The 288,358-nt window shown below is 45.8% G+C and overlaps 1 protein-coding gene across 2 annotated transcripts; it reads left to right on the top strand.

Moving 5' to 3' along the window:
* The first annotated feature begins 14,438 nt into the window (after positions 1-14,438).
* ABHD5 (abhydrolase domain containing 5, lysophosphatidic acid acyltransferase) lies at positions 14,439-214,669 on the top strand. Of its 2 annotated transcripts, XM_078663909.1 has the most exons (9): positions 14,439-14,575; positions 68,466-68,564; positions 100,927-100,971; positions 116,713-116,798; positions 124,185-124,557; positions 141,990-142,144; positions 176,957-177,068; positions 212,267-212,453; positions 214,242-214,669. In XM_078663909.1, the coding sequence occupies exons 3-9, from the start codon at positions 100,955-100,957 to the stop codon at positions 214,329-214,331; spliced, it is 1,020 nt and encodes a 339-aa protein (XP_078520035.1). In that variant the 5' UTR covers positions 14,439-14,575; positions 68,466-68,564; positions 100,927-100,954; the 3' UTR covers positions 214,332-214,669. The 2 variants fall into 2 exon arrangements, with proteins under 2 accessions (XP_078520035.1, XP_078520034.1); XM_078663908.1 differs by lacking the exons at positions 14,439-14,575; positions 68,466-68,564 and adding an exon at positions 68,913-69,162.
* The last annotated feature ends 73,689 nt before the right edge of the window (positions 214,670-288,358 follow it).

Genomic DNA, 288,358 nt, shown 5'->3' on the forward strand with positions numbered 1-288,358 from the left:
AACCCCGAAGACCATCCCGGAGGAGGAGGAGGCGAGACCCACGGAGTGCCAGGAGGCCAACGACCCCGTGAGCCGCCGTGCCACTCTCCCAGGGGAGGAGCGTGGCTGACCCAGGTACGGCAGGCGTATGGCGGTGTGGGCGGGAAGAAAGAGCGTGTAAATAGTGTAAATAGACCCATGTTTGTATCCCGCGTCTTTCCCTTCCTTCTGTTTCCTTTACCCCGCGTTTAACCCTCACCGTCTGTAAGCCTCCCCCACGTCACCGACAGTGGTTTACATGCACGTTGTACACTGGTGAACTCCTCCCAGCCTCACCTCACACGGCCCCAAAGGTGCACTCCCCGGAAGACAGTAGAACTAACGGTTCCCTCTCTGTTGGTCTTCCTTTACATGGGCTCCGGAGCGGCGAGCTACCTCCTTGACCAGACCTTGAGGACAAGCCCTGAAACCCGTAGACCTAGAAGAGGACACCCGCGCTGCCATAACGGATCCCAGTCAGTTTGCCAGGGAAAGACTCACGTTTAGAACCAGGAGAACTTTGATGCTCAATACAAAACGTGTGATCCCAATAAAACCCTCTTTACCTGCAAGACCTGGTGTTCTTCTACTCCCTACTGTGCAACCTAGTACAGCCATTAGACCTGATCCAGACCCAAACCCCCCTATTCCAGTCAGCCCTGATCCGCAAGCCCGGTCTACAGCAGTGTGTTTCATCCGAAATGTATTGGCCCTACACTGTGATACGACAAGTTGAAATTGCGTAGTTCTTTACGTATACACCCAGTATTCCACTGCAGTCTGTTAAAACCTGCCGAGCAAGCACAATGTAGGGCTGCTCCTCCGATTCTTACATGATGGTCATTTGGAATACGAAATAAGGAGCATGTGGATTCCAAATTCCATAGGGGTCAGTTGTGGTATATAGTTTCTTGGAAAGGGTAGAAGATGATTCATGAGAACCATGTGATAACGTAAATGCACCTCATGTGGTAAGAGCGTTTAATCTAAATCACCCTCCTAAACCCAGACCCAAGAGGTACCTAGGAGAAGGGTGTACTTTCAGGATTCAAACATCTTAGCACCTTCAAACGTTACCAATATAAACTACTTCCATGTGAGGTTAACATGGAGGTAACTGTGGGTTCTTGCTTGTACGAAGTAAGTTTGCATGGCCCATCTATTTCGATGTCTGTAATCATTAGTTAAAAAACATCCCTAATTGCACACGTATAAGATCCATGTATCCAATACTGCTTCAGTGTTCATACTCGCCACTATACCCATTGATTTGGTCTCTATGCCAACGAGATTCCAAAGTTTTACGGTGCTCTTATAACTTCATACTAGCCACTTATACATACCAAGATATTATATCACAATTTACAAAATGCTACAATTCTAAATACGCTCACCGTGACTCGTCTTCGTTTGCCTTTCATTCTCGTAGTTAACTGCTCTACGATATTCCCAATCCTTTCTCACATTTAACCCCACTCCATTCCCCTGAGAGGGTCCAACACGTGTCATTGTGAACTCTCTAAATCATTTGTACCATTTGCCCCTCTCTTATGTAGGTGCATTTGTTATGCTGTGGTTTGAGTTTCAGATTGAAGTTGGTGCAAAGCGCACACAAGTTTAAGACATTTTTAAATGTGCTTTGTTGATATGTGTGCTATGTTGGATTTATGCCTACTGTGCATATATAACAACTCAAAAAGTGGCCAAGTCCAGCAACTTGGACTCCAGAATGCAACAAGTAATTTAATGTAACTTTGTCAGTTTGCTAATTACATTCTTTGTTACATTTAAAGCTCGAAATAACAGTGATAATAAGTACATAAGAATATCACATAAATTTATAGTACAATTTCAATTTGTGAATAATACATAATTCAATCAATTATAAACATTGTGCGATTCCAACCCTATGCATTTCGAGACATAGTCTCTTCGTCAGGGGTCTATCTGAAAGAACAACAAGAAGAAATCAAACTATAACCAAAATTCATTTGATGCAGAAAGTCAATGTTAGTACCACATAAATAAAAAAAATTCAAACTCCTCATGTGTAAAAGACACCATCACCACAGTGATTTATCCTTAAAGTAAACTTACGCGGAACCACAGATGAAATTCTGAAATTCCACTGTAAAAATCCAAATGTCAAACCATAAGTCAATTGTTCAACTGAATGAAAGTCAATCAAATGTGTAAAAGATGAACCTCCTAGTACCTTATAATGAAGGCCCTATGTTGAATATTGTAGAGTATGACAGCACATTGCTTCCGAAAAAGATATCAGCAAATACGTTCCTTTCTCTCACAATTCTGCAATGAAGAGTTAAGAAACTTTATAGAGATGCCGCCAAATGTGGGGTGAATAGAGACATGAATGAACACAGGTCATATGAGATAGTCCGTGGAGCACCCTATTGTAAAAAAGTAGTTCTGCTATCGTATGAACATAGTGCAAACTTTTGTAATCAAGATGCATAACGGAATGCACTCACCGCTATGTTTTTAAAGAGTCCGACTAAAAAGTCAACAGTATCGAAGTAGCGAAAACAAATCCTCAGCCTCTGCCAGGTAGCGAGCCCAGATCGTAGGTGTCTGCAAAGATACCAGAATCTGAAATTAAAAGGCTAGAATGCCTATTCATGATTGCATCTAGTCTTCCAAATGACTTGCACAATAACTCTGATCCTTACCAAGTTCAAAACGGATAGTATATTCAGCATTTCGCGCCCGGTAGCAATGTTCCAAAAACTCCTCCGTTGCAACACGGAAGAAGCAACAGTAAAGAATTCCCGTCGCGTATCACGTGATATGTTCATGCGCATAGAAAGAGGACTCAACGCGCATCTCAACCCGAATTGAATGTGAATATTGACTGAGTGTTATCTAAAAAATATCAAAGCTGAACTATTAATTGTTGAAAAACTCAAGAATATTATTGATAATGAGAAAAATGAATACCGTCGAGTGGGACTGAAAATCGAGTCGTAATGCCAAGGATGAGGCCTAATAACATGCTGATAAATCGAATCAAAGCCAGATACCAATAATGGCTGAATGTAAACCTCTTATATTATAGAAAACCGAACTGTCAAACTCATTTAGAAACAAGGCAGAGTACTACCATAATCGAAGAAAGACTACCCATCTAGGTTGCCTCACTAAAACATAAGCACAAAGAAAGGACTATTGATGTGATGCTGAATAATTCACCCAAGTGAACTGTGAAGACAACTGATTGTTACCTCATAATAACAGTTTACATAATTTCAAAGTGCATTATTTCATAAACAATAAAAACAAACGCAGATGTAATCACATTTTTGTTGTCACTATATGTAATGTTATCACTGTGTCTAATGTGTGGATAATACATGAAATGTGTGGAGATGAAAACAAGTTTATGAATATAAGAAAAGGCCTGCTTAGAGAAAACACCTCTAATTTATCATTCAATCCTAACGGGTGCAAAGTTTGTAATTTTTTTGATCCAGTATACATCTCTCTGCAGAAGTTTTTTTAGAATTGTTCATCCCAGCTTGTTTAGGAACATATTCGATGATCTGAAATTTTAGCTGGGCAATCGTATGTCTTTGCTCATTCCAATGAGTTGCTAATGGAGAGGTTAGATTAGCTGTTCGTATCCTACTTTTGTGCTCTGAAAGACGTGTTTTTATTTTGCGCTCTGTTTTGCCCACGTATAACAAACCACAAGGGCATTTGATGGTGTATATTACATGTTCTGAATTACAAGTTGTATGGTCCTGTAATTTAATTTTATTTCCTGACTGCGGATGTAAAAGGGTGTCCCCTAGGATCGCATAATTCAATGCACGCAGTTCCAACATTTATAAGTGCCTGGTTTCTGTGACATCTTTTCAATTTTATTGTCACGTTTGCTAGACAGAATTTCTTTCAAATTTTTAGCCCTTGTGTACGCAAAAAGTGGTTTGTTTTTAAAGAGATGTTTGAAGTCTTCTTCTGATTCTAACAGTTCCCAGCGTTTCATTAAAATTTGTTTGATGTCTCTAGATGCCGTTGAGTATTTAGAAACAAATACTGGTCGTTCAGAGGGTTTTTTGATCGTTTTTCCCAGTAATCTTTTCCTTGGTATCAATCTAGCTTTTTCCATTTTACTCTGAACTAAAGTTTCAGGGTAACCTCTGTTTAAATAATTTTGTTTCTGTTGTAAACAGGTTTCTTCACAAGATTTAGCGTCAGATGAGATCCTACAAATGCGTAAAAATGGTGACAAAGGTAGATTGTTAACAAGAGATGGAGGATGAAAACTGCTGTATAATAAAGCATTATTCTTATCAGTTGGTTTTTTATACACTCTCGTGTGTATGGCTCCTGATTCCAGTTCAATTTGAACATCTAAAAAAGACAACGTTTTCTTGTCGATTTGGTGTGTAAATTGAATTCTTGGATCCACTAAATTTAGTGAACGTATGTTGTTTATCAATGCGGTTTCCGGGCCTTTCCAGATTAAGAATACATCATCGATGATGCATCAGACAAGATGAACTTGTGCTCGAACTTAGCCATAAAGGTATTGGCATAAGCCGGCGCTCCAGGAAATCCCATACATGTACCGTTCAATTAGATAAAAAAATTCTTGCCAGATGAAATAGCTGTTTTGCAAGCACAATTCCAAGAGTTTAAGAATGAAACATTTTGGTGCATCCAAATCTTCTTGGTTCAGTAAAGCCCATTCAACAGCATCCAATCCACTAGCGTGGGGGATGGAGGTATATAAAGCTACGACGTCAATCGTGCAAAGAATCCAATCATCTGATACTGGTTCATTAATATCATCCAGACTTCTTAAGAAATCTGTTGTGTCTTCAATGTAAGTCGTCCATTTTTGAACGAACGGTTGTAAATAATAATCAATGAATCTTCCAGGGTTTTCAAAAATGGATTCACAACCTGCTACAATTGGTCGAATGGAGGATCAGTTTGACTTTTATGTATTTTCGGTAAGAAGTATATTCTTGGTCTCTTGGGAAATACGTTAGTTAAATACTTTTTTGTGGTTGAGTTAATCCAGTGTGATTCTTCTGCTGTATCTAAAATTTGAGGTGATCAGAAATTTCAGTGGTTGGATCTTGGCTCAAGTGTCCATAAATATTTGTGTCATTCACATGTTGTTGCTTTTTGGTTATAGTACTCCGTGTCCATAATGACTAGTCCTCCTCCTTTATCCGCTTTTTGGATGGTGATCTCTGTGTTTTTGGCCAATCCGATAAGTGCTCTGTATTCTGCCCTGGTTAAGTTTTTTTGTTTTCTTCGGTAATTTAGTTTCTTAATGTCTTGTTTGATAAGTATCTTAAAGGTATCCAAGGTCTTATGAGAAACCGGTGCCATGAAAGTACTTTTGGCTTTGAATGGGACAATTTCTTTGCTTAAATCTTGTGGACATACATTTGTGAAGAAGTTTTTCAATCTGAGTGTTCGCATGAACTTAAAAAATGCTATCTCTGTTTCAAGTTCTGTTGTGTTATAGGTACTCACAAACAAAATTCCTTTATTAAGAACTCCGATTTCAAATTTTTATAGTTTTAATTGAGACATGTTAACCACCAAGCTCATTTCTGTGTTTGGCTCTGTAAGCTTTTTTTGATTTTGTCCTTCTCTTTTTCTTTTTCCTTTTCCTCTCCTTGTCTTTTGTCCAGTGTTATACTTGTAGATGATCCTGTCAGTTCTTCTAGGGGTCTGCCGATGGCTGTAGCCCCCTCTAAAAAAGACACACTTGGAGATGCACTAGATGTTGGTTCAGATGATTCAGTTGGTTTCTCAGTGCTAACTGGTATTCGACGAACTGGTTGTCTATTGGTATCCAAATCACGATCTGAAACTACACTTTCTTCTGATGAAGCTTGCGTGGTTCGCTTGGTAAATCTGCGCTGGGTGTATACTTCTGCCCAAGTATACGGCTCGTTTAACTTATAATCAATTGTGTCTCTCTTAAATTTTCTCAGTTTCGTCTCTTGGAGTTCTTTCCCATATTTGTCTAGTTTTAAATTTAATTCTTCCAAGAATGTATCCCAAGGTTCACTTTCCATACGTTTTGACAGATCTTTTTTAAAATTAAATATCTCTTCTTCCAGCTCATGTATTGCTCTTGATAATTCTTCAACCAAATTTAAGATTAAATCCAGTGAGCATTTATTTAAAATGCTATACCATTTTTCCATAAATAGTTGATTGTTTTGCAACCTAAATAACATAGGCCGAATAGATAGTCGTAATCCCCTAGGTATCCTTTTAACTCGATGATACTGAATGAGGGTAGAGACATGTAATAGTTGATTTAGTTCTTTGCGGGTTAGATATTCCAATTGCCTTAATTGTTGAGTGACTGTTCCGCTTCGTGCATCAAATAATGTGGTTTCTTTGATAAGATTGTAAATTTGATCTGCTTCCTCAGATGTGTAAACTTTGATTGATGCTCTGTTATCCGTGATGCTTGAAATAGTATCAAATGCCATTGTAGAACTGGGGTGCAGCTTTGTACGTGTCAGTAGAGGAAATTTATAGATTGAAGTTGGTGCAACGCGCACACAAGTTTATGAAATTTTTAAATGCGCTTTGTTGATATGTGTGCTATGTTGGATTTATGCCTACTGTGCATATATAACAACTCAAAAAGTGGCCAAGTCCCTAGACAGGCGACTTGGACTCCAACATGCAACAACTGAATATGAAATAGTTTGATAAGTAATTTAATGTAACTTTGTCAGTTTGCTAATTACATTCTTCGTTACATTTATTATTATTATTTTTAAATTCTTTATTCACAGCTGGTAAACATCGATCACAACATTACAGTAATCATTTTGAGCATTACAGCCGGGTTTTATGTTTTCTCCCCAACTCAGATCTCTATTTCATGTCACCTTAACCGTCACATAGTGTAAGAACAGTACACAGGTAATCCTCTTAAATTGCGTTCAACGTGCACTATATCTGGTAAGAACAAATCATCTATCAGACAACCCTCCACCCGCCCCCCTCCCTCACACCCTCTTACAACCAAACAAAAGGAAAATGAGGAAAAACCAACAACCCTTCGTCTCCCGGCAATCCTGTATGGGCAATCAATGAGACGGTAGGCTGACCAGGAACCTCGTCCCGGTAAGCCTAGGTGGCAACTCGTGCTAATACGTGTACCATTCCACCGTATAGTATTGTGTGACATAGGGGTATATACGTGGGGTCTGGGCCAGTCGTTGCGTATCTACTGCAGTGTAGCTGTTTCCAACTAATTCTCCAGGTCAGTGTTTCCCAGTTGTGTTTGGTCTTCTCCCTCCATCGCAATAAGCATAGCCTCCCACTCCAAGGATATAGGGAACTTCCTGAGGCCCCTTGCTTCCTCCCTCCTGAGTATCGTCCCCTCCACCCGTCCCCACTTAAGTACTTCTGAGTGCCAGAGGTGTGCATCAAGCGGCCTGCGCGACTTCCACCTCATGGTGAGCGTTCTAAGGGCAAGCAGCAGCGCCATATCCAATAGTTTCAGCCGAGCCTTTAGTTCTTTCGGCCTTCTGCGCAACCCCAAGAGGCAGCACTGTGCCTCCTCCGGTAGCGGGAGGGCCGTAACCGCCCTCAGTGTCCGGCACACTTCCATCCAGTAATCACGGATTCAAGGACATGACCACAGCATGTGAAGGAATCCGTCCTCGCTCTCATCACAACGTGGGCAGGTAGGGGGGGAGCTAGGAAACATTTTGTGTAGGCGAGCGGGGGTCAGGTAAGCTCTATGTAATATCATCCCTTGGATAAATCGGAACTGGACATTGCGGGAGACTCGCCTGGGATGCTCCAGCATTGCGGACCACTCCGTGTCCGAGATGTCATGGTTCAAATCTTGGGCCCAAGTATTCCGAAGAGTATCAAGTGATATCGCAGCATGTGCTCTAACACCCACATACAGCCAGCGTACTAAGTGCCCTCCCGCTCCCATAAGATACAGTAAGTATACCAGTTGGTGTTGTGGGGGCGGTAGACGTTGAGGCGCCCATCTGTGCTGCACATAGTGTGTGACTGTGGCGTGCAGTAAGTACATTCTGGGGGGAGCTCCTGTGGCCCGCAGGAAATCGTCATGTGTAAGAAGATGGTCCTCATGAAACAAGTCGCCTACCACTTCCTCGCCTGCGTCAGTCCACGGTCTCAGCGCTCTATCCGTCAGTCTGCCCTGCGGCGTCGGTATGCCCAGTAGGGGAATATTGGGCGCATACGGCGCTGTCGCATTTGTGTATGCTAGTGCCTTCCGCCAAACCTTCAATGCCGTGTGGAGAAGTGGGTGGCAGTCCGCTGGGATGCGGCTCCCAGGGAGGAGTAGGGCATGGAGCTCCCCCCGTTTCAGTCTGTCGTGTATCCTATTTCGTGGAGTTTCCGTCCCGCTATCCAGTAGGAAAGCCACTGGAGTTGGCCTGCATAGTAATATCCCCGGAAATCTGGCGCTCCCATCCCGCCTGCTCAGGTCCCCAGCTGCAGCTTTCTTAGTCCTATCCGGCGTCTGCCTGTCCCCCAAATCAAAGTAGTTAGCAGAGAATTAAGGGCGTCAAAGATGGCTTGCGGTAAGAACACCGAAATATTCACAAAGAAATATAGTAGTCTAGGGATCATTACCATCTTGGAGAGTGCAATTCTGCCCGCAACGGATAAGGGTAGCGTCGTCCAGAACCCCACGGAGGCCCAAAGCCCTGCCACGGCCTTCCTGACATTCCCCTCTATCTGGTCCTCCAGGTGACGGTAAACCTGTACCCCCAGATACTTAAATGTGTCCGGTGCGATCGGGAGGACCGCCGCGTCTTTGTTACATTTAAAGCTCGAAATAACAGTGATAAGTACATAAGAATATCACATAAATGTATAGTACAATTTCAATTTGTGAATAATACATAATTCAATCAATTATAAACATTGTGCGATTCCAACCCTCTGCATTTCGAGACATAGTCTCTTCGTCAGGGGTCTATCTGAAAGAACAACAAGAAAAAATCAAACTATAACCAAAATTCATTTGATGCAGAAAGTCAATGTTAGTACCACATAAATAAAAACATTTCAAACTCCACGTGTGAAAGACACCATCACCACAGTGATTTATCCTTAAAGTAAACTTACACGGAACCACAGATGAAATTCAGAAATTCCACTGTAAAAATCCAAATGTCAAACCATAAGTCAATTGTTCAACTGAATGAAAGTCAATCAAATGTGTAAAAGATGAACCTCCTAGTACCTCATAATGAAGGTCCTATGTTGAATAATGTAGAGTATGACAGCACATTGCTTCCGAAAAAGATATCAGCAAATAGGTTCCTTTCTCTCACAATTCTGCAATGAAGAGTTAAGAAACTTTATAGAGATGCCGCCAAATGTGGGGGGAATAGAGACATGAATGAACACAGGTCATATGAGATAGTCCGTGGAGCACCCTAGTGTAAAAAAGTAGTTCTGCTATCGTATGAACATAGTGCCAACCTTTGTAATCAAGATGCATAACGGAATGCACTCACCGCTATGTTTTTAAAGAGTCCGACTAAAAAGTCAACAGTATCGTAGTAGCGAAAACAAATCCTCAGCCTCTGCCAGGTAGCGAGCCCAGATCGTAGGTGTCTGCAAAGATACCAGAATCTGAAATTAAAAGGCTAGAATGCCTATTCATGATTGCATCTAGTCTTCCAAATGACTTGCACAATAACTCTGATCCTTACCAAGTTCAAAACGGAATAGTATATTCAGCGTTTCGCGCCCGGTAGCAATGTTCCAAAAACTCCTCCGTTGCAACACGGAAGAAGCAACAGTAAAGTATTTCCGTCGCGTATCACGTGATATGTTCATGCGCATAGAAAGAGGACTCAACGCGCATCTCAACCTGAATTGAATGTGAATATTGACTGAGTCTGTTATCTAAAAAATATCAAAGCTGAACTATTAATTGTTGCAACACTCAAGAATATTATTGATAATGAGAAAAATGAATACCGTCGAGTGGGACCGAAAATCGAGTTGTAATGCCAAGGATGAGGCATAATAACATGCTGATAAATCGAATCAAAGCCAGATACCAATAATGGCTTAATGTAAACCACTTATATTATAGAAAACCGAACTGTCAAACTAATTTAGAAACAAGGCAGAATACTACCATAATCGAAGAAAGACTACCCATCTAGGTTGCCTCACTAAAACATAAGCACAAAGAAAGGACGATCGATGTGATGCTGAATAATTCACCCAAGTGAACTGTGAAGACAACTGATTGTTACCTCATAATAACAGTGTACATCATTTCAAAGTTGATTATTTCATAAACAATAAAAACAAACGCAGATGTAATAATATGTTGTCACTATATGTAATGGTGGCCTGTTGGGGTCAGCACACCACTGTCTGTGATTGCTTTTTAAGTAAAGTAATGTTTGTTATTGAAATGCAGCCCGTTTTTTGTAAAGGCAAAAGGGATGCATTTAAAAAATAACAATGAGAAGCTACCTTTTCATTTTTTGAGACTAGGCAGTCACTGCCTGCTCTTAAAAACAGTTGGCGTCCATATTCACAAAGAGGAAAGGGTCCCTTGGGGACCCCTTCCCGTTTGCAAATGAGTTACCACCTCCTTCACGGAGTCAGTAAAATATTAATGTTTTACAACCACATTCCGGTCACAAAGCATTCATACATGCCGCCGTGACTCGCTATTGTCAAAGGATGCCTTTGGCAGGCCCTTCCAAATAGCGACTCACAAACTATTTTGCGAGTCGGTAATTAGTTACTGTATCACAAAATAGAGTTGGAACATGTTGACAGCGGTTTCAGCAGTCGCAAACGGCACAATTCATCTTTTGCGAATGCTAAAAACCATCGTACGTCTGGCCCTAAACGTTGTATTTGTTATGAGATAATAGCTTTAGTAGTTAATAAACTGTTGCAAAACAGACTGGGAAAAAGAGTTGACCAAAAGGCACTGTCAATCTTCTATGAAATGTAGAAGTTTCTCACTTTACAAATCCTATGGACAGACACTCCTGAGCTAATGCAAATTGGAAGAAGCCAGCAAGGTCCTTTATCATTTGACGAATATTAAAGTTACCTGACTGATCCTTAAGCCTTTCATTTGGCAAAGATACAAGTCACCCATAAGTGTTCTGTGCATCTGCCTTAGTAACAGAAGGTCTTAACTGGAGTGACAATTCAAGCAAATTATCCATTTACACCAGAGTCCCATTACTGTGCCGAATTAAGAGAACCTTGCATCATTTTATGCCAGCTCATGTTTCATGATCATGTGAAAGATGCTGCACTACTTCCACCCTAATAGATTCTGGTGCATATGGAAACTACATAGATAAAGATTTTATTAAATTGTTGATCTAACCAGTTCTGAAAAGAACTCTTCACATGAACCAATATACCATGGAGTCTCTTTCTGTAGTGATCAGTAAGGATTTTATCAAGCACCATTGTGTTAAAGAATGGGATTATCGTCCTAGAAGCACTGGATTCTAGCATCTGCACATGAAATACAAACTTTACTCTTTCACCACTTCACTGATGAATCTTTGATTGCATCTAAGAATAAGGGTTGAAAATGCAACCTGAAATATATATACATCTTTTTTTAACTTGTTGTAGCATCCCAATGGCCTATTTTCATGTGTGACACTGGAAGATAGTTCTGGCTTTCAAGACAATGCCACAATCTTTAACTTGAGTTTCACACAACTTATAATCTCACCTTCTCATAACCATCTTCTCCAAACGCCCTCCACTCCTTTTATCCACTTCTCTCCCACACTACACCTTCAACTAGTCATCTCTCACACTTTTACCTATCCCAACTTCCCTTTCCTCCGCAATTCTCACCTTACTCTCCCTGCTCTTGCACACCCTTTTCGCTCCTTTCACTCACACATCAGTTTTCTCTCACACAGCCTTCTCTTTCCCATTCTATCTGTTCTCAAACCAGTTTCTCACAAGCACTTTGACACTCTTGTTCACTCATTCATACATGTGTATGCTATTGTCCTTAGTAGAAGAGTGTCTTACACTGCCTATCATGGCAATTGTTAAAAGATCATTTTTCAAAGTCGTACTAGTAAAATCAAAGCTGCATTCCATACGGACATTTCAGGACCAAACCTCATGTAGGACTGTACATTTCAATAAATGCACTGATGCTTTCAATATGAAATGTCACTGTTCCAAGAGATATTTAGTTGTGCAGACAAATCAAAATAAAAGATAAAGAAGCTGCTTGGCTTTGAGTTGATTTTTTTGTTTCACATTGCAGAGTTTTATTCTGAAGTCAGGCAAATCTGTCAACATCCTACAAAAGGTTTTGAATGTGATTTCATTGTGTGCTGCACAGTACGCCTTCCAAGTCTTTGAGTTCCAACTGTTAACATTTTTGAGCGACGCAAGTGAGGAGCAAGGTCTCAGTCATACCTCGACTCTTAAGAGTACTTTAGTACCAAGCCATGTAGCGTACCTCTATGATGACAGATGTGCAAGTGGCGAGGAATGGATGATATTACGTGTGGCGCAAATTGTGCAGTATTTATAGGGAGGTCTGTGTAATTCTATGGTGTGGTCTGTGTAGAGCTATTTAATAAGCGAAGATATAGTATGGAGCAAAAAAAAAAAAAAAGAAGAGCGGGCAGCATGTGAAAAGAAAGGACAGGTTGCAGAGTGTGTGCAAAGTGGGTAAGAGCTGAGATTTGGCAATTATATGAAAGGCATACATTTCACAAGTGGATAAGCCCGACACACACACATGCAATCCTTAACAATATATATTCAAAATTGGGTGATGTGATCTGGGCCCCACCAGTAATTTTATAAGTCTGGCTTCTATGAAAATAAAGAAAGGTAAGAAGAAGCTCTCAAAAGCTGACACACATAGCAACAGAAAAACATATTGGGAAAAATGGAAACTATAAAAAGCCCTTGCAAAACATCCATGACACATACAATTAAAAAATTGAAAGCGGTCATATAGTTGCAGACATTCACTTTTTGTACATCAGAATCAATGGACAAGGTTCCCGTGCATTTTAGTACGTGCAGGCAAAATCATTTGAGATAGTTCTACCAATATGTCTTTATGGACTAAGCATTCCTGGACAATGTTCCTAACTGGGTTAAAAAACTTTTTTATGGGAAAGGAACGGGGCTAGTCAGAAGCTAGATGGGTTTCTTGTTTAAAATCAGGGATAACAGTTCCCAAGTGCTCAACCTTGTGTCCAAAGAAATCCCTGAAACATGTTCCGTTGAAGTAACCCACATGGGAAACCTAGCAAGACTAGTAAGGTTGGCCTCACTTCTCCCTCTACTCCGACATGCATCCTTTTAGGTAATATGGATAAAGCTGGTGCTAATGTTGGGTGTCGAATTCTCCTTAGTGTGTATACGTTTGCTACTTTAATTAATCATTAAAGCAGTACAGCAACGTGTGGATGTTTGATTACTATGGCGAAGCACTATACAAATCAGCTAACTTAAACCGGTTTATACTAACAGCTGGCTTTTTACCCTGCTTTATATTTTTGAGTTACCACCTCAGATGGGTCTCTAAATGTTACCTTTACCCTGAACATTGACCTGCTGCCCTGAAACTTTAGCGACTGTGAAGAATGTGCCTTCGTGCCTACACCTATAGGTTGGTGCGAGTTGGTTGGAGCGCCTCCAAGACCGTGCTGCGCCCTGCCTTGAATGAGGGCGCCAGTGTGCGGCACCGTGGCTGCAGTACCTGGATGTGGAGCGAACGAGGATGTAAGGGTGCCGAGTCGCAAAACGTTAAAGGTGCGCGATACGAATAACGTGACTGAACGAGCAAGTGAAAGGTGAGGCAGGCGCTGCGGTTGTTGTTCCTTTACAGAACTATTTTTGGCAAACAAACAATCTTGTAACTTTGTTCGCTTTTGTATTTTGTTCCTGTATATCACTATTGGTCCTTTTGTGAAGCGCTCTGACACCTTCGGGTAAAGTCCGCGCTATATAAAGTTGCATAAATAAAATCCCAGGATACTGAAACCTGCGTGTTCAATCAGCACAGAAAGCCTAAGGTATGTGAGCGGAAACCTGCTCTCCCTCCCGTCCCGACTGCTTAGGCTTCGCTGGCCCGCGCCCCTGCATCGAAGCGTTCGGTCCGGTATGAGAGGGGCTCTCCCCCGCTTCTTTGTGTCAGACAGCCCTGCCCTCCACGAACACTAATGTATCACTCTCTCTACACAGAGACTGCGCGTAGCTTCGACCTGCGGGCCTACGACGGCTGAGGCTATCACTTCCTGTGTAACGTCAGTGGAGAATAGTGATCACTACCGGTACGAGTTTGACGTCATTTCCTGAACAGTGTTTTGGTTTTGTAACCAATTGAGGCGTCATGGGGCGGTGCGTAACCGAGGTCCCGCCCAGTACCGCCCGGCCTCTCAGGCGCTTTAAAGTAGCTTCCCCATTGGTTATCCTTGCCTTCTGTTTTTGAAGTACTTTTAGGGTCGAAAGCAGTGAAGAGTCTACCGGGACTGTAAGACCCTGATTTGAGAGACAGGAGGTAAGTCATATGCCAGGGTTCCCCAGCCTGTGTCCAGAGGGCTGGCGTGTATTTATTGGGGTAGTTGGCTGCTTTGATTCTAGTAAATAGAATAGTAATAGGACCCACTGGCTTATGGTTCTGCTTTTGAGGCATTGGATTGACTGCTCTTCATGTTTATTTTCATTGTCCATGTAGTGTAATTGTAGGCAGTGTTTCTTTCATTCCTCATTCGAGAATCTGGTCTATTCTTGTTTTCTGAGTGCGATCATACACATAACGTCCTAGTGCATTCTTTCTTTGTATTCCTTTATTTTTTCTTTCATTCTTTCACCCATTCTCCTTACTTTGCTTAGATCCCCATTCACAGCTTTCTTTTTAATCTGTTGGTTCCTTTAATTTACGTCTCTTATTGTGTCCTTTTAGTCTGTTTCTATCCTCTCATTATCCGTCACAAGCTAAGAGCTTCTCTTTTCTTCTTTTCCTCCAAAACATTGCCACTTTATAGCCACCAATCTATTGACGAGTCCCTCCTCAAAGTACTCTCTGTGCATATTATTTTGGTGATGCACACAGAGTGCCCCCGACGTAAGTGATGGATTCCAATGCAGAGCTCCTGTCCTAGGCGTTTATGAAATAACCTCAGGCATCCTGATTCCTACGGTCTTGATTACTTATATATAAAACAATATATAGTTAAATCGTCAGAATACAGTGGTTTGAAAACATTGTCTCCATTGTTAATTTATTTACATGACACCTTCCCCATCTTCCTCCACCCCTTCAACCTCTGACCCTATGGAACTCGTCCTATAAATCCCATTCAAATAACAGGCTCCCTACGAACTTCTGCACCCCTCAGTATCTTGACGATAAGCATCCCTCGACTGTATGTCCCAATCCCGACACTGCATTTCTGCACTTTCACCGGACAACACTTTCTGTAATGAAGCAACAGTCATTGCGAAGAAACAGTTTTTCGAATCCCTTTGCTTTCACTGCTGTTTCTAGTAAGTGCACTCTTTGTTTGATTTTGAAACTCTGCTCTAGATAGGAAAGTTCATATTTGATTTTTTTTGTTTCCCCCCTATCTAACAGAAAGGAACTCCAGCATTTAAAAATCTGTTCATACTGAGGTCACTCAATCTTTGTCCTCTTCTATAGCTCTTGCGTGTTGTCCTCTCTCCTTTCACTTCCCATGCCCCCTCTCCAATCACTGCTCATCTCTTCGTTACACAACATGTCTCTGTCACTGCCCATACTGGCTTTTAACTCTGTAGTCCTTCACGATCCACCCTCTTCTGTCACTGCCCCACTACAGTATATATTCACTTTTCTATTGTCATTCCATTCCCTCCTGTCACTGCTTATCTTTCTCTCCTATAACCAGGGCCAATGGAATTATGCAATTGTGTGGCTGCAGTGATTTTCGCACAATTATAGATTTGCCGCACTTGCGACATAATCCATTATCTGCTGCAGATTTTGACAAAAATGTTTTTGTTTCTAGCTCAAACTGTTGAAAAGTTTCTAAAAATGCAAAGAAAAGTGTTACCGCACAGTGGAAGGCCCTTTGCAAAGCTGGACTGATCCTTTTCTTTTGCTCTGTTGTGATATTTGGATGTTAAACTGGTACTAATGAGGTACAACTATGCCCACAGAGTGTTACTAAGTTTAAAAATGATGAAATAATGAAGTAATACTAGGTCAAAATTTGCTGCATTATGGTGCATAATTTAGTTTTTCTTGCCACACAATTTGCTCAACCCTGCCACATAATTTAGCCCTCTCCTGCCGCCTAATTCAATTGGCTCTGCCTATAACTTCTCCTCTGCTTTCTGTCCTTGGTTGTCTCTCATGTGGTAGCCGTTCTGGCGCCTGTCGCAGTACTCCTCCTTTCGTTGTCGCGTGTCACTGTTATTATCTGTGTATTATCAGAACTTTTCTCTCCTGGGCAATAATTGTAAAACGCCTACTTCAAGAATGCACTTTACTTTCCATTTAACTGCTGTTTACGCAACACTAGAAAAAAAAGTTTTGTACGTTTGTAACCTTCAGAGGAAGTGAACCATTAAAATCGTATGTGTGCCCAGCATATCTAGGCAAATCATAGCACAATAATCACATATCTGTGAAAATGTTGACATACAAATTCATGGATAAATGAATAACTTTTTTTCAAATCCGTCCAAAGACTTGGTATTGCTGGATTGTGAGCGATATTCAAAGCTGTGAAAAACATTTGAGAGTTCTGCAATTATTATATATTTTTTATTTTCTGTAATCTTGGGTCTAATTCACCAAAGGCAAAGGGGAACAGGTAGACATGTACTTCTAGCCTTGAAGCAAACATATGACGTTTTTGAATTCTCACATCGGGAGGACTCCTTGACAGATATGCCAATTGTAGTTTTATAGAGACCGTCATATATGTAACATATGTAGAAGCTTGTTTCTTTGTGCAGAAATATCATTTTCCCTTTGAAGGGCCCTTACTGCCCATTTAATATTGTGTGTGCGTCCTCCTTGAAAATGTACTTGATCGTGCTTTTTATGTTTAAGGCCTACAAAGAACAGTGATTGGTGGATGTTTACCTACTTTTACAAGTGAAACCATTTAGGAATTTGATTTGACTTATTATTTATAGAGCGCAAATGTTTGCCCTGGGACATCTTGGCGCTACTCATGACAGGTGACTGGGACCAGAATTACAGCAGATGCTAGTCCTGCCCAAAATGCCAAATTTAAATGACTTTCTTGAACCTGAGGTGGCCATTTTTGTTTCAACACGTTTTTATTGGCATTAATAAGAAACTTTAGCGCGCTGATCAAAGTTACAATTGGCGAGCGCCCTGTAATGATACAAAAAAAAGGTCAAATTGAAATACCGTGGCCTGTACATTAAATCCAGCACTGCTGGCTCTGCAGGCCTAGTTAGTGAGATTCAAGGATAATGCGCATTACAGTGATTTACAATGCTATCCGAAAGCAACGTTGTATAAATACATTTCTGGCACATGCTTCGTAGAGTTACAATTGTCCTGTGGCAATATTCAAGTCGCCAGGGCGCGGAGTTACGTGCTTTCACTTCAGATCTCGTCTTCCAGGAGCCAAGCCTTGACTATCTACGGGCGTCACCAGTAAAACTGCCTGACAATATAACCGTAATAAAAACCAATAGAAAGACAAGAGGGCAGGGGACTGTAGGAAAGGAGAGGTGGTGCGATGGCGGTGTGCCAGTATACCTGGAATATCTCGCAATGCTGGGGGCGCAGCTGCAGTTATGACACTTAATATCTCTAGCTACAGTCACGACTATGTGGGGGGTAGCAGTAGTAGACTGGGTGGCAAGAGGGGCAAAGTCCAAGTCATGTTGGATACGCAAGGATACAGTGTAGGGTGATCAATCAGTGGGATTCCAAAATCTATCTGGATCGGTTAGGTGAACAGCATCGTCAAAAAGGCGCAAAGCCCGCAACCTCGGTGGCTGCAACCTAACGTTGTCTATTCATCCCAGTTGATCCTATCAGTTGCTTCCACATTTTCGTAAATTTGGTGTCTCGATACTGTAGCTGCGCTGTGAGCAACTCCATTGCCACTGTATGCCACAGGCGGATGAACCACACATTTATTGAGGGCGTTTCTGCCTTTTTCCAATAGCGGGCTATGGTCTGCTTAGCAGCTCCAAGCATGTGGAGACTGAGATGCCGATCACGGCGAGTCTTAGCTCGTAGGTTCCCCGGCCTGAGGCCCAGAACAATCGTATGTGGGTTTTCAGCCAATGGGTATCCTATCACCCGTTTAATGTGGCTGAGGACTTCCTTCCAGTAAGTGGCCAAGAGAGGGCACGACCACCGTCGTGCGGGACCTCACCACCGCTCTTTCAGGAGACTCTGGTGCAGATCCGCAAAGTCCAGGTATCTAAAATGGTGGGTGTCTCTTGTGGCGTCTTGAGGTGCAGAGCCTGGGTAGGGATGGCTGAGAGCCTGCAGTGCCTAATCCCCGTCAATTCTCGTTCAGACCTCCCAGGGGCTGTGGGGTTTTTCCGCCGCCTCCGAGCGCCACCAAGGGGAATGGGGGCAGGTACTCAGAGTCCGGACAGCTAAGATGGTGGGCGTTCCGTCTGTGACCAGGCCGCTCGTCTCACCCAGCCCAAACCTCCTCCGTTCGTCTCCACCGGGGTGCCCCAAGCTCTGCAGAAGGCACACGAGCCACTCCGCTAGCAGTGCGCTCCCCGCCTGAGCACTTTTAGCGCCGTTGTAGTGCTGAAAATTGCTGATGATAGCGGCGGCGACCCGGTTCTCGAACGGCGTGCGTCTCACCCCCATTTGCAGTGAGACCACGCCCGAGGTGGCCAATTTTAACTCCAGGGGCCTGCGGTTCCAGTTTTGAGCTGTACATAGGACAATGCCCATGTCACCCCAAGTGGCCAGTCTGTGAGTGGGGACTACCAAGTCCTTAACAGAACTGGAACGAAGGGTCCTTCCCGATGGTACCATCTGAACCTGTGTTTAAGGTAACCAGTGCCAAGGCTGTGGCGTGCCTTATAGGGTGTGCAGAGTCCCTTAATGTCTATCCACTTTCTTGCAGGCAGCCAATGCAAACTATTGAAGAGGCTGACGCATACAAGCCGCTGAGTTTTGCAAAATTTGCAATTTGTTCAAAGATTTTTTTAGGCAAATTTTGGTATAGCCCATTTCAGTAGTCTATTCTTGATAGCACTAGTGCAATAACAATTGTCTTTAGCGTGCAAAGGGTAAAAATTGGACAATTGTCTTCACCATATGCAAGGTGAAGAAGGAAGCAGATATGGCTTTGTTCACCTGCTCTTTATATGTCAGTCGGTCGTCGATCATGACCCCGAGATTTTTTTACCTTCTGGGTCGGTTTCACTTTTGGAAGAGTACCTAGGTCCGCCGGCCACCACTTGGGGGACCAAAAAGTCGGAGTGTTGCCAAACAAGATGACTTCAGTCTTTGAGGAGTTACGTTTTGGCCATTTTTGATCCATCACTCATGCAGCTGCTGAATGTTTTACTCACATCATGTCAGGCGCCCCACAAGTCTTACCTTTGCTTGTGGTGCGATTCCGCAGAGACGACAAGAGCACCCGTCCCTGTACCCACCTGACCCTCGTGGAAGACAATACCCAGCAGGGATGAGATGGACGCAGGGATGGGAGCCAGGGTGTAGGTTAAAAAGATGGCGTGGAGCTGGCGGGGCGTTCCGGTGTCAGCTGGAAACCAAAGAAGAGAGATCAGAGACTGAGCAGACCCGAACAGGAACCACCCCCCCACACACACACCGGAATTGTCACCCCTGGAGGACTCACCGATGCTCCCGGGAAGAAGTGCCTCCAGATGAGAACAGCTCCGGAAAGGAATAGCGAAGAGAAGGCGCTCCTGCGCGTGTAGGGTCAGAACAAACTAAAGAAAGCGCTCCTGCGCGGTATTACCCAAGCTATAACAAATGAAAGCGCTCCTGCGCGTGTAGCTGAATGCTAGAAGCAGTCAGCCTGTGGTACCCCTGATAAGGAAACCAGAAGTACAGGCTAAGTAGTTTCCCAAGCGCTCCTGCGCGGTGGGAAACCGAAAACACAGCACCCCAAAACAAAATTCTGGTCCTCTAAACACCCTCAAGGCGCTCCTGTGCATTAAGGGTTAAGAGAACAAAAACGGGCACAATCCTGGCCCCCCCAGGTGTTGTAACAAACAAGCGCTCCTGAATGGCGCAGTCTTGAGGCAAGGAGAACGCTCAGCGCGTCTTGCCTCCTTGGTATCAGCCGAGCAGATGAGGTGTCCTACGGGCGTTGCAGAGTCGTCAGCTGAGCAGCGTTCCAGCGCGGCTCGTCAGGCAGGTCTCGGCAGGCAGGAGTCCGGGAGGAATCCGAAGCACAGAGCCGGCGGGAAACGCGCTGTTTAAGCGTTTCCCCCGGAAGTGCTTCTGTGCTCCCAGGTCGCTGCCCGGACTAGACCGGGAACTCTACTTCCGGCCGGAAGTGAGTATCCCGGCTCCCGTGTGTGTTTGCGGGATTGGCCGGCCGCGGCAATGCCGCGAGCCGTGACAGTACCCCCCCAGAACAGAACCCCCCCAAGCCTCCCCCGGAGTCAGAAAAGAGAGACAGGGCGAGGACACAGGGGATGACTCAGATGGAACGCCCGAACCAGAACAGGAGCATGGCGCACATGGGACAGGGGCTCCCAGGACCGCTCATCGGGACCGTACCCCTTCCAGTCCACAAGGTAGTACAGCTTGCCCTTGGTACGACGGGACCCCAAGATAGCCCTGACCTCATACTCAATATGGCCCTCCACCACCACCGGAGAAGGGGGAGACGGAAGGGAGCCGCCAGACAGGACCGCCCGCAGAAGGGAGACATGGAAGACAGGATGGATCTTCATGTGCGGAGGAAGCGATAGTTTCATGGCCACAGGGTTGATAACCTTCTCAATAACAAAGGGACCCACAAAACGAGGCAACAGCTTCTTGGGCCCATGCACATTCAGGTGCCGAATAGAAAGCCACACGCTATCTCCTGAGCGATACGCGGGTTCTTTTTGTCTGTGAGCGTCAGGATGCTCCTTGTAGGTGTCCTTCGCCTTGGCCAGCTCGAACCGAGCCTGTTGCCAGAGTTCGCGTAGTGTCTCATGGTAAGATCGCACGGTGGGCAGGTGGCTATCTTGAGGCTTCTCCCATGCCGACGTGCGGGGATGACGCCCATGGAGGCAAAAGAAAGGGGACATGCCGATGGCCGAATGCTTGCTGTTGTTGTACGCATACTCTGCCATCCATAGCACTTCGGACCATTCCTTCTCGACTGTGAGCAGCAGACAGCGGAGGTACTGTTCCAAGGTGTGATTTGTTCTTTCGGCTTGCCCATCGGTCTGGGGGTGATACGCTGAGGAGAGACGTACGTCCATTTCGAGTATCCTGCATACCTCCTTCCAGAAACGGGACACGAATTGCGATCCCCTGTCCGTTATGACCACAGACGGGATGCCATGGAGACGAACCACCTCCTGTGTGAAGATCAAGGCCAGGTCGGCCGCCGTGGGCATCTTCGTCAAGGGAACGAAATGCGCCATCTTGGTGAGGTGGTCTACTATAGTGAGAACCGTGGTGTGACCTGTCTTGGTGAGCGGGAGTTCAACCACGAAATCCATGGAGATGGTATGCCATGGAAAAGGAGGCACAGGAATGGACTGCAAAAGGCCAACCGATGGTTCGGATCTGTTCTTGCCGAGCAGGCAAACAGCGCAGTTCTTCACGTGTGTCTTTGTGTCAATCGCCATCGTTGGCCACCAATACAGCCTTCGCACAAGATCAAGCGTTTTGTGGTAACCAGGATGGCCGGAGAGGACATGATCGTGACACGAGTAAAGGGCCTTCTTCTGTTCGGGTACCCCGGGCAGATGTTTCTGGTCTCCTATGCACCCTGAACCGCTCCCACTTGTCCCACCTTCTTCGTCCCCTGTCGGGACAACGGGATTGGACCGTTTCTGGTCTGGTTCTGCCTGGCCTCCGGAATCCATAGAGGCGACTATGCCCTGGAAGTGTTTCTCAGGTAAGATGGAGACAGGCTCGTGGTCTTCGGCGTCTTCTTCGGATTCAGCCAGCCGCGACAGCGCATCTGCTTTGGCGTTGTCTTTCCCTGGCCTGAACGTGATCACAAAGTCATAATCATTAAAGAATAGGGTCCATCGGAGCTGTCGGGCTGTGAGGGCACGCGCTGATCGTAGAAACTGCAGGTTTCTGTGGTCGGTGTAGATGGTCACCTTTTGTTTTGAGTCCTTCAGAAAGTGCCGCCATTCCTCAAACGCGGTCTTGATGGCTAGGAGTTCCCGATCAGACACGGTGTAGTTGCGTTCAGCGGGTTGGAGTTTTTTGGAGTAATAGGCCACGGGATGCAGGTGGCCCGTCTCGATGTTCCGTTGTGAGAGCACACCGCCAATGGCGTCCCTAGAGGCATCTGCCTCTACTATGAAGGGCTGTTCGGTGTCGGGGTGCACCAGAACCGGGGCCACGGTAAAACGTCTCTTTAGTTCCTGGAAGGCGTTGTCTGCTTTTTGGTCCCAACCAAAATGAACTCCCTTGCGCAGCAAGCGCGTGATGGGAGCCACCATCTCGGAGAATCCGGTGATAAAACGACGATAATCGTTGGAAAAACCGAGGAACCGTTGGACGCCTTTCACGGACTCCGGCGTAGGCCAAGACAGGATGGCTTCCACCTTTTTGTTGTCCATGTGGATGCCTGCCGGAGTGATGATGTGCCCCAGGAACTCAACTGATGTGACGTGAAACATGCTCTTCTCCAACTTTACGTACAGACGGTGTTTCTCCAATTGCTGCAGGACGGAACGCACGTGCTGTACGTGCTCTTCTGTGGTCTGGGAGTAAATCAGGATGTCGTCAATGTAGACGATACAAAAGACGTCGATGAAGTCTCTCAACACTTCATCAATGACGAACTGGAATGCGGCGGGGGCGTTGCAGAGTCCGAAAGGCATGACCTGGTATTCTAACAGGCCGAACTTCGTCCGGAAGGCGGTCTTCCATTCGTCGCCCTTCCGGACTCTGACAAGGTGGTAAGCCCCCCAAAGATCCAGTTTAGTGTAGATGGTGGCGTTCTTGACCTGGTCCAAGAGATTGGAAATCAACGGTAGCGGGTACCGGTTTTTTACAGTGATGGTATTCATCGCACGAAAGTCTATACAGGTCCTCAGATCCCCTTCCTTCTTCGACACGAAGAAAAGAGGAGAGGAAACCGGAGACCTGGAGTGACGAATAAACCCGTTTTCCAGGTATTCGTCCAGATAGGAGCGGAGGTGGATGTTCTCCTTTTCCGTGAGCGAGTATATCCTGCTGCATGGCAACGTGGAGCCTGGAATCAGGTCGATGCGGCAGTCGAATGACCGGTGGGGTGGCAGAGTGTTGGCTCCCTTCTTATCAAACACTTCCGCTAGGTCCAGATATTCCTTCGGGATGGTTCCTTGGGAAACCATTCCCATGCCTACTACAGGCAACGAGTGCGCCTGTACGAAACGAGGGCCTAACAGGTCAACCTTTGCGTAACAGGTGCTGCAGCAGTGCTCCGATTCGAGGTGGATGGTTCTGGTCACCCAATCGATGCGGGGGTTGTGCTTCACCAACCACGGCAAACCCAAGATCACCTTAAATTGAGGGGTGTCTATGACGTCAAAACTAACGGACTCGGTGTGGTTGTTTGAAAAGGACATCGTCATGGTCTCTGTTCGGTGTCGGATAGGGCCGGAAGTTAGGTCCGTTCCATCAACAGCCTTGACGGGTTCGGGTTGGGCCTTCGCCACTGTGTCGATGCCCAAGGCGCGGGAATACGCTGTATCAATGAAGCAGCCTGTCGCTCCGGAGTCCAACATGGCGGTCACCACCCAGGTTATGCCCGCCAGATTCCGTAAGGACACGTCCATGCCGACGTGTTGACTACCGTCGTATACCACAGGGATCGCAGTTGTACAAGACAAAGAACCCAGAGGACGGACCCCCGTGTCTACTGGGTTATCTCATTTCCCGTCTTGTCCACAACAAGATCGCGGACATACACAACAGCTTCAGCAACCAACCAACGGAAGCCACAACCGCAACAACGCCACCCACCACCACCCTCCGCACCTGGACTCCGATCAGCACCGAAGACACCATCCGCACAATGAACTCCATCCACTCCGGATCTCCGACCGACCCCTGCCCTCACCACGTCTTCAACAAGGCCGACGCTGTCATCGCACCCCACCTGCGGGACATCATCAACACCTCCTTCAGCACCGCCACCTTCCCGGAGAGCTGGAAGCACGCCGAACTCAGCGCCCTTCTCAAGAAACCCACAGCAGACCCCACCGACCTCAAGAACTACCGTCCCATCTCGCTCCTCCCGCTCCCGGCCAAAGTCATCGAGAAGACCGTCAACAAACAACTGGCCGCCTTCCTCGAGACGAATGGATCCCTCGACCCCTCACAGTCTGGCTTCCGAGCGAACCACAGCACCGAGACCGCCCTCATCGCCGCCACCGATGACCTTCGGACTCTGATGGACAACGGGGAAACAGCGGCCCTCATCCTCCTGGACCTCTCCGCGGCTTTCGACACTGTCTGCCACCGCACCCTAGTACAGCGCCTCGGCAACATCGGAATCCAGGACAAGGCACTGGAATGGATCACCTCCTTCCTCGACGGAAGAACGCAGAGAGTCCGTCTACCACCGTACAAGTCAGAGGCCACCGAAGTCATCTGCGGCGTACCCCAGGGATCCTCGCTGAGCCCAACCCTCTTCAACGTCTACATGAGCCCCCTCGCGACCATCGCACGCCAACACAACCTGAACATCATCTCCTACGCCGATGACACCCAGCTGATCCTCTCCCTGACCAACGACCCCGACGCCGCCAGAGCCAACCTGCACGAAGGGATGAGAGAGGTAGCCGAATGGATGACGACCAGCCGCCTGAAACTGAACGCAGACAAGACGGAGGTCCTCATCCTGGGCTCCTCGCCCTCCGCCTGGGACGACTCCTGGTGGCCCCCCGCCCTGGGCACCGCACCCATACCGACGGACCACGCACGCAACCTGGGCTTCATCCTGGACTCCTCCCTCTCCATGACCAGACAAGTCAACGCCGTCTCCTCGTCATGCTTCAACATCCTGCGCATGCTACGGAAGATCTTCCGGTGGATCCCCACCGAGACCAGGAAGACTGTCACCCAGGCCCTCGTCACTAGCCGACTGGACTACGGCAACGCCCTCTACGCCGGAACCACCGCCAAGCTCCAGAAGAGACTCCAGCGGATCCAGAACGCCTCAGCCAGACTCATCCTCGACATCCCACGAAACAGCCACATCTCCGGACACCTGAGAGACCTGCACTGGCTCCCGGTCAACAAGAGGATCACCTTCCGCCTCCTCACCCACGCGCACAAAGCCCTACACGACCAAGGCCCGAGCTACCTCAACAACAGGATCAACTTCTACACTCCCACGCGCCTCCTCAGATCAACCAGCCACGCCCTCGCCGCCGTCCCCCGCATCCGAAGAGCGACAACAGGAGGAAGGTCCTTCTCCCACCTGGCTGCCAAGACCTGGAACTCACTCCCGTCCGACCTGCGCCTGACCCAAGACCACCTCTCCTTCAGGAAGAAGCTCAAGACCTGGCTGTTCGAGCAGTAACGGCACCCCCCCCCTCCCAGCGCCTTGAGACCCTACGGGTGAGTAGTGCGCTATACAAATGACTTGATTGATTGATTGATTGATTGATTCCTGATGGGCAACGCGTACGGCCTTCTACCTCGCGGTTTGGAGGGCTTAGCAGGGCATTCCCTCATGAAGTGGCCGCTTTTGCCGCAATACAGGCACTGGTTCTGCTTCCTCTTTTTTCCCTTTCTTGACTGGTCAGGGGTCCTCTTATGCCTCCGATCTGCATGGGTTCGGACGCTTCTCCCTGGGGAGCAGGTTCCTCCTTGGCTTTCTCGACGCCCTTGTCCCCGATTGGCAGGAGACGGTTGTCGTTGCCTTTTCCCCTGTCGGTCTTTCTTTCCTGTAGTCGGAAGTTCATTTTCACCACCATGTCAATAAAAGGGCCTATAGCTTCGGGCGGATCGGGATACTGCGAGATGAGGTCCTTCAGGTCATCCCGTAACCCCCGACAGAACACGGATACCTTCTTGTCCTCTGGCCAGTGGGCCTCGATGACCAGCCTGTTGAACATGGTGATATAATGGAGCAAATCCTGATTGCCTTGTTTGAGGCTGAGCAACTCGTCTGCGGCCTGCACGAAAGTATGGCGAGCGAACATACGCCGCATGGTTTCCTTAAACGTTGGCAGGTGGTTCAGCATGGGATCGTCATTCTCCACCAAGGAAATGGACCACTGAGCAGCATCCCCGCCCATGTACGACAGTATGTAGGCGACCTTGGAAGCATCATCGGGAAAAGCCGCGATCCTAGCCATGAAATGCAGTTGACACTGATGTATGAAAATTCCGTACTTAGTGCTATCGCCATAGAAGTGTTCGGGTGGTGCCAACTGCACAGGATGGGAGTGACAACCTGGATGGCTGTGTCTTGGTTGGTAGCGTCGGAGGGCCCCCCAAAGGTGAACGTTGGTTGTCTCAACAGGCCGTCTTGTCTAACTCTGGGGTTGGGAGTGGTACCCCAAGGATTAGTGACCCCGGCTGCCATTTGGCCCTGTAGGGCCGTTATGTCCTGGCGTAAGGCGAGGTTCTCTGTTTGCATGGCAGCCAGCATGACTGCGATGTCTTGCAGAGTGACCTCCGGGTCGCCCATGTCGTCTGGGCGGAATGGTTACCGTGGGCTTCGGTTCTGTCAGGCGCCCCACAAGTCTTACCTTTGCTTGTGGTGCGATTCCGCAGAGACGACAAGAGCACCCGTCCCTGTACCCACCTGACCCTCGTGGAAGACAATACCCAGCAGGGATGAGATGGACGCAGGGATGGGAGCCAGGGTGTAGGTTAAAAAGATGGCGTGGAGCTGGCGGGGCGTTCCGGTGTCAGCTGGAAACCAAAGAAGAGAGATCAGAGACTGAGCAGACCCGAACAGGAACCACCCCCCCACACACACACCGGAATTGTCACCCCTGGAGCACTCACCGATGCTCCCGGGAAGAAGTGCCTCCAGATGAGAACAGCTCCGGAAAGGAATAGCGAAGAGAAGGCGCTCCTGCGCGTGTAGGGTCAGAACAAACTAAAGAAAGCGCTCCTGCGCGGTATTACCCAAGCTATAACAAATGAAAGCGCTCCTGCGCGTGTAGCTGAATGCTAGAAGCAGTCAGCCTGTGGTACCCCTGATAAGGAAACCAGAAGTACAGGCTAAGTAGTTTCCCAAGCGCTCCTGCGCGGTGGGAAACCGAAAACACAGCACCCCAAAACAAAATCCTGGTCCTCTAAACACCCTCAAGGCGCTCCTGCGCATTAAGGGTTAAGACAACAAAAACGGGCACAATCCTGGACCCCCCAGGTGTTGTAACAAACAAGCGCTCCTGAATGGCGCAGTCTTGAGGCAAGGAGAACGCTCAGCGCGTCTTGCCTCCTTGGTATCAGCCGAGCAGATGAGGTGTCCTACGGGCGTTGCAGAGTCGTCAGCTGAGCAGCGTTCCAGCGCGGCTCGTCAGGCAGGTCTCAGCAGGCAGGAGTCCGGGAGGAATCCGAAGCACAGAGCCGGCGGGAAACGCGCTGTTTAAGCGTTTCCCCCGGAAGTGCTTCTGTGCTCCCAGGTCGCTGCCCGGACTAGACCGGGAACTCTACTTCCGGCCGGAAGTGAGTATCCCGGCTCCCTTGTGTGTCTGCGGGAGTGGCCGGCCGCGGCAATGCCGCGAGCCGTGACACATCATGGCCCTTATCCAATAGAGGAATCACGATCTGGGTGTCGGCGTAAGACACCAATGAAAGCCTGAATGATTTGATTGATGTCGCCAGGGGGGTGACGTAGAGACTGAACAACATTGGGCTCAATGCTTACCAACTCCCCCCTACAATACCTAATAGTTTGAGTGATGTTCATTTCCTAGGCTAAGAGCATCATATAAGTGTTCTGAAGTTTCAGGTTGTGAGAAATTTTAGAGGCTCTGGGCATTTTCTGGGCACTGGACATTGTTGGAGTGCCCTGGTTACTTAATGGGCTATGAGGCACACGAAATAAATATCAGTGCACTTTCGCAGATGTGAGCAGTATTTGAGGTAGTTGGTGATTTTCAGGGCTGTATGCAGGTATAGAAGGCTTTTGGCAATTTGCCTTGTTTGGGAACACAAATAACTTTCGTTCCTTCATTTGTTCTTTTATTTCCAGATCGGAGGGCAACACAGGTGGAGTTGAGTCTCAGTCTTACATACATACATTTGATGTTTTGTTTTAGCCTTGCGGGAGCTCCTTTTTTGTCATTTCTGCAAAAGTATGGTTTTATAGATTTAGTAGTTTTTACCTTCTTATCTGCAAATGTAAATAACCATCATTCTCTTAGTAACGAAGTGCCTGAGCTTTTTTGTACACTGTGGCCTTGGTAGATTTATTCAAACTGTTTCGTCTTTAATGGCCTGAATCTACACTTTTATAGACATCCGTTGAATGCATTTTTTAGCAATGACTGTATACCTTTATAGAAGTCACAAAGATTACTACCTTTGTTTTCACAAGAGTTATTAATTTACTAGCGATGTAATATTACTTTTTAAACTTAGTTTACCGAACTTCAAATATTCAGCAGATAGTATAAACTTACAAGTCAGATGTAATGGGATTCATGTATTTGTATGATTGGAATAAGTGGAAACATATGAAATGACACGTTGTCCTTCTAAAATATAAGTTCTGAAGAAGTGCACGGGATGATTTTGTAAAAGATTTGCTCATTTGTTAATAATGTGAGCTGAGTAGATTAAAGGAAACAGTTCGTGGATAAATATATATATTTTTTATTCCACAGTATCTTTGGATCCAATTCCCCCCTAGCACCACATTAATCCATTTGCTTTTTCTGTACATAGTTTTAAATGTACCTGGCTGTGATTGACAATGATTTCATGCTACGGAAGAACACTGTCTCAATAGTTAATTCTATCTATGCAGTATCTACTGGGGAGGAACAACATCTACAAATATAAAATGTTTGATATTTAAGCTTCTGCCGTCTACCTTGTTGTATTAGACTTTTTAGTTTTAATTAATAAAACAAAATATTATAGGCCTTGATGATCCTGCACAAAATGATTGTGGCCACTCTGAAGAAATACTTCCTTAGTGGTGTGCAGTGGCAGGTCTTCCGCTATAGCAGTGGAGTGTCGCCCTCCACCTCCGCCAGCACTTTAAAGACAAAAAATGTAACAATAATAAACCAGGTTTATTATAATTTTTTTTCATTTTTCTAGCTGCCGAGTTTTGACGGCAGGGCAGGGATGAGAGCAAGTGTTTAACCGGGTATCATTGCGCATGATGGTTTGGCCAGCCGTCTCAGGCCGGCCAAACCATCATGTTCACTGAGGCTCTCTTCAACCCGAGCTGCACTGCCGAGTTGGAGAGAGGAGGCACAGGCTCCCAGTCTAACTGGGACCGCAAATTCATAGCGCTCAGGCCAATCCTGATGCTGCTTTTATGCTGCCACCAGCAAGCAGCATGGGAGCAGCGTAAAGAGTGGCCAGTGGGGCCAGTGGAGCCTGTGACTGCGGAGAAGAGCAGCCTAGAAGAACGCGATGTGGCGATACGATGATGCAGCAGGTAAGTTGTCTTTTTTTTGTTAATTTGTTTTGTCCGTCTCATACCCCTCCCTCCGCCCGCCACTCTTTCGAGATTCCTGCCGCCGCTGGTGGTGTGTGTTCTGTGCAAGAAAAAATCTGAATCTATTGCACTTCATAGAGTACCTGAAATCGTGCAGAGACCACATGTCACATTCATTTATTTACTCACAAATATGTAGTTAAACCAGACTTCAGAATGAAAGACCAGTTTAAATTGCGATTTCTTAAGTGTATATTTTCGGATGTATGACGTTACAACGCATACGTTTACAAAGCATACCTTTACAACGCATTTTTTACAACGCAACACCCATTACAACGCATTCCATTACAACGCATGCCATTACAACACATTTTTAAAACTACCTTTACAACGCATTCCATTACAACGCATACTACCTTTACAACGCATACCATTACAACGCATAACATTACATTGCATGTATGGTAAGTATTGGATAGTGTAGGGGTAAAAATTACTATTCTAACTCCAGGGGGGTGCAACAGTAGGATAAGTGTTGGATAGTGTAGGGGTAAAAATTAATATTCTAACTCCAGGGGGTGCAACAGTAGGGTAACTGTTGGATAGTGTAAGGGTACTATGCGTTATAATGTTATGCGTTGTAATGTTATGCGTTGTAATGACATGCGTTGTAGTGGTATGCGTTGTAGTGTCATGCGTTGTAATGGTTGCGTTGTAATGGCATGTGATGTAATGGATGTTGCGTTGTAAAAAGTTTGTTGTAATGGTAGTGCATTGTAAAAGTTGTGTTGTAAACGTTGTTTCCCATATTTTCTATTTTGTTAGACTGGCGTTTTAATGTTCAGAGTTGGATTCTAGTGTTGTTTTAGTTGCTTTGTTAATTTTTGGATTTCAAATGTATCCTTGCTCTAATGACTTGCACACTATTAAAAACATGTGAGGGATACATCCGCTCCTAATAATATAGTTTTTATAACCCACACATAGAACGTTTTTAAGAATTGGTACTCGGAATGGGGAACGCACATGGAACTTAGGATAGATTTACACAAAACCTGCTCAAAAGCAAATACAATCTGCCGGTGTGCAATATTTGCATACATAAATTGAGCTAAATGTAAACAATACAGTTCTCCCATAGGTATTTGTGGAGGCATGGTGTGCATTGCAGTGTCAATGATTTATGAATTTGCCTGTTGTGTTTATGTTGGGGATTTAAATGTATATTTGCTGACGGGGTGCATTTGCTACTATTGCCAAATAGGGATGGAAGATATTTATATCGATTTCGACTAGACCTTTGTAGAGAAGTAAAATAATGTTGATGCTACATTACTGATGCCTTAGTTTGTGCCCACAGATAGTATACAGCAATAGTTGCAGTCAACTGTATCTCTAAACTTGTCAAAGTTGTGCGATTCCCAGGTTAATGGAATGCTGGTCTAACTCACACTTTCCATCAAAGTAATTTGCCTAGTTCACTAAGGAAGTAATCACATTTAAACTAAGAATGTTACAGTGAATTCATCTGCAACCTGTTAACAAGGATACATCAGCACAGCCTAATTCCCTCCTATGAGAGACTCTGTAGTGCGTAGACTACTGAATTGGGTAGCTTTGTTTTTCTCCTGAGATACCCACTTGTCTCACCCTTCGCACTGGTGATTGTTATGACTGATTACCAGAGACACAGGTTGCCCTGTTATTGTGGGGAGACAAAAGGTCTGAGCGACCAGGATAGGAGCCTCTTTCTGGAGAAAAACAACATGTGACAAAAGAACAAAATGCAAGTGTGAAAGAGCTGAGGGAAGTGAAAAAGAAGAGAATAATTATGGAGGTGGAGGCACGGAAGCTGGAAGGTTGGAGTCATTGAGAGGAAGCAGGTGAAAATGAAGGAATAGAATGGAATGAAATTATTGTGCAAAAGTAGAGATACGAGGTTCGTGTCAACTTTTTTTAATTTTTAGAATGCTTCTATAGTGCCTGCATGCCGTGTTGTGGTCTTTACACAGCTCTGATGCAGAGAAAATGTTGGAAAATACAAAATTAGAAGATAGTGAGGGTAGGTATAGTTAAACTGAATGCAAGATGTGGCAACCTCTGTTCAGTATTCCTTTGTTGTTGCCCACGTGACCGCCATTGCTCAAAGCAGCCTAAAAAGGTCTGTCTTCTAGCAGTTTTTCTAAACGATGTGGCCCGGCGCTGCTCTGAGGCATTAGATGTTTCAAAATCTGGGGCCCTGAATCCCCACCAATCTGTGTACATGGCTCTGGCTATTGAACAAATGTTGGTTGGAAAGGTACAGGTTAGCTGATAGAAAATACCTAAGAGGGGTGTAATGAGGAGCAAAATGTTGTTAGTGCAGGGCCTCGTAGATAGTACAGAGGACTCTGAATTTGACTTTTTCTTTCACTGGAAGCCACTAGAGGTCTTTTAAAGCAAAGTTTGCATAGGCACGCTTCTTAAAGTTTTGTTCATGTTTATGGTAGAACAAGGCAGTCTTTCCTGCAACCAGACAGTGGGTACACAATACTTATTTTTGGTATCCTGTTTCTTGCCTTTCCAGTGTTACTTGTAAAACCCCAGCAAACCTGTCAAGCAGGGTTTGACATCCAGTAGGATTTGACACTGTAATGTCAAAAAGAGGCGCACTGTGATTGGAGCCTGACTGGTTGGGTGACCTCTGCAAATGCTAACCATAATTACTAGCTAGCAGAAGAGGGAGAAGAAAAGCAAGTCTAGCCTCTAGGAACGTCCGGCAGGGAAAATGTAACTTTCTAAAAGTTACCTTTCTTTAATATTTATTAAAAGATGCCATTACAATTTTCATGTTTGATTTTTATGAAGCATACATAGATACAATGACAATGGTATATTGGTGGCGACGACCTTGATGCAACGAGAGTGGTAGTGAAATATACAGTTTCGGTAATACGGTGGTCACTTAAGAACATGAAATCAAATTCAATATATCACATTAATAAGCAGAAATAACTCTAAAACAATAAACCCCCATTCTATCCCCCCTTTATCAACCCAAAACTAACCAGCATTGGGGTATGTGTAGCTAAATTGAATGACACGTGAGGGCTCTCACTGCTCATTCCCGGACTACAACTAGAAAAGATGGAGTGCTCTAGTATATGTAGGGCAGGCAAAGAGTAGAAGGCTCGTGGAAAGGAACCTTACTAGGAGGCTCCACGTAAACTCAAAGTTCATAAGTATCTAGGAGGATGTCGGCCATCCATTCCATGGTTACATACCATTAGGATAACAAAGGGGGCCCAGTTTTCTTCCAAGAAGTTGACAGCTGTCATGGCTGCCCCCCCCAACATAGCCACATGATGGATCCGTCTTCGGAGGTTTGGTGCTTAAGTGTGTTGTTGTGTCACCCTAGTAGGGTGAACTCAAAGGAATTGAGAATTGGATATCCCAGAATATCTATTATTTAGGCTGATATTTCGGCCCAGAAAGGTTGGATCATGAGGCAATCCCACCATATATGTTTAAAGATACCAAAAGAGCCTACAACCCCTCAGCACAAGTGTGACGTAGTCGGGTAGATCTTCTTGAGCTTGGTAGGGTATAATATACAAATCAAGCAGCACTGTGTAGTGTTTCTCTCTCATACCAACTGAATGATTGAACCTGGGTATATCTCTCTAGATCTTATGCCACTGCATGTCTGTGAACTGTATTCCCAGGGTCTGCTCCCAAAATCGATATGGCAGGGTCAAATCCCTTGGATAGTGGCAAGCAGTAGCAAATATAGAAAGGAGATACCACCCTTTCGCCCACCTTACCTACTAACAAACTTTTTAATGGGAGAAAGGTCTCCAGTAACTGCTAATCGCAAAGGTCTCCAGTAACTGATAATGAAAAGTCTCTTTGACAGTTTTTAAAGGTGACGGTTTCGCAGCCATGAAAAAGGTCCGATAGGGTAAGAGATTCCCCCTCCCACGAGAGGTCAAAAAGCCTAGGTTGAAGGGCCAGTTGGAAGGCCGAATTATAGTGAATAGGGGTGTAAGGGTAGGAACACCTCACCCATTGTTCCGAACAATTTATCTTATCCCATACTGTGAGGGTGGTCTTGGTCAGTGTGCTGAGATAGGCTTTAAATGGTCTTTCTGGTTTTGGTTTCCACAGGAAATGCCAAATGGATGTACCAACCATAGCTCTGTCCATATGTAGCCAGTGCTTGTCTGACTCACTTAACGACCACTCTGATATTACCCGCTGTTGCGCCATTTTATAATATAATGGAAAGGCAGGTAACGCCAGGCCACCCGCGTCCCTGGGGAGGATCAACATTTTATAAGGAAGTCGGGCCCTAAGGTGCTGCTAGATAAACTGAGTGACTAGCGTTCTGAGTGTTGAGAAAAAGTTGTGTTCAATCAGAATGGGGAATCCTTGGTAGAGGTATAATATCCTCGGCAAGACCCTCCTCTTCATCTTCATCGAATTAATATGACCTATCCAGGATAAATATAAGGGCGCCCATCGTTTGAGACCTGCTTTGAGGTGATGAAGCAGTGGAGTGTAGGTCTCCCGGTACATATCAGTAACTTTAGGTGTGATCTTAATCCTGAGGTATGTAAGGTCTTTTTTACCCAATGGAAAGGGGAGAAGTTTGCCAGCTATCTCAGCAGTTGGGAGGGTTAGGTTTAAAAGGAAGTATTTGTTGAGATTAGTCTGCCAACTCAGTTTGCAGAGCTGTTAAGGACATCTGGGAGGTGGTAAGTGAAAGTAGGACATCATCTGCAAACGTAGATATTTTATGTTCCACCGAACCAAAAGTGAGGACTTGGATGTAGTCCGACATCCTCATCCAAACCGCCTCTTTCCCTAACCTACCTGCCCCACAGCGCTGAAATGTCCCTTCGGGGATGAGCAGTGCGCTATATCAAGAATCAAATAACATAACATCTTGGCAGCTAGGGGCTCAATCCCTAAAGCAAATAGGAGCAGGGCTAAAGGGCACCCCTGCCTCGTGCCACATTGTGGGTCAAAGAGTTCTGAACCCGCCCCATATACCATTACTCGAAGTTGTGGTTGAGCCTAGTTGGCCTGGACCATGTCTATGAATTTCTCACCAAAACCAAACCTTCAAAGGGTGTATAAGAGTAAGGATCAGTCCACCAGATTGAAAGCTTTTTCGGCATTGAGTGCTAGAAGTACTGCTGGGATGTGTTTTTTGGTATCTTTTTCAACCAGATGGATGACCCTCCTAAAGTTCTCATGGCGTCCTTTAATAAAACCGGTTTGATCCAGATGGATCAACTCTGGCATGATATCTTCTAGTCTAGTCGACAGGCTTTTAGAATAAAGCTTTGCATCTAGGTTTAAAAGAGCTATAGGGCGATATGATGTAGAAGCCTGGGGGTCCTTACATGAATTAGGTATAACTGCGATCAGTGCTTCGCCCATCGCTGCGTCACGCGGAGGGACTGCACTAGGAAGTTAAATTGGGCAGTCAAATGGGGCACCTGGTCAGAGCTAAAAGTCATGTAAAATTACGCATTAAACCAATCGGGACCAGATGATTTATGGGTTTTAAGTGCAGTGATAGCTTCTTGTACTTGATCTTTGCTAATGGGACTCTCCAGGTCTTCATTTTGGTCCTTTTGTCACCTAGAGGAATTCCACTCCTGTTAGGTAGATTAATTGTGCAGACTCATCTGGGGGCAAAGAAGTGTTCAATTGTTTATAAAAATCTCAAAACGCCTTGGCTTTATCTTCTTCTGAATTAGCCATTTCCCCTGAGCCTGTATGGCGGTGTCCTATATATTTTTTCTTGTGTTTAGCCCGAAGTTGCCACACCAAATGCGACCCCACCTTATTCCCCTGTTCCTATGTTGTTTTGAGGTGTAATAAGGTCAGTTCAGCTCTGTTGGTGTGTATATAGCATTACATTTCCTCCATAAAGCTGTAACTTTCCTTTGCAATGGCAAAGTGGGGGTGTTCTTATAGGCTCGCTCAATTGCCTGTAATTCAGTTCCAAAGGCCAATCTCTTCTGTGCCTTCTGCTGCAACTAGTAATAGGATTTTTAATCTGTACTCTGGTTTTCTTCAGAGAATAGATAGACCACAGTGAATATTAGCTTTTGAGTGCTAGTCACTTGAGGGACGTGTTAACATTATTTATACATGTCCTTTTTTTCAAAGTGTTTCATATCATAAAAATAAGGTTTTACATTAGCAGCCATCTCAGATTCTGACGTTGCCGTAATCCCTATGGAATGGCCTGCCAACCTTTGAGGTGTATTACATGTGGTCTGCTAACTGTAGTACTTGTCATTAACAGTAAACTGGTCTGCTTCATGTATTAATACGTATCAGAAGTCGCTGGCATCAATGTAAATGTAAATCCGTATTTGTATCGCGCAAACTACTCACCCTTCCAGGCCTCAAGGTGCTGGGGGCCGTTGTGGAAATTAAGTGAGCTATTGCCCAGAGTCACACGGTGCTGAGCTGAGCTGCAGCCGGAGCCGGGGATCGAACCGTGAACCCTGTGTTCCGAAGTTAGCTGCCCTGGCCACTGCACCACACCTCTCCACTCATGCCCTCTCATGGTGTCCCACTATTGTTGTGTAGGGGTCATCGGGGGTTTCTTACCTTGTGGAAGCACAGCGCCTGCACTTGGGCTGCAACATCATAGCAGTTGCCCTTTTATGCCTCTGAGGGGTTAGGAGGGGGGCCTAGACGAGCCACCATGATCTTTTGATATAAGAAAGGCTGTCGACACCTCCAGCCAGGAGGGCCCTGCGTTGGTCCCTCATCTCTTCCATCCCGAGTATCGCCCCTTCAGCTGTCGGCCAACTCAACACCTCTTCCATCTACCAGTTTTGCGGTGGGCCTTCCGGGGACGTCCAGTGCCGCACTGTCTCTCTGCAGGCAATAAATACCCAGAGCAAGGTCCACAAATCTATTTCCCACCTACCTCCACGGTTGCCTAGCGTCGAGGCTGAGACATGTCCTACTTTAAATTCTAAGCACCCTGTCTTTTGGGCTCCAGGCCTGATTAGGGGTGACTTACTAATATTTAAAAGGGAGGTGTTGACCTTTCAAAGGGGTTTATTTTGACAGGTCAATTTTCAGTGTGGAAACTGCCACAGACAAACTACACTAGTAGACCTGAAACCATGTTTTAAAATGTAATCGCAGGCGTGGTACAAAAGGTGCTATAGTCCTCAAGTGACATCTAACTTTCAGGCCCTGGGTGCCAAGTACCATATCCTATAGACTTATAGATAAAAGTTAAATTTACCAATTGGGGATATGCCAATTTGACCATGTTTAAATTAGGAGCTCAGGCACTTACTACTTTGTAGCTAGGATAAAGTACAAAGTTCTTAAACCAGCAAAAATATAGGGTCCAGCAATAAGCAAAAACAAGCACCTGCAATGCAGTAGGTCTCGCATTTACGCGGATTTAAGCTGTTGGCATTGTAAATGATAATGTCTTTTAATTATGTTTTGGGGTTTAAAACATAAATAAAAGGCACTGTTATTTACAGTGCCAATAGCTGAAACTCTCGCAAATGCAAGACCTTTTGCATTCTAAATGCATGACCCTCCTGCCCCCTCAGTAAGAGAAACTCATTAGGGAAATAGTGCTTAAAGGCTAAAAAAGACGTACCGTGTAACAACTGATGTAAGAAGGGTCAGTCCTCATGAGAGGTTAATAAAGTAGAGAAGGCGGTACTAAGGAGGGACTAACAAACCTAATAACAAATCAGAAACCAGCATTTACGAAGGACAATGACACAAGCCAATGACAAATATGGGAGGAGAGTGGGCGGGGCTTAATTGGCTTGCCAGAGTTTCTGCTTCCTACCATATAAAACCTAGACGCTTGTGTTGACTCGCGATCTCTTATGTTTACTAAATCTTCAGAAGGGTTCTATTGAAGCCACAATATATCTCGATTTTTCATCGTATGTGAGTGCTTTTGTGCAAAAGACGGCTACCTGATGAAGGCGTGTATGCCGAAACGCGCGTTGTAGACATCTGCCGCACTGCCTGAATCAACACTCCGTCCAATATTTGGATTTGTATATATTATACATTGATTGTTCACACCTGACTTATGAAATGGTCTATATGAATGAAAAATAATATGAAACAAAAATCTTTTTGATATCTAATAATAAAGCAATGGATAAATTACTACATTCTCTTCTATTGTCGATATTGTGTTAATAGGGTGTCTTTTCCACTTTTTGATAATTTGAGTAGTTCACCAGTAATTTTGGTCTTAGTGTTATGTATATGTAGGTAAATATCTTTTTCTAGCTATAATTTTCCTTACTTTGGTTTATTTCCCTATGTTATAGCTAGCTATTTTTATAGGGGTCCCTTACTTTCTTTAATAATCAGGCTCGACCTAAATACAGGTCGACCACACAGAAACGGGATTTCCTACAGCACACTTCAGCCATTGTTTGCTTCGAACATCATGCATAGACTGGGTCACCACACAAGCAACCATTGGTTAGTTTAAAGCGTCACTCACATTTTTTTTGATCAACCAACTAGACAGTTGGTGTTTGAACGGGTGAACAACCTTTACAACGAAACTTTTACAACGCACTACCATTACAACACGGTCATTACAACGCAAACCATTACAACGCATTGCGCTGGGGGGCGCTCTAGGATAGGGACTAAGTTTAATTTTCTATCCAACACCTTCCCTAGTGTCCACGGGGACTGGAGTTGGAATAGAAAATTAAACTTATCACTATGCAGCACCTCTAAGCGCTATGCGTTGTAAAGGTTTGCGATGTAAAAAACGCGTTGCAAAGGCAGAATTTGTAATAGCTTGCGTTGTAACGTCATACATCCGTTTGAACGCACAGGCATGTTGCAGGGATTCTTGGAAATCACAGAACTATGCTTGAGAATATGGGACCTTTGGAGGCAGGGACTGAGTTATCCTACCAACTTAGTACCCATGAGCCTGGGACCTACTAGCTATAGTGTCTCACTTGGTCTCCTACTCACTCACAGAGGAACAATGATTAGACACCCAAGAACACAACACTCCCGACTCTCTCAGGAATCATGGTTGCAAGACACACTCTTTCGCTCCTGCTCTTATACTCGTCCACAGTAAGATCTGACAGAGACACGAAACAGTTTAAAATGTTTATTTTAACTTGCTCTAGTATGCAGTATACCTGCCACAAGCAGTAGAAAAATGCCTAACGCAAATATGGTCAGCAGAGCAAGTAATCTGAAAATCATAAAAGGAGCTGTTGTGATAAACGACAGAGTAGCCTAACCTCCCTTCCCTTGTGTAGAAGCTAAATGATTATATATTAGTAGATCTCTGGGTGTTATCAGCAGGCTATAGATGGTAGATCTACATCACAGGTGTTGTCATGCTCTTCTCCCTGGAAAGGTGCCTCTCGAAGTGTGTGTTACCTATCCCTGTACCCTCATATGACCAAAGCACGTGTCCCCAAACAAAAGCTGAATCTGCATGTTTTGTCTATTTTGTCTATGTGCTAGGGCCTGACCGGAACAGAATAACAAGGGGCATTGTTGTTCTACCATGTTCACAATGTTCTGACTAAATCCGAGGAATTAGCAAAGTACACAAATAACTGCAGGTTCTATGGGAAAGTTTCAGTGTGGCAGAAGCAAAATAAAGTTGTGTAGTAACGTGCGTAAAGCCGCAGAGAGGCAGCAACAAGCTCATGCCAACATAGGGAAGACGACAATGCCCATTGGGCCACGTGACACCCTCCCTTTGGTCAGGACGTTAACACCAAGGTACCACAGAAGTCCGATGTAAGCAGAACCAAAGCGTCTCTGGCGAGTGTCCAATGCACAAATGCGGCCAAATGTGAAAAAGAAAGTGGGCGGGCGAGAAAATATAATTTTATACGCAAAAATGTATCGAATTACAGCGTATCTTCAGGGCCCAATTTATAGGTCGCCAAATGGAATGCCATAAGCTCCAACAAGGCTTCTGAACCTTCCATCGAGAACAGTGTTGCCATCCAATTAAGTAATTCAAATGAACAGACATGCTCCTCATACGTTTTCTTTAGGCGCATTACTGGTGAACCTTTGTCGATTTCAATGAAATGCAGATCCAGGAGGCGCTGTGCACGGGCACAGGGACTAGTTTCGGCCGGTGGCCCCAGAGATGGATTGTAAACAAGCTGCATACCCAAGGAACAGTCCTGGTTATGGGACATCAACTGACCCATCAACAGTTTAAAATCCAGGGCAGCGTGTGACGTGATATCCAGGCATATGTCTATAGTCCACTGGAAGGACCCCGGGTGCAGTAAAACGTAGGTTGCACACAGGACAAGTAGGCATATCGGAAGGTTTAGCCAAAAATCGATGTCCAGAGCCCCCATTGGTATCAAACCAAAGAGCTGTTGCATCCGATCACGGTACAACTGCTGCTGTTCCAGGCTCAGTAGAATCACAGATCAAGCAGCCATTGCATAACAGTGGTAGCAGAATAACTACCCCACAAACCAGGAGGAGCAATAGAGGCAACCCTTCAAATACGCTGGAAAAAATAGAATGAATAAAGGCAGGTATTACATCAAAAATAGTTTGAAAAGAGGGGGGCGTGGCCAGCGACATGGTGGAGTAAGACGTGCCTCAGCTCGGCTCCCGGCTTACTGCACGAATCCGTCGTTAAAACAGTCCCAAAAACTTCCAAAACTCCACCAAATCGAAGCAAGAGAGACTCCGCCAACCTAGAAGCCCGACCTGACAGAACTCCTGCTGAAACTCGAGACTATATTCGGCGCTGAGTGGGAAAAGCAGGAGGCTGCTGTGGCTAACCCGCGACAAGATGGCGACCAGGCCCGCTTCTTCATACTAGATGGAGCTCTGCCCGGCTCTGGGGTCGCGCTGCCTGCGGACCCTCCTCATCGGCGGACCCGGTACTACGGCCCAACTGGAGGTGTAACGGGCGGCCCCGTCGGCCTACGTCTAGAGGCAGCGGAGTGGAGATCCGGGACGGAGGGTGCCTGCCAAGCCTGAGGCAGACCCGGACGGAGACTCGCCGCGCGCCCAGGGCTGGGGGCCGCGGCGGGCGGCGGTGTAGGAAACGCCGAGCCGGTGGTGCCCGCTGGAGGCAGAGGTCGGGTAAGGAGGGGGGCCGCTCCACTAGAGAGGCCGCGAATCCTGGTACTCCCTCCCCTCCCCCCTCCACCCTGAGACCGGGAATCGAATTGGGAGGAGTCCGGCGGACGGACCTGCTGTCCCGGTCGTGGCTGGCTGGTCGGACCGGCAACTGCTTCCCTCCATCCCGCCCAACCTGTCAACACCATCGTGGGACGGGGGGAGCCTCAGGCAGCTCCGACGAGGGCCCGCGACCTGTATCGACGCCACGAGAGTGAGGACGAACTGGGGAGCGCCGTGGCCGGGCCTTGATCGGGCCGGCGCCGACCCCCTCGAGGCACCAAACCGGACTGGTGACCCCCCCCCCTCTCGGTGAGGAAGAGGCGTGAGAAACGTGGGCACCCACTAAAGCTGCCGTTCGCCTGAGGGATCCATCGGGGAGCTGCCTACCTTCGATGCTTACAAGAGAGGGGCCCGATCCAGACGGGGGCCCTGCAGTGGAGGGAAGCGGTACCCACCTCGATAGGTAGCTGTGTGTGAGACCCTTGGAACCTCCCTCCCTGCCTCTGCCCATCCACATATGCCCATTCCCACCGGGCTATCCGCTGAAGGAGAGTCCTACTGAGCTGAGGTGTCCAGACTTGGGTGTTTTCCCCCCTCACCGCCTCCACCGACTCTCAGGCCACAGGGAGAAGCTCCTGCTCAGGCCCGGGGCCCGTCATGGGGAAAAGGGACCCTGCCCAGAGGACGGCCAGACCGGAAACCATTGACCGCTACGGCACGGTCTCAGAGGGAGATGGCCCCGGCACCGCCTAGCACAAGTACGGACACAACCATAATTATGGAGGCAATCCAGGCCTCAAGGGCAGATATCCAGAACTCTAGAATGGCACTTGAGACAAAAATAGGCGAGGTGGGTTCAGAGGTCCTCTTGTTGCGCCAGGACTTCAGGAATCTAACGGAGAGAGTGACCGCCACTGAGACCAGAATCAGCGAGACGGAGGATTCCCTTGCTGCACTAAAGAAAGATATGGCGGAGCTACAGGCATCACACAAACAGCTGCTGTGGAGAGTGGATGATGCTGAAAACAGGGCAAGACGTAACAACCTCCGCTTCGTGGGTTTTAGAGAAGGTATTGAGAAGACCGACGTTGCAGCATTTCTCCGTGACTGGTTAACATCGACATTCCCACAGGCCAAATTCTCGAACGGCTTCATCATAGAAAGGGCACACAGGGCCCTGCTTATGAAACCTCCGGAGGGAGTGAGGCCACGGCCGATCATTGCCCGTTTCCTTAACTTTGCAGATAGGGACCTCATCTTGAGAGAGGCAAGGAAAAAAGGGGAACTTAGACTGGAAAATGCAAATATCATGATATTCCCGGATTATAGCCAGGATGTGCAGAAACAGCGCCGTTCGTATGATTCAGTTAAGGCAAAACTGCGGCACATGCACATATCCTCCATGTTGCTCTTTCCGGCGAAGCTGAAGGTCTTATACAAGGGCAGGTCACACTTCTTCAGTCGCCCGGAAGAGGCCTGGCAGTGGGTGGAGGAACGACCCCTGCTCCAAGGGGCGGAGGAGGAGGGGCGTAGGGTCCGGTTCGAAATGGCGGCAGCCAACTTCCGGAGAAGCCCGCCTATGACGCAGCGGTCCCACATCCCCCTAGGATGAAACACCATACACTCTCCCCACTGAATTCGGAACGCACTGCATTGGCCAGAGGAGAACGGGACCAAAACGTAACCACGGAGGAGAATCCGACGCTGGGTAACAGATTCAGCAGCCTGGAAAACCGCACCGTCGAAGAAATGGACGATGTGGCTAGTGCACGCTCGTCGGATCTTGAGGAATCGACAGATAATTCACTACACCCTCTGGTCGCGGCGATCCGAGAGATGGAACCGGGGGCTACAGGAGGCACGGAGGAATGCGGCCTGGACTCACAAGATTCCCACTCGTGAGGAAGTATGGAATTGGTATCCGGAACTGCAGTAAGCCACTGCCGGAGACATGCAAGTTACACTCACCACTTTTTGAATACTGTTTGACACTATTGTTCTCAGATTGACTAGGTACCACCTTTAGTGGCCCACGGGACAGCAGAACTCGTCTGGTCACTGGCCGGACAATTAAGCTGGTGGCGACCTAGACTGGAGCCCTAGTGTTCTTCTAGTTGGGGTGGTTTGCGGGAGGGCGATAGACCTTTACCGCCCAAAAGTCCCGTGCTTTCTTGGTTACAAGTATGGGATGGGTGGGAGGGGAAGGTGGGGAGGGGGTGGTGGGGACCGGGGAAGTCCGGACAGTTTGTTGGGGGGGACTCTGGGGGGAGGTGGGGGGGAAAACAGTTGATTGTTTACAGTCGTGTTTATTACTGCAACATTCTCCGCTCATACACCAGGAAACACCCACGCTTTAACGTTAAAACATCAGAATGGCAAGTACATTAGATACACAACCGACTGACCTTTCCAAAATCAGCGCCCTGACCTGGAATGTGAATGGTCTGGGTAACAAGGTTAAGAGAGGACTAGTAAACGCATACATAAAAAGAATAGGACCTGATGTAATTTTCCTACAAGAGACACACCTCAAGGGGTCCAATTGCTCCTTCATTGCCAGGGGACGATACAAGGTGTTGGCCCACGCGGGATACACTACTGATTCCAGGGGAGTGGCCATTGTCCTAAAGACCACTTCTCCATTCTGCATCACACGCACATGGGTGGACCCACACGGAACGTGCGTTGGAGTACAAGGGAAGTGGCGTAGATGTACATTTACACTAGTATCAGTATATGCCCCCCCCCCTAAACTGCAGACGAATGCACTCAAGATGTTAGCAAACATACTTCTCGAATCGGCCGACACCATTCAATTAGTAGGCGGGGACTTCAACGATGTCATGGATAGGAAGCTGGATCGCTCAGGATCGCCACCCGCTAAGATTGCCCAGACACCACTTGCCCAGATGATTTCCACAATTGGTCTTACTGATGTCTGGAGGTGGCTTCACCCGAAGCAACTTACATACTCCTTTTACTCAGCCCCCCATAAGGTATTCTCGTGACTCGACTATATCTTTATGTCCAGACAAGACTTGACTACGGACTCGACAGCAGAATACAGGGCGAGAGGAATTTCAGATCACTCGCCTCTACTAATCAAAGTAGGTCACAGACGCAACACAACAGGGGCCACCTGGCGATTAGACGCTTGGGAACTTAAAAACCCAGGGATCCTGAAGGGGGTGCGGGCAGATGCACGAGTTTACCTGGCTGAAAACGAGGGAACGGTTGACTCAGGAGTAATCCTCTGGGAAGCCTTGAAACCGGTCATGAGAGACAGGATAATGAGTAGAATTGGAGAGGAGAAGAAAAAACTTCAGGGAATGGTAGCGGGGCCAGAGCGGGCCATAATAAACCTGGCGAGAGAACACCTATGCGAAAAATCCCCTATCGCCCTGAGGAAACTAGTAGATGCACAACGCCACTACAGGGAGCTGGTGACGGATGAGGCTAAGACACAGAACCTGGCCACCCTTTATCGCCTGTATGACGTGGGGGACAAATCAGGCAGACTCCTAGCATGGCTTAGTAGGAAGGAGCGGGCAGCGCGGTGGATAGAACACGTTAAGGGTATAGACAGTGGACTTTCCTGCACAGACGCACACATCGCTGAGGCCTTCGCTGCCCACTATGAGAGTTTTTATACCGCTAGGAACCTTGGCTCAAGCGATGATGCCCTCCGATATATGAGCCAGATTGAAGTCCCATCCCTAGACTCGGAATCCGTCAAGGCCCTTGAAGCCGACATCACGACAGATGATGTTTCTTTAGCGATTGGTAGACTGAGACCTTGGAAGGCCCCGGGACCCAATGGTTTTCCGGCAGAATTCTTTAAATGTACGACGGACATCCTGGCTCCACACTTGAGAAACCTCTTCTTGGGTGCCTACCAGGAAGGGAGGCTCCCCGCTGACCTCTCTGCGACAATAATTGTCCCAATCTACAAAGAGGGAAAACCGCGAGAGGACTGCTCATCCTACAGACCTATATCCCTCCTGAACACCGAGGTGAAACTCCTTGCGACTGTCTTGGCAATCCGGTTACGGTCGGTGATACCGGATCTGATACACTTAGACCAAACCGGCTTCCTGCCTGACAGAGCTACAAAATTCAATCTCAGACGTACACACAACTGGCTTCAGGAGGTGCGTGACAGAGAGTCACCGCACTGGTTCCTCTCCCTCGATGCAGAAAAGGCCTTTGATGCGGTTCATTGGCCATTTCTGGCAGGGGTGTTAGAAAAATTTGGCTTTGCCCCAAATTCCGGGCCTGGGTTCGACTCCTCTACACTGCACCACGAGCCAGGGTAAACGGGAGTCTTTCCCCAAAATTTCAGATTCAGCGAGGGACCCGACAGGGATGCCCTCTATCGCCCCTTCTCTTCACGCTCACCATTGAAATCATGGCGGCCAGGGTCTGACAGAACTCGTCAATTAGTGGATTTAGAATAACAAACGCAGATGCTGCTCAAGAAAAGTTGTCCCTATATGCGGATGATGTACTCCTGTACATCACTGACCCGGCGACGACCATCCCGGAGCTCTTCCGGGAGCTGGAAAATTATGGTGCCCATTCCGGTTATACAATTAACTGGCATAAATCAATCCTGTATGACCCAGGGGGAGGTGATCGTTGGACGACGTTGCCCCAACAATTAATAACTACTACAGAGGGCTTCCAATACTTAGGGATTTACATCACCCTTGATAAGAAACTCTCACTTCAGAGAAATATAGATAGGGTCTCACTAAACTCAACCGCGGACATGGAAAGATGGCGACGCCTGCCACTCACACTCTTGGGGCGAGCGGCTTTGTACAAGATGATCAACCTTCGCAAATACTTGTACGTCCTACAAAACGAATATTATTCCCTCCCAGACACATTATTACACAGGATTCATTCGGATCTCCGGGCATTTCTTTGGCTAGGAGAGCAACCTAGGATAGCGCTGACCACGCTTCAGAGGCACCAGTATAGTGGCGGAATCTCACTCCCAAATTTGGAAGCCTATTATTGGGCGGAACACATGACCCCGATCAATGAGTGGTTACACCTGCCGGCAGCCCATCCCACCTATGCACTAGAAAGACATACACTATCCACACACAACCTGTTGCACTACTTATATGGAGGGTCAGCACAACTCACCCTGCTCCCGGCTACCCTTACGACATTACAAGCTTGGAATAAAGCCATGAAACGCACGGGCTGGGACAAGACCCCCACTCGCCAGACACCACTTTGGCACTGTAAGTGGCTACATGAGTTACACAAACTAAAAGGTTTCAAACGATGGGATGATATTGGTATCTCCACCATCGGGGATGTTATAGCTAAGGGGGAATTGAAGTCCTTCCAGAATATGAGAGCCGACTATGGACTGCAAAGCTCACAGTTTTTTAAGTATACCCAGTTCCGCCACGCATGGAAAGCGCATGGAAAGCGCAGCAGCTACAACTGTTAGGGATATCGGAGTATGCTCCACTGGAGGGAAGGCTTCTGCAGGAACAGATTCAGGGGAAAGCAGTCTCACTTACGTACAAAACACTAACCAACAATATGCTGGGGGACCTAGCGAAGCTCAGAGCTACATGGGAGAGTGAAGTAGGAACACTGGAAGACTTAGACTGGGATTTGGTGTTAATGCACCCCCGTGAGGTTGCGATAAAATCCAGGCGGCGCCTCATTCAATACAATATACTACATAGAACATACTATCATAGGGTACGACTACATAAAATGGGGAAAATCGAGAACGACAGATGTCTCAGATGCCACGGGGCTGAGGGAGGTTTTTATCATACGCTATGGACCTGCACAGTGATCCAAATATACTGGTCCCGTATCTTCTCAGAACTGCAGGAGGTCCTGGGAGTTCCACTGACGCAAGAGCCGAAGCTGGCTCTATTGGGTATGTCCAATGATGTGGATTTGCCACGCCCACTTATAATATTCCTGGTCCTAGCCCTGGTGGTGGCCAAAAGAGACATTGCGAAACAATGGGGGTCCCCGACTCCTCCTGACATGGAGGCAAGGACTAGACCTCTACATGGCGGCGGAGAGGGTGACCTACAAATCCAGGGGGTGCCCAAGGAAGTTTCGAAAAATTTGGTCTAAGTGGAGACACTATCATGGACTAGATGGAGGATTGGGGAATGGTTGAGCTTACCGTCGCGTTTCTAGTTCGTATAGGGGGGGTGGGAGGGGATGGAGGGGGGAATGGGGAGATGGAACCTCGATGCATAGTTCTTTTTTACAATTCTACGATGTACTGCATATCAACAGTGTGCTTTTATGGGGTGGTGGGAGAGGAATTAGAGGGAGGAGTGTTGCTGAATACATGACTGTATTGTTCAGTTATATACAAAATGCAAATAAAAATGTTTTTTTAAAAAAAATAGTTTGAAAAGAGGTCACAAGGCCGGATCCAACAAGTTTAAAAGGATGGGCTAGGCCTGCCTTATCAGAAACATTAAATATTTGGTGTATTAATTCCTCAAAATGAATGGGGAGATTTGTGTTCAACAAAGATTGTATTTCACTGGATGTTCTCTGTGCCTGCAATTTGAAGGTTTCACGAGCTGACGTGAGAGACACTTCTTGTTGAAACAATAGCGCTTTGAGTCTGCTTAGCTTATTGAAATCTGTTTGTAAAGTTGGAATGGTAGGCCACAGCGAACTATCTACACTCCCATGTGGGGAAGGAAATTGGAAGTTGTTGCAACAAGTAAGATGGTTGATCTACACCACAGGTGCTGTCATGCTCTTCTCCCTGGAAAGGTCCCTCTCCAAGTGGTGTTACCTATCCCTGTACCCTCATATGACCAAAGTACTTGTCCCCAAACAAAAAATGCATCTGCATGCCTGACCAGAACAGAATAGCATTGTTGTTCGACCTTGTTTACAATGTTCAGACTAAATCCCAGGAATGAGAAAAGTACACAAACAACTGCAGGTTCTATATGAAAGTTTCAGTGTGGCACAAGCAAAATAAAGCTGTGTAGTATTGTGCGCAAAGCCACAGACAGGCAGCAACAAGCTCATACCAACCTAAGGAAGACGACAATGTTCATTGGGGCATTTGACAGGCATAATAAGTGACACCACTCTGCCTGTTCACTGTCGGACTGCGCTTCTTCAAGTGGCAGCAATGGCATTAAAAGGAGTCCTCTTCACATACTGGCAAACTATCCTAATCATCAGCCCTTCAGGTCTCAAAGCACCTCTTGTGGGCATGCATCAGTGCATGAGGTAGAGCACATTGCGGTGTATTGTCATCTATGGATCTTTGCGTCTGTGTTGCTATCCACCACTGAGGGCATTCCCTGCTGCGTTCAGCTCCTGGCATCATCTAGCGCTACAATTGATGGAAGCTGGCTGCCACAAAAGAAGTGGTTCCTTCAGCGTCAGCAGCATTGTAGCAACTACTTTACAGCAGTGCAGTGCTTTCTAACTTATGACCCTCTCCATCTTTGTCCCGCCGCTGAGACCCATTCGTGCTGTACCTGCGCCACTCTAAAAAAATTTTTTTAAACCTTTTCCCTTTTGGCATCATCTTTGCCATTTGATGGGCGGCCTGGGATCTGTGTTGCTTTCAAAGTTCCATTTGTGCTGTTCTTGAGCTGGCTTTCTCTTCCGGCATCATTCTGAACTTGTAGGTGCTAGTTGACCTCTATCTGCGCTGGGTTCATCTTGAAGCCAGGCATCTTCCACTACAGTGTTCAGCCACCTTTGCTGCACAAGGATCACCTCTGCCACTACAGTAGCAGTGCAGGCTGGGAGCACAGGCACAGACATTTCCTGTGGCTGCTGTAGACCACCCATTTACTGGCTCTTGGCCTGGAAGTGCTTTTCCGTGTGAATTGATCGTTTGCACATTTTGCAGAATTGAATCCCGCTGTTTCTTTAGTGATGATGCACTAATTTATGGTGCAGACGAACACGGATGGGATTGTTTCTGCATGTGTGCCCTTTTCCAGCCATGACAACAAAGCAAGCATTAAACTCAAGTAGCCCCGAGGCTTTGCCAGGGCTTGCATAGCTTGGTGCAAGTTTGATCGAGAGATGGAAAAAAGGGAGTGAGACCGGTGTTAGCAGAAAGTTAACCTTTAAAGATGGACACAAAATACTTGGGAAAAACAATCTAGTATTAGAGCCGTGAGGGGCGGTCAGCGATGTTGATATGTTCGAACTTTGAAATTCACACCAAACAGTCCAGTCCGCTTGCAGACTTGCGTTTGCTCAACGAGAATGAGCAGTAAGATCAGGTGCGCTCTTTCCCTTTTTCCCGAAAAACAGTTTATATTATGAAAACGCCAGGAGACATATTCATTTTTTGATGAACACTGATTGTGTAAAATGCAATATTTGCAGATGACGCATTCTTTTCCTGCGGCTTGAAATGTGAACCTGGACGTCGCTTCTTACCCGTGTAGTAGCCCAGTAAGTTTCCCCTAGTGCCCCTTAATTGTATTCTGCCCAAACGAAAAACATACAGGTGCATTTCGTGGATAGTGGGTCTCTTGATGCCTTTTCCAGTTACATCCGACTGGCCGAGCAGCCTCTTTGTCTGGATCTCCGTCTAGCCTTGCTAGCCGGCACCCACCCCGAGGACACGGTATTCGCACTATGTGGAGTGGACGCCCAGTCCCCACCCTGGTATTTTAATCCTGTGCGTCACGCGGAAGGCAGAACAGTCTAGTTGAAAGGGGGACTGCCTGAACACTGACTGCACTGCACAGTGGCAGCGCGTGACACGCACGTGGGTATTTGCTGTAGTGCGCACTGCTTGAGGGCAAAGCTTTAAGCGCGGGAATTAATTCTGAGGAAACCTCGTATTATAATTGGATTCCTTCATTTTTTTCCCCACATTTGATCTATTTCCTTCTTACAAGCGTAAAGCCTTCTCCTGAATTGTGCTGTTTTCAGAACCATATTGTGTAGGTCTGCCGTTCTTAATTTTTTTTTTTACCTGTGTGGACCCTCACTGAATAATTCTTGAATCTGGGATCCCTCACTGAGTCATCATTGGAAGCCGGGGACCCCCTGCCTAAGCAACTTCTGTGATTTGAACCTCAAATCCATACATGCACAAAAAATAAGTACACAAAACAAATGCTTAAATATTAAAATACTGTGTTTATTTTATAGTTAAAGAAAGAAAAGTAAAAGAAATTCTCAGTTTTCTCTATTTGTGTATATTTTTTTAATGTATTAATTATAATATTATTTAATTTAGTAAAACAGTCGTGGACCCCTTGAGAGGGCCTTGTGGACCCACAGGGGTCCTCGGATCACAGATTAAGAGGCAAGGACTAAGGACAAGCCCAAGACCACTGAGTATGTGTTTATACTAATGACATACTTCAGACTGTGTGGCCACATATAGCTGTATCTCGCCTTTTCTTGGAGACATGAAAGTCTTTTATTGGGCATCCCTGAAATCGTTTTTGAGATTTAGTTAATTTTTATGGTTACAATTCTTTTTATAGTTTTAATACTTTATTGCAAACTCAGGCCCTGGTCATTCAGTTTCATAAATCCACACATTCTGTTTGGTACACTATTGGCACAAGTAATTATATTAATCTAACTTTATAGGGTATTCCCACCAAAGACACCAAATTTCTATTTCCTCGAATAGCCTCTTGATTTTTAGAATGTTTCCTCAGCCTTGAAACAGTAGTCCATACCTTTTACCTATTCTCCCACAGTGGTAGTAGCTTCACTCATCCAATGGTGCGTAGTGTATTTGTGGCCCCCTGAAGTCCACCACCAGCAGTAATCGGGTTCACCATTAGGCTAAGCACTGCTGCTTTACGGTTTGCAGCAATTAAATGCCCAAAACTCTTCCCATAATCCTATGTATACACTTGCAATATTGAGCAATCACTAGGCAGTCCCATGTTGTATGTAGAAATGTGCTACAGGCATTTTACAACATTAACAATTGCAGTTTAGGGTTCCAGAGTTTGGCTGGGTGAAAATGTACAGTGTGGAAATAATTCAATTAGAATTATTCGAGTCTGGGAGAAATTACCAAAGAAATGAAATCGTCATGTTTTAACTCCTAAAATCATGCTCCCGCCTTTCCGACAGATTTTTGAGTGGATATGACGTGATGACTACTAATAATCTATGTATTCTAGAAATGCTTTTTTTTCAGTCTATTCTATGGATAATATGGGCTTAGGTGGATTAAAATGACACAACTGGAGGAATCTAAAGAATTGCGTTTTATGTAAAGAGAATTCTATGCACAGTTGCTCAGATGATTTTATGTGGTCTATGACACATGTATGCCCCAATTTTGTTATTATGCCTTTAAATTTTAGGATTGGAATCCCTCTAGCCTCACTACGTGCCCTGACCCAGGAGAGTTTCTTTTGTTTACCTTTTCTACCACTAACATCTTTTTTTTTTTTTGTTGGTTAGGGCAGGTCTTGATGGCTCCAAGAAGCAGGTGCTATTAATAATCTGGCAAAAGAGTGTTTAATCCCCTCAGTTCGCCAGCCTTGATTAGATCAGCTCATGTCTATTTCTGTAATTCTACGTCAATTTGAGACCCATTCCCTGTCGCGAGGCGACTGTTTGAGGGCTTAGATGCCTTAGGGCCCGGGAAAAATCAACCACCGTGGTCTATAATAGCCCAGAAACTACTGAGCGATGGACACCATGTGTAAAAAGGTCCCAGCAGGTGAGGATCTCCTGCTGGCAGTCCGCAAAAAGGCTATGATTAAAAGCCTTCGCGTCTTTTTGTGACCAGCATAAACACCTCCTTGGTCAATATGGGGTTAATGCTCCCCAGGGTTTTCGAAGGCACTCCGGTTGGTTCCCTCCTCCCTCCATGGACAGGGTCAGAGGGTTATGGTCACTGGAGGCGCCATGTAAAATATTGAAGGAAACAAGAGGCCAACCCATACAAGCAGATACAAAAATGAAATTGATAATCATGCTGGATCCCCTTCCCTTATATGTAGGGGGGATTTGAGGAGGGGATTTGAGGAGTAGACCAGATTAACAACTGATATAAGGTAAAAACCAAATAGTGCTTACGTAAGAAGGTATTTATCTCCTCTCCTTCCATAGCATGCTCCAGATGCAAGTCCTTTGAGATCGGACAAGGTTGTGTATTAGGTCACCGGTGTAAAAAATGTGGGCACGGGTGACCATTAAAATCCCCTGCCAGAATAAGATTCTCATGCCCGAGGGCTCCCCCTTTAATGAGTTTAAGGCACTACTTAAGGCTATAAAATTAGAGGTCTGACCCTATTTGCTTTATATAAATTAATTACTGCCATGGGGAGAGCTCTCCCAATGAACAATCTTTACACCCTGGAACTCAGGGGAGTCCCACTTCATGATCTGTATGATGCCGCAATACTCAAGAACTACAAAGATAATGAGACCCAATCTCCTCACTCTACCTGCACTAGAGCCCATCGTGGGGCAGAAGATGGTCTTGTACCCCTTCAAAAACAAAATTCTTCTTTGATTCCCATGTCTCTTGCAAGCAAATAATGTTAAAGGACTTAATAAACTGTAACCCCCTTCATCGGAAAACTTAGAGGACACATCTGCCACATTCACGGGTTCACACTCTGCGACTCTGGGCAATAGCTTGCTTAATCTCCACAACGGCCCCTCGTGGCGGGATGAATCTCCACAACGGCCCCTCGCGGCGGGATGCCTGGCTTTCACCTTGCAGATACCCTGTCGGGGTTATCTCACAGGGGAATACCAGGACGGGTTCCCTAAGCAAGCGCTTAGAAACCGCTTGGTGATTTGCGCTATATAAATTCCTGTACATTTACATTTACATTCCAAGAAATAAGTCTTAAGTCCTTCCTGGGTTTGTAGGTAAATCCCACAGTGGAAAATAAGGTGGAGAATGGCGAATATGGAGCCCCCTTGGACTGTAAGTTGCCCGGAGGTGCTCTAAAATTGATGGATGTGAAGGAGGATGGCTTTAAGGCCTCATGCAAACATAATTCTGTCATTCCGTTAATAGGCGGTAGTGCATGGGGGATTGTGGATCCGCAGAAAAAGAACAGTATGCTTGCTTTCTCAAGCAGATAAACTCTAGTCTCATTGCTGAATCACTTCTCTTGAAGAAAACACAGTTCTTTATTGAAATTACTTGGCAGGCCCAGGTGTATTGATGTAGATCAGGGACCCCAAACCCTCCAACATATGGGGCATACCTTCATTTAGCAAATGATACCCATGTGAGACCTCCGGCGCATACAAATTTGCTGACCATGGATTGATCTCCGTGAAGAAGTGGGAAGGGACGACTTTTGGGTAATTTTGGAGGGTATAGAGAAGCAGAGGCAGAAAATGATTTTAATAAGTGCCCCCTTTCCCATTATAAAGGTTGGTATGGAAGCTCTAGCTCCTGTTTTATGCGTTTAATCAGCTGAACAACGTTCAAGTCTAAGGCTTAAGTGGGAGAACTCGGAAGTACAGTAGAATGTTCCCTGCTATGACTGACGGCACCTTATGGTTGTTTGTATATTACTCCTTGTCAGTAAGGTATTGGTGAAATGGTCCTTTTATAAAGCCCTTTCCGAGTCCTGAAAATCTATAGATGCACTATGAGAGAATACATCAGGAAAAGGGCATAATATTTGGGAAGAGAATGTTCAACTACGTCTGGAAACTTAGATTGTTTCAGCAAGTGGATTATGTGTGTTCTGTCCATGTGAAGAAATGGAGGAACCATAGTTTGCTTTTGGGTTCAGCTATAATAGATGCTGTCTAGATTCAGTGGAATGGCTGGAGAGTAGAGGTGTCCTGGGGGCTAGGCAGGGGGTTGACCCGCGGAGTTTATGGAACTGGTGATGAGACTGGTATTTGGAAGATGGCAAATGATTTAAGGATTGTGAGCTGGAACTATTTTAATGAGTGACAATTGATGGCTTTTCTGAAAATTATTAGGAATAGTGGCAATGCGAGCAAGCTCAGGAGTCAGCATGCTCAACATTATTGGGTTGCATCTGAGAAAATGTATTTTGTGCTTTTTGAAGATGCGTACTTCTAGGCTAGTTGTTTGCTGATTAATGAACGAGTGCATCCTGAAAGGCTCAACGTGTCTACCATATCTTTAAGGATGTTGAGATGAACCACTATGTATGTTATACAGGCTTTTTTCATAGATACATGAGGATATATGCCTGACAACCATGTTGGGTGCTTAAGACTGAGGTCATGTGGTCATAGACGCTGCTCCCGAAATTATCGTGACCTGTGTCTATTGTGCAGTTTTCAATAATAGTCCGGATTTTGGAAATAGAATTTAAACATCGCCATGGTCAGTCCTACAGGCGACTTCAGGAGTGTGGTATTTCATTAAATATCTACATGTCCAAGGTGCCATGCAGAGAATAACCCATTATGACAGCATTCTCTTTATAGTATAGCTCTGATAATTGCTTCTTTTATTGTACCAGGTTTCATGTAATATTGAGGTTTGGATTCCAGGAAGCAAGGGTCTGATTTTGACACCTTTCTGTAAATCTGTATAAGTAACAAATATGAATTTAGCAAAATTCCGCATGGCTCGGGCATGAGTGGGTCATTGTTCATACCTCCAGATTTATATGGTGCCAGAAAAAAGGAACCATATTTTATGGGACAGAAAATCCAGCCAGTAAAATCGCTTTTGGGTACTGGCTTCATTGCAGCCTGGACCTGTTGTCTTACCCATGTCCAACACTAAGCCATAGCCTAGGAGAGCATGGAATGCTCCACTCCTCCAGATTAGAGTCTCCCCTGCTCTCCCCTACCTTACCCACTTCATAAAGGTAAGTCCCAGGTTTCTTGCCGAGGTAACAGAAGGACCATGCTAAGTTCTGTCAGCTACCAGCACAAATTGCGTTTCAGGGCTTAAAGAATGTCAGTGTGTGAAATCGAGTAGCTCAGATATTTGTTCTCCAATGACCACACAAAATGTCAACTATTCTAATCCAGAATGTGGTGGAAACTAAACTAGTCTAGCACTGTGGATGAATAAGTATTCCTTTATGTCACTTCCCATTCTGCAGTTAAATCACTAGGTTGTGCTGACAACAGCCTTATCTTGCACTTAATGATTTTCACTCACTTGGCACTCCCAGGATCTACACTCAAAACATGATGGAAACGGAAGTAGGCCGTCAAACCATTACATAAATGAAAATGTGAGAGGGCGAAATACTTCAAATTCGCACACTGCATAGGACATCTTTACATATCTATGGCATTACACATGGGGGCGTGGCCAAGCAGGCTAAGATGGCGGCAGCATTCCTTTAGTGCTCCGCAAGGCAGCCCGAGTTTACCAGCTATAAAAATGTCCTAAACCTGCATCACAGCGCGACAAACCCCAGCACGGCCCAGGTGACTGCGAGGAGCGTCTGCCGGCCCTGACTGATTGACCGTGGGGCGCGGATGGAAGAGTAGGAGCCCGCGAGGAGGTCTTCAGCCCGGACCTCAAAATGGCGGGGCCCCGTGCGGCCTGAATGCTCCGAGGGCGGGCGGGGGGCGGAGGAGCGGCCTGTTTGTAGCTGCCGCCCGACCCTGTCAGCGACCCCCGTGGGGGACCCCGGTAGCCATCGGACCGGAGACCTAGTCTGTTGGAGTGAAGGTGAGGGCAGCGCGGGGACGGCTTGCGGACCCCCGGATAGCCGGATCCCCAGCGCAGGAGGAGGCCCTCCCGAATGGAAGATGGCCTCGCCCGCGGCACGGAGCGCGGTGATGGCCTCCACACCGCACTACACAGTGCTGCAGGAGGCACATTGATGATCGCGACGGGGTGAGGTGCAAGTCGTGCCCCACAAAGCTAATCCCTCATGCACAGCAGCACCCCCTCCCTGCAGCGGCGCCGGGCCTGGAGGTGCGTGGGGTAGGCCCCGTCTGTAGGGCTGCAGGGGCCGGTGCGCCGGGATCCTCCCGGACTTCGGGAGGGGTCATTCTACCACAGTGGTCCCCCGAGTGAGCAGCGGACCGTCTCTGCGGCCCATGAGGAGCGAACTAACCTCCGCGCCTAACAGAAGCCTGGTGGGGAGAGCCTTGTGACCTGCAGGAGGAGGCACTCCAGGGCGGAACGGCACCGGGAGCAGGGAGCTGAAAATTCCCTAAGCAGAGCCCGTAACCCCTTGCGGACCAGGCTGGGGTGCGGGCTGCGACTTAAGTGCCATGAGGTCCATGTGACTGTGAGTCTATAGGCAGGGGAGCCCTGAGTAATTCCACAGCAAGGAGCTTCCATAGCCCCATCACGGGTGCCACAGTGCCCAGGACACCAATGGGTAGCGACTGACGGAGTGTCGCTGTGCCGCCCTTCTTCATGGGGAGATCAGCCCCCCCCCCCCCCCTGCATCAGCGCTAGGCTTTGAGGCGCGCGTGGGGGGGAAGGCACGCGTTTAAGGCAAGGATCGCAAAAGGGGACGGTGGGCTGACCATCCTGCAGTGATCAGCCGTGCCCCCCCAACCACGGTGGCACCCAGGCAAGACGGGGACCGGGCCCACGACCTGTGGGACGTGATTCAATTGCAGTGACCGTAGGCGGCCCTCCCCGGAAGACGGCAGGGACGAGACGCCGATACTGCCCCGGGCGGGGCTGTGGGGAATCTGGTCAACACAACGGTGTAGCAACTGCACTCAGAACAGGGGAGACCCCCGGGACACCACAGTGCTCGTGGCTGACGATCACGCAGTGTCAACGAGGTACTCACGCAAGGGGAGTGACACGGAAGATCACCGGAGGCGGTCAGCGAAGGACGCAACCAGAATGGGACGACAGCGGGCGACGACCATAACGCAGGGCACGGAGCCCTCGAGAACACTGCCCCCGACATCGCAAACCACGAGACCGGGAGGTGAAACTGCAAGCTCGGACACAATGTTGGCCAAACTGGACAAAGTCCTAGCAGCAATTGGACACTCAAGAGTATCAATGGAACACAGATTTGGAGAGCTGGCCACGGACCTCAACCTGTTCCGGGATGACCACAGGAAACTGGAGGACAAGGTAAAAACGGGGGAAACGACGCTGCAAACTCTAGAACCGCAAGTGCGGCAACAACAAGACTCCCTGAAGAGCCTGCAATCATGGATGAAGATTTTAGAGGACAGGGCGGATGATTTGAAGGGGAGACCTCGGAGGAGCAACATTCACATTATCAACATTCCGGAAGGAGTGGAGGGAACCAATCCTCTCAACTATATAGCAATGTGGATTGCGACATTCACCCCAGCGGGAGAACTGACCCCATTCTTCTCCATTGAACGTACATACAGAGTACCGGCCCGGAAACCACCACCAGGATCGCCCCGACACCGTTCCTTCTAAAATTACTCCATTACCAGGACAGGGACACTATCCTTCGGGCCGCTAGGAGACAAGAAGTGATCAGAGTGGAGGACAAGCAAGTCATGCTATTCCGGGACTACTCAAGAGCAGTACAGCAACAAAGGTCCACTTTTCTGGCGGTCAAGCGAACCCTGCGCCAGAAGAATGTCCAATATGCACTCCTGTTCCCAGCCAGACTTAAGATCATACATAATGGAACTACGCAGTTTTTCTCGGGTTCCCGCGTCGGCCAGCGACTGGGTTGAACAACACCTAACGAACATGAGCAAGCCCAGTAAGTCACAGACCAATCACCCATCGAGCCGCCAGCGGCGCCAACAGAAAAAAGTCACGCTCACCCAACTCAACTCGCACTCAGATTCCTCCAGTAAGAACTCTCCGGATCTCATCCAAATAATTTGCAGAACGTAGGAAGGCGCTTCAAGTGGCTGCGGAGGTGGGACTCCCAGGAGACAGCTCGGACGGTGAGAGGGGCCCGCATATATTCTCTTCAGACGAGGAGTGCAGCGACGTGAACACACCAGGAGATGGTTCCATGACTCTGCCAATAGTGACCCCCCCAAAAGGCAGACACTTTGATTTGAACTTCCCGGGCCGCTGTGCCCTACCCTGCAGAGAATGGAGGGAGCCTCCTGAGTTCTATGTACTTCCTGCTCTTGCAGAGCGGACGCACCATGGTTGGGATGATCTGTCCCGCGCCTGGTGAGCCAGGCGGCCCACTGCTACATCGGACTTCACTGCACAACTGTGGTTGTTGTATGCATCGTTGGGCACCAGGATAACATAGACAATGATTGGGCTGCCATAGCGATAGCGGCTGAAGGAGGCTGAGGACCACGTACCCCACGAAACAAACTAAAGTTAGCACATGTTGTACAGTTTGGACGTACCGCCGCGAGCGATAGGTCCTTTTAGTTGGGATAGTTTCCCGTATGTTCATTTTACTCCCCCCACCCCCCCGTTACATTTCCCACACACATTCCCAGGGAGCCGAATACACGATATGCAGAATGCTGGTAGGGTTATTAGAGGTAGTCATTCGGGCGGTGGGGACACGGGAGACGAAGAGGGCGCGCCACCTCGCAAAACAACACCTAGACAACAGGCGCCATGACGGATCCCTAGCACAGACCTGAAAGTTGTAACATTGAATGTCAGGGGTATGCACACTACACACAAGCGATATGCAATCTATGCCTACATGAAGAGACAGCAGGCGCAGATAGTTCTCCTCCAGGAGACGCATCTTACAGGGACAGAGGTGGATCGCCTATGCAAAAAATGGCGTGGTATTATATGTGCCACCACATACTCTACATTTGCCAGGGGAACCCTAATCTGGATCAGGCCTGGGATCCCCTTCAGAGAACAGTCCAGGGTAGTTGATAAGGAGGGCCGATACTCTCTGATCGCAGGTCACCTTGAGGGCAAAGAGATACTGATAGGGAGCATTTACGCTCCAAATGTGGAACAAAAGCAGTACTGGACCCGCCTCACTGGGGTATTCGCAAACTACACCGCAACACCATGGGTACTAGGGGGGACAATAATTGCACCCTAGGCACTGGATTAGACAGATCTCATCCCCCGCGGTGCATTCATTCGCACTGAAACAGACAGAGATTTTTAAGAAATAGGTTACCCAGTGGTCACTGGTAGACGCATGGCGCGAAAAGAATCCTAACACTAAGATATACTCATTCCACTCCGTCCCACACAACCTCAGGGTGAGACTTGATAGATTCCTCTGCTCAGCGGCATTGCTCCCTCAAGTACAGCACACTGACTATCTAGGCAGAGTTCTGTCCGACCATGACGCGCACACTGTGGTCCTTAGATGGAGGCCCCCGCATTCCCCGGTGCCCACGTGGAAATTGCCCCGGGAATGCCTCACAGACCAAGCATTCTGTCATACACACAGGGAACACATCCAGGACTATTTTTTACTAAACGCGAACACAGGCTCATTCAGAATAGTGGAGTGGGATGCATTCAAAGTCGGGGCAAGGGGTCACTGTATCCAGCACATAGTAGGTGTTCGGCGGGTGCTGGAGCAGTCACTACGAACCGTGGAACAGCGTTTAGCAGAGCTTACAAAGAAACTAGATGTGGGGGAGGCTACCCCTGCACAGGTAGCAACTGTGCAACAACATACGCGGAAACCATGGCTGATCTTCACAGATACAATTTTAGAGCGTACGCCGCCCGTGTACATAGAGAGGGAAATAGGGCAGGTACACTTCTCGCCTGGCTCGCGAAACAAGACACGGCTATGCCGCCCATCACAGCATTGCGGGACGAGTCTGGTACTATCAAACAATCACAAGTAGATATATTATGCATCTTCCACGACTATTACACAGACATTTATCGCGCCCCGCCGCAGTGCCCACACTTGACATTAACTCAATTCCTCCACTCCCTTACCTGCCATTCCACAGGCGGATGTAAAGGCGTTGGACACAAAGATAACCTCCCCGGACGTCACTCATGGGGTCAGGGCGCTGGCAAGCCCTAAAGCACCGGGAATGGACAGCTTTCCACTCAAGTACTATACTGTTTTCTTGGGACAGCTGTTGCCACGTCTAGTAACTATGTACAACGATGCATTGAAGAGAGGCGAACTTCCCAGTTCGCTCAGGGAATCTACCCTAGTAACCTTCCTCAAACCAAACGGAGATCCCACACTTCCGTCCTCATACAGGCCTATAACTTTACTTACCACAGATTGTAAAATTCTGGGGAAAATATTAGCAGACCGATATATCCAGGTCCTCCTGCAATTGATTCACCCTAATCAAAATGGCTTCCTTCCCAGGCGTAACGTATCACAGAACATACACAGGCTTTTACACATACAGGATAGAGTACGGGCTTATTTCCCACAAGCCGCATGCCTCATTTTAGACCTCGAAAAGGCCTTTGATACACTCACGTGGCCCTATTTAATCGCAACCCTTCAAAAGATAGGCATTGGCCCAAATCTACTGGCATATACGCAGCTTCTCTATAAGGGCCTTACCACTAGGGTGAAGATAAGAAAGTATATCTCGGCCCCACTTGCTGTGGAGCGGGGAACGAGGCAGGGGTGCCCCTTGTCCCCCCTGCTTTTCGCCTTAGCGGCGGAGCCCTTGGCCATTCGCCTGCGACAGGAGGGTGACGCCTGGGGTATCCCAATTGCAAGCACGGTTCACGGCGTATCGTTATACGCAGATGACCTGCTGATCTATTTGCGGGATGTCACCAGTGACCTTACGCCAATATGGACAATACTACACACCTTCAGAGAGGTTTCCGGACTTAAAGTTAATTGGGAAAAATCTACGATCTTTCCTGTCAGCCCTCACCTTGTTCCCTTGGAGATCATGATAGGGCCCCAGACACTCGGCTGAAGTGCTACGGCACCCCGATACCTGGGGTGAGACTATATCACTCGCCCGAGGACCTTTATGAGGGGAACCACTGCAGAACATTGGCGGGCCTTCGTGCGGCAGTGACTTTCTGGAAGACACTTCCCTTGGCTTCCATTGGGCGTGTCGCCTTAGCAAAGATGATAATGGTGCCCAGGCTGCTCTACGCCTTCATCAATCTCCCGGTGATACCGCCTCGATCCTTTTTTTGAAAACTAGATGCATTACTCAAGATGTTGATATGGGGGGGTGGCAGACACAGAGTAGCCTTACAAACCCTCTACTTGCCTATAACACTAGGGGTCTGGGGGGCCCCTTCCTTTGAGGCCTATTTTCTGGTGGCTCAGATTCAGTGGCTGTCCCATTGGACGGCAGAACGCCCAATAGAAGAGACATTTACTAACGGCGGTCGGATACCTCTCCCGGCCATCCAGAGACTGCTGTTGCCGGGAACCAAGCCAACGAGCACATACCCCTTACAGGAGACGATCACCCGCAAATGTATGATGCGCATACACCGAATGTCAGGGGGTAGACCCCTATATTCCCGCTGCTCCCATTAGTGGGACTCCCGCAGAAGGAGAACTATTACACGTCCGGAGCCCTTCGGATCTGGACGGAGCACGAAGTGACAGAGATAGAGGCTCTGTTTGAAGATGGGCAACTGAAGACGTATGCCCAAATGCGGGACAGCTACGATCTTCCCCCAGGGCAATTCCTAGTACACAGACGACTAGTGGACAGTGCACGGCAAGTTTGGGATCTCACATAGGAGGAACCACCGACACACCCAGTGATACATACAATCCTCCGTATGGGCAGAGGCAGGCATCTAGTTACATGGCACTATAAAGCACTACAGGAACTGATCACGGCCCCTTTACAGGTCCTACGCCAGAAATGAGGGGGCGAGATAGGCCGAGTGCTCAATGACCAAGAATGGGAAAAAGCCTTAGAGTACCCCAAAAAAGTCTTGCGTAACACACGATTCAAGAACATACAATTCAATATTTTATTTCGTGCATACTTAACACCGCACAAGCTCCAGCGATTTTATCCAGAAACGCATTTTGCGTGCCCCAGATGCCAAACACCTGAAGCAAACTTCAAACACATGTTTTGGAACTGTCCTGTGCTTCAGCCATATTGGGGCAGAATACATCGGGTTCTGGAGGCAACGGTCCACCTCATGCACATTACTTCGATATGTACTGGAGGACACCGGCAGGACCCCCAGAGGCAACCTGAATTGGGGGGGTTAAAAAATGGGGAACAGCGGAAGAAGCCATATTGAGAGACGAGGAGATAAGGGGGATTCATAAACATCCCATCTCTATGGAATGGGCACAACTCCTGCATCAGTTCACAAAAGAGACAACACAGGGCGATGCACCTAGGGACACACCAGACTTGTCCGAAATCCCACCCTTGTCCCTGATAGTGTCAGCACATACCACGGCACAATACCTATATTAAATGGCAGACAGATTATGCACTGGGAGCCCACTGGACCATCACCCTGGCCTCCGCTGGGAAATATAGCCCCCCCGAAGATCTCCCTCTCCTCCCGACCTTTACACCATAGACACCTCGCACACAGACCGAGACCTACCCCACAGCAAATATCTATATTACCTTACTTTTTTCTGTAAGCTCCCCGGTTTCCACATAACTCCCTCCCACCCCCACCCACAGTTCCAAGTTCCTCCTTTGGCGTCGAAGAAATTGACGCTTATACATTGAGAGCACACACATGGGCATTAAACGATGAGGGATACCAGAATGGAGCGTGGGGTTCATATATCAACCCACACTCTTGCGCAAACTCACTCATTCAGACACCCGGCGTTTGCCAGTCCACTACATCCCGAACTAGGCTGTCAGAAGAGTAATATCCAGATACAATAAGATGTTTCTTGTTTGTCATATGTAATGTATAACAGGATGGATGTTGCATAATGTATCGCTATCATCTAATTGCTTGTGGGCACCTATCATGAAGTCTAAGCTTGCAAATATATAATGCTGTACCATGAAAATAAAACTCAATAAAAAAAGTAAGCAAAAAAAAATCTATGGTATTACACATATTGACCCTCTCCCTCCCACTCATAGTTATGCTTTTCTGTCTTTCACAAGAACGAACCCTCCCTCTGGCAGATAGTCACTCATTCTAATATTAAATGGGTGTTGAGCAATGTCACAAGCCTCTATAGCCAGCCGCAGGGATACTCTAATTTACATAGCATTTTAACCATTGCATACATACACATAGATGTTATGGGAGCTTCAAAGATAGACTTCTTTTACCACATATTGGGCTCCCACAGCCAAGCCACCTAAATTTCTTGTGCGCTATCACATACTCAACATTATGGACACCCACACCTACCCAGAATCCATCCCACCTGCACCCAAGGTGTCGTCACAGTTGTGCAAAACTACACATGACCTCCGATGGGTTCCTCTGTAATGAAAAATGTAGCTAAAGAACACACGACCCGCTGTTTATGGATTCTTGTGTCTTATGTGCAGACGTTTGCAGTAGGGTGTTCTTTTTAGTTCTTGGTTTCAGGCCTGTGGAACATTTTGATCTCTGACTTTGAGAAGCACCATGGTTTTCTTCGAAGTTAATGAAGCATAAACACCTATATTTGCGCGTTTTTTATAGACCCGGCTCAGGGCTCTGTTGCAGCTTGTTGCAGCAAAGTGAGACCAATTTTGAACTCTCTTCTAGCAAGCAAATCACCTCGTGCATGGATGTTGAATATGATCACAAAATTAAGTCCCCCAAAGGCTCCCATTGTAAAGACCTTTCAGAAACTACAGAACTCCTAACGGCTTACATATATAAGCAAAGCCACTGAAATTATGTGATTTTTGTGGCCGTGGCATTTTCTGCATATTTACAGATTGGCCCCATAATCCATCATCTTCAGCAGATTTTAACAAAACAATTTTTATCTGGCTCATACGGATCACAAGTTACTAAAAAGTCAACAATACATATGGCCACGCAGTGTAGGCTCTTCGCAAAGGTTGACTGGCTACCAGTCGGTTGTGTACTGTCGTGTTTGTGTGTTGAACTGGTAATAAGTAGCTGAAACCTTAGCCCAGACAGTGTTTATGTGTAAAAATGACAACATAAGGAAGCAATGCTATCACAAAATGGGCTACATTATGCTGCATAATTTGCCTTTTCTTGCCACATAATTAAGTCAACCCTGCCGCACAATTTGGTCCTCCCGCGCTACATAATTTCTGTGGCCCTCATATAAAGGTTTCTGGGTGAAAATGTTGTAGGAGCCAAACCGCCTACAGACCACTATGGAAAGCCAACACCTACGTCAACCCCCTCTCTATTTCTATGTTTGCCTCACTCTGCCTCCTTCCCAACCAAAATCTTTTCTGAAATAGGCAAGGTTGCAAGATCCAACTCTTTAATGTGCTGCCGCCTTAGGAAAACCCACTAATGGCAGACAACTCTTTCCACAGACAGCAGTCCAAACAAAGGCGTATTGTAAAGAGCAAGCGTTTTACATATCATGAAATAAGGTAATAAACCACAGGATAGATTCCGCTATCTATTGCTGCCTTCACTTGTTTGGTTTGATCAGATTCTCCAAACTATGCCACATGTCTGAGGCTCCAACATCGACTGGAATCAACCAATCAGGGGTTTGTATAGTGCGACTGCTCACCCTTGAGGGTCCCAAAAGATTTCCTGAGAGAAATACTGAAAGTAAAATCTAAATCTGGTATTTGTAAAGAGCAAACTACTCACCCCTAATGGTCTCAAGGTACTGGGGACAGTCAGGGAGATTAAGTAGGCTGTTTCCCAGGGTCACATGGTGCTGAGCTGAGCTGTTGCCACTGACCAGGAATTGGACAGTGAGCCCTGCGCACCGGAGTCAGCTGCCCTGGTCGCTGCGCCACACTCACCCACGTAAGAAAGCAGTAACTCATGTGCCCTCTGATTACTTAAACTGATGAGCACATTGTATGCTTGGAAAGCTAATAAAAGACTTAAGTCCCTATTTGGAGTCTGGTGGATGGAATACTCCATCAAAGACTGATGGATATCCCATCCGCAGTATTACTAGTGCCATTGGCTATAACGCTCTTGCAATGCGGAGGACAGGACATCTGCCATGTTTGTGACGCTTGAATCCTGGCAAGGCAGACTCCGTCTTTCATTCATTTCATGGTTGGTAAATTGAAATACCATACAATTGTGTAATCTGTTATAAAAGAACTTGGAGGCATCAGAAGTGCAGTTCTTATCATTCACATAAAACAACTGCTGTAATTGACCAAGGCATTACAAATCTCTGCCTTTGAACAGTTTTGTGAAACAGCCCCTCTACTGTTTGCTTCTATTTATGCAACGTCATTGGTGAATTACCTCTCCGACGGATCCCTTTCTCAATCATCCAAGATTAAGATTTCTGCTTTACTTTTGAATTTTTCTACTCTTACAATTGAGCTGGCTAGTCTTTTCTGTGATTCTTTGATGAAAGTTCGACATTTGAAGTGACAAACACCAAAACGTTTGAATAAAAACATGAAACTAAAAGTTTAGAATGTAGTGCATTCTATGTGTTTGGCAAATAGTTTGAAGTCCGATTTTTATTTAATTTTTTATATTTTTCATCTGGTGCAGACATTTTTTTGCATGTACTTACTTTTACTGTAAGGTATTCTAAAATAAAATCCCTACCTAAACCATAATGCTAACCCATCAGTTATCCCATCAGGTTGCATCCTGCCAGACAGCGCATCTTCTGGACATTCAGAAAGTTGACCTAGTAATGCGTTCTGCCCGTTGATTGCCATTAGGTTTGTGGTTTGTAACTCACTTTTTCTTGCTTTCCATTTCCTGGCTTTATTTATTTAGGGCTGTCCAGCTTGAGTTCGTACCTTCCCTTGCCCAAATCTTATTTACAATATCTCTCTTTAAATGAACTGTGTAATTATTTCGGAATATATCAGAATTAGAAATACAAATGAAGCACTTTTTTTGTTATTTCTTAAGTGTGTTGGAACCATATACTTTAATATGATTAAAACTAATCATTACACTAGGTGATGCAGTTTCCGAGCATTTTCGTCTGTGCACTGTTTGTTTTATCAGTAAAACTGTCTGTCTGTTCAAATGTAATAGACATTACAATTGAAAATGTGTTGTCTGTAATGGCAGTGTGCTACCACACCATGAATACTCCACTCTACACCCCTTCACTCGAGTATGCACCACTCCACACCACACCACTGCACTCCGCTTTACTCTGCAGCACTCCACTTTACACCACTCCATGTCACTGCACTCTACACCTCTCTACTCCAACCTGTACCAGTCTACTCGATGCCAATGCACTCTTTGCCACTCTATACCCCACTGCACTCTTCGCCACTATACTCTAGACCACTCCAGTTTAGGCCACACCAATCTAATCTGCACTACTCCACTCTACGCCACTCTGCAGTACTGCATTCTATGCCACTGTACTTTATGCCAATACTCTCTCCGCTAATGCACTTTGCTCTGTACCTCTGTCTCCTGCACTCTACGCCAATCCACTGTACTCCACTCTAATCTACTCTGCACCACTGCACTCTTCACCAATTTACTCTACGCCATTACACTCTATGCCACTCTACGCAACTGCCCTCTACCCTGCACCACTCCATTCTACACTACTTCACTCTACTCCGAAATAATCTACTCAATACCACTACACTCGATGCCAATTTGCAATACTCCACTCTACGCCACTTTACTCTTAACTACTACACTCTACGCCAGGGCACTCTACAGAACTGCTCTGTCACTGTAAACAAGGCCTCTGCACTCTACTCTGCATCATAGTATTCTACGCCACTGCTCTCTTCACCAGTCTTCTCCACTCTAACCCACTGCACTCTGACACTCTACACTGCAACACTGCACTCTCTGCCATTGATCTCTAAGCCACTGTAATCTACACTACTCCACTGTACGCTACTGCACTCTATACTACTCCACTCTGCTGCACTATACTCTACCCTGCACCACTCTCTGCTACTCCTCTACTCTGCGCCACTCTATGCCACTTGACTCTACTCTGCACTCCATGAAATTTCACTCTACTCTGCAGCACTGCCCTCTGCATCACTCAGCTCTATGCCACTCCACTCTGTACCACTGTACTTCACTCTGCACCACTTCACTCTGCGCCACTGTACACTCTACTATGCACCACTCTATGCTACTGCATTCTATGATGCTGCATTGTACGCTTCTGAATTCAATGCAACTGCACTCAGTACCACTGCACTCAATAGCACTGCATTCTACGCCACTGCACTCTACGCCACTATACTCTGCAGCACTATGCCAATGCACTCTACACCAGTCCAATCTACTCTGACACTCCAGTGTATGCTACTCTACGCGACTCAACTCTATGCCACTCCAATACAGAACACTCTCTGCCACTCTATTCTAAAACACTCTACTCTATTCTTTGCCATTCCATTCTACGACACTCCACAACACTTTCCTCTACGCCACTAACTATAAGCCAAGTTGGTGTACAACATGGTTAAAACACATTTTCAAAGCCAATAGCTCTTTCACAGGTGAGATATATTTGCTTTGCCAATGCTTGTTATCATATGGTCTAACCTACAGCCCCTAGTTTTATTCCTAACCTTATCTCCCACCCAAATCCACTCCCATAATCAACTTTCTCTGCCCTAAGTGCTTTAATAATCCGAATCCTAACTCTTCTCTCTAACTCAATCTTTGCTCTAACCCTAACATACTCCATCACCTTTCCCTGGCCATAACAGTATCCTTAACTTTAATCTTATCTCTACCCTGGCCCCTTCTCTAACCCTTTTCTTAACTGTAATGTACAACCTTACCTTCAGTCTTACCCTGTCCTTTACCCTAAAATTGACCCTGACCCTAACCCCTGTCTTGCACTTGCCTTGTTAAATATTTTTGACATTTTCACGTTTTACAGACTGCACTAATTTCTTTCTTTTGCATTTTCGTTCGTTTTTAACTATTCACTTTGTACCTTTTGGTTTTCTCACTTTTTATTTATGAATCACAAAAGTGTACACTACGTTATCCAGCTATTTCCTAACCCTAGATCCACCTTACTGATACATTTCTGGAAGATTTGTGATCTGTGGCATAGTTTTTCTTTTAAGCACAGTTAATAAATGTGGAGGCCTTGCTGAAGGATTTGTGAAATAAATCTGAGGTATCAAAGTAGAACACGTCAGTAGACTGTGCCTGTTCTAGTTTTATTCACATAATGCGCAATATATCTTTTTAAAATGTGATATTGGGTGCAATCGACTCCTTTTCTAGTTCAAGAAGATCGAAATTGACATTTCGGTTAGTATCGAATTTCCACTTCTTGAACTAGAAAAAAAGCTAAATGTAACCACTGCAGAATAAAAAAGAGATAAGCTGCTCACATTTACTGTCTGTTTCAGTAACAGAAATTGGAGTGTGCTATTGGCAACGAGTGAATTTAGCAACACAGGTTGGGGGGGAGGGGCGGGGGTGGTCACTACCAACCAGGTACCTGCACCTGTGAATAACATAACACAGCCACAGTGTGTCAATTGCTTTATGCCTAATGGTGGTGACAACTAGTGAAATTCAACAACTGTAGGTCAGACGTTATTAATAATCCTGTTCATATTTCCTCACCCTTCTAGATATTGGGACCTGAGTGGTGAGGAGGCAAAGGCCTTTGGAGCGCGGTTTCTGAGACGTAAGGCTCCACAGAGTTTCTAATGGGCAGAAGCCTTCTGAAGGTGAGTCGCTTTCTGCTGGTTCGGGGTTTGTAGGCTGTATTGTGTGACAGGTATGTACAACATTTGGTAAGCGTGCTACCAGGTGGCCTGCAGATTTGCACACTGTAGGTGGTCAAACAGATGTTGTGTACTTAACTTTTTGTGACTGAGGCATGATCATTGCATGAAGTCCACTTTAATGTTATTTTTCTGGTCTTTAGTACCTCAGCTGTTATGGTGTAATTATTAACTTATTAATTCAGGCAACTTAAAAAAAAGCTACATTTGCCTTTTATGGATGATGGGTGGACTTTGTCACTGCAGCACGCCAGCGTGGTCAAGGTGTACTTATTGCACTTGCCTTCCGTCAACGCCCTGTGACTTCTACTTTGCTATCGCTTCCCTGCTGCCCCGGACGCGGGTTGTTTGGAGAAAGAGGATTTTAGTTTAGGTTCTAAATGTTTACTATGAGGTGTTTAGACAGCTTCTATTCTTTGAAAATGCGCTTAGCATTTACCTGTAACTTACGACTTGAGGAGCAGATCTGCAGCATCAGCCCGGCCTTCGTGGATGATATGTGGGCTAACATGAGGCGACTAAACGCATTGCTGAATATAAGGTATTTGCAAAGTTTCACTTTACTTTAATTAAAATAAAACAAAGCTGCTAACCAGTTGACATAAAATAAGGTATTTGCAAGATTTCACTTCACTTTAATTAGAATATAGTGAGGCGACCAAGGTGATTGCTGAAAACAAGGCATTTGCTTGATTTCACTTTATTTTAATTCTTACTTTGAAAACCCCTTCAAAAGGTTTTCTTTTTAAAAAGTGAAATGGTGTAATGGAAGTGGCCTAGAATTGAGAATTTACCACCAGTGTTTTTTTTTGGGGTTAAATGTGTTGATGTTTTGTGTGTTAAAGACACGACCAAAAAGTTAACTTGCACATTTGGACTGTATTGATAACTTTGTATGTATGATGCACAATATAATGCTCTACAACATATGTGTATTTTCTTCAGAAGATATTTTGTAGGAGAAATGTTATAAACCGCTTTATAAACAGTTTTGTCATTAACTCGCACTGAGTGACTAATGTGAATTTGGTTTAAGTGGTTAGAAGGATTTGTTTTGAAGATGATGTAGGATAATTTTGTTTGAAATGATGCAGCATCAGGAGTATATGAGCATTTCCAAAATTTGTGACATTTATCTATGTGAAGTCCAAGCCCTTTTACTCAGGAACACGGGTCCTTAAAAGATCCTTGTTGTGCACATAGGGCCCCTACTTACTAATATACATTTTGTACTTTTGTCTTACTCGCTTCTGGTGGGTGATACATATTGTACTAGCTCTTTTCGTTTACCCTTCCTGTGCTTTCAGTCCCCTCCCCTCCCCCTTTCCAAATACATGGTATGCCCTGCAGTTCAATGCATATTTACTTTGAGTCACAACAGGTTTATTTTCTAAATTCTTAATTTAAAAAAATGTGTCCCTCTTGGTCTCGATTTTTTGTCCTGTTGCTCCCTCACCTTTACACTATTGTAGTATGTTTTTGGGTTTCGCCTGCCGAAGGCTGCGCTCTGCGCAGCTCTTCAGCACAGGTGAAATCCTATGTCGTCAATAAGGACTCCTGGAACGTCCCCCGGCTCTCATTGGTTAGCTCCATAAATGGAGGCTAGCCATTGAGTGCCGGATCTGTCCATCAAGGCTGGACCAGATTCGGGGGCGTTCCGGAGATTTTTTCCCAGGGCGGAGTTACGTTTTTTCCCGTTCCCTCCCCTTTCACTGAAAGTGAATTCAGATGCGCTGTCCATTCCCGCCCCCTCCGTGTGCCTTTCCGCCCCCCTTGCTGTCCTGTGCACGTTTCCCGCCGTCCGTGTCCTCTCCCGCCCCCTCCCGCCGTCCGTGTCCTCTCCCGCCCCCCTCCCGCCGTTCGTGTCCTCTCCCGCCCCCTCCCGCCCCCTCCCGCCGTCCGTGTCCTCTCACGCCCCCAGCGAGTGCCCACCTCGCGATTTCTGCCCGCCTGCCTGCCTAGCGAGGGCCGCCGCGCTGCCCGCGGCGACCCGGAAGTACCTGGCCGGCCGGCCAATCCCTTCGCGGCCGGCCGGAAGTCCCGCACCCGCAGCCCGGGGGAGGGAAAGGGAAGCCTTGGTGTTTGCCGCTTCCCCCTGCCTGGGGGAAGCCTTTGCCGGTGTTGCCGGTCTCCCATGCCTGGAGGGAGACCGGAGAGGAGCCTGACGAGGGTGGAGCGGAGGGGGCGCGGGGCACATTGTGGTGCCCGCCCCCACCGCAAATCCGTACCGGCAGCAAGGAGGAGGGCAGCAGCGATCAGGTAAGGATCAGCGGAAGACGTTAGAACCGTGCAGATCTCACCACCCACGGAGCACGGCTCTCCTCGCGGAGGCTCCCTTCCCCCACCGCCTGGGCCTGCCTTTAGTCACGGCGCTTCCTCGAGCACTCCGCTGCCCCTGGCCACGAGCACAGCGTGGAGTTGCTGTTGTGTGTGGGGGGGGGGGGGTAGTGATCCTCTTAAAAGTGCACTACCTTTATGCCCCAGCTTTTCAGCAAGTTGCTGGTATTTAATTTTGAAGGGGAAGAGAAGTTTAGCATAACCAGGGTAGGTTCCGATGCCTGTATACCTCGAGTGGGTAAGATTTTGACGGAGAAATTGTCTTGTGACTCCACATGCACCAGTTCCGGAAGACCCTTGATCAATTATAGGATGTTCACTCAATTTGAAGTATCTTGAGTTCCCCTTGGGAGCGAGGCAGGGTCCGGCTTTGTTTCCAGTGAACCCGGGCACTGCTCTGATAACAGGATTACTCATTGCTTTCTTTTCGGGTGTGGGGGGGTGAACGATGCAGTATTTTAAGCCAGGAGTGGCCCCAACCTCCAAGAGGCCCCGAGCTTCAGACCGAGACGCTGTCATGGCGACTTGGATGTAGCTTGTTCCCTTGTGCCTGAAAAATGCGAAAGATAAATAAAAGTGTAGGTTTCGTGATTTTTTTTATTTTAAAGTAACAAACGTTATAGATGGAAATGAAAATTGGGTTCTGTTTTGCCTGAGATGACTCTTGTTGAATACAAACCTACTACAGCCGTGTGCCGCTTCAGCAAGTATCAGTAACACTTTCTAAAAAGTTTGGCTTACAGATTGATCACTTGCAACAGCTCATACAAATGCATGAGCACGCTCAATGCAGCTTCAAGTTTAGTTGCTTGATTCAAGTTAGCAGGACATCAAAACACAAAAACGTGCATGGTCAATGCCTTCTGGCACTTTAAAATCATCTGCTTCCAAGGCTGTGGAATGAAAAAAACAAATATTCATGAAACTCCGCACTTCTAGCCGCACCTTTCCTGCCACCACGTGCGTACATGCTTTTTCACTGTAACTTAAGTCTGGTTTGGGTGTGATTGAAAACTGACTCCTTGCAACACCCTTTCGACAAGAGCAATGTTATGATGAAGGCCAGATTTAATTACATTTTATCAGGCTTGAAGTAGTCGTAATTGCACACTGTTAGGTTTCCACGTCCAGTGCTACCCTGTTTTCCCCTCCTGTGTGGGAAAGGGCACGTTGTAGGTAATGACTTTGATAACTTTTCCTTTAAATCTGAATGTTTTTTGGAGAAAGAGCTGTTGATATTTAATGTCCTAAATTTCAACCTTGTAACTGGCATGACTGGCTTTGCCCAGGTTTGTAGTAGTGTCTGCCAATACCGTTGCAGCTGAATACATACCTGAAGACACAAATCAGCTAATTTAATGTGTGTACCATTAATGGTGCACCTAACCCCAAATGCCTTGGAAGCTCTATCCGTTATAGTGTTAGAAAAGTGACACACTGCATTAGAGAGCAAGCGTTTGATTTCTGGAGCAGATCCACTCACTTTATGCTGTGGTTCTAGGCCAATAAGGATCAAACTCTGTGTGTGTGTGTGTGTGTGTGTATGTGGGGCTCTGTGTGTGTGGGTCTGTGTGTGGGTCTGTGTGTGTGGGTGTGTGTGTGGGTCTGTGTGTTTTTGTGTGGCATTTGCCAGAGATTAAACTATTGGCATTGTAAATGACAATGCCATTTATTTATCTGTTTTCAAAACCAACACATAAATACAAATGTTGTCATTTACAATGCCAATAGCTCAAACTTTTCAAAAGGCGAAACCATTGCATTGTAAATGCTTGTTTCTTTTTAGGCTGATAGTAGGCTATTCTTGTCAACCCTGGCAGTGGTACTGCGGCCTAGGTACTGCAGCTTTCGAGAACGCACTGTGTTCTAGATTTTGAGGAAAGGTGGTACCCGCTGTATGCTAATGTGAAGAACAGGGCGATTGGGACCTCAGTACGAGCTTGCAGCACGCTTCTTTATCATTACAGATGTGTTCTGCCATCAGACAAAAACAATGTAGTATAGGATTTGATAAAGAAACATTACTCTCCTATGTATTTTATACAGTTGAGCATTTATAATGTATAAAACATGTAGAAAATAACATTTGGTGAATTGATAGGAAATATTTCTTAAATGCTTTTGGTTGTGGTCTTGTTTTGTGGAACTTAATTGGCATCAAAATACCTAAGCTGCCGTTGTTAACATTTTAATAAAGACAGTTTTTGTGCTGACATCACAGATGAGTCCTTCATGTAACTATTGCAAAGATGCAACATGCGGCATCCATGTTAGCTTGTTCAAGAAATTGGTCTGGAAGATTGGCTTTAATTGTTTAACATTTGAATGGGTTCACCTTTGCGTGAAGAAACACCTTTGCAGCCTTGCCCTGGTGAACAAAAATATAACTGTGTCGTGTTTGACTCTCACATGTACGTAACTGCACTGTAAGCTTTATCCTCATGTACTACGTCTCTCACTTTAAGTAAATGATTAAGACAAATCATTTGAATATAAAGTTGTCTAAACAGGATCGCACGATTTGGTCAAATGAGGAGGTCTAGATGATTATTAAGTATTAACTCAGTTGAAACATGTCTATTTACTCACTCAGTAGTTGTTCTTACCATAAAGAAATGTGTCATACGATTCACTGCCTTTCCTTTTCCAATTCCCTTTCCCCTCTTTCTTGCGGATTTACCTCTTCCTTTCACAAGCTGCCATTTAGTGGATAACCACGTTGCTGTGTGAATAGAGCAGTTGTCCTTTTACTCATGACTAAAACTGCAATTGTTTTTAATAATCACATGGGTTTTATACAATCCGAAACAGGTCGATTGTTATGACTTTGGGAATAAGGCTTGATGTAAAATTGACGTGGGCCCGGCAGAAAAGCAAGAGCGAAGACACCCCGCCATCTTGGGACAGGCAGGGTAGCGGTCCAGTTCTGGCCGCCTCCCGCCCTCCCGTGTTTATTTAAGGCGTACTTGTGGAGCTGTCAGCCAGACTAACTACGCTCATCCCCTGAGGCGGAAAGCCGGGGGCGCTATTCCCTTTCCTTTTTTGCGCTTTGCACTTTGTTGGTTGTGTTGCTCTTAAAAACTGTATAAATTTTATTGGTACTATTTTAAAAACCACATTGGTGCTTTGACCAGGAAGGCGAGACTTACATCGCCGGAGGGTCCCTGCACGCCTCTCCCCACCGGATCAGCCGATCTTGACGCTGACGCCGGCACGGAGAGGGACAGCCGCCATCTTGGGACAGGCAGGGTAGCGGTCCAGTTCTGGCCGCCTCCCACCCTCCTCATGTATATAAACAATTGGACTTCCCGTCCGCGCAGCGGGCGGGCGCAGCGGGCGGGCGCAGCGGGCGCGCCGATGGCGCGCCGAAGGCACGCCTAAGGCAAGCCCGTCTGCGCCCGTCCGCGCCTGGCCCGTGCCTAGTGCCGGTCCCCCTGTCCGTCGTTTAGGGGCTCCCAGCGTAACTTGGTCTAAAACAGCATTATTACAACTGCGCCCGAGGGTGTGTACTCGGACTCCCTTATGCTGCCCTAGCCAATTAGAGGATTCCTCGTTTGAATGCCCGCTATGTGCATTTAGATTGCTACCAGCTAGAAAACGTGCTTCTCACTTTGGTAATATAAGTAAACGGCATACTCATGCGCCAACGCTTAAAATTGCGTTGCTCAATTGTCGTTCGCTGCCACGCCATGCGGGTGAGATCTGGTCATCCCTTACTTCGGACGCTTGGGATGTACTGTTTCTCACTGAGACTTGGCTGAAGGATTCCTCGAACCCTGACATTCTTCTGGCCACGCCTCCTGACTACCTTTTCAAAGGTTGTCATCGTGAAGGTGGCCAAATGGGTGGGGGTATTGCTATTATAGCCAAGGCCCATCTCAAATTGACGACTACTAAACTCGGATACATTGGAAAAATTGAAGCCATGCACTTTACCTTGGCCGATTCCGTGGCCGTCATTTTAGCCGGGATTTTGGTATATAATCCACCCACTGCCTCGTCTGGTTCTCTTATGTCGCTGGTACATTTGATTGCAGATCTGTCCCTCAAACACTCGAACTTTATTGTGCTTGGTGATTTTAATTTACACGTGGATGATCCACTATGTTCTCCGGCCACCCAGTTTCTGGATACTTTGAAGGGTCTGAATTTATCTCAACTAGTTCAGGGCCCAACGCATAAAGCAGGCCATACTCTGGATTTAATTTTTTCAAGGGACCTGGACATCATGCTTCACCCACCTCTCCCGCTTACCTGGTCGGACCACTACCTCTTGCCTTTTGATCTTACCCTTACTTTGGCGCCCTTACCTATCGCACTCAACAAGGAGTACGGGAGAAAATGGCACAAAGTCACCTGTGCCACTCTGAGTCCTCTTCTGCTCTATGGCGATGAACCCTTGTCCTGTAACATTGATGAAAGGGTGTCTAAGCTTAATGCAACTTTGCTGAGCGCCATAGATGCTATCGCGCCCCTCCAACCTATCACGTCGGCTAGATCTCGTCCTTCGTCACCCTGGTTCTCATCAACTCTTAGGGAGGAGAAGAGCCGCTGTAAAAAACTTGAACGTCTATGGCGTAAAAACTATGATTCAGAGGCCAAATCTATTTACAAAGCCACTTTGAGAAAATTTCTTTCCTTAAAACGGTCGACAATGAGAGATTTTTTCTCTCTCCAAATTGAGAAATCTAGGAATTCCTCCAAATCCCTTTTTAAAATTGTAAAGGATTTTTCGCATCCTGCTGCCTTATCTTCCCAGATCCTGGCTAGCCAGGTACTATGTAATGGTCTCTCTGAATACTTTCAGGAGAAGATCGTGACCATCAGGTCTTCCTTCCCCGCAGAGGGAATTTCACCGGCCCCTAGTGAGATAGACGGGGACAATCCTCTCCTTGAATCTTTCAAGGAGATGACTATTGAGTCTTCTCAGAGATTAATTACCCAATGCAAATCTGGTTCCCCTCTTGACCTGATTCCGGCTAAAATGATGGGCACTCTAGCCCCTATATTGATTGAGCCCCTCCTTGATATCTGGAATTGCTCTCTTGGTTCAGGTCAGTTCCCCTCTATATGGAAGGAGGCCATGCTGGTCCCTATCCTCAAAAAGGCGAATTCAGATCCTGGCCTTTTCTCAAACTATCGGCCCATTTCCCTCCTCCCTCAGTCAGCTAAGATCTTGGAGAAAGCAGTTCAACTGCAATTGGCTGAATTTCTGGAGACTAATATGCTCCTCCACGATTCTCAGTCGGGATTCAGAGCAGGCTTCAGTACGGAGACGGCACTCCTTGAAGTCTCCGAAACTGTCAGAGATTGTGTGGATAGGGGCGAGGAGGCCATGTTGGTCCTCCTCGACCTATCCGCCGCCTTTGATACGGTTTCCCATACGATCTTATTGGATCGCCTGAGCCAGGTGGGCATAGGAGGTATTGTGTTGACCTGGATCAGCTCCTTCTTGAAGGATCGTTCTCAGAGGGTTTTTTTGAGGCCTTTTACATCGGCTGGGAAACCCCTTCTCTGTGGTGTCCCCCAGGGCTCGGCCTTGAGCCCTTTGTTATTTAATGTGTATCTTGCCCCTCTGGCCAAGGTGGTAGAATCTTGGGGAGTCAGAGTGATCTCCTACGCTGATGATACCCAGCTGGTGTTTTCTTTTAGGGATCATTCTGACACCTCTTTTTCCAACTTTCGTCAGTGTTTGAATAACATCTGCAACTGGATGACCACCAACCACCTCAGGCTCAATACTGATAAAACGGAGGTAATGTTTTTTAATCAGAAAACGACTATTCCCTCTAGCCTGTGGTGGCCAATGGTCCTTGACCCCCCCCCCCGATACCTGCTATCACAGTTCGCAATCTGGGTTTCCAGTTTGACAACACCCTCTCTTGTGCTCCTCACATTAACAAAACTACCTCTGCTTGTTTTGCGAAATTGTGTATGATTAAAAAGATTCTTCCATACCTCCCTTTGAATGCTCGTAGAACTGTGGTTCAGTCATTAATTACGTCTCACTTAGACTATGCCAACAGTCTCTACGCAGGTGCCCCTTTGTATCAGATTGAACGTCTACAAATCGTGCAGAATGCCGCGGCTAGATTGATTGGTAATATTCCTTATCGACAATCCGTAGCATCTTATCGCAAAAAACTGCATTGGCTCCCTATCACAAAACGTATCCACTTTAAGATACTGATACTTGCTTTTCGAGCCTTGAACAACCTCGGCCCAGGCTATCTGAAAAAACGGCTTGTTCTTTCACATTCTGTCAGATCCTTACGATCTAATAGTCTACGTCTCCTGGTTGTCCCACGCTTCCGCCTATCTAGAGTAGGCGGTAGAGCATTTGGAGTAGCAGCAGCCAGACTGTGGAACAATCTCCCCTTGGAGCTAAGATTTGTCTCCACTGAATCCATCTTTCGCCGCAAACTAAAGACTTGGTTGTTCTCCTCTTAATTTTCTGTCTTTTTCCTTTTTTTTCTGGGCTCATTAGTTGTTAGCGCCGGGACACCCCCTCGGGGGTAGCCGTGCGCTCTATAAAATCCAAATAAAATAATAATAATAATCTCAATAAGCAAATGCTGTGCGGCGTTTCAGCTGCAAATTTGGCCGAAGATTGACAAAGCAAAACCAAAGGGGATGATGGACGGAGTTTTGAACATTGCAAGCACTCACCCCCAGTCAACTGATCTTGGTTTAATCCATCATCATTCATTAGCTCACTCAGCTACCCCAGTTCAGACATGGCCATATGCAAATCAGTCTGACCCAGTGCCTCATGGGAACAGTGCAGCCCAAACTGCCAAGCCATGTCTTCCCTTGACCGGAAACAAGCATCTTGGGACCGGTTTCTGGCTAATCAGGGCTGGACTGTTCCCATGAGGCACATGGTGGACTCCGTCCATCATCCCCTTTGGTTTTGCTTCGAAGATTGACAAAGCCAGCCGGTTTACAAAGCCAAAGCACAGGCACCCAGTTTATATTGGTCTGAGCTTTGGGGATGCAGTTCGGCCCTGGGTCTTCAGAAAATTGAAAAACAATTCTTTTGTGGTTGTTTGCAGCTTGCATGAATAACATCAAAGCTGTTGCAGCGCTTAAAACTATCTTGTTATGGAATCGAATATGGACTAAACTGAATCTTGTAACTTATCTCAAGCCTATTCGTGAACAAAACAGTAACTGACAACATATGCATTAGCTAAATCAAATGTGAAGGTCTTTAACCCCTTCCATGCTGATGACGGCCCCCGGCCGTCATGCACCACGGTGGGCGTGTGCTGATGACGGCTGGGGGCCATCATGAACCTGCCCAATGATTAAAAGCGCCGCACAGGCACAGGATCGCGGCCGCGCCCAAGGGGTTAACCAGCATGGGATGCCACAAGTAGTGGTCTAACCCATAGACAGTGGCTCCCTCAAGCGTGAAAGTAATCAAGGAAAAGTATTTGGTCATGGCAGTTCAAAAAACAGCTGCTTACATTGATCCAGGAAATTAAACCTACTCCTTGATTCGAGAGATACTTGGATCAACATTTTTCTGTAGCAAATAAAGTCTTAATTATAATATGTAGGTCAGGATACCTCCTGGTAAAGACCTTTACAATGAACTGGCCGAATACAAATTGCAACACTACCTGCAATTGAATGCAAGGTGCTGATGAAACACTTCTTCAAGTAGTACTATGCACTTTCTCTTTTTCAGCAAGGAAGCTATATCTTGCCTACTGTGAACGTATTTTCAATCCAGTTGCCTCTTATATGTGCGCAGCCAGGAGAGCAACGCAGCTGTTGCTTTATGAGCAAATGAACTTTTGTTCACAATTATAGGTGGCTATTTAAATATTTTGCTCCTGCAGATCAATCTAAAATTCATTGTATCATTCAACTGTGATCCAATCTCCGCAGCTAAATGAAATTGGTTCAAATACGTAATCATGACTGTTTACTATGATAATGCATGTGTTTTGTATAATATAGGGAATTATTAGTGCATATACACCAGAGGGACACAGATGAGGGAAAGAGAGCAATTGTATTAGTAGATGGCTTCTATTATGATTTTTTAAATATCTTGTTCGGAATTACCTGGTGACATAAAATTGAACAATAAACACACTGCACTTTATGAGAGAATAGCAAGGTGATTCCAAATGCCATGGATGAGAGTGTAGCATATTTATGTCAAATTAAACCTGTAAAGTGATGTTTTATTCTTTTGTATTGTTATATATTTAATATTTTATGGCTTATACTTGCAAGCCAAAATAATAACTTAATTAATTTATATAAAGACGTAATGGTAGCAACAAACCCACGTATTGCTAAGTATCAGTGAGAGCAAAAAAACAAATTATGTTTCATATGTTGTTGTTTCACATAGGTACAGTGAGAAGTGGTACGTGTGTCAACCTTAAGTAACCTGCCACCTTAACCAAGTGCACCATTCACTAACCCCATCCTTAAACTTCACTCAGAGACAAGGCTATCCTGCAAAGAAACTTTCTTAGACTTTGTGTCACTCACGTTTTTTTTTTTTACACAATTGTTTCAGAAGACATGCTTGCAATCATTTCTCTCTGTCTGCCCACGGTGTTTGGTGTTTTGGGACCCACCAACTCCTGATATCTACTCGTCCGGTAATCATCAATCCCAGAGCATGAATTATATCATTATATTGAGACACTTTGAGTTTTCCTCTTGTATCCAATGAGGCTGGGGTTGAGGCGACAGAATGATGGCCTACCAAAGGACAGCAGAAAGTTGTATGTGACTTTGAAAAACTGAATTTTATAGCTCTAAATAGTATGGAAAATGCCTCTTCCTCGTTCCCACATCCAAATACAGGGAGGCTTATTTTAGATATGGTGCCAACTGACAGTTGGTTCATCAATACCATGATATCAATCTTTGAACATTGGGGCTCGTCATACTAGTTGATCTCATACAAATTGAGAATGTGTCTGATTCTCTTTTAACAATAGTGTTCCTCACAATTGTTATCAATTGCGACCTTCACATCGGAAAACAATTTAACTTAATCTCTTCTGGCCAGCTCACCCAATTCCAAAACAACCTAGGGTGTCCCTTTCTTGTAATCCCTTCATTTTGTGTGGTCCTGTTTGGGAGCACCCCCCTTGTTAATTTATTCTTGTATCCTACCATATTTTTCTAGGATACAAATTCTGGACTATAATCCGAACAGCCAAAATATAGGTACAACTTCGTGTATGCGTACCATGGATGTGCAACACACAGTGAGATGCTATCCGCATATAGTGAAATACTGTCTTCTCTTTGAACTTCCAGCAAAATCCACTTATCAACAAATCACACAACCAAAAAGACAAGGGCTCCATGGTCTAAAGAAAAAGGAGAGGCAGAAGCCCTGTCTGGTTTCTTTGATTTGTACAAATTTAACTCATGACGTGATTCTAATGACCAAACTATTTTCTGCAGGACCCCTAGTAAAAAACCTCACTGTCGAGTCAAAAGCTTTTTCATTGTCCAGCAGGTGACAACATTGAGAGGAAAGAATAATTTGCACCTGAAAGGTTGATGCCGTTCTAAAGGTGATGCAGGTTCAGCCTGGTGGACCATTGAGGCATGAAATCAGACTGAGCCTGGCGTACCTTGGACTTTTTGTTTCACTTTATGCAGTTAAATTGAGCGATATCAGGAGCATTCGTCATCTGCCTTAACCTGCATATGAATCAGTGTGTTGGTGGCCTGACACTTATCTATAGATAACTTATAAATACCGTTCCATCTGTCTTTGCCAACAGACATACTTTCAGAACTTTGTCACCATGGTTTCCAGACAAACCCTTAAATAGTGTCACTGACGTGTCTTGGACCAGGTACTTTATCCAACTGCAGTTGTTTTATAAGGAGTTGCAACATCCTCCTCCATAAGATTTCCATTTAGTTTTTCATCTAGTTTTAGTATGTTACTTTCAAACAGGTGATGGAGTTTCAGGTCAATCAAAAATCTTTCCATAGGGAACCCATCATCTTACAGTTTGATCCAATACTGTGCAAACAGCAATGTGCAAACCACAGGCCACATCCAGAATCCCTCACACTATTTCTCTTTGCAGATTCTTTACCCTCCCTACCCATCAGGAGTTCTTTTTGGTTATTCTAACCCATGCTCTCTCTCCCCAGCCTCGTTTCCAACCTCTTAGGACCTCGCCTGGGTCCCCACATTGTGAGTCTTGGCCACATTAGTTGCCGACCTGCCTAAATTAGTCAGTCAGAAGTTTCAGTTGTTGGCTGTCCTGTTGGGGAAGCCAAAATTGCTCCCTATCCATTATAAAAAGCTTTAACTTTATTATGGTAGCTGCCGGAAAATAGACAGTGGGGGTCGGTGGTTTAGGGAGGTTAAGGCTTAGGGTTTAGAAACGTGGATTAAACACATGGATTGGTCTTTGGTAGCGGATGAGTTCATATACAAAGGGAGGGGATGTCCGAAGAAATGAGAAAAATGGGGTTCCAGTGGAGAACGTACCGTGGGATCCTGTGACGGTGCAGATTTGGAAATGAGAAGAGGGCTGGAAGCATGTGTGAGGCAGAAGCAGACATTGTAATGTTAATCAGTGTTTACCAGATTGTTGTACTAACACACTTTTGGCACGATAATATGTGTGATTGTAAACTCTGTGCTTTATTAATATGTTAATTAATATTAAAAAGATGTTTAACAAAAGAAAAGCTTTGACTTTAGATCCTAAATCTTCTGCTGCTGGCCCTTCTACATGATTCTGAACACATTATGCCCTACGAGGACAGCCTTAAGAGTCTCCCAGAGTGTAATATTGATATTATTTGACCTTCATTTTCCTCGAAGTATTGAGCCAACACAATCTGCATTTGATCACCGTATTTTTAACCCTCTCCAGCGAAGTACACCCACAGATACAATCAGTGGAGAGGGCTCTGAGCTTCCCCTCGCCAAGAATTCAACTCCACCTTCAAAGAGGGAGATAGTCGGCCCAGGAGTTGAAAAAGTAATAGATGCACAAACAGCAGATTTGCTTGAAGTCTCTAATGCGTCATGGAAGGAAAAGGAGAGTTTCACCCATCCCAAATATATATATATATATATATATATATATATATATATATATATATATATATATATATATATATATATATATATATATATATATATATTTCTTGAACTCCGCCTGATGAGACCGCCGTCCCATCCCTGTCCGTTTCCCTCCAGACAGCTCACAAGGAGAAAGCGAACAAGACAGACCCAAATTTTCTTAGTGCAAATTAGTGTTTTATTTTAAATAAAACCCAGCAAGTCTGCATGACGCGTTTCGCCTCCGACACAAGGCTTGATCACATGATACAGTTGCGAAAATAAACGAGGGTACTTGTACACTTCAAACAAAGGGTTAGGAGGAGCCAAAATGAATCCACCTCACTTTTTTAACCCCTAAGAGTTCATTACTATGTATAATGCATTTAAAATCACTTGAGGCTTGGTTTCTGGCATGGTGCCATGTATTTATTGTATCAAAATCATGATGATCTGTATATTACATATGCAGTGCAATTTACGCTTTCTTCAATATATATTTGTCATATAAAATTTGATAATATACACAAATAAATATATCCATATATATACACGATGATGTTATCAAAAATAATAAATATGTATAGCAAAAATAAAGCAGAATATCTATCTGTACATTTCAATTAATTTTCCACTATATACATACTATATACAATGCAAGACCAGTGTCTATGCATATAAATGAGAAAGTAATCCCATTTAAAAAAACATTTTAATTTAATACTATAATTTATCCTTTTGGGACCTACATATGTAATACATTGACCAGATAGGACAAGTGGTTCTATATGAAAACCCGTGCCCAGTCATATCCATTACAGAACAATCACTGCACATTATGCCTTCTAATAGGCTTAATTTACTTTTGCCGATACATAGTTATCTTTTGAATTGAAATTGTCATAAATCTAATTCATGTAGATCTATTTTCTTTTGTTATTTACCCTCGTAAAAAACTTTAACCCTTGTGTGTGCAAACAAATACTATAGTGCAAAAATAATGTTAGAATTCCTTTTCTTATGAAACAAAATTATTGTTAAAAAAAAACAAAAAATATTCTGTTGGTGAGTCGGAAGAAGGTCTAGATTTTGTTGGACCTTATTTTACCACTACTAGACTAATGAGTACCCAAGAACCCAAGATCGGAAATCTTATCACAGCCGATAATACTAATAAAAAACTAGAGAACTGTACAACTCTATAGAATTGCTACATCATGTGTTAGATGATCTACAGACTATCCATATATACTGTGAATATATAGAACTAGAGGCAAGTATATAGATCTTCACTCGCATTCATTCCATGTGGAGTCTTGCTGTCTAATTCTAATATATATCTGGTTTCCAACACCCGAAGCTTGGCATTTCTATCTCCCCCTCTCTTGAGAGGAAGGACACAATCAATGGCATAATATTCTAGGGAGGCAGGATCACTGTTGTGCACGCTCTCAAAATGGCGGGCTACCGGGTATGCCTGGTCTTTACCCACGATAGCCCTGATGTGCTGCAGTATCCGCTTGTGCACCGGTAGGCGAGTACTCCCCATATACCGGAGATCACAAGGGCACTGCAGCACATACACTGCAAAGTCTGTTTTGCAAGACATTCTTTTCCTTATTTTCACTGGTTCTTTTTTGAAGGGTACAACATACTGTGTCTTGTTGCAACCATGCCTGCAAGCCTTGCAAACTCCACACTTTTTAAATCCGCCTCCCAAGGCACCCCAAGTATCCGAGACTTGTTTCTCAAGGAAATTGTGTACCAACTTATCTGCCATGGAACCAGATTTTGTAAAAGTAATATTTGGTTTGTCATGGATGTATTTGCCAATAACAGGATCACCTGTTACCAGATTCCAATTGCAAATTTCTCTGTGTTGTCTACTGTATTTAATGATGACCCGTGGCTTGATCACGGTCTCTTCTTGTTCCTGAACATTAGGCTTGATTTTAACTGCCAGGGCCTCTTGTCTGGTGATGGAATTAGCTCGGTCTATAGCTCGTTGGACAGTTTTTGCCGAGTAACCACGCAACAAAAAACGTTTTTTGCTCTCATCCTGTGCCAACTTACAATCTGCATCTAAACTGCAAATTCGCCTTATTCGCAGCATCTCCCCAAAGGGAATGCTGCTGATCAGGTGTTGTGAATGTTGGCTAGATGTGTGCAGAACCGTGTTGCCTGCCGTGGGTTTCCTATGCATTCTTGTGGCTATACCTGTTTCAATTACAAAGACCTCTGTATCTAAAAATGCAACTGACTTAGCATCTATGTGTGAAGTAAACTTCAAATTAAGGCCATTGTTGTTTATTACTTCCACAAAATCAGTTGCTTCACCCAATGTACCCTGCCATATCAAGAATAGGTCATCTATGTATCTCAGATATAATAAAACATGCTTCTGCATTGTTTCATTCAGAGCCCCTCTCAGGACCTGCTCCTCCCAGAGCCCCATGTGTAAACATGCCAGACTCGGGGAGAAGCAGGCCCCCATTGCGACCCCTCTGACCTGCTGATATAGCTGGTTGTTGAAGAGAAAGAAATTCTGTTCAAGGCATAGCTCAATCATAGACAACATTTTGTTATGTACCGAAAAATTCATAGGTCTCTGGTTTAAGAAGAATTCTACCGCTTTGAGTCCGTCCGAATGCTTAATCGATGTATATAATGACGACACATCTAATGTCATTAGCAAACAGTCATCTCGCAAACCACATTGTTCAACTTTCTAATAAAATCAGAAATCAGAAGTATCTTGAAAATACGAATTTAAACCTTTCACCCAGTCCTGTAAGAAGAAGTCTATATAGCGCGAAATGTTCTCAGTTGCGCTATTTATATATATATATATATATATATATATATCTTCTTCTCTCTTCCTCTCTCTTCTTCTCTCTTCTTCTCATCTCTCTCTCTCCTAGATCTGAAACTTCCTCTCTTTCATTCTCCCCCTCCCTCTCCCAGAGGCAGCAGTTGTCCATCTTTAAAAACTAGACTCCAACAACTTGCAGGTCCCGCGGGATGGAATGAATGGTCCATTTTACTCAGTGTGTTGCAAAACTCAGAGCTCAAGCACCAACTCATAATGTTTCTCAGTTAGCAAATGCGCTAGTGACGGCATAGATTCTTTAAAAAAAAGAGTGTTTGACTCCATTATGTATTTGTCTGTAGAAAAATAATTAAAACAGCCGGGAGAATATCGTGTGTTGACACAAACTAAATTAGTAGACATCAGTCAATTAGAAATTATTGTTTAGTTAATAAAAATCATGACAATGTACAAACATACAATATTTATTAACGATATCCATCTAAATACTAAAATTACTAAAAAGCCATGTATCTGAACGAGATTCCTTACCTTGGAATTACCCCCAGGCGTCAGACTGGATTTTACTGTCCCTTTAAAATTGTTTCTGAAAACGCAGGATCCACTCCATAGGAAAAGGTGGATTACAATGTAGTTTTAGGGAAACCTCGTAAGTTGAGTGTGTGAGCAAAGGAGGGGTTGAAACCAAACACTGGGTGTTTAAAGTGCGTGGTGCGAAAGATTGACGTGAATCGCAAAGAGAACTGCAAGCTGAAAGTCTGAGGACACTTAGGTTGTAGCATTCCCAGACAATTTAACTCAAGGTAAATCCTTCACCTCCCCACACAACCTTGTGCAAAAAGGACACCTTGGGCTACAGTGCATAGGTAGGATAAGGGCGAAGGAAAAGTGTGTTTTATAGTGACCAATTTCAAGCCTTGTGACATGCTGGTGATTAGCCCTCTCCTGCGTCCCCACCACAGCTTAACCAAGAACCCCTTACTGCACCATTTTCACATTTCAGGATTTTTGCATTCAGTAGTCCGTTATTAGTTTTTGGATAAAGGTGATGAACTGGGGCTCGGCGTCAAAGTTACAATTTAAACCTGTGTGCCTGGCCCATAAGGCCCTTAACAATGTTGGCCCTCTCTCCCACAATCTAAGATCAACTGGTACATTCCCTCGCGCAACTTTCGATACCTTACTGCCAACAAGGTGGTGGTTCCCAGGATAAAGAAAGCCACCTGGGGAGTACAACGTTTTTCCTACAATACCTGTAACTGGTGGATTGCTCCACCTGTGCACCTGAGAGCACAGATAAATCTGCTCCCGTTCAGAAAGCTCCTAAAAAACTGGTTATTCCCTGCAGTCCACTGATTAGATTGTTCTTGGCTTGATGGAACACTCCCTTCAACACAGCGGCAAGGTGCCTTATTGGTAAATGTGTGCTTTATAAAATACATTTACATTATTAATAGTGAGTATTCCCCTTAAGCTTCAAAATGACGCTAGGCCTCTAGGAGGTGAGTCTCCTGCAAGCAAAGTCCTGTTTTTGTCTATTGTGGTAATGATTGATGACTCTGGTTAAATCTTGCCCATGCATCCACTCACAGTCCATTGCATGGTATTGCAAGGCTCCGCTGTGGCCTCTGTTTTGTACGCTCATCATCTCCGATTTCTCACAGAGTCGTGGAAGGAGATTTTTCGTTGAGGTATTGGGGTCCGGAGATGTAGGCATGTGTGAGCAGCTTGAAGGTCACTCTTTTTTTGACGGGGAGCCAGTGGATGTCTCGAAGGTGCTGGGTGATGTGGTCGTGTCGTGGGACGCTGTGTGCGGCGGTCTGGACGGTCTGGAGTTTGTGGAGAAGAGATTTGTTGATTCCGGCGTAGAGGGTGTTCTCTTAATCCAGCCTGCTGGTGATGAGGCGTGGGTGATGGTCTTCCTGGATTCAACGGGAATCCTTTTGAAGGTCTTTCAGAGTATACGGAGGGTGTTGAAACATATGAAGGATACAGAGTTGATCTGGCAGTTCATGGTGAGAGAGGAGTAGAGTATGATGCTGAGGTTGCGGCATGGTCCGTGGGGGTGGGAGAAGTTCCAGGGCAGGGGTCCACCAGGTGCTGCCGAAGGACGAGGACTTCCGTTTTCTCCGAGTTGTGTTTTAGGCAGGTGCTGCTCATCCAGGATGCAACGTCCTTCACTCCTTGCAGCAAACTGTGCTGGTGATGTCGGGTTCCTTGGTGAGGGAGAGGCTGCCCTGGGTGTCGTTGGCGTAGGATACTATGCTGAGTCCATGTTTTCTGAAGATGGTTGCGAGCGGGGCATGTAGATATTAAAGAGTGTGGGGCTGAGGGAGGATCCTTGAGGGACTGCTCATCTGATCTCTGTGGTTACAGAGAGGAAGGACGGGAATCTTGTTATATGTGTTCTGCCGTAGAGGAAGGAGCTGATGCAGTCTAAGGCGGTTCCCTGTATGCCGGCGTCTTGGAGTCTGGTGGCTAGTGTGCGGTGGGAGAGGGTGTTGAAGGCTGCTGAGAGGTCTAGTAGGATGAGGGCTACCCTGTGGCCTTGATCTAAGAGTGTGCGGATGTCGTCCATGGTGGCTAGGAGGGCGGTCTCAGTGCTGTTCTTGCTGCGTAATCTAGATTGGGATGAGTCGAGGATTTAGCTGTATTCGATGAAGTGTGTTAGCTGGGTGTTGACGATTTTCTCTGTGACTTTGACGGCAAAGGGGAGGAGAGAGATGGGCCTGTAGTTCTTGAGGTCTGTCGGGTTTGCGGAGGGCTTCTTGGGGAGAAGCTTGACTTTGGTGCTCTTCCAGTCTTCGGGGAACATGCCTGTTACGAGGGTGTAGTTGATTGACCGTCGTAGTTCCGGAGTGATGGCGGGATCGGCTCTGTAGAAAATGTGTGGCATGCAGGGTTCAGTGAGTGCTCTGGAGTAGATGCTCTTCATAGTCATTGCGGTGTCTTCTGTGGTGACAGGGGTCCCGATGAGAAGGGTCGGCTGGGTGGCATTGCTGGTGGATGGTGTTGGGTCGGTGCCTTGGTCTTTTTCTTCGAAGTTGTCGTAGAGTGTCCTGATCTTGTGGTGGAAGAAGGAGCTGAGTTAGTTGCAGAGGTCCATAAATATGGTCCCTGGGCTACTGCAGAGGATCAAATGGCTGGAGTATTTGTTTCCTTTCTGATTCCTGTGGAAAGTAAATGAAGCCTTGAGAAGCCATTCCCTTTAATGTCTAAGACTTCCTTACTATTTTTAAATTATGTTCAGAGGTTCCTGAATGAAAAGTTAGCCATGTTTAAAGATTTAAAATATTGAATTCAATGTACAGTTTGGAAATCCCTTAAGGTACATGTTTGCTTTTCCTCCAGTATTCTGAAATGTTTGTAAAGCATTATTTGAAAAAAAGAAAAAAAACAATTAGCTAAGCCAGTATCTGTGCACTCGCCTTAAAAAAAGCTAGACTTATTGGTTTTGGCAGTGCTTGCTGTTTTATTTTAATCGCTGTTATTGCCACCTGTGAAATTCTGTCCATTGTTTATTCTGGGTTTTGCCTTAACCATTGCCTTTTTAGGGCCCTTTGATAATGTTAATGTTAAAAATAATTTATAAAGCGCACGTACACCGGATGGTTTCATGGCGCTGTGAAGGCTAGATTGTTAACGGACTAGTTCTAGTTATAGGCTTGTACAAATAGCCACGTTTTAAGAGATTTCCTAAATTGCCTTACCTCGGTACAAGAGCGAATCTCCAACTGGAAAGTGTTCCACAGTCTAGGAGCAAGAGTGGCAAATCTACAGCCGCCTTGGCGGACGCGTCTGAATACGGGAATGGTGAGAATTGAGAGGTGGTCAGAGCGGAGGTTCCGGGCTGGGGTGTGTCTGGATATTAAGGTGTTAATGAATGGGGGGGCGGAGCTAGCCGCGCTTGGAAATGGCCGCGCCGTAGGCGAGCTCTCCCGATCGAGCCACAATCCTTCAGCTTATCATGGGTTTCAACGAACCACATTCGCCCACACCCGCCTGCCTATGAAGCGGACTGTCTGAGCTATCAACTGATACCACTCCTGTGCAAATCGGCCGACATTGCCGCACCGACATTGATCTGGCCGGGAGCGGAGCGCTGCCCTGCCTACCTGTGCGTAACCACATTCGAGCTACGCGAGCCCGAGGCTGCGCTGGTGTGAGATAGGCCGCATCGGCCTGAGAGGGTGCTGGGACCATCGCTCTCCGAAGCGCGCTCCTGCTTAGGTCTCACGGGACTTACCACACCTGGCTGGGGCTTCGTCCACAACCCTTCACCCCATCCTAAACACCAGACCCTTGGGGGACGCTCCGACTCCTATCTGCGCCACAATTGGGCCTCTTCACCGAAGGCTACCCTCCCCCCCCCCCCCCCCCCCGACCGCCACAAACTTGCTGTTGGAACACGCAGATCTCAGCCGGGGGGCTGCAAACACCACTGCCACCATGGGTAAGCCGGAGAAGACACAGACAAAAATTCAATTTGAGAACCAGCGGGAATTGCCCATACCGTCCACAGACCGCCAAACACCACCCCGCGACTCTGCACCTTCTGCTGCGGCCCAGACGACGCTGGACGTGCAGGCGATGTTCACCGCCATTCAATCCACCCTAACCAACATTGATGGGAAAATTGATTCACTCACTTATCGAGTGGACCGCATGTCGGAACGCCTAGATAAGCAGACGGAGCGCATGGACATGGCGGAACGCCGAATATCGGACGCTGAAAATGCCACAAACCAACTTGAACTGAAACATAAGAAGGTGGATGCTCTCTTGCAAAGCCTCGCGGCCAAAACAGAAGATTTGGAAGCACGCTCGCGCCGCTGCAACCTGCGCATACTGGGCATTGCAGAGACAACTCAAATCAGAAATATGGAAGCATGTGTAGAGACCCTTTTGACGACCATATTGGGCAAGGACATTTTTTCAACGGTTTTCATCGTGGAACGAGCGCATCGGACTTTGGCGCCAAAACCGGCAGTTGGAGACAAACCGCGCCCAATCATCGCCAAACTCTTGAACTATAGAGACAGAGACGCCGCGCTCTGGAAATCCCGGGAGCTTGGATCTCTCACACATGAGGGCATGAAGATCTCCATATACCCAGACTTTACTTCTCATGTGCAGGAGGCCAGAAAGCAATATGTGGACATCAAACGGAAACTGAGAGACAATGGTATTCAGTATGCAATGCTATACCCGGCACGCCTCAAGGTTACTATGGATGGATCCAGCGTTATATGCAATACACCCCGTGAAGTAGTTAAATACTTGCAGGCCAACCATCCGCATGTCCTGAGGCGCAAATCGCCACGCGGACAGAACCAGGACCAAGACCCTCCTTCAGATGCAGAGTGACTGATACAAAACGTACCCGATATGCTGGAAGGTTTGTGACTGTGTGTCTGGACCATGTTTGAGGAAACGGTTTCTTTTTGTGACCCTTGCTTAGGCTGCTGCTCCTCATTGCTACTAGCTAGTTATCGCACCGCCACTACATGCCGTAGATACTGAAACCCACCGACCACTGACTCGCGCTTTTGCGAGTGGCTTGATCACCCAGCGTCTAAATGCTGGGAGTTGTGCGGGCGGCTACCGTCCCCCCTCTGTGTAATCCACACTTTTTGCCTAGTTAAGTTCGAAGGCACCCTATCATTAGGGATGCCTGCCAGCTGTTGTTGTTGTTGTTTCGGGATGACTGCATGGGGTTATGGATTTGTCATAATTGGGATGGCGAAGCGGGTGGTGGGCGGAGGGGGGGGTTCGACGATGGATACTGATGTCATGATTTGCTTCGGCTATAATACTGTTCCTGATTGTTGGAATACACGCTTCGTATTCCCTGACGCACTGCACTTACATGTATTGTTGAAATGTACAAATGGTAATGGGTAGATGCTTAAAGTTGCTGACGTGGAATGTCAGAGGCCATAACAGCCCAAAGAAAATCAGACAGATATTTGCATACTTGGACCGTCATAACATAGATCTGGTCCTTTTGCAAGAAACCCACCTTCTCCCTGGTAAGGCCAAGACACTGGGGTGCCGCTGGGCTGAACACTCTATCTCTGCCACTTATTCCTCTTATGCTCGAGGGGTATCGATCTTAATATGTCGTGGGGTTCCATTCTGCTTAGAACGCACAGACATAGACCAAAATGGTAGATTTGTCATTGTAACTGGCACACTCTGTGGCACTAGAGTAGGGGTTGTTAATATATACGGACCAAACACTGATGACCCTGAATTTTATCTCTCTCTACTCACCAAATTTTTGGCATGGCACTCCGACCTCTCCGTCACCAGGGAGCGGAATAACATGACCATACTGGAACAGGCAGGCTTTTCGACCCTGGGGGACCTTTACCCCAATGGCTCCTTCATTACACACGAAGATCTGGAATATATTAGTAACCAAACCCCACTCTTTCGTTTCCTGTATCACAGACTGCGGGCCGCGGCTCGAGAACTATACCCCTCCTTCCCCGAGGAGCCCCCCACCTTCCACTCTCTACAATTACTAATTACCTCACCCACTCATGCCCACATTCTGTCCAAACTGTACAGACAAGCGCAGGATGAAATCGGCGCTGACACTGTCCCGATGAGAGATAAATGGTCCAGAATGCTAGATACTCCCCTTACGGAAGAAGACTGGACAGAAGCCTGCACACTGACATCACTCCTCACCCCTAACGGGAATCTACGTATAATTCATTATAAATATCTACATCAGGTATATCACACTCCCCTTAAACTGTATAAACTTAACCTGCGGGATGATGCCAAATGTAAAAAATGTGCGATGGATGGAGCAGACTTTGCACACCTAACCTGGTGCTGTGTGAAAATACAGCAATACTGGAAGAATGTAACCGCTCATTTAACGACATTGCTATCATGTGATATTCCCTGTACCCCTAGAGTATGCCTGCAGGGCTTGGACGCCCCACTCAGCGCGACTGGCAAGAAACTCATGGCTTTGTTACTGCTGCTGGCGAAACGCAGACTATCTATACACTGGGATAGTAAGCGTTCCCCTCTAATTAAAGACTGGTTGATGGACGCTGCCTACTGCAGGGATAACTTTATGATATATGCGGAGGAACTGCCGACTGCCTCTAAACCTTCTGATATTTGGGGCCCACTGTCTGACTATCTACGCACTGCCCTGGATCCTCTTGAAGAGACTCCTGCAACTGGGATCCGTCCCTAGCTTTCTGCCTGTACCAATTCACACGCTGCATTATATATGTAAGGTGCATGTGTGAAATGTCTGTTTAGGTATATATTGTTTGCAAGTCTGTAGCTCTGAGATGTATTACTTTGTAAATCTGTGGCATAATACTTATGCCTGAAGCATGACATGAATCTGTCGTCTGAGTTTATGAAAAACTTGATAAATAAAAAAAAATTAAAAAAAGGTGTTAATGAATTTGGGGTTGTTACCATGCAGAGATTTGAAGATGAGGCAGGCCACCTTAAAGGCACAGCGTTGAGGAATTGATTGGGAGCCAGTGAAGGGTCCTCAACAAAGTGGTAGCAGACTGCCACCTGGGTTGATGCAGGATCAATCTGGCCGCCTGGTTTGTGCCATCTGTAACCGTTTAAACAGATAGGTAGGCATGCCCAGGTATACAGAGTTTGCATAGTCCAGGAGAGACAACATAGTGGTGACCACCACTTGTATCAGGGCTTCCTGTGTGAAGAACCGATGCATCTTTTTGATCTTCCCTATTTGATAGAAGCATTTGGAGACGACCGTGCCAACCTGGGTTTTTAGTGACAGATCATGGTTGAGGGTAACTCCCAATGTTTTGGCCGAGGAGGAGGGGGAGGGGGAGGGAGAAGGCCCTAGTTCTGAAGGCCAGTAATGAGGACCCCACAATTTAAGGCTGTCCCCAATGAGAACAAGTTCCGTCTTCCCAGGGTTGAACTTAAGATGGTTCTGATCCATCCACTGTTGGACATGTAACATAGTGGCCTGAAACTCGTTGATGGAGCTGTGGGAGTTGTCAATCGGGAAAACTAGGTGAAGATCATCTGCCTAGTTGTAAACTGTCACATTCCTGTCTCTGAGGGACTGGATTAAGGGGAGGATGTAAAGATTGAACAGATTGGGGGAGAGAGCGGAACCTTGTGGTACACCACAGTTGGTTTTGCGTGGTGGGGCCATGAAGTGGCCTATGCGGACGGCCTAAAAGCGATCCTCCAGGAAGGAGGAGAGCCAACAAGCCGCAGTACCCAAGATGCCGACTTGTTTGACACGGTCGACCAAGGCAGCATGGTCGACCGTGTCAAAGGCGGCTGAGAGGTCTAAAAGGACAAGTGCTTGAGGAGAGCGTTTATCCGATTCATCACGGAGAGTATCCAACACAGCCAAGATGACCGTTTCCGTGGAATGGGCTGGCCGGAAACCTGCCTGGTAGGCATTGAGATATTTAGATTTTTCCAGTCTGGGTTGGACAGTTCGTTCATGATAGCAAAGATTTCTTTGGAGCTTTTGTTGGAGTTAAGAATGCGTGAGGAGAAGTGGGCAGCTTTCGCTGCAATGATAGCCCCCATGTATTCCTGTCGAACTGATATGTACAGCAGTTTCTTATCAGGGGAGTTTTCCCGTCGCCATTGCCTCTCTAGTTGGCGTAAGGCCAGTTTCTGAGTTTTGAGTTCGGTAGAGAACCATCTCTGGGCGTCGGCACGCCGGGCTAATTTGATTTTCCTGAGAGGTGCATGTTTGTTACTGGCCTCAAGGAGCGACATACTGCTCGGAACGTCGTTTTTTTTTTTTTGTTTATATTTATATCAAATTGTTGGTGTTAGGTTTGCAGTGCCTGCTTTTATTTCCTTTGTATTGTGTTTTGTAATATTCTGCTGTGCATCAAGGCTGAAACATGAACTAACTTTAGCTTGCTGAAATAACATGTAAACTCTATTGTACCTAGGTTAGTAAGGGTAAATGGCAACACATCAATGATGAACTTGAGAAACCCCTGTAATAGAGGTTAGTTGGTATTATAAGGTGCATTATAGGGTCAGTTTGCCTCTCAGGCCACAACATTTTGCAGAAAAGTATCACATCATTTATTTTTTAACATTTTTATTGCATAGAAACAAAAAAGCACATCCACGTACAACTTCACATGCCTACATCCTCCAGGCCGGCAAATTACTCAGTGAACACATTATACAGCTTTTGAGCCAACAACCCGAGTCGGGCAGGCAGCGTATTGGACCAGCCAGATTTCTCTTGATCACCATGTTACTTGACTTAAAGCACCCTTAGGCAAACTGCCATCGAGTTGATGTACATACCCCCGACAATGAGCAGTCAGCAGTCATCACATGTTGCTTCGCTTGTGTGAGGGACTCCCCGGCACTATTATGCTTATACGCCGTGTATAGCCCCCAAAAGTTCTTAGGGCGCCTTCTAGGAGGGAGCAGTTCGCTGTAATTCTCCGATTGCGTGCAGCAGTACAGCATATTATGCGACCATTGCTGAATCGTTGGTGCCGGGCCTCTCATCCAGCACATTGCCACCCGACGCTTAGCTATAAGTAGACCCATATCCACTATCCTGCGTATCGCTTTGGACAGATTTTTGGAATATCCCAAGAGTGCTACCACCGGGTCCGGTGTCAGCTTCGACTCCACTACTCTCCCCAATTCTCGGAAGATGTCCTCCCAGTAAGCGTGTATACTCGGACAGAGCCCGCTAAGTGCATGAAATCCGCAGTAGTAGCATGGCATCTTTCACAGGTCGCCTCCTCTCGGAGCCCATACCTGCACAGTCTCTCAGGTGTGTAGTAGGCTCTATTATTGTATTTAAAATGTATGAGTCTGTGCCTACCATGAATCGAGATTCTCCTAGTGTTCGTACAGCAGAAAATCCACATAGCGTCATCTATCGTTATCTGTAGATCTCTCTGCCATGCAAGCCTAGCTGAAGTGTATCTGTTTGCCCTATGTGACATTGCTAATTTATATATGGTGGTAACTAACTTGCGAGGCGTTTTAGTTTTAATTACATGGGACAGTTCCAGCGCTTCTGGGGGTTCACATAGGTCCTCTCCCAACAGTTCTCGCAGAGCCCTGCACACTCTATAAAATTGGAAACGATTAAGCATGGTGTCTGCGCCCACTGCCTCTCCCATCTGCTCTCATGACCTAACGACCCCATCCTAAAATAGTTCTCCTGTCACATCTATGTTTAGTGCATGCAGTGCTTGTAACTCGCCTGTCTTTGCAGGGGTCTAACCAGAGAGTCCATTCGATTGGCATTGCTGGGGAGTAAAGTAGAGCGCCCGCCTGCTGTTGTGGTAGGCTATGCCAGGCATGGCGCGTCAAGTTTATAGAGTCTAAAATACCTGTTCTACGATCTACAAGATCGAAAATCGTGGCCGGGAGAGGAAGCGGGTCCGCAAACAGTCTTTCCATGCGGAGAAACGGGGCGTCTACTTCCCTGTGTATCCAATCATGCATTTGGCCACCCTGTGCTGCCATATAATACAACTCAAAATCTGGCGCACCCAGGCCCCCCCATGCTGTATGGCAATGTGAGAACTTGCCACTTCACTCGCGCCTGTTTGCCTGCCCATGCTAGCTTTATCATCAATTGATTGAGCCTGAAGCAGAAAGTGCCTGGCAGAACCTTTGGGATGTTCGTAAAAAGGAAAAGAAGCCTGGGTAAAATCACCATCTTCATGATGGGTACACGTCCTATCAGTGAGAGAGGAAGTCGGGTCCAGGACTTAACGTCATCTTCCAGCTTGGATATTGCAGTGCCATAATTTTCCCTAAACACTATATCCGAGTCGGTGTGTAACTGAATTCCCAGGTATCTGATTGAGTCTGTAGACCACAGTAAGGGGTACTCCATTTTGAATTCCGCAGTGACTGGCGTGAGCGGGAAAACAATGGACTTTGCCCAGTTAACCTTCAAACCCGAAAGCGGTCCAAAATCCACCACCTCTCTTAGGACTGATGACAGGTTATTCTCTGGGTCGCGAAAGTACAATAGGGTATCATCCGCTTAGGTCGACACCACTATCCTGTACGTCGGGAATCCGATTCCCTTGTTACTGTGCTACTCTCTAAGTGCACACGCCAGCGGTTCAGCTGCTAAGGCGTATAGCATCGGTGACAATGGGCAGCCTTGCCTATTTCCCCTGCAGATGGCGAATGAGTCCATGACCAAATTGCCCAGGTGTAAACGTGCCATGGGTCGATCATACAATATACCTATCAGCTGTAAAAATACTGGCCCCTGTCCCATCCTTGTCAACACTTGCTGCATGAAAGCCCACTCAACCGACTCAAAGGCCTTCTCCATGTTCAGGAAGATCGCTACAGCCCGAGTGTCTTGTTTCACATGCTACATCGTGCCGAATACAGTGCGAATGTTATATGTGTGGTTTATATTCGGGATGAATCCAGCTTGCTCCGGGGCCACAAGAGTCATAGCAAAGGGGGCCAGACGGTTAGCTAGAATTTTTTGCGAATATCTTAGTATCCACATTGAACAATGATAGGGGTGGTAAGAGCCGCACTCTTCCGGAGGTTTCCCCGGCTTAGGGATGGTCACCACTAGCGCCTCTCTCATCGACTGCGGCAGGGTTCCTGCAACACACATATCATCAAACAACGAAGCAAGGTGAGGGAGCAGTAAGTCAATAAACGTCTTATCAAAGTTTACAGTAAGCACATCCGCCCCTGGGGCGCTCTTAGTTTTCATTCCCGCAGGGCAATATCTGCGTTCTGCCTGTTTAAATAACTGAGCACTTTGCTCAATTTACTGTGATCATTAAGCCCTCTGACATTCCATGAAATCGCCCTTAGTAGGTCCACAGGATTTGGGATCCTGCCTTCACTAGGTGACGCCATCGCTGAGTGCTAGTTCCATCATCTGACCTGGTGTGTAGCGTGCATGTGTAGAGTGTACCATATACGAAAACCAAAACAAATCTCCCACACAACACATGATCAACCCCAACCTTCCCCCAACCCCTCCCCCCACCCACAGCTGACCTCCCCCAACTTGGTCGCGCAATTACCTAGAGAACTCCCATTCGTCACCCCTCCTTCCCCCCCAAATGAGTCCCTCACATTACAACTCTAGTGCATGGCACTCGTGGACGGAGGTCTCTCGACGTTCCACAGATTCTACGAGTCAGCACTCTCTTTGGCGCCCTGCCATACTTACGTCATCCTAAACAGTTTACAGTATTCCGCGCTGTAAAGACCCCTTCAATAAGTGTATGCACTGTTTTGCTCATTGTGTCCATGTCCCATTACCCATGTCTGTAACCAGCACACCAAAGCATCTACTACAAGGTGGTTCACAGCTCTAGGTCAGGTAATTCTCGCATCCTGTTAAGTCCAGCTCCGCGCATTACTATATACTGTCCCGAGCGGGGCTGTTACTATGTAGTAATAAACCTGCTGGTTAAAGGCTTCTACGATACCTACTGCAATCACGCAAAGCCTCCCGCAAACCCATCTTACATATCCAATGCACCACCCTCCACCTTACTCATCTTGAGGCTATCAGCCATCTGCATCAGTCTTGTTCCACCAACGAGTTTTGTCCAGTAATTGTCTGTCAGGGCTCCGGCGTTGCTCTTTAGCCCAATCTTTGAGCGCATGTTGCAGAGCTTTCGGGTCAGTAAAGATGTGGGATTGCCCTTGTTTATTAACTCAAAGTTTCGCCGGGTACAGCATGGCATAGTCTATTCCTAGTTCGCGAAGCTGTTTTTTCAAGGGTACGAAGTGTCTGCGAGCCTCCTGCACCCGGATAGTGAAGTCTGGGTACAGCAATATATCCAAGCCCTCAAACCTTAGGTTACGCTTCTCAAGTGCCAGTCAAAGCGCTGTGTCTCTGTCGCGATAGTTAAGCAGTTTCGCGATAATCAGCCGAGGAGGGGCTCCTGGGGGCAGTCATGGACCCAGGGAGCGGTGCGCTCGCTCCACCACGAACATTGTGGAGAAGACACCTTCACCCAATAACGTGGTCGATAGCTTCTCGACAAATTGTTCCATATTCCCAGTGGGAGTCGTCTCCGGAAGGCCTGTAATCCTCAAGTTGCAGCGGCGCGAACGCGCTTCAAGGTCCTCTGTTTTGTCCTGTAGCACGCGAAGCACCTACCCAAGCTGCTTGTGATCCACATCTATTGTGGAATGCGCCTCTTCGACTTCTGTGAGTCTCCTCTCCGACATATCCAGGCGTTCCGCATGCTTGTCCAGTCGTTCCGCCATTCTATCCATTCTGTAAGAAAGGGCGTCTATTTTCGTGCCCAAAGAGGTAATGCCACTCTGCAGTCCTTTTTCCATGGATAGGAGCATGCTGCAGATGTCCAGTTCAGAGTAGTCTCTTTCGGGGTGCCTGCATCCTCACGGTCTCTTTAGAGGCAGCTTTGTGTGATTTTGAACGCTTCTGGTCAAAGGAGAGCTTAGCCTGAGTCTTATCACTTCTGTCCATAGTTGCAGTGGGGTGGCGCCGTCCGGTAAGTCCGTCTCGATTTCGACTGCCTAACTGCCCCTCGGTCACTGTCCTCATGCCGGCTGCGCACACAGGGGGCCCAGTTGCCTGTCTACGATATCAAATTGCCTGCATTGTAGCACGTCCGATCTGCCGGTGCAGGCCACCACCAGGTGCTCGGCTCTGCGTCACCCACTCTCCATCTGGGTGGTGCGGGAATGGACATTGACGACTTTACCTTATTGGCCCATGAATGCTGACAGGGCTAAGCACAGACCTAGCAGGGAACCTACCCCACTCTTCTATCTCTTCCTGGGGGACTTCTAATGTTCTTCCCTACTTACTGTCTTTACTTTACTTTCAGTGGAAGCCACACCTTTCACTTGTGTATTCACTTGGTGTTTCTCTGTGGACTCTGAGAAGGATTGTCCCCACAACGTGCACTGGGTTCTGGTGAGGCTTCTCTGACTGCTCACTCCCCGGAGGCTCCTCTGACCGCTCACTCCCCTCGCGGTATATTTATAATTGGCGCACACTGCTGCATTCCTCACTGCTTGCGGCCAACTTGTACCGTGTGTCCTTCACGCTAATTACCCCCGCGGGGGTGCCGCTGGAGAGAACCGCACACTCAGGCCTGTGCACCATCGACTCCGATCGCCAGGCAGCCGCGCGGCACAACCCCGCTCCGCCGCCTATGGCACTGCACTTCTGTGTTCACAGCAATTGCATGCAACGCATCTAGTCCCCAGCACGCACTCATCACCACAGTTGTGCTCCCTCACGCTCTCTGAGTACTTGTAACTTGGAATCGGTCGCCCTCCATGAGATCCCCACCAAGTCAGTGCGGTCTGCTTTCCCGCTACCTGGCAGTATGTCTTCAAGTCCTGGGGCAGCGTCAGTGCTCGGTTTCTTCGCTCTGTCTCGTTCTCCGCCCGCACACGAGCCGAAATATGTCCAGGCCACGTTTCCTGCAATTAGTGTATCCGCTACACGTTGTCCCTGTCGGTCGCCAGGAGGCTCTGCCGCACATCAGGTGACGCTGCTCGGCCACACACTGCACTACAGCCCGGGGATTAGGGGCCTCCGAGCTGGACAGTTACACACGGAGATATCTCCAGGCAGACTAGATGGATTTCTGTCAGAGACAACTCCGCTGCGCCCGTTCACTCTCCGGTTGCCAAATCTACGTTATAAAGCTTCAAAACGTGAGTAATACTGTCGGATAATTGCCGGATTTTGCGACGAAGTAACGGAGCTCAGTGCTCAAGCGGCCATCTTGGTCGCGAGCAAGTTCTGCCCCCCCAAAAGTATCACATAATTACCAATTTTCTTGAAAGACCTTGGGCCCGCTCAGTCTAAATATTATTGTACTAGGCACAGTGAATCTTAATTCATTTGTATTGAGACTAATGGTATTTATTGCCTCTATGTGATTAAGTTGCTGCAAAGGTTATGATAAGATGGGAATTGTTAAACTGAAAGGACATATGGTGAGACTCCCAATTCAGGAAGCTAAGGGGTTAAGTGAACTTGCAATGTATCCTGCTTTTGATGCGTTCTACAGTTGAGTTGACTATTGGCCAGAGGGTTCTTTCGCAATTTAAGTTGTTGCAAACACGAGTTGGGAATCATTAAACTGAAAGAACATACCTTGAAACTACAAATTCAGGAAGCTAATCGGTTAAGTGAGCTTGCAATGTATCCTGCTTTTGGTATGTTCTACGATTGAGTTGACTGTTGGCCAGAGGGTTCTTGAACTGCAGTCATTGAAAGAATTATCAATTTTCTCAAGTTAGATTTCCAGTGCTTACATGTGGTTGTGGGAGGTTGTGGAAAGCTGCTTGCTAGTCAGGCTGTCATAAGTACAACGTCTATGGACTTGAATGAGGCTTAGCATCATGTATTTTATTTCTAATTTTAATGAAGCGCAGCTCAGCCGATGGCGCGTCTGCGGACTATACATTAGAACAACAAGGGGCTTATGTCAGCCCTTGACCGAAGCCACCAAAGACGGTAGCTGACCACAAAATAAACGATTTAACAAAAGTTGCAATGGAAAGCATTTGAGCAGAGTTGGGGAAGTGGGGTTTAAATCATGTAATCAAATAAGGCTATAAGCTGCCGTTAGGGGGCACATGTGAAAAATTATGAGAGAGTGAGATGGTTGGCGGAAAAGGAAAACCGTGTACAGAAATCAGGGTGAGAAAGCAAGGATGAGGAGGCGAGGGGTAACGAAAGAGGCGAGAGAGAATGCGAGGGAGTGTTGGAACAAGGACACACTTTAAGTATGGATAAAAGTACTTGCTGAATATGCATCTATAACTTCTATATATTTAAAGCAGTGGTTCCCAACATGGTTTCTCCCCAGCAACAATGGAGACAATATCATGTTGCGTACTGCCTTTGGTGTGCTGAATGTTGTTGGGCCTCTGCGGTACAGAACGTTCTGTAGTGTATCACTTAGATTTACACGCTGCTAATCAGGAGTACTACAGAGGACGCTTTAGACAGAACAGTAGAAACTGGTATTTGGGTTTTCTTTAACAGTGTGTTTCTTGTACTTTTTCCTCAGGAATTTGGAGCACGAGATTGGAGGGGTCATGTCCATTGCTAATTGGTGAGTAGAGTTTTCTGAAGCATAAAGAATCGATGTCCTAACTAAATGATGTATGGAACATGTGTGGTCTACAAAGGGAACATTTTCTTTGTAAATCTATGGCTCTTACAAATGTGTTTAAAACAGTAGATCTGTACTCTGGTTACCTCACCAGGGTATTTACTGTTTCTTTTCTAATTATTCTGCAAATCTTTGAAATTGTTTTAGTGTGGGAGCTGAACCTGTAAATGCACTTCCCGAATAATGTGTGCTTGCCCTTACGGAGATCCCCCCCATCTCAGCCCTCATCAGGGATAATACACTTTGTCTTGGGCATGTCCTCTGCATGCTATGCTGGTATGTCCCTCTCCTGTATGGCTGACTGGGTGTGTATCTGGGATTCTGATTTTTAGGTCTCGGCTGAACGCGCGGAAGCGCGTGTCCGCCGACAACCTATTGTGGCCGTGTCTCCTTTCCAGGAGACACTCCTGGCCGCGCGCATCGCCTTGGAGGCGATTTCAAACGAGCACGCGCATGCGAACGCTCGCTGCATTCTCTCACACACACACACACACAGAAGCGCCCATGCATGCACGCACATACAGCCTCCCCCACACACATACACACGCGCACGCACACAGACACACGAGTGCTGCCCCCCATCCCCCCCCGGCCCCCGCACACCGCACCCCCCAGCCCTTTCTAACTTACCGGGGCAATCTCGGGGGACTCCGCCGCTGCAGCTCTTGCCAGCTCCTTTCACGGGGCTCCCTCTTGGTCAAGGGAGCCCCGCAACAGTCGCCTAACCTCCTGCTGGCGGGCCCGGGGTTCTCCACTGCTCACAGGAGCCCCGGGCCCCGCCCCCGTCACAGGCGACATTGCCTGACTTCCGGTGGGTGCGTACATTTTTAAATCAATGTGAGCAAGTTTCTTTTTTTTTCTTTACTGCTTTCCGTGCAACCTTTTTTTCTTCACACAGCTATAATGAAATAACAAGCGATTTAACGCCCCAGTGAGACATAATTAGACACCACCAGATGGCTTACAGAGTTACCTGAAATAACGGGCGGAAGCGCACTTGTGGCCACCCCGCTACAATACTCTTAAAATGGTTGACCTGGTCCACCCGGGAGATAAGCATTGTTTTTTGAGTGTGTTTATTTTCACTTGAAAATCAAAACTAGGTTCATCCCCCTTTCCCAGCTGCACAAGTGGAGACATCGATATTTCGAAAGAAAACTGTTTGGGTATAATAGCCGGTTTGATTTGCCATTCTTCTGAAGCAGGGTGAGAGCGAGTGTTTTTGGGGATCATTTCATTGCAATCAATGGAGATGGAAATATCTGGCAGTGTGAAGAAGGCTTGTTTACAGGGCGGGCGAGCAAATGTCACAGCTCTGTTCTCGCCTCGGTCTCTGTTATCCACCCGAGTCTGGCAGCTTATGCATGCTTTCCATGGCTTGCGTCTTCTCACTGGCTGCGTCCTCTGCCTTATCTTCCACCATCTCCACGTTTGTTTTCTTTCTGTTTCCTTTATTCGTCTCTGGAGAGGACAATCTTTCATGACCAAAGCTTTGTGTTTACAAAACTTTAGGAAAGAGAGAGAGTGTGTGTGTGTGTGTGTGTGTGATGTGTGTGTGTGTGATATGTGTGTGTGTGATATGTATATGTGTGTGTGTGTGATGTGTGTGTGTGATATGGGTGTGTGTGTGTGTGATATGGGTGTGTGTGTGTGATATGTGTTTGTGTGATATGTGTGTGTGATGTGTGTGTGTGATGTGTGTGTGTGTGTGATATGTGTGTGTGTGATGTGTTTTCTATGTGATTCGTTTTGAAGCTGTTAATTTGTGTGGGTGCAAATGCAATAGGTCTCGTATTTGCCAGAGATTAAGCTATTGGCATTGTAAATGACAATGCCATTTATTTATATGCTTTAAAGACAAAAACATAAATAAAAATGTCATGACCAATGCCAATAGCTCTAACTTTAACAATGCTGAGACCATTGCATTGTAAATGCTTGTTATTTTGGTCTTGCTGTCACTCTACTGGAGTGTGTGCCGAGGTCTAGGTCTATCCTTGATTATGCAAGGGACTGAACCCGTCCAAAGCCTGCCCTCTGAGGGGCACAGCAAACATATTCTGTTTGTGAAAAGAGGACGACTGTCCCAGTTTTGGGTATAGCAGATAAAACAGTGTTCGCAGTGTGCTGTATTATGAGACCGATAGTGTAACCTCAGTGTCTGAGTCAGAGTGTGGCCTACCGCCTCACTCACATAAAGTTCTGCTGCTAGGTGAATGCCTCGAACCTTACACCGACATGTATTTCAGTTGCATAAGTAGATTGGGCTACCGACCCAACTCGTGGACCATAAATTACCCTGAAGATATGTCCAATAATTAAAAAAAAAACTTCAACCACAGAATTTTGAAACAACAGTACAAAATCTCAACCACATCATTGCATCCTTCTGGAGTAAAACCATTAGCTCCTCTCTCACCTCACGCTGTGTGTCTGACTTCCTTCAACTTGGACAAATCACACCTATTCTAAAGAAAACAGGGGCTGATGCTAATGATCAGAAGACAACCTCAGACCTATCTCTAATCTCCCGTTCCTAGCTAAAACCCTAGAGAAATGCGTCCTCCAACAACTCAACAAACATATTGACAGTTTCAGACTCCTTGATTCCTTTCAAACAGGTTTCGGAAAGGGCTGTAGCACTAAAACAGCCATGCTCAACAAATCCGATGATATCCACAGAGCCTTAGATGAAGGTGAAGCTTCTCTTCTCATCCCTATTGACCTATCTGCGGCATTCACACAATAAATCATACAGCGTTGCTTGAGACTCTAAAAAGACTCTCTGGCGTTAACGGTACAGTACTAAAATGGTTCACTTCCTACTTTCAACACAGATCACAACAAATTAAAATTAACTCATGCCTCTTTAAGCCGCCACGAGTCACTCTTGGTGTCCCCCAAGGCTCAATCCTCTCCCGACCCTCTTCAATCTCTTCATGGAACCAATCACAAGCATACTAAAGGAAACTGGTGTTAAATATCACCTATATAAAAAATCAAATCTCCCAGTGACATCCGACACCTCAATTACACTCTAACCAAGATACAATCATGGTTTTGCTCAAACCACACAAAACTGAATCCGGACAAAACTGAATTGATATTGTTTTCACTGAAAAATACCCACCTATCAATACAAGATTGGCTCAAGAAGCTGGATGTTCTAAACTGCTTACTCATCCTCTCCGATTCGGTCAAGTCACTAGGCATTACCCTGGACAAGAACTGGTCAATGAAAGATCATGTCAAGCAATCTGCCAAAAGTACACTGTACTCCCTAAATAAAACACCTCAAGAAAATTAAACCTTTCATCCCCAAGATGATTTGAAGACAATAGTTCAATCACTAGTCCTCTCTAGACTGGACTATGGGAACGCCACCCTACCAGGGACACCAAAATCCCACCTAGCCCCACTAAGACCAGTCCTCAACATGGCAGCCCAACTCGTCACAGGCATGACACAGTTTGAACACATCACACCAACACTTAAATCACTCAGCTGGCTTCCTATTGAAGGTATATGTATCTACAAGTCGGCATGTATCACGCACAAAACCCTTCACACTCATCCCCACAACTACCTAATCAGCAAACTTGTGAAAGCAGGACGCTCCAGAACTCTGAGAAGCTCGAACTCCCTTCTTTTCATCCCTCGGAAATTAAAAAAGAAATACACCCTTTTTGGGTAATGTACCCAGGCTGTGGAACGCTCTCTCTTTTGAACTCAGATGCAACCCCTCCTTCCCCTGCTTCAAAAGGGACCTGAAACTCCATCTCCGCGACAAATACTTTACAGACAAAGCCAACTGAACCAAACTCTGACAACCCAGTTGACTCTTCTTATTACCTTGACCATCAAGGATTGGTGGTTTGCCCTACAGTTTCACCTACCTAAGCCACCTATTGACTCACCCCTCTAATGTATTGTCTCAATATTGTTTATTTTGTTGTGCATATCTCATCTTGTATCCTTATACCATGTTTTTCACTACTCTATTCATTCATGTTGTAAAGTGCTCTGATACCCACGGGTCTAGCCAGCGCTATATTAAACTTCTAAAATAAAAAGTGGGTGAGGAGGGGTGTGATGCGTGTGTGTGTAGCACGTGTACAGCAGGTAAACTGTGTTTGTGTGTGAGTCTCCATACTGAAACCCTGGTTGCCATAGCACCAATTGGAGGACAGCTTCTCATAGTGCTAAGTATTAAAGAGTTCAGGTGCAGTACATCATTGGCCTTTGGAGATTACAGCAGGGAAATACGGGGCACATCCATCAAGCCCGCTTTTTACTGATTCCCTATTTAGAAATCGCAAAATGCAATTCATGGATGAATTGCAAAACAAAAATTTGGTTCCTTAAAATCCCTTCATTGCGAGTCGCAAATTGCGAGTCGCAATTAGGGAATTGATTCCGATTCATTTGTATGGGCCCAGAGGCCCATAGGGATGAATGGAAATTGCATGTGCAATTTGCGAGTACCCAATAGGTAATCGCAAATTGCTCATGCAATTTCAAGGGTGCAAGTGTTCCAAAAGGATACCCTGTTGTACCCCTGAAATTCCAATTTTCACACATGTTGTGCACACACATGCCCTATGGGCATGTGTGTTTGTAAAATGTGACTTTGAAAAATGCATTTTGCAAAGTTTTAGTAAATTACCATCAACTTGAAGTTTATGGTAATTTGATTTTCTTAAAATAGAAATCGCAATTATTTTTGTTGTTGCACTGCATTTAGGGGAGTGCAATTTGCGATTCTCTAAATGCAATCGCAATTTAAGTAATCGCAAATTTTGCGATTACCTAAATAGCGATTTTTGCATCCCAAATGCAAAAATTGTGGGCGCAAAGGGGCATATTCTGCGAAATTGGCAATGTTTTCCTTCTCTTCATGTAACTTTTGTATATACCAGTTTCTGCCTGTGTTTATTGTGTTGTGGCATCCACATTACATTCATCAATCTATCATTCAATTCAATCTTTATTCGGATACAAGTATCCATAAACGCACAATTCAATCACTACCAACAAAAGAGATACAGTTCTTATTTAAAATCTCACATAGAGTCTCATTAAAAACGCTAATTTAAATCTGCGATGCTCACGACTGGATAAAAAACATGTAAATTCCATGAAAAATAAAGTTGCAACAATATACAGTGTGTAAAAAAAATAAAAACACAGTGAGCGACAGCAAAGCCATATTAACAATTGCAAATAAATAAATAAACCAATAAAAACATTTAAAACTGTTGGACGGGCATGCAATAGCAGCATCATATTGTTGATAAGGTTCAATGAATATAAACAACATTAAAAACATACAGATATAATTGATTATAAATGCCCTCCATACCCTAGAAATTGTTTAAAAACAAGGGTTGGACATGCCATTAACAGCAGCAGCATGATAGAATAAAGTGCAATTAATTGTAAACAATATTAGCAGCATCTTGAATAAAGTTAATTTAGATTTAAGCTTTCATGCCCGCAAAAATATACAAAAAGATTGGGCAGGTGTTTGGCAGCAACATCATAATAAAATAAAGTGCAGTTTAGTTGTTGACAGTGCCCGCAGCATAGCGCAGATGTGGTTGGATTTATTTAAACTTGCGCACCTGCAGGATTCACTTGACCATTATTAGGTACCCTTATAATGTTAAAAATTACTCATGGAGGCACGTGAGCGTACTGCCGCTTGTAAGAACGAGCTTACACGGCAAATCAGGTCATCATTTACGAGTTTTAAGATTTCGAGGTACGCTGTTTTGTAATCGATAATGGCTGATGCCTTAAAATATGGAATCAAATATTGTTTAGTCTATTTGCTCAAGATTATTATTAAATCCCGAAGGGAAACAGAGTGAATATTTTATAGTACCATCCCTGAGGCGAAAAAGTAGGCTCCTCCCAATGCTCTTCAGAAGATATTTGGGTAACATGTGGTGTTCAGAGCCCAGAGCCTCCAGGAGGGGCATGTACCTGGCAACCGATGGTTTGAGGCGCTCAATAGCATGTCTTTCATTGTTATACAATGTCCCCCTGAGTGATCTTTTGTTCAGGCCCTCTAGTGCTAAAGGATATAAAAAAATATGTTCAAGGTTCACGCTGGCTAAACTTTTTCTGACAGCGGTGAGCCAGGGTATAGAACCACCCTTATCGCACTTAAGGCAATCTACAATGATCTCTCTTGTTAGAGTTGTTGCCGAATTCTGCCATATTTTTTGCCAAAATATAGCTGGGCGCGACCTAATAAAGTCTTCTACGTAGGACAGATTTAATTCCCTATGGCATACATAGGTCGGTGAAGATATTTGGGCCCCCAAGATTTTTCAGCACAATCTGTTTTCTTCCTTTGAATCCCACTACAGTTTGTGAACCCCCAAACGTCCGCACCATATGTAGCCGTCGGGATGCACTGTAATTTATAAATCTTCGTTAAAGGTGAAACCACCTCTGCCTGTATTGGCTGCCGCAGACTCAGAACAGAATTCATCGCTTTTAAAAATTTGCTTCTGCTGTGGGCAGCATGAGCTTGCCAGGATCCTGTCTCTGAAAAAACTAGGCCCAAGTAAGAAAAGGTGCTAGTGCGTAATAGGGATTCGCTGCCAGAGGTTATTGAGTTAAAACAATGTATTTTCAGGCCACAAGTCATTATATATGATTTCTTAAAATGGGTGCATAGCTCCAAATCAGCCATAAATGACACAAAGCCCTTAACTAAAGTGCGCAGTGTGTTAGGCGTGCGGCCTTTAAGGACCGCATCGTCTGCGTATAAAAGCGCGGGGAGTATGTTACCATTCATTTTTGGGACATCATTGGTCAATTTTGCCAGGGTATTGAATAGTTCGTTTATATAAAGAATAACACGTAGAGGGGCAAGAACACGTCCCTGTCTGACCCCTCTGCCGATGACAATGTCCCTTGAGACCTCCCCATTATTACTAATCCTCACCGCGCCTTCAGATCCCTGTGCAAATGTGCCAAAAAATGAACCAAAGCCCCCTCCAACCCATAATTTAGAAGGACCAACCACAAACGTGATCTATTAACATAATCAAAAGCTGAGGTTAGGTCCATAAAACCCAAATAAAGAGATGACTTTTGTGCTATCGTGTATTTGCCAAGAATTAGGTTTAAGTTCAGACACTGTTCAATTGTTCCCAGATTGCTTCTGAAGCCCAGCTGACACTGGTTTAAAATTGGGTCCTTTTCGGCCCAGGTCCTGATTTTGTTAAAAACGACCCTACCTAAGATTTTTAAGGTGTTATCTATCAAAGAAATTGGTCGGTAACAACTGGGATTGGATCGATCTCCTTTTTAAAAAATGGGAACAATAATGCTAGTGGACCAAGTACTCGGAATAGCTGTGTTAGACAAATTATTAAAAACATTACATAAAAGGTGTGCCCAAAAATCCGGTTCATGTTTAATGAGGTCGATAGAGAGCCCATCTGGTCCTGGGCTTTGTTCCCTATACTTTCCTGTATGGCATCCTCTACTTCTGACACTGATATAAATACCTTAGTGACTGGGGGGCTAAAGCGGATGTTCGGGGTCATTAAGGGTGCTGTGTAGATTTTTGCGACATGCGCCTCCCATGATTCGCTCGTTATATTACAGCTTATGGGGGTAATATTTAGGCCCATAGAAATCATAGCTTTGACTGCTGCCCAGAATCCATTTCCGTCATGAAGTGTGGTGGCACAAGCAAGATTGGCCCAACGTTCTTTTAAAATCTAATCTGTTCGCAACCTGGTCGCTCTCTTATAACAAGATCGTAATGATCTGACAAGGGTTGTATCCCTGGGTGAAGCCGCTAATGCTGCACGCAGATCTCTATTTGCCCGCGAGCAGATGCCATCAAACCATTTGGGTTTCTTGCTGGTGTTAAGGGCTGGACTTGAAATAATGTGTTTGATGCCAGCACATAAACTACTGAATGCCTCAATGATTCGTGCATCAAAGATGCTGCATGACAAACAGATTTCAATGAGCGATGGGTACGATTTTACCATATTTGAAAATAAAGCTCTATTATCTATGCCCTTCCAAATCACTCTGAGCTTATCAGTAGATACTTTTAGATGTTTAGCTCCCAAATTCTTTCGCGGGCTAGGTTTAAGGGTAAATCTAATGGTTGTAGACATTGGATTATGGTCACTCAGAACGGTACATAAAACTTCTGCCTTTACTAAGAGGTTCTCCAAGGAGGATGATATAAAAACATAATCAATTACAGATGAGCAGCCTCGACCCCTGTAAGTAGGTAATGGGCAATTCCTATTTGAATATACACCGACTCTTTCCATTACATTAATTAGGTTCCAGAAGGATAGATGATCCCGCCTCTCATTTACACATAGGCTCCCTGGCCAAAGTAATGGCAGTTGGGCCAGCGTTACGGGGAAGTCTTACATTAAAATCGCCGCCTAGGCAGATTACAGCCAATTTATCATGCGCATTTTGATTTTCTAAATTAGCGATAAACTCAAACAAGTTAATAAAATTAATATTTGGTAGTGTTGTGAAATCATTATTATAAAAATTAATAAAGCAAAGTGAGGCCCCTGTGTATAGATCATTACTTAAAAATTCTTATTGTTTGTCGCAAGGGGTTTTATACTCTCCCCAACCCCCCCACGCCCCCCAGCTGAAATGTTTATCCAAGTCGAAAGATCACCAGATGGGCGGCCTGCTTTTGGGCTAGGTACAATGCTATTGTTACACACAAAACCTTTTAAAAATAATTCCTTAGTGCATCATGTTTCTTGAAACATTAAAATGTCATATTTTTTGACTAAGTCAACCCACTCCGTAGAATTTAGCTTGGAAGCAAGACCTGCAACATTCCAGCTAAGCACGTTTAAGTCGGAGAGACCCAGGTCAACAACAAAGGAACGATCAGATGAAAGTCCATTAATCATAGGTGCAACAGGTAATGGTCTGGCCGGTAGTCTGTCTAGGCTCTCTAGGCTGGACAAGACGGAGAACCGATTCTGCAGAGTGTGTGTGGGAGTAATGAGGTTATGTGGGTCCGGGGATGGTTTGTAGAAAAAGCCCAAAGGCAATGACCAGATCAGTGTGGGAAAATTATTGTTAAAGACCTGTGCTAACAATAACCGTTTTACCAGTGGTGGGCGTCTAAAATTGATGTTCTTTTGAGAGGATCCAACCCAGCCCACCCTACGCACCATTAGTATCTTACATTCATCATTGGGTCCAGTTATCGTTGTTTACAGTTACCTTGCTCAGAGTTCTTGTAACACCTGCAAACAGTTTTAGCTTTAAACCTTTCAAGACCAGGTTTTTTAGGTCTGGCTTGACAGCACAGCTGTTTGCCTTACAAATTGGTACCAATTCTTTAAAATATACTTAAAGTGGTTTTTGGCTTTACCCAGTGGAGTATTTTGTCTCATCTCGTTCTGTTAACTGTTTGGTGTATCATTTCCTCTCATATAAAGTGTTTTTACTGCATTACACAGGGGACTAATTTGCACTAGTGCACCACACTCTAAACACTTTATTTAATAGATGTACAGTGTGCAGCAACCAGTCAATTTTATTTTTCAGTGCAGTGCAGCAGTTTTTTAACGTTAGTCTCGGCTTCAAGTGCCAGCCATACCTATTGGCTTTGCCAATGCTTGTAACAGTTTTCATTCCATCCTTAGTAATTTATGTTTGCGTTCTCCCTTTGCAATATTGACTTTATGTGCCTTCTTGTTCCCCGAGTATATTTGATTTATTTATTTTATTTGTAAAGTTTTATATAGCGCGAGTATGAACCTTGTGTATATCAGAGCTCTTTAAGGAAGTAGGTAAGAGGCCTCAAGAGAGACCATCACATGGTTCAATGCATACAAAAACCGAAAATCCAAGAAAAATAAGTACATAATCTGCGAGACATAAGCGTGCGTGCAACACTAAGCGGACAGATAATGTTCAGGAGGGGAGATTCTGTATTCTAAGACAGAAATGTGTTCATCAGTATCACTTTAACCTCCTTCTTGAATAAAGCAGTTGAGGGGTTCAGTCTGATTTCAGAGGGCAGGGCGTTCCTGATTCTTGGGGAAGTACCTGAAAATGCTCGGTTGTATATCTTTTTTTTTTTTTTTTTTTTACAGAAATTCGGTGGTTTCAGCAGTAGGGCGCTAGAGCCTCTAGAAGTTCTGCAGCCACCCGCTAGCTCCACTTTTTGTGCAAAATATTTCGGGGTGTTGAGGTGTATGGCTTTGTGGATCATGCAAACGATTTTTAAGTGAATCCTTGCCTCGTACGGAAGCCAGTTTAAAGATTTTAGATCTGGAGTGATGTGATTATTTCTTTTAGATCCTGTGTTGAGTCTAGCAGCAGAGTTTAAAAAGTCCCTTAGTGGCGCCAGCTTACGTCTGGGAAGACCACAGACAGTTGCACTTCCATAGTACAACCTGGGACTTACTAATGCTTGAACAGCTGATTTGAAGTCAACAAGGGTTTAATTTTTAGGTCTCGGCTAAGCACGCTCTCGCCGAAGACCTCTTGTCGGCGTGTCTGCTTTCCAGGAGACAATCCTGGCCGCGCGCATCTCCTTGGAGGCGATTTGAAACTGGCACAGCTGCTGTCGCGCATTCACACAGACACACACACACACGAGCGCCCATGCACGCACGCACATACAGACACCCCCCCACACATACACACGCACGCGCACACACACACACACACGAGTGTTCCCCCCGTCGCACACAGACACACACACACACACACACACACACACACACACACACACACACATACGAGCGCCCATGCACGCACGCACATACAGACACCTCCCCCCCGTCGCACACAGACACACACACAAGTTCACCAAGACCCCCCGGCCCTTTTTAACTTACCGGGCCAATCTCGGGGGACTCCGCCGCTGCGGCTCTTGCCAGCTCCTTTCCCGGGGCTCCCTCTTGGTCAAGGGAGCCCCGCAACCCTTTCGTAACCTCCTGCTGGCGGCCCCAGGGCTCTCCACCGCTCACAGGAGCCCCGGGCCGCGATACGCGTTTACTCCGCCTCCCTCCTCTTCCGGTCAGGACGCGGCCCGCCCCCGTCACAGGCGACATTGCCTGACTTCCGGTGCGTGCGCCAATGGAGACACAAGACTGCAGAAAGGTGTGTTTTGAAGGAAGTTCATGTTACCCTTATTTTCCAGTCTTTTCATTGTCAAGTAATGTAGCGGTATTTGTTAGGGATAACATATTTTAAAAGTGTGAATTTAGTTTCAACGGAGGCGGCATAAAGAATGTAGCTTTGTATTTTTATTCATGCCCAGTACCAAACAATACACTTCCTGTATTCCAGTCTAGAGGCTAAGATTATTGTGTATCCAAATGCAGTGTTGTCAAAGTTGTTTTTTTGTAGAATTATAATTAGTTATTTGTGAAAGTCGAAGGATACAGGCTTTACATTGTTTTTTAAGCCATTATATTATGGTGAATGCTTAGCTGTAAAAGCATTTTTTTAAACAGAACGCAAATACCTTTTCCACAGCACCTCCCGATATTGAATTAAAAAACTGTACTCTTTGTGCCACAATGACTTCACCTGGTAGCGAAGAACAACACTTTCTGAGACGATAGGTCCACAATCTGTAAGTTGTAGCAAACTTTTGTGATCAACCTACCAGACCATATTAAATAAAAAAATTCTGGTTCGAGAGGGTTTGGATGCCTAAGAAGGGACTATAAAATAGGGCCTGGACTTTTGTAAATACAGCCACACATAACCCACACACACAACCACTCACACGCACAACCCCCCCCCACACACAACCCACACCACCCCCACAACCCCCTCCACACCCCCCCCCACACACACACACATCCCCACACACACACCCACACATACCCACACACACACCCACACACAGACAACCACACACACACCCACACACAACCCACCCACACACACACACACACACACAACCCACCCACACACACACACACACACACAACCCACCCACACACACACACACCCACACGCATCCACCCCCAGATAATGTACGTATGTTTGTATGGATCTGAAGAAAACCCACATGGTTGGCAACAAAGCATGAACAGGAGATTTGCACATTTGTGATATTGCATTTTATATATTTACAATCACGTTACATTCCACACATATTTACAATTTTATGCACAGGGAGGTCAAATAATTTACCCAGAATCATGATTTTATTGTTTTTAATTAAAATTGGCACAACTGCCGCGGCACTTTATCTTCGGCAGCTGCGTGCCTTTGGTGCTTGGTGACATTCTTACCGAAAACTAACTCCCTTAGAGCCAGCCTTTTACTGGTAAGCATGGCACCTAATTTACAAAAGATACAAAATCTTAAACTATTGTCATTATAAATTATAATCACTTTTATTTAAGTATTAATTATTTAAAAAAATTAAAAGCCATTGTTATTTGTAATATCAATACATCTAAGTCACGTAAATACAACACAAATTGCAATAGAAATGCTATAGGTGTCACATTTGCGAAAGTTAAAAATATTTGCATTGTCATACACAATACCAATAACTCAAACTTTAATGCTGCGAGACCTATTGCATTGTAATTATTAATGAGCAAATTGGCTCCCTTCCATCCCTCAGGCCTTTTCAGTTGTTGGCATTTCTTCACATTTCATTTTTAAAAATAAACTCCTTTTTTCAGATAGGCAACAGGCTTCTACTCGCTTGTTCCCCAAAGGTTTTTGAGGGGTTCAAGTGCTTTGCATTGTAAGTTACTCGTATACTGCCAAAGTTTGATTAAAACCTTTTATTGCACTCCATTGTGCTTCTTAATTGTGATGGTGTCAAGCAGCATGTAGTATAGAAGTTATGCTCCCGGTAGTTGTATTGTGAAGTATTTTCCTTACTACTTTTGTTTAGTGGTGTCGTAAGAAGCCTTTTGTCTGACTCGTATATTTTTATATACACCAACTTTCAGAATTCTTAAAACATGTTAATATTGTTTCTACAAAATTTACTTTATTGGTTTGTTAGGAAAAAGGACTTATGTGGCAGTGCAAATGGCTTTGTATAAATTAAATCCGTTTAAAATATTAGTTTTTCATAAAGATGAAATATTTCAAATGAAAAAGCATGATAGCCCCTGCCGTGCAGTTCTTCATTTTGATACGCATTAATGAGCACTGGGAGCTTGTTCTTATTGTACATTGATACTCAGACGTTTAATTGCAGTGTCATGCTATATAAAGGCATAATGGCAATTGTCTAAAGAGGAACCTCAAAAAAGGAGACTCTTAGGTAACGATCTATTTCTAATTCCTGTCATCGTTCTACAAGAATTGCCATATAGGAAGAATTCCCCCACTAACATCGTTGGCAAACAAGCTTAATTCTTCTTTTTACAGTTTTATTTACAGCTTTAAAGACGAAGTTTGGAATTTAAAGATGACTTTGGAACTTTATCATAACTATTCAGGGTAGATTTTCCTCCAATATTCTGATGTGACATTGCCTTAGTTCTTTACATAATAGACCTGCAATTGTGTCAGCATGAGCAAATTGTACTCTCATTCAATCAGTGGGTGCACCCTTAACTGCAACTAGACTGGCTGCTCTCCTAACAAGTTGATATCTTAGGAGCACTTGTGGGGTTGATTTATGTATATTAAATATTTGCCTTAATCAGTTGTACTCAGTTAAATCAATTTTGGCATCAGCAGATCCCATGAATAGTGGTACTTAATAAGGAAGTATTACATTGTTATTTCCAGAAGCGACCTGTGCTCGCTTCTGGAACCATTGGCCTGATTTGCGAATTTCCCATTAGTATAAAGTGGTTGCAAATTGCGCACTGACTTTTTGAGAATGGAATTTTATGAATTGAGCTATATACTAATTGGTCGGCTCACAAAATTCCGATGGTGGTTTCAGTTTGACCTACCTCATTAATATGGATGAGGTAGGTTGTAAATTGTGACACACTGAAATTGGTTTGATTTACAGACAAGGTGGCCAGCTTTTGATTCCAACATGTCTGTGATTGCTTTTATATAAAGCTTTTTAAAAAAACAAAATGCAACCCTTTTTCCTAAAAAGTAAACTGGACACAAAACCAAATGAGAAATAAAAGAAACCTTTTTTAGTTGAAGCCAATGGTCCAGCTCCCCCTCACATTCTCAAATGATAGTGGGTCCCCTTTTGCGAATGACTTACCATCAATTTCCAATTAGTGGTATAATATTAATGTTTTGCGACCTGATTTCGGTCACAAAAAATTAATACATCTCTTAAGGAATCTACATTTGGAAGGGACGCTCTTAGCACGCTTCTGTGAAATTGCGATTCCTTAATGTTTACTTAACCCATTTAACGATTTGGAAAATCTTTTCCGACTCATTAATTGGGTTTAGTAAATTACAAAAAGTATTTTAGTGGTCGCAGACCCTCAGATTTACAGATAGTTTGTGACTGGTAAAACATTTTGTAAATCAGGCCCTTTAATTATTCATACCTGTTCTTTTCTTTCTATTCTGTGTTGACCATGGATTTTCGTGCATAATTAATGGAGGGTTTCCTAAACTGGGGGACCAAACGAATACCTTGTCCCCTTCATAGCTCAGTAATTCAGCAAATGTTATTATTTTATCATCTTACTCCACTGTTGCCTTACGTCACGCGTATAATCTTCACTATCTGAGCATACTGGTTGCTTCTTATTAACACCTGAATTAAAAGTCTATGGCTAATCATAATAAACAGAATCAAATGTGTATTCTAACATTGTTATTTCCTTAACGTATAATCTACTGTGTGGATCACTTGGGAGCTTTGACATTCAGATTCATGGTCTCACTGTGATTTTTTTTTTAAAATAGTGCAGGATTAATTGCAGATTATGTGGTTCGAATAATAGAATGTACTGTTTCTTAATTTTCTTATTTCCTTGAGGTACTTTGTTTCATTTGAAGAGTCATTTGCGCTAGCAGTACTTGAATAATTCCAATGGAATACACACAAAAATAAAAACAAGTTATTTCACAGGCAGCCCAACCCATCCCGCCACCTAACAACTTTTTTAATGCGCTGATGCCCCAGCAAGACCACAGCCGACAGTCTCCGGTGCTTGGTTCGCTTCCTACTTAAGGCACCGTCAACCAGCAATCCTTTCATTTCCTTTCTGCTTAGTTCTCTCTAATTTACACAGTGCAAAAGCCATCCAAAAGAGCAATTTAAACAGACACAAGTCTATGCTTGTGAGCAAGATAAATAATGACACATTTAACTGACAACCTGATCCAAGGTAATTGTTTCTGTTTTTCATAAACTATGTAATATGTATGGGTGTGACATGTAATTCATTTCCATTACTGGAAAATATGCACTTTCTACAACAGGGGTGTCCAACATTCGTCGAGGAGAACCCGATCCATGTCGAGATGAATTTAGATATAATTACTCTAATTGAAACTCACCTACATGGTCAGTGATTACCCTTAAAGGCTGTCATGAATCCAACCCTCTTTGACCAGGTTATCCATACTGTCCGTTGATTAGCCAGATTCAGAATTGTTATTAATAAGTATCCAAACAAAAGAAAGTAGTAGTGATTCCTTTGAAATTCACATATTTGTTTTTAAAACCCTTGATATCTGTAGCTTATAGCTTTTTTTAATATCTCAATTGTCTAGGTCTGGATGGCTCTCGAACTGGCTTCCAACATGGTGTCCAACATCAATGCCACATCTTGAAGGAGCGGAGGAGAACATGCTCAAGTGTATGTCTTGATTTTGTCTTCAAACCCTACATAAAATTGTGGAACCTGGCAATTAAGGTCTATGTTTAATTTGCAGTCGATAAATGTTGACTTTTGAAAATGCCATTGTGTTCATTTATACAACGTAAACATGCTGTTTTAATGTAGTTCTAAAGCAAGTATCTGGGTTTATGGCTGATCGCCTTCGGTCTCAAGTTATACAGCGTTGTTCATTAAAAATACTCCCTGTGCCTCAAACTTTTCATGGTAAAAATATGCAAAAGGTCAGTAGAGATTTTTATTTTAACAGACCATTGGAATTTCTGGTCCTACCTGACCTCTCTGCATCTGCAGAGGGTACCTGCCCTTTAACTTTTATTTTAGCCTAGACCTTTTAAGGCAATATCTAAGTATTTGCACGTTCGCCTTCGTTTAGGTCCCCGGCAGGGAATAGTCTCCCAAAAGGTCTTCACATAAAAAACACAAAAAGCTCCACAGGAAGGCGAAATCCTCTTTCTGCTTGAGGAAGCAGTATGATCCCAGTACTTTTTGGAGCATCAGCTCTGCTTCCTAACTGCTGGGCTGTCCCTCAACGTTGGAGCTGATTCCAACATTAAAAAAGGTGAAGCAAGACTTGTCCATCTCCATCAGCTGACCCCACGTCGGTCAAAGGCTTCTGACTAGCTTTAGTGGACTTTTTCAGTACCCCTCAGTTACCTTCTGGGATACTTTCCAACAGTGGACCCAATGCTGACTCTGGCCGCTATGACCCCGCCAGATCCTGAATTGGCACCTCCCAAAAATCAATGTCACCAGTGATAGAGCGTGGGCTCACCTGCCCGTTTTACCATACTCCCCATGGCCCATGAAAACATACATACTTTGAACAGGTAAGCCTACGCTTTAACCAGTTAATAATAACTTTTAGGACCTATACCATTGACTTACCAATCCTAGTCACTGGTACCTAAAGTCCTAATGGATCAAGGGAGTTAGCAAGAAAATAGGTAGCAATTAACATTTTCCTGTATATAATAACCACAGACTCGGGAAAAGTTTTAAACACTTTATCTATGAAAGTTTAAGTGTCAGTCCATTAATAATTCATTAAACTCATTCAGTTAGGAAGCATATGATCAAAGCAAGATTATATACAAATGTAATGAAACTTTCTTTAAGCCTTGAAATTAACCCCATGCACGCCCGTGACGGAACCATTCCGTCACAAGCACAGCGCCACCGCGGCTCGTGACGGAGTGGTTCCGTCACGGGCATGGTGGCGCCGCGCAGCCCCCTCTCCCCCCTAGCGCAGCGGCGGAATTACCGCCGTGGCCAAGGGGTTAAAGGAAGGGTAGAAAAGGGAAACAGTACAATGACATACCCACATAATTGTATAGTTACCTAGAATGCCATCCCGACCTGGCAGGGCCTGTCTGTCTGTTGCTAATTGCTGCCTTAGGAAAGCTAGTCAGAGCCAGGTGCAGAGAACACACACATAATTTTATCCATGTATTGGGCACTCATGCTTGCATCCAGCCCTATTGCTACCTGCTGTGAGAAACCTCACTTTGCAAAAAGGCTGTATCTGGAGAGACACATGAAAGTGACATTTAAGAGAGAACCAACCAAAACTGGTTCTGAAATCTCCGACAGTAGATCCACATCCCAGTTGGAAAATGTGTACAAAAGTGGATCAAAACCCACCCATCTTTGTTACAAGTTCTTTTTCACCAAGGAATGGAGTGCTCCACAGAGGAATTGAAGAGCTGCCGTGTAATCAGGGCTGGTGTCTGTGACATCCAGACTCCCAGAGGTAAGGGGACATCACGTGAGTTCTGCACTTTCTGCTGGAAGTGGTGAGGATCTGCTTAAAGCACTTAGAGGCCAGTCTGCCTGCTCAGAGAGGGAATGAGTGTGTCTGGCCCTATAGGATTAATGACTGTACAGGAGATGATGTTCACCATGCTCCTGGCATGTGGGGCACCCGAAGGAAGATGATGAACAAAGAGGACGAGCTAAGAGTGACCCGTGCTGCAAAGGGTTCTCCCCAGTCTCTCTGCGTAGTTCCTGAGTAAAATTTGTCACAATTGCTTTGGGGCAAAAATTCTTGTCTCACCCGGCAGCCCTTTGGGAGTTTGCTGCTGCCGGTAGAGAAAAGGAAAGTTTTGTTGCTGCCGAAGACGGACTACCAGGATCAGCATGAAGATCCCAACAGCTACAGAGACCTAATTGAGAAGCAACTTCATGGGGAGGCTGCAACTGTTGTGTCTTATCTCCGGTCTGTGGACAGCCACAGGGCCATCATTGCTGATGACTGGTGAGAACATGCAGACATGCCCAGCGAGTCTGCTCTGTGAACCCTGACCCAAACAAGGCTGCTGAGGCGGTCCAGGGCGAACGATGGTCCATCGCGGTTAGGCGGAGAACATGTCCCGCTCTCACTATAGAACCTTAATTGCAACACAACCATGAGTAGGTAAACTGGGGTCTAACCTGCAGACAGGGACAGAGACTTAAGTGAGAGAAAGACCGCTACATCAGGTAAAACATTAGATCCAAGAATTGAAAAAGGTATTGAAACGAGATGCTCCACTAATGAGTGAGACTGCTTTGAGTTATACGTACATGTGCCTAAACACTACCTTCTCACTATAGTGTTGTGACATGTAGATTCAGAAGCTCAACAGATTCATGCGGAAGGTACAAGAGAATCGGGTGCAATTGATCCTGACCACCCCAGACTGGAAAATGTTTTGGTTTGCCAGTATGTTGTTACTTAGCATGTTAGCCATGCTACTCTCTCACACAAGTTGGGGACCTGCTTTCACAGCAGGGTGGGTCATTCCTCAATCGCAGACCCCAATCATGTGGCTGCATTCATTGAGGTTGTGGTACTTGCCAGCGTGGTTTTATTTGCTGTCTGGCAGGTCGTCCTGGCTGCTAGAAGACAAGCTACAGAATCCATTTATGCATGTTGCTGGAATGAGTTTGTTCAATAGTCTGACTGAAGATCTGAAGCATTTTCTGTTTCGCCTTTCCAATGTTCTATGATTCCCATGATCTCTTGCCCAGCATGGTCTACTAGTGGCTTCTAGGAATGGTAATTCGGCTTTCCTGTTTAATTTCACATGCATGTCTGTTGACCAGCATTCTCCATGTAAGTCGCCACTAGTGGCGCTTTTTCTGAAATATTTATTTGATTTGTTTCCTCTACTTTGTTCATTGTTCCTCTGCGAGATCTGAATCTTCTGTTCACTTTCCCCATTGCATCCCTAGTTGAGCCAAAGCACAGTTGCCCCATTTAACCCTTATTCTGAAGACTATCCTCTTGTTGTCAATGATTTGAGCCCGTAGTCAGAACTTCAGGCCTTCTGCATTCTACTACCATTAGTAAGCAGTCAATCTCTATGAGTCAATTAATTAACTTATTTATTTTTGTGCAACTGATCATCTTTTCTTCCAGAAGAGTTCTCTACTTTTGACATGGATCAGTCCATCTCTCTTCCATCTTTCTTTACCCCTACTCATCCCATAATGCAGGAGTAGGAGCTGCATAGACTGGACCCCAGGTGAGCAGTATCCTACTACGTTGACCACACTCAAAAGTGGGCCATCTTTGTGGGCTTGCCAGAGTCTACGAAAGGCAAGGCAGTGACCAGATTCGCCATTTTGTGGTAGGTCTTACTTCTGCTGTGCCTTATCCAAGGACAAACCTGCTGCTGACCTATATACCCACTCCACTAGGCCTGTGACTGCATCCAAGCCTCTCACCAGAGGTGACTTAGTGTTTTCCAGGCGGACACATATTCATCCTTTTGCTAAACATTACAGTCAGGACTAAGTTGCATAAATGTCTTGGTTAATCAGCACTATTTATTCCCACTGAAAGGTAAACGTATCTGGAGGGTAATCGTAAGGTGAGGAGCCTTTACAAAGATGATGTATCCCCCAGAAATATTGCTGCCGAAGGTAAGCAGCTAAGAGAGTTTTTAACCAACAGTAAACGTCTGATTAAATCCTATAGACGAACTTAAACGTCTCCTTGTAAAGATGCATCTAAATGCACTCTCTTTCTGTTGCAGCTCGCTGAGTTGTTGGCTACTGTCCTAGTATTGTCTGCTGTGAAGCAAGCCAATTAGTTGTGCCCTTGACACACACTTGGCTTGCTTCCTGTTATGACTGTGGATTGGGCAACTTATGACTTACATTTTTTGTGAAGCAAGTGGTTCCTGGCTTCAACCCTGCCCTAGTTGAATCTCTTGCTGACGTAGTTTATTGCCTTTAGTTCTGCTTCTTAAGCAACAGCCGTTTCACATGTAGTTTTATGGGTTCTGCTCTCTTCCCTTCTGTTAAAAGAAGGGAAAGTTGAACATGTCTCTTGGAGTAGGAAGTTACAACAAGATAAGTCTCACTTTTTTTCAAATGCCTCAAATCTGAATTTATTTTGAGATGTAAACCCACCTGTAGGCCAATCTTTGGGCTTTCTTATGTGTAATGCATCAGCAGTTATATAAAATGAAGCTAAAATCAGACTGCTAGAACTTTAGTTGTTCACTGCATTTTTTCTACCCTGGTTCCTCACAGTCACTACTTCTTTATAGCTGTTTCTTAGGCTCTGCTAGTGTGGACGCTAGATTTGTTGTTTGAGAGCATGGAACATTAATAGGAAATTAAAATATTTGACCACTCCCGTGCCAAAAATCACAGTAAAAACAGACAACCCATAGTTGTCATGGCCCAGGAACATAAAATAATGCCTGCGCTTCCCTTGCCTCCACTTTGAGCCAGCATGTGAGGTTATCATGGGTGAAAGTTGGAGCCTGTCCCCAATTTGTGTCACATGTGCTACTCTTTGACCCATACTGCAGTCCTGGTCAGCACTTCCTCAGTCAAGCCTTGTATTTGCTGATCACCTTTCCCATACCCTGCACCCCTAGCTGTGCCCTGCACTCCCCTAGGTATACTCGGCAGCTGCTAGCCACAACTTTACCCTTAAATTGCCCTCTACTTATCTGAAACCTTGTAGAAGGGCCACAGTGCACACCACTGCAGCTTTTGTGTTCCGATTATCACTCCGACATGGGCGTCAATTCACCAAAAGGCCTGGGGTAGCGGAAGTGACATCCCACACCATTTGACCTTTAGTTTGACTCACTCCTTCACGTACTCTCTCTCAGATAAACACATTCACCCACAAGCATGCATACAGTATACATTTAAAATCATTTTTTACTTACCATAACTGTCAGATAGGGTCATATTCCAGCTAATTATACTCCATTGTTTTACACTTTTGTTTAATAAAAATTTAACTGCAAATTAGGAAAATGGAGCACCAAATGACGTCCATTTGGGTTAGGTGCTCCTGTATCCCTGGCACTGATTCTAGGGGTCGCCAAGGCAGTGTTAGGGGCAGCCAGGAGCCGCAGCTGTGACCCCTAAATGATATCCATGGACTCCCAGCTCGGATATAGACTTATACTCACTGTACTGCATTTGTATCATTCTTAACATAAGCCCATTTAGTTACATTTTGTCCGCATAGCTCCTCCAGCCCCATCCAGTCATTGCATATAAAATGCTGACATGTGAGGATAATATTGTGATACATCAGTGGCATACTCGGTTTACGTTATGCTGTGGTTCTTGTTGAAACCAGTGCATGACGGTCAAACTGGTAAATGAAACTTGATTGACTTTACGTTTGCATAACGCTGCTTGAATCTAAGTTCTCTTCTAGTCTTTCAAGAAGAGCAGGTGCCCTAGGCATGTAAGTGTCACAGCACATGCATGAATTCTGACCTCACTTTGCAGACAGTGTGCTCCTCACGGTTCGCATGGCACACCGATACTCCATTTTGCACAGGAAGAAGCGGGATTCCGGCTTGTTGGATATGGAGTCAATCAATTAGTCCGGATTTATAAAGCGCAGCTAATCACCGTAAAGGGTATTAAGCGCTTGCAGGTCCCAGAGGCTTTATTGAAACAGCCAGGTCTTGACGGCCATTCAGAATTCGGGAAGTGAGGTGATGGTCCAGAGGTGTGTATGGGTAATTGTTCTGCGTGCCAGAGAGCACTGGGAGGCTCGCTTTATAACGTTGGAAAAAGTGGATGGTTGCAAAATCTGTAAACCTGTTGCCTTGCACAGAAGCTGGAATTTGACAATTGAGGGGGTTAGTGTGAGTGCCCATTGCACTTCCTGCATATCTGCAGGGCCAAATCCTTGAGAAGCTTCAGCTTGTTGCCTGGCCTAGGATGTAACACATACTGCTGCTCTAGACAGGGCTGTCCATGGACATACTTAACCCTGATCACTGTGCTGGGCACCGACCGATAGCTGCTTTCACCATCTGGAAGACTTCCTCCTTGCCTCATACAACCAAGACATGAAGCTCACAGCTTGTGCACATTGCATCTCCAGTCTAGCAGAAAGCATATAGAAGTAGCATCTAGAGTCCCCCCAGTATTATTGTGGGCAGAGGTTTGATTATCATGGATATTTTGAATCTATATTTTTGTTCTTGTACTTTGCAGTTTTCATTTTTTGTCCATTTTCACATGGGACCGCCTCATTGTACTCTAGTTTCTAGTGAAATCCTTCCCCAAGAACTCTGTGGGAGGGTCTGATTAGTTAGTAATGGATATGTGCATTACAGTCTGGGGTTCTGCTGTATTACTACGCTGTTACTAAAGGGTGCCTCTTTCTTCTCAGGAGCTCTGAATGCTGTTTTTCTCATTGCTGTTGACACCAGTGAATTTGATCAGATTTCTTAAATCTTCATTTGGCTCCATCTGCTTGCATTTTGATAGCAATGACACCTCTAATTTCTTTAGCACCAGGACACCCTTTGGGATAACAGTATTTAAAATACTATAAATAAATGCATACCTGTTATAGAACACCTGTAAAGTCACCTCAGGGCATCAGATCGTTGCTCTTGCACAACTAACTGTTTTAGAGATGACCTATTCATCCCTGGGTTTTTAGTAGGCACTTCCTCTGGACCAAAAATAGAAAACTCTTGACTAAGACTTTTCAACTGCCGCATCCACACTTTGGAATTCTCATCCAAGAGAAATGTTTACATAAATGTTATTATTTGTCTGTAGAAAGAAAAGTCAGTCTGTATCTGTTTTTCAAATTTCACCTGATTGTGTTTAATTTTCTTCCATCCATTTGTGGGTTGCCATCTCTCGTCACTACAGTTTTTTTCACACTTTATAGTCTTTTGAACAGCACTCTGTTGCCTCCTTGGCAGATATCTGCGCTTTTCAGATGTGTAAATAAATATCCAGTGTTTGCGGAACATTTCCCCCTTCTGGGCTGATTTTGCTCTTTAAATGTTTGTTTATGTTCTGTGTGATGTACTTTTCCAACTTAGAATTTGTTTTTTTCTCTCTTAACAGGTATCAAGATCCCTTACAATAAAGAACACATCACAATATCGAATGGAAATAAAATCTGGACCCTCTCATTCACTCAGGCCATTTCAGACAAAACCCCACTAGTCCTTTTGCATGGCTTTGGAGGCGCAGTTGGACTTTGGGCTCTTAATTTTGAAGAACTTTGCCAAGACCGGGCTGTGTACGCATTTGACATCTTGGGATTTGGCCGCAGTAGTCGCCCGTTGTTTCTGAGTGATGCAGAAGGAGCTGAAAATCAGTTTGTGGATTCCATAGAAGAGTGGAGGATTGAAGTAGGACTGGAAAAAATTATCTTGTTAGGACACAATCTGGGTGGATTCCTGGCATCGGCTTATGCATTGAAGTACCCATTGCGGTAAGTCCTAGGTGGAAGACCTGGCTGTTAAGAACACTTTTGTGTTAGCTCACCGAATGGATTTTGTCAGATAGAATTTAGAAAGAGCTACGAATCTGTCAATCCTTTCAGGGTCATGGCTGGGAGAAGAAGTTGGGATGAAAATTCTAATATAATTTATGGCAGGCCTAATTGAAAAGTTTTTACGTCTGCCCATGAGTCTAAAGAAGTGTATCCCAAATGGACATAGAGTGTAAGAGTTTCTCCATCAGTTGATAAAAGAGCATGGAATGGCTAAGTAAAACATCAGGGAAACTGGTGGGTTTTACTGAAATGTTGTAGGTAGTTTCTCACTTCAGAAACTTTCATAAATGTGTGCAAGGAGAGGGTCGTTTTAGCTGTGTTTATGGGGCAAGAGTGAGAAAAGCTCACCTCCGAGTCAGTGGGTGTGTCATAGAGGGGCTTTCTCCAGAAGGACAATTGTTTCCCCTTTAGAGAAAAAAGTAGGAAATCCTACAGTGGAAATGCACTTTTTTAAAACTCTGAACAAAGCAGATTGTCTGCCTGCAAGCCACCACCAGGATTAGAAGTAAGTAATACAATTTCTGCTTGCAAAATGCCTGAAGTTGTAACTTTCTAGCACAACATTTTTCAGAGTTTCAAAATAAAAGAAAATCTAAGGCAAATGCAAGATTATATTTACATCTACCCTTTTGATTTCCCTTTGATTTTGTGAACCATGCCAAAATTATCTTAAACATTCTCACCATGTATTCGCCTTCACTAAACCAACAGACCTGTTTTCAGGAAAGTTCTTAGGTAAGTAAAGCTACACAAAGGTAAGCTAGACTAAGACAAATATACGTCTTAATTGAACATACAGTGAAAGTATGAAATTACTGAGTATGGGACATGACACAGGATAGATGTCATTTGACTTTTGGAGTTAAAGGATAGACCGTGTAGTGGCCAGATCACAATGCATGACATCACTATATAACTTTGTATTATGCATGATAGATGGTATTGACGCATGCCTCTGTAGGAAGGACAGGCTGGTGCCAGACCATAACATTTGACATGATTACACTTGGATGCTAGATACAAAGAAAGACTCACTTGGCGTTTTCCTTTTTGAGAGGAAGCCAATAGCGAATGCGGTTGGATAATTCAAGTACAGATATGGGAATAGAAGTAACGAGAAATAACATTTGGAATGTGTTGCGAGAGGACAGTGATTCTTTGTGGATGTTTCAGTCAAGAACTGCTTAAAGGGAGGTGTAGGAAAAATGGAATTAATAAACTCTTGAGTTTTGATGTAATGTGTACCCACGTTTCATTGGCAAATTTAAATGCCATTGATTAGACTTTGTTACTTGAGGCTTAAGGTAAGAATTCTTTCGGTGAGTAGCATTGGAAAAGTATTTTTAAATTTACTTACAAAAGAAGTTGAAAAAAATTAAAACTTGTGAATATGGGAATCTAAACTAATCCGTCCTTGAATAACTTTGAGCTTTATCCTTGGTCTCCATGCCTCCCTTTATAATATGTAAGAGCATGTGTGCTATACTTAGCTTTATTGACTCTTCACAGTGACTTTTCTGATGTGTGGTATTTCATTATATTGGATTTTGGATTAATGAACACTTTCTGCTGGTAAGAGTGTTGATGTCAATGCAGACTACCCAAAGTTTTAGGCTAGAAAACTACTAGCTTCTGGGAACATATATAAGCATCCCTAAGGTGTTCTTCTTCATGGAAACCAGAGATTAGCTTCTTTATGATGCATAGGGCACTACTTCTTTAAAGTTTTTTTCTCTGACTTCTTCATCACTGAGAAGAAGTTTCATTGGCAGACCCTCCGGCATCAGCACTTCCGCGTAGTGCAGATTGTTGAATTTGGTTCTTGTTGTATTTATTGACAAAAGTGCACTATTTCAAACTTTGCTGAAAATTCAGTATTTTTTTCAACTCCATTATTTTGGTCGGTTTAGGACTGAGACCCGTGACACTGAAGCTTTGAAATCATTTTAATGTAATAGCTCCTAAAGTGCTCTGTTAGATTATCTTCTTAGCCATACCTCGCTCTGAAGTAAAGTGTGAGGTATTGGACTTTTTTAAAATGAAAGATCAGTCTTTCCACTAGCTCTTCTTGCATTCCAGTCTCACTCTGTGCTCATTGGAAAACTAATGGCCTGGCAGTTGACCTGTAAAGAAATGTATTGACCTGAACCATAGTCTTTCTTACAAGTACCTTACCAACTGTCCGCAATCCAGGCAAACTTGCGACGGATGTGAAAATACCACCGCTCCTTACTGCACTCCAGGTGACCTCTTCGCTAGCCCAGGGCATGTTCCTTTAATGCCTCAAGATTGAGCAAGTTCTCAGTAGATCTGTATGCTCTAAATAACCTTCAGTCAGTAGCTGGTCTTTTTTCCTACCGAAGAGCAGAAAGCACCGTATGGCGCTGAACTCAAAGCCATCTCTTCAACCTGCCTTCTTTATCACATTCAATCAGTGGCGACTGGTGATACTTGAAAGGTTTGAGGTGTAAACGTTGAGCATGACTTTTATATAGTGAGCAACACAAACAGGTCTAATGGACAAACCTGGGGTCCAGGGTGGGTTCCTCCCCAGGGTGGGTTCCTCCCCCTCCCCTTTCCCCGAGAAAAAATGAAAAAAAGATTGCCAAATGGATCGTTTTAAAGCAATTGAATGTAGTGATAAAGCAAGTCTTATAAAGCAGTGGGAACATTTAATCTTAAAATATTAAACACATTAAAAACTGCCCCATACCTTACAGCATTAACATGTTTAACAGTTATTGTAATGTGTGAATTGTACCGCCTGGCAACTTTAGTCCTTTAAAATGTATGCTCCCCCAGTGTCTTGCATTGCATGTAGCATTAAGTTTGGGAACAAATGCTCTAACCAGGCTTCGGAAAGCACCCACAGTGGCTGGCTGCAACGAGTTATATAGAAATATGTGCAGACAGATCTTTAAATGGGATAAAAAATAGTGGGGTTTCTCTATAAAGAAACATGTCAAATACATTTTGGTGATTCCATAGTGTTCCACCTGACCGGTATTTTGGTTTCTCTCTGAGATGTAATTGCATCCAGATAAATGACACAACAACCGACATATACCTAAAACTGTCAGTGCGATTGACTTTGTCAATGGTTGTTAGCTGCTTAAGATAAATGAGTAACAAAAAGGATTTGTTATAAATAATTAACATTGGAAATGTTTCAATTCTGAAATTGTGAGTCTATGAATTAAATAGCATTGAGGCCTGTGGAAGGAGTTTTGGCCTTCAGTTATGCACACTTTGTGTTAGATGCGTATCCTCTCTTTCTCTGCATAACTCGTCCATCTGCACATCTTCAACCAACCACCTATCTTTCCTATTCAGCACCCTCGTTTCACTCTTTCCCGAAGGCACTTCTTCGCATCTTCTTCACGTCACTGCACCCAAAAATACACTGCACTCGCTCAAACTTTAATTTCTCTTACTTTTGCCTTGCAAATATTTTTACATCAGAGAACCGCCTTCACAATCATTTCCACAAAATGTCAGTTGCAAATGGAAAACGTAAACATTGTTCTGTATGCTCTGCAGAGAGGCCAACCCACTGACAGGCACTTTGTTTGGCTTCAGCCTTAGAACCGGCATGCTCAATCAAAGCCCTTCATAAACACCTGGTATGTCTCAAAGTATGCGCAGAAAAAAAAAATGAACAATAACATTATAAAAAAGCTATCTTTTGGTGGACTGCAAGATTAAGTAAAGCATGTGAAATAAGACAGCCAGGAACTAAATCGCTGAATGCACTGCCTTAACGTTTTTAATATTCATTGTCCGTAAATCTATCCATGTTTTTGGCATCAGAGTTAACTTAGGAGCATGAAGACGGCCAGTTTTAATTACATACTCTGGTACACTGACTTCTTAAGTGACAAACACACAAGCACATTGGGACCCTGGCACAGATTTGTGGGGCTCTTCCACTGACATGGGGTTAAGGCGGAAGTACAGTGATAGAGGGGCACAGATGATGGGACCAGGGCTGTAACCTGAGCACACTGTCATGAGGACACTCAATAGGGGCACAAGAGCAACAGGGAGAAAAGGACTAGCAAGGGATAATTTCAATAGGACGCTGGGCAGGCAGACACAGTAATGTGAAAAAGTCCGGTATGTGTGGAAGTGCTCCTCCACAGTACACAACTATACTTGAGCTCCCAGCACCTACACCTACAGGGTGCAGCTTTCTGCTCTGTTATGCCACATTTTGCTCCCAAGCCTTGCAACCATTCCTGCAAGAAAGGGATTGGATGTGTAGGTCAGCGCTTGCCAGGGATTCCCTGGTCAGCTCAACCGTGGGGACACTGGAGTCTGTTCTGTAAATGGGAGGTCTTAGTTTCTTTTAGCCTGAAATTCTGAGATGTGCTGAAACGTAGGGGGAGGATTAGGCCAGCACTACCATTGGCATAGAACAGCACTGATGGTGAAAGGCATGACAGTAAGCCTATGCCTTGCGTCTTTTAGCTTGAGCATGGTACAAATGTTGGTCACCTGCTAGCAAATCTGGACTAAAAATGGCCCAAAATACTCAACCAGTGTAATAAACATCCTTATTGTTTATTAGATTTATTATGCTCTCCAATACTAAAATAATTTTAAGATTGCACGAAGCCATTTCACCACACTAGTCTCCTCCCTGCAAAATTAGGTAAAGAGTTTGCCACAAGCATCAAAATGTCTGCCCTATGGTGGCCCATATTCCCACTATTATTTCATGTACCACTTCATCCACAATTGAGATTTAGTGAGATAGGATCACTCAAGAAGCTCTCCAGCTGTGACTCTCAAATCGTCCCAACTGGATCTTTGTAGGGCCAACATAGTACAAACATATTTGAAATGTTGGTCATGTACACATAATTAAAGTCATTAGGACATCTTATCTAACTTGTTGAGAACTGTCCACTGTAAGCAAATCATTTTCACTTTGCCGTTAACTCGGATATTTGGATCAATTTCACAAGGGAACAAGAATCCTGGCTGGCCTGCTCATCTCTTGGATCCATTCCGTGGGAGAACAAACGCTGCAGCTCCAGTTCTAACGGGGCCAGCAATGTGCAGCTAAGGCCTGGGGTGTCACAGTGGGGGAAGTTAGAGTGGCGAGGGGTCTCAGCACAATATACATGACACCAGAGATTAGCATCACTTACCATTACAGAGAACAAGGCACCGAAACAGACATGCTTGCATCCACTTCCACGTATGACGAAAGAGTGGGATCTTTTGCCTGTGAATGACGGACATCTGAAATCACGCAGGGATGTAGTCTCCAACGCCCGAAACCGTGACACTGAACGCGTCACAGGCCTACAGAGTGTATACCACCACGGACCACAATGACAACGAAGGGCTTTATAACAGAAAGCCCTGCGTCCTGCGTCACATTGTAGAAAGTTGATTTACTGCCTGACTTCCGTCTCCTGCTTCAGAACGAGACGGAGCAGGCAGCCTGAAACAGACAGCCCAGACTTAAATACATCGATTTGTTTAGAGATACACTTGTATCTCTAAATAAATCAATTCATTTTATATATTTGTTTATAACTGTGTAGGAATTGAAGAGGGGCAAAGCTCCTTAGCCCCAAAGGAGAAACTGCCCCCGCATTCAACCAGTGGGAAGACTGAACCTTACCTGGAGCCTGCCATGCTCCAAGTAAGTGACTACGACCTGCGAGCCCTATTCTCTTGTGAATCGTGCCATGTGATTCTCCATGATCTGTCTGTGGCCTTCGACCAAGTAGATGAAGAGCTCCTTGAAACTTCAATGGAACACAGAAGTATGGAGAGACCTGACTACTGCATCTCTTTTAGCTGGTTAAAATAGCAAATGTGCTTTCCCTTTGTAGTCAATCATATGTAAGGTGTACCACAAGGCTTTACTCTTAACCTTGCTGGCTTCAATATTCACCTTGAAGGTATTGTAGACTTACTCTGTGGCTCAACCGTTATGCTAATAATAGTCAATTGTACCTGAAAGTCACCCCATGTGAGCCGGGAAAGAAATTATACTTTGATTATTCAACATCATCTGAAGATTAACACTCGGAACAACTAATTTTTGCTCATGTTCCCAATGCTCCGTTTGATCAGATCTAGAGTCCCTCAACAATCTTGAATGCATGTTCATCCTAATTGCCTGCACCGAATCCCTAGGAATCATTCTCAACAAGAAACGTAACCAAGTATGTCAAGTTCCACTTGGGCTCAAGAACGATGCAATCCGTCAAGACTTTAAATCAATACTACAGTCCTTGATGGTGTTATGGTTAGGCCAGAGTTCTTCTTGCCCCTCTCAAGGGTGCATATGCTCATATGTTCATGCTGCTGGTATGTACGTTATTGCACTCTGGCTTCTCCTACTACCTGGCACAGAAATTAAATATCTTGAGGAGAAGGGCTTTGCTCATGTTATAACTCAAAGACTTCAAGTCCCATAGCTACTGCTCTCACTGAGAATATCTCGCATTATCAGATCAATCTTATAATAAAACAGAAATGTACTCAAGTGCCCTGACTGCCTGGCACGCACTAAAACAATGCGACAAATGATTTGCTTCATTCATTTCTAGAAGGCAGCTTTCTCAGGATTTCATTCTCTGTGAAGCGGGTTTACTGGAAAATTGTGCCATGTATTGCATGCTGTTATCACTTGGCAAAAGGTCCTCGGCCAGTTCATTCCAGGACACATTTTTCAAATGGGGAGAGTGCCGCTGCCGCTTGCCAAGAGTGCTGGGTGACCGTACAGCCATGCCTTTTCTAAAAGTTACTCCCTGGACTCTGTCACTAGGGCACCTTATTGTAAATGCAACACCCCCTTTCTAAATGAACCTTAATATTGGTGGCTCAAACGTTTCTAACTAAATAATAAAATTCCCTATTTTGGTACCTAACGGGACTGAGGTACATGGAGAACCCAATTTACTCAGGATCACTCCGTTTTGTCAAGCTGAAAGGAAAGACTAGGAACCAGATCTGTGAGTTCTAGAATCAGAAACCTGACCTCTAGACCATGTCACATGCTCATAATGTGAACTAATTGAAATATCACTCCGAAGTAATCATGCTGCTTACAGAAGGCTCTCAAGTGTTTGTAGATCCAGGGACAGGTAGAATTTGATAGATTGTATTTACACCAGACTGTGGGCTTTTCTTCAGTGGACTCCAAAGTAAAATAGTGAAATGTTGCCTTGGGCTCATTGAACGGGTATCATGATACTGTGTTCCGGTACCACTTGTAAAGAAATGTGCATGTATTCTTTCAGACACCTCCAGGATTAATATGGTAAGGCTAATTTTAAAATTAATAAAAAATAGATACTTAATGAAGTACCATCCTTTTAAGTACGTTGCATCCAACACTCATTCATAAGTGCATATGTCAAAGTGAGGAAGGAGCATTAGAAGAAAATGTCTCAGTATTCCACAAGTAGTTATTGATTCAGCAACATGGGTTACATCAAATTTGTATTTTCCGAAAGAAACCTTACTATTCGTTACTACCACTGTTCCGCCAGGCGTTGTGATATTCCTAAATATGCTTGTTTGCTTTTCAAAGCGAGAGTCCAGTTGAGTGTTTCCACTTGCCTCTGTGTTTCCAACTTATCGCTTGTATTTGGGTCAATAGCTTTCCAGAAGTGGCTTAATGCAACAGGTATAAGGCCTTGCATATTCTCAGCCAATTCAAACCTTGTTTACCTTTGGTCATGTGATCTTTTTTGTACACCTCATTGCAGAACTGAGGGCTTTGTTTTCAGCTCTGTGAAGCGGGTATTTTGTCTTCTCTGCAAACTTTAACTAAACTGATTTACATTGGGACAAGCTTGAGTGTAATGACATGCACACGTGATCTGTGTTTTAGCCACTAGCAGTGGTTGAATTCCAATCATTCTTTTCAACGGTAACTGATGCCTTTAGCCTGCCGCAGTAGCCTTCAGTTAAAAAATGTATCCTTATACTTGTAGTGGAATGGTGCACCGGTAAGGTCCTTATCCAAATGATTGTTCAAACAGTCTTTATAAATATTCCTTTTTATTTCGTTTTTGCTCTTCTTTCATGTTTAACATTAATTTCTTATATGAAATCCATATACATAAAACATCCAGCCAACACGTTTCTTTCATAGTATCCCACTTGACCTTCGGCAGGGCTTCTATATATCCAATATGGAATGAATTTCCAGAATTGATACCAATTAATCAGTATGTGGATTAAATACAGGGATACTACTCCTCCTTTTAATGGAACATGTGAATCCTTATATCCTTGGGGTTTATTTACAGATTTTGGCGTGAGGACGGTACCGGACTTTTTGAGGTACCAATGACGGGTAAATAAAACCCCCTGCTATACTTATGGATTAAATAAACCCCAAGGATATAAGGGATACACATGTTCCATTACAAGTAGGAGGAGTATTATCTCTGTATTAAATCCACATACTGATTGATTGGTATCAATTCTGGAAATTCATTCTATATTGGATATATAGAAGCCCTGATGAAGTTTCATGTATGTGGCATTAAGGTCTGCAGCCAGCTGAGACACTGGGATCTCAGGCATCATCTGACAGATTCATCAGGTTCTGAGCATCCCTTGACGTGGCAGACTGTGATCAGCTGGGCTACCTGATGCATTTTGGATGTTGTATAGAAGGGGACAGAGGAGGGTTTGATGCATCATCTGTATAGGTTTGGTATTGAGGAGTGTAATCAGCTGGGCTGCTTCAGACATGAAGATGTTAAATAGGAGGGGACGGAGGTGGATCCAGGCTGCGCCTCACTTGTGATTTCTAACCTTTCAAATGTAAACTCTCCTATTAGAATCTGTTGCCCCTTCATGTTGATTAGAAAGGAGCAAATCAATTGCAAGCTTGTATTGGACAAACTCGGCAGACAGAGCAGCCGATTGATAAGCACGCTCCATCTACAATGGCAAAGCCTGTCAAGGGATCTAGCAGCGGCAGAGGGTCTTGAGGCATATTGGAGGAAACCAAATCATGGAAAATCACTTTTATGGAAATACAAATAATTCGGAAATTAAAAGAAACATTTTGAAGGAAAGCTATTTTTAAGGAAACCCCCAAAACTACGTTAAACTAAGGATGTTGAGGAATATTGAGGGTTTTTTGGGTTCGGGGATGGATGAGGTTTATAGGTAATGATGCATTTCAGAGGGCAGAGATGGGTAGAGTTCAGGCGTAGAAAGGGGCTTTTGGGATTCAGGGTTTGGTGAGTGGTTTTATGGTTTGAGAATTGGTTGAGTCTATGTGTAGAAAGGGTTAGGGGTGAGGTATGGGTGGAGCTTAGGTGTGGTGAGGGAAATTTAGGCGTCTTTTAGGAGTAGTGAAGGGGTCAGAGACGGATGGAGTTTGAGGTGGTGAGGGGTTTGTGAATTAAAAGCATCCAAAGTAATTGTTTCACAATGTTTAGGATATAAATCTGAAATTATGTCCCCTGACGTAAAGCACTGAAATATTTTTTAAATACCTGCATCCATTTTATTTAGACCTTAAACAATAAGCATACCAAAGCCAATTTAGAAAACAAGACATTCTATGACCTGATTTAAATGACATGGTGAATTCCACTCATCCTGCAAATTTTCATGAAACAGTTTAGGTAAGGTTTCTCATCAACGGTGTTCCATGGGATCATTTTTCCAGGAAATCACATACAATCTTCTGTTCTACAGTTTAACCTCAAAACATTATCTAAGCCCTGTTGGCTGGTTTCTGCAGTTTGGAAAGATAATTTTGAGATTCTGCTTGAAACCCGTCCGATCAGATGTAGGCCAGGTTTGAACAGATAGACTGTTCAAAATAAACAGCCTGGGCTGCAAAGCAGTGCTTGCCCTTGAATGCAAACTTGTACGTAGGCACTGAGATGAAATATCTTCTAATGCTCCTTAAAATCCAAGATGCCACCCAACTATGGATGTAGGATAGGCTGATGCCAGACCCCATAGACACTTGAACAGGCTACCCTAGAAATGACCCTCTTCCTCTCAAGGGTTCATAGATGCTCTTGCATGGGACATATGTTTTTTTCTTTTCGAGGCCCTTGATTACTCTGACAACAGCTTTCTTAGACACCTGTAGCTTCTCTGCTAGGGTTTTACAAACGTTTTACATCCACAGTCCAAGCTTTTAGATGGAATGAAAGCATGGGTAAAATCTTTTGCAAGTGCAGCTGTAAAAAACATCTCTGAACTACGAAGCAGACTTGCTCTTGAAGGGCTGTGTTGGCTGTTTTTAGATTGTAAAAATTCCAAATCAAGAAAAGTAGGTAGGTGGGTGGACTGAAACTTCTCTTCTGTTTTTTCCCTGTTAAGCTAAAAAAAAGTCTTCCTGCAGTGAAGCTTTTGCTCTTTAGTAAGCAAGACTTAGGGGCCCATCGTTCTATCGTTCTGACGGGCCTTTGGACCTGAACTTAAAGCTTGCTATCCCTATCATAGGATTGACATTCGACCATCAGATTCTTTAAGAAGGTTGAATAAGGGAACAAGATGTTCATGTTTATTGCATTTAACAAGAGCAGACCGCCCCCTCTCCTGGGGTATCATGACCCTTTAGAGGATGAAGCAGTGCATGAGCTCAGCAACATGAGATGTTAAACAAGACTGACGATGAGTGATCATTGTGGAACTCTGCATGAAATATCCACCCTGTTGCATTTAAATGGGCCCAGTTTAACTCTGTGGAACCTACACTTAAGTTATGAGGAGTACCATACCTGGTGAGAGTAAAACCCTTTGACTCTGGACAAAGTCTGTTTATTAGAGAGTCATGAGCTACATTGTCAAATCCTAATTCCTCAGAATGGATTCTTTCATTTGTTAACAGTAGGTTCAAACTTCATTGCTCAGTTACTGTCGCTCACTTGTATGCTGAATGTGTGCAGGCCTTTATAGGTTAGGATGACTAAGGAAAATAGTGTGCATGAGTAGGGCAGTTTTTAAAGCTGAAGAACAGGTTCTTGTTCTACAAGGATTACAAAACTAAATGGCAATCTGAGGTAAAGGAAACTATGGTGAGTAATGTGATCCATGATATTATTTCTGAATTACTGCAGCTGCGCAAATTGTTATGAGGAGCCTCATTCCTTAAATGAAGAATTGACCTTGCCTTGCCTCTTATGTGAATCATCCATAAGAGAAGATTAAATTCAACTTCAGTGGCATTTAAATCACTATTACCTTATGTGTGTACAGTGTATTCCTTGATACAGCACGTGTTTATGAAGGTTAAGGGTTGGCAACAAAAGGTGCATGTTGATCTGCTCATCTTTTTTAGGGCGCAGCTCGTAATAATTTATTGCATGGATGGATTTTAATCCAGTTAAAAAATATCCATTTAAAAAGGATGGTCCCTTGGTGCATCTCGCTATCAGGGGCAAAGTAGACCCCGCCCAAATAGAACCCAGTCCTTTCCCGCCCACAGTCCATTCATCTTGTACCCCATTTACATTGGTCCCATATGATCTCGCCTTGCTCCTCCCACAGTCACCCCACCCTGCCCCTGTTTCTTTACTTTAATTCATCAGTAGTCTTAGAGGACCATCAGCCATAAACACTGTTGCATTGGTTGAAAGGTGATGTTAAATCTGGATTGACCAAAATTAAAATCCTGATGTTCAAAACAAAAAAGTTTGAAACATTTAAGATACACGCTACCTGTGTAATTGTCATTGTTAATGTTCTTGTTTTAGGTATTCACCCATGCTGAAAATGACCCCAACACTTATTACCTCCCCTAAAACTTACGCTATGGCTTTACCCATCTGTAAAGTGACCAGATCCAACCCTCTAACCTAACACTGATCCCATTCCTCCCTCTCACTTTACGCCTTATCCTCACACTTACACAGTAGCTATGTATTTAATCATAACCAAAACAATAACCCTAAGTCTAATGCGCACTGTTACTCTAATCTTATACCTTACCCTATCCTTAACTTTTACCCTTTCTGTAACTAAAAATTAAACAAGCTTAGCTCTTTGTAGGCTTTGATGAAGGCAAGAAGGTTAAAGTCGTTACCGAGTGCCAATCTAAATTAGGGTTAGTGTTGGAATAGAAATGTCCTTTCCATGGTAAACAGGTGTGTACCCCTGTCTTGAGTGACCCAGCTGCATGTGATATCTGGTATTCTGACTTTTGTGGTCCAGCTCACATGCTAATCCAGCATGCAACCTGAGGCCTAGGCCAATCCTTTTGACTCCGAGGTCCAGAGCCTTGTTATGAAGCTTGGAAGGGCACGCCCTACGATTCCTCTAGCTGACATGGGAGTGCTATCTGTGTCTTGGGTTGTTGACGTTAATTGTGGTCGCAGAGTACTGTTTCAATAATGCTAATGCTAATCAGACCTTTGTCTCTGATTCGGACAGAGTGTGGCGCATGCTGGCCACACTTGTGTAAAGTTCCGCTAGCATGAGACACCCATACCCTTGTGTTGACATCGCATGTGCTTGTAAATTAAGTGTTGTGTGAGTGCAAGATTGCTGAAAGTGGCAGGATTCATTTTGGAACGCCCCTGGATTTTTATGGCAGAAGATGGAGATTGTGGTACAGCCTTCCGAGACATGGATTACTGGCACTCCTGAACTTAAGGGTATAACCTTCGACATCAGAGTATGGAACGATGGAGGTCGGAGTATGGTCACCTAGTAACTGTGGATTGCCGATTTGAACTTCAAGAGCTCTGCCATTTGAGTTGATGGTAGGAGAATTGGGGTGAATCAGCAAATTCAGTTGTAGAGGGAAGAAGGTTTCAAGGGCGGGTTCTCCCCCTTTTGTCACTCCCTGATTGCTACTTCAGGAAGGCTTAAGATAGCCAAGTTTCAGAGGTTTTACACATCATTGTGCTCTGTCCTCAGGTCCTCTGGCACGGAGCCAGCATCGTCACTGTCTGCTGTGAGAAAGAACAGGAAATATGAAAATGAACCACCCAAACCAGTTTGTGAGTGTGGAAAATGTTGGTTCTGGCTGGTACAGAATTGATTCTAGGCTTACTGAATAACAATACTCAACCCTTTCAGTAATAATCAAGGAAAAGCGAAGAGAAGAAAAGGAAAATACCATGAATCAAAAAACAAAAACACACCAAAATTGAATCAGTCAAGGTCTGTATTTAAGGGTAAATCCATAATTTTTTAACATTTTATTGTGTCGCAGTGACACAATTAACAGGCTTGAAAATACAATTTGTTCCAACGGCGCAAGTGATATGGTGAAAAAAGGTGCGAAAAAAGTGCTGAATGTGAACAAAATGTATACACTGTTGTACAACATGGTCATTCAAAGGACATCCATCTCTTGGTACATAAAGCTCTGCGCCGCTTGGGATTTTACATTTCCGTTTCATGTGGGGCAGAGAAAGTAGGGTCAGGATTATCACAAACACGTCGACGGTTCGACCCAATGCGGTGCGTGATTTACTAATAGGCACTGCTGCGGGTCTTCCTCAAGACAAGGTGATACAAGGGACAGCCTGCACAATTCGAAATGGGTGGGATTTTAGGATGATGTGTTTGACATGAGGAAAGGAGCAGTTGGATGAGGTGACTGTGGACCTACCATATATAAACATGGGCATGACAGTGGTATCAACATCCTCTGTCGGGGAAGTGATGTGATGTTTTCTTTAATGAAATCCACTGTTATGTGGAATGTGGTAAATGGTTTTAAGTGAGTATTAAGATCATTTAAAAGAAAGAATATAGAGAAGCAGTCACGTGGAGACACTGGTGCACACTATTCAGGTTTTTAAACTAAACTCAGTTATCAACCTACAGTCAGTGTAAGTTGGTGGTCACGGCGGGTCTTTCTCAAGACAGAGGGGGAAAGGGGTGGTTTAAAGACCAAGGCAGGGGTGTCCTTGGGTTGATCTAGTGTGGCTCAGTGGCCTCTCGCATCTGTCGCGTGTGTATCGGGGAGGAATCTAAATTTCTGTTCCCGGAAACCGCATCCGCTTGAGAAAGACCCGCCGTGACCACCCACTGGGGCACACCTGGGTCGAAACATCGACGAATCCAAAGGTTCAGAATCACCAGGATTCCCACAGTAACCGAAGGAATCCTTAGTTGAGATCAAACCACCATCTGACCAAACCCCAATTGTACCTGTATATACACCTGTATAGATTTATTTTCTGCACTGTATATATTATACTGTTCACTGAGCACTCATTTCACAATAAGTCACAAAAGTGTTTTTTATGGTCTTGCAATGTTTGTACGAATTAATCTATGAATGAAGTAATTCAGTTTTGTAAAGAAGCCAACATGTGTTAATAAGTACAATACAATACTTTGGAACACATAACCTCGGTTTTTTGTGTTTTGAGTAATTGATTTCTCATTGAAACACTATTCCGTGTATCAGAGAGTTGATTTGTTTTTATGTGCATTTATGAGCATTGTTCAAATAATTTGTCTCACCCAACAGAACCAATTCTGTGTGATTGCAGCCAGAAACATTACAACCATGAACAAACGCCTAAAACGGGCCAAAACAATTGGCTCTGCCAGTGCTTATTAGAGAAATGAGTAACAATGATTTTGATCAGAATTATAAATGTTTCAAATCTGAAAATATGAGTGTGAATTACTCCATACTAAGGTCTGTGTAAGGGGTAGTGGTCTTCACAGGCTTTATCATTCCAGTTCTTCCCTTCACTCCTCTTTCCTCGCTTTTTTTCTTTCCACGTCTCTACTTCTTATTTATCGCCCTTTCAATATTTTTACAGCTGTGTACCTCTTTCATACTTATTCACGTAGTATCACAGTTACAATTACCACCAATGACTGGATTGGATGAGCATGTATTCTGAACACTTTCATGACCCGCTGATACATGTGAGACCCAGAGGGACCCGGCCCACTTAAAGCCCTGAGGAGCAGACATAATATACATAGGATTCAACCACAGATCCTATGACTGTGCCCCAGAGTTTGGTGGGATATCATGAGCTATCTTTCAGAGGGATACAAGGAAAGGAAAATGTTGCTGATTGGCTTGTTGATTGGTGGTTTCATGCTAAAGTCAACAAAACCAGAACATGATTGTTGGAATGCTTGAATTAATCTCAGCAAATGGGGACTGCTCTAGGTTACCGTCCTGTAAAAGTTTTGTTTGCTCACTGTGCTCCTACAGAGAGGGGCTGACCATCTGCAACTGAGCATTGGTCTTCGTCCAGTAGGAACTAACCAGCCCAAACTGCCAGGCCAGGTCCCCTCTAAACACGATCACACCCAGCCAGCACACAGGATGCTCGCGTGATGGCTATCTTCTTATTCTTTCTGGAAGCCATCTAGATAATGCTTCCGGTTACACAGGAGTGCTGCATGGCATTTCTCTTAACCAGAAGAAACCAGGAAGAGCTCAACAGCAACCCAGGAAGTAGGAAGAAGATCCTGGGAGACAGAGGAGACAACTTCACATGCATGTGTATTGAGTTCTGAACTATTTGAAATGGTAGAGGTGTGGACATGTAGGAAGCATGGACGTCGTTTAGGGGTCGACAGGGCTTTGCGACCCCTGGCATGCCCCTTGTGATCCGTGGCACTGCTTTTGCGACCCCTAGCGTTAGCAGTGGCAAAATCAGTGCCAGGAACAGAATGGACGTTGGTGGAGGCTCCATTCTTCTTATTTTTTGTCAATGTTTCATTATACTAATAGTGAATAATATTACATGTTTCTCTAAAATTTTAATACAAAAAATATCGAGTACAAATAGCTGAACTATGACTTTCCCTGGCAGCTGCGGTAAGTAAAAAAATGCCTTTAAATGTATGTAGGTTGTGTGCAGTTTTCAGTGTGTTTATGTAAGAGAGAATGTATGTGTGAATGTGTGTGAGTATGTGTGTATGTGTGAGTACGTGGGTATGTGTGAGTACGTGTGTATCTGTAGGCGTGTGTATGTGTAAGCATGTGTATGTGTAAGCATGTGTATGTGTGATTGAAAGTGGAGGTCAAAGGGCTTGTGAAGGCACTTCCGCCATTCCTGGCCTTTTGGTGAATTGACGTCCATGGTAGGAAGGTAACTCTCACACTTTCAGTGGACTTCATTAGGTTTCACTGTAGAATGACAGTGGGAAAAGGTGCCACTTAAACTATTGTGCACCCTAAAGGGCCTTTAGCGTTCAGGACTGGCCGTGCCCTACTCTGTTACCTTTGTGAACACGTCAGCTATGGTTACGAGCAATACAATGTGGAAAAGGTTTTGCGTGATTTCAAAATCAAGGGAAATTTCATTTCCAAATGTGTACATTAGATTTTGGTAAATGTTGACAATATCAATAATATTTTTTTCTAAAAATGACCTGTTTTTGTGTTTTTTGCCAAGAGAAAGAAGTCCATGACATTTTGTGACGTTTGTGCACGTCATTGCTGGGCTGTGGTGTTTGGAAATTGCACGCATCTCAGACACACCTTAACATCAGGTGTCCATGTACAGCGGTGATGTTACATTAAGTCAACATTGACAGAGCAAAGGGACGTGCTAACAGTTAACATAAAATAGTTGTCCGTATTACTTTGATGACCTGGCAACTGTGGATGGCGGGCTACATTTTGGAAACGTGGATAAAAGATACGTTCTTTAGCTACATTCTGAATTTTAGATATGTCGCTCTTTATGCTTTGGCAGTTTGTGTAACATTTTACCAACAAGGAAACGGCATGTAAGTTTTAAAATTGGGCACATGTTTTTTTAATTGATGGTATTCTTGTGAGTTGTGACCAGTTTGCAGAACGAACACTGGTTTCTGGAAAGCTGATAACAGACATAATTTTACATGTGAAGTTTATTCTGCCATTTACTGTCAAATGTAGAGTTTCACAACTTCTTTCTATTGATAGTTTTTCCAAAACATTTTTTAAAACTTTCTTTTGGTCTGTTAAGGAATTCAGTCCACGGAATACACACCGTTTTCAAGGGTTTGCATCGGTTCCCAGGATGATGAAAAGGACCAGGTGTTGCCCTGGTATCTTTAATTAAAAATGAAAACCTTGTGGGATATACTCATGTGACAACATTTATGAAGAGAGGGGTGTTGGTGGAGGGTAACGGTTGGCACTTCAATATGTAGCTCATTTTGCTTCTTAATATTTGACGTAAAAATCTAGAATTTATCTGGTTAGGGGTTTTCACATTGTTAAGGTTAATAGTACAAAGCTAAGAGCCCTTTTATTTCCAATGAAGGCACAAGCATCAGTAGTGCACAAGAAAATAAACAAGAAGGAATACAGACACAAATCACAACTGTCCTAAGAGTCCTTCAAACTGCAATGCTCTTTGCTTGAGAATGAGGGAATCACAACTGGAAGAGACTGTCGCCTTAACACCTGCATTGCCTTTTATCTGCAGGGTAAAACACCTTGTATTGGTGGAGCCATGGGGCTTTCCAGAGAGGCCTGACCATGCGGAGGGCGAAAGACCAATTCCAATCTGGATTAAAGCAGTGGGTGCCGTGTTGAGTCCATTTAACCCCCTGGCAGGACTCCGGGTGGCTGGACCTTTTGGTAAGTGCTGATTTTTTTGCTTTTGTCTGTGTACAGCAAAAGTGGTGCCTTGAAATTCCTAGAGATTCCCTGCTATGCATTTTCTTGTATGGTCGTCTGTTATTGCTGGAACTTGAGTTGTTATTCACATGACCCACACTGAATTATTCAGTCTGGATAAGATACGATTAACTCAGAAAGCAGCCCTGAAGCAGGCAGAGTGGGGTTCAGTTAAATCTGGATTGATAAGAACTCTAATTGTGAACGATTTTCTTAATAGCATGCAATACTTTGCCGGGGGGTCTTATTTATGTGTAGCTGCAGTCTTCCTGCCTCCATCCTACCCCCTCTTCCCTTTCTCCATACCCACCTCTCCCTTCCTGCTCAGACACTAGTTGTGGATCAAAAATCTGAATGCACCCCTCTCCTAGGTTTACTCGTTTGATGGTTTATGGGCCTGCAGTTGAGAAAGGGTCACATGACCACACCACCAGCTGATGCAACCCCTCCTTTACGGCGTCTCATCCTGGGTGTCAAGGAAAAGGACAGAGAGGACAAGGGTGGCATACCTGTATGGGCACGGAAGGGCCTCTGCACTGTTTTTTACTACCTGTTCAAACCAAACTGAACACATCTACAACAACTAATATTCACACAATCTGTTGATTACTAATCTCGGCAAACAAGGTCACGCCAACCTACCCTCACCCACCAAACAATTTCCTCCTCTACCAAACACTCCTACATCTACACAAGGGTCCCTTCACTTCTACACAACCCACCACGACTCTGTGCTAAACCCAAATTCAACACATCTCTCCCCGTATGCCACTGGTCCACACAGTACATAAACATACATCCCCAGTGTCATACACCCTCTCCCTTTTCTCAGTAAATCCTTCCTCTGTGCCTTTCCAACTCTAAATATTGTCCATGCCAGCTCTCTCAACCCCCTATCAAACCCTCTCCCTACACAGCCCCCTCTTCCTGCCACCCAAAGCCCAGGACAACACTTCTTCAACGCTCCTCTCAACTAATAAACCTAAGTGTTCCCCTTACTCACCATATAGCTAAGCCTTATAACCCGTGTATCTCATCTCCCATTCCCCAGAGGCTCTACTTTAACACCTCACCTTGCCCCTCACCTTCAAGCTCCACACCTCTTCACTCCCTCAACTTCAACCTGAACCCATCTTCATTCCTTCTCATTTCAACTCTACATATCAAGTCACTTCGCCAATATCACACAATATTAACCAACCAAAACAAACCCAAAAACCTACACAACCTTTTGTGTAAAACAGCTCAGACATTGCTTACCTCATATCCATCCAACACCAGCACGTTAGCACTATGCACTTAATGTCCATTCGCACCCTTCTGTACCTCACAGTTTCCAAGCAGCAAAGACACCACCTTCTCAGTCCAAAACTACACTACAATATGACTCGCTCAGCCGGAATTGAGAATGATAAAACCCGACCCTCATGCTCTAGCACCTGCTCTCACCTATCCCCTTCCTCCTTCAGTATGCCAAAAATAAAGCCGCCATACACCAGTCAACATAACTTCCTTTCCCCTTGTCCACCACACAAAAACTCAACTTTTCAAAGACAACTCCACAGCCCATTGCCTCAGTTCCAACCATCTATAAGAATATAACAATATATTTAGATTTGAAAAATCTCTTCATGTTTATTCTAACATAGAGAGAGAGAAATTGTGAAAAGAATAACAGTATGTTTTTTTATGTGCAACATACATGTGATATTGTTACATGTATGTGCATATGGATATATTTAAATATATGGGTTTATGCTGTGTATAGAGATATGACTAAACATAATGTGTACATGTGTGTCTGTTAAAATTTATACATGTATATCAATATACGTCTGTGTCATTTTTTCTTTATTAAAAAAACAAAAACCTTTACCTCTTTGTTTCCGTCCACTGATTAATCCCAGAGGTTTCCAGTCACTGTGGGATACCAAACCTTTACTGATCCACTTCAATTAATCTATCCCTATTCAAAACACTCAAATATATGCATAAGATCTAAAGGAAGCGCATATTATTAATCTACTACAGGTTTACCTTTAACCTTGGGTTCCTCAGTAGTATGCTTTTCACTGCAAAGCACTTGAGCACCTCATCTGGGGTAGTAAGCGCTATATAAAAACAATTTTGCAATCGGTTGGTCGACACATTACTGTGTAATTCTATGAAAATGTCACTTTGTGTTACTTAGGCTTTCACAGGCAAGTTTTTCTGATTGTTTCTCAAAATCCTTATAATAGTAACAATGCCTTTCATTGTATCGGGAGACCGGACATAGCTGCCCATTGTTGTCCCTGGCATGCCGGTTGCGATCTGTGATGCAAGGGTGGGAAATTTCCACTGGGGAGACACGCTTGTGGTCTTCTTATACGCTGACGATGCATTGGTATATCTGCACCAGCCGACGTTCTCTGTCCCTATCATGTTAGCTGTCCTATACGAATTCAGTGAAGTGTCTGGGTTGTGTGTTTTCTGTATCAAATCAAAACTGTTCCCGTTAGGGTAGGTGACTGGGAGACATGTGCAGAATTTGCTGCCTTGTCTGGGCCTTCCTTGGGAGACGACAGGTGACTGATATCTCAAGATCTGAATTGCTCATGGGGTAGCGGCATTTGACGCTTTGAATATGGATAGCGTGCTAATGGGGCTAAAACCCAGAAGTAAAGTTTTGAAACACGCAGCGGTTGTCTTTGATGGGGAAGCTGGCATTGGTGAAAATGATTACTCTGCTGTGCTGCCTGTTTGTGTTTCAGGGGCCCATGTTCAAGATCCTTAGGAAGTACTTTAGTCAAATTGGGCAAACTGATAGTCGATCTGCTACAGGCCTCAGGGAGGAAAGGGTTAGTCTGGCGATACTCAAGCACGGTTGGAGGAGGGGGGGACTTGAATTACCGTGCCTAGATCTTTATTATTTGGCAACTCAATTGCAACATGCAGTACTTTGGTTTGATGAAAGAGAGAATTGGGAGCGGAAATAGTTGTGTGGTACTTGTGATGATGTTCCTTTGCCTGAACCTTTGATGATGTGGCGGGGTTCTTGCCTCGATGCCGTATGTTGTCCGACAATATGCAGAGCATGGGAGAGGGCAGTCAGACTTGTATCTTAGGGCTCTGTCTGCACCAGATATGAGTATTTAGACATTGCGTCCCTTTCCTCAGATCGTGCAGAGCATGTCAGATGACAGGTGGCGTGCCTGTGGGTGTGACTCCTTGCAATACTTGTATCATAATGACAGGTTTATGACGCTGGCACATGCAGCTGAAACGTTTGCTTTGGGTATTAGTCAGTTTTTACAATTTGCTAAGATTGCAGCGACAGCCTGTGCGATATGGCCTCACTTCCCTGAGCTTCCTTGGGAATCCTAGGCATTAGGAACATTACTGAATACTGTATGTCTATAGGGCACTGCAGGAAGATTTACCTCTGAGCGACTTGCCGGTGTGCAACATGTGGCATGAGATGCAGGGGCCTCCTCTTTCTGTTAAAGAATGGGAGAGTGCTCATGAAGGGGTGAGCAGGACTGCTACAAATGTGAGGTTTAAGCTACTCCAGTATAATGTAGTGCATCAGGTATACCTCACCCGAATATGCTGCATGCAATCTACCTGGTGTGATCACCTCCTCATTGTACCAGGCAGGGAGCAGACTTTCTGCATATGTTTAGGGGTGTCCCAAATTAAATACTTTCTGGCAGACAGTTTTGGAGTCCTTGAATGCAGTCACGGGGTCGTCTATTCCTAGGGATGTTGGTCAGTTCCTGTTGGGAATGATCACAGCTCGAAAGAAAAAGAAGCTTAGTAGAAAGTTTCTCCTCTTGGGTTTTGTACTTGTTAAGCAGAGAATAGCCATCAAGTGGTTGTCTCCAGTAGCCCCGAAAGTATCTGAATGGCTGCCTGATATAGCTGAATGGGTGGTGGCCGAGGGAAGCCATGTGCGAAAAATACGTAGAGATAATGAGCTTACGGATGGCCTGCAGGCCTGGGTGGCAGTCCTTGTTGAGCTTCTGGAGTCCCTGGATGCCCTGCCCTTGTGACCTGTGGGATTAAAGTGAGGGAGGGAAGAAGTTATTTGATTGATTGACTTTGATTGGAGAGCACCAATACTGTATATGATCATGTGGGGACATGACATTGAAAAGACTTTTGCACTGAGACATTATTTTGCATCATGTAATACTTCGGTGTGTTCTGGTAGAGCTTGATGGGGAGGGTTTGGGCTTGTCACTGTTTTTTATAGTTAACAGTGCTATTTGGATATGGTAAACTTGTTTGTCATGTTTAAATGCCAATAAAAACCTATAATATATATATATATATATATATAGATATAGATATAGATATATAGATTAGATATATAGATATAGATATAGATATATAGATATAGATATATATATACCCCCAACAGCTAACCTGCTAGAAGATCTTTTTTTATTTTTATCGGGTGAATACACTTTAAGAGTTGGCAGTCTTGGTGCTCACATGGCCATAACTGTTGAGCAGAGACAGTACACAAGCATCTGCAGGCACCACCTCCCAGATGATTTTAAGGTTGGCGGGGGAGAGTGTTTGAGGTATTACTAGCACTTAGGCAATGCCAGTCTGGCTTGTTGGAGTTCAACATCTTTGGGGACCAGTTGTTCCACAGACCTAAATAATTTAAAGGAGGACATGTGGTGGTCAAATGGATGACGAGAAAAACTTTATTTGGCATAGCAATTATCTTTTAAGATCTTCAGTTTTTAGGTCTCCCCTAAGCAGCGCTTGCGCTGTCTCTTAGAGACATGCTGTATTCAGGTATGGACTTTAAATTCCAACTATTTTCCGCCCATCTTTTCAATTGGCTCCTGTTACTGTCCTTTGCAAATGGTTGCTTTTGATTCGTGAATAACTTAGTAATATCTATTTTTCTCCTTTTGTAACCGCCCATGAGGACTGGCCCTCTTAAGTGTATTGTTACTCTACATGTTTTAATCACAGCCTATGAGCACTATTTTCTTAAAGCACTTTTTTCTTGCCTGCTCTTGCAGGCAGGAGACGCTGTCCCCCAAAGTTTCTTTTATTTAAACCAGCACGGCTCAGCTTTAATAATGGCGGCTGTGCCTTTCTTTTCTTATTTGCGGCTCGCCGAACTCAGCCACAGAACTTTTTTTTTCTATTTTTGTACTTTCGGTACAATCACAGCACGCCCCGCTTTAGCTTTAAACTTCTTAAGCTAAAGCACAGGTGCCGCGATTTCTTCAAAAGTAAATAAATAGAAAAATAAAATGCAACCGCACACCTTTTTTCTATTTATTTACCTATGAATAAATTGCGGCACCCACGCTTCAGCTAGGGATGTTGAAAGCTAGTAAATAAATAGAAAAATAAAATGCAACGCACATCTTTTTTTCTATTTATTTGCTTTAGAAGCAATAGCGGCACCTGCACTTTAGCTTAAGATGTTTAAAGCTAAAGCGGGGCGTGCTGTGATTGTACCGAAAGTACAAAAATAGAAATAAAAGTTCTGTGGCTGAGTTTGGCGAGCCGCAAATAAGAAAAGAGTATTTTACCACCCAATAGGATTGTGTGGTAAAATACCGACTCTTAAGGGCCTTAAGGAGTGTCAGCTACATATGGATTTACAGAATCGGTATGTTTACCGATTCGGTAAAATACCGAAGTGGTAAATTTACCGATTCTGTAAATAACTACCCACCTACATCTCAAAACCCAAATACCGGTCGGTAACGGCCGAAATCGGCTGTTACCGACCGGTATTTGGCTACCTACATCTGGCCCATAGTCTTTAGTCCCAAATAGTTTTTGTTTGGCCCTTTGGGTCCACAAGAGAGTGAGCATTGCGTGTTTGAGGTGCCCCAATCAGTAATGTAGAACTTCCAGGAAGGGTTGAAGCTTGAGACAAAATAAATGTAGGTGTGAGTAAGGGTACTCAAGATGTTAGCAGTGTAGAGAACTTCATAATTGGGGTCAGTGGTGGTTAGCAATGTTGGATGAGTGTGTCGAGTAAGGTTTGGGAGAGTAGGGGACAGATCCAGTCAGGGGTGTTAGCGAGTAGGCCTAAGCCATAATTAGTATATCTGAAAGAAACACGTTACTTATAGATTCCTTACCTTAGAATTACCCCAGGCATCAGACTGGATCCGGAAAGTTTTTTTGTCAGCAGTACCTCTGCGCGATGGAAGGTGGCGTCAGTTGGCTCCGCGTCCGTTGTCCGCATCGTGGTCGCCAGGTTGACGCCGCGGCAGCTACTTAGACGCCGCCCTTGCTCGCTGACGTCAGTTCTTTCTTTTTCTGCGCCAGCCAGCGCACATTTGGGAAGAGCGGTACCTCAGTCATTTTTTGACTACGTTTTTGTTGACTTTGGTCGACTTCGTGTTTCGAGTCTTCGTCTCCGCACAGGTGCACGAGGGATGCCCGGTTTTAAGGCCTGTAGTTCCTGTAACCGGCTGATGGTGACGGATCCGCACAGTGTGTACCTCTTTTGCCTGGAGCACGACCACGACCCCAAGTCGTGCTCCTACGGTCAGTTGTTGACGCCGAAGGCTTTGCGGAAGTGGCCCCGAAAGCTGATTAAATGTTGACAGTCTGCTCTGCGCCGTTCGAGGTCAAGGTCGAGAGGGAGGTCGAGGGACCAGTCTCGGAGCCATCGCCATTCCGACAAATCATTGGAGTCTTCGCATTCGAGGTCGGGTAATTCGAAGCATAAGAAGAAGTCGAAGAAGCATCGTCACCATTCGACTTCTCCTCTTCTGTTGGCCGACCCGATGAATAGTGTCCCTCCCGCGGCTCTGTGCGTGGATCCCGATGGATCGACTCCGAGCTTCTCTCCCTTTTTGGGGTCCGGAGCGACTCCCGCCCAGCTTCATACGTTCTACGAGGCGATGCATGCCATCTTTGGGCTTACCGACCCCGCTGGCACGCCTTCGGGCCTCACAGACTCGGTTGGGAGGGCCTAGGTCTTTGCCGCCGCTGGCTCTGGCCCCGGCGCAGCAGGCCCCCCTTGGATCCAGGCCTTTATCCGGATCAGCGCCAGTTGACCTCATTATACCTCCGCCGGCGTCGCTTCCTCCAGCACCACTACCGCATTCGGCGCCGGTCGGCTCCCCGGCTGGCACGACCTCGGCCTCCATCCTGATGTGAACACGGAGCCGGACCCGACGCCAATGGGTACTTTTGTCCTTGTGTTCCACCCTGGCCATTTGTAGCCTGTTTGGCAGCCAGAGGAGGGTGGGGAGGACTGGGAGGAGTCAGGTGACCCTTTAACAGATCAGCTAGAGACTGAGCAGGACTGGAGAGAGGAACTGGGGGAAGCTAGTGGTCTTGACACTTCACCCTACCTTGACATATTGTCTAATCCTACCGTGGCTACGGAGGAGGGAGCTTCATACGCTGTGGTGTTGCGTAGGGCTGCTCAAGCTTCCTACGGTGGCGTTCATGACTAACCTCCTGACTGAGGTGCTTCAACCGGCAGCAAGCTCTTCGGAGCCCCTGCTGCCATTTAATGAGGCCCTCACCGACGTCATTTTGGGCACGTGGTCCAGGCCCAACACGGGGGCTCCCATGGACAGGATGATCGCCCGATGCCACCGTCTGGCTCCGGGCGACCCCACTTTCCTCTCCCAACACCCCACCCAGAGAGCTTGCTGGTCCAAGCCTCCACCTCCAAAAGCGCCTTCCCTATCGCTCCACCAGAAAAGGAATCCAAGAAGCTGGACCACCTAGGCAAGAAAATGTTCTCTTCCGCCAGCTTAGGACTGCGGTCCGTAAACCCTGCATGTTTCTTGGGCCATTATTCGCATTCTGTGTGGGATACGATGGCGCAAGTGCTGCCTCAGTGTCCGTAGGAGGCCCGTGCATTGCTCTTCCAGGCTGTTGCCGCCGGGAGAGATGCAGCAAAGTTTACGATCCGTTGTGGGCTGGACACCGCCGACTCTCTGGGCAGGACCCTTTCAACATCGGTAGCGATTCGCCGCTATGCCTGGATAAGGTCCACTGGCTTTTCAGGGGATGTCCAGAACACTCTGATGGACATGCCTTTTGATGGCCGTCACCATTTTGGCTACAAAGCAGACAACGCCCTTGAGCAATTCAAGGATTCACAGGCTACGTCCAAGTCCTTTGGGCCCTCCTCCCGTACGGCGCAGTCTGCTTTTCGCCCCTTTCATGGTTACTGAAGGGGTGCCCCGCCACATCCTACCCAGAGCCACAGGCCTCAGCAAGTTACCCAGTCTTCGCTTCCCCGGGGACGTGGAAACAACCAGCGAGGTTCCGGGGGTCAGCGGGCAGGCCAGTCCACCAACCCCCCCCTCTGCAGCAGCCTCCAAACCCTCCTAGTCCGTCCTTTCAGGCCCATCAAACGCCAGTGGGCAGCAGGATTCTCCATCACCTCCCCCACTGGCGCACCATCACTTCAGACAGGTGGGTTTTGCAAATAGTCCGAAGGGGCTACTTCCTCCCTTTCGAGACTACCTCTCCAGCCATACCACTGCGATCCCACCGCATGTCGGAGGATCACCTGGCTCTGGCTCTTCTCCAGCAGGAAGTTACGGCTCTCTTAGCTAAGGGAGCCATCAAGCGCGTCCCTGTCCCAGAAGTAGGTCGTGGTTGCAAGACTGGATGGTACCGTTGGTCTTGCAGGATGCTTATTTTCACATCCCCGTCCTGCCTGAGCTGAGTGACCATAATACGAACTACATAATGTTTCCCATGAGTGAGAGCTGCCTGCAGAAAAGGTTTAATAATCGGAGTAATTCTGCAGTGAAGGAGAAATCGAAAGTATTAGAGAAGCTATAAGCAGTCCATTAGTATCTGAGCAGTATGCAGAACTGATATCTTATGCTATGTAAAAGTGAGTTGAATGGCACAGTAATCACCCATGAGGATATCCAGGTGCTTGTAGTCCCTGCTGAGCTATTCGAAGAGCCATGTCTTCAACTTCTTGCACAACTTAAGAATTCAGGAGGAAGCTCTGATGTGCTGAAGGAGTTTGTTCCATGTTTTGGGTGTGATGTAGGAGAATGAACAACCGCCTGCCCTCCTTTTGTGAATGTGGGCGGTGGGGGAGAGAGTGTGAAACAGAGTATAGGTGTCTTGCTGGCTAGGGGAAGTGTATGCGGTTGTTCATGTATGCTGTTCCAGTGTTGTTTAAGGCTTTGTTTGTGTGTGTGAGAAGGTTGAATTGGCTGCATATGTGAATGAGGAGCCAGTGAAACTTCTTGATGTGCAGTGTGATGTGGGTGGAGTGTGGGAGGTTGAGTACAAGTTTTTTTTGGAGGGGTTCTGGATGGTCTGGAGTCTGTGTAGGAGTTGCTTGGAGATTCCAGCGTAGAGTGTGTTGCCTTAGTCGAGGCTACTAGTGATGAGTGCTTGCAGCCACTTACAGATCTCACGTAACATGTGTAGGGTGTTGAAGAAGAAGGTGCTCACTGTGTTAATTTGTACAATCATGTTGAGCTTGTTGTCTAGGACAGTGGTTCCCAAACTTTTTCATCTTGCGGCTCCCTTGACCTTTAGGCCGTTGGCCACGGCTCCCCATTATGCTCCTTTCGTTTGATGGGGGGTGTTTACCCAGCCACAGGGGTCGTCCATTTTTCTTCCTGAAAATAATTAGTATGAAGCCGATGAAGGTATTATAATCAAAGATGTAGGGCTCACTCCTGGGAACCATATGGAGGGGGAGAAAGGTGGGGGACCAAATCAATAATTCTCATTTGCACCTTTCGTGCGGTTGCTATGTGTAAAAGTGCAGCTATTATGTGTTTCATTATTTGTGGCAGTAAAGCACAATGGATATGTGTATCATGAAGGTGCAGATTGCTGCACTTTACTAAACTAGGGGCACTCGAATTATGCAGAGGGCAGGGCAAATCGGCTCTTAAATTTCTTGGATGCACTGGAAGACCTGGAATGCACTCTGGGGCTCTTTGGAATGCATTGGCTCTGATAGCCCTACGATTGGCACTGCCAGCCCAGAAATGTGCACTGAAAGCCCTGTGAGATGTACTGGCGGATCTGGAATGTGCATTGGCAGCATTATGATCTGGAGCAGGGTTCTCCCTGCTGCTTTTGTAGTTAAAGTTTTACTGTTCTGATTATTGTTGCGCTCCTGTCCTACTATCAGTGTCACACAATGCCCTGTTTACTACACTGCACAATAAGCGTTGCTACATCATTTCCACTGAGTTTACAGAGCAGGCTACTTCGGAGAGTCTAAGATCGACTTCTATATTCATGGGAGCACAGCTCTACCTGCATCAAGGCCAACGCAGGACCAACAGATGCATGATTGGAGAGGCCGATTTTAATGCTGGAACATATATTATGATTCAATAAGTAACCTGCACTGTATAATTGAGTGTACATTTCAATTTACGATGCCTCTGCAGCCCATTTGTATTCAGTTATTCTAGTCTGGGAAGCAAGCAAAAACTGGCTTGTTCAAACAGGACATTCAAAGCAGTGACATATATAAGAAAAAAATGTCCGCGGACTATTGGGGTGACACTGTGCAAACTTTAACAAGAGGTTTGGTTCAAACCAATCTGTGGCTCACATGGGGAGGGAGGTGCTGGATGTGTCTAAGTGCCCAGGACTTGATGGAAGATTGAAGGGCAATCAATGTCCTTGCACAGCCCCACTGTGTTTAAAATTTGAAAAATAGAAAATTATGAAAGCAAAGTACATTAGTCAAAGGCTTTGCACAGCTCTTAACAGCAGGAACATAAACCTACTGAGGTTTTTCTATAATATTTGTAAATTGGATAACACTGCTAGTGGCCACAAGTTTTCACCCGCCTGCTTTTGCATGCAGTGCTGCACCAGCGATGGCTTCCAGGCGCTGTGAATTATTATTTTCAAGGGGCCGTTGTGTGTAAAAGCAGGCTATCTGCAAATATTTCCTTTTACTGTTGGCACACAGGATATTTTATTTCTTCCGTCTTAAGGTACACCTCCGAGTCTCATTCCAGGCTCACTGACCTAAATCCCGGCACCCCGTCTACCTGCCTGCAGACCTTGTGTGACCCACTCAGGCCCCGTCCTCCTCCCGTGAACTGCCAATCAAGGTGCTGCAGCGCTTGCACTTTTCCGGCCTCCAGAACTCCTGCTTTTGAACTGCAAGAATAAACCTCCACGGTTTACAAATTCTTGTGTGCAGCATCCTGACCTTCACCACCGGTATTACCCTTATTGTCTATCAGTCAGTGGTTCCTAAACTGTGTGCTTGGTGAACATCTTCTCGCGGCGCCCTGACAAGTTTTGATGGCGCACTGGGGTGCCGCGGCGCACAGATTGGGAACGACCGGTCTAGGATGATCCCCAGATTTTATGCATGGTCGGTGGGTGTTTGTGTTGGTCCTGGCCCCGAAGGCCACCAGGTGGAGACCCACGTGGAGACCTTATTTCTGAAGACCAGTACTTCTGTCTTGTCAGAAATTATCTTCAAGCAGTTGGCCCTCATCCACTCTCCTACCATGGTCATACAGTTGGTCGAGTTGGTTCTGGTGGTGGTTGTCCTGTCAGTCAGTGAGAATGTTGTTGGCTTAGGAGACAATGATGATGTTTTGGGATCGGATGATTGAGAGATGTATAACTTTGAGTAGAAGCAATCAAGCCATAAGTAACTTTTCCTCCCTAAACGTTAATGAGGTTTGTCCTTTTTTAAACCTAGAGAGTAAGCCAATACCAATAATGCAAAGACAAGAATGCCCTCAAACATATGGCTACTTTACCCTTTCTCACCCCTAAGTGGCTATGTGTCTTTTAAAGTTGTACAGTTGTTCAAGTTTTTGATTGCTAAAACCCAAGACCTTTTCACAACAACATTCATCTTCATAAAAGAGAGACATCATGTCCTACCAGATTTACAAAATGTGTATTTACACCAATTAGCTAGCGCTAATCGATTGTAATTATAATTCAGACTTATGATCTATGAAAATAAAATCTGAATTTTAAATGAACAGAACAGCCACCACCTTGTGATGTGAATCCTCCTTGTGAACAGCGAGACACTCTTAACATAATGGTATCAATTATTGCAATTTCCAGTTCTCTTCTAAATGCAACAGTTTTATGTTCACATAGGCGAGATAGACAAATGTAGTCTTAGGATCCCTTCCTTTACAATAATAGGTTACTTCTTTTTAACCGGAGGCCAAAGCAGTTGTCCCTCCTAGCCTTCTTTTGTCTTGTAGTGCGCTAAATTGTAGTTGTGTGCCTCCATAGCCCCCGTGATGCATTTCAACCAAATTATGTCCTATTTAGAGGGCTCCACATCAGACTTGGATGAAGATCTATGTTGATTCCAACTTAGCGGCTTTTGGAGCTGGAACCCCAGTCGGTGCATGTGTGATATGTTGTATTAATCATTACTGCCTCCCTGCTGAGTTGACTGTATGGCCAGGATGTGTTCTATCGAGGGATTCTGGTTCAACAGAAACTGTGTTGGGGTTGCCTGTGTGTGTCTGCCTCTTCGTTCCTGGTCACCTCCTGTCTCTGAATCGCCTTCAGAGTCAGATTGCTAATAAGTAACTTTTGTTTCTATGTAGGTTTTAGTGTGGAGACACCACCCCTGCAATACCTTTACAGAAGGAGGTGCATATCTTTTTCTTCCTCTAAAGGGAGTTTCTTTGTATAGCTCCACTTTAGGCTGCAAAGGAGGAGGTTTCCTTGCAGCTCGAGATGTATTTCTTTTTAGTTTTAGTAGCTGGCAGCGCGCGATATCTAAAGTTTCATGTTGCGTGCAATGTTCAGGGGCATATCACAGCCACACGATAGGAGAGGTACTGTTGCAAAGTTGTAAAGGGGAGAGTGTACCCTTCCCAAACAGTACCTCTACCTGGTGGATCCCTGATCTGGAATCACCGCAGAAGGGCTGTCTGAACAGGGACTCACCCACCAGTGAATGGGATGGCTTCTGGGGATGGGTGGGGCGGGATATGGTGGGAAAGTTGGCCTGTCCATCTTAACATTGGGCTGCATCCCATACCCCTACTGGCAAAAACAGTCTTCTATTCAGCCGTGGCCTGTGTAGGTAAGAGTGGTGGGGCAGTGTGGGGTGGATTTCAACAAATAAATATTTGATATTCCTTCCCCTGTCAAAATCCCCCCACCTGGCCACACCGCCCCACCACTCTTATTTGACGGGATGCGGCTGCTTCTACCTCTCTGGGGTGGGCAGAAAGGTTTTAGCCCAAGAGGTAATATTACATAAACTGCACTAGTGTTACAATGGGTGTTTGTCACAGCTCCTTGCACCCCAGGAAAGGTTTGCCTTTGCCTCCATTGGCGTAATACATATATGGACATAGCAGGAAAAAAACTGTCAGGAGCAGCACTGACTGTCTGCCACATAGGTGGTACACAATTAGGCCATCTCTCGGGGTTCCCCGTTGGAAGGGGAGTAGATGCTCAAGGTTCCCTTAGGCATTCCGCTGTTCCAAGATGTTGGTCCACCTCCAGTGAAAGCTGGAGCCCTGGCTTCAAGCTGTGACCCTATATTTCACTAGTACGCTCTCCTTAGTACAGATGCGAGCTCTCAGTTGGCGCCTTTGCTGAGGACAGTGTTTCTTTTTGTAATGGGCCGTACTATCTTTGTCTGTGCCGGGCACTGCAGTACAAACTAGAAATAGTGTGTTTAATGAGAAATCTGGGCCCTGAATTTCTTCATTTTTAGGCCGAGCCTAGCGGCAACGTAATTATCCTTGGTAAATGCTGGCTTCCAAATCATTATGAGGCTTGTCAGTCCCTCCTTGTTACTGCCTTGTCACCGTTTGTTACCGCCCGTAAGGACTGAACCTTTTACTTGGCACGTTACACGGACTGCTTTATTTAGTAAGTGAGCACTATTTTTGTTGTTATTGTCACTGATGGGGACAATGGTGGCTGTTTTTTTGGGTATTTGCATAATGAGTGCGGCGCCCGCTTTTGGGAGACCGCAATCATTAAAAAATATATTTTATATAACTTTCATGTTTAGCGCGGTGTCCACTTTTGGGACACAGCGCTCTGTTTAATTTTAATTTTTTTTACTTTCAGAGCGAGCAAGGTGCCCCCTTAAGGGACACCATGCTCTGTTTGTTTATATTGTTTTTACTTTAAAACTGAGGGCGGCACCGCTTCAACTTCACCGCGCTCAGTTTCTTTATTTTTAATTTTAACACTGAGCGTGGCGCCCACTCAAAGGACACCTCGCTCTAAGCGTTAAAGTGAAAGAAAAAAAGAAAGAAACCGAGCTCGGTGTCCTTTAAGCTGCGCCGCATTCAGTTTTAAACTGAAAGAAACATTTGCGGGGGGCATGGCTAGCAGCCGAGAGAGATGGCTTCTGCCTGAAGGAGCTCTCGCCCATCCACGGCAATATAACTGATTTACAGCCGTCCAGACCCGAGTGCGCGGAGGAAAAAAGCTGTGGGCCTTGTCCTAGTGCCCCCACCTGATGTACCCTACACCCAGCTGATGCCTTAAATGAGCGGATGCTGAGAAGAGGTTCTGAGCCCTAGTCACGGAGGAGACCGAATGGCGGCGTCGGCCCGGCCCTTCTGAGAACGGGGCCTGGGTCCTACCCCTTCGTTTTGCCCTCTATGGTGCATTGGCGGCCCGGCACGGGAATAAAGTAAGGAGGGGGGAGCCGGTGGAGGTGGCGCTGTGTGTCGTGAGGCCCCGCCCCCCCCCCGGAGCGTCGAGTTGCTACTACCGCCGCGCCGGGGAGTGCCAAAATTGAGGCCCCGGCTTCTGGGCCTATAGACAGACACATATTCGGCCCCCGAGGGCGGGCCGCGGTGCGGAGCGTCGGCTCCTGGGTATCCTGCCCCTCTCCCCTGTCCCCTGGCGATAATAGCAGACGGCAGACAGATTGGAATTAAGGCGGTGAGGAGCCGGTGGCGGCAAAATCAGGCCGCCCATTTCACAGGGCAGTTTACGGTGCAGCAACGCGGTAGGCTGCTGAAATTGAGCCCCCGGCTTGCAGGGCCTGTGCGGAGAATCGAGGAAGGACCCCACATTGACCCCCACGGAGAGGCAGAGACCTGCCGGAGACTCGGGTGAGGAGGGGGAGGTCAGGGAAACAGCGTCGGTTGTCGAGGCGCGCCCTCCCTAGTCCCCCAGAGATGTGGAGCTGAAAGTGCGGAGGCGCCGGTGGGCGCGAAAATTGAAGTCCAGGCCTCTGGGCCTTTATAACAGAGCCTGAGGAGACCGTTGAAATAGCTGCGTTGAGATGAGGCGGATCTAGGACGCCTGGCTCCCCTCGTCTGGTGGCGGCCAGCCAGCAGACAGCCGGAGGTGAAAAGAGTCTGCAGCAAGGTGACAAGAGTTGCCCACTGGGGTGCATTGTTGTGGGAGTCGCAGTGCCTGGGTGTAGCTGAACTTGAGGCTCCGGCTTCTGGGCCTGCATGAAATTTTGAGGGAAGACCGAGAAGAAGGCCATCGCGTTGCAGGGAAACGACGCAAGCGGGATTCAGAGACACCTTGAGGAGAGAGAGAGATCTTGGACAGTCAAATCCCATGTTATTAATCTGCGACAGTGAGGAAAGATTACGGGACAACTGGAGATAGCAGACCTGAGTGACATACTCTGACGCGGACCGACCTGTCGCTGGTGCAGGTCCTGGAGCCTCCCTAACAATGGCTACCGGGGGAAGAGGATCGAGAACCAACGCCCAGAAACAACTAGCAAAATTTGCCTGGGCTAAAGGAGGAGAAAAAGGAGATTCACCAAGATCTGATAAAGAGGGACCGGGCATGGTGCAACTGCAAGGAACGGAACCGACTCTCCATGATGTTATGGCGGCACTAGGTGGGATACGCACCTCCGTGAACTCAGTTACGGTAGAGGTCTCACTACTTACAGCTGACTTCAGAAAAATGGATGAAAAGGTGAAGGAGCTGAAGATTGTGACTACTGCCCTACAGACTGACACCTCAGAACTACAGACCCAGATGTTAGACATGCAGAAAAGGCAGGACAGGATGGCGCGACAACTGGACGATTATGATGGTAGGGCCCGATGCAATAACATTCGAATTCTGGGTGTTCCGGAGCGGACGGTGGGGCCAGCTGCGGACCTATACGTGGAGGAATTAATCACATAGTATCTGAAGCCAAAGACGCTGTCTAGCTACTTCTCTATTGAACGAGCTCATAGAGTGCCGGGAGGTCGGCCTAAACCGGGTGCGCCCCCGAGGCAATTGATTGCCAGGGTATTTAACTATCTAGATAGGGATATAAAATTGCAAACAGCTAGATCTGGTCCCCCACTGAAGATGGACAACTACAAAGTGACGTTCTTTAGTGACTTCACGGCTAAGGTTCAGGCACAGAGACGGAGTTTTCAAGCGGTGAAGCGTGAATTGAGGAACTGAGAAGTGAAGTATGCGAAGTTCTTCCCAGCACGGCTGAGAGTGGAATCGGATGGTAAATGATGGTTCTTTGATTCGCTGGATGCAGTATGGGACTGGATGGAGGGATGGAAGACTGTGGACAATCGGAGAAGAAATCGCCCTGGCAAACCGGGGATACAAAAACACGCTCGTCTAGACATAGCGGCCATGGAGGCAACATTGGAGTCTAGCAGACTGGAGGAACAGGACTAATCCGATTGTATGCTGTACTGTGAGAGCAGCCTTTGCACCAGATGTACAAGTAAAGGGTCTGGGGGGGGGGGGGGGGGGGGGTTCTTGACCTGATAATGCTTTTGTTTATTGTGACACTCGGGGTAAATGATATGAAGTATTTGCTGAATAGACTGATGTGATATAATGTTGCTTGATCTCAACTATTGCAAGGACGGCTGTGGAGATTTGCGACAAGTTTAATGTAGCCGTGGGTGGGGGGGGTTCCCTCTACATTTCAAGCACGTTCAAAGGGGTGAGAGGCACTCTGCCATGTTTGGGGGTGGGTAGTTTTGAATCCACAGGCAGGGTAGCAGGGTGGGGGGAGTTAAGGGTGATTGCGGGAGCGAGGGGGGGGGGGGTTGTTGTTGTTGTCGCAATGTTGATCAAAGTATATTGATTTCGGCCTCGACACTGAAGTACAGATTTTGGTGTGATTACGCAGAGATGTATAGGCCTTTTACTTATGGTCCATGTTTGGTTTACAGACTAATAGCCAGTGCAGATCCCGTTCTCTATGCAATGCTTAAGATATTAATGACCTTGTTTCCGACCTATATTGCGATCTCTGTCTTATTGATCAATGGTGGCTGACCGCGAATCAGTGCTCTCTGTCCTCACCTGGAATGTTAATGGGCTAGGGGATACAATGAAAAGCCTAAAACGACAGTCTCCGGACCCTGTTCTCTTACAGGAAACCCACCTGGTGGGTAATAAAAGCAAGGCTCTAAATAGATGGGGATATAAGCTCCTGGTACATGCGGATTACACGACTGGTTCCAGGGGTACATGTATCCTAGTTAGGAAAAATGTCCCCTTGATTGTTCTCAATACATGGGTGGATTCGGCAGGAAGATTCGCAGTAGTTGAGGCTCAATGGGAGGGAAGAGCCTTAAACATAGTTTCAGTCTATCTACCGCCAGCATTAGGTAAAGGGGCCCTTGTGGAACTAGGCCGGGTACTAACAGATCTACCAGATGGGGTCTTACTAATGGGGGGAGATTATAACATGACAATGAACGACTTAACGGATAGACACCCCATCAGACAAAGCGGAAGACCGACTGAGCTTATGACTGACTTCACCACGGCGCTGGTGCTTTTGGATGTGGGAAGAGAGTTGCAGGGTGACCCTATAGATTTTACTTATTTCTCCAGTGTACATAGCAGTCTCTCCCGGATTGACTATTTTCTAACGTATGCAGCCTCGGTGGGCAATTTTAGACGGCCCAAGACGTATCCTCGAGGCCTATCAGACCATTCCCCTGTAGGCATAGATTTAACACAAGGCACCCGACAGCAGACACACCATAGTCATTAATTCATGGCTGCTCAAAATCCCAGATATCAAAGAGGAGCTAAGTGCACAAACTGGTTACTTCCTAGAAGAAAATGTAGGCTCCGTAGAGTCAGCACAAACGATCTGGGAGGCTTACAAAGTGGTTATGAAGGGTTATGCTCTCTCGTTAAAACGAAATATGTTGCAAAGCGGCGGGGGATATTGACACAGCTAGAAGGGGAGCTTAGGGAGCTCGAGGTGACACATGCACGTCATCCTTCGGATGAGACACTTCATGCCCTGACACTCAATCAATCAATCAATCAGTGACACTTATAAAGCGCGCTACCTACCCGAAGGGTCTCAAGGCGCTGGGGGGGGGGGGGTGCCGCTACTGCTCGAACAGCCAGGTCTTCAGCTTCTTCCTGAAGGAGAGGTGGTCTTGGGTCAGGCGCAGGTCGGTCGGGAGGGAGTTCCAGGTCTTGGCGGCCAGGTAGGAGAAGGACCTTCCTCCTGATGTCGCTCTTCGGATGCGGGGGACGGCGGCGAGGGCGTGGTTGGCTGATCGGAGGTGGCGTTTGGGAGCGTAGAAGTTGACTCGGCTGTTGAGGTAGCTCGGGCCTTGGTCGTGTAGGGCTTTGTGTGCGTGGGTGAGGAGGCGGAACGTGATTCTTTTGTTGACGGGGAGCCAGTGAAGGTCTCTCAGATGTCCGGAGATGTGGCTGGTTCGTGGGAGGTCGAGGATGAGTCTGGCTGAGGCGTTCTGGATCCGCTGGAGTCTCTTCTGGAGCTTGGCGGTGGTCCCGGCGTAGAGGGCGTTGCCGTAGTCCAGCCGGCTGGTGACGAGGGCCTGGGTGACGGTCTTCCTGGTCTCGGTGGGGATCCACCAGAAGATCTTCCGTAGCATGCGTAGGATGTTGAAGCACGCCGAGGAGACGTTGTTGACTTGCCTGGTCATGGAGAGGGAGGAGTCCAGGATGAAGCCCAGGTTGCGTGCGTGGTCCGTCGGTTTGGGTGCGATGCCCAGGGCGGGGGGCCACCAGGAGTCGTCCCAGGCGGAGGGCGAGGAGCCCAGGATGAGGACCTCCGTCTTGTCTGAGTTCAGTTTCAGGCGGCTGGTCGTCATCCACTCGGCTACCTCTTTCATCCCTTCGTGCAGGTTGGCTCTGGCGGCGGCGGGGTTGTTGGCCAGGGAGAGGATCAGCTGGGTGTCGTCGGCGTAGGAGATTATGCTGAGGTTGTGTTTGCGTACGATGGCCGCGAGGGGGCTCATGTAGACGTTGAAGAGGGTGGGGCTCAGAGAGGATCCTTGGGGGACGCCGCAGATGACTTCGGTGGCCTCTGACTTGTACGGTGGTAGGCGGACTCTTTGTGTTCTTCCGTCGAGGAAGGAGATGATCCATTCCAGTGCCTTCCCCTGGATTCCGGCGTTGTCGAGGCGCTGCACTAGGGTGCGGTGGCAGACCGTGTCGAAGGCCGCGGAGAGGTCTAGGAGGATGAGGGCCGCTGTTTCTCCATTGTCCATCAGGGTTCGGATGTCATCGGTGGCGGCGATGAGGGCGGTCTCGGTGCTGTGATTGGCTCGGAAGCCGGACTGTGAGGGGTCGAGGGATCCGTTCGTCTCGAGGAAGGCGGCCATCTGCTTGTTGACGTTCTTCTCAATGACTTTGGCTGGAAACGGGAGGAGCGAGATGGGGCGGTAATTCTTGAGGTCGGTGGGGTCCGCTGTTGGTTTCTTGAGTAGAGCGCTGAGTTCGGCGTGCTTCCAGCTCTCAGGGAAGGTGGCGGTGTCGAAGGATGTGTTGATGATGTCTCGCAGGTGGGGTGCGATGACAGCGTCGGCCTTGTTGAAGACGTGGTGGGGGCAGGGGTCGGTTGGTGATCCGGAGTGGATGGAGTTCATCGTGCGGATGGTGTCTTCGGTGCTGATCGGGGTCCAGGCGTGGAGGGTGGTGGTGGGGGGTGGTTGTTCGGTCATGGTGTGCGTTGGTTGGTTGTTGAAGCTGTTGTGTATGTCCGCGATCTTGTTGTGGAAGTATGAAGCGAGGGAGTTGCAGAGGTCTTGCGATGGGGTGATGTCGTTGTTTCCTGCGCTGGGGTTGGAAAGCTCTTTCACGATGTTGAAGAGTTCCTTCCAGTTGTGTGCGTTGTTGTCCAGCCGGTCCTTGAATGCTGTTTTCTTGGCGGCGCGGATCAGCTGGTGGTGTTTCCGGGTGGCGAGTTTGAAGGAGGTCCTGTTGTCCGGTGTCGGTTCCCTTTTCCAGACTTTCTCGAGGGCTCGGCAGTTCTTCTTGGAGCTCTTGAGTTCGTCGGTGAACCATGGGGCCTTCTTGCTGCCGGGTCTGCTAGGCGGGGTCCTCAGAGGGGCGAGCTCGTCCGCGCAGATGCTGATCCACTTCGTGAGGTTGTCGGCGGCCTGGCTGGGGTCTGCTGAGCTGGCAGGAGGGTGCTGGCTCAGGGACGTGGCGAGCTGGTCTGCTGTGATCTTGTTCCAGCTTCTGCGGGCGGTCTGTTGCTGGTGGTGGTGGGTCGTCGTTCTCTTGAAGGTGAAGTGGACGCAGCTGTGGTCCGTCCATTGAAGCTCAGTGGCGTGGCTGAAGCTGACGTCTTTGCTGGAGGAGAAGACGGCGTCGAGTGTGTGTCCGGCGCGGTGGGTGGGGGTGGACACCAGTTGCTTGAGTCCCAGGTTGGCGAGGTTGTCGAGCAGGGTGCTGGAGTTGCGGTCGTTGTTGTTTTCCAGATGGAAGTTGAGGTCTCCCAGGAGGATGTAGTCAGCGGAGGGGAGGGCATGCGGGCTGACGAAGTCGGCGATGTCCTCGCTGAAATGTGTGCGTGGTCCAGGGGGTCGGTAGATCAGGGTGCCTCTGAGGGTGGTGTTCGGGTTGGTGTGGATCTGGAAATGCAGGTGTTCTGCGCTGGTCAGGGTGTTGTCGGTGCTGGTCGTGAGACGGATGGTGTTCCTGTGGATGATGGCGATGCCTCCTCCCATCTGGTTGGCGTTGCGGTCCCTGCGGACGATCTTGTAGCCCTCTGGGATGGCGATGGCGATGTCGGGAGCTGAAGAGGCGTTCATCCAGGTCTCCGTGAGGAAGGCAACGTCAGGGGCTGTGGCGTCTAGGAGGTTCCAGAGTTCTACGGCGTGTCTGTGGACGGAGCGGGTGTTGAGCAAGATGCACTTGAGGTGGGTGCTGCTGGTGTTCGACTTGGCGGGTGCTGGTGTGAGGCAGGTCCGGATGCAGGCGAACTTGCAGGCGTGGCAGCTGAAAGGTCCGTGGGTGCGTCGTGGAGTGGCTTGGTGGCAATCTGGGAGTCGGCCGGTGTTGAGAGCGGTGAGGGTGGCGGCGGAGTACGTCCGGCGGGACGGTCGGGGTCTTCGTGGGCCAGGGGTCCTGGCGCTGGTCGCGATCCGGTCGCGGACGGGCGCAGACGGGCTTACCTTTGGCGCGCCTTCGGCGCACAATCGGCGCGCCCGCTGCGCGTGACCGCTGCGCGTTCGCACGGTCGCCATTTAAGGCGAAGTGCGCGGGTGGGCGGAGCAGCTGGGAGGCGGGAGCGGGGAGGGTACAGAAGAGAAAGGGGCGGGGCTGATGGCGGTGGCGGGGAGGGAGCGCGGCGAGGAAGGCGGGAAAGGAGGCAGGGAACGAGGTTCAGAAACGATCACAGGAGGCGGAGAGACACAGAAACCTAGACAAAAAGCAAGCACAAATGGCGGAAAACACAGCAAAACAGAAATCCTGACAATTCCAGACAAGCACAAGTGACGGTCAAAACAAAAGGAAACTGACGAACTAGCACACGGGGAGAAGCAGAGCGGCCGCGAGGCCGTCGGCGAGGCAGGCAGCTAGGCAGAGCGAGGGGGCACACGCAGCAGCTGGTGGCCGTGCGGCGCGGGGGTGTCCCACAAGTGGGTCACACTCACCTGCGTCGCACGGTCGCCATTTAAGGCCAAGTGCGCGGGTGGGCGGAGCAGCTGGGAGGCGGGAGCGGGGAGGGTACAGAAGAGAAAGGGGCGGGGCTGATGGCGGTGGCGGGAAGCGGGGAGGGAGCGCGGCGAGGAAGGCGGGAAAGGAGGCAGGGAACGAGGGTCAGAAACGATCACAGGAGGCGGAGAGACACAGAAACCTAGACAAAAAGCAAGCACAAATGGCGGAAAACACAGCAAAACAGAAATCCTGACAATTCCAGACAAGCACAAGTGACGGTCAAAACAAAAGGAAACTGACGAACTAGCACACGGGGAGAAGCAGAGCGGCCGCGAGGCCGTCGGCGAGGCAGGCAGCTAGGCAGAGCGAGGGGGCACACGCAGCAGCTGGTGGCCGTGCGGCGCGGGGGTGTCCCACAAGTAGGAGGAATACAATTGAAAGCTGAGAGCATATGATAGCTACACAAACAGCTGCTCATCATAGACTATATGATCTGGGGGACAGGGCAGGTAAAACGTTAGCATGGTTGGAAAGGAAGGAGCAGGGTGTGAGGTGGGTGCCCAGATTACGAACAGCTAGCGGAGAAACTGTATTCTGCCCGGATGAAATAGCAGAGGCATTTGCCGATCACTTCGAGAAAGTATACTCGCCCTCCGCCAGATATACAGTGAAGGAGTCGCGTCAGCTCTTGGCAGAATGTACGTTGCCTACTCTTTCAGACGCAGATAGGGAGTCCCTAGAGGCAGATCTCTCGGATGAGGAAATTTGTAAGGCAATTGGCCAAATTAAATCAGGAAAGGCGATGGGACCGAATGGTACCCTGGTGGAGTTTCTTAAAGCAACGGCCACACAAGTGCTCCCACATTTGCGGGGCATGTATCAGGAGAAAAGGGAGCCCTGCCCCTGGACCAAAGGTTGGCGAGCATTGTTGTTATTTATAAGACGGGCAAGCCGGTGGAAGATTGTAGTTCCCATAGACCGATCTCGTTAATTAATGTAGAGGCGAAGGTTCTGGCGAAAGTACTTGCCATGCGCCTAGGAACGGTGATATCCTCCCTTGTGCACCCAGACCAATCCGGTTTTATGCCAGGACGAAATACAGCCCTAAATATCCGACGCCTTCATAATGTGTTGGCTAGACAGAAGTACCTAGAAGAAGACGCAGCTATATTATCCCTAGACGCCTCCATGGCCTTTGACTCAATTGAATGGTCCTATATGTTTGAGGTTTTAGGGAGAGCAGGACCAGGCCCGAAATTTCAGAGGTGGGTACGCTTGCTTTACACTGACATATTTGTCAAGTGAGAGTAAATAACTTCACGTCCAGGCAATTTTCCCTACGCAGAGGCACTAGACAGGGCTGTCCTCTGTCACCACTATTATTTACATTGATGTTGGAGCCCCTGGCGGCGTGGGTACGGAAGGATGTGATGACCAGGGGTTTGAGATGGTCCCCTGACTATGAAGACAGAATATCGCTCTATGCTGATGATATAGGGCTCTATCTCACGTACCCATACAGATCCATCAGAGTGGTCCTAGACATTTTTACTAACTCTGGAAAGTATTCTGGCTATGCCATCAATTGGGGCAAGTCGGTATTGTACATGCTTCATGGACAGATCCCGCGTCTTCCAAAAGACTGTGCCCTGGTGATTGCGGAGGAAGGTTTTAAATACTTGGGAATTTTTGTCACAATGGACTCGGCTCTTTTCTATAGGCGCAACCTGGCGCCCTTGCTGACGCGACTGCGAGTGGATGTCCAACACTGGAGGTCCCTTCCATTGTCTCTGATTGGTCGCGCCGCCTTCTTTAAAATGCTTGCTCTTCCACGTTTTTTATATGTTCTACAGAATTGTCCAACTAGAGTTCAAGATGCCTATTTTAATGCGGTGGAGGAGGAGGTGCGTATACTACTATGTGATGGAGGGGCTCCAAGAATAGCGCTTCAAAAATTAATGAAGGGATGGTATGACGGGGCATTGCACTGCCCGACATACGGTTGTATTATTGGGCCTCGCAACTGGTGACGGTAAATAGATGGAAATATGCTCTATCTGATGATCCGGCATGTGCCCTAGATAGATATCAGATGGACAGGGCTGGTTATCTTGGGGCGCTCTACTCGGGTCCACGAAGGAAACAGTTTGTATGCCCCACTCAGCACACGCTGCAGATATGGAGACTCGCTAACTCCCGCTTGGGTTGGCTCAACAGGCTTACCAATATGACGCCACTGTGGTAGTCACAAAAGCTAGGTATGCTCTGTGTCCCTCCAGGGTTCGACAAATGGGATGTGATTGGTATCTCGGTGGTGGGTGATCTGATCAAGAGAGGTAGTATTCTTCGGTTTGAAGAGCTACAGAAAGCTTATCAACTGGCGAAGCCTTCCGATATTTGCAAATTAGGCATGCTCTGATGGCGGCGTTCCCCGACTGTGTAAATATACCGGAGTGCTCCCCCTTGTAAGACCGGCTATTAGGTGGACAGCTGTATACCAAGGCGATCTCTCTCACATATAGGAAGCTTAGCAATAACATGCCAGACCTCTTCCTACAGCTTAAGGAAAAATGGGAAAGAGATCTAGGGGAGGTTGAAGATGAGGATTGGAGGCAAGCGTTGATGTCTCCCAGAGAGGATGCCATTACTCTAAGATGTCGTCTTATTCAGCTCCGTATTCTACATCGCTCATACCTGACGGGGATTACCCTAGCAAAGATTGGGTCTAGGCCAGACAATTTGTGTTTTAGAGGTTGTAAGCAGTCGGCTAGTTTTTATCATATGATTTGGGAATGCCCATTGGTACAAAGCAGATGGGACAGAATTGCAACACATATGCAATCTGCCCTCGAAAAGACAATTCCCCTGATGCCACGATTGGGCTTGTTAAACATATGGGAGGCGACCGACCTTACGGAGACAGAACGACAGTTTGCAACGCTGGGCTTCACATTATTTAAGAGAGAAATTGCTAGGGGATGGGGGGGGGGTGCAGCCACCCGGAGTAGCAATATGGAGGAGGGAGCTGGATAAATGTATGATAGCTGAGAAAGAAGTGTTTATTGCACGAGGGTGTCCAAAGAAATGGGACAGGAAGTGGTCCAAATGGAACCTGTACAGAGGAGAGATATGTGTATCCCCAATGGTAGAATTAGACTTGCGGAAAAATAGAGAAGGTGAGCAAAATATGTAAATGTATACATTGCCTGAATCTATTGATCAAGGTACTGCTAAATATGCCTTGTAATGTGGGATTCATTGCACAATGGTAAATGGTCTGTCGTTTTTTCAACAAAAAAAATATTATAATTTTTTTTTTTTTTTAAAAGAAACATTTGCAATGCAATAGGTCTTGCATTTACGCGAGTTAAAGCTATAGGCATTGTCATTTACAATGCAAATAGCTTAAACTCGCGTATATGCGAAACCTTTTGCTTTGCAAATGCTTGTTTTAAAATGGGATGAGAGTTGGTCTCTCCAGGCTTTGGCAATACCCCTCACTCTTGGAGCCAAGACTGCCAGTCTACCCCCTCCCATCTTGGGGGTTTTGAGCCTAATAACTGCAGCTATCCACAAAGAGTGTTTAAACTTTAATTCTGCCTCCCACGGATGGCAGAATAACTAGTGCCCAGTGGTAGTAATCTATGCCAAGACGGACAAAGAACCCACACCATTCCTTTTTAGGGCTCGCCTGGCATTGCAGAGCGAAGCGCTGCCGCTTGCGAGCCTTATTGTCGCTGTGTTGCCTCCCCAAGTGGCACAGACCGGTGCATGAGCAGACACCGGTCTGTGAACGCGCGAGCCGCAGGGAACGCCAACGTGCACGCTCATGGCGTCACGCTCCTGCCCTCCCGCGTCTTTTCCAAGGCGCGCTCCAGGCCGCAAATCTTCAGAGGGGGGAGAAGGGCCGGCAAACAGCAACACCTCCCTCCCTTGGTAGCGTGATTGCAGTTAAATCGCTTCTAATCGCGTATAACGTGTTATAGCAGCTGTTTTAGCGCCCTACCAGCCCCGTATTTTGCCCCCCCATCTGTTTTAACCCCCCCCCCCCAACTTGGAAACTGATTTAGGTGAGTTAGTGGGCGGTGCAGAGATGTGTGTTCTGAGGCAAGTCGCTGCTTCATGTTGCCAGCCCGAGGACACCGTGCACAATCTCACCCTGCAGGTACTGTTTTTTTCGCACCATCGCCAGTGAAAACGAGATACATTTTGCTGTCGTTCCTAAAAGTAGAAAAAAACACTAATATCCGGATAATTGGATTTGTCAGCAACTGTTAAATAAGAAACAAATGTGGATAAAAAGAAACCTGCTGCTTGTCGAGGGTGGGCGCTTTCTCAGTTTTCAAAATCTTTTACAGCCGTAATGCTATACTTTGATCGCGAAGCGATAACTAACGCTAAAACAAGATGACAAAGCAGTAATGTAGCATTACAGGTTGTCCGATACTTGACTGTTTTGTCTGCACGCATTTCAGACACGAAATTTGAATACCATTTTAACTTTATGAAGGAGTGCCGAAAGATTAAAGTAGGGAACCTTCCCCATCAGTGTCTGCTTGATGTAAGCAACTGTCTGCAAATTACGTCCTGGTGTTTTGAGAATTCAAAGCATTGATTATATTTCAGAACAATAAAATACTTTTACAGTTGGCATTTACTCAAAGCAAACACTTATTGCGTATTGCTAGTTGAAAAAGCGAGTTTTCCGTGCAGCCTCTATTGTTAATGTAGTGCATCTGATTCGTAAAAATGTAATTACCACGGTGTCCCATGGCGACAGAGCAACAAGAGTCCAGCCATTTAACAAGTGTCTGCCAACACAAAGGAAATCATCTATTCTTGGGCACCACTTGCTAGGCTAAAATGTAGGTTTCAAACATTAGCAGGTAAAGCCACTGAATTGATTTAACAACCCTGAGAACACTGCAGCACCATCTAAGAAAGCTAGGATTTTGCCAACTATCCAGGTAACAGGCTGCAGAAGGCAACAGTAAAGTTACATTATTGTTGAGAGGGACTGATCTTGACTGCATAACCAGAATATGGCAGGCAAAACTTTACAATGTGAGGGCAGTAGAGCCAACGCTGTGCAATGTCATGTTAGAATGTCTGTTCCGTAATGTTTTTGGACATCATTAATTAGATTTGCATTGTCAATAAAGTGGCTTCCACAATTGTTTATTTTTTTTAATTCACATTTTTAGTTCATGAATAACTAGAATCATTTCGCTATTGAATTACCAACAAACCATCGAAAAAGTCACCGACAAAACATGGCCTCAACTTACAAAAAAAAAAGGAAAGAGAATGGCTCACACAGCCCGGTGAATACAGTTTCAAAGCAAGCAGTGGCAAAGCTAATAGGTTTCGCCTATGCAAAATCTATTGCTTTTGTCAATGTTTTTACATGTTGCACAGCAGTTGGGCTGCTGTGCAACATGACTTAAAGTAAAATAAAAAATTGGTATGACACAGCCAATGCTAGCACCGTCTTTTTTCTTTTACTTTGATCTAAACTATAGTGAAACATGTAAATAAATTGACAAAGCCAATAGTTTTGCATAGGTGATATCTATTGGCTTTAGCAATGCTTGTTTAGGGGTGCTGGGGCAGACAGTGGTTACTGAACAATATTTGTGGTTTGCACTGCTGTTTACTACTGGTGATCCAGGGCCTTGGAATCATTTTCACCACAGTGGCATAACCAAGTTAATCACGTCATATGTTTACTGTGTTGTGATCATTTGACTCTCCCGCTGTAGCTGTGCTGAGTAGTTTCATCTTTTCTACTGGAGGTGGCCATTGGTTAAGACTCAGATGCTTGATGCTACAGTAATAACACAAAATAAGTTGAATCTCCAGTCAGACGTATCTTCCTAAAACCCGTTTTTTTATAAAGGGGGTGTATGGCAGGTAAAATGATGTGCAACAAAACAAACCTGAAAATGCCAGTACTTAACCGCTAACTGTACTAATTCATCAGTCAATCAGTATTTGTAGAGCGCGGCTTACCACCCATGAAGGTACCCAGGTGCTGGGTTGCTGGGCTTAGTTGAAAAGCCAGGTCTTGAGTCTCTTCCGGATGGTACTCTATCCATCAGGGTCTAAATGTGGGTTTAGGCAAGCAATGTATTAAAACAGCAAACGGTTCTCAAATAAACGATTCCGCTTGAAATGTCCATGGAAAGCCTTGGAAAGGTACTGGAATTGGATGACATTGGACCTTCCCTATAACAAGTGGTTTAACTTATTCACCAGAGAGTTAGAAAGGGTGCTTCATTGAGTAAAAAAGCTGAGAAAATAAGAATATTTCCTCTCCTGTTCATCTAGATTGAACCATCTCAGAAACTGCAATGATCTTGTGTCCTATTTGCAGAGCAAAACGTTTGTCCTTACAACTAATATTGTTTTGTGATCCTCTTCATAGTTTGCACACAATTCTCCTCCATCCAAGATGCGACGATAATCAGTGTTTCAAATCTGAGAGCCCAACCTAATGAAATCTGCAATGAAACTCACTCAACATATCCCTTTTGTCTGAACAAGTCCCTCAGCCATTCAACCACTTAGTGATCACTTCACTATTGAAGAATCCCATAGGGACCAAGTAGTCATTAACCCGAGCATTTGGTGATTACTTCACTATCGAAAAATCCCATGGGGACCAAGAACTCCTTGTCATCTACCATCCTATTTCTGGTAACCACAGTCTGGCTGAAATATTAGAGGCTGGGGTAAATTCTTAAATTCAGTGAACCCCCTGAGCATTTTCCAAACTGGATTCCAACCCTGCCAAGGGCCTGAGACATACTTTATCAGAAACTGAGAGCTTCTGCTGATGTATAACGGCAGTTTTGCCAGTCTGTGGCAGTAGCAGTACAGTCCTCCTGAAGGTCTTTCTTTCTGGATTATAGTTTGCACCTGATAAAACTTGTCTCCTACCTGTCCATGTCCACTAATGTCCCCCGTGGTGGTCCATGGAATTTGTCACTCTTAATATTGCTTGGAGGCATTTTTGAGACGTTTAGCGTATTACCATAAATATGCTGGCAATATACAAATCCTCATTGATAATTCTAACAAACTGGGTGGTCGCAGCAAATTCTAGAAAAAATAAGCAAGCATCGTAAAAAGGGTGTACAAGTGGCTCTGTCATAATACCTCTAGGACCTGTCTTTGTATATAGCAGACCACGCCCCTGCGAGATATCACACGTTCACATCATTTGTGTTGCTCTTGATGCCACCACGTCAATGATACTGCAGAGTAATAAAGTAAAAAAGATGCATTTTTCTCTATCTATGCAATTGTTGACTATACCAGTCTCTTTGGCTAATCCACAAAGGATCCCACTGGTCATTGCTGTGGTTATCTTCAGTTGAATAGCTGTCGAGCTTCTGACTACGATTACAGCTAAACTCTAAAGTGCACAATACCATGTAGCCTGCCTTATCCTTACCTTGAAACTAATTTATCTCAATGTTTCTGCATTGATGTCCCTGCATTGGCTCCCATGTAAACAGAAGTTATAGTTCAAGACCTTATGCCATGTCCCGAGTCTATCCATGGCCTAAGTTCTTCCTACTTCTCCAACTTCTTGCTATATATCTACTCAAATGTCTAAAATCAATTACCTAAAAGTCTATTTTCCTGCATCTGGAGGGATGCAAAGCTTTTGTGTTAGATTATTATATGCCCCCAGCTCCTCCCTCACCCAGTTTCCTAAAGTTCAGTAAGTTCTGGAAGAGGCATCTCTTGGAAACTCCTCTTTGAACTGCTCCCCATGAGACAAGAAGGCTGTCCAAAAGATGCTTGTGTTCCAGCTACTCTGCCATCTCATGACAATCTTATCCTCTCTACATAATCACTGCCCTTGCTAGAGGTACACAAAAAATACACTTAAATAAAGAATAAATGCAGTGTCCCTCCATACAGCAAAATGTGTCCAAACAACTTACTGGTCCAAGGACAGCATGAATTATCCACATTTTGTTGACACATGGAGTCACCCGGAGACATTTAAGAAGTCTTGCCAGTTTAAAAAAAAACGATATCCTTTCCAAGCTGAGCAGATGGCTTCTTTGTGGGGTTTCTCAGAGGAGCAGAAGGGCGGTGCTAACTAGTCATGAATATGTGAATTCTTAAGGTGTGGATCCAGACCTATGAGAGGTGTATTTATAGTTTCCACTCAGCCTTTGGCAAAGCACAAAAGGGGCACCTTAAGCAGAAGTCAACCTACCTCTGAACATATCTGCAGACACAGCTGTCAGGAAATAGAACCAGTTTTATCCAGTAGTATTCCAGCAGGACTAGGGTTGAATGTACATACTAGCCTTAAAACCAAATGGGTTAACACTGCTTCGGGGTATTTGAGCTGGAGCCTCAGGGACTTTCGCAAGGACAGGAGAGCTTAATGCTTCATCTTTGTTGCATGGGGCATACCCTTTGTTAGACCTGGCACCATTGGCGTGGGTCTCCCTTCCATTTTTTCTGTTGCCTCATGTGTTTTTGCTGGTGTTAGATGCTTTGTGCACTGTGCCACTGCTGTCCAGTGCCACAGTGCAAGTGCTCCCTACTGTAAATTGATGTATTGATTAGTGGTTCCATGATTGGATGTTTGGTTTACTAGTCAGACCCTAGTACAGTGCACGGAGTGTGCCCAGGGCGTGTAAATCCAAATGCTGCTAGTGGGCTTGCAGCACTGGTTGTGCCACCCACAAAAGCGGCCTTGTAAAACGTGTCTAAGGTCTGCCATTGCAGAGCCTGCATGCAGTCTGGTACTGTCATGCTGACTGGGCAAGTGCACCCACTTGCCAGTCCCTAAACCTTCCCTTTTCTTCATATCAGTCACCCCTATAGTAGGCCCAAGGGCAGGGTGCATTGTAAGTATGTTAGTACAGGCCCTGATGTGTGTGGCATGCCCTAATAGTGAATTACAGCCATTTTCGTTTTTCACTATTGCAAGGCTACCTGTTCTCCATAGACCAGAATGAGCTGCTAGATTATTCCATGTTTATAATCCTAGCAGACTCAGAGAACATGGTAGAAAATCGAGTTTAGTATGCCTGGACTCAGAATAATAAAATACATCTTTTAGTGAAGTTTATTTTAATATTCTGTGTTTGCAAATACCACTTTTAGAAAGTAGGTATTTGCTTGCCTAACCATTTAAGCCTGCCTCTGCGAGGTTGTGTATTCCTTTGTCTGGGTTTGTAATTGACAGGGCTGGGGGATTCCAGGAGACAGGCTGGGGCAGCCCGGTGGTGAATAGAGAGATCTGCATCTAGATGGGAGGGAGGAGTTTCACCTGGGACCTGAATAGGGCTGGGCCTTCCCTCTACAATGCCGGCTCCACCCACTGTGGTGCATCTGATGTCTCTGCCCTGCACACTGAAAGAAGAGAAGGAAGACTGTCAACAAAGTGCTCCAGGATTGTACTTGCCTTCCACAATGCTGGCTCCACCTCCTGTGGGGCGTCTGATGTTCCTGCCCTGCACTGTGAAAGGAAGGGAGAAGTCTGGTAAACAGAGTGCTTCAGAACTGGTTTGGACTAGGCACAGGCCCCTCTCCCCTCAAAGAACAAAGGATTTTGAGGTATAAATATTGGGACCCTGATCCCATGAAATTGGATCACTTCTGGACTTACAAGACGAAACCTCTGCTGAGGAGAGGAACCTGAAGAAACTGAGGAGAGACTATTCCCAAGCTGAAGTGCTGCTTGGGGGATTGGACTGCAGTGGTTGCCTGACTGCCAAAGAGAGGAGAAAGAACTTTGTGGACTTTACTTTCAACTTGTGCAAAAGCTCTCCAACGGCTTGGAAGAGAGCTTGCCCCCTGACCGAAGTCCTAGGACCAGTGGACTTTACCAGCCTTTGGGAATTGCTGCCGGAAACGTTGTTTCAGTGGCTACAGAGGCAGGGAGCTGTGAGTGACTCTCACGACCGGCTCAGTGTCCTGTAGGCACCGCATCAAGCAACATCCGCCTCAAACAACGCAAGCTCTGCGCTCACCGACTCCATCCTGACGCCGTCACCGAGCCGTAGCCTGCACCGTGACTGGTGGACACCGTGACGTGCAACTCCTCGCTACTCTGAATCGTACTGTTCTGACCGACACGGTCACTGCTGCTGACTTCGAATCCTGTGAATGCACTGGAGTTGGGCACCGGCTCGCATGCTTCGTGACGCACCGCCCGACTCGCACCGCTGTCCGAACTGATCGACGCCAGCTCCCGAACTCCGGCTCTGTTGCCGCACTGCAAGCACCACATCGAAGCACCGTCTCACCCTGCAACGCACACCTTGGATCCACTGACTCTGTCAACGGTCTGCTGCCTGCACCGCATCGAGGGACAACGCGTCCTGCAACGCTTCCTTTCTGCAGCGCGACTAACACCGGAACCGGCTCGCACATCCGTGCCGGCCGCCCCAAGTAAAAGGTACTGTGACTGAGTCTATCGACATTTGAGTGGGCCCATACCGACGCGGTCCGCTGGATTTGCCAGTCTCTGTGTTATTTTCAACAACGCTGTAGCCGGACCAGGCTACCGACTCGCACAGAACCTTGATTAAGCCTTTTAACAAGAACTCTTGAAATCTAATAGTACTGTGGATTCTTTTTGTCATTTATTGGTATTGTGGTAACTCTATAGAAAATATACTTATTTTTTATGTAAAACCTTGTGTGATGTACATTTGTAGTGTTGTCCCTGGGTTACTGTATGTGGTCACAAATGCTTAACTTACAACGCCTCTGAGATAAAGCCTTCCTGCTCATGCCACGCTACCAAGGGGGTGAGCAGGGGTTATTTTAGGAGTGTAATTCCCTTATCCTGACTAGAGGGGAGGGTCACTATTTGTCACAAGTACCTACCTGTGCCAACTAGAGACCCCCAATTCTAACACCCTTGCAAAAGACTCATTCATCCAACAGTCGATCTGTGTGCATATCACATGTAAGACCAATAATGTGCATCACCACATTCATGCGGGGAGAAGTGAACAAACTCAGTTGCGGGTCCAGAATAGATTTTCCAAGGAGAGCACCAATAAGCGACAATAAACTCCTCTCCCTGTGGGGATGCAAAAGCCCTGCATACCTTACTCAAATATCCACTTCCACAAACCACCATCCTCCTTCTGACCTGGTGCTGGGGCCATATCCACAGTCTGTTATGGTTAAGGTACATTTTAGATACATTCTCTTTCTGGCGGTCGATCAGTACAAAAACACAAGGTTTTGATCCCTACAATATACCTGAGAATATGGCATATGGCTGTAAACTCTTGAAACATTTTTAACCTTGGGCAGAATTCGGTCATTCTGTAATGCATCTGTACTATTGTACAAGGGTAACCTGCATGTGTACATCAGCTTGCCTCTTCCACGGAAGGAGAGGTCTATCCAATGCCTTTCATAACCATAAACCCTAGTCAACATTATCAGTAATGCTTCTTGCTTCCTGAAGCTCATCTGAAAGAATGTCCGTACTAACATTATACCAAAACCAATATTATCATCGAAGACAACCCAATTTATTTGAAATAATAAATATTATTTTCAGTGACGATTTTTTCCCCTTGTCAGGTACCTGCGTGCTTGGAGACAGGATGTTTCTCAGACCAGAATATTGACTCAAGCTGGTTCAGTTTATCCACTCAGTAGATAAACAGGGGTTTCATAAACTTACCGAAGTCCGAGCACAAGGCTTATCTTAGAAATTATAAGGATCAATCATGAAAACCAATGATTGAAATGAAACTTAGAAAACAAAATTATCATAGAAGAGATAGGCCAACATCAAAAAAACAAGAGGAGATATTCACCTAGACCTCTTAAATAACAAGCATTTGCAATGCAATAGGTCTCGCCTTTGTGAGAGTTTGAGCTATTGTCATTGTAAATGACAATGCCTTACAGTTATGTTTTGAAAACCTGTAAGTGGTCCGTAAACATGCACTTTGTACTTATAGCTGGCAGTAAAAGAGGCACAGTTACTTCCAGCCTTGCTTCTCGTAAGCAACGTCTATAAGTACAAAGTGTGTGTTTACTCACCGTTTGCAGGTTTTCAAAACACATAAATAAAAGGCATTGTCATTTACAATGCCAATAGCTCAAACTCTTTCAAAGGCGAGACCGATTGCATTGCAAATGCTTGTTTTATTTTTAACTAGTCCCTGCTGTCTAGGGCTTTCTGCCCGTTGACACAGGAAGATGAGAGGTGAATCTTCCAATCTTCCCCCTAAAGTGGTGGAAAGACTATATGGGTCAGGGGACTGCAGTCCACGTTTCTGTTTCGCACTGCCCCCCCCAATGGCCTTGTGTGATCTGGGTGGCTATACAGCCGAACAGCCTATAAGATCTGTTTGTAGGAAATGTGCAGTGCTGTTCATGTACCTGTGCGATTTCTGTTAACGTAGCTTGTTGGAACCTTTTTACTATATAATATCAAAACAATTATCCTTGTTAGTGCTATCAGCTTAGAACACGAGGAGTACAGAAGCAACAGGTGTAGCTAATATTATCTACGCTTTAAGTTCCATAATAGCAGTTAATGCAGAGGTTTATCATTTGTGTCCTAACGCGCCTTCCACAGAGTCTGGCGGGTGGACTGTCAAGTTGCTGGTGGGTCAGAAGCCTTGCCCCCCCCCAAGCTGCAGACAAGCCCCTTAAAAGAATTCTCTTTGGGTTCGGTGGGAATGTTTTTTGTTTCGCTTTTTCCCAAAAGTGGTTAAGCCAACAAGACGTGAACACTTCTGGTGAAAATGACTTCCACGGTGGCACTACTGGTTCTCCCACTTCAAGGGAGGCGTTGGAGAGGGTCCAACTGGTTTATGGTGGATGAACTGCTGTTTAGAAAGCAGAAGACGTAGAATGGTACCACCATTACAAATTAGAAACTTGTTTCGCTAAGAGTTGTCTGTGGCAAACATAGTTATTTCGTGTTATTCTACCCTTTCCTGATAGGATTAAGCCTTGTACAGCGTCTAAGGCCGGATTTCAAGCGGAAGTACTCCTCGATGTTTGAGGATGACACTGTGACAGAGTACATCTACCACTGCAATGTGCAAACACCCAGGTAGGTACCTGTCTGCATGCTGGTTTTTTGACTTAAAGGCTTTTTAAAATTGTGTTTCCAAATCCAAGGAAGCTTTGTTGTAAGCTTTTGTACTTTATGTGATAGAAATCAGCATTTAGGTACATTACATTAATAGATTTTCACCCTGTGATATTCTTTTGTTTTAAATTTTTTTAATTTAAGTAGATATAACAGTGCATAGCCATACAACACAAATACAGGTTGTTGGACCTGCGATGGGCAAGCCCAGCACAAAGGGGGTAGCTTGGCTCAAGTGACAAGGCAAGTGAAGGCTGTAGTGTTAAGCCGGCTCTGACCCAATAATAACTCCTTGTACATCCACACCAAAAAGGACACCACACCACTGCTGTAGAAAAATACGATTCCTTTATATAAAAGTTCTTTGTTGTAAATAGGGTTGACTGGGAAAGCACATACATTTCTTTTGGTCATACAGTTCTGGCAATAAATAGTATTAATAAATAGAATAACTTCAGGGATGAGTATCACAATAAATATCAGAATAAATATCAGGATAAATATCAGAATAAATATCAGAATAAATATTGGTTCATTTAAATAAACAACCACATGTTTCTTCTGGTATAGCTGCCACCAATTAAATACTTTAGAATCATTACATGTGCAATACGCTTCAAATGGGAAGATAACTCTTACAGTTTATGCTGTTTTCAATGACCGGGTATACGGCTTCTCTGAGCACAAAATAAGGTTTGGGACTCTTTAATAATCACTCAGGGCGTATGCGCGTATATCTAAAAGGCAAGGAAACACAGTGCAGTCATGAAAGCGTGGTATGACCACAACGCTCACCCAGTGGAGTTGGAGCCTGGCCAGAAGGTGTGGGTGATGGAGCCTGGAGAGCTGAGTGCCCTCCAGGACCGTTGGACAGGCCCCTATGAGGTATTGCAGAAGAAGGGCAAGTCTACCTATCTGGTGGACGTAAAGAACCCTCGGCATCCGCATCGGGTGTTACATGCCAATCGCCTCAAGCCCCACTACGAGAGGCCCGAAGTCATGTTGGTTATGGCGACTGACGGATCGGAGGAAGAGGACACGGAGCCTCTCCCCGACCTTTTTGCGTCTCAAGAAAAGGATGGGTCAGTGGAGGGAGTGAAACTCTCGCCAACCCTGACTCCTGAGCAGCAGGAGGAATGTCGCCAGGTCTTGGGGTCATTCGCTCCTCTGTTCTCCCTTGTCCCGGGTAAGACCCACCTGTGTACCCATGACGTGGACACAGGGGACAGCCCACCTGTAAAGTCAAAGTCTTACCGGCTGTCTGACAAGGTGAAGGCCAGTATCCAAAGCGAAGTAGCTAAGATGCTGGAGCTAGGAGTCATCGAACCTTCAAGTAGCCCTTGGTCTAGCCCGGTGGTGTTAGTTCCTAAAGCTGCCCCACCTGGCACCACACCAGAATTGAGATTCTGTGTGGACTACCGAGGACTAAATTCGGTAACCAAAACGGATGCTCATCCGATCCCTCGGGCGGATGAATTGATTGACCGGTTGGGAGCTGCCCAATATCTCAGTACCATTGACCTCACTGCAGGGTACTGGCAGATTCCCATGTCTAATGGAGCCAAGGAAAGGTCAGCCTTCTCCACACCTGATGGACACTACCAGTTTTGCGTCATGCCCTTTGGGCTCAAGAACGCTCCTGCCACTTTTCAGCGGCTAGTGAACACGATCCTCACCGGGATGGAGTCATTCTCTGCTGCTTACTTGGATGACATAGCTGTCTTCAGTAGCAGCTGGGAGGATCACTTGCAGCACTTGCAAGCCGTTCTCCAGGCCCTGGAACGGGCTGGCTTGACGATCAAGGCCAGCAAATGTCAGATTGGACAGGGGTCGGTAGTGTACTTAGGACACTTGGTGGGCCGGGGAACGGTGCAGCCCCTTCAGGCGAAGATTGAGGCAATCATGGCCTGGAAACCCCCCAAGACCCAGACTGAGGTCTGAGCCTTCCTGGGCCTCACAGGTTACTACAGACGATTCGTGAAGGGGTATTGCACTATCGTGGCACCCCTTATAGAACTCACGGCCAAAAAGCAACCCAGGAGAGTCATTTGGACGGAGGCTTGCCAGCGAGCCTTCGACACTCTGAAACAAGCATTGTGTAAAGCTCCGGTCCTGAAGGCTCCAGATTTTTCAAAAGAGTTCATTGTCCAGACAGATGCATCCGGCATTGGCATTGGGGCGGTGCTATCGCAACTCAATGAAGAGGGTCTGGATCAACCCGTGGTCTTTCTGTCACGGAGACTGCTTCCCCGGGAACAGAGGTGGAGTACCATCGAGCGGGAAGCCTTTCCGGTGGTCTGGGCACTGAAGAAGCTGCGACCATATTTGTTTGGTTCACACTTCCTTGTTCAGACAGACCACCGACCCCTTCGTTGGCTCATGCAAATGAAGGGGGAAAATCCCAAACTGTTGAGGTGGTCTATCTCCCTACAGGGAATGGACGTTCGGGTGGAACACCGGCCCGGAGTTGACCACGCCAATGCAGACGGTCTCTCCAGGTATTTCCGCCATTAGTGTTGAGGACTCCCAAGGGGTTGGGTAGCTCTCCCCACTTTCAGCTGGGGGGGACGCGTGTTAGACCCGTCTGCTTCTGAGAGTCCCCTCACCACTATGATTTCTTTTGTTCCCCTGTACCTCCCAACATTTTTCGTTTTTTATTTGTCTACCAGGACTTTTTATGTGTTGTCTCATGGGGTTAGATGTTCCTTGATGCCCAGTTGCTCACAAGGTTTGTGGCACCTATTTACAAGGCGCCTGGCCCAAATCTGTGGCATTACAAACTGGGGTTGTCAACCTGTATAAATGAACCTAAAATGGTGGACACCCTTTTCCCTCATGTGAAGTGACTCCCATTGGAGCCTTCATGAACCCTGGCCTTTTGAGGTTTTGGCGCCCTTTGTTTTGCGCGCATTTCTGACAGGAATTCCTTTGTTTTCCTCAGGTACACAAAATGGCTGCTCTAGAACCCCAGTACGGTGGCTGTGAGTGTCCTAAATACCCCTGAAGAGTGCCTTGTCATTGTCACAGCCAGAGAAGGTTCTAGAACCTTCTGGCTCGTGCCGGTACCCCAGGGCACTGGCTATATAAGGCCCAGTCCCTGGCGGCCTTTGGAGATGTAGATGAAGATTGTTCAGACTAGAGAAGGAGATTAAGAGATTCCAGACTCGACACCAGATTGACACCTGCCCTGTTGACCCCTGAGGTGGCTGGTAGCGCAGGCACTAGAGCAGCAAAGGGTTGCTGGCGTTGTGTCTGACTGGCGTTCCAGTCAGCTACGTGAGAAGTGATCTAGCGCCTACAGCGCCTGCCCAGCGAGTACCTCATTGCCCCCAAAAGACTGTGGCCAGATTCGTGCGCCTCCCCGGTGGTGAACTGTGATCGATTTATCGAGTCGCGAGGCGAGAGCAAGTTCGCCGCGCCTGCGTTCGTCAGCTGTGCCCCCTTCGCGACAGGTGCCTCTAGAGGGGAGCTCGGACGTCTCCGAGCCCCACCAGCGTAGAGCGCTTCCTGCGCAGATTGAAGGTGAGGTGGTGCGCCGGGGCGGGGAAAGGCCGGCCTTCGTTGGGCGGGACTAGCGTCTCTGCCACTCCCCAGTGACCCGGGAGCTGTAGCTGTGGGCGGGAACCACTCTGTATGCGGAAGTCGGAGGGAGGTCCGTGGAGCCCCTGAGAGCCCCGTCGCTAACGAGAGAAGTGCTGTGCCCGACTGAATCGTATTTTGATTGCAGCCGATGTGAGGTGGGCCCGTTTCTTCATAGTGAATGCAGCGTTGTGAAGGAACTGTGAACCGGCATTCATTTGACTGTGCGCGAAGGTTGTGTGACCTCTCCGGCAGCCCGTTCGTCAGTCTAAAGACTTTGAACTGGTGCCGCCTGTGCTCAAGTGGTGCTAAAGCCCGTAGGCGCGCATAGACTTCACCGGCAAAGCAGAGATCCTATCCCGGTGACCGCCGAGTGCAAATGATGTATTTCTGACTGGCTTCCAAGTTGTCAGAAGCTTGCTTCCACAACTTAGCCATTTGGCTTCGGAAGGCCAGCATGTAGCTCACCACATCCTGGGGAACTTTCCGGGGAGATTTTTCCCAGGAGTACCTCACCAGGCTGAGAGGTCCACGTACAGGGTGCCCGTACAAAAGCTCGAAGGGGCTGAAGCCCACTCACTTTTGCGGCACTTCCCTGTAGGAAAAGAGCAAACGGGGTAGGAGGACGTCCCATTTCCTCCGCAGGCTTTTGGGTAGACTTCTGATCATACCCTTCAAGGTTTGGTTGAACCTTTCCACAAGACCATTGGTCTGTGGGTGATGAGGAGTGGTGAACCTGTAAGTCACTCCACACTCCTTCCACATGGCCCGCATATATGCTGACAGGAAGTTGGTCCCCCTGTCAGACACAACTTCCTTGGGGAATCCCACTCGGGTAAAGATCCCCATCAGGGCCTTGGCCACTACTGGTGCAGTAATGGTTCTCAGAGGAATTGCCTCTGGATACCTTGTGGCGTGATCCACCAGGACCAGGATAAACCTGTGACCGGATGATGTAGGTGGATCTAGGGGCCCAGCAATGTCGATGCCCACCCTTTCAAAGGGGGTGCCAACGACGGGAAGTGGTTCCAGGGGAGCCTTCAGCTTCGTCCCTGTTTTCCCACTGGCTTGGCATGACACGCACGACCGACAGTATGTGTCGGACGCCACCCTCATTCGAGGCCAATAAAAGTGGAGGACAAGCCGGGCAAAGGTCTTGTCCTGACCCAAGTGTCCTGCCAAGGGAATCTCATGAGCCAACTCTAATAGGAAGGCTCGGTAACACTGTGGGACTACCAGGGCCCGTGACAATCCGTGCACTGGCGCCCTGGGTTCACTGTAGAGGAGACCATCCTCCCAGTAAACACGATAGTTCCCAGACTCGTTACCTGCTGCCTGGGCTTCAGCCTGTTGCCTCAGACCCTCGAGGGTGGGACATTCCCTTTGTCCCTTGCTCAGTTCCTCCCTGGATGGTCCTCCTTCCACTCGCCACTCAGCGGGATAGGCAAGTCCTCCAACGGAACCATGTCCTCCTCCGCGGACTCCGGGTCCACCTCCACAGGTGGCCTATCCGTCTCACGGGGCATGGACATCGAGGCAGGCTCCTCCTGTCCTCGAAATGTTCCCTCATCAGCAGCTGGGTGGGCCATTGTTCCAGGCTAAAACCCACGCAACTTCTCCTCCCGAGCAGCCGCAGACCTGGTACTCGCACAGGCCCAATCAGGTGTACCCAGCATCTCAGTATGAGTCCGGTATTCCACCTCCTTCCAAGCATTGTGCTCCATATCATTGCCCAGCAGACAATCGACTGGCACGGCGTGGCTTACGGCAACTCGAAGTGAACCTGCAACCCCTCCCCACTCAAAGGGAACCTCGGCCACAGGATAGTGGCCCATTCTGCCGTCAGCCATCGCGGCTGGATGAAGTACGCCTGGAATCACCTGCTCTGAGGACACCAGATGACTCCTTACCATAGTCATACTGGCTCCTGTATCTCTCAGAGCTTCCCCTCTATGGCCATTGATGGTGACCCATTGCCCATACTTGGTAGTATTTGAGGGCACCTGGATCTTTGGAACCACCTCCCGATCACCCAGGGACACTAAGGTGACACCCGCTCACTCCCCCCCCTTAACTAAGGGCATCTCCTCCCCGAGCGCTACACTAGCGACTCCCGGGGCCTTTCCTCCAGTGGGAGGGGGTGGTCTCTTTGGGCATTTCACGTCTCCCTTATAATGTCCAATACCACCAAACTCATAGCAATGGATGACCCTTGGCTGCTGACTCTGGCCAGGATTAGGGTTCTTCTGCGGGTTAGCCTTAGAAGTGGAGAAGAAACTTTTCCCCTTAAAGGTATTTTGGGGGCCTTTGGAGAACTCCTGCTTCTTGGTATCTCCCCCCTCTTTCTTCTGGGGAGAGCCCTGTCCGGACTTCTGAGAATCTCCTCCCGTCCCCTTCGTGGACACTCGGGTACTTGCCCAAATGTCCGCCTCCTCAGCAAGCTTACGGGGGCAAGTAAGTTTGCTGTCTACCAGGTGTTGCCTCAGCTCGGGAAGACATTTCTCGAGTAGATGTTCCTTGAGTATCAGGTCGTACAACCCTCGATAGTCCTCCACCTCATTACCTTGTACCCACCCATCCAAGGCTTTCTTAGCAAAATCCAGGAAGTCAACCCAATTCTGTGAGCTCAGCTTGTGGCTGCCCCTAAACCTTTGCCGGTATTTCTCGGGGGTCAACCCAAACTTCCTGATGAGCGCCACCTTCATGGCGGGGTAATTAACCTGTTCCTCCCGGTCTAGGGCCAATAGGGCATCCCTACCTGTCGGAGGCATGTACCGGTATAATCCACCACCCCAATGCTTCTCATGGATCCCATGGGCTCTTAAGGAGACCTCATAGGCTGCCAGCCACTTGCCTATGTTGTCTCCAGCGGTATAACTGGCGACTACGTCCTTGGGTAAATGGGGCCTGGGCTCCCTGGCAAATTCCTTTGACTCGACACCCTTCGGAGTGATGTTAGGGGCCTGGAATTCGAGTTCTCGTAGCTTGAACTCGTGTTCCATCCTTTTCCTTTCCATCTCCAGCTTGGACACATGTTCCAACCTCCTCCCCTCCCTCCTTTCTTCCAACTCCATTTTTGCTATTTCCCACCTTAACAGTCTTTCCTCTCTCCTGTCAGCTAACTCGGTTTCTGACAACCCTCTCGATGACACACTGCTGCCCTCCCGTGAGGTTGCCTCGGGGCTGATTGACATCTCACCCACCCCCGGGGGACATTCCGCAGTCCTATCAATGACAGTACCTCTGTCCGATTCCTCCTCCTCCACCGTTCCCTCCGTGTGTGCTTCCACCCATGCTCGCAGACTAGTACGGAGCTCCTCTCTTTTGGCCCCTCGCCTGACAAACACTCCCCTCTCCTGACAGAAATCCTTGAGCTGTGCCACAGTATAGGTCTCCAGCTCTGACATTTCGAATTCCATCTTGTCAGTGAAAAGTGTGGACAACCACCCCGAAGTAGGTGAGCAGGATAGGAACTTTGAGGGTCACTTCCACCCACCTCCAGGAAAGAATTTGGAAAAAAAACAAAACGTTGAATTGGAGGGCCGCTAGGAGAAAACTCCGGGTGTGTACCTGTGGTGCACACTGAATTATTATGGGGTTCAAAACAAGCACGGCTCGCAATCCCACGCGCTGCCACCAATTTTATGTTGGACCTGCGATGGGCAAGCCCAGCACAAAGGGGGTAGCTTGGCTCAAGTGACAAGGCAAGTGAAGGCTGTAGTGTTAAGCCGGCTCTGACCCAATAATAACTCCTTGTACATCCACACCAAAAATAAGGACACCACACCACTGCTGTAGAAAAATACGATTCCTTTATATAAAAGTTCTTTGTTGTAAATAGGGTTGACTGGGAAAGCACATATACATTTCTTTTGGTCATACAGTTATGGTAATAAATAGTATTAATAAATAGAATAACTTCAGGGATGAGTATTGAGGAAAATGAAATTTTACATGACCAATATGTCCCCTGCGTGTACCCTATGTTTAATGTATGTGCATGTCACCCATGCATTTTCCCTTAGTGGCCTGAATAACGAGGCCTCTGCATTTACGTCCTGCATTAGGATGCCAGTCATCAAGTCTCCCATGTAAGAAACGTTAATTTTTGCATTGAGGCCCATGTGTTTGCATTGTGCACTTTTAAATCAAGATGAACCCATTTTTGTGGCTCAGCCTGAGCCAGTCTCTGAATTAGAGTTTCATGGCTCCAGACACTCTGAGAGCTGCAGTTACGTATCCCTGACCTCGCATACTTCTGGCTCAGCCGAAAGAGGCCCAGCACGAGGTGCCAAGACAGTATTTTGCACAACAGTTATCTGCTTGCTCTACAGAATCACATTCCTGCCTGGTGAAGAAGGTAAACAGAACCCGTCTGAAGAGATAGGGCCTAGCCTTTCTGTCTCCGTTTAAGTGAATTATAGAGCTTGCATCCGTAGAAAGCCCACGGCCCCCACGCAATGAACGAAGAAATATATGCCCTCTCTGGCTCTTAGTGAGGAGCGACCTTTGCTTCAGACAATACATCCCCGGACTCAAGATATCAGATAATACCAGACGTGCTGATCGCCCTGACACTGAAGGCCTCCCTACTAGACTGAATGTCAGCTCCCCCCAGTTACACGTCAGTTGCACGTCATGATCAAGTTGCGCACACAAGTAGGGCAAAGTTCCAGTTGGCCATGCAACCCCCTCCATGTATCCACCCACCTATGACTCACCTATGACTCCTCAAATGCACGCCCACATGCTCTTATCTCTCTTTCTCTTGCTCTGCCTGGAGCGCTCCTCCCTATGTACGAGATTGAAAGTATAAATATTGTACTCTGTAAATAAGGTTTAGAAGACCCTTCCTGAACCTTAGTGGTGATGGAACCGATTCTCCCCTAACTCGAGTTATTGAAATAAAGCCCTTTTGAGTCGGACACCACGGACTCTGCCTCTCATTGAATGCATGACACTTTGTTTATTTATAGAAATTATGACAGGGTAATATTTTATTTACCACAGTATCACAATAAATATCAGAATAAATATCAGGATAAATATCAGAATAAATATCAGAATAAATATTGGTTCATTTAAATAAACAACCACATGTTTCTTCTGGTATCGCTGCCACCAATTAAATACTTTAGAATCATTACATGTGCAATACGCTTCAAATGGGAAGATAACTCTTACAGTTTATGCTGTTTTCAATGACCGGGTATACGGCTTCTCTGAGCACAAAATAAGGTTTGGGACTCTTTAATAATCACTCAGGGCGTATGCGCGTATATCTAAAAGGCAAGGAAACACAGTAAATACATCATTTGCACTCGGCGGTCACCGGGATAGGATCTCTGCTTTGCCGGTGAAGTCTATGCGCGCCTACGGGCTTTAGCACCACTTGAGCACAGGCGGCACCAGTTCAAAGTCTTTAGACTGACGAACGGGCTGCCGGAGAGGTCACACAACCTTCGCGCACAGTCAAATGAATGCCGGTTCACAGTTCCTTCACAACGCTGCATTCACTATGAAGAAACGGGCCCACCTCACATCGGCTGCAATCAAAATACAATTCAGTCGGGCACAGCACTTCTCTCGTTAGCGACGGGGCTCTCAGGGGCTCCACGGACCTCCCTCCGACTTCCGCATACAGGGTGGTTCCCGCCCACAGCTACAGCTCCCGGGTCACTGGGGAGTGGCAGAGACGCTAGTCCCGCCCAACGAAGGCCGGCCTTTCCCCGCTCCGGCGCACCACCTCACCTTCAATCTGCGCTGGTGGGGCTCGGAGACGTCCGAGCTCCCCTCTAGAGGCACCTGTCGCGAAGGGGGCACAGCTGACGATCGCAGTCGCGGCGAACTTGCTCTCGCCCCGCGACTCGATAAATCGATCACAGTTCACCACCGGGGGGGGCGGGGAGGCGCACGAATCCGGCCACAGTCTTTTGGGGGAAATGAAGTACTCGCTGGGCAGGCGCTAGATCACTTCTCACGTAGCTGACTGGAACGCCAGTCAGACACAACACCAGCAACCCTTTGCTGCTCTACTGCCTGCGCTACCAGCCACCTCAGGGGTCAACAGGGCAGGTGTCAATCTGGTGTCGAGTCTGGAATCTCTTAATCTCCTTCTCTAGTCTGAACAATCTTCATCTACATCTCCAATGGCCGCCAGGGACTGGGCCTAATATAGCCAGTGCCCTGGGGTACGGGCACGAGCCAGAAGGTTCTAGAACCTTCTCTGGCTGTGACAATGACAAGGCACTCTTCAGGGGTATTTAGGGCACTCACAGCCACCGTACTGGGGTTCTAGAGCAGCCATTTTGTGTACCTGAGGAAAACAAAGGAATTCCTGTCAGAAATGCGCGCAAAACAAAGGGCGCCAAAACCTCAAAAGGCCAGGGTTCATGAAGGCTCCAATGGGAGTCACTTCACATGAGGAAAAAGGGTGTCCACCATTTTAGGTTCATTTATACAGGTTGACAACCCCAGTTTGTAATGCCACAGGTTTGGGCCAGGCGCCTTGTAAATAGGTGCCACAAACCTTGTGAGCAACTGGGCATCAAGGAACATCTAACCCCATGAGACAACACATAAAAAGTCCTGGTAGACAAATAAAAAACGACAAATTTTGGGAGGTACAGGGGAACAAAAGAAATCATAGTGGTGAGGGGACTCTCAGAAGCAGACGGGTCTTACACAGGTCAATATGATTCCTCGTTCTCTACCCCTCTTCCCCCCTTACACAGCTTCTCGCCCATCAGGTAGGTTCCGGTTCCTTGAGTATAATTATCTATCTGTTCCCGTCACTTCACTTTGCTTATCCCACCCTGTCCGATCCCGCCCCTTGTCTTCTTCATTTCACCTTATATTGTTAGTCCTCTGTATTTCGTCCAGCTTCCCCAGACTTTATCCCATTTACCAGGACATCCCCGCCCCCGGTAGACTACCTTCTCTGCAGCGCAGCACCAGTCCAGGTCTTGTTCCCAATCCCTAGCTGTGGGTATTTCTGGTTTGCTCCACATTCTAGCTATATTTCTCTTGGCTACCATGTCTGCTAGGATTAGCCATATTTTTGTGTATTGTGAACAGTTCAGTGTTTCTGTTAAGGTCAATATGTGCAATTTCGCTTCCACTGGTACTGTCTGTCCCACCACCTTGGACATTACTTTTATTGTCCCCTTCCAGAATCTCTGCAGATCCGGACAGCTCCATAGCGTGTGGAGGAAGGAGGCCTCCTCCCCATATTGTCTTAAACATGTTTTTCCACATTTGCAAAAAGAACAATTGATGGACAGAATTCAGAACAATGTCATACATTCACCCCAGTACAGAGATCTGGGCCTAAATCCTTCGTTTTTTTGCTCTCCATGCCATTCCAGTTTGGACCCAGCCATATGCAAATCAGTCTTGACCCTGCGCCCAATGGGAACAGTCGAGCCCGAACTGCCAGGCCAGGTCCTCCCTGGACTGGAAACAAGCATCCTAGGACCGGTTTGGGACTTTCAGCCCTCATCAGCCAGGATAGCTTGACTCCAGTGGCATGGAGAGCGCAGGACCTAGGCCTGGGCATACCAGTCCCACTCGAGTGACAAATGCAAAAAGAACAGTTCCTAAGAGGCACAGGGTCAAGACTGATTTGCATATAGCTGTGTCTGAACTGGAGTGGCGAAGTGAGCTAAAGAACGATGAAGGATTCAACCCAGATCTGTGACTGGGGGGATGTGTCTGAAAAGTTTCAGCGCTCCGTCCATCATCTCCTTGTGTTTGCGTTGTATCACATTTGCCCATCCGAACAAGTCTCAGTCTGGTTGTGTATGATCTGTGTATTATTTTGAGCTGTATTAGTCTAAAAATGACCCTGATGGCTACTTCTGTTGGGCTCTGTATGACCTGTGATATTTCTTGATCTTGTTGATATATGCTTAATAAGTGACAAAATACAAACTAAAGCTGTGTGAAACTTCAACTACTCGGTGAAATCCTGTAGTAGTTACTGACAAAGCCTAACAAACAATCACCTTTTTTTTTTTTTGTGTTGATGCATGCATTGGAGGGAACAAATGGACCAAAGACTCCCTCCCAGTATCATTTCATCTCTTTCTCAGGCCTAGACTAGGGAGTCCGGATTGTTTTCCAATCTTATGGTCCATTCTGTGCCCTAAAACGGTCTTCAGAATTCATGTATCAAGGCATGCCATCTACCTTTTAACCTAACACGCTACTAAGTCATGACCCTAGCAGAGAGCCCAAAACCTCACCAATTTACGCCAGTAGACAGTCATTTTACGCAAAGGCTATTAAATGTCAGATGTGTATGCCTAGCTTCACCACAATCGATGTATGGTGAAGTGTTGTGTGAGGAGTGTCTGAGGATTCAACAAGGGCGCATTCCACGCATAAGGGAAGGAGGAATGCAGTTGCAAAGTTGTTTCCCTGCGAACTTTACAATAATTTAACATTTGTGCAAAGTTTTGCAAGTTGTTTAAAAAACATTTTGAGGAAGAATCTTTCCATCCTGTCTTCCACGTTACATGAACATGTTTTCTGTCTCCATCTTTTCTTCCATACTACATGAACATGTCTTCTGTCTCAGTCTTTTTTTCCACACTACATGAACATGTTTTCTTTCCATCTTTTTTTTCACACTACATGAACATGTCTTCTTTCCATATTCTTTCATCTACATGAACATGTCTTCTGTCTCCATCTTTTCTTCCACACCAATGAGCGTGTTTTCTTCCCATCTTTTCTTCCACATTACTTGAATGGGTCTTCTTGCCACTCATCCCAGGTGTCATCTTTTCGATGCCTGTGGCATCCTCTCTTTCCACAGCGTTGTGCGTCATACCTGAACAGTGGTGTTAGCACTGCAGTTTCTACCATTCTGTCGTGCATTACTTTCAAAGCACTACGAGGACTACACGCACTGTGAACTAATACATCAATAAACAAAGTGGAAGCAAGCTATGCTTGTCATCCTTCATTCTGATAGTGGCTATTCTTCAGGGAGTTGTCAAGTGGTTACTCGTCCCTCGATCACTTTTATTCCATTCATTTTCTTTTATAAATAAGGTGTTAATTTGCCTTTGTGAATTATTTACTATGCAAAAGTGATGAACAAATGTCATGTGCTATATATGTCATAAAACCTTATTTGTTAACCAAAATGAAAAAAACGTTGTGCAGAAAACCTCAGTTTAAAGCAGTGTTATTTGTTATGGTTTCAGTGAGAAAGAAATGGATGTGAGGATTTATTAAGGAAGAAAAGACCAAACCTCCTTTGAATATATACTCTGGAGAGTGTGCCCCGCATTCACAGGGCACCTCTGAAAAACCATGTCTTGTTGGCTGGAAGAAGCGGCTCCCTTCGTTAGGCACTAACTCATTTATAGGGCTTGAAGTGTGGGATAAAGGTGACTTTGCCTGAAAAAAATGGAAGTGCCCACTAAATAGCATTAGTAGCCTCAGGGATGCTGGTGGAACCAAGCGAGAACCTCTTTTGGAGAAGGACGGAAAGCGAGGCTTGTGTGTGTGATGCGCTCTTTCTATTCCATGGCTAGTGCCACATTTCCGTAATGTTTGTGCAGTAGTTTGCTCTTAGTGTTGCTCCATGCCACTGCTCCAAAACGATGAGTCACAGGTGGGGAAAGCTAGGGTTGAAAATATTTGGTATACTGATAATCCATATCTGTACTCGGGAGACTACATTACTGTGATGATGTAGTGGCCCTGATGGGGAGGAGGAATATGAGAAAGAGTTCAGAAGGGCCAACTGGTTTACTAGAAGTGTGCTTTCAACAGCACTAAGGGCCAGATGTAGGTAATCCCAGATTACCGATTCTTAAATACCGAATCATACCGATTCGGTATTTAAGAACTGGCAATCGGGATGTAGGTATTTTTACCAATTCAATTACCGAATCGGTAAGATTCAGTAATTACCGAATCGGTGCTATTGATTCCTATGGGCTTTGAGGCCCACGGAATCAATGTCAATTACCGAATCGGTAAATACCGATTCGGTAAAATTACCGAATTTACAAGGGGGACAGGGTGTCACTTTGACACCCTGTTGCACCCCTGATTCTGGCTTGTGTGCAATGTGACACACATACATGCCCTAAGGGCATGTCTGTGTGCCACATGGCACATGTGTACATGCACAGATGTGCATGTACACAGAAATTTTCAGTGTTTTCAGTGCCACTTACATCTGGATTTACAGAATCGGTAAATTTACCGATTCTGTATTTTACCAAATCGGTAAATATACCGAATCTGTAACTTTACTGATTCTGTAAATTCAGGCCCCCTACATCTCAATATCCAAATACCGGTCGGTAACGGACGAAATCGGCCGTTACCGACCGGTATTTGGCGACCTACATCTGGCCCTAAAGCCCTAATTTAGAGATGGTCTAAGAAACACCACCACCCTGGCATCCCACCACTATGCTCGCCAGCAGTTATTTCCTTGGGTGGCCGGGTCGTGACAGGAGGATGGACAATTGTGTAATACAAAATGCTAAATTGATACAGTAAAACACTTCTCCTGTGCCAAGAAATTCTAGATAAGCGTCTGCGAATTATTGAGCAGATGAGGGGAACTTCTGAAACAGATGTGCATGTTAAGTGATCTGAAAGGAAAGGAAAGCCTTATACTGTGCACTCATTTTTTGGCATATCTTTGTATTATTATTGAAGGGTATTCTGCAATCACCCACAAGGGTATCCTGGCACTAAGCAGGTGTGTGTGAATAGTCCTTCCTATGGTAGGTTGTTTAATTGAAAAGCCAGGTCTTCATCTTCTTGTGAAATTCAAGTAAAGAGGAGTAGGCTCAGCTGTGGAGTGGGAGGCCGTTCCCACACTTGAGAAGCAATACAAGGGTATGCCCATCCTCATGTTTTGATTTTGTGTATGCACAGGATGTGGTCAAGTAGGAGTCCTGTGGAGCAGAGGTGTCTGGGTGGTTGGTGGAAGGAGATGCAACTGTTTAGGTAGGTTGGGCCTAAGATGTGTAGGTCCTTGAATGTGTGCTTGAGGAGTTTGAAATGAGCATGTTGGTGTATCGAGAGCTAGTAGAACTCCCACTGGTGTGGGAGTTTGAGGATGAATCTGACTACCAAGTTCTGGATGAGTTGCTAGGTGATCCTACTTTGAATTAAGCTGCTTTTAACTAAGGGTGCCGCAGACGTAGGTTCAAAAGGCCTGCTACACCCCTCAGTCAGACCTCAACAGAAAGGGTAGTAGACCAGGTGGGCGTGAACTATTTGCAGTTTCTAACCAGATGAGGTTTTTTAAAGATCCTTGTTTAGCTGCTAGGCTGAATGCATATAACTTATGAGGTGTGTTTTTTGTATATGTATTTGGTCACTCAATGAAAATTCCAACCTGATTTGAGCTGGGGAGGTGTTGTGCGGGGGTTTGAGCAATGATCTAATTACTGCTCTCTGTGCGGTGTTCAGTTGTGGCTTTGTAGAGAATAGTTCAAGTTCAAGTTCGGGCATTTATATAGCGCACTACTCACCCAGAGGGTCTCAAGGCGCTAGAGGGAGGGGTTCACTGTTTGTCGAATAGCCAGGTTTTCAGTTCTTTTCTGAAGGAGAGGTGGTTCTGAGTAATGCGGAGGTGGGTGGGGAGTGAGTTCCAGGTCTTGGCAGCCAGGAAGGAGAATGATCTGCCACCCATGGTGGTTTTTCGGATGCGCGGGACTGCGGCGAGGGCTTGATTGGATGATCTTTGTTGGCGGGTGGGAATGTAGAAGGACAGTCGGGTGTTGAGGCAATCGGGTCCTAGATTATAAAGGGCCTTGTGTGCGTGGGTAAGAAGGCGGAAAGTAATTCTTTTGTTGACGGGAAGCCAGTGGAGGTTTTTTAAGTGTCCGGTGATGTGCTCTTGGCGCGGGATGTCTAATATGAGTCTCGCTGACGCGTTTTGGATGCGCTGGAGCTTTTTCTGCAATTTTGTTGTAATTCCGGCGTAAAGTGTGTTGCCATAGTCCAGTCGACTCGTGACCAGTGCATGGGTGACAGTCTTTCTTGTCTCGAGGGGGATCCAGCGGAAGATCTTTTTGAGAATGCGAAGGACGTTGAAGCAGCAGGAGGATGATACGGCGTCGACTTGTCTGGACATTGAGAGAGAGGAGTCTAGAATGAAGCCAAGGTTACGTGCATGGTCTGTGGGTGTGGGTGCTGATCCCAAAGCGGAAGGCCACCAGGAGTCGTCCCAAGCTGAGGGGGAGGATCCTAGGATGAGCACCTCCGTTTTGTCTGAGTTGAGTTTTAGGCGGCTCTGTTGCATCCATTCGGCTACTTCTTTCATACCTTCGTGAAGATTGGTTTTGGCGGTGTTGGGGTCTTTGGTGAGGGAAAGGACTAGCTGGGTGTCGTCGGCGTAGGAGATGATGTTGAGGTTGTGTTGACATGCGATGGAGGCGAGAGGACTCATGTAGACGTTGAAGAGGGTGGGGCTGAGTGAGGAACCTTGAGGTACGCCGCAGATGACTTCGGTGGGCTCTGAGTAGAATGGAGGGAGTCGGACTCTCTGGGTTCTTCCAGCTAGGAAAGAGATGATCCAGTCCAAGGCTTTTCCTTGTATGCCGATGTTGTTGAGGCGTTGTATGAGGGTGCTGTGACAGACAGTGTCGAAGGCGGCGGAGAGGTCGAGTAGAATGAGGGCCACTGTTTCTCCGTTGTCTAGGAGTGCTCGGATGTCGTCGGTCGCCGCAATGAGGGCGGTTTCGGTGCTGTGTTTGGCTCGAAAGCCGTTCTGTGAGGGATCCAGGGAGTTGTTGGATTCAAGGAAGGCGGCGAGTTGGCTGTTGACGGCTTTCTCGATGACTTTGGCCGGGAAAGGGAGGAGGGATATGGGTCGGTAGTTTTTCAGTTCTGAGGGGTCTGCTGTGGGTTTTTTCAGAAGGGCGCTGAGTTCGGCGTGTTTCCAGATTTCTGGAAAGGTGCCAGAGTTGAAAGAGCAGTTGATGACATTGCGGAGTTGAGGAGCGATGATGGAGTCAGCTTTGTTGAAGATGTAGTGGGGACAGGGGTCAGAAGGCGAGCCAGAGTGGATAGAGTTCATGAGGCGAATGGTGTCTTCAATGGTGATTGGGTTCCAGGAGTTGAGGTTGTTAGTTGGAGGGGTGGGATCTGAAGGGGGTGGGGCGGGTTGGTCACTGGGAGTATTCTTGAAGCTGTTGTGGATGTCGGCAATTTTGTTGTAGAAGAAGGAGGATAGCGCATCGCAGAGGTCTTGGGAGTTAGTGATGTCGTTGGATGCTGCGGAAGGGTTGGTGAATTCTTTGACGATATTGAAGAGTTTCTTGCTGTTATGAGAATTGTTGTCGAGACGGTCCTTGAATGCTGATTTCTTGGCGGATCGAATCAGTTGGTGGTGTTTGCGGGTGGCTGTCTTGAGGGAGGTCATGTTGTCTGAGGTTGGTTCTTTTCTCCAATTCTTCTCCAGGGTGCGGCATGTCTTCTTGGATTTTTTAAGGTCATCATTGAACCAGGGAGCCTTTTTGCTGGATGATTTCAACTGGTGTTTTTTCAGGGGTGCTAGTTCGTCCGCACTGTAGGTAATCCATTGTCTGAGGTCGGTGGCCGCTTGGTCTGGGTCCATTGCTAGGGTGGGAGGGTTTTGGTTGAGTGATGTGAGGAGTTGGTCGGTGGTGATTTTATTCCATTTTCTCCGGGGAATGGGTTGTGGACGGTTGTGGGATAGGGTAGTTTTGTAGCTGAAGTGAACACAGCTGTGATCCGTCCAGTGGAGAGCTGTAGTGCGATCGAAGGAGATGTGCTTGCTGGAGGTGAAGATAGGGTCGAGCGTGTGTCCGGCTGTGTGGGTGGGGGTGTCAACAAGTTGTTTGAGTCCGAGATTGGACAGGTTGTCCAGAAGGGTGGTGGTGTTGTTGTCGAGTATGTTTTCAAGGTGGTAGTTGAGGTCTCCTAGAAGAATGTAGTTCTCGGAGGCAAGGGCGTGCGGGCTGACGAAGTCTGTGATGTCGTCGCTGAATTGAGATCGGGTGCCTGGAGGCCTGTAAATGAGGGTGCCTCTAAGGGTGGTCCTGGGGTCGGGGTGGATCTGAAAGTGGAGATGTTCGGCGGTTGCAAGATTGTCGTCAGAGCTGGTTGTGATTTTGATGGTGTTTCTATGGACGATGGCGATGCCTCCTCCAGTTTGATTGGTGCGGTCTTTTCGAATGATCTTGTAAGTGTCCGGTATGGCTATGGCGATGTCGGGGGCAGAAGATGCGTTCATCCATGTTTCAGTAAGGAAGGCGATGTCAGGTGACGCAGTGTCGATTAGGTCCCAGAGTTCTGTTGCATGTCTGTGGACCGAGCGGGTGTTCAGTAGGATGCATTTCAGGCGGTTGAGTTCGGAGCTGTGTGTGGAGGAAGTGGGTTTGGTGAGGGTCCTGAAGCAGTTGAACTTGCAGGAGAGGCAGGTGAATGGGCCGTGGGTACGTCCTGGGGAAGCTTTGCAGCATAGAGGGGTGCGTCCGGGGTTGAGGGCGAGGAGAGTAGCGGCATCAAATGTGACTCTAGAGGGTGGGGAGCGGCGGGGACCAGGGGGTCTGGCGCTGGGCGCGGTCCAGGCGAGGACGGGTGCAGACGGGCTTACCTTTGGCGCACCTTCGGCGTGACTGGGGCGCGTCCGCTGCGCGTAAACGCTGCGCGCAAATGTATCTGTCATATGAGGATGGTGGGGGGAGGGGCGAGGGAGGGGCAGCTGGGAGGCGGGTGCGTGGGGGGAGCCGGGCTGGGATCAGGGCACAACAACAAAACAACAAGATGGCAGCAAGTCAAAAGGCGAACCTGGTCGCGATTGGGGGCCCAGCCTTACCGGCGCTAAGCAAATGTCTAGAGGTACCGGCCCAATGAATACATTAAATATTTCAGGCAAAGCGGGCAGAGCACAATTTTCTAATGAATGCGCAGCCGTCTAGCGGTGAAAGCGCTACAGAAATGCGAAGCGAGTGTTCAGGCAGTACTGAACAGTAAGCAGTGCGCAGGTAATTAATGAGGAGGCACACAGCAGTTAGGCAGAAGCGCTACGATACCACTGGTCTGGCAGGGAGCAGCGTGGAGGAGCGACCGCTTCTGTAGAGGCAGGACGGTCACAGCGCTTCCAGCGTTCGTGCAGAGCTTCAGTATCAGTGGGAGGGAGGGGCAGCTGGGAGGCGGGTGCGTGGGGGGGAGCCGGGCTGGGATCAGGGCACAACAACAAAACAACAAGATGGCAGCAAGTCAAAAGGCGAACCTGGTCGCGATTGGGGGCCCAGCCTTACCGGCGCTAAGCAAATGTCTAGAGGTACCGGCCCAATGAATAAATTAAATATTTCAGGCAAAGCGGGCAGAGCACAATTTTCTAATGAATGCGCAGCCGTCTAGCGGTGAAAGCGCTACAGAAATGCGAAGCGAGTGTTCAGGCAGTACTGAACAGTAAGCAGTGCGCAGGTAATTAATGAGGAGGCACACAGCAGTTAGGCAGAAGCGCTACGATACCACTGGTCTGGCAGGGAGCAGCGTGGAGGAGCGACCGCTTCTGTGGAGGCAGGACGGTCACAGCGCTTCCAGCGTTCGTGCAGAGCTTCAGTATCAGTGGGAGGGAGGGGCAGCTGGGAGGCGGGTGCGTGGGGGGGAGCCGGGCTGGGATCAGGGCACAACAACAAAACAACAAGATGGCAGCAAGTCAAAAGGCGAACCTGGTCGCGATTGGGGGCCCAGCCTTACCGGCGCTAAGCAAATGTCTAGAGGTACCGGCCCAATGAATAAATTAAATATTTCAGGCAAAGCGGGCAGAGCACAATTTTCTAATGAATGCGCAGCCGTCTAGCGGTGAAAGCGCTACAGAAATGCGAAGCGAGTGTTCGGGCAGTACTGAACAGTAAGCAGTGCGCAGGTAATTAATGAGGAGGCACACAGCAGTTAGGCAGAAGCGCTACGATACCACTGGTCTGGCAGGGAGCAGCGTGGAGGAGCGACCGCTTCTGTGGAGGCAGGACGGTCACAGCGCTTCCAGCGTTCGTGCAGAGCTTCAGTATCAGTGGGAGGGAGGGGCAGCTGGGAGGCGGGTGCGTGGGTGGGAGCCGGGCTGGGATCAGGGCACAACAACAAAACAACAAGATGGCAGCAAGTCAAAAGGCGAACCTGGTCGCGATTGGGGGCCCAGCCTTACCGGCGCTAAGCAAATGTCTAGAGGTACCGGCCCAATGAATACATTAAATATTTCAGGCAAAGCGGGCAGAGCACAATTTTCTAATGAATGCGCAGCCGTCTAGCGGTGAAAGCGCTACAGAAATGCGAAGCGAGTGTTCAGGCAGTACTGAACAGTAAGCAGTGCGCAGGTAATTAATGAGGAGGCACACAGCAGTTAGGCAGAAGCGCTACGATACCACTGGTCTGGCAGGGAGCAGCGTGGAGGAGCGACCGCTTCTGTGGAGGCAGGACGGTCACAGCGCTTCCAGCGTTCGTGCAGAGCTTCAGTATCAGTGGGAGGGAGGGGCAGCTGGGAGGCGGGTGCGTGGGGGGGAGCCGGGCTGGGATCAGGGCACAACAACAAAACAACAAGATGGCAGCAAGTCAAAAGGCGAACCTGGTCGCGATTGGGGGCCCAGCCTTACCGGCGCTAAGCAAATGTCTAGAGGTACCGGCCCAATGAATAAATTAAATATTTCAGGCAAAGCGGGCAGAGCACAATTTTCTAATGAATGCGCAGCCGTCTAGCGGTGAAAGCGCTACAGAAATGCGAAGCGAGTGTTCAGGCAGTACTGAACAGTAAGCAGTGCGCAGGTAATTAATGAGGAGGCACACAGCAGTTAGGCAGAAGCGCTACGATACCACTGGTCTGGCAGGGAGCAGCGTGGAGGAGCGACCGCTTCTGTGGAGGCAGGACGGTCACAGCGCTTCCAGCGTTCGTGCAGAGCTTCAGTATCAGTGGGAGGGAGGGGCAGCTGGGAGGCGGGTGCGTGGGTGGGAGCCGGGCTGGGATCAGGGCACAACAACAAAACAACAAGATGGCAGCAAGTCAAAAGGCGAACCTGGTCGCGATTGGGGGCCCAGCCTTACCGGCGCTAAGCAAATGTCTAGAGGTACCGGCCCAATGAATACATTAAATATTTCAGGCAAAGCGGGCAGAGCACAATTTTCTAATGAATGCGCAGCCGTCTAGCGGTGAAAGCGCTACAGAAATGCGAAGCGAGTGTTCAGGCAGTACTGAACAGTAAGCAGTGCGCAGGTAATTAATGAGGAGGCACACAGCAGTTAGGCAGAAGCGCTACGATACCACTGGTCTGGCAGGGAGCAGCGTGGAGGAGCGACCGCTTCTGTAGAGGCAGGACGGTCACAGCGCTTCCAGCGTTCGTGCAGAGCTTCAGTATCAGTGGGAGGGAGGGGCAGCTGGGAGGCGGGTGCGTGGGGGGGAGCCGGGCTGGGATCAGGGCACAACAACAAAACAACAAGATGGCAGCAAGTCAAAAGGCGAACCTGGTCGCGATTGGGGGCCCAGCCTTACCGGCGCTAAGCAAATGTCTAGAGGTACCGGCCCAATGAATAAATTAAATATTTCAGGCAAAGCGGGCAGAGCACAATTTTCTAATGAATGCGCAGCCGTCTAGCGGTGAAAGCGCTACAGAAATGCGAAGCGAGTGTTCAGGCAGTACTGAACAGTAAGCAGTGCGCAGGTAATTAATGAGGAGGCACACAGCAGTTAGGCAGAAGCGCTACGATACCAGAATAGTGAAGTGTTTATCCAGTTATCCTAAGTTATGTTAATCCTATTTGTAGTAAGCAGTTCTGATCCCCTATTTACTCTGTTTATTACTGTCCAGGAATATTTTGAGTTTTTATTTCGACTTGCCAGGAAAATTTCTGTCTGCGGTCCTTCCTCTTATTCTAGTTTGGCTTGCCAGATTTGTTTTTTGTATTGGCTGCAGGAATCGACTTTGGCTAGCAGAATGGGATTTGGGCATACTTTAACCGTTTGCAGCTTTTTGCCTAGTGTTCTTTTTAGGTCGAGCTGGTAAACTGCATCCAAAGGATGCAGGTGTCCAGCTGGAGACCTAATGTTGCCTGTCTCGGGGGAAGGAAGGACAAGAGGGTGTTACGAGCTTGAAAGCGGCCGGATTTGGGTGCACGAACGCGCACGTTCCGTCCCGCGCCACGCCGTGCACTTCCCTCCCATACTCCCAGCAAGTCAGCCTAACGCGCATGCATGCACACAGACACACACACGCATTTACTTACACACACACACACACGCAGGCACCCAGACGCAGGCAGACACATACAGGCAACCCCCTCTCCCCTCCCCTCTCTTACCTAACTGGGCTTGGCGCGCAGATTTAACATCGTGGACGCGCATGCCCAGCCTCCCGGCGCCGTGCACATCTCCTGTCTGTCCCACATTCACACAGCGCCTCTCTCATTCACGCACGCAGCCCCCCACTGAACGCACATACACACACCCGCCCCCCCCCCCCACAACTAAGCCCCACTCACCCATCGACGTCCTCAGTCGCCCCTCCTGACTTCTGCAGCCACCGCGCGACAGCCGTGACGCTCCCGAACTTCCGGTTTCGGGACGTGCACGCTCACGGCTTTTTTATTTCTTCTTTTCCTTCCACGCTGCTATAATGGAGTAGTCCGTCGTTTGTCTCTACCGGTGTTAGTTTCTCTCGCACTGCGCCTGGCGGTGGGTGACTTGTTTCTTTGAACACCCCTCCTCCTTCCCTCACAGCGGTAATTTACTGGAAGATTGTAAGTCTGTGCGCAGGAGGGTAACTGAGAAAACGCCTTTATACTACAGCGAGGGGCTAACTTCAGAACAGCATGCAGCTTCTACTTTTCTGGTACGTTCATCTCAATAAGTCAGACCAACTACTGGAGCGCTCTTTCAAAATGTTAAACTTTATTTTTAATTCCTGTCCTCACTCAATGTATTTTAATTTTTAAAGCGCTTGGAAACGACAGGGCTGCACGAAGCGCTATTACTATTTCTCTACAGGGCTTCGTAGCACACAACGCGTATTGGGATAGCACACAAGGAGGTCGGGGTCCCTGCAGCTCACACTGCCTCTACAGGGCTTCCAAGCGCACACACACCATCTATAGGGCTGGCACACTAGGAGATCAGGGTATGTGCGCAGACTGCACAGGAGTTGGTGGCACACATGCAAGGATTGGGGTACGCATGTCCTACCTTGGGAAGAAGCGGGGTGTCCAAGACCAGGGAGCAGCCCCCGCTCGTGCCATCAGCAGCAGCCCGGTCTGACTATGAACACTGCCGCAGCTCCTGTGCGGACCCCCAGCACCTGTCCCTGCCTGACAGCCTGTCCGGAGGGGGTGGGTGTGGACAGGACGGAGGAGAGGGGAACAATAGGAGGGCCGATCCGAGAGCCCCCATTCCTCAGATATTACATTCGCACCCTGCACCCTAACACCATCAGCAGGGTGTACAGTGCCTTGTTGCTCACTCGTTTTTAGTAGGATTTGTCTTGAAACGGTGGCTGTGCTGCCCACTGATTAGCCATTAGTGAAACCGGTTTACCTCTGAAGATTAGCCTGTTTGTGCAGGCAGGGAACCCGACTTCCTGCATAATACACACGGGACAGTTACCAAAGATTGATGCAAACCAAACGTTTTCACTAATTAGCCATTAGTGAAACCGGTTTACCTCTGAAGATTACCCTGTTTGTGCAGGCAGGGAACACGACTTCCTGCATAATATACACGGGACAGTTCCCAAAGATTGATGCAAAATGAACGTTTTTTGCCTGTGAAAATAACTTGGAAACGTAAACTGTTACATATTCAAATGCCTCTCACCTAGCGTCCTTGGAGGTACACTAAACAGTTGTCCCATTATGCTAATTTCCAATCACTGTAAGGTGTAAAAACTTAACTTGAAGACAGCCATTGTTGATTGCACATTTTATTACTCAGTCTTCCATCACCCACTATATGTTGTGTGCAAAGGATGTTTTCTTGTAACTGTTTAATCTGCAAAACCGTTGTCACACATACACATTCTTTTGTTGTGTCCTAGACAGGCTGCTGACCGGCTGCCACACACACACACACACACACAACTCCACACACACACACACACACACACAACCCCCCACACACACAACACCACACACACGCAACCACACACACGCAACCACACACACGCAACCCCCCATGCACAACCCCCCACGCACAACCCCCCACGCACAACCCCCCACACACAACCCCACACACACAACCCCACACACACAACCCCACACACTCAACCCCACACACACAACCCCCACACACAACCCTACACACACGCACACAACCCCACATACACACAACCCCACACCCACACAACCCCACACACAACCCCCCACACACAACCCCACATACACACAAATCCCCACACACAACCCCACACACACACACACCCAGACCCCACCACACACACACCCCCCACACTCACCCCCCCACACACTCACCCCCCCACACACTCACCCCCCCACACACTCACCCCCCCACACTCACCCCCCCACACACACAACCCCCCACACACACACCCCCCACACTCACCCCCCCACACTCACCCCCCCACACTCACCCCCCCACACACACACACAACCCCCCACACACACAACCCCACACAAAGTCCACACGCACAACCACACACACCCCCCACACACCCCAAACACACAACCCCCGCCACACACACCCACACACACAACACCCCACACACAACCCTACACACACAACCCCCACACACACCCAACGCCCCACACACACACCCACACACACTGCCACACACACACACACAACCCCCACACACACACCCCACACACACAACCCCACACACACAACCCCACACACACACCCCACACACAACCATACACATACAACCCCACACACAACCCCCCCACACACAACCACACACCCCCCCACACACACACAAAACCACACACACACACAACCATACACACACAACCCCCACCTTCACAACCATACACACACAACCCCCCACACACACAACCACACACACAACCCCCAAACACACAACCCCCCCAAACAACCCCCCACACACACACTCCTACCGCCCTCACTCTATCGCCCTCACTTTATTGCCCTCACTCACTCTATCTATCGCCCTCACTCTATCTATCGCCCTCACTCTATCTATCGCCCTCACTCTATCTATCGCCCTCACTCTATCTATCGCCCTCACTCTATCTATCGCCCTCACTCTATCGCCCTCACTCTATCGCCCTCACTCTATCGCCCTCATTCTATCTATCTATGTTCTACCTGCACCTCAATGCTCTTGCTTCCTGACATTGCTGTCTCTGGTCCACTCGGGTGTGTCAATAAAGTCATCCAAGAGCTCTTCGCTGATGCTCCACCCTGGGAGCGGGGAGAGAGAGGGGTGAAGCGACCTATAAGGTACAGACCAAGAGGCTTATTTTGAGTTTGGCGGACAACATACACCTTAACAAGCATTTACAATGCAATAGGTCTCGCATTATTAAAGTTGGAGCAATTGGCATTGTAAATGACAATGGGCCGGATGTAGGTCGGTCGGTAACGGCCGAAAATCGGTATTTTCGGCCGTTACCGACCGGTATTTACTAAATGGTATGTAGGGCCACATATTTTACAGATTCGGTAAATTTACCGATCGGTAAATTTACCGAATCTGTAAAATACCGATTCGGTATTTTTACCTATTCGATAATTTTGATATGTAGGTGGGACTGAGTCCCACAACCCTTACCGAATCTGTATTTTACCATCAAATATATTTGATGGTAAAATACCGATTCCGGTGTGCATGCACATGTGTGCATGCACACCTGTTCCATATGACAGGCAGACCTGCCCTTAGGGCAGGTATGCCTGCCACATGGCACCCGAGCCTCTTTTGGGGGTGCCAGAGGGTGTCAAAGTGACACCCCCTGCACCCTTGTGGAATTCGGTATTTACCGATTCGGTAAATACCGAATCGGTAATGCCCATTCATTCCTATGGGCTTCAAAGCCCATAGGAATGAATGGGCATTACCGGTCGGTATTTACCGAATCGGTAAATACAGATTTTTACCGATTCGGTAATGAAAACATCTGGATGCTCCTACATGTCCCCCCTTCTTATTTACCGATTTTTAATTACCGAATCGGTAAAATTCGGTAATTAAAAATCGGTAAATAAGTCCTACCTACATCTGGCCCAATGTCTTTTATTCATTGTTTTTAAAACCTGCAATAGGTGCATAAACACGCACTTTGAACGTATATTCCTTGCTTACAATGAGCAAAGCTGGCAGTAAAAGAGACTTCCAACCTTGCTTCTCATAAGCATGGACTATAAGTGCAAAGTGCTTGTTTACGCAACGATGCAAATGAAGAAAAGGTATTGTCATTTACAATGCCAATAGCTCAAACTTTAATAATGCGAGACCTATTGCATTGTAAATGCTTGTTTGTGTTCTCAGAGCTTTTGTGTACCAACATTTTGTGGGCAAAGACTTTATCAATGGAATTCTGTGTCAATAAGACTTAGGGTGGCATGAGCATTGGTGGTATTTTTGATCAGCAGGACCTGAGGCATATGGTCACTTTCACAGCGCAGATGGATAGAATATGATAGGATTATATTGGACAGAGAGACTGACAGAAAGTATAGTCTAGGATTGCAGAACTTTTTTAGCAGTAATGGGTAGTGTGAGGGGGCTGATCTTCTGGATAACACCTGCTCAGATCATATAGAGACAGTACCTCTGCAGGAAGCTACAAGAGTGCATCCAAATGGGTCAGATCTTTGTGACCTGAATGTCTGTGATAGAATCAGGCGTCAACAATTGTGTCTGCTATGCTGCATAGAGAGTTCTGTAGCAAATTTAGGTTGAAGTACCCAGTCAATAGAAAATGTGCTTTATCATGATTGAGCCTGATATCAGTAATTAGTTGCTCTAGGTTTTTTGCCCTCAGAAGCTTCCCAGATGGTGACGGCAGCCGCGGTCGGCAGTAGGAGTTCTTGCAGGGCGGTGACGTGTCGAGGGGAGGGGCAGGGTGGGGGGTAGTAATGTATGGATTACAGAGTTTAACAGGTAAGTAAACATATAAATAAATAAAACGAATTTCGTTGCGTGCACTGCATCACCAAATGTGATGCAGTGCGCGCAACAAAATTAGTTTTATTTATTTATATGTTTACTTACCTGTTAAACTCCGTAATCCATACATCCATTCTGCCCCTCCCCACGTCACCGCCCTGCAGGAACTCCTACTGGGTGATGGATGTCACTATACTTTCAGCAAAAAGAGATTGCACTTTGTTCGATTTTTCCGCCAATTTTTTATTTCAATGAGTTGTAGCTCCTTGTGTCCGGTGGGGTGCTCTGTGGCTGAGAAGTCCTATCGAGCTGGTAGGAAGATTGCAAGACCTCCCATTGCATGTGTTCTTGTGGCAGGGGAGAAGAACTCGCTGTAGCCTTCTATTGGTGTATTTGTCTCGCACCAGGACTCTTGAATGCATATGATGTTATGCAAATTTAGGAAGGATATTGCTTCTGGGTCTTTAAGGATATTTTCTAATCCTGCCACGTTTCAAGATGCTAGAAGCATTGTTGAGGGCTTGTTCTCATTTCTTGTAGTAGTTTTATTGTGGTTGGTTGAAATGCTTCAATTAGGTTTTGAACTAGCCAAAGTTGAAGCGAGCCAGCCCCAGTCCTCGTGGGGATTTCCAACTGGTGGACCAGTAATTTTACAAAGCCTCCCGGCCTTGCTATTCGTGGAAGTTGTTAATGATTGCAAATTGGCTAGAGCAGATGATTGAAGTGGGCCTGCCGCATACCTTGAAAGGTATGTTGATCTGTATGTGGGTACCCCACCTAATTGCCGCAAACTGCTTGCTTGGTTTAGAGGGGTTGATGAGAAGTCTTGTTCATGTATCCTTTTTTGAAGAGCGCTAGGATAGCGAGGCTTCTTTGGGAAGGTGATCAGTATGCCCCGTTGTTCTAGAATCTCCTGATTTTCACAAGTTGTGCTACCTGCTGTAAATGATGACCATGTCGCTGTGGTAGATTCCTAATGTAGCACAAGTTCAGATGGTATAAATCGAGTGGCAGTAATATCATTGGAATTCAGATGGCGAAATTCTGATTTGGAGGCTAAGATTTAAGTTATGTTGCCATGATTCAAGATGTCGCCAATGCATTGTGAGCCCTATTTGGGGTCCCAAATTTTACTTAAAAATTGGGTCGCTTGTAGAATGTTGTTGGGTGAAGGATCCACATAGATCAGAAATGGAGGTATTGTTTGTCCAGGAGCCTGGGAGTTACTTATCCCAGACCATCTGTGATTTACATTTCTCTGTAATGACGATGTTGTAGAGGCATGCCCTGACATTAATGAGTAGTCTGTGCTACAGTTAATTATTGTGACTGAGCATGTTGATGCCGGCAAGAAATCCAGTTTGGAGGCTGCCTCCAGGGTGTCATTGTTCTGAGTAGGTTGGAATGTTGTTTGAACTGCCTGTCTTATTGTGGGAGGGCAGTGGTGCTGCTGTGGTGGTATGAAGTTGAAGTGACCGGCCTTCCCCATTTTCCTGTATGCAAGAAGCATCTTCTGTAATTGTGCTGAGTTGCATTTTTTGGACTATTGGGGATGGTAAAGTTGAGCTGTCAGTGGGGACAATAGGCACACAGTGTGCCTTGATGGGGTTGCCTGGGTTAGGCGTCGCACTTTGATTTTGAGGGGAGGCGCTGTGGTCCAGGACCGGAAGATTTAGGTTGACTGCGATCTTCTGCCTAGCTACATGTGCCTGTATCTTGGATTGAAAGAAGTCCTCAATAGTCACTGCCGGTCTGGTGGTTCTTTGGATCTTGGCCTGTTTTTTGTTTCATTTTCTTAAGTCGCTTCTTTTGCGTTTCGAGAGCTCTTCTGGTGAGGTGCCACAAAAGGCGGCCATTCCGGATTCCCGAAGTACTGGGAGATTTGTTGCGTCTTTGGAGTGCCTTGAGCTTATCTCCTTGAATTTGGCCATTTCTTTGCTTAAAATATTTAACGGTTCAAGGCTATCTTGCATTATATGAATCCCTGCGCTAACTAACACTGTGTTCTTCAGAGGGTTGTGTTTTTTTAAATTTTAACTGACTCTGTTAGGGCTGAGATTGGGCGCGGTTCTGCGGCTGTGCCGGTCTGAGCCGGTGGTCAGCTATGAGAGTTGGCTTTCAAGGATTGCGCCTTGCCAATCATTTTTACTTCCTGTAGCAAGTCGCTCACTATTGATGGTAGAGCAAACAGTTTTTCCATACGGATGGCACATATGCATTCGTTTGTGCTAGGCATGGAAGAGTTAGAAGATTTTTGAGCGCTTGAAAGTAAATTGCTTATAGTTGTGTTGAGACGTTCAAATTATGAGTCTATTGTGGAAATGTACTTGGCTAATGTTTCAAGTAGAGAAATTTGGATTTCAAACTTATTATACTAATATTCCAGGACCTTAGCTGTGGGGAACATAGGCATGAGAGCAGGCCTATTTTCATGCTGTATTTGAACACGTGTGCACAAACGTTGTCTGCCTGCTTTTGGTTCAACCAGTGCTTATTTATTAGGATGGTATTTGAGCCATGTGGTTCGAAAGAGTTATGTTCTGTATAAAGGCACTCCTGTCTAGAGTGACCTCACCCTCCTATCTCATTAGCTGTTGTGGGTTTCACCCCAAACTCTTTATGAATTGCTATTTCTAGTTTCATAGTGGTCTGCACTGCCTTCTGTTCGGTCAAAAAAGAAAAACGAAGCAGAGACCAGCGCTCTGAAGTCGTCAAGGTAGATTTTTTAGTGCTATATAAAAGCCCGTATAAAAAAATAATAATATTCACAGTTTTGAAGTAATATGTACTGCTTTCCATCACTGGAGGTGGGCATAGCTTAAGCCAGGGGTCTTTGCTCACCTTTACAAAACCTCCTGTCTAGAGTGTTCTGCCTAGGCCTGGTGACAGGTTTTGATTTTTTAATTTTAAGTACCATTTAAGTGCATTTTGAGGAATGCACTTTATTTTTTTATACATATTGTGATAGATTTCTATGCTGTCGACAGACTTTGTGATCCTAAGTTATATAATATTGTGTACTAATTTGTTAATTGCTGCATACATTTGTACTTACTATATTTGCAGTAAAATTGAGGTTTTTGTCAGATGCTGTAGCATAGAAATATATATATGCGTTGTACTCGTGTCAGCATATTTAACTTTAAATAAGTTTAAACAGCTTTATTGCAATGCCATTGGTGCAGTTGTGTATAATTTAGGTGTCCAAAGTGGAGTGGTTTATAAGGGTGTAAATTCATGTGTGTTATTCTAAAACGTGGAGGAACACTTGTAAGAACGAAAAAAGCACTTTATTTTTCATGCGAGTAAATTTTCTCCCCTTGGCAGGTAGTGAACATTTTAGGAAACTAAAATGCACTGTGAAGTTTGCGCACATTCACAAGCTCATCTATTTGTGTGCGTTCACAGATCTTTACACAAAATATTCCGTTTGTGGACTGTCAGAATACTGTTCAAGGGCCACGGAGCAGGCAGGAGCTACGAAGCCCAACCTTGGAAGTTGAGGCCTTTTACTCCTGACGTTCCTGGACCCGGCCTGCTATGGATCCAGAGCAACAGGTGGTGTGGGGTGGACACGGTGGGGGGCTGAATGCAGCCTCACAACTCAGAATCCGTTCAGAAGCAGCAATAAATGAATACAAAGTCAAATACTTTTATGAAAAATGCAGTATTTATACACCAACACAGAGTGAACTAAGGCATTCAACAAAATACACACAGTCTCCCAAGGTCAGGGCTCTAATGTTTTAGAAGCCGGGTTCGTGAGTCCCACCCACCTCTCTCGTTTACCATAAATGACGTTCAAATTAAACTCCACTAGTAGCCTGGGTCTCAATAGTCCCACTCCAACTCTTAATAAGTCAAAAGTGTTCCAGTGCCAAAGCGCTAAATGGCAGGGAATTTTCTTTGGGAATGTCTGGCCCGTAAATCAGTCTTACCAGCAGTACCTGCACAACCGGAGTTTCCAAGCTTGCCCCCTTCACCGGTGCTGAAGCTGCAGGGGCCGTCTCAGGTGAGTTCCTTATACGTGCCCCTGCAGGGGCAGCAATCTGTTGTCCTCGAGCTCCTTACACGCGGTCCTGCTGAGGGGGTGACCTGGGGGAGTCCTCTATGCTCCTCAGATGCTGGTAAGTTTTCTTGGATCCTCCCCAGAGTACACCTGTTGTTGATCATCAGTCTGGGCGTAGGCCTGCACAGGTCAACATGATGGTCTCTTCCTCTTGACAACTGTCTCAACTAGACCACCCTCCTTGCCTTTTCCCGGTGTCCCCACCTGGCAAATGTGGTCACTGTCCTCACTCTCAACACAGGCAACTGCCCAGTTGGCAAAGTAGTATTCTTCGCGGCGGTCCCCCCTTGCATATAGGGTCGCTGACTTTACTCTGCACACGGGCTGCATCCTAATCAGTGCAAAGGCCATTCTTCTCACACCTTCTTCAGAAATCCAATCGTCAGGATTTCCAACTGGACCTCAATCCATGCAGCGCTCTCCTCCCTCTCACAGGGCACACTGATCGCGGCAAGGGGGCAGACACTGATGCTCCAGGCTCCAAGGGCAGGTAATCTTGGATTTACTGTCCTGGGTACTGGCCCCTCACTTAGTTGGAGACAGTCCTGGTCACAGGCAGAAGTCTTACAAAACTCCTCCTCACACAGCTCGACCGGCTGCTTGGCAGTTGACAATTTTTGAGACCTCGACCTCCTATTCTTGTTGTCCAATTCCAGACACCAAATGTGATTTAGAGTCTGAGTCTTTGAAGTCTATTTTGGGGGTCTGTTTCCCTTTTCTATTCCCTCTCCTCTGCTATGCCCTTTCTCCAGAAAGCAATCTGTCACAGAAGGAGCGACTCTAAATCTAATAGCCCCACAACACAGGCCATGGGATCAGAGTGACTAAAGGTTCACACGTGGATATCATTCACAGTGATGTCTATTAAAAGGTTACCCCAGGGCCTCACCCTTAATCTTTATGATTCTCTTATCAGCCCCATCCCCTTCCTTGGATGTACCCAGACCCCTTCCCAGTGACTCCTCTGTGAATCAAAGAGCACCCTTTGATGTATACTGAAGAACCTTGCTCTCTTTTCCTCCATGGTGTCCCACCCAGCACACAAGAATGCAGCAATCCACGAATCTGACTTGGGGAGGGGGATTCCTCTACCTCCACACGTGCTCCTCTAATTAACCATGAGTGTCCCAAAATGTAACCCAGAATCTTCCATGTATTGTACCGTTAACAAACACATATACATCCAGCACATGCATATAACATACACTCAGTGCACAACACTACAGCTTCCATTTGCACACACATACATCCAGCACATGTATTTGACACACATTCAATGCCTAGCAGAGCATCATCCCTGTAGTGTACCACTCACAGGCACACATACATCCAGCACATGTCTATATATATATATATATCATCCGCCCACTGCACAATACTACACAGCAATCCGATGTAGGCCAAGGGTGAATAAAACACACAGCAGCAAATCTTTGAATGAATGAGCGTGTATGCCTCATTCAAGTGACCCAGATAATAAGGCATGTTCACTCCTACTGATCACTACATGGTTTGTTACCACCACTGTGCTTGTGCTGCTTAACTCCTGGCATATGCAAAAACAACAGTTGATGGACAGAATGCAGAACAATGTCATACATTTACCCCAGTACAGAGATCTGGGCCTAAATCCATCGTTTTTTTGCTCACCATGCCTTTCCAGTTTGAACCTAGCCATATGCAAATCAGTCTTGACCCTGTGCCCCATGGGAACAGTCCAGCCCGAACTGCCAGGCCAGGTCCTCCCTGGACTGGAAACAAGCATCCTAGGACCGATTTCAGGCTTTCAGCCCTCATCAGCTAGGATAGCTTGACTCCAGTGGCATATAGAGCACGGGACTCACGTCTGAGCATATCCGTCCCACTTGGCGTGACAAATGCAAAAACAACAGTTGATGGACAGAATGCAGAACATTGTCATACATGAACCTCAGTACTGAGATCTGGGCCTAAATCCATCGTTTGAGCAGGAGCCTTTCATCACTATGAGAGTAGCGCTTTGGGCGCCCCTCCTGGTCCAAAAAGATTGCAGTATGTAGTATCCTGGGTTGTGATGATTTATGCTGTGCCAGTGGAACCCTGCCTGAGTGATGTAAGATGGAATGTTGGGAGTGGGAACTCACAGTTGGAGAAGGGCTGAGTGCCTAGCTAGGTAATCCATTGTGCTTTGCACGCGTGGGTTCGTATCCCATCCTCGTCGCCATAAAATTGTAGTAACCAGGTCCACGCTTGTAGTAGTATTTCAGGAGGATTTATTCAGGTTGGTTACAGCATAGTAGTACAATAGATATTAGCCCCACCAGGAGCACCTAGCTAGGCACTCAGCCCTTCTCCAACTGTGAGTTCCCACTCCCAACATTCCATCTTACATCACTCAGGCAGGGTTCCACTGGCACAGCATAAATCATCACAACCCAGGATACTACATAGTCCTTGAGACAGGCCTATGTCATGGCGCACACTCATGATCCTTGTTCAGCCATGACAGCAAAAATCATCATCAGGGATCCAGACACAATACAGTTGGGGCACTCAGGGCGGGGGTACATGTCCATCGCCACGTGAAGGACTTTTCTGTCTCAACAGTCTCCCCACCGAGATCAGAACACCCAGAACTAACTTTTAACCTGTAAAGGTTGGGTGATTAGTAAAACCGGCAGGAAAGTCCATAAATATTCCCGTCTGTGCTTCACTACAAAATCTAACTCTTGCAAATAAATAGACCATATCAAATACCCGCGATTCTCTTCCTTCATAGGTATCAGCCATTTCAGTGCCGTATGATCAGTTTACACCACAAACTTAGTGCCAAACAAGTCAGAATGAAATTTACCCAAGGCCCACACTATGGCAAAGCTCTCCTCCTAAAATAGACGCCCAGTTCTGTTCTCTGGGTAGCAGCAGCCTACTAATAAATGATGCCGGAAATTCTCTACCTTTGTCATCCAGTTCAATTGGCTCACACACATGATCAGAGGAAACAAAAATCAGCATCAGGGACCCAGACATCATTGCAGCTAGGGCCCTCAGGGAGGGAGTACACGTCCATCACCATTCGAAGTGTCCCAGCATGGAGGGAGGAAAGAAAAGTGTCCAGGGTGTGGAAGTGGGAGATCATGCCCAGTACTGGTGGCGGTACAAAGGGAAGTGTTTCTCCTCAAGCAAAAGTCCCTGATGGACAAAAAAGAAAAGTATTTTAAAAGTGCAAATGCTTTACAGGGTTGCATTTATGCATGCTCAAATGTACACTGTAAGTTTATGTATGCAAAAATGTTTTCTCTTGGCCGTAAGACGTCTTTCCCAAAAATTAATTAAGTGCTTTTGGGATCCTGCTTTCCAAGCATACTCCTACAGAAATCCAGATTTGTAATCCAAACATAGAAAGAAACCTGCACAAGTACATTTCTGATTTTATTTTAAAGGATGGGACCTAATATTCTTGTTTAAAACAGACTGTTTTAAAAAAAACTCTCTTATTATGCTGGCTGATTTTTAAGTGTCCCCAGGCACACCTCCATAAGCACAGGAACTAGGCGCTTGAAGTGCGGGGGTGCTGCAGAACCCCCAAAAGAATCATACGGGAGTTCAGAAGGTGATTGAGCAGTAAAGATGCTTTTACATTTGATCTTGTCATAGAGGTCAAATACCGGGCTCTGTTATCTGACAAATTGCTGATTATTCTTTTAAAACGTAGACTGGTGTTTACTTTTCTGTCTCTGACTGTAAAGAGAGAGTATTTTGTAATGTGAACTACATGACAGTCTTGCTGAGTGTAAAATGGAAAGGGTATAGGATGTTAATTATTTTTTAACGCACAACAAAACTTGAACTGTACAAATAATTTCAAGTTATTTCAGCATTTTGGAAAGCATAAATGAAGCACTTTTTTGTAAGTAATTCTGAAATATGAGGGAACCAAATATTTGAATAGGATCATAACAAATCAAGACACTTAACTTGGTGGTGTGTAAATAATAACTATTCACCTAAACCCGTTTTCCACACATTTTCATCTATGCGCTATATTGTATTATCAGTAAAACTACATGTCTCTGCAAATTTAGTGACCATGTAAATGGAAATTGTGCATCTGTAAATGAGTACCATGCTATACTTTATGAATATATTTGCAACAGAAGGCCCCAAAATGCACCACTGGATACATACCATACCCTCACCACTCTCCTACTAAATGTGCATGGTTCATTTTCTACAGTTCATTGTGTGACGCTTTGATTTTTCACATTCCCTATGACTTCAATGACATTACACTTATGGCAGCACCCCCCTCTGAGAAGTGTTTCAGCACCACTGCACCCATTGCACACAGCTGCCACTCAACAGTCTCTGTTACACCATTGTACAGTCGTTTGTTAAATCTCTCAATCTTCTGTGAATGTAATGGCGGCCTTTTGTCGTCACAGCGGGGAGACGGCGTTCAGAAACATGACCGTGCCCTACGGGTGGGCGCAGAGGCCAATGCTGAAGAGGATCGAACAGATGGACCCGGACATCCCGATCACCGTCATCTACGGGGCGCGCTCATGTATCGACGGAAACTCCGGCTGTTCCATCCAGTCGCTGCGGCCTGGCTGCTTTGTGCAAACTGTAGTAAGTCGATGATTGTACGTGTATGTTTACCACTGAGCCGCCATTCACATACAGCCTCAGCGGTCTTTCTCACCGCTTGCTGCTCATGTTGCGTATCGTTGGTGAGGAGCAGCATGTGGGAATGATAATTATTGGGTTCCACTTGCACTCCTAATAATCAATTATTTTTTATTACTATGAATACATTATTCTACGATCTCCACTAAAGTAAACATTTTCATGGCTATAGTTTTGGCAACTAATTAATTACCGTCTCATATTTATTTACACAATAGATACGTGTTACACTTGTGTGCCCTGTTATGACACCCAACTGCTATTAAACAGCTTCATAATATTCTAGTGTTTCAGTTTGTCACGTGCAAAAACAGTGTTAACTGAAGAGAACAGAGAAGTATTCAAACATACCTAATACCAATTCACTGTCTTTCATTGAATGAACCAGCCATCATATTAACTGTGTTCATTCAGTTGTTACATTGAGCTGCATGTCAGCTGATGATAGACCGTGAGCAAACAAATCCATCTGATTTAATGATATGTGATCCGATTGGCCAGGGTAGCATCCTAGTTTCTGATCAATATCGAAAAGATGTGTTTTATTCCCAATCTAGTGAGGTTCTGATCCAAATAGTCTTAGGGCCTTAGTCTTTCTGGATGTGATAACGCCCTAAAGAGGGGAGTGAGCTAGCACTTTGCAGGACGCCACATGTAGATGATGTGCTTTGGACTGCAGTGAGAATTCGACCCCACTCTTGAATCCCAGTAAGTCTGAGATGGTCCATGAGGAGGAGATGTTCATGTATTATTTATCCCTCGCATTTCTTCTACTGTTTGTGGCCCTTCGCTGCTATTGTTTACATTCCTTAAACTCATGGCAGCCTCGTAGCACTATGTTCATGACCAGGCTGCTGCTCTGCAACTCGTTACATCCAGGTGGACCATTCTGCAACCATAGAACTGCCCAAGCATGTGCCCTGAAGAAAACCTCTCCTGTTCTGCCTCAGAGAACTACATCCTGGACACAGGAGAATTTTCCACCTAAACTTGTTGCACTCCAATTCTTCTCACCCTGTCACACCACCTTCCGTCCAGTGAGCAGCTCCCTAGTCAAGTACCAATTCTGGACGGTAAGTCCCACTGGACTTCAGTCTTTTCTGGTCATGTAGCAGCCTGAAGGCTCCTTTTCCCATCTGCTGCCACCTGCTGCCCGTTGCCACTTCTCTTATGCCAAGGAGCAATGAGTGCACAAAGAGGGTGCAATGGGGAATCACAGTGGAAAGTTAGGCACCCAACAGAGGAGCCGCCAGGATTCTGCCAGACTGACTTTGCGTTCAAGTAGAATTGGGAGCCAGTTTTCACGCGGTCAGTTCATCATCCATTACATTTTAAAAATAGATGGTTCTGCGGTGCAGGCCGCATCCAACTCCATTATATTATCTTGCAAGATATTTTTTAGAAGAATTTGCCAGATGGAACTAAGGTTTAGGTAATATTTACATTCTAAGGACAATGCTGTGCAAAGGTTATTTTCACGCCATCTGGCTTGTCCCAGTCTTGCCTCCCTTTGTGGCTAATAAGATTAAGACACCTGCCCACATCGATTCTGCATGAGTTATTGGGTGCCATTTCAGGGGGCTGAAATTGGAATTTGCTGCTTATTTAGCTCTATGTAAAAATATGAGTTTTCACAAAATTCATTATTATTTTGCTTAAAAATTAAATACCAATGAATAATGGAAATTGAGGATTTCAACTTGCTGAATATGTTTTTTTTTAAATTTGTAGGCCATTCGTGGGGCAGGCCACTATGTGTATGCTGACCAACCAGACGATTTCAACCAGAAAGTCAAGGAGATATGTGATTCCGTGGACTGACTGGTGCTTTCAAGCAATGACCGCCTGTTTGCGGTGCCCGCAGCTCCAGAAGATATCCATGTAAACGAACATTGAAGTGGCTTGACGACTCTGTTTTGCACATCAATTGCTTCTTCCAAGAAGTATCTTGCACACTTGTACCCATAAGTGCCTATTTGTTGGAACACTTTTAGCTGTAGCATTGTACCATTTTTACACTTCCTACTTTCAGATCTCTTGTTTATATTTATATACTTCAATTGAAAAGAACTCCGCTTTTAAGATATACTTTAAAATATATTGCTCATGTTTTTAACTGGAAGATTTTCTTAAATTATAAATGAATATGCAACACTGAACAGTTGCACTTTATACTTCATTGAATGCCACACAACCACTGAAGAAAAGTCTATTCTTAACTCACATATTAATATATATATATATTATGGTTTATAGCAGATATAGATGGTAGTACTTTGTTGTTTTTGCTGTATACAATCAGCATGTATTCCATGGTAGCAAACTTGTGTTTGTTTTACTAAAGAAATGCTAAAACATTTATATTCTATTTTGCCACTAACATGTGTACGTTTTAGGAGATCTGTAAAGTAAATTATGGACCAGGCAAATTTCAATTTCAGCTGAGATGGAATATCCTTTGGAAAAGGGTAGGAAGGAAATCTTACACAACAGTCTCCTAGGAAACATGACACACGTACATAATCACGTGAATAACATGTCCTTACTGTTGGAATCTTATCTCCACTATATTTGTTTTTCTGCTTCTAAACAGTTCAAGGTCATCTATGTTAGGAAAAACTCAATGTGCAAACGTTCTTCGCCACACCAGCTACCTGCCCATCATCAGCCGTGCACTGTTTATCGGTGAGAAGGCATTTGGCCTCATGAGAGATGTTTTGTTGAGATGTTTCTAATAACCTGCAATAAGGTTTTCTACAAAGGTGAATTGTACTATGGTAACCGGAATGCTGAGATTGGGAAGCCGTGGAAACCCGTTTTGGAAGTCACTCAACTTCGCTATTGAACATGAGAACATACCTCATCCTCTTTATGGATTATCCGCTCTCCTGTGTGAATTTATGTAGTGATCAGAATGTGATCGCAATAACCTTGCACTGAACAATAGATTCAACATCAGCATTAGTTCCACCTATCCTTTATCCCCTATTTTATCTTCAAAGGGTGGATGTTCACCACTTTGAGGCAGAGCTTCTACTCCCGTTCTTTTTGGTTTATGCAACAGCACTTGTGATTAATAGATACTGCTTGTTTAAGAGCTGTGTTGAGCACCCAGCCCCATGGGTCACTGTCTTAACACTGTACAAAGCATGTGTTAGTGTTCTGTGTTTTGATGCATCTTTAAAAACCATTTGATGTGGTTCTCCTTGTGAATTGGGTTCTGTCTAATGCTGGATTGCACTGAACTATGGCATCGCAAAAAGATTGAAACGCCATGGAATAGGGTATTCCTCATATAGAGACAAGACTTTAAACTTCCTCAAGGAAAAACAACTTGAAGAGCCCGGACCCAACACTAGAAGGCAGGAGTATGCATAGCATATGAATCTGCAGCACCTCACGCTACGAAGAGATGCTTACAGGGTAAGTAACATGATCCTTACCTCATCCTTAATATGAGGAACTGTGCCAACGGGTTCCAAGCCAGAGTCCTGTTTGCTTCTGGCTCTGCAGGTACCGGGTTCATTGTTGACTGTGGCTGGCAAACTAGGCCACTTGAGAAACAGCTACGCTTCACGGAGTAGCGAGCATGTGGAGCCATGATTTACTCCCAACCAAGGACTAGATATTTCTAGAGCTGCAGGGAGACGTGTTGAGCTACTTTGATAGGCCTCAAACCACAAGGACTTTTTCACTCCAGTTCGCACTGTTGCTTGGCTCAGGTCGCAGATGTTTCCCCCAGATTTTTCAGCTACAAAGGTGCTTCAAGAAGACGGAACTGTAACTGGAGCTTCTTTCCAATTGTCTGATTCCAATCTTCTCAAACAAAATCTCAAGTTCTCTCGATCCATCATGGAGTGGACTGCAGTTCGGGCTGGACTGTTCCCAGAAGGCACAGGGTCAGACTGATTTGCATATAGCCATGTCTGAACTGGGGTGGCGGAGTGAGCTAAAGAACGGTGATGGATTAAACCCAGATCAGTTGACTGGGGGTGAGTGTTTGTATTGTCAACGCTCCGTCCATCATCACCTTTGGTTTTTCTTTGTTCGCCCTAAGTTGGCAGGGTATGCTCAGACGTGAGTCCCTTGCTCACTTTGCCACTGGAGTCAAGCAAGCCCGGCTGAAGACGGCTGTAATGCCAGAAACCGGTCCTGGGAAGCTTGATTCCGGTCCAGGGAAGACATGGCTTGGCAGTTCGGGCTGGACTGTTCCCAGAAGGCACAGGGTCAGACTGATTTGCATATAGCCATGTCTGAACTGGGGTGGCGGAGTGAGCTAAAGAACGGTGATGGATTAAACCCAGATCAGTTGACTGGGGGTGAGTGTTTGTATTGTCAACGCTCCGTCCATCATCACCTTTGGTTTTTCTTTATTCCTCATATAGAGACAAGACTTTAAACTTCCTCAAGGAAAAACAACTTGAAGAGCCCGGACCCAACACTAGAAGGCAGGAGTATGCATAGCATATGAATCTGCAGCACCTCACGCTACGAAGAGATGCTTACAGGGTAAGTAACATGATCCTTACCTCATCCTTAATATGAGGAACTGTGCCAACGGGTTCCAAGCCAGAGTCCTGTTTGCTTCTGGCTCTGCAGGTACCGGGTTCATTGTTGACTGTGGCTGGCAAACTAGGCCACTTGAGAAACAGCTACGCTTCACGGAGTAGCGAGCATGTGGAGCCATGATTTACTCCCAACCAAGGACTAGATATTTCTAGAGCTGCAGGGAGACGTGTTGAGCTACTTTGATAGGCCTCAAACCACAAGGACTTTTTCACTCCAGTTCGCACTGTTGCTTGGCTCAGGTCGCAGATGTTTCCCCCAGATTTTTCAGCTACAAAGGTGCTTCAAGAAGACGGAACTGTAACTGGAGCTTCTTTCCAATTGTCTGATTCCAATCTTCTCAAACAAAATCTCAAGTTCTCTCGATCCATCATGGAGTGGACTGCACACTGTGTGATGAATCAAGTTTGCTCAAAGCTAACTCCGAGCTTGTGGCAAGAGACTGGTACCTGCGTCTAGAACTAGTACTGTAAACCTGTCCATAACCAGCGTAGAAACGGGTCTGTGGGGCGGACACTGTTCATGCCAAACTTGTGTCTCTTCATGTTTACCCTGTTCTCAATATGGTGCTCATTAAATGCAAGTGTTATCCTATGGGAATACTGTCATAGAACACAGTGCAATAATTCTAACCTTGCACAAAGCTCTGTGGAGGCCTGAGGTGTATTTAATAATATTACTGACTAGTTTTTAAAAATGCTTGCTCGTTAACCTAAAGTATAATCAAAGCTCTTCTGCCTAATAGTGTTAATTTTGCATTTGTTAAGGTGCTTTCTGAAATATAAACAGAGTATGCAATATCTTGCCACTTTAGAGGAAACGTTTAAAAAATGGAAACCACACGCATGTTGATATTGTTTTAAAAAGAGGTACATTATCTGAGGTTTGCTAGTGCTTGTAACTTAGCATTTTAGAACCTGAGTATTATTTTCTTACTGCACACAAATGTATATATTTCTTGTTCTTCACCTAATTAAAAGTCTTTTAACTGTGATGTTTTTGTAAAATGTTTACTGTTGTGAGTCTAATATGATAGGTTTGCTTCAGTTAGTAGAACTTGGCCACCTTCACGCCACAGCAAACATCTGTGCAACTTTATCCTTTCCCTGGATGTTGGCACAGTGTCACTTTCAGGACTGTTCTGGAAGTCAAATGTCCATCAGAGGTGAAAGGAGCAGGAAAAACGTGGAGATCCCCTTACTCGTTGCAGAGAAGATTATAGGAATGTCAGCCCAGCTACAGACTAGAATGGTAGATAATACTAGATGTATACTCACAAGAAGGTATCACAGAACATAATGCGCACACAAGCTTCATGCCTGGAAGGTACCACTCATCCATATATATATTTTGCCATCAGTCAGTCCGGTTACAGTCATCTTAAAGACTTCTGCCTTAGCTCTCAACTCATGTTACATTGCTCTGACTTAGAGCCCCAAATAAGTGTCAATGGGCCATATGTATCAAGAAACCATTTTGCGATTCTGTAATAGCGATTTTTAAGAAATCGCTATTTCAGAATCGCAAAATGGTATGTATCAAGAAAAACGCAATTTTTTAGCGATTTCTTGATATTCCTTAATTGCGAATTCGCAAATTGCGAATTCGCAATTAAGGAATACTTTCCCATTCATTTCTATGGGCCAGGAATGGGAATTTTCTCTCAATTTGCGATTCGCAATTTGCTAATCGCAAATTGAGAATAATTTCAAGGGTGCAGGGGTGTCCAAAGGACACCCTGTTGCACCCCTGAAATAAGCATAGGTGCACAAGTGGTGCACATACATGCCCTAAGGGCATGTATGTGCGTCACATGGCACTTTGAAAAATGCAAAAATTTGCATTTTTCAAGGAATTCGCAACTTACCACCAACTAGAAGTTGGTGGTAATTTGCAATTCCTTAAGGCCATTTAGCAATTTTTTTTGCCTTCCTACATTGCATTTAAGGAATCGCAAAATTTGCAATTCCTTAAATGCAATCGCAAAATAAGGAATCGCAAATTTTGTGATTCCTTATTTTGCATCGGGATTTCCTTCATACATATCATTTTGCGAATTCGCATTTGCAAAGGCCGAAATTCTGCGAATTTCGGCCTTTGCGAATGCGAATTTCAATTATACATATGGCCCAATGTGACTGAGGACCATGTTCATGCTTCCCCTGAATATTGATCCCTCAGGTGGTTTCTCCCATGGGACAGCAAGCTGTGCCTCCCCTTTGTAACTCGACTCCATTCATGAAGGAATAATTGACACATTGATTTTATGTCTGTAGATTTTTTCAGAGGGGAGGCAGATCCTGGATGGAGCTGAAGCCCCACGTGGAGGCGCTTGATTTCATCAGGATAGCCGGGGTGCATCCAATCGAGTTTACGCACTGCACACACACATGCATGCAACCGCCAGCCGCTCGTGTGCACTATCACAGGTTCTGCCCCACCTGGTTCTCTCCTACTGGCATCAGTGAATTATGACCTTCTGTGTGGCTTTCATTTCAGGAAGGAAGGTGTGGGGGTACCAGGGGCTATAAGTAAATACCTTTCTTGTCATTCTAACAATAACCATCCTCGAATTCCAACAAATTCATCGTGTTATCTTGTTTCTACGGATTTGCTTGTATTACAAGAGATAATAGGTCGATGATCCGATTGTTGTTCCTTAAAAATAAATCAGAATGAGTCTCTAAATTCAAAACGTGGGAGGCTTGGTACAGAAAAGTTGCCTTCTCTCGCATTATCATGTTGCATTTCAAGCAGGTCTTGGTCCTTCAAGATGGATTTAAAAATGTAGTGTGGCGAAATATCTTAATATATACGATGGAATGAGAGTAGGAAGGGACATTAGTTCGTCTTCTGGAATTCGCATTGCACCAGCTCACCGACTAATGTCCCAAATGTTACTCCTACTAGAAAATCATAACTTTATGTCGGCACAGATATATTTATCAGCAACATTATCCGCTTTCTATGTGTTTTATTTTGTCCCTCCAAAATAATGCATGCCATCCAATTAATTTTAAAGTAGTCGAAATTGCCTCTTTTTTGACCGTACAATTCCCCTTGTTGAATGTTCAGAGCAGAGTAAGTAGTACTATAGCCCCCATTAAAGTGCTGCAAGAAACGGAATTTTGATGTTTAAAGTTGCAAAGTGCAATTACTTTAGACTAAGTATTTGCTGCCATCCCACCCAGCTCAAGCTGTGTGGCTGAGGTCTGTAAACCAGCTGGGGATTAGAAGCTGTGATACATAGAGCTATCAGTTCAATTCAATAATGTTGTTTGTTGCAGGTTCAGAGGTACTACAATATAGATTCACACATGTGTCTTTAGGTCCCTGATGGTAAGGCTGCCTTTTCCGCCATCATTGGCTCTTCCCCGAGACTAGTGAGGAGCCTTTGTCCATCCTTCGACTTTATGAAGAAGCACTTCATCGTGTAGGGGAGATCCCAGAGCAGTAGTTACTCTTTCTTTCTATTCGAGGTAGTGAATGAGGGAATGTTGACGTTAGTGGAGGCGTGTAGCACTCTCCAAATATCTCTCAAATAATCCACACCTGATCCTGATTAGAGGTAGTTTCTGTTTATTGATCCAAAATAAAATATTCAACTTAAGGTTTGCGTGACGTAGACATAGCCGACAAGTGTTCTCTTAGACGTGACACCAAATAACCTTCTCAAAGCTCTAAGGCAATATTTGGCAACACTTGTAAATGCAAGGGGAGAGGAGGGGGAGAAAGGAACAAAAACAAGTTTCTTAGTGTAACAAAAGTTTAAAATGGTAAATTCGGGTGCCTGTGTATAGTATTTATTTATTTTATTTTATTCAATTTATATAGCGCATTATACCCTGGGGTCTCTGAGCGCTTGTCCAGGTAGCATCGCTAGATTCCTAATTGAGCACAAACAGACCGATTTCAGATATTACAGCCGGCCTTACAACCCCACCCAGGCATCCTGACATAGCAAAGTTTTTAGCTTCTTGCGGAAGGCCATCAAATTAGACTCCCTCCGCAAATCGGTCGGCAAGTTGTTCCATACTGCAGGGAGAGCATTTGATATCGCACGTCCGCCCACCGTAACTAATCTGGCGCGTGGTTGGGTGAGACGAGAGGCATCAGCAGATCTTAATGCCCTGCCCGGTATGTATGGAGTTAGACGGGTCTTGATGTATCCTGGGGCCTTACCATAGAGTGACTTATGAGCAATGCATAGCCCTTTAAAGAGCACTCTCTGTCTCACCGGCAGCCAATGTAGCTGGCGTAAAAGTGGGGACGCGTGCGAGTTCCTAGGTTTCTTAAAGATGAGCCGAGCGGCGTCGTTCATCACCACTTGGAGTTTGTTGAGGAGTTTTTGGGGCAATCCTATGTAAAGCGAATTGCCATAATCCAACCTTGAGAGTATCATTGCGGAAACCGCCTGTCTCAAGGTTGAAAATGACAAGAGTGGTGCGATTTTCCTAAGTTGACGTAATAGTCCCACACAAGTTCCGACCACCATACTAACTTGCTTCCGCATGGATAGCTTATCATCCACATGGATACCTAGACTCTTAACCGTCGCTGCAGGTACTGGGGGAGGACCGAGTTCTAAGGGCCAAAACCCATCATGCCAAGGGTTGCCCGCCAAAGTAATAGGTAGAACCTCAGTCTTGTCGGGGTTAATTTTTAGAGAATTTAATGACATCCAGTTAGTTATATGCTTAAGGATGTTTTGCAACCTTGTGGACACCCCAGGGACCACATCCATTTGGATGAGGATTTGGGTGTCATCAGCATAGTTGTATACCTGACAATCCATTTGATTCAGGAGGGCAATCAGTGGTTGTAAGTATATATTAAATAGCAGCGGCGACAAGGCTGACCCCTGCGGCACTCCGCACGATGTTACCGTTGCTGTGGAGACTAATTCCCCCAGCTGCACTCTCTGTGTTCTTCCTGACAGGAAGGAGGCAAACCAGGTAAGAGCTGTGCCCTGGATGCCAGAATCTCTCAACCGCGACAATAGTTGTTTATGACACACGGTGTCAAACGCCGCGGAGAGGTCTAGCAACACCAGGGCGCCAGGCATCTTTCTGTCCGCCCTACTCCTGAGCTCATCTAGAATGGATAGCATAACCAGTTCCGTGCTGTGATTCGCACGGAATCCCGATTGATTGTATTCCAGCAGGCTGTTCCTTTCCAGATGGTCCGAAAGGCAAGGAAGTACCTGCTGCTCCAACACTTTAGCAAGGAAGGGGATCTGCGATATGGGTCTAAAGTTTTTCATGCATTTCGCATCTGCCCCAGGTTTTTTTGGCAGAGGCACTACGCGAGCTTCCTTAAAGGCAAGCGGAACCTTTCCAGATGCTAAGGATGAGTTCAAGAGTGTTAGGACCTCCTCCTCCATTCCTGGCAGCGCCAGTTTGAATATTTCCGGAGGACAGGGGTCGGTCTGGGATCCTGATTTAACTCGTCCCATGAGCTGTGACAGTCCCTCCTTCGTAATCAATGGTAGGGTGTCTAAAGGACTGTCCACCCACTTCTTAGCTGGATTGATCTGTGGGGTGCAGTCATGTAGGGGAGCGCCAGCGATCTCGGAAAGTAGATCAGTGATTTTACCAGTAAAGAAATCCTGGAACCTCTGGCAGTCCTCCCAGGTGAACTCCGGCCTCTGTGCTTTTGTTGTCCTAAGTTCATTTAGTACCCTAAAGATTTCTTTCTGTGGGTCCATGGCTGTGTTGATTCTTTCTTCATAGAACTCGGCCTTCCTGGCTATTATAGCACGTTTGTAGGTCGCAAGTTCCATTAAGTAGAGGCTTCTCGCCTTGATATCATAGGCTTTGCGCCAAGCTCTTTCCATCCTGCGCAGAACCCTCTTCTTCTCCCTGAGAGAGTCGTTGTACCAGGGAGATCCAGAGCCTCTATTCACTAGGTTGACCCTTCGTGCTGGCGCTACATAATTAGCCGCCTTCCGGAGTCTGCCGTCCAAATCGCTAAGGAGAACATCCGGATTCTTGTCACCCGGGTTCAGGGGTGGGTTCGCTAAGAGATATGTCACCAATCTATCTCCATTGACGTTTTTCCATTTTCTCACCACCCTCTGCCCCTCTACGGGTTTCCTTTTTTGCGTGGTCAGGAGTTCTCCTTTCACAAGGTAGTGATCCGACCATACACAAGGCGTCGCAGTCGGCGACCCCTGTGCCGGCAATGTCGTCCACACCAAGTCCAACATGTGTCCTTTCACATGTGTAGGGCTTTTTACTTGTTGGTCTAAACCTAGCGTTAGCAAAGCTTCATCAATCTGACTTGCCTGTCCTTCCTTGGGGCTAAGTTCCCAGTGATAGTTAAAATCCCCTAATATGACCATATTGTCATATCTGGAGCGTAAATCCTGCACCAGGTTCACGAATAAATCTGGGAAATCCGACTTACCCCATGGAGGACGATACACCACCAAAACTAACAGACAGGCCATACCTCGCCTCAGTTTGACTCCGAGTACCTCCGACCCTCCCAGATTTTGTGCCAGGATTATTTCTCCTCGCATCTGATCTTTAAAGAATAGGGCTACTCCTCCGCCTTTCTTCTCACCTGTTCTATGACAACATAAAACAGAGAAGTTTGCTGGTAATGTCGCCACGAGATCTGGTAGCGATGTGTCCTCTAGCCACGTCTCTGTGACTCCCAACATATCAAACTCCCCGTCCTCCAATAAGGAGTACACCTCGACGTTGTGTTTTTGGAGGGAACGGGTGTTTAATAGGCCAAAGTGCAGGACCTCCCCCTGATACGTTTGGGGGCCTCCAGGCCCAATATCTGGGGCCTTCCAAAGACCTTCCTGTCGGAGGGCGGCTGCGCTCCCTTCCTCTAGAGATATCTTACCGCAGTTTAATAACTGTAGCTCCGCTCTAGCATAAGTGACTCGCCGACCAGGGGTCCTGGCCCCGGGTCCCGTCTGGTCCCTGATGGGCACAGATGGGCTCGCCTCTGGCGAGCCTCCGGCGCGCCCACGGCGCGCCCGCTGCGCGCGGGCGCTGCACGCCTGCATGGCCCGATTTAAATGGGCGCCTGTGGCGTCAGGCAGCAGCTAGCCTGCTGACCAAGATGTCTGCGGCAACCGGCACTCCCACTGCCTCTCCCAAGATGTCCCCTGTCCAGCAGTGCAACTAAAGGGCCGCTGTAACAGCGGTGATTCTTCCGATTAGGGTGCTAGCAATGTCCTGATGATCCCCGGTTCCCCACAGTCATAGGCACAATTTAAAACGGCAAAAGCCGAAAAGGAAATAATTCCCTGAGAATAGTGTGGCGCAGTTAAAAACGGCAGAAGCCGAAAAGTAAATTTGCCCAAAACGAAAATAAAAAAACGCAACCAGTATTGCATTAATGCATTATTATTAAGCAGCGTCTTAATTATAAAAAGAATATGCCCGTTTGTCTGCAGGAATCGCAGCGCTTACCTTTAGCCACGAAAACCACGCATTACCATGCATGAGTAGGGTAGTCAATGCTACGTGCATGAATAATAAATGATAACCAATGACAGACCGAATAGTGTACAAACAAGGTGGTTAGGTAAATTGTGCATCACATTTAAAGGTCTGTAAATTAATTTATTTAAATGAGTGTTCTCAGCTGTTGCCAGTGGTGCAGAAATAATTTGGAGTATACGTTGTTTGAGGTTGTTAAAAGCAAGCTCGCATGTGGTCTTTATTGAAAACTAAAGCTAAATAAATCAAAATAATTGCTTTTGTTATATGATGTCTTAGTCCAATAACACGTTGTAGCAGTAAACGAACCCTAAAAGTACCTATATTAGAGAAAGTAAATAAATCGCATCCTAGTACCTACTACAAAGTTTTTGTGAAATTCAGTCAGAAATTGTAGAAAGTAAAGCAATGGAGTCAGTCACCTTGAGTGAGGCTCAAGAAGCTATCAGTCTCTGCTGCAGGTATGGAGATAAATCCTACAGGTTTCAGTATTTGCATAAATTGGGTATAGTATTTAGTTCAGTCAAAATGTTTCAGGTCTCATGCCTGTTGGATTTCCTTTTGTTCTAGTGTCACTTTGGTCTAGCAGGGAGGGTGACGGATAGAAGAAGTAAGGGCCCGATTCACATAAGTTATCTGAGACAAAATCCTAACTTTATAACTTTCGGTATTCACAAAGGGCCTTTAGGAATAGTAAAGGTAGGATTTTGTCCCAGTTAAACTTAAGTTTTGGTCTCAAGTTTAACTTAAGTAAAACTTGTGTAACTGAGACAAAATCCTAACTTTACTACTCCTAAATGCCCTTTGTGAATACCGAAAGTCATAAAGTTAGGATTTTGTCTCAGATTATTTTAGTGAATCGGGCCCTAAGTGACCCGGGTCCATCATCTTGAGACATCATGGCAACGCCGCCTCCGTATATGCGGCCGCCATATGGGAATATTCTAAGACTGGAGTAGATGTGAGACTAGAGTCAATTCTAGTCTGGTGTTGGGAGTTAGAAAGAAATGTTAACCCAGGGAAACTTTACATATGTAAAGTGATGGTAGCAGTCAGTAGAAAAGCATAGATAATGGAAACTGACAAGAGTGAACTAGTCGGTGAATGAAAAAAATGTGAAGTAACGTAACCGAAGGAGATGCAGTGAATCTATCAATCAATCAATCAATCACTGCATTTATATAGCGCGCTACTCACCCTGGAGGGTCTCAACGCGCTGGGGGAAGGGGTGTGTTACTGCTCAAACAGCCAGGTCTTGAGTTGCTTCCTGAAGGAGAGATGGTCTTGGGTGCGTCAAAGGTGAGTGGGGAGGGAGTTCCAAGTCTTGGCTGCCAGGTAGGAGAAGGATCTTCCTCCGGCGGTGGTTCTGCGGATGCGAGGTACGGTGGCGAGTGCGTGGCTGGTAGATCGTAGCTGGCGCGTGGGCGTGTAGAAGGTCATTCGGTCGTTGAGGTACTTGGGTCCCAGGTCGTGTAGGGCCTTGTGTGCGTGGGTGAGGAGTCTGAACGTGATTCTCTTGCTGACGGGGAGCCAATGCAGTTCTCTCAGGTGTCCGGTGATGTGGCTGTGTCAGGGGATGTCCAGGATGAGTCGTGCGGAGGCGTTCTGGATTCGTTGGAGTCTTCTCTGGAGTTTGGCTGTAGTTCCGGCGTAGAGGGCGTTCCCGTAGTCCAGTCGGCTGGTGACGAGTGCCTGGGTGACGGTCTTCCTGGTTTCAGTGGGGATCCATCTGAAGATCTTACGGAGCATGCGCAGGGTGTTGAAGCACGACGAGGAGACGGCGTTGACTTGTCTGGTCATGGAGAGGGAGGAGTCCAGAATGAAGCCCAGGTTGCGTGCGTGATCTGTAGGTTTGGGGGCGGTGCCCAGGGCCGGGGGCCACCAGGAGGGTGATGATCCCAGGATGAGGACTTCCGTCTTGTCTGAGTTCAGTTTGAGACGGCTGTTTCTCATCCAGTTGGCGACGTCATTCATCCCTTCGTGTAGGTTGGCTCTGGCGGTGGTGGGATCGTTGGTGAGGGAGAGGATCAGTTGGGTGTCGTCGGCGTAGGAGATGATGTTGAGGTTGTGTTGGCGTGCGATGGCTGCGAGGGGGCTCATGTAGACGTTGAAGAGGGTCGGGCTGAGAGAAGATCCTTGTGGTACGCCGCAGATGACTTCGGTGGCCTCGGATCTGAACGGAGGGAGGCGGACTCTCTGGGTTCTTCCGGTGAGGAACGAGATGATCCATTCCAGTGCTTTCTCTCGGATTCCGATGTTGCTGAGGCGCTTCACTAGGGTTCGGTGGCAGACGGTGTCGAACGCTGCGGAGAGGTCCAGGAGGATGAGGGCTGCTGTTTCCCCGTTGTCGATCAGGGTTCTGATGTCATCAGTGGCTGCGATCAGGGCGGTCTCGGTGCTGTGGTTGGCCCGAAATCTGGACTGCGAGTGGTCGAGGGATCCGTTCGTCTCGAGGAAGGCGGCAAGCTGTATGTTGACGGTCTTCTCGATGACTTTGGCCGGGAAAGGAAGGAGCGAGATGGGACGGTAGTTCTTGAGGTCGGTGGGGTCCGCTGTTGGTTTCTTCAGGAGGGCGGTCAGCTCGGTGTGCTTCCAGCTCTCCGGGAAGGTGGCGGTGTGGAAGGAGGCGTTGATGGTGTCTCGGAGATGGGGTGCGATGGAGGCGGCGGCTTTGTTGAAGACGTGGTGTGGGCAGGAGTCGGTTGGTGACCCGGAGTGGATGGAATTCATCGTGCGGGTGGTGTCTTCGGTGCTGATAGGGGTCCAGTTGCAGAGGGTGGTGGTGGCGGGCGTTGGTTCGGTGGTCGGGTGCGTGGTCTGTGGGTCGAAGCTGTTGTGTATGTCGGCGATCTTGCGGTGGAAGAACGAGGCGAGGGAGTCGCAGAGGTCTTGCGTGGGAGTGATGCCGCTGGTTCCGGCGCTGGGGTTGGAGAACTCTTTGACGATGCTGAAGAGTTCTTTGCTGTCGTGGGCGTTGTTGTCCAGTCGTTCTTTGAGTGCCGTCTTCTTGGTGGCGCGGATCAGATGATGGTGTTTGCGGGTGGCGTGCTTGAGGGCAGTCCAGTTGTCTGTGGTGCGGTTGAGCTGCCAGGCTTTCTCGAGGTTGCGGCAGTTCTTCTTGGATTCCTTGAGTTCGTCGGTGAACCAGGGGGTTTTCTTGCTGCCGGGTCCGCTGGGAGGTTTCTTGAGTGGCGCGAGGTCATCGGCGCAGGCGGTCAGCCACTTGTTGAGGTTACTGGCTGCTACGTTGGGGTCCGTTGTGCTGGTGGGAGTGTTCTGGTTGAGGGAGGTGGTGAGTTGCTCGGCGGTGATCTTGTTCCAGCTGCGGCGGGGGACCCGTTGCGGATGGAGGTGGGTCGTAGTTCTACTGAAGCTGAAGTGGACGCAGCTGTGGTCTGTCCAGTGGAGTCCGGTGGCGTGGTTGAAGGAGACGTGCTTGCTGGATGTGAAGACCGGGTCCAGCGTGTGTCCGGCGTAGTGGGTGGGGGTGTCCACCAGTTGCTTGAGTCCGAGGTTGGCGAGGTTGTCCAGCAGGGCGGTGGTGTTTTTGTCGTTGTTGTTCTCCAGGTGGAAGTTGAGGTCCCCTAGGAGGATGTAGTCGGCGGAGGGAAGGGCGTGCGGGCTGATGAAGTCTGCGATGTCTTCGCTGAACTGCGTGCGTGGTCCCGGTGGTCTGTAGATGAGGGTGCCTCGGAGGGTGGTTTTGGGGTCGGTGTGTATCTGGAAGTGCAGGTGCTCGGCGGCGGGGAAGGTTTTGTCGGAGTTAGTCGAGATGCGGATGGTGTTCTTGTGTACGATGGCGATGCCTCCTCCGGTCTGGTTGACGCGGTCCTTCCGGGTGATCTTGTAGCCGTCCGGGAGGGCTGTGGCGATGTCGGGCGCTGAGGAGGCGTTCATCCAGGTTTCGGTGAGGAAGGCGACGTCCGGTGCAGTTGTGTCGAGCAGGTCCCAGAGTTCCACGGCGTGCCTGTGGACGGAGCGGGTGTTCAGCAGGATGCACTTCAAGTGGTTGCTGTTAGTGTTGGAGTCTGCGGGGGCGGTGCAGGTCCGGTGGCAGGTAAAGCGGCAGGCTTTGCAGGCGAAGGGTCCGTTGGTACGTCTCGGGGTGGCTCGGTAGCAGGCAGGGTTCCGGCCGGTATTGAGTGCGTTGAGAGTGGCGGCGTCGTAGGTCTGTCGTGGAGTCTTGCATCGGCGGTGGGGACCAGGGGGTCTGGCGCTGGGCGCAGTCCAGGCGCGGACGGGCGCAGACGGGCTTACCTTTGGCGCACCTTCGGCGCTCATTCGGTGCTCCCGCTGCGCGCGTCCGCTGCGCGGTCGCTCTGGGGGCGTCATAAGAAGGGAGCCGGGAGGGAGGGTCCGCTGGGAGACGGGAGCGTGGGAGCCTATCGGCTGGCGGGGCCGCCGCAGTGGCGGTGGGAAAAAACGAGTGCGGGCTGGCGGGCGGCCCTGTGGCGGCTGGGGCGCTTGAGGGAGAGGCAGTCGGCGCAGGCAGCAGGAGGCAGGTAAGGCGCAGGAGGCACGAGGAGCGTGGGGGCGACCAGGCCCATGAGGTCGCCCCCACGACTGTCATAATTCTTAAACTAGCGAAGGGGAATACCATGTGACACAAAGAAGGCATTAGATGAGTTGTGTGAAGGATATTGCAAATTGAAGGTAATATTGAGTCAAATGTATACAGCAATGTGACCAAGAGGACATTATAGAGACATATTCTATAGTAATATAGGGATACGAAGACTGCATTCCATGGTGTAACTAAGTAGGGAGTAGGTGAAGAACTAACCATCAAAAGACCCTTCTGGGGTTTTAACCAGGGAAGGTTAGACATGCTGTATAGTAGATGTTGTCCCATTCTATGAAACTTACCCGTTGTACTTTCCTAGGTCAATGTTAAGTAAAAATAATATCTGAATTTTTTTTTAGCAAGTGATGTAAAAGAAAGAACAGGGAAGTGGTGAAGTCTAGAATAAAGCTTAAAATTGATGTCAGAGAGAAGTCTAGTGTCTTGGCAGTTTAGGATTAGTGTTTTTTCCTCACCAAGGCTGGATATAAAGTAATACAGTGTTGCATTTCCACAGTTGAAATGGAAGATTAGCATACTTTACAAAGTTTGGAAAGGAGAGAAAGAGATAAAAGCAGGAAACATAGTTCAGAATAGGTGAATCTAATTTATTCCTTGTACCATGTGCGGTGTCTTTAGTGATAGTGTATCTGGTTGTTTTTTGCCTAAGTGAGAGAAGTTTAGAAATCCTTGTCTTGGTTAAGGCCATTTTACGCTGGCTGCAGTTTATTAATCCAGAAGCTCTATCTTTGTCTCTGTTTAAGACCTATGTTGCCACCTCTAAAATGTGGTAGCACTTCTTCGATATATGGAAAGTAAACAGACTTTTGCTGCAAAATGGCTCCGTTATCTGTTGTTTTAACAAGTTCTTGGCACTTCCAGTGGAGGCTTTGTTACAACGGCTGATCACAATATATGTGCTACTAGCAGCCCGTCCAGACGTTGTCCGGGTATGAATTGCTGCCGGCCAGTAGTATATTGTTTTGTAGGATTTCGTTTTGATAGCATTTCTTATCTGTGACAGGCCTGTGAAACGCTCCAATTCACAGTGCACTGCTGATGCACTTAAGAGTGCGCGTTCAGTAGTGTGTGAACTCGAGTTTCCCTACTTTATTTTTCCTTGCAATATTATATAGCGCGGACTCGACAACATGGCATGAGCACAATTTACATTACAGAAGAACACATTCATTTGCGGTAGGCACGGGGAGACAAAGCGATTTGCCTGTAATCACAGGATTTTGAGCTGATGCCGAGATTCGAACGTACCTTCCAGCTCTAAAGTTCGCAATTCTAGAACTTGTGGCGGGAGGTGTGTCTAAAAGTGTATGTCGTGCTGGCCATCAATGAGAGACCTGTGCATTTTTCAAATGGGTGGTGAAAAAATATGAGTATGTTGCTGGAGATGTGAGCCGCCGTGCCACCAATGTACTTACCGGGGGAGGGTAAGCACCCATTATTCCGCAACTTTCTTTCCGCATAAAGTAAAGTCCACATTTGTAAAGCGCACAATCACCCGTAAGGGTCTCTAGGCGCTGGGGGCCGTCGGGAAGATTAAGCGGGCTATTGCCCAGAGTCACATGGTGCTGGGCTAATCTGCCGCAGGAGCCGGGGATCGAACCGTGATCCCCAGATTCCAGCGTCAGTCGCCCTGGCCGCGGCGCCACACCGCATACCATCACTCCGCATACTTTCATTACGAAAGCACCATGACTCCGCAATGCCATTATAACGCATGGCATTACATTTTATATGCTTTTACCACGTATACATTTACAACGAAATTCGTTGTAAATGCATGAATGGTAAAAGCATGTTTTTTTAATGTTTGGATAAGGTAAGTATGGGTATAGGGGTATATGTTTTGGGGTACTGAGGTATATGTTTTGGGGTGTTTGGGTATTTTAAGGGTTCAGATATAGTTTTGGGTTATGGGGTACAGGGGTAGTTTTAGGGTTTAGGGATAGGTATGGGTTTTGGGGTACAGGGGTATTTTTAGGGTTCAGGGCTAGGTTTGGGTTTTGGGGTATAGGGGTATTTTTAGTGTTCAGGGCTAGGTTTGGGTTTTGGAGTACAGGGGTATTTTTAGGGTTCAGGGCTAGGTTTGGGTTTTGGGGTAAGGGGTATTTTAGGGTTCAGGGGTAGGTTTGGGTTTTGGGGTACAGGGTTATTTTTAGGGTTCAGGGTTAGGTTTGGGTTTTGGGGTACAGGGGTATTTTTAGGGTTCAGGAGTAGGTTTGGATTTTGGGGTTCAGGGGTATTTTAAGGGTTCAGGGCTAGGTTTGGGTTTTGGGGCACAGGGGTATTTTAGGGTTCAGGATTAGGTTTGGGGTACAGGGGTATTTTTAGGGTTCAGGGCTAGGTTTGGGTTTTGGGGTACAGGGGTATTTTTAGGGTTCAGGGGTAGGTTTGGGTTTTGAGGTACAGGGGTATTTATAGGGTTCAGGGCTAGGTTTGGGTTTTGGGGTACAGGGGTATTTATAGGGTTCAGGGCTAGGTTTGGGGTACAGGGATATTTTTAGGGTTTAGGGATACGTTTGGGTTTTGGGGTACAGGGTATATTTATAGGGTTAAGATGGGTTAGTGTTTAAGGGTGTTGGGGTATTTTAAGGAGTAAGGGTGGGTTATGATTATGGGGTGCAGGGGTATTTAAAGGGAGCAGGGTGGGATTAGCACACGATATGAGACATGGCATGAAGGACGGAACGTACCACACGCCCCCAGCGTTTGTCACGCCCCCAGCACACGCCCACAGCACAACGCAAACACGCCTACAAGGGACTACTTTGCTGGCACGGTTATTTTACCTTTTAAATGTATATGGTGGGCGTCTGCATAGCCTATGTCCTTCTGCTGCAACTGCCCTTTCCAACGCTGTATTGGGTGTTGTGATTGGTGCTGTGGTTCCTGAGATTACCCGCCTCAAAGGTTTGGGCTCTCTCTTTATTATATTAGTATAGATTGTATTTCATGATTTTCTGAGTTGGATAGTTAGCACTGTTATTATAGCAGAAGCTTTTAGTACTTTTTTCCCGTGTGGGGAAAAAAGCGCTGGTCGTGTCATAGAGCTTTTGTTTTTGTTTAGTGTGGGGCAGGAGGCAACACGGAGGGAGGGAGTACACGTTGGGGACCAACATGGTCAGTGGAGGGTGGAAAGGAGAGCCTGGGAGAAAGCACAAGGACTACGGAGAGTGGGGAGCTAAGCTGGAGCATAGTGGACGTCTGGAGGTAAGACAAAACGGAAGGAGAGAGGGCCTGCATTGGATAGGGGTGAGCAACAAAAGGGAGGGCAGGAAGCTGCAACTACCAATGGAAAGAGGGTTGATGGATGGGGGCAATCAATACTGACAAAGGGAAAAACATGAAGTGTGGAGAAGAATACAAGGAAGTCAGCGGAAAAAGACACTCTGGTAGAGTGCATAAAACCAAAGGAAAAATTAGCACCTAAACAAATTAGCAATCAAAGGAAACACGTAATGCATCTATGATCCAGGTGAGGGACAAACACATGAAGAGGAAGGCAGTTTATGGCACCTGACCAATAAGAATCAAGATAGCAAATGAGTGGCAATGAAGCAAACCAACAATAAGCAACTGGTGGCCTTAAAGAAAATTCTTAGGAAACTAAAGGTTCTGAAGAGACCGTACCTGGGCTGTCTAGGGTGAAAGGAGTTGGGATACCAATTGAATGGAATACTGATCCCTCCATCCCCTTCTTATATCACCTCTGAACCATACGAGTGTGTTGTCCGAAACCGGCTGCACTTTCCTCACTTTGTGCAATGCCAGCATAATTTGTAGCACTTTTCTCGGTTTTGCAAAAGGCCTGTTCTAGTCAAATACATTTTCCAGAACTTCCAGACTCTATCAGTTGTATGACTTAAATCCCAGTCATCTGTAGGGAAGTGTGAAATTGTACATCATAAGGCTTTTTCGGTATCATTCAGACAGTTTTTAGTTCTCTGTTGTCAAAGACCTATGTTGAACCATGCTATATTCAATCAATCAATCAATCATCGAATTTATATAGCGCACTACTCACCCAGAGGGTCTCAAGGCGCTGGGGGGGGGGGGGGGGATCTGCTACTGCTCGAACAGCCAGGTCTTGAGTTGCTTCCTGAAGGCGAGGTGGTCCTGGGTCAGGCGGAGGTGGGTGGGGAGGGAGTTCCAAGTCTTGGCGGCCAGGTGGGAGAAGGACCTTACTCCTGTGGTAGCTCTTCGGAAGCGGGGGACGGCGGCGAGGGCGTGGCTGGTCGATCGAAGCTGGCGAGTGGGAGCGTAGAAGTTGAGGCGGCTGTTGAGGTATTCAGACCATTGTTTAACACTGCTTGGCTTGTTCCTCCCCTGGAGCATAGATTCTTTACCATACTTTTGAATGGATGACTTGTATCCTTCCACTGCTTTCATTTGGGGAACAACTTTTAGGTCTGTAATTAGTCAAGACCTTTTGATTTTACTAACATTATATATATATATGAAATCTATGTACCACTTGATGCAATGTATAGTCTGCTTTCAGTATTCACTCCACGAATGTCACATGATGTTATTTTTTTGTATAACTTTATTGCCCGTACTGGTGAACAAGCGGCTGTTGCTGCGAAACGCGTCGGGTAGATTCTGCCATTAAACTTACTACGGAAGCATTTGGGGCCTCAGCGTGTTGTCTGATTGAATCAAGGGACGACTATCTGTTGGATGTTAAGGGGTTGGCAAACCCCGCTGCGGCCCGCCATTACGAGTGGCGTAAGTTGATATCGCCAAGTGTGTTGGAATATATATATATATACATATATATATTTCCCAACTTTCCACCAAGGCTGCCGAACACGCTGCAGATGCAACCGTATGAGCGAGGATGGAGCCCGCTTGTTCCACAACAACTGCCAAGACGTCCAGTCACTCGCAGGGTGTGACAAGAGCATTAATAATCGCAGGCGTGTTTCAGCGTTATGCCTTCTTCAGTGCGATTAAAAAATTGACAATCAGGCACTTGGTAGGTATATTTAAATTGTCTAGCAATTTAATTGGCTAATATGTGGTCAATGGGAGGATAGCAATCTCAAAAAAACATAAGAGTTGTGGGATGGGTATGCTCAGACGTGAGTCCCATGCTCTCCACACCACTGCAGTCAAGATATCCTGGCTGAAGACGGCTGATAGCCAGAAACCGGTCCTAGGATGCTTGATTCCGGTCCAGGAAAGACATGGCTTGGCAGTTTGGGCTGGCCTGTTCCCATGAGGCACAGGGTCAAGGCTGATTTGCATATGGCCATGTCTGAACTGGGGTGGTGTTGAGTGCAAAAAAACGATGGATTTAGGCCCAGATCTCTGTACTGGGGTGAATGTATGACATTGTTCTGCATTCTGTCTATCAAATGTTGTTTTGCATTTGTCACCCCAAGTGGGATGGGTATGCTCAGACGTGAGTCCCATGCTCTCCACACCACTGGAGTCAAGCTAACCTGGCTGAAGACAGCTGATAGCCAGAAACCGGTCCTAGGAAGCTTTATTCCGGTCCAGGAAAGACATGGCTTGGTAGTTCGGGCTGGCCTGTTCCCATGAGGCACAGGGTCAAGGTTGATTTGCATATGGCCATGTCTGAACTGGGGAGGTGTGGAGTGCAAAAAAACGATGGATTTAGGCCCAGATCGCTGTACTGGGGTGAATGTATGACATTGTTCTGCATTCTGTCCATCAAATGTTGTTTTTCATTTGTCACCCCAAGTGGGATGGGTATACTTGGACGTGTGTCCCATGCTCTCCACACCACTGGAGTCAAGCTATCCTGGCTGAAGACGGCTGATAGCCAGAAACCGGTCCTAGGATGCTTGATTCCGGTCCAGGAAAGACATGGCTTGGCAGTTCGGGCTGGCCTGTTCCCATGAGGCACAGGGTCAAGGCTGATTTGCATATAGCCATGTCTGAACTGGGGTGGTGTGTAGTGCAAAAAAACGATGGATTTAGGCCCAGATCTCTGTACTGGGGTCAATGTATGGCATTGTTCTGCATTCTGTCCATCAACTGTTGTTTTGCATTTGTCACCCCAAGTGGGATGGGTATGCTCAGACGTGAGTACCATGCTCTCCACACCACTGGAGTCAAGCTATCCTGGCTGAAGACGGCTGATAGCAAGAAACCGGTCCTAGGATGCTTGATACAGGTCCAGGAAAGACATGGCTTGGCAGTTCGAGCTGGCCTGTTCCCATAAGGCACAGGGTGAAGGCTGATTTGCATATGGCCATGTCTGAACTGGGGTGGTGTGGAGTGCAAAAAAACGATGGATTTAGGCCCAGATCTCTGTACTGGGGTGAATGTATGACATTGTTCTGCATTCTGTCCATCAACTGTTGTTTTACTTTTATTTCTTAGCTCACCCCCACAATATCCTGCTGTCTTTCTCTACATTTGGTACCTACCTATTTCTTTTTGTACCTCTCAGTATATTTCTTTCTGGCTACGCCACATTTCTCCCTTTACCTTACATCTCTCTGTACCTCACCTGATTCTCTACCTAATCTCTGGACCCTCCCTCCCCCTCTTCTGCACATCCTTCATTATACAAAGAGGAGAGGAGGTCTAGGCAAGGAAACCGAATTTAGAGGAAAATTGCCAGATTTCACCGATGGAATGTTAAAAATCCTCAGCACATAATTTTATTGTCACTGGTGTAGTGAGAATGGCAGGTTTGAAGGAGGATTTGTTTAATGAGTATCCAGCAATTAAAGCTACAGTTTTAATGGCTGTTTTCCTGTTATATTTTAATATTGTGGTTCAGTCCACTAAACGTCCACCAAATCACCATCCTACAAGGAGCGGTGCAGGCTTGCGAGACACTGGATTCCATGTAAATTATTGCTGTTGCAAGACAATAACAAAGTTTAGTTTCAAGCTCAAAAAGGAATAGATTTATCAATGGTTGCTCCAACTTTTATTTGGTACTATTTGGCTGACGGATGATGGACATCATAAACCATGAGATCAAGTGTTTTTTAAATGTTACCAGAACGCCAAGATGGCAATATAGCACATTATTTCAAATGTTAGCTGTTATGTGGGTCTGGTGTGAACATCTCATCCAGTCCCGTTTTATTACTACCTATTATTGTAATTGTAGTTCTTTTATTTTCGACAAGCAAAATTTTAAGCACCATAACGGGTAACTGTATGTTATGGGTAACATATTGCCTTTGAGGGGTACTGGTGACATCACCAAGAGCTTTGTAAAGGTTACAGAAACCCCAAAGGAGAAGGGACACGTGTGTAGGAACACCTTGCCATGTTTGAGCTGCTGTTGCATCCTTGGGCCAGAAGAGAACAGTTCCCATGAGAAGTTTAAGGATCACAGTTGCATGGTAGGGAAGGACTATGGTGGTTACTTGGCACAACAGTGGTCTTCCCTCTTATTGGCTCTCCCCCCTCTTGGGCACAGTTGAATCTGTGTTCTCCAGCAGTAGTGTCTCTTGCTGTGTCAATTGTCCTGGAGAGAGGAAGGAGGTGTGAGAGGGGTTGAAACAGAGAGAGAAGGAGAGAAGCGAGAGGGAAAAGCAGGGACAACAGGAGGAGTATGAGGGAGAGAAAGAGACATGAGCAGAGAAGTTAGAGGGGAGAAAAGAGACGGACAGACAAATGAAATATGGAGCGAAATGAGATATGCAGAGATAGGCATAGTGAGAATAGTGTGTTTGGAGAGGAGAGGGTGGGACAATGAGTAGGGGGAACAAGAGAGGAGGGGAAAGTAGGAAAAGAGACAATGGAAGGAAGGAGATGAAAAAGGAAAAAAGATGAAAAGGCCAAAACAGGAAGTAGTGCAATGGGGGGGGGTGGAGAAGTGAGCCAAAGGAAAAGGGAGACGAGAGAAAGAGGGAAGATTAGAGACGAGAGATAAAAGGTGGGAGAGAAAAGAGACAGGGCGACGGATGAGGATTAGCCCTTAAAAAAAGCCAGCCTGGTTGTAGGTCCAAGAGGGGGGCATTTATTTTTCTGGCTACTCTCCTGCTCTCTAGACTGCCTGGTGGCTAATAGACAGTCCCAGGAGGATGACTAACACCTTCAAAAGAATATCCACATGTCTGAGATATTTGCTGATATGCCCTTTCTTATTCCAGTCCAGCATTTTCTATTCAGCACAGTTTCCAATTTAAGGTGGGTGCTTAGTACCCACAGTACTATTATTTTCCAAACCAGCATGGCTGCTTAATTTAATGTTCCTGTCTTTTTCCTATAAAAGTAGAATTGGAGATCAGAGAATTGAGAAAATGTAGTCAAAGTGCTATTTTTCGATGTGTTCACCGCTCCCTTGCTTCCACTTTTGCCCACTTCTTCGTTCTTGCGCTTGTGTTCTGTGGGACCCTTCAGTCTTGTTGCAACAATTACTGCTTGTGATTCTTCTTCATTCACACTCCTCATTTCTTCATGGAGTTTCTGGATCTTCTCAGCATTTCCCCTTGGATCTCTGGCTTAAATTGTTGCTATGCTATCGCCTGGAGCTTTTTAACTCCTTGACACTCTTTTTAGCGGTTGGGATTCATTCCTGCAAATTCCTACCTCTAAGACTCTGCAGCAAAGTGGATACCGGGGGGGGGGTCGCCACTACCTCGGATGGGCCAGGTCAAAGACAAAGGAACGTTCTTTATGTCAAAGTGTTTACAACTGCAAGAACAATAAGTGTCGCAAATTGATGATTGAGACCAGTGGATATTTCATGCCCTCTGTACAGCAGTAGAGAAGAACCAAAGGGTACATGCAAGAGAGGTAACACACAACAGCTGTTGGTGGAGAGGAGGGTGGTCTGAGAACTTTTAAAGGACCCTTAGACCAAACAGTCTACAAACACAGTCATGGAAAGGTCAGCAGGGGAGAGCACTGAGTCCTGGGTAGATGGTTAAAAGCTAGACCTCAGTGTCAGGTATACACTCCCCTTGCAGCTGGACCTCCTGATCTGGTGCCCTTGTTATTCCTAGCTGACAATTTCTCCATTTTTAGGTCTGGCCTAGAGATAGCTGTATCTGTTTCGCCAGCCTCATGCAGTAAAATCGTAAATTAAAATAGATACATACTAGAGAGACTTTGGGTCAGCCCTCTTCATCTATTGAATACTTTCCCCCGACCCCAAACAAAGCATACATGAAGCACCATACACTAGCGGGTGTTGATCAGGGGTAGCCTTATGTATTCAACAATCACAGAAACCAGAAATTGAAGGAATTTACAAAGTTGTTGCCAATCCTATGAGTTTCAGGCAGCCTTCTGCGAACCTACCAATATTTTAGAATTTTTCAGGCAAGGGTTTGTTCTAGGATTAGCAGAGTCGAGATTGAAAAGTGAGTGGGCTGCAATTATGGCTTTCAGGGGAGTAGAGGTGTTAGCGATAAATGAGTTAGGGAACCGACTACTGAAGAATTGCTTCCTGAAGAGAACAATTGTTCATTCTCCAGTACATCCTGAAATTTGGTATTAATTATTCAAGCTTTACTAGAGACTCCTCTATAAACTTAAAATATTTATCAGCTAAAGTCTTATTACTTCTAGCAATTCGTTTGGGGAGGTGTTTAGGAGAATTAGGAGCAGTTTTATAGGAAGAGCCACATTTAAGGTTCTCTCTTGACAGAGTTGTAGTTCAACCATCTCCATTGTTTTAACTAAGGTGCCATCGATGTTTAATAATACACAGGATTTTGTGTTTCCTGTTTTTTTCCTCATCATCTCTAGATTCCTTTGGCCGGATGTCAAGCAACCTTTATCTGTTTACCTTGAAAGATCACCATACTTTCCAAAATCATTTTCTTTTTGTTACTTTTGGTATAGTAGGATAAGCAGACGTCCTGCCACAGCAACTTTGAGTAAATGGATCCGTTTTGCCATTTATTCCACTTATGGTCCCAAAGGATTCCTTTATCAGACTCTGAACAGTGCAGTTCAAAAAGAGGCATTGATTGCATCATGGGCAGCCTTCAAAGGGAAGCATTGAAAGAAATGTGTAGTGCTGCAACGTGGCTGACACTTGTATGACTATCTTGTGCTGTTTAGGAGCAAGTTCTACAGATTTTGCTTCACATTTACTGAGTGTTGTGAACTCATATATCATATAAGTTTTTCTTTTGATTTATCTATCTATCTATCTAGCTAGCTAGCTAGCTAGCTAGCTAGCTATTATAGGTGGTTGGCCTGACCTTGTGACTTTGACCCCGCCCGGCGCGACCAGATTACCACAGTTGATGTTTTGTGCATTTCACTTAAATCTTTAAAATTTCATGTCTACGATTCTACTGATTGGATTTTTTGTTGATTTGGTCTTGATTTATTTATTAAACTTTTCTAACTTGGTGTGAGATTTTTCTTGTGTTGTGTTTTCACTTTATTACTGTTTGAAGTGCTGCATAAATACTTTACACATTACCTCTAAGTTCAGCCTGATTGGTCTGCGCCAAGCTACCAGAGGGTTGAGCACAGGATAAGTTGGGGTTTGCTTGTGACTTTACCCTGACAGGGACTGTAGGTGCTGCTTGAGTAGAGTTTTAACCAGTAATCCAATTTCTTACATTGAAAGAATATTGTGTCTGAAACATTGTGGACCAAAATATCGGGAAGGTAAGTGCAAATAGGTAAGTATAGAATTACAATTCTTAAATCCACATCTATGTACTTTCAAGGTATATGTATCATCAAGGTACATATATGTGGAGTTAAGTATTATAAAACTTTACTATTCGATAGAAACTTACCTTCACAATGCTTTTGTCCTCGATATCCTTGGCAGAATATTTTGTCCACCCAATATTTATTCTATATTTTGTCCAAATATCCACACATACTGACCCATCACTGTACCTGCTACACTGAAGTGTCTGGGTATCAACAGACCCCTCTGTATTTTAAAATTCATCCAGCTATTCACATGTACAGCAGGTCAATTACATAATAGGCCACCCAATCGTCTGGTGTTTTAAGTATATACAGACCTAGATGTACATCTGGCAATTATCTCGAGCTCCATAAAAACAACACTCCTCCTGTAGTACCCAACTTCTTTTAGCCAATAGCTCCCACAGTTACACTACTCATTTTTATGGAAAACTTAAGCTTGGACCACTATACAACTGTAGGACTACAGAAGGTCATTGTAATTGTCCTTCTTGCCCCCTTGCAGATCCTAATGCTACTTTAGCACACCCTGAGATGCCCCCGGGCTGGACCACAGCAATTAACCCTCTGAGGTAGCAGACGAGTCCACAATGAATCCAACCGGGTGCCGCAATTACAACTTAGTCACTGACTAGCGTCATATCAGTGTTGTGTTCACCAACAAGCATTCCCATAGATCAACCGTGCAAACGTTCACAGTTTCGCACCACAGATCCACTTCAGGAGAGACACTTGCACACCAGATCATGATCGTCAAACAACAGATCAGTATACTACTCAAAGGAAGAAAGCATACCCAACACTTTTTACACCTTTTATACACATAACAAGGTCCTCTGCATGGGTAGATGCCATATAATCGTTTTCTGCCACAAAAGACTGTAACAAGACCCGGCGGGATCAATATTAATAATATAAATGCATTTATAGATGTTCAGCTTTACAATGTGTTCCACAATGGCAGAAAAGGTACAGAAAAAAATAGGTAACAAACATTGGAAAAGGCAGTAGGTGTGACCTTGGTAACCTGGTGTGATGGTTATTTTCTTTAAAATTTTCTATTTCGACTATATGCTTTGAAACGAAAAAGAAAAAGACATGCTGCGCACAGAAATTACTTTAAACACATTTATTTTAGTTGAAAAAGTCATAATTCACATCCAACAGTCATTTAGAGTCAAAAGATTAAATGTTAAAATTTCATCCATATTGACCATTTTGGGAGCGTTCGACAGGTCAGGAGTCCTCATTTTTCATCAGTAAATTGATTTTTGGACTGTACCAAAAATGATTCAAATTGTCAATTGGATCATTCCTCATGTTGAATAACCACTTTTTAAACCCTCACAGTGACCAAAATTGCCATTTTTACAGAGTTTTGCTGACTCAAAAGCTTCAATTTTGACCAATTTCAGGCACAGAAATGACTTTAAACACACTTATGTGGCAGCCAAATGCTTGCAATATTTTAAAAAATATGTTTTATAACAACATAATGTACGCTTCCTATGAGGCAGGTGTTCTTAGATCAGGTATAGATTAGAGACGCTTTTTTATTTTTAACCCCTTCACTGCGGCGGCTATTCTGCAGCAGTGCTAAGGGGGCGGGGCGGCCGCACGGCGCTTCCGTGCTTGTGACGGAACCGCTCCATCACGAGCCTCGGGTGAGCTGTGCTTGTGACCACTGTTCCCACTAAGCAGCGCGCGTGGGCGCGCGCCCACGACGGTCACTCAGAGCGCGCAATGTCCAGGATTTAGCGCGCACACCCCTACCTCGCGCCGCCACTTTTAAAACACGAGCGGCGCGAAATCCAGGCGGGAGGCAGAGGAAGAGACGCAAAGCCCATTGTGCTCAAAGTGCTTCAGACTTTAGCTTCAGCCGCCGCCCCCCCCTTCCCCCCACGCTCCTCCCCTCCCTCCCCTCATGTGTGGACCCCCAGGCTGAGATAGCTTCCTGGGCACCCAACAGCTGCACTCAAGTACTTCACGGGTCTTTCAAAGACCATTTGCACATTAATGGGCTTTGTCGTTTTTTCACACCTTCTTAGCCCCTGCATCTCCAAACTCCACACTTCCAACTGGCAAAAAGGGAGAAAGCACGAACATGCAAAGGGTCAGATAAAATTGCAAGAAGTATCTGGCAGTGAATTATAGAGGCCGACGTTACATTGCACTGGCAGAGGACTTCAGAGACAGAGCTTCGGGCACTGGCATTCTTCGCGCACCACTAGTTTTCTATGTGACGGCTGTGGCTAAGGTACTTATTGTGCTGCTGTAAAGGCATCGAAATCCGCTTGCTTAACTTTTAAGGTGCGTAATTTCATATGCACATAATACTTTATATAAGTTTGCATTTGAAACCTATAGCTGCAAAAGTTTGGTTAGTTTGTGGGATGCAAAAATAGTTTACTTACTTATTTCCTGGCATAATATTTTCGTTGTTTTGGCCACTGTGCTGTTTATGTATGCGGTTCCTGTTTTCATGCCTCTTGCTTGCCTTCTTTTGTCCTGACCGCTACCTTTCTTTAGCTGATGACGTCAAATCTCACTCCAGCTAGTATCTGCAACTTGGAACCTTCTCAGCTCTTTGTTTCATGGGGTGTAAGAGGCAGTAGCAGCAGCTCAATTGCTCATATTACCTTAATAGAGGAAATGCCATTTAAGTCCGTTTTGTTTCAGTAGTATTGTCGGGTTCAGTTTCTGTAGCTTCGTGTACTAGTGATATTGGGTTATGTTTTGGAGTCTAGAATCCCGGGATTTCATTGTGCACTTTGGGGTGACATGTTAAACCTCTGTGTGCAATGTACCTCCCTGTGTGCCTTGCGTCTATTATGGAGTTTGATTCTTAGATGCTGGCTGCATTTAGTGGGACAGAATCAGTGTTTAGTTTGTTTTCTGTGAGATTGCACTCTCCTGCCTGCTTTGGGGGGTAAGATGGCTCAGTGAGATGAGTGGGCTGGATCTCTTGCAGACCGATCCATGTCTGCAAGAGATCCAGATCTGGCCGGTGAACCCTGTCAATCAAATGCACCTTGTTTTCTTGGGTAAAGACTTGCCAATTGCTGAACTTAGTTTACATCATTAGGGTGGTGTTCCTAATTCTGGCTCTCTTCCCTGGATGCTGCAGACCTGTTGCATTGAAAACACATTTCAGTATGGTTCTGGGTGATTGCCAGATGACAGCGCTTTATTACACAACAAATAAAGAATTCAAGTGCTGCAAAGCCATACATTATGTGGTGTGTGCACTTTCTATTCATGGTTGTGTAGAGCACCAAAAATGGCGTAAGTAGTTTGGGCGGTGTACTCACCAATTCTATAATTCTGTCATAGGTTTGCACTGGTCTCCGATGTGGCAAAGCGGGCTACACCAGTTGCGGCCCTGACTGGTATTGCCCGACATATTCAGGACGGTGGTAGTTGCTGACCGGGACTGGGCTGCAGACAGTCACAGGGGAGCCACACAAACAGCGTTTGGGCTGGTGGGTGCTGTGGGCAGTAGGAGGACGAGGGCATCTATCTGGGCAGGACTGAGATGTGCTCCATCAGATACTATCTCCGAGTTCTCTGCCTGGGAGCCCGTGTTTTACATGGCAGAACCCCTCTTTCCCTTCCACTATCCGTATACTATGCAGTTGGGTGTGCTCTATTCTGTATACTATTCAGACTGCCGTTCACGGGTTACCTCACAAGTTAGACCTCAAAGGCTGTTTTTTTAATTTTTGTTTTAGTTGAAGATTATCTTTTTACAAATATTTTTGGGGATTGTGTGTGTATATGTGAAAGAAAAATATAGCAGCTACCCCCCACCTCCCCCCACCCCAATCCTAAAAAACATTGTTAGGCTCTGTCTACAACTATTGCATGCTAATTTATTTGTTGAAGCTGCACCCTCTGAACCTCTAGTAGGTGCCTAAGGAATGGTATAACAATTTGAACCACATTATCAAAATTACAGACTGGTACAGCATGAACTTTTTATCAGAACCCTTTTCAGAGGACTACTGGGTCCAGCCATGGGAGTTGAGCCCTTTTACTTCTGATTATCCTAGGGCTTGACTTACCATAGGTCCTAAGCAACTGGCCCAAGTAACCCATCAGCGGTTGACTCTCCCTAGTACCTTTTTTATTTCTTTCAACAGTATCTTGTTACATATGGAGACGCATCTGTTACCTGAACGCCTGTGGGTTTCTGGCCGAGGGGATTTCCCTCCATGGCTTTCGTTTCAGCATTGTTTTTTAGCAAGCATTAACAAAATCACAGGACGGGCATAGGCTAGTGTGCCTTTTTTTGTATATTTCTTATGCAAATGCAATAGAAATGAAAAGTTTAAGAAATAAGTAAAAATAAAAATGAAAGGACAGATTGGCACTCAGCACTAAGTGCCCTGCTTTCTAAGTGCATGTATTGCTATGAAATGCTATCCCAGGCAAGACAGCCAGGAGCCTAAATGGGCTGACCCATTCTATCTGCAGTGGTCGGCTGAAGCAACATGTGAACGACAATTTAACGTATGAAGGGATGAAGAGGGCTCACTCAGAACCTTCTCTATGTATATATTTTATTTCATGACTATTTTAATACCCAAGAAAGGTCTCGCATTATTAAAGTTTGAGCTATTGCAGTTACATTATTTAACAATGCCAATAGCTCAAACTTAAATAATGCGAGACCTATTGCATTGCAAATGCTTGTTAATCTCGAGGTGTTAGAGTTGAAAGGCTCTGTGCAAGTTTAGGAAACCGACCCACCCTCCTCTTGTAAATGACACTGGTTTACGGACCTTCCGGCCTCAACTACACCTGTTTTGTCTCCTCGGGGCGCACATGCCAGCATTTCAGACCATCACATGGTCACGTTTTAATCCAGCCTGACTTTTGTGTGGCACACGTTTCAGGTGCACTGCTGCAAAAAATGGGCTTCAAACTCGCCATGGTATGAGGTGTTTGCTTTTCTTTCCGTGCTTCTGTGGCATCATTTTCTGTCTGGATTGTCTTCTGCTTGGCCTTTAAGTTCTCAGGCTCAGCTCATAAAGGGTACAGCTAACGCGCACAGACCGTCTATGGAACATGCACCACGGGGTGTATTACCAGCACTTTTCTTTGTCCAGTGCTCGTCTGAGTGCGGTGTGCGTTGGCGGGGAATTTCTTTTTGCATCCTTACCTAAGTGATCAGAAGTGAAACACATAAAATGTTCCCAACTCTGTTTAGTTTAAAATATAGCGTGCCATGTTTTTAGTCATCGAGGGAGGGTAATCCCGGAATGTGGAGATGACACAACGCTTTAAAGTCTTGGCTACCATACAAAGAAGAGGTAAGATTTTTTAAAGGTTTGATGTAACTCCTTAACTTATGTTCAGCTGAGTGCTAAAGTCTTACCCTGTAACAGGCATATTAACCCTCTGTACTACTTTATGATTAGTCAAAACTGCAACCAGACAAACATCTCTCTCCAGCAAAAATATTAGTCACGGGAAATCTCCTTTACCTCGCAGTCTCAAAAACGACCAGCCTTTGCAAAGCATTCACTACCCCGACTGCGACTTTACCACAAGTTACTTTAATCCAGAAGTTGTTACGATGACTTGCTGTAGGGGACTCGTTTTTGGACTGGTGACAAACTATCTCTGACGGGATATCCAGACATTACTCCGTAGCTTGCACGTCTAATTGTAAATATGTTATGTAATTGTGAATATATGTGACTTTGTATAGGCTCCCAACATTCCCCACCCTATGAACACTCCTTGAGCTGAGGATCTTCTGCAAAATCGTATTTTGATACCACCATTGGAGTCCTGTGCTTTTCTAAACCAGAAGTGTACTTGCTTGTGTAACCAATTCATGTCATTGCATGTGTATCTAAATTGAAAACCTGCCTTAAGACATTTCATGCGGCGCTACATGTGTGGAAATGCACTCTATTTTCACTTTTTTAAGCAAAGGTTTGGAGTGATATTTGGCGCTGCACCCACATACGCAGTCTGGTTCCCGGCGCACATAGCCTCAGTTGCAGCGCACGGAGACCTTATACTGCCGCACACAGAGTTAAAAAATTAGAGGGAACATTGCTTGAGACGGAACGGTTCCGTCACGGCCCCGCCCGCCCAATAGAACGCTCAGCGCAGGCACGGAATTCGCGCCGCGCAGGCTCGTTCCGTCACAAACACAGCTCACCCGAGGCTTGTGACGGAACGGTTCCGTCACAAGCATGCAAAGGGTTAATGCACGTCACAGAAAAATATGATTTTTTTATTGGCACAAAGAAAAGCTCTTATATGCTTTTAAGTACTGTAAAACATAGGGGCATATTTACAAGGGAATGGCGGAGTGTGGGGTTAAGCAAACATTGCTAACGCCACGCTCCAGAATTCCTAAAACGCAGGGATGTGCCATATTCCCAAGAATGCAGTGCACCCCTGCGTTTCCCCTAGCGCCAAATCTAGCTGCCTAGAGCCAACGCAGGCATCCTTGCACTATAGTGCAAGGGTGTCTGCATTGGGGTGAATGATTGTTTATGTGCAGGAAGCTCCTTTCCTGCAGATAAACAATCCAGAATGGGGATTTGTAACTTCTATATGTGCTTCATTGTGCAGCACACTTATAAGTTGCAACTCGTCATTTTTTAAATGATTGTTTATGTGCAGGAAGGGACACCTTCCTGCACATAAACAATAATTTCTGGCATTTTCCTGTTTCTATGTGTGCTATGCAATGCAGCACACATAGTCAAGGTGGCTTATAACAAGAGCCTGCACCAGGGTCTGCCTTGCAAAGGATGGTAACCAAGGGAAAGCTTTGCTCAGAAACCACATGGTTGCAAAGCATGCCCCGCAAGTAGCAGTAATCTTCCTCCCTGGGTAGGGCCTTTTTTAGTTTAATACCCGCATTTTTCACCATGAATCTGGGGGAGGGAGCCGCCCCCGGTTCCGAGGGTCACCAGTCATGGGTCCAGAGAACCCCCACTTTGCCGAACAGCACCACCTCTGTGTTTTCGCTGTTAAGTTGGAGGTAGTTTTCCATCATCCAGGCTGTGACCTATCACATACAATCCATGAATTGGGGCTTTGTGCCATCATAATCCTGGCCAAATGAGATGATCAGTTGGGTGTCATCCGCGCACGATATCACATCAAAGCTGCAAGATATAACAATCTGGGCAAGGCGGCCTACATTGATGTTAAACAACGTCTGGCCCAATGACAAGCCCTGGGGCACCCCTTTGGCTATCGAGATAGAGTGGGACTTGAACAAACCCAGCATGATTGTTTGAGTGCGACTAAGAAGTCCACAAGCCATAGTAGAACAGTGCCCCTAATACCAATCTCACGCAGTCTACACAGCAGAATGTCATGGGAGTCGGTGTCGAAGGCTGCTGACAGATCGAGCAGCAATGGCATGGCAGGAGAGCCTGAATCTAAAGGCAGGGGATAGTGTCAGTGACTGCCACCTGTACCATCTCAGTGCTGTGGCAGGATCTGAATCCCGATTTGGAGGGATCTAAGATTTTAGAACCCTCTAGGAATGTCTTATGCTGTCTGTTGATCAATAGACAGAAAGAGTTGGACAATGGTCAAAAAAGTCATTCATTTTATGTCAGGGGAGTGAATTACTGTATGGTTAGTGGAGTCGTTTGTTAATTATAATTGGGTTAGGTAGAAGAAACTATGTGGACAGAGCAGCTTCTGCAACTTGTAAGGACCAAGACGAGGAGGACAAACAAGAAGGTAATGGAAGAAATGGAAGAGAGGCTGAATAAAACACGGGCCCATCAGACTCCTAGCAATTCAGGTCACTGCTAGGCAGTGCTTTATTTATGGCAGAGTTTGCCAGGGCTCGGTTCCAGAACTTTTTTCTGAAAGGGCTTCATTTGACTCTGTGTTTCCTGGTGCGCAGCATTGCCACTTAATTGTCAACTGGTGCACTTATGACAGTCGGCCACATGGTGGTGCTGTTTGTCTAATTTAGAGATGACACAACAATAGTGCAATTCAATATACTTTAAAAATGACTACCTGCCGCCCAAGCCATTCTCATAGCTTTGAGGGCCTGAATAGCCTACTTTGTCACACTTGTAGGAGTGTGGTGGTAAGTAGCTGTCTTGGCAACGCCGACAGGAGCAATGGGTGGTGCAAACAGCAGTGGACTCCTGTACTTATGGTTTTCAATTTTTTTTTTTTTTGTTTTTACAAATTAAGCACTGGTTGCTGATCAGCAGAACACAGTCCTGCCAAGCGTCACACAATAGGCGTGACGCTCACGCATTTCAGTGCGGTGATCCGCATCACCGCACTGAAATAAATTGTCACGCATACCAGCGGCGCCTGTCACTGTGCCCGGCCGGGTTCTCTCTGCTGCTCCCTCCGAGAGAGGTGCGCAGCGCCGCCCGTCGTGTCCTAAACACTCACACACTGTCCTGCAGCTCTCAGCTCTGAGAGCGCTGCAATGTCGACTCTGCACTCTGCCACAAAGGAGAAGCCTGTTGCCCTGAAAACGAAATACGTCCGCGACACATGAATTATCATGTGACATCATGACTCACCCCATCCCAATTAAAATTACCGGGACCCCGGGGCCTGCCCTCTCAGACACAAGTGTTGTGCATTAACTTGCTTCGAGTGCAGCGCCTGGCGCGATTACCTCAGGTCCTGGCCAACACTGACAATGCTGGCGCTGCGAGGGACGTCATATCCTGCTGCGAGCGCAAGGAGTTTCAACTGTTTTAAAACTGAAGGCGGCTTGCAGCTACTGGTATGTGGGCGGTGGTGCATATTTAGTCCTGTTTTATTTTAATTACTCCCCCCCCCCCTCCCATTGCAGTTGAAGAGGCGTTGGTGATGACCAGGGTTGCAGTTATCGTCAGGACATTCTGTCACAGGACGACGGCCCCGCTCAATGTCGACACTCTCCCTGAACAGCCTGGACGGACAACTTTCACTGGGCCAGGACGGCACTGGCAGAACCGAATTGCCGCGGCCCGCGGTGGCTCAAGGCCTGAGCCTGCCTTGCACTCACTGGGTGTGAATGCCCTGCAATTAATGGAGCGCCACCGTCCTGGCCCAAGTAAGAACCAGACTGCATTTTAAAAATGACACAAATACATATGGCTGCCTGCGCGCTATCAGGCAGCATGCTGTGCCTCTCGGTGTTCGTTCCTCTTAGCCTAGGTGACAGTGAGTTGCTAAGAAATAGACCGTTCGGTTTACACACTAACGATAAAGGTGATTTATAGTTTGGCATTGGAGTCCCCGATAATAATACCTTCTCTTTTTTATATTACTTCATACCTCCGTGAGCCTCAATTCTACCTCGTGAGGAGGAAAGTACGTAAGGGAGGTTTGTCCCAGTGATGTTTGCCAGCGCCTTCACTCACGGAGCCATTTTACCACGCTGAAACAGGATCGCCCGAGTATACAGATCCTGCTTACAAACAAAATGACTTGAAGGTCCAGATGCAGCTGGTGGGGAAAGTGTGGGAAGAAGGCGTAATCATCACCTCAGGTCTCACAGGGGTGAGGGGCACGAAGGGCAAGCTGGAGAAAAGTAGGTTTTTTTTAACTGAGAGAAGATAGCATTTCTACACTAATAATAAGTTGTTTTTTGTCATAAATTGTAGCTTAGTGAGCAGTGAGCAGCAGGCTACAACTTATAACAAAAACAGCTTATTATTAATCACGTAGGCGAAACCAGTGTATTACTAATGCTTGTTAGGATATGGATGCACACTTGTGTTTGATAAATTGAATGTTTTTCACACTAATTTATTTGCTGCACACACGTAGCAGGTTCATTTGTCATGATGTCAAACACCAGATGTGAATGGTTAGGAGTATGATTTCGTGCAGGACTGAGAGGTGGCGCTTCTAGTCCCATTACTAATAAAAGTGTGTGAAAAGAAAAAGGAAACTAATGTGATGGGTCTTGCAAGGTTGGCACACACACTCATCCATCCTGCAGTGTCCTTAGTTCCCAGGTGCTATGCAGCAGTTTAGGATCTTTTAACAGTTTTTCGTTGCTCAAGTGAGTGTAATGTCTTATATTTATATGTTTCCCCCTTCCTCATTGCTTGATTTTGATCTCGAGAAAGTGTCACTCATAGTCGTTGAATGTCACTCATAATTACACTGAAATTATGGAAATGTCACACATAAGCAATCTGAAACATTGGCAGCTATGAGAACATAATAGTGACATCTGAAAACCAGGAGGGGTGGAGGGGGTGGGGTTATGCCACCCAGCCCCCGCATGGTGGCGCTGTGCGTTGCTATTCTCTTTCCGTTCTGGCTGCCCCTCCCTTTCCTGCTGCACACTGGCTGCACATCTCTCCAAGCAGTGACTTCCTCTGCTCGGCTTCCTGCGGGTGGTGCTGAGGCTCTACTGCCCCACAGTGCATGGGGGTCTGGAGTTGCAGGTTACCACTCGGGGGCATCAGAGCACTGATCCGCAAACAGAGAAAAGACAGAAACAGAGCTCAGGAAGGCTGAGTAACAGCCCACGTTCCCTCGTCACCATGTTGTTATGTGACTCCCAGCTTTCAGAGCCTCTGCTCCTCACGCACTCCCGGGATTACTGCGATCGCCTCGAAGCGCTATAGAGACCGAAGGGTAAATAGGGAGCAGGTACCAGGCACATTTGTTACTCTTACATATTTACATATGTATATCCACCAAGTGCCAGTACTGAGCTGCAGCCCCTCTCGCCCCCCCCCCCCCTCCCCGTGTGTCACACTCTCCATGAACGCCCATATTCCTCCAAGGTTCATTTGTCCTTCTGGACAGCTGTACATGTATTTGCTGTACATGTATTTATTAAGTTGTTAGCTCAGCATCCGCTGCAAAGTGCAAATAATGTATGACGAGCCCCGGCTTCACCTTGTATTTTCCCTACTCCAGTTTTAATTTCTTCCAGCGTGTCAAAGTAAGATTACTCCTTGGGGTTCAGGCACATGTTACAGAGATCTGAGCATAACTTGGCAGTCACAAGCTTAAATCCTGGCTGGGTGATATAGAACATAATCATTGGCAGGTTGCTATAAAAAGCACTGTTGATAGAGGTATTAATCAGCCCTAATCAGGGCACAAGTCCTATAAAAAGAAGTGGGGGGACTGATAGTATGCAAATGACCTTGTGACGTCACCTGCTAAACGTGTCCCGGTGTCTGAAATTTACACCAAGACACGTTCAGCATATTTCTGTGGAGCCCAACTTCTTGGCAGGGGGGCGGCGTCCACCCTGTGAAAAGAGTGGGGGGACGCCGTCCACCCGCGTGGACCCCCGACTCGAGCCCTGGCCCTAATGCTGTGTTGCTTGTTGGTATGTACACGGGCCTCATTTACAAGAAAGTGCCGCAGCTTGGCACCACAAGCCCTTTTGAGTACGCCACGCTGCAGCACTTTTAGAGCACAGGGATGGGATATATTTACAATAATATATGCATTTTTAAGCTCTCCCCTGCACTGGTGCACAATGGCCTGCCATGTGCCGACGCAGGCACCCTTACACCATGGAGCAAGGATGGAGCGAGGTGGAGAAACAACATTTTGTGTACCCCTTGCAAAATCACACTTCCATTACCATAACTTGAACTAATGGAGTGTTATGTGTAATTAATCAACTTAGAATAAGAAATGCACCTACACGAATAAACTTGGGAATTAATTTTGCTTATGTTGCAATCATCACTAACTAATTATGTGATTCTGTCATGTCATAAACTAATAAGCAGCTTTTGATATAACGGAATGCGGAATGAATGTGCTTTTGTTTACGTATTTTGTGGCAAAATGTGGAAACAGGTGAATATATTACGCCTGAAAGTTGCTTATTTGCTAGGTAACTACTAATAGGGAAAACCTTAGTAAGGGGGGGGAGGTAAACAGAAGGGTTACATTTCTAAAATTAACGTTTGTTTGTGTTTATTTCTATGATAGTTCCCATTCTGGCCTGTGAGGCCTAACGAAAAGATGGCTGACTTGTTGAACTGCGAATAGAAAATGAACTGAGCATGCGCAAGCCCAAGTCCGAATTTGAATGCGAGCTGCTTGTGCCTGGAGTGAATGCAGTTCAAGGACGATGTGGCCTGGAAGTCTAGATGACTGCCAAAAGGATGAGCACAATGGTCCTGAACGTGAGAAAATCTTGGGATGTTGCTAGTTGAGAATAGGACTAGGGCGGACATGGACCAAAACAATGACCCATTTAAAAATGTAGCTGACCGGAGAAGAACAAATATTATAATGATGAGGTGATGCTCATCCACCCCAAATTGTCCAATCAGAACTCGAATTTATGCTAAAAGTTACTGTTTTAGATAGATAGAGCTAGTGAAAATGTATAAAAAGTGCTGGTTTTAGTGAAGAAAAAACTCCTTTTCGATTTCCTACCGAGATGCTGTCCGTATGCTGATTTTTCCTGAGATGTAAGACTTTGAATAATGTTCTTATTTCTTCAGAATGAGATCTGAACTTTAGGTGAGGTTATTAGTCAGGGAAGTTAGGAGAAAGGATGAATTTTGGGAACTATCTGTCTAATGCTAATACTTGCATTTCTGAAATCTAAATAAAATGTCTATTTCTGAATTTCCCTAAATAAATGAAATTAACTGTTTGAAATAAAAATCTTATTTTCTTTTCACTGTCGTTTTTGATTAAATAAATAAATAAAGTGAATACACTTTAGATATGCTAAATTTGCTTTAATAAAAATTAGATAAATGGAGAATTAAGCTGGTCTTGAGTTTTCCTACTAGCAGATTCGTCGACACAGTGGCGGTGTGTCTAAATAAATGTTTGTTAATGAAAACCATGGTAAACTCATTTAAACTGCAGGTGTAAATAGGACAAATATTCAGTTATAGTTTTAGACATCCCGCTATGATACAGCGGCTCTCCTTTGAATCTCACTGATCCATGAAGTAGGGTGTAAGTATTTTGTGAGTGACTTGCGGTGTCATGGGCCCCACTGTCGAGTATATGTATGATTTTGTACTTCGGGAAAAGGTGTCATGGTTTTAGAAATTATTTCCAGAGAACCGCTGCATCACAAGAATGCCTGCATCATGGGGATGATTGTTTATGTGCAGGAAGGGTTCCATTCCTGCACATAAACAATCTGAAATAGCGTTTTACGTCTTCTATGTGTGCTGCAATTGCACACAGAACTGGCAAAATGTCAATTTTTTAAATGATTGTTTATGTGCAGGAAGGGACACCTTCCTGCACATAGACAATCGTAAGAGTTGATTTCCTCGTTCTATGTGTGCTTCAGAATGCAGCACGCTTAGAAAGAGGGGAAAAGGCGAGGAGAAATGAATACATTTCTCCTCATTGCGCCTCCCTACGCATTCAGACACATTCTCAGGTTTACGATTTCTCGTAGATCTGGAAATTTGTCAGTTTCCGTGGGTGTTGCGTGGGAACACCCACAGCAACACCCATGGAACTCCCCTTTCATGCAAAGTGCTGCGTGTAAAGTGGCCATATTTACAAGGAAAGGAAAAGCCATGCACAGTGGCTTTTCCTGTCCTTGTAAATATGGGGCAGTAAAATGCGCCACTGGTGTGCCACAAAAGTGACGCACCGGTGGCGCAAGGGGCTTGTAAATCTGCCCCTATATGATTACTTATACCAGCTTACAGAACATTGTTTTCTGAATATACCTTTGAGACCACTGCTACAAAGTCACGTACCACCTAAGGACCCTTAAAGTGCCCTTCCCACCACAAGAGATGTACGTGTTGTTGCTTCTCCTGGTAGATTGAGTCAGATGGACAATGTGTTTGCTATGGCAGTTTTCAGATGGTTATTGTTATGGAACAAAACATGTTCAGCGGTATGAGGCTCTCTGCATGTGATTAGCAAATAATGAGTAAGATGGATGCAACATATGTTTACGTACTGTTGTTGGTGCCACACATATACATTTGCCAGGAAAAGGGCACCAACAGGAAATTAAAAAGCAATTTAGTAAAGCCTCCTGGCTGCATTAATAATGACACTGAGCAAGCGCACAGCCAGAAGAGCAATTGTCTTTATTTGGGATCTAACCATTGCTCCAGCGGCCATGACAGTAAATCGGAGTCATAATATTGCCTGAAGAATTTTAATGTAAAATTCTGGGACCATATGGGGAAATCCTCTCTCCCTAAAACCACCTGCACCCCACTTATATCCGATTTTTTCCGAGCTCATGTAATTTGTGTACCTGCTCTTAAAAAGGTTGGCACTGATCCCTGCTACAGAAGTTACTACCCAAGAGGTAAAAGGGAAAAAGGCAACAAATAGATTTCCAATTTTTTGTCGGTCTCCTTGCTTACTGCTACTGATTTCATTAACGTATCAATATTTTTTGTGTTCTTTCTCTGAAAAGGCAAAATCCCTACTCCTACACTTCCATGTAAAATAGGTGTGTTTTGTGATGTTTCACACCTAATATGTGCATGAATGCCATACTTTTAAGCACTAGGTGCGCAGATTGGGTAGGCAGCTCTTGCGCTGTCTCTTTGAGACATGCTGTATTCAGAAGATGAGCTTTAAGCTCTGCCCATCTTCCTCTCATGATTTAGTTGACTCCTTTGACTGTTTTTGAAATGCTATTTTTTGATTGGTTAATTTGTTTAGTAGTCCCTCCTTCGTCCCTCCTTTTCTACAGTTGTAACCTCCAATGAGGACCGCCCCTGTTACATGTGAGCTTACCCTGTATGTTTTATTTACAATTTGTGAGCACTTTTTTGGTAATGACTTCTATGTTGCTGGTGTTGCAGGCACGACAGCAATGGACTTTTCCGACTGTATTTCCCTGACTATAATTTGTAGCTAGTGTTGCAGGCATGACAGCTACAGACTTTCCCAACAGCATTTCACCGACCATAATGGAATTTTTAGTTTATTTGTTTTTCTCTTTTCTGTGTGGGGTAAGAATTAACATTTGTTACAAGCACTTCAGTTGATATGTTTTTTGTTTACTTTATTTGTTTATGAATAGCGCCGCTTTCCCTTGAAAATGTTCTCCATGGCGCTGCTTTCAATTCAAATGTAAGAAGCGGCAATTGTTTATGAACTATTCCACTTACACTTTAAGTGAGCCTTTTTGTTCATGAACTGCTCCACTTTCACTTTGAATTTAAGAAACAGAGCTAAGCACGGCGCTTCAACACACATGCCTTTATTTTGCACGGCACCATGCAATTTTTCCCCTGTTGGTCACTACCCTTGTTCCCGCTCCGTATCTCTCGATCCATGTTGGAGGCTTGCAGAGGGGCATGTGGCAAAGGACTGGTCAGGATCCACGTTTGTTTTGGAAGATCAGGGTTGGTATTTCACACCCACCACCCCTCCAAGGTTGCAGCACTTTTTTATTTTGTTTAATTTAAATTAAATTATGCTTTGTCTGCTGTACTATCACTTAATCTCCCTGTGCCATCTTTCTCTACCCCCACACCTCTCCCACAACACTGCTTGCCCATCCCCACCACCCCTCGGAGATCGCTGCTTGTTTAGATCTGTTTTCTGTGTGTCTTGCATGTTCCCTTCTGCCAGATCGTCTACAGCTTGTTCTAATTATCACTGAAAATGCTCAGGCTCCCCTTGCATGTCTCCTCCACTCTCTCTGTGTTCACCCTCCCTTTCACTTAGCCCGTGCATGCCTGCTCCGAGGCCTCTACACCAGCCTCTTCCTTTGCACGTCACCTCCCCCTGCATGCTGTGTTTTTTCAGACAGCAGAAAGCTTCCTGTTGGGGGCGTGGCTTGGCGCCGTGGAAGATGGCGGCGACTGCGTGAAGCTCCGGCGAGGCACCGGGAGACCTTCTTCTTTAAGCACGTTGTTCCTGTGCTAAGTCCCTGTACTGCCGTCGGACTACCTCCGATATGCGGTGGTGCTACTGAGGAATTTTTTCAGGCGTCGGAGGAGGAGATAATTGCCGCTTCACTCGCAAGGACGCTCCGGTGTTCAAAGACGCCATTTTGCGGGTCCCGTCACGGAGCAGTCCTCTGGCGGAGACGAGAGTGGTTCGCCTGCCCAGCATAAGCATGCCTGCTGCAATATCCTTGGACCACCTCTCCAGCCCTCCTGAGGTACACGCTTGCTGTTTTGCCTAATTGACGCTCCATACCGGCAGTCTAATATTTCTCCACACAGCGCGGCCGCCATTTTGCGCGCTCCGGAGTTTTTCTACCTGCATAGCGGTATGTTTCCTTCGCTTCAATTCCGCCTCAAGGCTTGATTTCTCCTTACAATATTACTGCCTGGATGTCTGCTGAAACGATTTTTATGCCTCAATTAAAGTTCTCTTGCAAGCAGGGATAGTAGATTACTTACTATCCCCACTAGTCAATGTCTTTACCTGAGACTTATTGCATCATTGCAGTTTACTTACCTAAGACTTATTTCAACGCTGCAGATATTCCATTCATGCCTGCTTCTACTTTTAGTACTGAAATGATGATACACTTTTAAATATATACTCTGCGAGTTGGATATTTTCTTCATTCCTGATGTTCTTCATATACAATTCAATGCTTCATGACTTTCAGTGCAGGTTTTAATTTTTCTCCGTGATGCAATTAACTACGTGTTTTCGTCTTCAAGTGGTGCACGTTCCCTGTTTGCAGCATTTTCTTCATTGACTTACCTCATTAATACTTGCATTGCCTATATCTGTCAGTGCTCCCTCTTTAATTCCCTCAGGCTTCATTCCTCATAACTGGGGTTGTTGTCTAGTGCCTTTACTCGCTATCACCAGTTGTCAAACATTCCCCGTTTCTTGGCTTCTTTCCATGGGAAAAATGCAACACATGTCTCGCTTCCCATCCAAAACATCCACAAAGGTGGCTTTTATTAAGAACTCTAAAGTTTTTTCAGCTCTTTCCCAACTAGAAGATTTTCTTCCACCTTCAGGCTCGGAGGCACTCATGGAAGCACCCTCTCCTACATCATCAGACAAAACAACTGCCAAAAGGCTAAAAAAACACCCTCCTTCTCCGCCTAAGTCTTCGTCACCTGTTTCCATGGAGCTATTACTGGAGGAAATCCGATCTTTTCGTCCTTTCCTTGAGGAAATTGGAACTCTGCGCCCTTTTATGGAGGAGACAAATACCAAACTTCAAGTTCTCACAGACAATTGGTCTCAACTTGAAACGAGAGTCTCTTCAGTGGAGCATTCTGTTGCATCTTTTCAAGAATCTCAAACCAAAGTTACACACTTGTCTTCACAGGTCGGAGCTCTTCAAAAGCAGGTGGAGGAGTTAGAAAATAGAGGCCGACGTAATAATCTTCGTATTTACGGCCTGGCGGAAGGTCTCGAAGGGTCTGACCCACCTGCCTTTTTTAAGTCCTTCCTTCCCAAATTGCTGCATCTACCACAGGATACCTCTCTAAACATCCAACGTGCTCATCGTCTAGGCCGTCTGCCTACGTCCCTCTCCATCTCACAAAGGCCAAGGGGTGTCATCCTTTACTTCCTAGAGTACACTGACCTCTTGAAAGTTCTAGCAGCTGCCAAAGCTATTCCCAAACTGTCTTGGCTTGATTCTCCATTGTTCTTTGCCCAGGACTATGCCAAGGCGACTGCTAATCGTAGGAAAGCTTTCCTCAGCATGAGAGAGGTCCATCGCGCCATGGGTGCCCGCTATGGCCTGTATCACCCGTGTTTGTTTAAAGTCACCTACAACAACAAGACCACCACCTATGAAGATCCAGTGAGATTGCAGAGCTTCATTAATGCACACCGTACCTCTACCATGGATACCTCTGGTCCTTCGTCCTCCTCTCCTGGTTGACTGTTCACTCTGCTCGCTTGTTTGATGATTCCAGTATTCCCATTGCTGTGATGGTGTTCGCCTCATGTTTTTGGCTGATTTTCTGGTTATGTTAGCAAGTTTATGTTCTCCTCACACGTTCTGCTTTTGTGGTTTCCCCTTTATGATGTTTTATGCTTGCTTGTTTATCTTACCTCTTTTTCATATTGTGCTGTTTTTCATTCAGTTTTGTTCCTAACTATTCATTTTTTGTCTCTGCTCTTTGTATTATTCTCTCAGTTTAACCCCGTCTTTTTTCCCACAGGAACCCCTCCTCATGTGATGACATCTCCCTGGTTCCTTGCCTGGCTGACCTCAGTTGTGTTGCCTTCCTTACCCGGCTCCTTCCCCCCTCAACTTCTTCTCGTATTTCCCCCTAGTAGGTATGTTTTCCTCATGTTTTTTGTACCTTTTTTGTTTTTTGTCCCTTTTTATTTCCCCTTCATTCGTCAATGAATTCCTGCTTTGCTTTACGATGATGGTTTCTGCCCTCTCAAGTTATATTTTATCTTTCCATACTTTCTTTCGGTCCTACTTCTCAATCCTTTCTCCATCCTTCCAGCTTCCCTGTCCATTCTTCACTCTTTCTTCATTCCTCTTGGACCTCGCTTCCATTTATGATCTCACTCTTCCTATATATTTCTTCCCTCTTCCTCAGTTTCCTTTTATCTTTCTTCACATCCTACTGATTGTTTATTCCTCTGTCCCTAACTTTTTTTTTTCTCTTCCTCATTACCTATTTGAATCATTGATCGACCAATTTATGGCTCTCATGTATATACTATGTCTTTAAATTTGGTTTCATGGAATGTTAAGGGTATTAACTCCCCAATTAAGCGACAGCGCATTTTATCTCACCTAGCTAAATTAAATATTGACATTGCATTTCTTCAAGAAACACACCTTTCGGATACAGAATCTGAAAAACTAAAGAGAGGTTGGGTGGGTAACGTCTATTTCTCACAGGGTGATGGGAAACGTAATGGTGTTGCTATTCTATGTCGTAGGTCACTTCCTCTAACGGTCATATCTCAAGACTCGGATACTAATGGCAGGTGGATTCATGTCAGACTATCACTTAGAGGTGTTCCAATCTCTCTCCTTAATGTATATGGCCCCACGACTGGTGAACCCCTTTTTTGGGCTGACCTTTCTCCCCGCATCACCCAATTCATGGATGATAACTTCATCCTTGCGGGAGATTGCAATCATCCTTACGATCCTTTTCTCGATAGGAAATCTGATGCCACTTACATTCCCACAAAATCACACAAACTGTTTACCCAAGCTATTTTGCAACATAAGCTCGTTGACTCCTGGCGCTTATGTAACCCGACCTTACAAGAATTCACTTTTTATTCCCCCCACCATCGTTCCCAATCACGGCTTGATTATATTTTTGTTTCCCACGCACTTACTCAAACCCTCCAGGCGGCAGAAATCGGTCCGATTTTACTTTCAGATCATGCCCCTGTACTGGTAAGTCTTGAAGTTTTACCCAAAACTGAAGGTCCTAAACGATGGCGTTTCAATAATGCTCTCCTTCTAGACCCCAACTTTTCTACTTCTTTTTCTGCCTTTTTTGATGAATTTTTCCTCTTTAATGATATCCCACCCATTTCGACCCATACTCTCTGGGATACCTTTAAAGCAGCTGCTCGTGATTTTATTATTAATTTTGTCGCTAAAAAACGTAAAACTGCCCGCCAATTTACCAAAACCCTTCTTCTAGACATTAAAAGATTGGAACACGCCTATTTTACTTCACATTCCTCTGATAGTCTGACATCTCTGGTTAATGCCAAAATTAAATTCAATGAAAAGTCTACTGAAGACGCTTCTTTGTATTTGCTTAAATCTAGTGCCAAGTTTTATGGGGGTAGGAACAAAGCCGGGAAGATTCTTGCTAATTACTTGAAGGTTAAACAAAATAAAATTAATATTGAATCGATTTACGATGACACTGGCCATTTACAACACAAAGATGCTGACATTCTTACTACTTTTTCACAGTTCTATGAATCCTTATATGCCTCAGACACACCATCTTCTCCTCAGACTGTGGAAAAGTAAATTTTGCCATGTTCTGTGTCCCTACGTGTTCCCCATCTTATGTTGTATGTGCATGATTAATATGCATATGTATTCCCCATGATCGATTAAAGACGCAATTACAGTTGTGTCCATCTCCAGTATGCCAGTTTCCAGTTCTCGTGAAAGCTACGAGTATTAGGCCTATGTAAAGCTACGTTGCCACGTTTCTCAGTGTGCACGTTATTTTATTGTAAAGTCCCCGTTTCTAGGCCTCAAAAGGGCCCGGACTCAGATTCAGCTCCTGTCTCCTGAACCCTCGCTGAGGAGCGATACAGCCCCCACCTGTATCCCTGACCCTTCACTTACTTCCTGCCTCACAGTGCCCGGCTCGGCCTGGCTCTGCCTCCAGTCTGCCAAGAGTATGTTATGATTCCAGTTATCAGTCCAGCTCTCCTTCTCTGCATTCCTAAGCTACTGAATCGCATCAATAGTTTCAGTCATCGTCTAGCCTTTACGTCTCCATGTAAGAGAAATACTGTATTAATGGTCATTTAATATTCCTCAACACGCACTACATGTAGAATAATGCATGCACCAGTCTTAGTGTCTGTTAGCCTTTGCCCTGATAACTTTTGGATTCTATCAACATGTTCTCTAAACATCAGATACTAGATAGTGTTTAGGTACATGTCGCTCTGACTCTCCAGACTTTCGTCTCTCCTTCTAGCTCAGAAGTCATAGCCCCCAGCTTCTTCCTAGTAACACGTCATTGTCAGTTTGCGCGCACCACTAGGTTAGAGGTCCCGGCTCCTTAGGTAGCCCCCTCCATGTTTCCGCCCCATTTATGACATATTCCGTTACGTTTACATCACATGTCTATGTTCACGCCTCCTGTTACACCTACTTTCACCCTTATCTTTCGCGACTGTTGCTAACTCCACCCACTGTCACACCTACTGTATGTACTGTAATGTATTTTGTTTAAGTATATATGCTTGTGCACTGTTATTGAAAAAGTGATCCCTTTAGAGCGCGCTCATTCCAGATCCTGCCCGACAGCTGTCGGGGCCCCCCTGTTGGCTAGCCATCCCAGATCTTGCCCGTGCAGGTTGTCCTGTTCCTGTCCTTTATGCTGTATTAAACCTGCAAACTCCTACTACCTCGAATCTTGACTCTTATTTATTGAGCTATCTGTTATTGTTATATCCAGTCAAAAATAGAGGTATTATTTATTTATTTACCACATAATGGCGCCCGAATAGGGACTTGCCCTTTCCCCACGCGCCGGAGAAGCCACGCAAGCCCCCTGATCCTCTGCAGCCGTGACGGAACCATACCGTGCACGTGCAGATATTTCTGCTTCAAGTATCCCTCAGGCCCACGGAGGAGACGGAGGTTGCGGTCCAGCATCCAGACGAGGCGGTGGAGGAACGCGGCGAGTCCCGACCAGAGCCCAAGCCGAGAGTCCAAGGTCCGAGGTATCCGGAGGCCCACCCGTAACAGAAGTCCGAAGTTCGTCCGTCCGGCGTCGTAGCAGTCCAGTCCAGTCCGAGGCCTTCCGTTCTTGCTGCCCGGTGAGTACCGTTGCTGGGGTAGTATCTAGACAGGGTCAATTGCATTGTCTCTGGTCCGTGGGTTTGGGTACGCAGATCCAACACGAAGTGTCCACTTAGGTGGATGCGGGTCCTGACGTGTCTCTTTATGAGACCGGTAAGTTTCGTACTGTTTTAGCAGTGCATATAGTTTCTGTTCTAGTCCGTTCTTTTTTCGAGAAATTCATGTATTCTGTTTTCAGTATTCCAGGTAGTATTTTGTCAAAACTGTTATTTTAAATGTCATTCATGTATTTCAATGTCGTGGTATGAAAGTGGTGTAATTATTGTGTTCATTGTGTATTGTATTGTGTCTAGACTCCAGCCCAGTCATGCCATTGTTTTCCAAGTTACGTCAGTTAAAAACTAGAAAAGGTCTGTTAGAAGAAGCAGTTCCTGTCCCGCCTAGGGACAGTCCAGGTCATTTTATGTATCAAAAGCATGGCATAAGTGCCATATTGTATCTAGACTTATGGGTGGAGTACACCAAACAGTTAGAAGAAAAGTACAGATGGCCCGTATCGGGTACATGGGATGCCGAGTGCATCATGCGAGTAGAAGAAGCATTATGGAAAAAGAAAGCCAGACAGTCACAGAAAGATGCCATCGAGTTATGGCGCAAAGAATCTCATAAAAGAACCGAAAAAGAAATCAGAAAGTCAGAATTAAGTAGGGAATCCTTAGAAAGAGCCCAAGAAAGGGAACTAATCGAAATAGGTGAACGAGTTAAAACCGAACAGTCAGACAGACAGAGGAATGCCCTCATTAAGGGTATGTATCCTCTTCTTGCCGAGGGCTTGCCAAAAGCAACCCCGGAGGCATCCAGTAATTTTCCGCCACCCTTAGTTCCGACCAAGCTACGTCACAAACAGACCGCAGCTGATATTTTTCTCTCGTCCTATTTGGACGACACAGTCCCAGAATATGCAAATCCTGTTCCACCAGCTCCTGTAAATAATGTAATTCATGGTCCTCCAGCCACCGGGGCACCTGTTACAACACCTGTTACGGTACCCCCGGTCCAGCCCGTAGTACAAATTCCCGCCACATCAGTCACTCTGCCAGCACGAAGAGTATCAGTCGACGATTCCAGTTTAGGGGCCGCGGGAGGAGGTCCTCCTGGTACCCCGCCGCCAAGTAGACGTTTAGGAGCAGTCGAGTTACATGAACGTGCGTTACAGCGTACGCCCAAATATAAGACTATTGCAGAAATCAGGCGACTTCTTACTGAATGCTGTTATGATCCAGTCCCAGGCGAGGATAGTATGGTTATATATTCCGTACGTATAAGGCAGGTGTCCGAGTATTTGGTCACCCTACCGAATATGAAAGAAGATCTAGACAGAATGTATCGTTTCATTCGTACAGGACAAGATCCAGAAAGTATTGCTGAAGTCATGTCTCTCAGGAAATCTGAGATCCAGTTTATGCTATTAAAGTTCCTGATCAATTGTTTAATTAGGGAACAAGATTCCCCGACTAAAGATCCGACCGAAATGAAAATTCTGACAAAGTGGAGTGATAATATAGCCGAGGGTAAGCACAAGACACTCAATAGTATAGAGAGTATGTACAAGAAAATACGTAAAGAAATAATAAGGTTACACGAACAACGCAAAGAAGCACAAGTAAGCGAGAAAGAAAATGACTCTTCTACTGAAGAGGTAGACGACGAGAATCCCGCCAGAATAGCGTATGTAGGTAAAGCTAGATTACCAGACCGACATTTACGCTTAGAACACAAGAAAGTCTTTCATCTTCCAGCACCGGAACAAGGTTCTCTAGAACAAGTATTTCAAGCTACCGATCAAATTCTGAAATCACGAATCGGTTATAGTGAGTTAAGTACTATGCATGAACAAGAACTAGCCCGATCAGCAGTCCGATGGATTACTGATTCTACCACTTTTCCAGACGAAATAGTGGCACAAATGTTTCTGAAACTGCCCCCAACCGAGCAGCGACTGGTGGGTATGTATATGATCCAACACCTCATCACACTGTATGAGGGTCAACATTCTGATCCAGGTCTGTTACATGATATCCTGAACGAGCTACTCCAGTATAGATGGAAAGGTTTAGGTACCGATTTAATTAGTGTCATTCTAGAACAGCGCCACAAATATAGAACGTTTTTAAATCCGCATTTTGTTCATGTCTCACCTCCAGAAAGTAAACCGTTTTACATAGACAGACAGCATCCGTTACGAGAAGTACACCCAGTTAGGACACCAGATGGTGAAATGCAACGAGTATTTGTTTACACCCCAGTTACCAAGATGGAACTCTTAGAGATGAAGAAATTAATTCCCTGTCACGACAAAGATCCAGCAGGGTTCCACCGAGAATTAAAAGACATGCTCCGTATGGGAGAATACACGTATCCAGATATTATTAAAATGCTAAAAGTCCTGTTGCCTGCGGGCATATACGAAAAACTCAAGGAAAAGGATTGGGAGGTGGGAGAGAAAAAGATCGATTGGACAGCTCTAGAAGCTGAAGATAAGATACGAGTACCAGGTACCGGTCTTGGAGATAAATGTAAAGAATTACCAGAGTTATTGATTCAGGTTTTGCCTAGGTTATTAGCCACGAAAAAGGAAGACTGGGATGCCATCTCAGCTTGTAAACAGAAACCAGACGAAGATACTAGTGATTTTTATTCTAGATTTGAGAAATGTTTTAGCATCAACAGTGGTTTGAAGACGAGTAGCGAGTCATACCCTCATCTTTTTGTTACTAAATTAGTCGAGAATTCAAGTCCACAAGTTAAGAATCGAGTTTTGAAAGTCGAAAGTACCTGGCAAGCTAATACTCCGTCCCAGATGTTACAGATGCTCCAGTACCACCAGAATAGAATCAGAGAAGAGCAAGAACACGAGAGAAGACGTATGAAAGACACGAAAATGAAAGTACTAGTTGCACAATCTGTTCCATAGGACAGTCAGAAGAGGGGTCCGAATCAAGCCAGTCATCCTGCAGCTCCCGTTAAAGGGACATGCAATTATTGTAAGCAGCCAGGTAATTTTATAAACGAGTGTGCAGTTCTGAAACACAATATAGCCACTGGTAAAACTAAAGAAAGACCACGTCCGCCTAGACAAGAACAAGTTTCGCAGACTTCTCAGCCACAGAATGCACAACAGACAGTTCCAGCACCGCAGCCTATCGCTGCAACACAGCATGTTACACAGCAGATGTACCAGTATGCACAGACAGAGTATCCAGAGTATCAAGCGTATTCATGAAACAGCCTAGAGAGGGAGGTAGGCTTGCCTCTCATCGAGATTCCTGTAGATCAAGAAGGTCCCTATGTTCACAGTCAAGTATTAGGGAAAGACAGAAAGTTTCTGATTGATACAGGGGCAAGTAGGACTACCATTAGTCACGACGAGGTTCCAGGGGCTCCGCTCTCAGGCTCTAGAAATGTTTCCCTTGGATTTTCAGGAAAGCCTATTGTAAACGAGATATCAAAGCCAGTTACTCTTGAAGTAGGTCCATTGTCCCGAACTACTGATCTATTACTTACGAAGTCATGTCCAGAAAATTTGTTAGGTATTAAGACACTGAAAGAATTAGGTGCAGTTATTTGCTGTTCCCCAGAGGGAATACGTTTGTTTTTACGTGACTTCAAGGGTCACTATGTATTACGAGATTTTGATCCGAGATTGTCTAATGTTCCGCAGCATCTATGGGCGCAAGGTCCAACTGATGTTGGTTTCATGCGAATCACACCCCATCGTGTGACTCTCAAGCAAGATATAGTCCTGCCAAGAATCAGACAGTACAGATTGCCACCTGAGGCTGTAGCAGCCTTATCCAAAATTATTGACGAGCTCATTGCTCAAGGAGTAGTTGTAGAAACTGACTCCAATGTATGTAATTCTCCTATCATTCCAGTCATGAAACGTACTGATCCAAATGCACCCCCAGTATATCGATTAGTGATTGACCTTCGAGAACTCAATAAATGTATCATTCCTCAGTACCCAGTTGTTCCAGATATCTCATCTCTATTGACAGCCATTGATTCTGAGGCTACATTTTTCACAGTCATAGACCTCAAAAACGCATTTTTCAGTGTCCCCATTCATCCAGACAGCCAGTACCTTTTCGGTTTTTGTTTAAATGGAAGGAGCTATAAATTCACACGAGCTCCTCAAGGTTTCACAGAAAGTCCTAGTATTTACAGTCAAGCACTTAAGAGACAACTAGACAACATTCACATGCCAACTGACACTGCCCTGCTCCAGTATGTCGATGATCTACTGATCACAGCCCGTTCTGAACGTGCTTGCGAGCGAGCATCACTTACAGTCTTGTATTTTCTAGCCGAGATGGGGCACAAGGTGTCCCCTTCGAAGCTTCAATTCTGTGTCCAGCAAGTGATCTACTTAGGCCACTTACTGTCCAAGTGGGGTAGGCAGTTGACACCTGACCGTATCCAGTTAATAGCGAGTCTTCCTCAGCCCAAGACCCAGAAGGAGGTACGTGCTTTTATCGGCCTTACTTCTTATTGCAGACAATGGATTCCTCAGTATGCATTTCTAGCCAAACCACTGATACAGTTAACGACACAGGAGGCAGCCGTATCGACTGTTCTCCCTTGGACATCTGAACATACACTTAGTTTCAATGAGTTGAAGAAAGCTTTATGCCAAGCTCCTGTTCTAGCTACACCGAACTACAGTAAGTCTTTTACACTTTTTATCACAGAACGTAATGGTACAGCATTATCTGTTCTCACACAAGATCAAGCCGGACAGTACAAGCCCTGTGCTTATTTTTCGAGCACACTAGATCCAGTAGCCCAGGCTCTGCCTGCGTGCCTCAAGTCAGTTGCAGCCACAGCACTAGCTATCAGACAAAGTGATTCCATAGTATTAGGACACTCCCTGACAGTACAAGTTCCACACTCCGTGGAAGTTCTTTTAAACCGAACACAGACTCAGCACTTGACAATTGCACGTTTGACAGGTTATGAACTGACACTGTTCCAGCCACACATAGAAATCAGACGCTGCAACGTTCTAAATCCTGCTACACTGTTACCGTCAGTTACTTCAAATCCTGCCACACATGACTGTGTGGAAGTTGTTAACACTATGACTAAGCCAAGACAAGATCTGACAGATATTCCATTACCAGATCCCGACCTGACACTTTATGTGGATGGTTCATGTATGAGAACAAGTACAGGAGAACTAGTAGCCGCGTATGCAGTGACTACTGACACTGAAGTTATTGAAACACACCGTATTGACACCCTGTCTGCTCAGGCAGCAGAGCTAGTTGCTCTGACTCAAGCCTGCATACACGCCAAGAACCTGACAGTTAATATTTACACAGATTCACGCTACGCATTCGGAGTTGTACACGACTTTGGAGTGCTCTGGCAAGAGAGAGGTTTCATGACTTCTCATGGAACCAAGATTCAGCATGGTTTCCTTATTCAAGCTCTGTTAGATGCAATACATTTACCGACATCTATCGCTATCATGAAGTGCAAAGCACATACGAAAGTTACTGACATTGTTTCCCAAGGAAATGATCTAGCAGATCGAACAGCCAAGCTTACAGCACAGACACCAGACATACCAGTTAACAAGACACCGACATCCACTCTAGAACAGACTACTTGTATGACAGTTAATGACCCTACTCAAGATGTCATAGATATCCAGTTACATGCTACTCCTGAAGAAATTAAGAAATGGTCCGAACAAGGAGGGGTCCAGACAGATCAGGGATGGGTGACGAAGGGTAGAGCCACATGGTTTCTCCCCGACTCAATGGTTCAAGTCATTATCAATACCGCACATAGTCCTGCACACTTAGGAGAAAAAGCCATGTTAGACAGTATCCAGAACCTTTGGTTTAACAAGCATTTACGAACTGCAGCCAAGCATAAAGTCCGTACCTGTATGATATGTTGCCAGTTCAATCCAGGTAAAAGTGTCCCGGTGGAACAAGGTGGATTCCAGCCCCAAGTCCTCCAGATGGATTATATTCAGATGGAGCGATGTCGAGGTTTCAAGTATGTCCTTGTAGTTGTATGCGCTTTGTCCAGGTGGACAGAAGCATACCCAGTCCCAGATTACACAGCCGCGACCACTGCCAAGCAGCTGGTTCGTGAATTCTTCCCCCGTTATGGACTCCCTAGGGTCGTGTATTCTGATAACGGCCAGCCATTCTCATCTGAACTCATGAAGCACGTTTCCCTTTTGTTAGGGTACCAGTGGAAGTTCCATTGTGTACGCCATCCAGAAGCAGCCGGTCTCGTAGAGAGACATAATCAAACCTTGAAAATCCGCATTGCCAAAATCTGTCAAGAAAAAGGTGTAGACTGGTTAGTTGCCCTGCCAGTCGCTCTGTTCTATATGCGCATGGTCGCACATTCCAGATCAGGTCTGTCCCCTTATGAGGTCGTATTCGGCCGCCCCCCGAATGTGTGGGGTACACCCAGACCCCGAAGTATTACAGATGTTTCCAGTAATATGCTGACAGATTACCTAGCTTCCTTGATGTCTGCCCTACACTCTTGTCGTTCACAGGTTGCCGCCGCATTTCCAGACAACACCGAGGTGAAACCGCATGAAATTGTTCCAGGAAGCTTGGTTCTCGTCCGGAATTTTGATCGTTCAAGTCCGCTGGAGCCTCGCTGGAAGGAGCCGAAGTTAGTCCTCCTGACCACCCGTACTGCCGTCAAGTTGGAAGGCAGGAAGGGGTGGGTCCATCTGTCGCATGTTAAGAAATTTCACGGACTGAGACCTAAACAGCTCAAAGACACTTCTACGGATACTTTTAAGTCCGAACATTTGCCTATTATCAAGGACTGTCCCGCAATTGACTTTGCCTTAAAGCCTCCCCTGTTAGAGAAAACTCCACAGCAGGAGTATAAAAGTAAGCTCCGGTCTAGTAAAATAAGTCAGCCAGTTTAATTGTCTAAGTCCTCCCGTAGGTGAAACGGTTAGACAGGTATCTGACATGTATGAAATAGACCCCCATAGTGAGAGAGTTAGTCAAAACTCAATCCCATGTATCGTTTTTCTAAGTTTTATATTGTTTCTCAGCTTGATGGTTACCTGCACGAGCTATGCATTTCATTTATGTTTTCCAATTTCTCATGTAAATAAGTCTTCTAATGCTACAGTAGAGCACACGTTTAGTGATCTGCCTCCTCACGAACTATCCTATCGTCTTGCTATGCGCAACAATTCATTTATCCGTATGTTACACTATTCACACCAGACCAGCAATGCCACTAATTGTTGGGTGTGTGGTCGACTCCCCCCTTTCCAGACACCGAAGGGAGTTCTGCCACTCTTTCCTTATCCGTTTTCACATAATGGCTCATGTGGAGCCTGGTCCATGTTAACGTCATCCACAACAGATATGTCCTTTTTGAATAGTACATGTTTTCCAGACAAGCAAGGTCTTCCCCACAGAACAGGGTTAGATCTAGAAAATGAAGTTTATAATTTAGGTAATTATTCTTCGAAATTCATGGTCCTGAATGTTCAGTCTGATCCTACTCCAGACTTACCTGCTATTTCAGTACTACCAGTCAAAGGCGAATTATGTGTCCGAAATAACGGTTCCGTACATGTAGGACATAGTGATTGTACTACTATTGTCAAGTATAGTGACAGTGGGAAATCTATTTTCAAAGCTTCACGTCATTCTTATTTTGTTTGTGGTCAGACCGCATATGTACGTCTGCCCCTCGATTGGGATGGAACATGTTACATTGCCTTCCTACTGCCACCAGTTTTTCTAGCCCCATCTGATTATCATAGAAACACACATCTAGTACACGTCAGACATAGAAGGGAGATCGAGTCCCCAATTGTCGATCAAACTGAAACTGCTCTAGAACAGTATACAGATTTCAATAGAGGCTTCTTCTTCTTTATAGGACCTATCTAGAATAGTAAGTTAATACGTAGATTGACCAGAACCCTTGAAGCAGTAGTGAATGAGACTGCCTCTGCTCTAGGTAACTTAACCGAAGAGCAATCTGCTATGAGATTTGTCGTGCTCCAAAATCGTCTCGTTCTTGACGTCATACTGGCCGATAGAGGAGGAGCATGTAGAGTCATCGGATCTAGTTGCTGCATTTTCATTCCTAATAACGCGCCGTCTGTTTATTCAGCTATAACCAGACTTCATAAAATTGCCCATCAGTTACACCAGAATCCAGGCACCTGGACATGGTCCGGTTGGTTCTGGAGTATAATTTCTGCCTGGGGATGGAAAGTATTGTCATTTCTAGGTATTGCAGTAGCGATCATATTCAGTTGCTGCCTCTGTATACAATGTGGCCCTGCGATTTGCGGCATTTGTGCTACCTCTTGTATTCCTAGTCCCAAGTCCCGTCCTAGATCCCGTTCCAAGAAAATTCGAGACGAGCAAATGATACTGTATGAAATGATAGATGGTATCATGAATATTGATGTTTCCTGATGGAAACGTAGTGACAAGGAGGGAATGTGGAAAAGTAAATTTTGCCATGTTCTGTGTCCCTACGTGTTCCCCATCTTATGTTGTATGTGCATGATTAATATGCATATGTATTCCCCATGATCGATTAAAGACGCAATTACAGTTGTGTCCATCTCCAGTATGCCAGTTTCCAGTTCTCGTGAAAGCTACGAGTATTAGGCCTATGTAAAGCTACGTTGCCACGTTTCTCAGTGTGCACGTTATTTTATTGTAAAGTCCCCGTTTCTAGGCCTCAAAAGGGCCCGGACTCAGATTCAGCTCCTGTCTCCTGAACCCTCGCTGAGGAGCGATACAGCCCCCACCTGTATCCCTGACCCTTCACTTACTTCCTGCCTCACAGTGCCCGGCTCGGCCTGGCTCTGCCTCCAGTCTGCCAAGAGTATGTTATGATTCCAGTTATCAGTCCAGCTCTCCTTCTCTGCATTCCTAAGCTACTGAATCGCATCAATAGTTTCAGTCATCGTCTAGCCTTTACGTCTCCATGTAAGAGAAATACTGTATTAATGGTCATTTAATATTCCTCAACACGCACTACATGTAGAATAATGCATGCACCAGTCTTAGTGTCTGTTAGCCTTTGCCCTGATAACTTTTGGATTCTATCAACATGTTCTCTAAACATCAGATACTAGATAGTGTTTAGGTACATGTCGCTCTGACTCTCCAGACTTTCGTCTCTCCTTCTAGCTCAGAAGTCATAGCCCCCAGCTTCTTCCTAGTAACACGTCATTGTCAGTTTGCGCGCACCACTAGGTTAGAGGTCCCGGCTCCTTAGGTAGCCCCCTCCATGTTTCCGCCCCATTTATGACATATTCCGTTGCGTTTACATCACATGTCTATGTTCACGCCTCCTGTTACACCTACTTTCACCCTTATCTTTCGCGACTGTTGCTAACTCCACCCACTGTCACACCTACTGTATGTACTGTAATGTATTTTGTTTAAGTATATATGCTTGTGCACTGTTATTGAAAAAGTGATCCCTTTAGAGCGCGCTCATTCCAGATCCTGCCCGACAGCTGTCGGGGCCCCCCTGTTGGCTAGCCATCCCAGATCTTGCCCGTGCAGGTTGTCCTGTTCCTGTCCTTTATGCTGTATTAAACCTGCAAACTCCTACTACCTCGAATCTTGACTCTTATTTATTGAGCTATCTGTTATTGTTATATCCAGTCAAAAATAGAGGTATTATTTATTTATTTACCACAAGACTCTCGCTCATTTTTTCTCCACCATTCAAACCCCTACTTCCTTCCCTCTTGACCTCTCTTCCCTGGAATCTGACCCCACACAGAAAGAATTGCTCACCGCCCTTCACCGTTTAAAACTGAACAAAGCCCCTGGCCCTGATGGGTTCACTGTTGAGTTTTATCTTCACTTTTCGAAGCTTCTTATTCCAAAACTTCATTCTCTTATACACTCTTTTGCTGATTTAGGCACCTCTTCCGGCACTTTTTCGGATGCCCATATCTGTCTAATTCCCAAACCCGGGAAAGATGTCCAATATTGTAAAAATTATAGACCTATTTCCCTAGTTAATATAGATTACAAAATTTTTGCTAAGTTACTAGCGATCAGATTAGACCATTTACTACCTGACCTTCTTGGAGATGAACAATCAGGCTTTGTTAAAGGCCGTTACATCACAGATAACACAAGACTCTTATTTAACATCTTAACAAAATCTTCCCATCTCCAATCTCCTCTTGCAGCCATAGCCTTAGATGCTGAAAAGGCATTCGACAGGGTCGAATGGCCATACCTCTTTCACACCCTTAATTGGTTTGGGTTTGGTCCTAAATTTATTTCCCTAGTTTCATTGTTATACTCTCATCCCCGTGCTGCTGTATTCGCCAACGGCCGAATCTCTTCTTATTTTAATCTTGGTAGAGGTGTTCGTCAAGGCTGCCCTCTTTCACCCTTCCTCTTTAACTTGGCCCTAGAACCTTTTTTGTCCAAACTTCGTCAAAACCCTTATATTCATGGCTTTTGTACTAAAGACCTTTCCATAAAATTAGCTGCTTACGCGGACGACATTTTATTATTCATTTCGAACCCTACTGTTTCCATTCCTGCTTTTTTAGCAGAAGTCCAACACTACTCCTCGATCTCTGGTTACAAACTTAACAATGATAAATGCGAAATTTTACCTTTAACAAAGTTTACTTTTAAGAATGATTTTACTGCCTCAAACTTCACATGGAGTCCTTCTCATATTAAATACTTAGGTTTGCATATTACTCCCTCAATCCACGATACTATTTCCCTTTGTTTAACCAAGTGTATCCAGAAAATATCTGACCTTACAGCTAGATGGCATCCTCTCTATATGTCCTGGTGGGGTCGCCTTGATACCATCAAGATGATGCTCTCCCCTGTTATTCTCTATACCCTATCCAACATTCCTGTTGCCATTCCAGCTAAATTCATAAAAAAAATAAACTCAGTTTTATCTTCCTTCCTTTGGCATAAAAGCACACCCAGAATGTCTCTGGCTAGGCTCACCCGTCCTGCCTCGGAAGGTGGAGTTAACTTTCTGAATTTTTCCGCTTATCACAAGGCCTTTCTGCTACGTCAATCCTCCTTCTGGTTACAGGACCCTGATTCCCCCTGCCCTTTGTGGACCAAGGTAGAGCGCCTTTTTCTATCACCTTTTTCTTTCGCTGAATGCATCTCCTTTTCCCGTAAGCCCGCCTCAATCCTTACCCCTATACATAAGTTCACCCTTAAACTTCTCCTATCCTCTCATCCTCCGCCTCCTACTTGTACGGCTGACTTCCTCACTTCCACTATATGGCATAATAAGTACCTATTGATCCGGGGTAAGCCCATTTTATGGAAGTCCTGGAGAACCAAAGGATTGCTTTGGATTTCCCAATTGTTCTCGCAATCCACCTTCTTACCTTTTTCTACTCTTCGTCTTGCCTTTCATTTACCCCTTTCTTCCCTTCCCCAATATCTTCTCCTTAAAGCATCCGTTATGGATGTATATAATAAACTTCCCGGATCCCGCCCTCCCCTATCTACTCCTGACTCTGTTATTCGCCTTCATACAACTCTACTAACCCTTCCAAAAGCTTCTGTTCTATATACACACCTTCATACACACATTCTCCCCAGACTTAAGAGCAAAGTAGAAGAGCAGTGGGAGACTGATCTTTCCTTATCTTGGCCTACTTCCTTATGGGATAGGGTTTGGTTAAAACTTCGTAAATCCTCCAGGGCTGCTTCATTAACACAATCCCTATTTTTCATTTACAACCGTTTATTACATACACCTTCCACCCTTCACAAACGTTTCCCCGCTACCCCAGATACATGTTGGTCATGTGCCTCCCCAAATGCTACTTTGTTTCACATGTTGTTCCTTTGCAAAAATGTTCATGCCTTCTGGTTACAAGTCTGGGCTCAAATCAATGTCATTTTTTCCACTAATATTCCATTTTCACATGCTCATATTTTCTTAGGTAGCCTCTCTCCTTGTTGGGTTCGTAATGATTTGAATGTTCGAATTGTTGACTTATTATTAGCGGTTGCCTTTCAACAGATCACGATTAACTGGAAGTCTACATCAAGTATTACCCTTAAAGCTTGGTGGTACAATGTCTGCCACAACCATAGACTTGATACTGCTTTTGTTTATCCCGCACAGATGGCAACTAAACGTGCTGAGTTATGGTTTCCTATTACTGTATATTTAGATAATTGTACAACCCGTTCCTTTTGCCCTCGACCTGCTCAGCAGGAAGTTTCTAAACCCCCCTGATACCCTTTTCATTCCTTTATGTTCACCTAAACTATTTTACTGCATAGCTATAATTGCATTTCATTCCATTGCATATTTACTGTACCCTTCATTTTTTGTGCCTTCTTATCCATGATTCACGTTTAGATTTTGTATTGCTTATATCGAATTACATTGTTCTTTTTCTTTTTTATTACTTCATCATTGTATATTTTTATTACCCCCTCCCTCTTACTCCCTTCTTATTATTGTTTCACTTTTAGTCTTTGTTCCTATTGTATCATTACCATGCATTCCTTTTAATAAACTTCATTTTTGAACTGAAAAAGAAAGCTTCCTGTTCAAGCTTTTGTTATGTTATGTTATTTTAACTTTTAAAGCGCAAGGTTACCCTTGGGTGTCCTGGCTCTTAGCATGCCTGCTGGTTGTCAGTACCGAGGGTGTTACTGTGAGAAAAGCCAAGTTTTCAGGCCCTTGCTGAAGGTGAGGAGAACGAGAGCTCATTCCAGGCCATAGCGGCGCAGGTGATGATACTTCTGCCCCTTCTCCCCCACCTGGCCTTTTTAATCAGGGAGACTAGGACTTGTTTAGCTACTGCGGACTGAAGAGTCCTTCCAGGAACGTACCACTTGAATGTTTACCTCAGATAGTCGGGCCAACCCCATTGAGTGATTAATAGGCCATGCAGAGGGCCTTGAAACGTACCCTTTGTTTCATGGGGAGCCAGTGAAATTGGTTTAATTCCTTTTTTACTGAGACACATTTTGGTGTCCCTGTAAGCAATCTAGCAGCTGCATTCTGTGTGATTTGAAGCCTATTGATGTACTGTTTTTGGGCATTCACAAATAGACTGTTACAGTAGTCTAGCCGCGCCATGATGAGAGCTGTGATCACTGTCCTAAGACTGCCTTCAGGAAGGAAAATGTTTATTTTCCTTATGATTCTCAGAATATGGAAACATGCTGAGCCCCCCGAGCTTATGTGATCGCCAAGCGTGAGCTTATTGTCCACGATCACCCCCAGGTTCCTTGCTTTCCTGGTGCGAGCGGGGCATACACCCAGCTCGACTGGCCACCAGTCCGATGTCCACAGGTTGGGGTTGTTCCCAAACAAGATGACCTCTGTTTTGCCTGAGTTCAATTTTAGGCAATTTGAGGACATCCACTCTGAGATGGCTTTCAAGCAGTCCTGAAAACAGGCCCCTGTTTCCTTCTCTTCCCCATCCCTGAGTCACAACACTATTTGTGTGTCGTCTGCGTAGGAGGTAAGTTTAAAGTCATAGGATCTGATCAGGTCTGCCAGAGAACTAACATATACGTTAAAGAGCGTCGGGCTTAGTGAAGAGCCTGCGGCACCCCACATGGTAGGGAGAACTGCTCTGACCTGTGGTTGCCCAATTCCACTGTTTGCGTCCTTTCCTAAAGGAAGGACTGCAAAAGGTTCCAGGCAGCTCCTTGTAACCCTGCTTCCGACAGCCAGTCCATCAGCACTTCATGATGGACCTTTTAAAAGGCTACTGATAAGTCTAACAATATCAAAATTGCTTTTCATCCACTAACCAAAGCCTCACTCACTTCCTCTGTTGATTTAATTAAGGCCAACTCGGTGCTGTGTTCTGCTCTGAACCCATATTGAGATGGGTAGATTATTAGTCCGAAAGAATGTGCTGAGCTGGAAATTCATGGCCTTTTCAATCATTCTTGCAGGAAGTGGAAGTCTCGAAATTGGCCAATAACTGTTTGGATCACTGGGGTCAAGGGTTGATTTTTTAAATAGGGGGAGTATAGAGGCCTTCTTCCAGTTTCTGGGAAATTTGCCTGTTGTAATTGTGGCGTTAAACAGTGGTGTAAGGGCCGATCCTATGACTTCTGGGATTTGTTTCAATACAGAGGGTAGACCTGGACATGGATCCGATGGAGACCCAGATCGAATCGAACTAAGAAGTTTAATCGAGTCGGGTGTCCCTAAGAGGGAGAAATTATCTAGAACCGGTGTACTTAATTCCTCTTTCTATTACATCACCCTTTCCCTCCTGTGAGCTAGGGTATATGAGGAAAAGATGGATTCCACTTTTTGTTGGAAGAAGTTGGCCAATTTTTCGCAGAATTCAAGACTGCTTTGGCTCTTGGGGGCCATGAGGCCGCTAGTTTAGAAATGGTTTTAAAGAGTTCTTTGGAATTCGATTTGGCCTGAGAGATTTGTTCTGCAAAGAACTCGTTTTCAGTTTTGGCTGCAGGTGCCCGGGTCCTGCGGGGCTTGCTTGGCGCTGAGGGCCCGAGGGGACTGCACTTAAAAGGACTTCAACGCCGCCAGCAGGAACGCTGCTGCTTTGGACATTTACAATGTGCCCAAGGTGGACAACGCCACACCCACAATGCCACACAACCCATACCCACACAAAGCCTGCATCTTATACACATACAGGCAACACAATCACAGAGCACTGTAGACAACTCTGTCAAAGACATCAAAGCCACAATCCTAGACTGCAATAGGACTCGTACCTTCCGCTACCCCGCTATCCATTAACCCTACGTCAGCATCAGATTGTCCTTTAGCTACATCACCGTTGGACTCACTTCATGTATCTTCCCCTCCCCTGAAATAGCCTTTTCTCTGAACTCTGTTTGCACCAACAAAAAGCTTGTGCGAACCAACCATTGCTGGTGACCAGGGAGGAGCATATATTAACAGATGGCATTTTTTCTTTCAGAAACATCAGTCTACTAAGGAGGGGCACTTTTGGGGGGTCCACCCCAAAACTGCTATCTGCCCTTCGCCGAAGGCGGGTGGGGACACATTAGACGCGGAGTAAAAAGTTTGCAGCAGGTATGTTGTCATGCCGGTACTGAAATATTTTCTAAAGAGTTCCACATAAGTTTTACATTTGGGGCACAGTTAGCATTGTTTGAAGTGCCGTCACTTAATCTCCCGGTGCCTCTCCCTCACCACCGCACCCCTCTCACAACACTGCTTTCCAGCCCCACCACCCTTCTGAGTTCGTAGCTCATTTTTTTGTTTCATTTAAATGAAATTACACTTTGTTTGCAGTGCCGTCACTTAATCTCCCTGTGCCGTCTTCCCCCAACCCCTCGTCCCTCCCACAACACTGCTTGCCCACCCCCACCACCCATCTGAAATCGCTACTTAATAATAGCTTATGAAGCAAAATTAAGTGCATTTCTCAGTTTTCGTTTGCATTCCAACATGTGCTAAATGTGTGTTGTATTTTTTACTGCTTTCTATGGTGATCAACAGCAGGCTGCACAACAGAGGACCATGAAAAATATAGAATATACGAAATTATCTGTTTCTGCCATTATGAGATTGTGTAACTTTCCATCACTTCACTTTCGTCTGCTCCAAATTGGCTCCCCATTTGATTTTTTATTACATTTATAATTTCAAGAATCAACGTGGGTATTTCCTGTTCACTGCTTCGCTAGCAGTGGTCGGTGATTTACGCCCTTTACATTCATTATTGCATTAACTGTGATTAACTGTCCATAATTGTCCTATATTTCAAATATTATTATTATTTTAAAAAATATATTTTTATTTGAAAGATGACAGACTCATACAATACACAATGCAAGTTACATTTAGCATTACATTAGGAATCATGTTCAGTTAGACCCACATATTACACGTTTTGCTCCCCATCTCTGTTCCTTCGCACCTCCATTCCACCACAGGTGATACACAGATGTCCCCCCTATACAAGTTCCATTTGGACCATTTCCTGTCCCACTTCTTCGGGCACCCCCTTGCAATAAACACTTCTTTCTCAGCTATCATGCACCTATCTAGCTCCCTCTGCCAAACCGTCACTGCAGTATATTTCAAATATTATTTAAACTGGAATTAAACATAGTAAAACAGTGCTCCAGATTATTGAACACTTTTTCGGACTTTCAAATGTGCTAAGGTGGAGATTAATATTTTTAAAGCTGCTGACAACAGCTAGAACTTAACATTACCCTTAGCATTGGATCGCATTAACAACTGAAGTCTGGAGAGCATTGTCGGTCACTGCTAAATGGCATTCTGTTAAGCAGGCAGGTTGCGGTTGACCTTTGTAGGACCCCAAAGACTCATTTCAGTTTTACCTCCTATTTATTTATTTATTATTTGAAAAGTTTTATAAAGCCCGTACGGGTATCAGAGCGCTGTACAAAAGAGCAGAAGCGAAAGGCAGCAGAGGCATGAATACAACACCATAAAGGACCTTACCAAGCACAAATACAAAAACAAGAGGAACAACCCATCCTGTGGGACATGTAAAGTAACAGAAGAGCAACCAATCTTATGGAACACGCGGAGAAACAAAATTGGAACGTAGAAAAGAGGTATCAAAGTGTATCAACAGGAAATAAAAGTTAGATATGGTGGCTTTGGAACTATTGCCGTAGATGGTTATTCAGGAGTAACCATTTGACTTGTTTTTTGAATGAGGAGGTAGAGGGGTTAGATCTGATCTCAGGAGGAAGAGTGATCCATATTCTTACCAGAAAAGGAACGATTGTAGGTTCTTTTCATTTTAATTTTGGGATGTTTCAACAGGTCCTGATCAGACCAAAGCGTGGTCCATTTTACTGTGCCAAGCCACCATTAGAATTGCACCAAATGTTAAAGACGTGTTGGAATTTGAATAATGTGTGCTCAAATATCTGCTCGCAAGTTTTCACAAGTGGTGATTCTGCAGCCACCAGTGAGTGGTGTCAGCCAGCCCTCGAAAAAGTTAGTCCCCACCTTGAGTGGTGGATGCTCCCTTCTAGCAAAGCAGAAACTGACATATGGTTGACTGACAATCTGGCAGCCCTGAGACATTACGTAAGGGGCCTTGAAAGGTGCTAAAACAAACACATCTTCATTTCACCATCGCTTCGTCCATTATTAAGGATCCAAGTACGGATTATAAGGAGCCAAAAACTTTGCTTCCGAGGATGTTTAGGGCCTCATTTATGAAAACTGTTGCATCGCTGTGTGAAAACAGCGATGAGACAGTTTTCACTGTGCCCTTCTTGCGACAGGATGGATGCACCGTATTTAATGTACAGCGCTCCATGTCGCAAGGAGTTACAGATACATCAGTATTTCTGACGTATCTGTAGGCGCAAATGTGGAGCATTGTGGGGATGTGTCTGAAAACAGACGCAACTCCAGGAATGTGTCCTTTCACATGGGGCAAGCCCCATGTGAATGGGGCCTGTGTCAGTCTTACGCCTGATGTGAGACAGGCGTAAGATATTGATGCAGTAGCGTTCTTAAAGCGGCACACTGAAATCTCATAGATTTCAATGTGCCACTTCAACTAGGTTTTTTCAGGGTAACGTCCACCCTGCATACATTATACCTAGCGCGGCTTTAATGGGGCCAGGCACAGTAATGGGGCGCAAGGGTTTCCATGTGATGCATCTACCTAGATACGCCACTTTGTAAATAGGGCGCAACATAGCACATTTTCTATGCTGCTGGTGTGTCACAAAAAGTGACGCAGCTGGAGCGCAAAAGTGTCAGCACTCAGTGTTTAAGAAGCCGATCCCTTTTGCACATCTTTCATAATTACAACTCCCTTTGCGGTGCATTTCTTGCCACGCTTCCACCATACAACTACGAGGCTGCATGCCGTTCTCCAGATAAGTTCACTTTGATCAATCACTGCATCGCCAACTCCTGACAAACTACCAGGATTCTCCTACAATCCCAAGCTCCCTTTCGGAGTTTGCCCTAGTTTGTCACTGCCATCTCTTGGACCCTGAACGATTTTCAAATTACTGTATTCCACAAAGACATTTGTGACTCAAAAAAACCTAATTTTGGTTCAACCAATCGTAATTCAGTAATGGGAAAGTAACTCCCTCCAACGTCAACATCCCTTTATTTTAATCCTTTCCAATAGAGCTGTACTGGTGCAGATTTCTTATGTGAATCCTCCAAGGCTCTAGAGTGGACTGTTCTGTTACGTTTTTTCTGCCACAGCAGATCACCGACACTAGTTAAATCTTGGGGGCAACCTTTATAAGGCATGCAGACACAAGTCAGGTTAGTTCCTTAAATTCTGGTCCTTCTTTGGCATGGAACTTTTACATTTTCATTTTTTTGGGGATTGTTTGCTTCATGATTTTTCATTGAGAAATATATTTGGGGAGTATGTCTCCCCATATTCATTGGTCTTTATGGTCTGTTCCTAATGAAGAAAGAAAATCTCTTTTATAGGTATGCATGCTGAATATATGTGGTCTTTAGGAAATCACATAACACCATACAGTGTGATTAATTTGCCCTTATGTATCCTAAAGATGTAAAAAGGCTGTCATGTGGCTTTGTTTAGGAGCAAGTCAAAGTTGACGTCTCTTTATATGTCCTTGTGGCAAAAGCATCCTTACACGCGTCAGAGCCGTTCTGCTGGGTGACACACAAAACACTGTTCTTTGTCTTTCAGGTCACAAGTATTCAAAGTATACTTCTTTCTCCTCATCTTCTTTGGAAATTCTGCTTGTGAGTTGGTCTTCTCATTTCCAATTTATGGAACAGATACATCCCACCTAGGACAACCCTCCAAAATGGCATGGACCCTACAAAGCATTTCTGCAGGGCACAACCCATACCGATGTTTACAGTGGCATGTTATAAAGCAGTTATTAACATAACATGCTCTGCACAATCTCACCCTGACCATATTTCATTAAACTCCACTGAAAGAGTACGTATTTAAATCAGGAAATCTGTAAAGAAGTTGGTCCCATTTGAAAACTGGTGATACACCTGTGACAGATGAATTTTTAAATCGCCCTTTCAATTCAAGCATTTTGGCTCTTATTTGCTCCAAAGTAAAATTTGCTGCCCAAAATAAGTGATCTCTATGTACAATTTACAGAACACGGTTTAGCATTTGTTGCTGGAAAAAAAAAAGTAGTGTGGCGGTGGAGGTGGGCGTGGGGGAAAGTGGGGGGGAGTTTAATAATAATGATCACTTTTGGAACGTGCATGGCACCACACAATCTCTTTAACTAGTGTTTACATTATATTTACATGGCACACATAGATGCTCATATGCCCCATACACCAGATCCGGCAATCAACATGATTCCTTTTAGATTTATTGTAAAACAAACAATTGCCATCACATACATCCACCCCACTCCAAAACACATAGGTAAAAAAAAATCCATTCCAACGCCAACAGGTCTAACTCTAAAAAAATGTTAGACCTATTGCATTGTAAATGTTTGTTTTAGAGATGTCCTCTACCTTCCCTTTGCCACCACTTAGTTACTCTACATTTTCTCCATAGCAGAAAGCGTGCTGCACTAGAGGATTTTCTATTACCCCATTTGAGGGCGTAAATTTGCTATTTGCACCCACCGATGGCATTTCTTTCTGATCGCACACAGAACATAGATGCACAAAAATGTTGCTGAATCAGTTTCATTGCAGATTTCTCTTTGTTTTTCCCATGTGCCCGTCCCCCCCTTCCTCTTGGGAAGAGATGGAAAAGCCCGTTGCCCTGATGAACTAGATATCCCCTGCCCTCCTCCCATCTGCGTAGGTGGTGCTTTACTTCCTATTAATTTCTCAGGGAGCAGGGTTTCCTGGTTACCTGGGAAACGACAATGCAATCAAGAGGCTGCCAGGGGTTTCCTTGGTAACTGGGGACACTCTGGAGAAAAAAGATGCTCTGCATTAGAATGCAGTGTTGAAAGATCGCACTGTTGGATTCCAATGACGTCCATGCCCATAATGCGCAACTGTATCCAGCAGACGAAATGCATAATAAAAATATATGGGAACTGTGATGCTTAATACAATGGTGGTGGGGTCACTAAGCGTGGGGGTGGGGCCACAGATGTGGCTGACAAGAACAAATATTCTGTAACTATTTTGTTGGCCTTTTTACTATAGGAACTGCATATATAATATACTGTACACATCTTAAATGTAACAATAAATAAATGCAAGTTAAGCTTATCTGTGCCCATTCCATTGTTCTGGCAAGAAAGCTTAGTTAGCTAATGCGATCATTTCAGGTATCTGTGGGTGTAACTTTGTCACTGATTTGAATCCTGGGGACATATTATACATTGCAGCCCGGGGGCATTTGAAATGGTATATGGTAAATACACGAAAATGAGTATTGGTACTGTACGCTTATTAAGCAGTGTTATCATTCAGTTAAATGCATATATATATCAGCTGAATGAATTGCGAAAATTACACATGAAATGGTTCTGAATACAGAAAAGAAGGTCGAGACCATTTCGAGACGCTTTGTGCACCCCCGCACAAGAGGCCGAAGACACTTGTGCATCCCTTTCTGTAATACTGATAGCACTGAAGCAGTGGCATCACTAGGGTTGGTGTCACCCAATGCGGTAACTCATGGTGTCACCCATGCGGTCCACACCCCCCTAGTGACGCCACTGCCACTTAGGACAACCGGCACTAAGGCTCTTCATGATCACGGGTAACACTGCCACGGGGAGGTTCAAAACAAACAAATATCATAGTGTGCAGTACCTGTAACAGCCTCTCGAGTCCTTTGACTGGGCTTCTCAAGGGTTAAACGCCTGGGCCTGGTCCGTGTAGCCTGATAACTCTCCACAATCACTGGTAGTGGTGAGGTGACGCTGCCACAGGAGCTTCGAATGGAATGACAAATTATGCAGTGAGCATGCGCACAGTGACACGCATGCGCACTAAAAAGGCAGAAGAACGGGGAGGTTAAAAATACATGCAATGACGAGAAAGAGCATAGTGCGGTTGCGTGGGATGATGCGCATGCGCAGAAATGCGGGAGGAGCGCATACCGATGGGGAGCTGGGAACGATGGTACACTTGGCATTTACGTCTGTTTCAAAAAAGAAGATTTAGAGTCAATGCCGTACCTCAACACTCCCCCTACCTCCGCACTCCTCTGTGCCCCATACCTCCGTAATCCCCTCTGACCCGTACCTCCGCACTTCGCTCTGCCCCTACCGCCGCAGTCCCCTGTACCCCTACCTTCGTCTCCCCTGTGCCCCTACCTTCGCACTCCCTTGTGCCCTGACCTCTGCACCCCCCTGTACCGTGCCTCCGCACTCCCTACCTGCGTCCCTGCCTGGGCTCCGGACGCAGGGCTTCCCCGTGCACGCTGGCCTGCAGGCAGGGTGGGGGTCCCATTATTTTGCATTTTGGTGTCACGGTGTCATCCCATGCGATGGTGTCACCCGGTGCGGTCCGCACCCCCCGCACCTCTTTAGTGACGCCACTGCACTGAAGCACATATAGCACCAGCTCTATCATGAGAGAATGCTCCCTCATTTGCATAAGGGGCGTGGCCCATGCAAATAAGGGAATCTCTTTTCCTCTGTGTCCCCACTGTCCTTTAGTCGTAGGCACAGATGCAAAAGGGCCCTTAGGTGGTCCACTCATATTGCACCACAAAAAGGTGGGCCACTGTCAGTGCTCTTCCCAAAGGCAGTGCTCTGAACTGGGGGTGGCCCATGCAATTGAGGGAATCTGTTTGCCTCTGCACCAACAGTGTATTATACTAGGCACAGGCGCAAACAGGCTCTTAGGAGGTGCACTCACAGAGTGCCACAAAAATGTGGCACAATCTCTCTGCCTCCTGATGGCAGCCACTGGACGGAGGAAAGGGGGTCCCATAGATCCCCCCAGACATCACCCTGGAGGTGAGTGCAGCCACTCACTTCCCTTAGACATCACCCTGCAGGTGAGTGCAGTCACTCACTACCCTTAGACATCACCCTACAGGTGAGTGCAGCCACTCACTACCTTTAGACATCACCCTGCAGGTGAGTGCAGTCACTCACTACCCTTAGACATCACCCTGAAGGTGAGTGCAGCCACTCACTACCTTTAGTCATCACCCTGAAGGTGAGTGCAGCCCCTCACTACCCTTAGACATCACCCTGCAGTTGAGATCAGTCACTCACTACCTTTAGACATCACCCTGTAGGTGAGTGCAGTCACTCACTAACCTGCATGCAGGGGGATCCCTACCTTCTATGAAGTGCAGGATGTATACCGCTTGCACTGTGAAACATGGAGTGGCTTTGAAGCAGCCGCTAACTGAATGTTCTGCCACGAGGGCAGCGCAAGTTCACAATTGCCCTGTGGGCAGCACATTCATTGTACTCCTGTTTAAAGGTGCACCAGGGTGCTAACAGAGACAGTGCACCCTTTCTATAATATATGTGTATTCCACTGAGGGCGCAATGGCGGCTCGTTGGAACGCGGAATGACCACGCGGAGACGGGAGAATTCATAACTTTCTGCAATTTGTTACTTGGCCACAATAACGAGAAGATATTACCACACACAGAGGGCTCACAGTTGGTACATAAGCGAGTGGAGATTTATACTCCAGGAAGGCACGCATTTATTTGTATTTCATGTTGGAAAGTGGTACATCCGACAGAGAATCCTTCGATACAGCCGTTTCTCAAGAAATTAGACTGGCGGAACCACGAACGCCCTTGTCCTGATGAGGCCTGAAAATTGAATAGGCTGAAACGCGTCGACACTTTTTTGTTTTAAAGGCACCAGCAAAAATGTTTTAACATTTAAAAGAAACTCATAGGGAGTATATAAAAATAAATAGAGATCTATGGTTATATCTCTTATACTCTCCTTTATGATTGGTGACCTTTATATATAAGGAATGCTTTTGTTTATAATATGATTGTAAGCATCCTTTTGTGAAATCTATTAAGGGCGAAGAAATCTGTAGGTTCAAAAAAATACTAAAAATATATGTATGTTATTTTTTGTTTTACTTGAATATATTGTGTGTATGTATATAATGTTTTTCATGTGTATATAGTATATATATATATGTATATTTGTAATAATGTTGTGTATATGTATATATGTGTTTTCAAAGTAGTGACTAAAACACTATACTTTGCTGAAGAAAAGAAGGTAAAATAAATACCACAAATAATATCTAATTTGAAAAATTATTTTCTGGCTGCCATTGGTTAAGGAAATTAGAGATACAGATTTATTTCATTAGTGTAATAGCACATTGGGAAATAGATAATTAATGGTATCTTTTTTCTCTATTTGTTCAGATTATTGATCCCTAGGCATCATTGTTCTGTATTTACTCTTTCCATAATATGGCCCCAGGTTGGTACACTGGGGGAAGTGACATACATTGTTGGAATCCAAGATGTGTTGTGGTAATAAGCAGGCACTTTGCTTTGCTAAGAGAGGATTTAATCCAAGTTAGATAAATACATGAAAGACCCCACCGGGAGCAGACATAACTTCCAGCTCAGCCCTGGTGACACTGGCTAACTCCTTTCCAAGGAACCCTATCACTGTAGCATTCTGTGACGAGGTTTCCTAACAGGCAGGACACCACATGTATTTATAGTGCCCAAAGGTTCCAGCCTGTAAGAGAAAAAAATGTGTTATGCAACGCAGCACAACATTTAAAGTTGCTGCCTTGCTTTGCATGAGATGGTGAGAGGAGGACAGACCATTATCTACTATGATATGGCACTGCTGCTCTCTTCCCAAGCAGTGGCAGACAATTAGGGTGGTGCAAATGTGCAAAGGTGTGTAAGTGAAATCTAGCATTGATTTTTCACAGGAAGGGTACCATTCAAGTACAAAATACTGTTAGATATGCTTTTGAACTATTCCCACTTTAAATGTGTGCTGTGTGGTGCAGCACACATATAAAGTTTGAAGATTGGGTAAAAAATATTTTCTCCAACTTTGCATCTGCTTCAAGGAAGCATATATTTTGGGTGCGAAGCCCTGTCTACAAATGTTAGTAGATAGAGCTTTGCATCAAAAACCATGGATGGTATCTTCGGAACACCCAAGTCACTATTGCGACGCCCACCTTGACACAAATTAAGGCACCGCTGCACACAACACTACTTTGTGTTACTTATACTCATTTTGCCAATGCAAAGTACATAACAAATCAATAATCTGACCAGTTTACACTACTTTTGGGACTTTACACTGGTACAAAGTGTTGATAAATCTGCAACTCAGGGACAGGTTTACCAACATTTTACGCAACCCAGCGCACCAAGGCAACTTGCTGAGCTGCATTGCATAAGAGGGAGACATCAGAAATGTGCCATATTTACAAAGATATGGTGCATATCTGCTGCCTTCTTGCACTGGCGCGCGGTGTGCTGCCTAGCGCCAATGCTAGCACTCTTGTACTGTGGTGGAAGGGTGCCTGTGTTATGAACAGGATTGTTTTTGTGCAGGAAGGCACACCTTCATGCACAAAAACAATCATTAAAGCCATTTCCCTTTTTCTATTTGTGATGCAGATTGCAGCACACATAGAAAAAGGAAGTAATGAGGAGAAATATAGATATTTCAATCAATGGATGGATGCGTGGGAATAGCCACCCTCCACCCATAGAACGCCTCCCTGCTGCAAGGTAAAGCAAGACAGGGAATTGTGCTGCCTTGTGTTACCTTGGATCTACTAAACTGCGCAGGGCCTCACATGGTCGGTTTGCATGGCTTAGCACATCCCAGTTAAGGGCTTGCATTGCGTGCATCGCTTGCATGACGCAAGGGCAACACAAGCCATTAGTAAATCTGGCCCTCAGTATTTAAGGTCTTTAAGAAGTTATTTTGTTTTAGTAGTGCACCAACTGTATCTATTCAGGGTGGAACCTTCACGCTCTGGTGACCCCTTTAATACCCATGCCCTAGGTACCACTGGTACAATATACTAGGGACTTATTCGGGGGCTAAAGTTCTTGCCGATTGGGGTTACAAATTCACATATCTCAGTTTTGGGGAGAGAACCCTGGTACTATGCCCTGGCAGCAGACTCTAGTGCACTTTCAGAGTCATAACCATTAGCATCGGAGCAAAAAGTGGGGGGAGGAGGGGTGACGCACTTTCCTACATGCTCCCTCCTATCTATGATTGGAAAAAGGATACAAAACCACTTTACTTTTGTTACTCGCAAAAGGGAATTTGTACCTATCAAAACAATATATTGCAGTTCCAAACCATGTGTTATTCCAGTGTTCAGGCTTTTCAGCCAAAAAATACCTTAGTATATTGTGCCCTATGTTCTGTGTTGTTTTTCTCATAAAACAACCACAGTTTGTGAAATAATTAATAATATAATATATTGAAAAAAGTGAAAGGACATACCTGCCCCTCCACTCAGTCACCATGTTGACTTGCTGAACCACTTAAATGCAAACGTTTCACTGCCTCTTGACTCCCTAATTTCTGTTAAAACTAAGAAGCAAGGTCCCACAAAAAACATACAACTGGTTTACAGATAACTTTAGCATGTTGAGAAGGCACAGCAGAGCCTTCGAAAGACACTGGAATAAAACCAAGCTCCCATCCAACCAATTCGCTTATCATTCTCAAAATGCTGTATAAGCAGTGTGCACAAGGGCATAAAAAGATCAGTACCAGTCTAGCACCTCTGCATCTTACAATTCTTCCAAGATGCTTTTCTGCATCTTCTTAGGAGTCACCCAAGACCTTGAAATATTCTCTGTCCCCCTCACCAATTCTCTGTGATAAACTCATGACATTCTTCACCAATAAAATCAACTACCTTGGGGCTCAAGTAATTGGTTCTACTGAGAGACCCGTAGGACAGGAATCAAAATCCTCAAATGACTTATCTATAACTCTTGATCTGCCTTACTCCCGACTCGATGATGTAAGAACTCTATGAAAGTTTACAACCATTCTGTCCCCCTTCAAGAAGTCTTTGCCGCCGTGGAACATAATCAATGCCAAAGTTGTGTACCTAGGTCTACCTGCACTTCTAACGATTATTATCAACCTAGTAAACAGCTCCCTAGCTAGTGGATTAGTGCCAAGTGACAACAAACATGCAATCATTACTCCTTTTCTAAAGAAGCCAACTACAGATCCGGAAGTTATTGAGAACTGCAGGCCAATCTCTAACCTCCCCTGCCTTGTAAAAGAAGTTTATGCAGTTGTCACCTGACAAGTTTCTCATCATCTTGAAACCAGTGTCCTCCTCCACAGCCTACAATCTTGTTTCAGGCCCGATAAAGCATTAAAACCACACCACTAAACAGTAAGGAGGACTCTGCATGCTCCTTGACCAAGGCCACATCATGTCCCGGTACTCCTAGATTTGCCAGACAGATTTGACAACATAGGCCATCAAATTCTCAATCAAAGGCTGTCCTCCAATGCAGGCGTCAAGGACATGGCGCTTATTGGTTAACATCATTCCTGTACAAAGGCAACCAGGAAAAGGCAGACGACCTTCACATGTTTTTAACTTGCCCTGCGCTAATGAATTTTTGGTCTGAAATAGAAGAAGGTATGAAAGAGCTTTTCAATTATGATATACAGGTTGGTGTATCATTAGTTTTCTTTGGAATTGTTTCTAATTATGAGGAATGTCCTCAAGACATTAATGAATTATCTCTTTATTTAATTATCCTTGCTCGTAGAGAGATATGTAAACTTTGGGTGAGTGCTACTGCACCGCTATATCTAGATTGGATCAGAGCAATCAGGCATACACTCAGATTGGATAAGGTAGCTTGGAAGAGAAGGAAGCATTTCTGGATTCCATGTATTAATTAGTTGGATAGGTTGTGAACGATTTTGTCCAATGATTATGCCTTTTTGCAGAGTGGGTCACCCTAAGATCAGTTCAAGGGCCTGGAAAGTTGGAAGAACTGAATTGAATCTATACTTTGCAGTACCGTGAGGTACGCATTGGGTGTCTGCAGAAAGAGCATCCATAAAGATCTTTAGAGCATAAGTAGGGGTCCCCCTGCTACAGGGCAGGGGGTGGATGGAACTACTTACTCTGAGAATATCTTTTTTGGCGTATGAGGACAAAAAAAAAAAAAATCCCGTACAAAGGCATGCACCAATAAGAGATGGGAAACTTAATCTCGAACACAGACTATATCGAAAGTGGAGTATCCTA

The sequence above is a fragment of the Lissotriton helveticus genome, chromosome 10, assembly GCF_964261635.1.
Source record: "Lissotriton helveticus chromosome 10, aLisHel1.1, whole genome shotgun sequence".
In the NCBI taxonomy this organism is placed as follows: domain Eukaryota; kingdom Metazoa; phylum Chordata; class Amphibia; order Caudata; family Salamandridae; genus Lissotriton; species Lissotriton helveticus.

Bases quoted from the DNA above. Each gene is read 5' to 3' on its own strand.
- ABHD5 (XM_078663908.1), top strand. From the start codon at position 69,002: ATGTTTACTATGAGGTGTTTAGACAGCTTCTATTCTTTGAAAATGCGC. The intron at 100,972-116,712 runs GTGAGTAGAGTT...TCAATTGTCTAG, and splicing joins GTCATGTCCATTGCTAATTG to GTCTGGATGGCTCTCGAACT. The intron at 212,454-214,241 runs GTAAGTCGATGA...TTAAATTTGTAG, and splicing joins GCTGCTTTGTGCAAACTGTA to GCCATTCGTGGGGCAGGCCA.